Source organism: Lissotriton vulgaris, chromosome 7 (assembly GCF_964263255.1).
Source record: "Lissotriton vulgaris chromosome 7, aLisVul1.2, whole genome shotgun sequence".
Classification (NCBI taxonomy): Eukaryota; Metazoa; Chordata; class Amphibia; order Caudata; family Salamandridae; genus Lissotriton; species Lissotriton vulgaris.
Genome location: NC_141695.1, coordinates 441752312 through 442040669, shown reverse-complemented (window position 1 = coordinate 442040669; position 288358 = coordinate 441752312). Strand labels below are relative to the sequence as shown.

Genomic DNA, 288358 nt, shown 5'->3' with positions numbered 1-288358 from the left:
GAGGCTTTCACTAAATTAGCTAGAGGGATCGTCTCCGGCTCTCCTTTGGATCCGGTGCCTCCCAAAATTTGGAAGGAATTCGAGGACGAACTATTCCGCCCTCTTCACCAAATCTGTAACCAATCTCTGGTGACTGGTACTGTTCCAGCTCATTGGAAACGGGCGTTAGTTTCCCCTCCGTTAAAGAAGCCCTCCTTAGACCCTGACTGTTCTAAGAACTAACGGCCCATCTCCCTGCTGCCTTTCCCCGCCAAGATAGTTGAGCGTTTGGTCAGGAACACTCTTTCCAACTATCTCGAATGCCATCTATTATTAGCTGGGGACCAATTCGGTTTTCGGCCTGCTCATGGGACCGAAACAGCCCTCATCACCGCTATGGACGAGCTTCAAAGGCGTGCAGACAGAAGACAGGCAGCGTTCCTGATCCTGCTCGACATGTCTGCCGCCTTTGACACGGTGAGGGAGGCGGGAGTGAGAGATACCGCGCTGCATTGGTTCCATTCTTTTTTACAGAATAGGCAGCAGGCAGTATCCATGCCACCTTTCCAGTCAGCCTTCTCCCTGGTAACACATGGAGTTCTTCAGGGCTCGGCAATCAGCCCAACCCTCTTTAATATATACCTTAGACCTCTGATCTCTCTTATTAAAAGCTTCGGCATCAGGATTGTGAACTACGCCGACGACACGCAGATGATTCTCTCCCTGGAAGGTGAGGACTCAACTTCCGTGGAGGTTTTACATAATTGTCTGCGTGAAACGTCCAGTTGGCTGAAGGATAACTCCCTCCAGTTTAACGCAGGAAAGATGGAGGTGCTTTTCAGTGCAGGTATTAGTATTCCCCAACCTTTTCCAACTAATTTTTGGCCCCCGAAACTAGGTCCAATGTACGGCCGGTGGAATCTGTTCGCAACCTTGGGGTTATGTTAGATCAGAGGCTCAGCATGGAGACGCATGTTCAAAAATGTCTGCCTGTTGTTTTGTCATCCTTCGCTCCTTAAGGAAAGTCCTGCCCCGCTTACCTACCTATGCCCGCACCCAAGTAGTCAGATGTACCATTCTTAGCAGGCTGGACTATTGTAATGCCCTCCTGCTTGGGTCCCCTGAGTTCCTGCTAGACAGGCTCCAGAGGGTCCAATCAGCTGCTGCTAAACTGGCTTTGGGGTTGGCGAGAAGTTCTCATGGAGCGTCTGCATTGGCAAAACTTCATTGGCTTCCCATAAGGCAGAGAATTCATTTTAAGGCCCTCTGTATAGTTTTTAGGGCTCTCCGTGGAGCTGGTCCAGCTCCCCTGCAATCTAAACTTACCTGGTATACCCCATCCAGACAGCTTCGATCCTCTGACGCTAAACTGGTAGTTGTTCCTAGATTCAGGAAGGTTAGAGCCGGTGGCAGATCCTTCGAAGTTACTGCCGCCAGACTGTGGAATACTCTCCCTATCGAGATTAGGCACATCAGTGAACTCCTCCCGTTCAGAAGGAAGATTAAAACTTGGGTATTCCCTTGCTAGCCCGCTCTTATTCCTGTCTCTTTTTTCTCTTAGCACCAGGATGCCTGCAATGGTGATAGTCACGCTTTACAAATGTCTAAAATAAAATAAATAAATAAAACCAATTCCGCTTACTCTTCACACAAGCAAAACTAACCTGCTACTCCTTCAGACTTACCCTTTCTAGGTGATATAAGACCAAAGTTTTACCAGCTAACTCCTTTGCTATCAATCATTCTCACTTTTATATGAGAAAATAATCCCTAACTAGTGCTTCAAGATTTACCTAACTATCTGCATTTACCTCATCAAGGCCAGTAACCTCACTGCAGTGTGGCTTCCATTTACCACCGACTATTTAATATCCCTGGGGAATTCTAGACAACATGTCCCAATAGAAACGGGTTTGGTTAATACATAAATCAATATAAAATCAATACTCAACTACCTATCCTAACTAAAACCTTACCATAGCTCTGCTACCCAGAAATTCTGATGGCGCGAGATTACCTGTTCAGGATAATATCTAATACCATACTCACCTGGGCCCATAAACATACACACCTTAACCAGTAATCTATTTTTCCTACCTATCAGGAGTTTTATATTTTATACCGGAACACCATAATTTACCAATTCCTTGTCACTTTTATCTATTCTAATCACTGAGGAACCTGGATCTGCAGTTAGAATAATAGGTAGCATAACAATTGACTTTATCATAAAATAACCACAGACTCAGGAAAGTTTTAAACACTTCATCTATGCAATATTCTGAGTCAAGTACCAGCACAGAGCGGTTAATGACTTTTCAAGAAGGAAAATAATGATCAAAGAAAAATATCTTTAGGGACTTAGAAAAATTACATTGGTACCTTGAAAGGGTGAGAAAGGGAAATGGTACAAGGACATATCACACAGATTTTATTTTATTTACCTAGAGTTTGTTGAACGCCTCAGATAATCCCCTCCAATCCTTCCCACCCAGGAAATCGTAAGGGATTTACTCCATAAAAGAGCTGAAGTAAGTTCCCTTCTATGGTGAGAAGGGGAATGGAACACCCCCAAGTTTTGTGGGGGTGTTTCAGAAGGAATTTGCCAATGTAAAAACAACTACATTTTCCCATATAAAAAAATGTATTTGTAAACCAGGCTTCAAAGCAGATGTTTATCCTTCTTATAGCTATGCAGAGGGGACAGAGCAGATGATACTTACATGGTGTTCCCAGTGGTAGGAGTGGAAAGCTGCAATGGGAACGTTTACCAGATGTTCTACAGTAACTGTTTGTTAGCTCTCAAAAGTCATATAATGACTGCACCCTAGGAGTAGGTCTCTGGATGTAAATGTATGACCTTTCTTTGTGAATCAGCACCCCACTTTTTCCTTTGTTCTTCTCCATTGTGCTCCCATTTACATACATTTCCCCCTCCATCTTACCCACCCGGCCATCTTTCTCTACCCTTGTCTTTCTTAATGTTCCTCCCTTCTCTCTCAGTCTCTCTGCCCATTTCACTTTCCACATTTGCCTTTCTTCCTGTTCTTCTGTTTCCTTGTGTTCATTTATCTGCCTCTGCCCACCTCACCCTGCCCTTTAAGTGGGATGAAAAAAACTGGGGGGTCCCTCAAAGGGGCGTGGTCAATGTAATTTAGGGTGTTGCTTAAAAAGACGTACACTAAAAATCTGTGTTAAGCACAGTGTGCTGGCCGACTTGTATTTTGTTGTTTCCGTCATTGCATCCAGATATATGATACAACAAGTCACATCATACCTACAAGTCGGGACTATTGGCTGTGTCAATGGTTGAAGTTACATAAGATAAATAAGCAGCAACTATTGCTTGTATATAATATTGAACAAGCATTGGCATAGCCAAGAGGTCTCACCTATGGGGCCTTATACGTGTTTAACCATGCAACAGTTAATGTTGTTGCATGGTTAAACACTATATTGTGCTCCATAACTAAATATTTATAAGGTCCCAAAATCGAGACCTATTGTCTATGCCAATGCTTGTTTCAATTGCTGGTACCACAAGAGGGCACATTCTGCAAGCAACGCCAGTTTACTGACAGTGGCACCTCCAGGATACAAACGATTCCTATCACCTGTGGAGTTCCCCAGGTTCCATACCTTCTCCTGTTAACGTCAACCTTTACATGGATTGCTTGGTGCTCTACTCATATATAAAATGATCAAGATTCACTGATATGCCAATGACAATCAACTCTATTTTAAAGACTTCTTTGCTTCAGACATCCAACTTCTTAAACACTGCTTGCACAGCACCCAGACCTGGATGTCCAGTGCCTACATAAAGCTCAATCCAACCAGATAGAATTCTGGGTATTTGCCAAGAACAACAAACAAAATACAGTACAAGCCTGGCTGAATTATATGATGTTTGAAGGCATATAACCCCAACCTTCACTGAATGCCAAGAGACGAACCTCACCCTCAGAGAAATTATTGCCAAAAAATAAAGACAGCCTGCTACCGGCTCTCTCTTCTAAAGAAAGTCAAACTATTTCTTCCAGGATGCAACTTCAGTACTGCTTGTCAAGCACTCGTACTACCGCATCTGGATCGCAGTAATCCCTACTTCATTACCATTGCCGACTCCACACTGGCACCCCCAGTGGTGTTGTACAAGCTGCAGCACATTTCATCCTGGGCCTGAAGGAAGATGATCACATCACTCATATCCTGACGGAACTCCATTGGCTCCCCTTGCCAACATGCACCATCTTCAAAACCAGCTGCATCATTTACAAACCCATCATGACCAGCATCCCTGCTTATCTTGCAGACAACGTCATCATCTCCTATTACTCATTGACTTTATGCTTGCTTTGAACATTCCACTGGTCCTCCCCACTTCCACTCCATTCCCATTTATCTAGGTTCATGTGATAGAAATTCCACATACATACATACAGAAACCATGTACGGAGCATTATAGCAGTGAAGCAAATTGCAGTTATGGTGACTCAGTTTTTCTTTGTACATAAGCTTCATCCTATTTCCAGTCTGTGGCTGCACTGCCACTTATTTGCAGAACCAGAAACTTTTTTTAAGTTATCAATATGGAGGTTGTTGTGTCTGATACCATGCATGCATGTGTATGTTGTTTCGACCACGGTCCTTATTCTGTACAGGTGTGCGTGCTCTGCTAATCCCCTTTGAAAAATTGTGTATCACCATGATAGGTTTGAGAGATGTCAGAGGAGTAGACATGAGCATGTTGGAAATAACAGTCAGCCTACACACACTACACTCTTATACTACAACTACGCCATGGCTTTCTCTTATTGTCAATCTCTGGTTAGATACCACCGAAAATAATAGAAAGAGAAATGCAGCTTCAGGTACCCAGTGACTTCAGAACATAATTTTCTGTTCCTACAATGCGTGAAGTAGCATCAAAAAGGCAGTGATGCACAATGGACATGTGCTGGCCCAGTAGACAACAACATGCCTGAATAATATACAAAAAATGATTGAACAGAATGCTGCCATGCATTTCTACAAGTACTAAAGATTAATTAAGGTATTTCCACATGTCACTTATTGTTTTCTCTACAGTTTCTTAGAACCTGGCAGATCATCCGTAGTAAAAGCTGCCCAGGTCGGCAAAGGTTGGGTCCTTGGGAACCAGGCACTAAGATGAGCGAGTGTAAGGAGGGTTTGATGTTCTTGCCCTCATCCATACATACAATGTCTTGTCTAAGGATGTCCAAGACCATTCCAGGGAGGGTCAGACTGGGGTCACCAGCAAGATAACCGCGTGTGTTTTCACTGATCCTCCGAAGGACCCTCAAGCCAAGGTAGTCATGAGAGACATATGAGACTCTTCCTAAGCAGATCCATGCAAGACTATCCCCCTGAGGATGCAGAATGTGTGACCAGCTAGGCAAAGTTCTGACATTCTGTATTTTGACATATCACATATGCATTTATGTGTGGTCATTCCCACTGAAAGGAAGATGAAGTCAAGCACTGTCTGGTTGGGCCACTCTTCTGAGATTAATGTAAACACCGCTTTTTAGCCATCTAGAACTATTGGTATCCACACAAAATGTTTAAAGTTAACAGTGGCACTAGACAATCTAATTGCTGACTCCTGCTATTGCGCTATCTCCCAGGTACCTTTTTCTCAGACGTCTATGAACATCTGCTATTTGACAGGCTAAACCTCTACCCATTCACTCTCTAAATATGTGATTCATCTCCAGTGCAGTACTCTTCACACCACTTAGACTGCTACACCTCACGCTCACGTCTCTTTTATCATTTGAGCACTTCACAGCCAGCGGTCAGCCACATTTAATTTTACTCTTACTGTTTTCAATATTGCTGATATTTTTCTAGATCGTTTTTACTCTTTATCGCTCAATCATTCAGGATGTTCAAACACCTTTGCATCTTCCTCCCAAGAGGTTTCTACTCTCCTCATGGTATACCTCCTCTCTGGGTAACATTCTCGTCTCCAGCTTCCTCTACTATGAACTGTGTTGCAATGACACTCAAATTTTCCCTTCCTCTTTTTTCACACTTCAACTCCAGACTCCATTTTCCCAGCTCCGTCACTATGAGGCAATGTATGGTTCCACTATCTCACATTCTCAACGATTTTTTTCTCTCTATTGCCGTCTCTATTTCTCCCTCAGCATAAATTTAGAATGTTTCAAAGGTTATGGGACAACTTATTTCGAAACATGGAAGGGGTAAGACCAGTTCAGGATGGTATTTTGGTTTGTGTTTCAACCATAGAAAAACAACAAAATGTTAATTTACGTATTAGAAAAATTACAAAATATCGTCATGACTCTACAAATTGACAAATGTAAATTTCTACACAAAAAACTAGAGTATCTGGGTCAATGTGTTTCGAGTGGCCTCATGATAAAGGAAGCACTGGTTAAGGCCATTAAGGATGCACCACCAACATGTACAAATGATCCTTATGGGTCATTTCTAGGGCTAAGTGAATACTATTGAAGGTTTGTAGAAGGTTTTCCATTTCTAATTCAGTGAGAGTCCTTATGAATTAAAATAAGAAATATGAACGGATGGATTAAGTTCTGGGGATTTTCTTCTGATGAAACCAAAAATTATTGAAGCCCAAACCTTGTCCCATTTAATGAAAACTAGGAGTACATGATTATTGTAGATGCTAGTAACATAGGGATAGGGGCAGTCCACACTCACAAAATCAATGATAAGAACAATAGCATTGCAATTACCTCTAGGGCGTTAAAATCTACCGAAGAAAGATCACTATCGTAAGAGTTGGCCTTAGTTGTTTTGGATGGTGGACATTTTCAAAACTTATCTTTGGGGTTATCATTTCTTGTTGCAAATAGATCACAAGGCTTTGGTTTATCTTCTTGCAATTAGCAGTACAGGTAGGATATCCTCGTGATTGATTAGTATGTTATATAAACCGTCTGAATGCAATTTAATTATCAAACCCGCCTGAATACAATTTCACTATCAGGCATGTAGTAGGCATAATCACCTGCACTGTAGATTCTTTTGTCACACTCACCTATTGCAGACCAATGTAATAGCACTCTCATTAGTGATGAGAAAAGTAAAGTAGCATCTGTTTTTGATGCAGGTCAACTTTGGTTTACACAACTGATGAAAATGAATGGATAGCGGCCATGAATAAAGACAAGCTTTTAAAAGAAGTTGTGAAGTTTGGCGAATCAAGTTGGTCTGGTGAAAGAATACTTTCTCATCAGCTCTAAGTTAAGGAGTAGTTGTCTATTGAGCATAATGTTACCTTTAGGGTTGATAAAATTGTTCCAGTAGGGGCAATCAGGAAGGAAATTATTAATGCTGCTTCTACTTATCATTTGGGAGAAACTGGCACCAAGAAAATAATTATAGGAAGTTACTGGTGGCAATACAAGGATGCAAGGATCAGCAACTTTGTCATGTCTTGTACCGACTGTAGCAGTTCAGTTAAGTGTATGAAGACACGTAATGTACCCATGACTCTGATACAATTTCCTGATGGGCATTGGCAGCATTTAGCATTGGATTTTTTCTGACCCTATCACACTTCACTGGTTGCTTACAGAACTATATTTAGGGGTGACTGTGATCCTAACTGAATGTTTCTGCAGAGAGGCTTGTCCATAATGCTGTGCAGTTTATGTCAGAGAAGTCACCTTCGTTATTTAATACAGCAGAGTGATATTTTGCCTAAACGTGCGCCTTTGTATTCCCCTTCTAGCAATGGCATTTTTTGGAAAAGTTAATTGAATACTGGTAGAACATTGAAAATAACATTTGCAAAGAAACTTTTCCAGAAAAAAAATCTTCAGGGAAGAACGTGGACATATCACTGAACTCCACATTCCTCGCGAGGGCCCACTCATTTTGTAATGCTTATAAATCCCTTACCACATTCTGATTTGTGTCTGACTTGGCTGGCATATTTTAGCAAGGTACTGGTCTATTAAAACATGTATGTGTGTACTCAGATAAATGTAAAATGCAAACAGAGAAATGTAAAATGCAAACAAATGAAGAGTATGTATTGGCATTATATTAAAAACCACTTAAAGAAAATAGTCATCAGGAAAGGAGATTATGTCAAGGTTAAGATTCTCCGACATGTTATGAAAGAATTCTTCAAATATTTGGAAGTTCGCAATATAATACAAATGACAAGGTCTTCAGGCGAGCTGGAGGATGGTAACTGGTGGAATGTATTCAGAGTTGTGAAAATGAACTCACATCAAACAAGCATTTGCAATGCAATAGGTCTCGCATTATTTAAGTTTGAGCTATTAGTACTGTAAATGGCAATGTTTTTATTTATGCGCTATTTTAATTTTCTTTGCATAAAAAGGTACATATAAAATATGTGTTGTAGAAAAGTCATTTATGCAGTATTTAAATTTTCTTTGCATAAAAAAGTGCATATACAATATTTCTTGTAGAAAAGTTAAACATTTTAATGATGTATCCAAATAATTTTTATATGTACATTCGATTTGCAAACGGATGGGGTGGGGGGGGGGGCTGAAAACTGAAGGAGGGCCTCGGGCAGTTTATCTGCATAAAGCCCTGCATGTCTAAGGCCACGTCCCCTTTCCACATGGTGAATTCTCTTTTCAAGAGGGCAGGTCTTCCTCTGAGGTAACAGGGCAGCATCATGTGAAGTGCAGCAAGATGGGGTTGTAAAGCTTCTACAAGTGCTCACACTGAAACAGGCATAACATCAGCAAATATGTAGTCACCTTCACCATCCTTTACAGACTTCAGAAGATCTACACTAGTCCCAAACTGCACTCTAACTCGTCTCGCATTTACGTGAGTTTGAGCTACTGACATTGCAAATGACAATGCCTTTTATTTTTGTTTCCGTTTTAAAAACATAAATAAAATACATTGTTATTTACAATTCCTATAGCTTAAACTTGCGTAAATGCAAGAGCTATTGCATTGCAAATGCTTAAAGACAGCGCCCACATCAAAATCAGTGCAGGCACACCCCTAAAGCCAGCCCTGTACCTTTAACTTGGCAATGCAGCAGTTAGAAGCTCGCTCGCTATACTTCCATGGCACAAGTCCGTTAATGTAACGCCTGGCACTTTTTAGCACAGTTATTGTGCTTTAAACGGGACAGCACTAGCACTTGAAAAGCAGTGCTGGATTATGTCACTTTTGAAATAACAATTTCTAGATGACAGATGCTGAGGAAAACTTATAATGTGGCTAGTAACAATTTCCAATTCCAATAACTTTGTCAACAACCTTCCCCTAGTGGAAATAAAATATCAACAATGTCCAGACCCTACACAAGCACACACGTACCTGTTTTTCAGCTTATCGCGCTAAGCCATCATCTGATGCACATGATTAATGTGCTGCCAAAATCCAAGATCTACTGCGTTTCTTGTCCTGGAAGCATGCAGCTGGGGGAGGGGTACGACGATGAGGGAAGAAGGGTGACTGTATATTAAAGCAAAAACGGGGGGGTGGAGGTGAGGGAACACTATACAAAACTGCCCCTAAAAAATAGGCATTGAGAGGCGTTCAGGCGTTACCAAATCCGTACTAGTCCTGGGAAAAAATACAACCTGCCCCCGGATCAACAGGAGTCCGTGCATAATCCAGGGGCGATCTACCAATGTGATGCTGCACCACAGAATACAGTGGCCACACACAGCGCGCGCAAACTTCCTGAAGCTGGGATGCCACACACAGAGGGCACGCACATTATCTAAGTTCAGATGCCATATACAGAGAGTGCAGGAATTGCTTTGAGTTTGAATGTCACATACGGAGTACACACAGACAGCGTTGATTGTGCTGCAGCACACAGAGTCTAGTTCGGGTGGCAAACACAAAACACACAAACCGCTCTGTTTCGGATGTCACACACACAGGGTTCCCGCTATCGTTCTTGCAGATCACACAAATTGGCCAGGGTAGGAAATCACCCACAGGAGACACGCAGTGTCACTGGTTCGAAAGACACACACAGTACATGGACAGTGTGTGCACAAACTGTCTGTGTACAGAGGCCACACTGAAAGTGCACACGAGTTTTGGCGTGCCGTGGCCACAAGCAAGTGTATGGCACATAAACTGTCCTGGTACTGAGTCAGAATGCTATACACAGAGGGCAGACACACTGTCCGGATGCGGACGCCACACGCAACTGCACACCTAGATATTCGTTTTGTGGGCAGTTACCAAGAGCTTGCAAACTGTCCGGTCGGAAACAGAGACCACACAAACTTCCCAGTCCTGAGGGGGTGGGGCATGCCCGCCCGAAGAGCACAGGAAACATCCAGTGTTCGGACGACGGACTAGAACCTGTGTGCCCACGTCAACAGAGACCACACAAACTTCCCAGTCTTGAGGGGGTGGGGCGTGCCCCCCCGAAGAGCACAGGAAACACCCAGTGTTCGGACGACGGACTAGAACCTGTGTGCCCACGTCTCCATTGTACATAGCTTCGTTCTCAGAGGTGCATTGCACACACTGCGGTGCTTTCTAGATGCTTTACCAAAAGAACCAAAATTGAGAAATGTACCGAAATATTTCTAAATATCACTGTCGGCTTTAAAATAAACGTATTTAATCAGAATGAATCTTGTGTTTTCAAAGCATTTGTTTTTCATCTCTGAGAATTGTTCCACTTGAGAGAGCGCTGGTTGTTGTTTTACCCGACTCACTAGTAACCACACATCCACAGACCTCCCGAGCACAGGGCACTCACAGACCACCATAAAAGCATCTTTCCTGCTCTTCAAATGCACGGGCTAGAAGTCACGTCATCGAGAATCCACGATCGGTTTTTTCACCATTCCCAGTCTTATTAAATATCCTATAAATCATGCACCTGACGCCTCGCCGAGCCGTGTTTAATTTTAGAAAACGGGCGTGTATTAAATCGGGTCTTTAGCGGACATGAAGTGGCTCGGCTTTTATCAAAGATATACTTGTAGCTGTATGTTGCTTTTAGACAAATAACGCGCAGTTATACAAAATCTTTGCCTTTTAACCAATGCTTTCTTTGTTTATAAACAAAAGAGAAGAAAAATCGCATTAGTCGAACTTGACAAGGTATCTGTAGGTGCCGCCGGAGTGCAAACAGAACAAGCAGAACGCCTGCACTGCATCAATCTCGGGAGGAGAGGCTGATGTCACTGAAGTCCTGGAGAGCTGCAGCCAATCCCGGCGCAGCCATCTGATGACGCGGCGGGAATGGCTGAAACTTTGAGCCAACCACAGCGCGGCACGGAGGTGACGTAGGTGGAGCAGGCAATGGTGTCCCGACGTTCCCGGGCTGCTGGCGGTGCTTCTAATGGCAATGTTGATGGACTCTGACACGGTGGTGAAGTTGGGGGGTAAGTTCACACACCATAAGAACCTCGGGCCAGGAGCGGTGAGGTTATCACGTACAGCGCTTTCCCTGCAGCGCTTCCCAGTTATATATACGCAGGTGTGCGTGTGTGTGTCTGCATGTGTGCGTGCGTGTGTGTGTGTGTGTGTGTGCGTGTGTGTGTGTGTGTGTGTACGTGTACATGCACGGCTGAATTGCTGCAAATGTAGACGGAGCCGACGTGCGCGTGCACGAGGTCAAATCCAGCCGGAGAGAAGCTCGTGACAGTTTCTTGTCCTTCATTCCCCCGCGTCAGCTAGCTATAAGTCTCCAACCTGGACGCATCCTTCGGATGCGATTTCCAGGCGAGACCTAAAAAGGAGAGATGCAAACTTCAGAGGATACTGATGTTTCCTGCTATTTCATTGCTGGATACTATATCCAATCTTGTTAGTGACAAAGATATCATGCATGATGAGCCATGTAGAAGCGTCCATGTGATCAGAATACTTGCAAAGATCTAGGTAACACAGAAGAACAAGGTTGGTTTCAAAGTTCTGGCATGGGTGTCTTACGTTCTTGTGGTACTCAAAGTTCTATGGGGTGCCCTAGAAGCATACACAAACACAACCCATATATCTCATTGATTAGGTTTCTTCTTGGTGGCGTTTTAAGTGACTTTCTATTTTGATTGTGTTGATCACAGGGGACAATGTATTGTAGTCAGTATGAATTGTTTGGTATTTTCTTCAGTGGAGTGCTTCTCTTGTGTCCTCATGAAGATCCGTACTGTCCTTGACGTTGTGTCTCGTGGATGACGTTTATTTCAGAATGTGTGGCGCTTTGCTCTTATAAAGTGTACTCACTTTTCAAATTCGGCTGCGGCCTCTTCTTAACTAAAGCAAGAAAGATCAAAAACGACCCCATCACAGCTAAATCGTCCAGCTGCCCATCATCAGAAAAATCCATTGTTTTTTTTGCCCTTCTTCACTGCTAGTCCATCATTAACACGCTTATTAGGAGCACATTAGGGGGTGTAGTAGTCTTCTGCTCAGTCATCCAAAGTAAGCCATCACTGCTCCTCTAGAAAGTTGTCTCCTATGCAATTCCTGCACTTTTCATTTTCTTATGAAAATATTTCACCTACATCTGGAGGTGAAGAACCAGCTGACTTTCTACCAGCAGCAGAGCTCAAGAGAGGAATCATGCCTAAGTCGATACACAAACTGTACCCACAACCTCCTTAGATGGCAGATACTTCCTTTCCACTTCCTATCCTGTTTCCAGCTTTCATCTCATCGCTGTTCTAAACCCCAAGCGCACAATCATACCATAACGTGAGAAGAGGATGTGGCCTAACGGCTAGGGCGGTCGATCTTAAATCTGGGGAACTGGGTTCAAGTCTCGGCAATGACGCTTAACATCCTGTGATTCTGGAAAAATCACTTAATCTCCCCATGTTTAACAAAAATGAATGTGTCCTTGAGTAATGCAACTGGTAAACATGTAAAGCGCTCTGATACCTTTGGGTCAAGTTCACACTAAATAAAAAAAATAACTCAAAACTCATTCCAACTTCTTTCTTCCCCCACTTCACTTCAAAGAGATTTCTCTTAGCCTGAGAGCTTTATTCTCCACTTCTGCATTCAAACTATACTTAAAGCCCACATCCTCAACAGTCTTGCCTACAACAACCTCCCTAACCTAATACATTAATTTTGTATTTTTGTACTACACGCATGAACATAAGGCTAACTACACATATGTAAGGTATATTTCGTGCAGTAAGTTGAATTGGGCATATTTGAGGCTAGGGTTCCTTGATACCTTGGTAACATGCTTTAGAGAGGACTTCTAATGTCTGTCTGTCGCCTCTTGACCTATGATAATCGTCCACTTCACCCTGAGATATAGGAATTCAATTGTAGGGTCTGACATTAGTGCACCGTACACTAGAGTGGCAGTCTTTCTGTTTACTCCATGGCATGACAACAGATGTAGTGTTTCGGAGGGTTTGGTTCCTATTGATCAAGTCCCCACATCCCTTTGATTGTGTGTATAAGCACATATGTTAAGAAGTGTCCCGCACCGATGGCATAGATGTCCTCAACCTCTTGGAGCCATAGTAATGTGTTGTGTATGTACATGTTTCCCAGTGAAGTCTGTCCTGATTCCATCCATGGTTTGGTGCTATGTTGTTTGGCGATCTTATGAGATTCCAACAATTGTCCATAGTGGTAAATTTGAGGTGAGGGGGGAGGGTTTTCCTGGGTTAGACAAACTTATGCCAGCAATGTTTTGCAACCATCGCCAATTTGTTTAGTAGAGTAGCCCTATCCTGTGACTCCATCAACCATTCGAGTATAGGGCATCCCCCTAAATCCTGTATTATTGCTGTCCTCTATAGCTTAGAAGTAATCAATCGACATCTCACAGGCCATTGCAGCTTTGCTGTGGCATAGCATAACTCATAATGTCGGGGACCCAGTCCTCCCTTGTCCAAGGGGTTATATAAAGGTATACAGAGGGATGTATGACGTTACAATGCATACTTTTACAACGCATACCTTTACAACGCATTTTTTACAACGCAACATCCTTTACAACGCATTCAATTACAATGCATACTACCTTTACAACGCATACCATTACAACGCTACCATTACATTGCATGTATGGTAAGTATTGGATGGTGTAGGGGTAAAAATTACTATTCTAACTCCAGGGGGTGCAACAGTAGGGTAAGTGTTAGATAGTGTAGGAGTAAAAATTACTATTCTAACTCCAGAGGGGTGCAACAGTAGGGTAAATGTTGGATAGTGTAGGAGTAAAAATTACTATTCTTACTCCAGGGTTGCAACCGTAGGGTAAGTGTTGGATAGTGTAAGGGTACTATGCGTTGTAATGTTATGCGTTGTAATGGTATGCGTTGTAATGGCATCCGATGCAATGGATGTTGCTTTGTAAAAGTTTTGTTGTAATGGTAGTGTGTTGTAAAAGTTGAATTGTAAAGGTTGTTTTCCATACAGAGCCACTCTTTTCCTACCCATCCCTCATATCAGATTTACAAAAGACACTAATCAGATCTTTGAAGAATCCTCTATGTAGCATCACTGGAAGCACAGAAAAATGATAAAATAATCTGGCAACACCAACATATTGGCTATTGCCCCACTGCCATTGGAGAAAGAAAAAGAGTCTTCCCGAACATCAGGGAATGACGCGTTTTTGTTACCACATCCTCCCAGATTCCCTTGTTGATATACATGTCATCGGCCATTGCAGCTCTACTGCTACATAGTATAACTCATAATGTGGGGAACCCAGTCTTCCCTTGTCCTGGGGGTTATATCATTTTTGCAGAGCCACTTTTTCTACTACCCAATATCAGATCGGAAAAGACGCTATTCAAATCTTTGTATCACTTTTCTGTACTTCACAGAGGAATCTTCAATTGTCTGGGCAATGCCAACCACTTTGTCCAGATTCCCTTGTATGAGATCATTATCAGTGTAGCATATATTGACTCCCAAATACTTGAAGGGGTCCAGTGCTTGAGTCTGCACTATTTAGAGTAGTCTCTCCCATCCTGGTGGCCCATATACACTACCATTTCAATTCAATCATTTAACCCACGTGGTTGCATCCAATCAAGTTGTTTAACCCATAATGTTCCCTTTTTGTGGTATATTCATTCTCTTGTCTGTTGACTAATGGTCTTAAGGTGGTCATACATGTACAAGAGGTGTTTGGTGAGGCCTAACTGTGATAAAGGCAACTCCTTTTTAGGTCGAGCCTAGACAGCGCATGCGCTGTCGCAAGACCTATAGTAAACAGAATATGGAGGGTAATTTGTCCTGCTGCTTGCCATTGGTTAATTCTGGCATTGCTATTCTTATCTGGCTTATTGTTGGCTGGCGATCTGATATGTCATTTTCATTTTCTGCCGAGGCAGCACCGACTAAGTACAGTTTACTAACGCTGCACTTGTTTATTAGTTCCTTTGATGACTACTTATTTTATTTCAAAGTAACAGTTCAGTCATAGCTTTGACATACACTGGTACTGTATATTATGTGTAGCACACCGGCCGCATTCATAATTACAACATGCGCGCCACGCTTTAAGTTTAGCTCGTTTCCCATTTCGTTTCGAACAGATTAGGCACGGCGCAGGTCACGGCTGAGCACACAAGCAGAAAAGCGGACCCTCTGCGTTGTCTGTCTGCTGCTAGGCTGGATGGAATTTCACGCCATCATGCTTCTCTTCACAGTAGGGGACTTCCAATAACTGACAGAACGAATTATACCGGGGCTTATCAGTTCATTTTCGCCTTTCAGCCTGGATGGGGAGGAAATTAAGGAACAACGCCCATGTTGAAGGGTGACAAAGCAGCGTAGAAATAGATTTGATATAGCTTAAAGACCACCATTAAAGGACACGCTAGATAATATGGTGCTGACTATGGGCACATGTGCCCGGTAGGCCCTCCGAAACTATGGGGTCTATTAGGATGTTGGGTGGTCGCCCCGGGAAAGAGGACCGCCCGCTGTGTGTGCAGCGGTCCCGCATGTGCAATTAGGATGCAGCCGCCACACTGACAGGCACATTCTGCATTATTTGCATTGCGGCGGGCGGTGCTGTCAGCAGCACCCGCCGCAATACAAAAAAGGCATTTGCATGCACAATGTGGCAAGCACTGCGTGGTGCCTGCCACGTGTCCATGTAAATGCATGGTGGTGCCATAGTTGCCCCCCATCTGCCCCTCCACACCCTCAACATCACAGGGGCCCGCAACCGGCCCCCAACTGAGGTATCCGCATGCCTTTCAGTGGAGGCATTGGGCTGCTTCCCGCTGACATTGTAATATGGATGGCGATGTCTAGCAGACACAGCCACCATATTCAACCCTCTTCCGCCCGGTCGACTCGTCTTCCCGTCCGCCGCGGTACCCCGCCATCATAATATGGCGAGGTAATGGGAGGCGGGTGGTAGAGGATGTCGAGCGGATCGCCACCGCCATGCAGGCGGTGGCGGTCCGCCCAACATCATAATAGACCCCCTATGTTGCACCTTCCGGAGATGGAAAATTAGCAGTGGAACTTGTTCTTGTTAACTTTGTTTTAGGCAATCAAAGAGCATCACAGACTACTTCAAGGTTGCCTACAAGAATGAAAAATTACGCTAGAGTATTGAACTGCATTGTATGTAATAGAATGTGCTGCTGTTTGTGTAGCTTGTATCTTGGAAAGTAGAGGACTAACATATCGAACGGTTGAAAAATCGTGGCAAAAATGTTGACCACGGAGGAGCCAAGATGGCGACCGGGACGGACGTGTGAGCTCTCGGCTCTGCCGGTCGTCCGATCCTGCAAAGATATCCTGTCTGTAATCCTGCCTGCACCGCATCCAAACGGAAACTAACGTGCACTGAGGTCGCTGGCGCCTCATTGAGACCTTCGTCGGCTGCCTTGTCGGTGAAATCCCACCGTTCGCTGACCCGAGATCCAGAGCCGTTCGCCTCCGCTGGACGCGGCTGAGCATTGTTTGCTGGGACGGGCCGGGAGAGTGCCGACCGGAGCAGGGGTGCAGCCGACCGTGGTGGTGGACAACGTTGGTTCCCCCCCACATTGTGGCGAGACTCCCTCCTGGATCGACCTGACCTCTGACAAGACGGGCACCCCTCACACGGCGCTCCCATTGAAATGCTGCTTGCTACCAGGACGGAGTCCATCTTAGGGCGCCTCCCCTGCTGTGGGTGCCCGCACTACTGGTGGCCGAGGGGGATCCCGCTCTACTCTGTTTCGCATCGGTGAGCCGCGTCTCCGGTGGCTACCTCCTGCCCTGACCTCATCAGCGACGAGGCCCCCCCCCTTCTCCGTTATTTGCTCACTGCCGGAGCAGCCATGTCGCCCTCCCTGCTGAAAGAACTGGAGGGTGCTCACGGGCTGGTGACTGATCTGCCTGAGCTGCCGTGTACTCTGGACCAGCTAATGCCGCACAGGGACCCGACTTGTGGCGATATCCTCTCTGCCCTCGCCGATCTGCGGGCGACATGGTGGCGACAGTCCAGAGATCTGGAGCGGAAGATTGATAGTGCTTTGTCGCGTCTGGTCAGCCCGCGACCGCCATGCTATCTATCACCGCTGATTACCCCCAGCCCAGATACAATGATGCAGCGTGAGAGTGAACCGGTGCGGTATACTACTGGATACAATGTTGGGTGCCTCTCTCCCGCTGAAGATACAGTTGCACAGTCTCCCCGCGTCTTGATGCCTGATACTTTGCCTGCGGAGTCGTCACTGTGGCCTCACTCGTCGTTCTCCTGTATTCTGTCCCCCCTTGCTGTTTCTGCCTCCGTGCTCATTTCTTTGCAATTGTGGACGGTGTGCCATCCTGATGTGGAGGGGGCGTCCGTCATTCTGGGCACTGAACTTACCGGTGATTGCATACGCCCGCCTCCTCCTTCTCTTCGTCTTCTTTGTTTGAAGCGGCCATCTTGCTTCTTTGTCCTGCCTGGGGGGAGCTCATGGCGGCGGCCATACCTGGAGAGATTTCAGCGTTCAGGCCAGGGCTGATGGAGTTCCTTGACTTGGTTCTGGCAGATTGACTGGTGACTCTGACTACATTTGCTATTGTTTGGCATGCTCATTTCTCTCCGGGCTGTACTTGTTGTTTTATAAAAAAAAAAAATTTTTTTTGGCCTTTCCTAATGGGGTGAATGTACTGGGGGGCTGGGAGTCCGGGGGCGACTGTTATTGTTGGTGGTCCTCACTTGTTTCTGATCGGCTGGGAGGAACTCGGGTTGGGGCGCTATCTGATTCCATGCAGGGGCCTATCTGGGTATCCCTCCTTATTAGTGGCTATTACTTTGTATTCGCTCTGATATAGTGGATGTCAGGGGCGCAACTAGGTCTTAATTTCGGGGGGGGGGCTAACATGGCAGGTGAAGGGGCGTGGCTAATGTTAATCAATGGGCGGAGCTAAAATGGCAGATAATCAGGATCGGTTAATGCTCAGGTCAAGCCGAGAAAAAAATGTGGTGAATTCTGCATTTGAAACTGGACAACAATTAAAGCACACATTTTTGTTAATTTGATGCATTTATATGCTATTGTCTTATGAAAAAGGAACAGAATGTACTGAATTAAAAGGCCAATTTAATATATTTTACTACAAAGCACTTTAGGAATACATTATAACCAATTTTCACAATGCCATTTCAAGGCGACGACCCTTTTTCGCCAGTTCATTAACAATTGCTTCTATAGGAGGACAATGTGCACGTGACATGTTTATCATTGCAAGTCCAAAAACCCCATTACCACCCTGAACTCTGAAATTACCCCCTGACACCCCAAAACCCATACCCACCTGAACCCTAAAATTACCCCTGGCACCCCAAAACCCATACCCGCAGTGATCCCTAAAATTACACCCTTGCCCCCCAAACCCATACTCACCCTAAATCTTAAAATTACCACTAGCACACCAAAACACATACCCACGCTGAACCCTAAAATTAACCCCCTCACACCCTAAAACCCATACCCGCCCTGAACCCTAAAATTACACCTGGTACCCCAAAACCCATACCCATCCTGATCCCTAAAATTACCCCCCCAGGCACCCCAAAACCCTTACCCACCCCACACCCTAAAATTACCCCCTGGGACCCCTAAACCCATTACCACCCTGAACCCTAAAATCACCCCCCTGGAGCCCCAAAACCCATACCCACACTGAACCCCAAAATTACTCCTGGCACCCTAAAACCCATTACCACCCTGAACTCTGAAATTACCCCCTGACACCCCAAAACCCATACCCACCCTGAACCCTAAAATTACCCCTGGCACCCCAAAACCCATACCCACCTGAACCCTAAAATTACCCCTGGCACCCCAAAACCCATACCCGCAGTGATCCCTAAAATTACACCCTTGCCCCCCAAACCCATACTCACCCTGAATCTTAAAATTACCACTAGCACACCAAAACACATACCCACGCTGAACCCTAAAATTAACCCCCTCACACCCTAAAACCCATACCCGCCCTGAACCCTAAAATTACACCTGGTACCCCAAAACCCATACCCATGCTGAACCATACATTCCCCTCTGGCACCCCATAACCCATATCCACCCTGAACCCTAAAATAGCCCCCTGACATTCCAAAACCCACACCTGCCCTAAACCCTAAAATTACCCCTGGCACTATAAAACACATACCCACGCTGAACCCTAAAATTAATCCCATGGCACCCCAAAACCCACACCCACCCTGAACCTTAAAATTACCCCTGGCACCCCAAAACCCATACCCATGCTGAACCATAAATTCCCCCCGGCATCCCATAACCCATACCAACCCTGAACCATAATTCCCCCCTGAAACCCCATAAACCATACCCACCCTAAACCCTAAAATTGCCCCCTGACACCCCAAAACCCACACCTGCCCTGAACCCTAAAATTACCCCTGGCACACCAAAACACATACCCACGCTGAACCCTAAAATGTTCCCTGGCACCCCATAACCCATACCCACCCTGAACCCTAAAATAGCCCCCTGACATCCCAAAACCCACACCTGCCCTGAACCCTAAAATTACCCCTGGCACACCAAAACACATACCCACGCTGAACCCTAAAATGTCCCCTGGCACCCCAAAACCCATACTCCCCTTGAACCCTAAAATTGCCCCCTGGAACCCCAAAACCCATACCCGCTCAGAACCCTAAAATTACCCCCTGGCACCCCAATCGTAACCCACCCTGAACCATAAAAGTACTCACTGGCACCCTAAAACCCACACCCACCCTGAACTCTAAAATTACCCACTACCACCACAAAAAAAAAATGAACACTACAAACTTACACTACATTTGCATATATGGAGGGGACTGTCCTCTTTGACGTTTCTATGTATGTAAGTCAAGAACAACATTCAAAGTAACCTAGACATGCAGGCAGTAGGTAATGCTGTACTGAAAAATGCATTAAAGTTACTGGGACTTATAGAAAGATCCATGGCCCTGTTCACCATTTATCTGGTGAGCAGCGCCTTGGATGTGAATTCCATCCAAGTACACAGACAGCAGGGGCAAAGGGATGGCCAGTGCAGGTGATGCTTTTCCTTTGTAAATTAATTCCTGCTGGTGTCATAGCCCAGGGGTTGCTGTCTGCGCACTTGTATGAAATACACATCTATACAAGTGCACAGACAGCACCCCATGGGCTATGACGCCAGCAGAAATTCCTTTACAAAGGAAAAGCATCACCTTAACTGGCCAGCCCTTTCCCCCTGCTGTGCACTTCACACCCCATGCTCACAAGCGATCAAGTGCTTAGGTGAAATCCCTGCCTTCAGGCAAGGATTTCACCTCGCGGCGCCACCGTAAAGGAAAACAAGAGGTGGGGGCAGGAGGTCACTCACTGAAGCAGAGGCTGGCTGGCTCGGGCTGCTGGGCCTCTCAGAAAGCATTTAAAAAATCATTCTCCGATCGGATGCTATCTTGCACCATTTCAGTGCGTGTAATCTTAGCCCGGGCAGAGGAGGCGACGGGGGGGGCTGAAGCCCGGTGAGCCCAATGGGTGTTGCGCGCCTGGTGGATGTGGTGTAGGTCTTGTGCGGGTGGTGGAGTCTGGGACTTAGAACTAGTGGCCCTCCTCCGGGGTTAGTTATTTCGTGGGAGTTTTAGATTAGATTTTTTCTTTTCTTGCTCCCTATTTCTCATGTGATATTACACCTTTTTCTCTCTATTCTATATTTCGGGTTTATGGGGCGACAGACGCGCTGCTGGGGGGGGTAGGCCGTAGCCTTCGCATGCGTGTAGGGTGGGGGTTGAGGGCGGGGTTTTCGTTTCTCTTTGTTCCTATGGTGCCTTGTTTTTTTCTTTTTAATTTGATTCTTTTTCTATCTGGGATTCGTGTCGATGTTACTGACGGGCGGGTGGCGGTGGATCATTGTTGGGGCCTTAGGTCTAATATCCTTGTTGCATACAGTCTGGCCGACATGCCGCCTGGAGGGGTTTCTCACTTGAGTAATTGGGCTGAATATGCCTCTGTCGCGATTGCTATTTTATGTCTACATGAACCCTGTTTTTTCCTCGTTTATAATTTCTCTTTATTGAAACGGAATAGTTGGTCATTAATAGTTGCTACGAAACTTTAAAATTAACCTTTAGTACTCCTGAGGCGCAATAGCACGCGACCTACAGTGTAACAGCTTAATGCTTGCTATTTGATCCTGATGTGCTATTGCGTCACCGTATTGTATGCGCTTGTGCTCAATAGTGTTTGTGGCCGGCCTGAGGGTTGTAGGTCACTATTTGTACTTCTTTGAATGCACCAATAAAGGTTTTCAAAAATTTTAAAAAAAAATGTTGACCACTATATCATAAAGGTATGTACATATGGGTAAGTATAGTTGCTATTATGAACTTCACATCTACGCACTTTAAAGATATATACTGAAAAGGTTCATGTGTTTGGAGCTAATTGTATTTTGGTAGGTCATTATTAAACTCTTAATATTCTGATAGGAAAACATTTTGTTATACGTAGTTCTATTTGTAATGTGCAAACAGAAATAACGAGGATTCAGTGGACCCCTTAAGCATCTGGGCCCCGGTGCCAGTGCACCTGCTGCACTAATGGTAGCTACGGTATTTGGACTAGCTTCCTATCCAAGATTATGCGCCAGATTTGAGAGGAGGGAAGGTAATCTGCATGAAATTTCAGGATACATAATTGCAGAGAATGCTTTAGAAATGTCACTTTGCAGATGCAGCAGTTAAGTGTTTATTATTTTAAAGGGCTCCATTTTATTCTCCAATGTCCTTCTGACGGAAAGTTTTTCCTTAAGTGCAAAATTGTCACCTTCTTGCAAAAGGTGATCATTTCTCAGAGAAAGAACGCGATTCTGAGAATGGTAAATTAGACAGAAGAGTATTATTATGTCTGGCATTTGTGATGTTCACGAGGCCTTGGAGTCCCAAGACAGTGTCCTGTACCTATACATCTTTAGCATAATTGACCAGGTATTTCGTACCGGGTCAATTAATGCGTGAGACAGTACTTTCTTAAACTGGAATGTGGAAAGCCTAAAGTTGTTGATTTTATCTTTAAACAATGATTTATTTTGTAAAGTAATTGAAGGTCTACTCATCCAAAGGGTTTTTCTTTTAGCACCAAACGCCCAATTAAAAGTAGCTTCCAGCATCATTCTTACAGGCACCAAAACGGTCATTTCACCCAAATCTTAGATGTATCAGAAATTATATCAAATGCTATTTGAACAAATGACATCACAGGAAGTGACGCCAGATCCCTGGACCCTGATGACCGACGGCTGCCTTCCTTTTTAAGCAATTGACATTGAATATTTCTGCTGCCACACTCTGAAATCGACAAGGGCACACCAGCCACCTCATGGCACTAGAAAAAAATGCATACTTTCTTTCAGGAGATCAATAGCTGGAGTAAACAGGGTTTGCAAAGTGCAGCAATGGAGTAGTGCTTACAACCCTAGACAATAAATAGGTTTGGGTTTCTTTCATTCCACGGCCTGAAAACTTTAATTAATTTGCCACTACTGCCTACCATTGATAACAAGCATTTACAACGCAATAGGTCTCGCATTTACGCAAGTTTAAGCTATTGGCATTGTAAATGACAATGCGTTTTATTTATGTTTTAAAAACAAAAACAAAAATAAATTGCATTGTTATTTGCAATGTCAATAGCTCAAACTCACGTAAATGCGAGACCTATTGCATTGCAAATGCTTGTTGCATTATGTGCTATATACATGTGAGGTGCGTCCCTCAAAAGGGCATTGAACATGCAGTGTTAAGTTAACACAAGTGTTTAAAGTCATATGTTGCTAGTAGGTCTTTTGTGCTGGGGTGGATGAAGAAAACAAAATAAGAAGCAGGAGAAGTATGGTACATGAGGTTTTGTAGATGGAGGAACATTACATGTAGCAGGCATGTGCGAGTAATTTATGAGGTGCACTAGTGTCAGGTTGGAATGGATGTGAGGGTGCACATGTATTTGGTAATTGGATAAATTGTTTTCACCAAAAGGAAGTTTTGGATGTGTTATTCCATGATTATTCAGTAACAACAATGGTTCTATTTCAATCAACAGCCAAAACACATATAAAATGCCTAATTTAGTACTAGGAACACAGATTTTTCAAACTGACATTGTACTCAAAATGTTACAACAGTTGTCACATGGATTTAATCAAATAGGATTCCACAATTCCTCTTTATCAATGACTGAATGTGGCAATTTAAACCTTTCACACCCGTTTTGTTATATTCTATATAGGACCCTTTATAGGAGCAAGTAAAATTGCAACCTTTCACCTATATTCTTCCCTACTTTACATTCAAAACGGTTCTCAGGGCATGTCCTTTTACGTAGATATACTAGAACAAGATTTGGCCATATACAACACGGGCAATTTCAATTACAGTCCACAGAATGGTTAATCCATGGCCACATAACTCTACCTGTCAATACTTTTCAGTTTCAGTATTGCCTTGAACAAAAGCAGGCAGGCAGATATGAAAAAATGGGTAAGGAATACATTAAGGAATCATGTGAATTACCATACAGATTTCGATGCCGGAATGAGGATCGAGTAGTGTTTCTAAGCGGTATGAACTGTGAGAATGCTTTAAGTGGATCACTCATATGCCAGGATATAATGCTGCACGGGCTTGTAATGGTTCTGTAGCAAACTTGTCATGTCATTTGAAGGGTGCCCCAGCTGCAGTGGTTACTCCAGCATTCAGGCTGCTTTCAAATGGGAGTTACTTGATGCTGAACAGGCAAGGCTACTACGAAATGCTCCAGGGCATTGCAAATCTGGTAACCGTGAGCCCCAGGGTTACTTGTTGTATGTACGTATTGTTTCCACCGAGGGGCGTGGCTTCGCTGTGCAGCGAGATGGCCGCACACTAGTGCGGCTCTGCCGGCCGAGCCTAATAAATCCGTCTAACATCTGCACATCATACCTCATCTCAGGAATCACTTGCTGCAAAATGGATTCACCGGAGGAAATCTAGAGACGAGATCCCTGCGGAGGTCACGCAACTAGCTGGACTGTGATCTGAGCCGGCATTGGGCCTGCCTGGGTGCTGCAGCTGGTACCTCAAGTAGCTGATCATCCAAAGCAAAGAACGCGGAGGGCCGGGAGAAGGCGATGAGATGGTCCTTTGACATTTCCTGTCCCTTATAAATCACTAGTCAGTTGCGACTTGGTCTTAATGTATCAATAGTAACATGAAGACCTCCTTTTCAGAGGTTCTAGACACCCCATTTTTTTGACCCCTAGGTTTGTTTGTTGTATGGGAAGTCTCCTGAGGGATATAACCTAGGCTGGTCAATAAACATCCCTCTGGCAGGAGGAGCTACGCGGGCATCCAAGATGGTCGCGTGAGCAGAGAGCTCCCGAGACCCACGCCGTCCTCCTTTATCTATCCTTTACCTATCCTGGTCATTTTGACGGGCTTTTGCAGCGCTATCATCGCTGATGCTACTGATCCTTTTCCGGTCGAAATCGGACCTTGGGGACCATTTTTCTGCAACTTGGAACTTTCTGGCCTGCCCGCGGGCGCGACCGGGGACTTGGCTGCCCACTGTGGCCGACCTGTAATTGAACAACAACGGCTGCCTGGCATCTGGCCCGCCAGAGGTGTATTGCTTTCACTTTCGGTTTCTTTCCCTTTGTTCCTGTCTCCTCCTACTCTGCCTCGCCTGCTGCCCTCTCGATCTGCATGATCCTCCGTTGGACTGGCAAGGAGGCCGCTACACCTCTGTCTCACTGGCGCATCGGAGTTTCGAGACATTTCTACCTGCTCGTCACCTCCTCTGGCTAACCGGTCAACTCTGAATGCGAGATGGCGACGAAAGTGGAGGCCGAAAGACGCCGGAAGGCTGCGACCCGGGGGGGATCGATCCAGACGAACATGATCGAACGCTATACCCAGCCGAGAGGCTCCCCCGGGGCCGTATGCATGGGTGCTGAAGGACTTCAAACGGACACATCGTCTACGTCGGAAGTGTCGCTCCAAGACCTGATGGCTGCCATCACTGGACTCAAGGCCGACATGGGCCAACAATTCGAGGCCGTAGTGACCAAAATAGACACGGTGGCGGTGGATGTAACTCTGATTCGAGCCGACCTGGCCAAAACAAATGAGCGGGTGAAGGCACTGGATCTTAAAACGTCGAGCCTGGTGAACGACATGGCTGAGGCGCAATCCGAAATTGGCAATCTGCGCGCTTCGCACGACTTACTGCTCAAGCGGATGGAGGACTATGATAACAGGGCCAGGCGGAACAACATACGCCTTGTCGGAGTTCCGGAAGGCGATGGTTCGGTAGCGACGGATCTTCTGGTCGAGGAACTAATAGTCGCCCAACTGGCTCCGGCAGGACTTAGTAAGTTCTTTGCCGTGGAGCGCGCCTATCGGTTCCCCGGAGGTCAAGTGAAGCCGGGGAACCCGCCGAGGCCTATCATCGCCAAGCTTTTTCATTACCGGGACAGGGATGCTATCCTCCAGGCCGCCCGTAAACATGGTCCCCTGAAGTATGATAATAACTCTGTCTCCATATATCCCGACTTCACTCCTCAAGTGCAGCGGCAAAGATTAGGTTTCCTCGGAGTGAAGCGTCGCCTAAGGGACCGGGGACTGAAATATGCCATGCTGTTTCCGGCCCGGCTCCGGATTGAATATCGGGAACGTGCCTATTTCTTTGATCAACCTGAACGTGCAGCCGACTGGTTGGACTCGTTGCCGGCAGATGACTTTGGGAGCGGAGGCCCTGGTGGTGCGGAAGGTGGTGCAGCGACCCAGGAGTAACAGATGCCCTGGAGGTTCCGATTGAGACTATGCAACGTACTGTACATATTGACTTATTCCCTAATGACTCTGCCCGTGGCGGTGTGGTAACGGGTGATTTCTCCCTTCCTCCTCGGGGGGTTCTTTGTGTAGAAGTATGGGGCGACAGGCACACTGCAGTTGGGGGTGGCTTTTTAGTCAGCAGGGGTGCAGGGAGGGGGGTGTTGTAACGGGTTTGGGTTCTGGGGTCGGTGTTTGGGGACTGGTTTGTGTCTCGTTCAATTTGTTTTGTTCTTTGTTTCATGGTATTTCATATCTTGCAATGATTGTTTATAGTGGGTTCTGCTGGGGGGTGGGTGTGGAATGTTTTTGCCGTAATGGGGGGGGGTGAAATGCGGATTCTTTCTTGGAACGTAAATGGTTTGGGTGACAGGATTAAGCGGGGCATTGTACTGCAATTTTTGAGGCGCCACGCCCCTGATGTTGTGTTCCTTCAGGAGACCCACTTGATTGGTAATGCTTGCAAGGCCCTAGACCGCCGGGGTTATCGACTGGTTGCACATGCGGGTTTCACCTCGGGTTCCCGGGGTGTGGGTATTATGGTAAAGTCTTCCCTTGCTCTTGCTATTGATGATGTTATCCTTGATGGGCGTGGGCGGTATGCTGCTGTTTCGGGGAGGTGGGAGGGTAAACAGGTCGTGTTTGTTGTTGTCTATATCCCCCCGGGACTGCAGGCTACCACTTATGCTGATTTAGGCAGGACTCTTCTTGGGCTGCCAGACGGCTTGTTGGTCTTGGGCGGGGACTTCAATTCTGTCATGTCCGGCGACTGCGACCGACTACCCCCTAGAGTATTGCCACAGTCCCAGATGTGGCTCAGTGAAATGGCTGACACTTTTGGCTTAGTAGATGTCTGGCGCTCACTACATCCCGCGCTCCAACAATACACTTTTCACTCTGGCGCGCACGGCAGCCTCTCCCGTATTGATTACTTTCTTATGTTAGCCTCCACTTTGTCCACTGTTCGTGAGATTCGACATCTCCCCCGGGGTATCTCGGACCACTCCCCCCTGCTGATCACGATTTCTGTGGGTGGTTTGCATGGTAATAGAGTTCCCCCGCTCCCTCCCTGGCATCTTAAAAACCCCCGGCTCCGTTCAGACCTGATTAAGGCAATAGATTGCTATTTTTCTGAGAATCTGGGCTCTGTCACTTCCCCCACTGTTCTCTGGGAGGCCTTCAAGACGGTTATTCGGGGTTCCGCCCTGTCACTCATTGCCACTGAGCGTAGGGTCAAGAGGGAGGCTGTTGTGGCTCTTGAAACTGAAATCACTGCGCTTGAAAGTGAGTTGGGTGGGAATGACACGCCTGCACTGTTGCATGAATTGGAATTGAAACAAGCAGATTATAAGGCCTGTGTCACGGATGCTGCTAAATTGATGCGGTCAAATCAACTTGGTCGACTGTATGATGTGGGTGACAAGGCTAGCAAGCTTCTTGCGTGGCTGGACAAGACTGAGCGTGCGAGTCGTGTTGTTCCCTCTATTGTTCGTGATTCTGGTGTGACTGTCTCGGATCCGGGTGAGGTTGTTGAGTGCTTTGTTGACCACTTTCGTATGGTTTATACGCCTGTTAGTGATCGAGATGAGGCCGACTCCAGGTTCCTTCTGCGTGACATTGCTCTGCCTACTGTGTCTGAGGCGGACCGCCTCGCTCTGGAAGCCCCCTTTACTGTCGACGAGATTGCCCTCGCAATCCGTTCCCTTCGCTCGGGTAAGGCAATGGGCCCTAACGGACTCCCCATTGAACTCTACAAACTTTGTCCCGACAAGATGGCCGCCCACCTGCGTCACATGTTTCTCGAGGCGGTTGCGGCTGGATGCCTCCCCCTTGAGCAGCGCCTTGCTACCATAGTGGTCATTTATAAGGATGGCAAACCTCGTGACCGTTGTGCCTCGTACCGCCCCATCTCCCTCCTTAATGCGGAACCCAAAATCCTTGCTAAGGTGCTGGCCAATCGGATGCTTGCGGTCATTTGTGATTTGATCCATCCGGATCAATCCGGTTTCATCCCTCACAGGAACACTGCTCTTAATTTGCGTAGGCTCCACAGTGTCCTCGCGAGAGCTTCTATTCTCGCTGAGCCAGCAGTGATCGCCTCCCTTGACGCCACGATGGCATTTGACACCATTGAATGGCCCTACCTATGGGCAGCCCTCGCCAAATTTGGCTTTGGCCCCAACTTCATCGCATGGGTCAAGCTTCTTTATGAACAGCCGCTAGCTCAGGTTGCTGTGAATGGGAGGTGCTCAGACCCCTTTCCTTTGGGCCGCGGCACACGACAAGGATGTCCCCTTTCTCCGCTTTTGTTCGCTTTGGCACTCGAACCTCTTGCCGCGTGGCTCCGGTGGGAACCCTCGATCAAAGGGATCCGATGGTCCCCTGACCTCGAGGATCGTGTCTCCTTGTATGCTGATGACATCCTCCTTTATCTTACTTCCCCTCAGAAGTCACTCAATGTCCTCTTCGACGTCCTCACGTCCTTCGGTAAGAACTCGGGACTGGTCATTAACTGGACCAAGTCCTGTGTCTACGCCATAGCTGGTACTCTACCGCCTCTCCCCCGCAGATTTCCCATTCTGGTAGCGACTGACGGTTTTAAGTATCTGGGGGTCCATGTATCCATGATCTCCTCGGTCCGCTATGAGCGGAACTTGTATGCTCCGCTCCGCAGACTGAAGCAGGATGTTCGGCGATGGCGCGATCTGCCCTTATCTCCATTGGGCCGGGCGGCGCTCTTTAAGATGATGTCGCTTCCCCGCTTCCTCTATGCCCTGCAAAATTTCTTTGACCCCGTTCCTGCCCGCTATTTCCATGAAGTCGAAAGTTTACAGCGGCAACTTATCTGGGATGGCCGTGCCCGCATTGCCTTATCTAAGCTCACGCTCTCCTGGTACGACGGAGGTATTGCGCTGCCGGATATTAGACGGTACTACTGGGCCTCGCACCTGAGCGCCATCAACCATGCGACATATTCTCCGGAGCCAGCCCCTGCCTTTGCTTTAGATAAACTGTTGTTGCCCGGCGGCAACTTTAATAGGGCGCTATACTCTAAGGCACCCTTTCGACTCCTTACGGGCCCAACGAAATGTGCAGTGCGGGCATGGCGAGATGCTACGGTGGCCACGGGCTGGGGTGGTAGACTGACACGTATGACGCCACTGTATGACTCGGAGCGACTGGGCAACCTGTGGAAGACGAAAGGGTTTGAGAAATGGGACATGATCGGGATTAGTACTGTGGGAGACCTTTGGACACGTGGCGCGGTTAAGTCCTTTGAATCACTAAAGCTGGAATACCGGCTCGATGATAGGGAGCACTTCCGGTATATGCAGGTGAGACATGCCTTGTCTTCGGTCTTCCCCTCCGGTACGGACGTTCCGCAGTCCTCCCCTCTGGAGGATCGAGTTCTAGATGGCCATGTCCCAGACAGTACCATCTCCTTAATTTATAAGAAGCTCATTCATAACAGAGCTGACCAGCTCGAGAAGCTCCGGGCTGCCTGGACTGCTGACGGACTTGAATTGGACGACGAGGACTGGCAGTCCGCTGTGTCCTCCCCTAAGGAGGTGGCTATTCCGGCACGACTTCGCTTTGTCCAATTGAAAATCCTTCATCGCGTGTATCTTACTGGAACGCGTCTGGTGCGAATGGGTCTGGTTGCTGACGGACTCTGTAAGCGTGGGTGTGGGATGGATGGTACTTTTCTTCATGTTTTGTGGGAATGTCCAGTGATTGTAGCGTATTGGTCGAGGGTGCATGATGTTATGAGTCGTGTCACGGGGGTCCCATTGCTTCCTGAGGCGCGTCGTTGTCTGTTGAATGTGTGGGAGCCGACTGACTGCACTGCTGCCCAGACACTTTGGGTCACCCTAGGCAATATGATTGCTAAGAGGGATATCGCACAGCTCTGGGGCTCCCCGAGACCGCCAGTGCTCAGTGCCTGGAAAGAGAACATGGACTGGTCCATGTTTCGAGAGAAGACGGTATATGAAGCCCGGGGGCGCCCAGGGAAGTGGTCCAGAGTTTGGGCTCCCTGGAATACTTACCGTGGAGACATCTGTTCTCCTCCACTTGACTACGAAGTCCCTCTCCCCTCCTCTCCGTGATTTACGTTCCTCTCCTCTACTTACCACATGCTTTGCTCTCTTATGCGCGCCACCCCCCCCTCACCCTCGTTTTTTCTCCTACATCCATTCCCCCCCTCCCACCTCCAGCAACCCTTGCCACTATGATACCATGTGTTTGTTGGTTTGTGTTCATTTCGACAAAAACATAAAATTAAACCTTTCTTATCCTATTTGTATGATATTACGCTCTTGCCGATAATGTTGATGTGAAAGATTGCTTCAGCAACGTACTGCCTCGTATTGCACTTTTTGCTCAGCCAGTTTTTGTCATAGCGGCCGGCCCTGCGGGGTTGTAGGCAGACGCTGTGTATTGTGCATTTGTAAATAAAGGTTTTAAAAAAAAAAATAAATAAAATAAATAAATAAACATCCCTCTGGCCTTCCTCAATGTTTTTGTTGTTTATTTACTGGTGGTCGCCATTGGGCGGTTGGACGCCAGACGGGACCCGTGATTGCTTATGGAGGGCCGCCAACGCTACCCAGGAGGATACGAGCTGGACATTCCCTTAAAAATGCAACCTCCAACGACGGATAGCTGTGTAGTTGCCCTGACCACACGAAGCGCAGAAAGCGAGGCTGACGACGAGGCCGCCATTTTTGTGGGGAAAAACTGAGAGACCAGCGTGAAACCCGGGCCCAGCGCACCATTTTGAGAGTGGAGCAGGGAGCCGGGGGGAGCACCAGTAGAAGGCACAACAAAGCTTGGAATTACAACAGTCGCAACACAACAGGCGTCTGCAGAGCGCCGACATACGAAGCGGAGCACTGCAAGCGCAGCGGGATACACGGCCCATTGTCGCACAGGGCGCCAACAGTGAAACCAGTCGGAGCGTGATTGCTGTGCTATCTTTATCATTCCAAGTATGTATGAGCCAGATAATAAAGTGACAGGCGCCTAACTCTATATTTATTAAAGAGGGCGGCGGAGGGTCAGCTTGCATAGAGACTGTCGCTGAGACTACAGCAATGCTAAGAACGGTCCACTAGCGTAATCATCACACTAGCGCAACTAGTTGTACGCCATCGGCCAAACCCACTGCATCCGGAAGTGCTCACCGTAAATTACACCTCGACCCAAAGGCATAACACACAACGGAGAAGGCAGACCCGCCATCTTGTCCGCAGCTGCTGTAGTGGCCACAGTGCATCAGGATCCAGGGGCGATCGTACAGAGACATCCCTAGTGCCACACTGCTCAAGTATATAGTGGGTTGCAACACAACTGTGAGCGCTGACTGGCACTGAATAACGGCAAGTATATGTCAAGGGGTGACGGCGCAAAGTGCGAGCCTATCTGCTGGTACTACCATACAGGTCACGTATCGATGCCACTGGATGGTGCTGGTGGAACAGCTGAGTCAGCATAAGGAGACAAGTAAGACTACAGCAGGCAACCGTCTGGTGCATAGGCTGACCTGCCATAGACGAAATTCCACGAACATGGTGAAACTAGACACGCGACAACCCTGGATCAATTTTGACAAAAAGACTAGCAAGCCGTCTGAGAGCGACACTGGCCACCAAGATCCTGCGGACGACGATGCCACCAGACAACTGCCGGAAGAAGAAATTCGGTCAATGTTTAAAGAACTGAAAACAAGTCTCCAAGGCATAGACTCAAAAATGGATACGCTTGCAGAACGCATGGACAGAATCACTCAACGGGTGGAAAAACAGGAGGGGCGTCTGAGTGTACTGGAAACGAGAGTGACAGAGACTGAGGAAGGACAGACCGAAATGAACAAGATAATGAGAGGCATGGAAAGGGTGCTGGCCATTATCCAACAGAAGATGGAGGATTTAGAAGCCAGGTCGAGAAGAAATAACATAAGGATCACAGGAATTGATGAAACGATGAACATTCAAAATATGGAGCAATATGTCGAAACTATGATGAGAGACCTTTTCGGACCTGACCTTTCCAAAATGTTCCTTACTGAGAGTGCGCACAGATCTCTGGGTACTAGACCGCGGCCGGGCGCACCAGCAAGATCAATTTTTGCGAGAGTGCTTAACTACAGAGATCGAAATACAATACTCAGTCTAGCCAGGGAAAAGGGTGCTATTCAATACCAAGGAAACAACATCGCGTTGTACCCTGACTTCACGTTACAAGTTATGCTCTGAAATATCCTCCCAAGTTGAGAATCCAGGGACATGGCAAGCCCACATATTTTACAGATGCAAAAGCAGCATTGGCATCTGCGAAGCAAATGGCGAAAGAAAAAAACAACAGAACTCGACGTGTGAAGAACGGGCGGAGATCAATTTAAGGGACAATGATTGAAGTACAGAGACTGGAATGCGAGCTTTACAGCTATGCAACCTATCTGGCATATTGTTGTCCCGAATGCTGGTGGAGCTCTGGTAAGGTTGGCGCTTTTGTTTAACGTAGAGGAAACATGCTGATATTGGCACTTTGATAAAGTTCCTGACAAAGTGTGCAGTCAATCAATTTTGGGAGGTGTCTGGGGACTGAGTGATGTGTCAAGGGCTCGGCCACCCTGCCATAAGTGCATGGGAGATCACCGGTGGCCCCACATGCCCCATGGGATGATTCCCTTTAGTCTGCTACTCTGTATGGTTTGTTTATTGTTATGGGTAGAAGGGGTGGGTGCTACACAACCTGATTGGGGGATTGGTGTGGGAGAGGGGGGAAGTTGAGCTATTTTGGTATTTGGAACTACCACGAGCTATACGACAAACAAAAAAAACAAAAAAAAGTATTGTTTCCACTGACACATACAGTCAGGGAGGCGCTGTTATGACCTTCACTGAATGTTTCTTTAATACGGTTTGATACTCTAAACAGAATGAAAACCATGCTTTTACAGAAGTCTGTGCCCTTAACCTCTGCTCGAGAGACTTTTGATCTCCAGATCGCAAGGTTTTCAGCAGAGATTTAGGCTCTTATCTGTACAAACTGCCCTTTCCATTTTGCAGAAATGGCAAATCGTATCTTTAACATGTCTGATATGACAGGCATAGTCCACCTATTTAAGAACATAGGTTCTGGATCACTGGGCACCTTTTAGACGGTACTTGGAGTTATACCAAACTTCATACACTCCGTATTATGAAGCATCTTTGGAGGACTTCCGCTAATCCTGTTTCTAATAGCAGGTATCCTGATTGTTTTCAACCTGCTACAAAATGGACATTAGAGCCACCAAGGCAATGGAAAAAGCCCTCCTGGAGCGTAAATACCGTGACCGCATGGTACAACATCTAGGCATGCCTCGCCTAAGAGAACTATGTGCATCTTGGTTCTTCTCATTTTGACCAGTTTGGATGGACTGCATCTTACCTGTCCACCGATGCCTGTTTTGCAGAGAAGAATGCATGTTTGACCTTTATTTGACACTCCCACCATGTGCACAACCGAACGTGAATGATCTACTGGACCCGATAACGACCCATGTTCTGCAGTGTTCTCAGTGTATTCCAATGTTGATGGCGTCATTCCTTGAGCCACCACAGGTAGTAACTGCACCTGTTGGTATGGACACCGGCTCCTCTACTGACACCCAGGCTTTGGATGGCACACAGCACTGGCTGCGGACAGCGTGGAACATCATCTGTGCTCAATTGACATACTCTGCAATGTGCTGTAGGGGCCGTCTACTGCAGAAGTAAGCAACGAAAATGTTGAGTCTACCAGCCAGGAGACATAAACAATTAACTCATTTTGCTCACCGTGTGCTGGTAGAAATTCGCCCTTTTTTAAAAACAAGCTCAAATTTGGAACTCAAAAACAAAATTGACATTTGTTTCATTTATTTGGCATACATGGCGTTCTAATGCTTATAGTGGTTTGGACTATAACTACGGACACTTTAGAGTTATGGCTTGCAAACTTTTTTCTTGTAAACATTATGTTTTAGAAATTTTGTAGACGTTTTTAAGCATTTTATCAAAACAAATGTTTGAAGAACTTTGAGCGTACCTATATCTAGTTAGGCTAGTAGTACTACGGTGATAAGTTACCTATGTCGTCCAGTCGGAAGAGGAGTAGGTGTTATATTCCATCTAGGTACTCTATATAGGTGCAGGTAACATTGCAACCTTTCACCTATATTCTTCCCTACATTACATACATAAAGGTTCTTAGGGACTACCTTTTACCTTAATACGAGACTGCATTGAGAACACGGTTTATCGTAGCTCGAATCTCATACATTATGCATGAGGTTTCTTGGAAGCACAGCAGGACTACCATCTCCTGTATAATATCTCTGTATAAAGTTAAGGCCCGACGTCATCCTTTAGGCCGACACAGTACCCTGGGGAGACCTATGGGTATATATACATCACATATACAAATGAAGGAGGCCCCCTTAACTGTCAGTTCTGGGACAGGGGAGGTTAGGTCAACAAGCAAAGGTGTCCCACAGTTGACCCTGATTGGGTGATATGAAGATATTGCACAAGAACTGTTCTTGTGCAATATCTTCGTAAAAAATTGTTATGTTTGAACTGCTAATGGATGAACTATCTGTTTAATTCGTACACCACTGAATTTTTAATCATGTTTTTAAACTAGCTTTTGTACAAAGTGTTTTTAATCTTTTGTGTTTTGCGAATGACTTTTGAACTTGAAATAAATATACATTGTTATATTTTTCTAAAAACCTAAACCTCCTGTCTTTTTTAGATCTTGATAAAACTTAAGGGAAAGTAAGAGCGTCAAAATTTTTTCTGAATTACTTGGATTTAGTTGTTGGTTGCTTCACAAGCCAATACAGTCACTATTAAGTTTTGCGCACAACAATGTGTGATTGGTATTTGTAAAAACATTAGTTTGGGCTCCTACAAGATCATATCACCCAATCAGGGTCAACTATGGGACACCTTTGCTTGTTGACCTATATATACATCACATCTTGCTTAGAAGGACACAGGAGACCGAGACTTCCCGGCTGACACACTGACCAGAGACGCTGAGGTTCCTGCATGCAGACGCTCCAGCTCCCAGTGGTCTAACATCCCTCGCGGGTTGTCCAACTCACGACCAGAATGGGGTGCCATATTCTCTCATTCTCAGGTAATGGGTTTGACTAGATCCTAGAGGGATTCTTGGCATAACACCTACACAGATGCTAGGTACATTTAGGTACATCTAGTTAGGGAAACATCGTAGCAGTTCGTGCCTTTTATCATGTATTTTATGTACTTGTATATATTCATGATTACAGCAAGTTGGTAGAACTGTACCATCCTTTTACTTTCATAGTATTTCTTATCATTTAACTCTGCTACTGTCCAATGGATGTTGCAGCTCATCTATTCCACACTAGAATAACAACTGTTCAATACATTCTTATTGACAAAACGCCCAGTATGCTTATTCTGTGTATCTCTGAGACAAACTAAGGGGTTCATTAGGATGGCGGTCGTAGGTACATCCGCGGTGCTGGCGGAAAATGTCCTTTTCCCCACTCCATCAGCGGTCCTCGTGTCTGCCATATTACAATGGGCAAAGATAGCCCATTTTCCGTCCTCTGCGGAGTCTTGGGATCCGCCAGAGATTTTCTTTCGCTGTGGTTGAGGAGGGAGCCAATAGAGAAACACCCCCGTATGGAATAACGTCCCGACCGCCGGACAAATCACAATGCCTCAAACAGCACATCACAACGCAGTGTAGAAACCAGCCACCCGTAGACAGCGGAAACACTACTGTGGAGAGCGAAACTAGAATCCCGGTCACTTCCACGTGGTCCTGACCGGTATTGATCAAGCTCTACACGCTCTTCCGCTGCTGTACCTCATCCACTACCAGCAAATAAGACTTCACCGTGGTCAACACCGCAGGTACGTAAAAACACAACTCCTCATACAACACACAACTCCTGTGATGAAATACGGTTCGTGTCCACATCAGACACTCTGTTGGGGACAGGAACATATCCCCCAGAGTAGTCACAGGTACTACCTGCTAGAAATCCACACCTCCGCATCCGGGTCACCAATCAACTGCAAAATCACTGCAATGTCCCAGGCAAGTCACCCTAGCGGTGAATAGGTGGGAAAACCTGCGCACAATGTAGTAGGCAGGGCCGGCGCCCGGCATGGGCGTTCTTGGGCAGCTTAAGGTAGCACTGCTCGATATGAGAAGTGTCCTCCGGGCTCCTCAATAGTCCTTGTATAAAGGTTTCACCAATTTGTGCGATAAGAATCAAATGGTTTTGTCAATATTTGCTTTAATTGTTATTGTTTCATCTTGTTATATTCACAAGAAATTCTTTAGTTCAGAAGAATCTTTCAGTTTTACAAAATGCACTCAAATAAATCCCAATGCATTTCAGCATTGCATAGATGCCTTCTTCCAGGGGATAAATGTCTGTCAATGAAGAGAAACGAGGTGTATGTAAGAAAACGAACTTGATATGAAAAGCATCACGGTGCAAGGTGTGGAAAAGGATTGCTAAGAAAAAGGTTGTGATAAAAACGGTGCAGAATGCGTTCTAAAAACGCGTGTCAGTTACCTGGTGAATTTATTCATGCCATAGTTCTGGGCAGCTTTCCATGGCTCCACCTTCACCCTACCCACAGTATGCCTCCCACACCCATTTGGGGACATGCTGTGTGCCCCTCCTGTGCCCCCCTACACAATTTATCAGCCAGGTGTGGCTAGACCTCGTATCGCACACATCAAAGGGCAAGGTCGATTGACTGGGAAGGTGGGGTGAAGATTAACACCCTGCACAGAAGGTCAGGGGCTGGACAACCCTCCTCCTCACACCTACCTTCCACTCATGTGATCAAACCGAGTATAATTAAGAAATGATGACTCACACTGCATATGAACAATCACTTAACTGTTCACACTGCTTGTCAAGTCCCTCAGAAAGATCCTGCACTGAAACTCTGACACATAGCAGCAATGTAGGATAATAAATAGGCTAGCCCAAAGTTAAGTGCACAGTGCTGGAAAACCATGGAGCAAGCCACATAGCATGTGTACATCACATGCAAGAGGAGGAACATATCACACTACCCAAGGCCCTCAAATCAGACATGAGTGGCACAGTGAGTGAAATTAAACCACAGTGACCTCTGTGCAACAACTCAGGAATACATCAATACAAGCTATGCATAGGCACAGGAATGATAGGAAATGTCACAAGTCATACAGTGACCAGCTACACATATGTGTCAACTTACTTGACATATGTATGCCACCAGCACAACACATATGGCTCATTGTCACACTCCCTGACTGTCAAACCCAAGTAGGACCTTCACACATGCCCCTCATCTACCCATCTCACACCTGCAACACTCAACACCTGTGCGAAACACACGTAAAGGTGCAAATAAGGTCCTGTGAGTTTACTGACAACCAAATCACACACCCTTGGGTGCATCTACAAATGTCAGACTCACACTCAGGGATGTCTGAAACAATGATGACCCAAAAACCAAATGTCACAAACAACATCCCCAGGAGTCCCACTAGCCCAGCCATGTGCAGCCAAACAGTGGAAAGGCGATGTGACCCTAGACATAAAAGGAATACACAACATTGTAACTCTGGACCGATGCACAGACACCATACCCTAACACAAACACGAATCATCAAAAGCCAATCATGAACACTAACTGGGATCAAGGTGACAAATCAGCTAACACAGACATAGACACCACACCAGTCATCAAGTGAACATGATGTCATAGTGTACCACAAGCATGCACATGCACAATCCTGACAAGTGGCAGGTCAAAAATAGGAGGACAAACCACCATTGTGCACTCAAAACAAGCTCATGAACAAGAATCTACATTGCTGCATGTGACATACACACAAGAAATGCACACTACACACAAGAAATGCACACTACACATGCAACACACATCTGATTGTATCACAATGAACAAACTACTCACACAAATTGTCATGCAAATAGAACATCACACACACTGTACCTGTCAGTAGAAATAGCCAACACAGGCCAAACACTGCACTCATCCACAACAAAAACACAACAGATGCACATACCAATCCATCACATAGCAAACTCAGCTGGACATCGGGGATGCTCACCAGGCAAGTACAAGGCAACATACTCTGACAGCACTGTATGCACTCCAAGCAGTGTGTGCACACCAACCAAACCAGTAGCACACATATCTGAGTGCCCCACCATGAACTCCCACAACACAAGTCATCACAGCACACAGATAACATCATACTCAGGAAGGGTAGCAGTACCTCAGCAAACACACATACAGCTTAGCCATCACCCACAGATGCACAACTCTGGGAAACCCAGATGCAAACACATGACTAGAGGACTGTGCTGCTCAAACAAATGCACTGGACATGAGCAACCATGACTGCAAACTAGTAGAAGAAAATAACATATAACTAATCGTGAAACTGTCCTGAGTGGCACAATGGTCCTGTACAAAGATCATCCTCACACAGTATAGTGTCACACTATGAAGTGGTGGGGAGGCTTACACTATGGTAAGCCATGGGGTGAAAGGCATGAGATTAAAGTGGTGTGTACGGCAGTAGTGGACAGGTGAGAAGTATACAGTCCACAAACACCCAGAAGAGTAACTCACAATGCGTATGCATCAGAAGCACCTATAGGGGATGGTATGACTCCTCATACCACATACCATACTGTGGCTGAGCAGGTGAGCACAGTGAGTGCAAACTTAAACAAGACACATGGCTGATCAACAAAACACAACACAGACTTTGCAGTCACACACTCTGCATACTCACAACTGACAGCGGCAACAAGTAGGTGTCCCCCAGCAATGCGAGGACACACCAACACACTGCACAGTGCTCAACCTACAACACCGAAATGTGCCCACAATCTGAAGCACATGTCTGACAATGTAAACAAACAAGCACTCATTACCTGGATCATACATGTGTGTAGTTGGCATGTGCAGGGGCACATACACATCAACACTACTGACAATGACAGGCCAATCACACTGCATGACTACTCAAGTGCACGCATTCTAATGTACCCATTTGTCTTTGAAGACAGTCCCACACAAGATGACTACAGACCAACACTGCTGTGCACACATCAAGAAAGAGCCCAGAGAAATGCAAGTAATCCTGTGGCTAGCATTCACCTCTGTTCAGGTATTGCATCCTAACATGACGTGTACAATTTAGCAAACCTGAGCACATCAGTCCACTATCCCAGTTCTCGTTGGTACAAGCAGAATCCCTCTACTTCCGGCGTCACCTAGACTCCCCGGCAACTCAAACCTGTCCCCCTCCTGTCCCCCCTCCAAACCGCCCAACCTTACCCCCCTCTGGTGCATGCTGATTAACTGCCGATCCGCCTCCTGCGACTGAGATTGCGGAAACCATTCTCCGCGATAACATTGACATAGCATTCCTTACTGAAACCTGGCTCAGCCCTCACTCCACCCCTATCCTCAACCTGCTGATCCCCCCTGGTTATTCCATCATCAAGAAAGATAGAAGTGAGCAAATAGGAGGTGGCCTTGCCCTAATCTTTAAAGAAGATCTTAATCTTTCAACAGTCCAGGTGTAAGACCCTTCCACATTTGAGTACCTATGGGCTGACATCAACATTCCTGTCTCCCCCTCCATTAGGCTTCACACTATCTGCCACCCTCCTGGTAACTCTCTTGCCTTCACTGAAGAGATGTCTGATCTTATTACCCAAGCATCGCTTTCATACTCTAAAAATCACTACAACATCCACTGGAATAAAAATTATGACCCCGCAGTCTCCCTATTTAACGGCATCATGGGCATCACTGACCTGACTCAACTCTGCCAATCCCCAACTCATGCCAAAGGTGCCACCCTTGATGCAATTCTGACCTGCAAGGATCTGGCCACCCTCTCTAACATCCTTCCTGTTGACTGGTCTGACCACCACCTCATCCTCTTCACCTTGAATTGCTCCATTACGCGCCCCACCCCCATCGGCAGTCTACCTCTGAAACCTGCTCGTAAACTTCACCTTATTCCGCCGGGTGAATTGGAATCCACTATTAAAACTCACTTCCTCCTCGCCCCTCTCTCCCACAATACTAAAGACCTAACCGACCATCACAATAATTCTATTACTGAAGCCCTTGACCAAATTGCCTCAATCAAAATCAAACAACAAAAAAACTTTCCGCCCAAATCCTGGTTCAATTCTGACCTCAATAATGAACGACGGGCCCTCAGACAATCAGAACTGGCCTGGAGGAACCATCCCTCCGCTGGTAATCTGGCCCTCCTTAGAAAGACCAGAGCCCTATACAAAAAACAAATTTTCAATGAAAAAGCCTCCTATCTCCGGTCCCAACTAGATCAGGCCAGAAACCGCTCCAGAGAACTATTTAACATTGTTAAAAAGCAAATATCCTCTGGCCTCCCAAAATGCTAGCGTCTGTTGAACGATGCGAAGAAATCGCCAGCTTCTTTTTTAATAAAGTGAACTCGATTGAACTCTCCTTTGCCTCCACCCCCTCCCACCCCAACCTCCCCTCAATCAACTCCCCCATAACATCCCTAACACCAGTTCATCCTCTTCCACCCCACCTCAAATTCCCTCTAAATCCCTCACTGTTCGCCCTCAACTTGTCTCCACTGTCACGAACCACCGTGCTAAAAATTATGCCTCCTGGAGCGAATTCTCCTCTGTCTCCGAAACCGCTGTCACCAATATTATCTCTAAACTCAAACCCTCCTCTCACACTAAAGATCCTCTTCCCGCACACCTGGTCCAAGATTTCAAACATGTCATTGCTCCGGTTTTGACCAACATAATCAATTCCTCTCTTTCCACGGGCTGTGTTCCCGCCTCCCTTCAGCTAGACCAAATCTCCCCCATCCTCAAAAACACTTCCGCTGACCCTAACTACCTTAACAACCTACGCCCCATCTCTAACCTGCCTTTCCTCTCAAAAGCCCTGGAAAAATGTGTCCTGACGCAACTAGATAACCATATCGCCTCATTCAATCTCCTAGACATTTTCCAATCTGGTTTCAGAAAAGGATGCAGTACTGAAACTGCCATGCTCAATATTACTGATGACATCCATCGCTCCTTAGACAAAGGTGAATCCTCTCTACTAATCCTGCTTGACCTCTCGGCTGCCTTTGATACTGTCCACCAGCCCACCCTTCTTAACACCCTCAAAGTCCGCTTCGGTCTTGAAGGCACCGTACTCAAATGGTTCTCCTCATTCCTTCAAAATAGATCCCAACAAATTAAGCTCAGCCACTGCCTCTTCAAGCCTCAACCTATCTCACTTGGTGTTCCGCAAGGCTCCATCCTCTCCCCTACCTTAATTAACCTATTCATGGAACCTCTCACCCACATCCTTAAACAAGCTTAATTATCCTACCACCTCTATGCCGACGACACCCAGCTATACTACAGGATTAAATCTCACAATGACATCCTTCACCTCAATGAGGCCCTGATTAAAATATAAGCTTGGTTCCATCTTAATCATCTCAAACTTAACCTGAAAAAACTGAAATCATCCTTTTCACTCCAAAAACAACTCCCTCCCCATTCACCTCTGGATTAAAGGATATAAAAGCTCTCAACTGCTCCCTCTCCCCCTCGAATACTGTCAAATCCTTAGGCATCAGCATTGATCATAACATGAAATTCACCCCACACATCAAAAATGCTGCCAAGGGGGCCTCTTCACCTTCCACCACCTCAAAAAACTCAAACCTTTCATACCAGCAGATGACTTTAAAACCGTTGTCCAAGCGCTTGTCCTTTCCCGTATTGACTATGGTAACGCCACACTCGCTGGCACCCCTGAAGCCCACCTAGCTCCGCTAAAATCTGTTCTCAACCTCGCCGCCAGACTTATCTCCGATTGTAAAAAATTCGACCACATTTCTCCGGTCCTAAAAAACCTAAATTAGCTCCCAATAGAAGGAAGATCCACCTACAAGATTGCATGTATCACGCACAAAGCCCTTCACCAAATCACCCCCTCCTACCTGGCAGAGAAATTGTAAAAAGCTGGGTGCTCCAGGTCCCTGAGAAGCACCAACTCTCTTGCCCTAATCCCTCCTAGACTCAAACACGAAAAAGCCCAATCTCGTGCTTTTTCTGGGAACGCCCCCATGATCTGCAACTCTCTCCCCAAAGATCTTCGATGCAACCCCTCCTATCCTCTCTTCAAAAAAAGACTCAAAATACTCCTTCTCAACAAATATTGGGGAACGTAATCTCACTGAAGTCTGACACTCTTCACTCCTTGATCCCTGGCACTCGCCTCCTCTCAACCCCTCACCCGCCTTTCTTTCTTCCTCTCCCCTTTTCTACACTCCCATCTCCCTCTGAATTTTGACACTCCCCCCCCTATTGATCTCCATCCCCCTACCCCATCTCATTCACACACCTTTATTTTATGTCACTCATGTTTTAATGCACACTGTTTATTTTGTTGTATATGTTTACCTACCATGTAAAGCGCTCTGATACCCTCGGGTCCAGTAGCGCTATATAAAACCTTGGAAATAAATAAATAAATAAATCACAAACAACCATCATCTCACCCTCAAGACTCAAGAAGCACAAAAGTGCCTGTTACAGCTGGAAAGCTCTGAAAAAGTAAAACAAGCAATTGGCAATGTTAAAGTGGCATACAGAGCATGTGTCACATGAACCAATACCCATAAATAAAAACTTTTATTTAGCAAGGACAATGACAAAGCAGGCAACAGGAGTCTTTATTACATAATACCCAGATAGGCATCGAAAGTACAAAACAGCAAGGCCATTGGCAAGTACAAATTCAAAGTATGCACATATGTGCATGAGAAACTGCACAGGGAATGGGCATCCAACATGACAAACAGCAAGGCCATTGGTTAGTACAAATTCAAAGTATGCACATGTGCGCATGAGAAACTGCACAGGGAATGGGTAACACCGTCCACTGCCACAGGAATCACCCCAGCTCAGGGTATACAAATGGTCAGTCAAGGCAGTGCTGTGGGAGAAATGGTGTGGGGAGGGGGACTTTGCCTCAACTTTGGCTTTCAGTTGAACTGGGAGGTGGATGATTGTTGGGCCAGTTGGAGGACTGGGAATGGGAGAGAGAGGACTGTGAGAAGTTGGCCCGATATGCAATGTTCGCTATTCTAGCGACCGCTATGTATCGTTCCAACGACCCTTATGGTGTTTGGTTGTAAGTCAACCTATAGACCAGCTATCCTAGTAGCGTGGATACGAGCAGTCTAAGGCTAAAGACTCGAGAGGGCGTGTTAAGCCAGCTGTTTTCCACACATGTACCCCTTGAACACCCAGTGAAAGGACACCACACAAGTGTTATGAAAATAAACAGTATATTTATTAAGAATCACAACAGCCCTGTACTCTTTAGGAGGACAGGGTACTAAGCACAAACCAAATCTCTTTAGCAAATACTTCAAGTGCACAATTTAGAAACAAGTGTCCGAGGACATGGAAAGATTAAGGTCTCGGGCGGACCCGATAAGGCAAGTCGGAAGCGAGGGACTCGGGACCCTAGAGTAAGGAGGCTATGCAGGCACCGAAATGCCGAGTTACCTAGCCACGAGGGCTGCGGCTGCACAAGTCTTACAGGCGTCGGGGTCTTCGCTGACGAGCCAGGAGCCGGAAGAAAAGGAGTTGCTGGCCGGCGACCAGTGCTGAATAGTTCGTAGAGATCCAAGCCTGGATCGGAGATTGATGAAACCTGAAAGCAGAGGGGACCAAGTTCGTACTACTAACCAGTAGTCAGAGGGTACCAGGAAGGCACCGGTTGGCCGTCACCTCGACCAGGTGAGTGGGCGACGCTAGGTTCTGCAGTCTCACGGACCAGGAGGCGTTATCGGCGACCACGGCGGAGGTGCGAGCTGTCCCACGAAGGAGGATGCTGTCGGCGTCGCTGGGCCCAGGATGGGGCAACAAGCCTTGGCAGTTCTCAGGGCCACGTGGTGGGCCTAAGATGGCGTCTTGAGTGGACCAGGAGGGTCCGGGGTGCTTCTCGCAAAGATGGAAGCAAGGGCCAGTCTGGAGCAACCAGACCAGCAGTGATGATTCTCGGATGTCGTCACAGAAGGACACAAGCCAGCGGCTAGTGACCAGACAACGTGCTGAGCAGCGAGCAGAAGGGCCCCACGCAGATCGTGGAGATGCTGGGGAGACTGCACTTCGGTGCTGGAGCGGCTCAGGGTCGGGGCTTCTCGGACCCCAGAGCACTCACCAGAGAGTTACCTCGATGGTCGTGCTGGTTTTTAAGAGCGTGCAGGTTCTGATGATGGCCGGTCCCTCGAGGTCTCGTCGCACCCACAGATCACAGCTGAGCTGATGACGTGGGTAGAGGTCAGAGGTGCCAGGGAAGCCGGTTCTCGTCGAGCTGGGCCGTCGGATTCCTTGAGGAAGGACTTACAGCAAACCGCAGAGTTCTTAGTTGGTGCCCGCTGATGCAGGGTGACTACTCCTTAGTCACAAGGGAGAAATCTTGAGAAGAGTCTTGAATGTCCTTTCGTAGAAAGTAGTTCTTGAATCAAAGATGATCTAATTTGGAAGGGTCCCCGCTCCGGTCTTTATTCTAAAGAAAGGGGTGGGTACATGACTAGGTCCTGCCCTAAGGGTGGGACCAGGAAGGGGGGTAGTTACACCCCTCTCCCCTGCCGGACTTTCCCCAGGCCAGGGCTGTCGCCCCTGGAACTGGTTCTAACCGGCAGATGCGTAGTGAGCACCGGGGTGCCACTCCGCAGTCACCTTCTCGCCAAAGCCCTACCTACCCAGAATACACAAACCATGTCTGGGACGGTGCGAACACCGCCCTCGACAGGAAACCCTTTGTCCAAGCGATCCTCGCTGGAAGGACTCCCAGCAGCAGGAGGTCAGACTCGTGTCTGTGGTGGCAGCATCCATTTTGTGGAGCTGAGGCTTCAGTTAACTTTAACCGGGGTTCACAGTTACGTACATGTCGTGTCCCTCTAGAAGGGTGGGATGCTAACCTCGTCGCCAGAATCGGTGAGAGGGCAGCACCCCGATTCGTATGACACCTTACTCGACATGCCTTGATAACGCGACACCGGAGTTACCGATATGGTACGCGTTATCATGGAACAGCTATTGGGTCTTGATTCCGCAAGCTGCAACCGGGCTCGGCTCGGGCCTGAACCTAGCTCACACGAGCCCACGCACTCTGCCTTCAGGATTGTTAAGGCCTGCCATAGGAGTGACTGATAGGAACTCGGGTGTCCATTGTATGGTTAGATATAGAGCTACTATACCTAAAGCGAAGGGTGGTTACACGGCTTCGCCCCAGCTGTCGTGCAGCCAGTTGTGTCAAATTTAGGAGGCCAGCCAGGGGTGGCATAATACATGCTTCAGCCCCTGGCGGCCCTGGGTACACCTATGCCCTGAGTTACAGGGTCTGATAAGGTGGCCCAGTACCAATTGGTAGATGCACCTAGGGTACATCTCGTAATTTAGAAAGAGAACAGCCAGGCTGTGGGTCTGATTAGCAGGCCCACAGCCAGAGAAAGTCGTAAACCAGTGAAACAAAAGCAAAAAATCTGGGTGATCATAGGATTGCAGACCCTACTCTCCTACATGACCCCCCCCCAAACGTCGGAACAATAAGCTAACCTTGACCAGGTGAGTCTTCTTGTTCTAAGTGGAAATATCTGGAGAGCCCATCGGCATTGCCATGATCAGTACCAGGTCTATGTTCCACTGTAAAGTCCATCCCCTGTAGGGAAATGGACCACCTAAGCAGTTTGGGGTTTTCACCCTTCATCTGATTTAGCCACAAGAGGGGCTTATGGTCGGTCTGAATCTTGAAGTGAGTACCAAACAAGTATGGCCTCAGCTTCTTCAGGGCCCAAACCACAGCAAAGGCCTCCCTCTCAATAGCTGACCAATTCTTCTCTCTAGGGGTCAGCCTTCTGCTTATAAAAGCAATGGGCTGGTCTTGACCATCAAAATTCAGTTGAGAAAGAACAGCTCCCACACCCAACTCAGAAGCATCTGTTTGGACAATGAATGGTTTGGAGTAGTCCGGACTCTTGAGGATAGGCGCCGTGCACATGGCCTGCTTTAGGTCATCGAATGCTTTTTGACAGCTCGCTGTCCACTGAACCTTTTTTGGCATTTTCTTACTTGTCAGTTCGTTTAATAGTGTCACAATGGAACCATAGTTCCTGACAAACTTCCTATAGTAACCAGTCAGGCCCAAGAAAGCTCGAACCTGAGTCTGGGTGGTTGGAGGAGCCCAGTCCCTGATTGACTGTATCTTGCTCTCCAGTGGCTGAACCTGACCTCCACCTACAAGGTGGCCCAGGTACACAACCTGTGTCTGCCCTATCTGGCACTTGGTGGCCTTGATAGTGAGACCTGCTGCTTGCAGTGCCTCTAACGTCTTCCGCAGGTGGACCAGGTGATCCTCCCAGGTGGAGCTAAAGACAGCGATATCGTCAAGATACGCCGCACAGAAGTCATCCAGCCCAGTAAGGACGTGATTCACCAACCGTTGGAAGGTGGCAGGTGCATTTTTCAGACCAAAGGGCATTACCACGAACTGATAATGCCCACCAGGGGTCGAAAATGCGGTTTTAGGCTTGGCGTCCTCAGCTAACCTGATTTGCCAATACCCAGCTGTCAGGTCAAACGTACTTAAGTAGTTGGCCGAAGCCAATCTATCGATAAGCTCGCCTGCCCTTGGTATTGGGTGGGCGTCAGCCTTAGTGACTGCATTGAGACCCCTGTAGTCTACGCAAAACCTCATCTCTCTCTTACCACCCTGGGTGTGAGGTTTCGGCACTAGAACTACGGGACTAGCCCAAGGGCTATCCGAGGGTTCAATGACTCCCAGCTCCAACATTTTCTGCACTTCACTTTTGATGCAGTCTCTAACGTGATCAGGCTGCCTGTAGATTTTACTCTTTACGGGCAAGCTGTCACCAGTGTCGACCTCATGGGTGCACCAATCGGTCTGACTGGGTGTCAGAGAAAACAGATGTCGGAACGACTGAAGAACCTGTTTACAGTCGCTCTGTTGATGTTCGGAGAGGCTGCCACAAAAGACAACACCATCTACCGAGCCATCGTCAGGATTCTGAGTGAGCAGGTCGGGGAGAGGGTCACTCTCCTCTTCCTGTCCCTCATCTAGGGCCATGAGCAAACTCATGTCCTTCCTGTCGACATATGCTTTTAGCCTGTTGACATGAAGCACCCTGTGGGGGCTCCGGGGAGTTCCCAGGTCGACCAGGTAGGTGACCTCTCCCTTTTTCTCCAGGATGGTGTAGGGCCCGGACCATTTGTCCTTGAGTGCTGCTGGGGCCACTGGCTCCAACACCCACACCTTCTGTCCGGGCTGGTAAACAGTCAAGACAGCCTTTTGGTCATGCCAAGCTTTTTGGAGTTCTTGGCTGGCCTTAAGGTTTTCAGATGCCTTTTCCATGTACTCAGCCATCCGCGAGCGGAGGCCAAGCACATAGTCCACTATGTTGGCTGCAGGCTTTTTGAGAGGTCTCTCCCATCCTTCCTTCACCAAACACAGGGGTCCCCTTACAGGATGCCCGTACAGAAGTTCAAAAGGGCGGTAGCCAACCCCCTTCTGTGGGACTTCTCTGTAGGCGAACAAGAGGCAGGGGATCAGGACGTCCCATCTACGCCGAAGCTTTTCCGGTAGTCCATGAATCATCCCTTTTAGGGTCCTGTTGAATCTCTCAACAAGCCCATTGCATTGTGGATGATAGGGTGTAGTGAACTTGTAGTTAACACCACATTCCTTCCACATAGCAGTTAAGTAGCTCGACATGAAGTTTGCACCTCTGTCGGAGACGACCTCCTTAGGGAAGCCCACTCTGGAGAATACTCCAACTAGGGCCCTTGCCACAACAGGTGCTGTAGTGGTCCTAAGGGGAATAGCTTCAGGGTACCTGGTGGCATGATCCACTACCACCAGTATAAACTTGTGCCCTGATGCTGTCGGTGGTTCCATGGGACCGACGATGTCGATCCCCACCCGTTCAAAGGGCACCCCCACCACAGGCATTGGTATAAGGGGGGCCTTTGTCGTGCCACCTGACTTACCACTGGCTTGGCAAGTGACACAGGAGCGGCAAAACTCCTTGGTATCCTCGTTCATGTGAGGCCAGTGAAAGTGTGAGACAAGCCTGTCCCACGTTTTCGTCTGGCCTAAGTGACCTGCTAAGGGAATCTCGTGGGCCAAGGTAAGTAGGAAACCACGCTGAGACAAGGGTACAACCAGCCTCCTGGTCATGCCAGGCTTGGGGTCTCTTGACTCAGTGTACAGGAGTCCATCTTCCCAGTATACCTTGTGGGTACCTGTGGCGTTCCCAGCAGCCTCAGCAGCAGCCTGCTGTCTGAGGGGTTCAAGAGAAGGGCAGTCTAACTGGTCCTTCCCCAGGTCTTCCCTTGAGGGTCCCCCTGAACCCAAGAATTCAACTTGATCAAGTTCGAATTCCCTTGGCTCAGTTTCCCTCAATTCCTGTAGGTCAGCCTCCTCTGATACTTGATCCTCGACCTGGGGCAAGGGGGAAGGCGCAGCCTTAACCCTACCGCTCTTTTTCTTGGGAGGTGTCTGGTCCGTTGTTCCAGGATCCAGCACCTGTTCAGTGGGGCATTTCCTGACCTGTGACCTAGTCACAGCGAACACATGTGCTGGCAAACCTAACATTTCCATGTGAGTCCGGTGCTCCACTTCTGACCATTGTGACGACTCCAAATCATTGCCCAACAAACAATCCACTGGGAGGTCTGGACTAACTACAACCTTCTTTTGGCCGGTTACCCCTCCCCAGGAGAAAGCTACAATTGCCATACTGTGATTGGTAGTGACATTGCTTGCATTGGTCACCAGGAATTCTGTACCTGGCATGATCTGTCCAGGGTCCACAAAGTTAGGCGTCACCATGGTGACGCTGGCACAAGTGTCCCTATAGGCCTGAGCCATCTTTCCATTTATGAAAGGCGTCTGTCGGTATTTGCCCAAAGTATTGGGGCTTACGTCAGGGGATACGTCTGCGTCCCCTGTACTGACAAGGACAGCCTGAGTGAGTGTGCCAACTAAGTTGTCACGCCCCTCAGAACCCAGGGTTAACCCTACTAAACCCTTGGGAGGCGCACTACCACTGCTGACTGTACTAGGGGGCACAGGTGCCTTAGGGGCTGCAGTGGCAGGAGTCTGCCCTCCTCCTTTCTTGGTGCACTCACTAAACCAGTGAGACTTACTTTTACAGTACTGGCACCATCTTTTGGATTGGCCTTCTTTCTTCTTTTGGGGAGCCTGACCCCCACCCTCTTTGGGTTGTTGGGGACCTGTCGAAGACTTCTGGTCATTTTGTTCCCCTTTAGAATCTTTACCCTTCTGGTCTGCTTTCTTCTGACCACCTTGATTCTGGCCCTGGTTCTGCTTAACTCTTGTACGAACCCATCTGTCTGCCTTCTTTCCCAATTCTTGGGGAGAGGTCAGATCCGAGTCGACAAGATGCTGATGCAACAACTGGTTCTGACAATTGTTTAAAATTTGTTCTCTCATCATCAAATTATACAATCCTTGATAATCAGTAACCTTACTGCCCAGCAACCAGCCCTCAAAAGCCTTAGTGGCACAATCGACGAAATCAGACCAATCTTGAGACTGCGTTTTCTGGGTATCCCTGAACAGCACCCTGTACTGCTCAGTGGTTAGGCCGAACCCTTCAACGAGTGTATTTTTCAAGATTTGGTAATTGTTAGCATCCTCCACCCTTGTGGTGAGGAGCTTGTCTCTTCCTTTTCCTTCAAAGGAGAGCCACAAGATAGCTGCCCACTGACTCTGGGGAACACCCTGCACAGTGCAGGCCCTCTCCAACGCAGTAATCCATTTGTGGATGTCGTCCCCTTGTTTAAAGGGGGGCACTATCTTACCAAGGTGTTTCGTATCGAAACTCTTTTCCCTATTACTAGGTACATTGCTGCCACCAGTGGGGACTACCCCACTTAACTGTTGCTCTCTAGCAAAGGCAAGCCTTTCTTTGGCCAGGGCAAGTTCTTCCCTTTCGATCCTTAGATTAGCTGCTCTTTCCTTAGCTTCGTACACTCTCCTCTGAGGGGACGTCATCCCTCTCTGAGAAGAGTTGTGAGAGCCATTGGTTCGAAGGGATCCGCCAGAGTCTCTTGACAGAGATCGGGCTCGTCCATTCCCAATGTTAAGCTGACCTGATAGTGGCCCCAGGGGTCCCCCAGTACCGCTATCATGTTTGCTTAAGTTGGACCTGCTTAGTCTGACGACTTCTACCTGTCCCTTATCTGCCTCATCCCCAGAGAGATCCTCATCCTCATCCTCCTCCACATCCTCGTTCTCGGTTGCGAGGTGAATGAGGTCAGGATCGTCTCGGGTTCCCTCGAGGGGAGGCATGTCTCCTTCTGGATTAGAAGAGCTACGAAGTTTCTCAGCTCTCCTGGCATCATAAGTCTCCAAGAGACCAATCAGAAAGGACGTTGTGGGGTTAGACCCCTGCTGAATCTTCCTGGAGTGACACAGTCGTCTTAACTCCTTGAAGCTCAGCACAGTATATCCTGAAGGGATGACCTGTGGAGGGTCAACTGACACAAGGGGAGACCCAGAGTTTCCTCCTTTGTCCGACATACTGGTTCTAGTGTGGTGTAAGTGATGCACCTACCTACACTACGTGTTTACCTACTGTACCCTCGCTAAGAGTTGTAGCCAAGGTGTGCTAAGCCTTGAGGAGCTACAACAGCTGGTTCAGTAGAACTCAGAGTATTCTAAGCTTTTAGTTATATGTACTAACAGTACTTGTGCGATCTTTCAACAAGATATTCTTAGGATACGTGTGGTAAAACAACAGCAAGCTCAAATCCCAACCGCTGCTCACCAATGTGAGAAGTTGGCCCGATATGCAACGTTCGCTATTCTAGCGACCGCTATGTATCGTTCCAACGACCCTTATGGTGTTTGGTTGTAAGTCAACCTATAGACCAGCTATCCTAGTAGCGTGGATACGAGCAGTCTAAGGCTAAAGACTCGAGAGGGCGTGTTAAGCCAGCTGTTTACCACACATGTACCCCTTGAACACCCAGTGAAAGGACACCACACAAGTGTTATGAAAATAAACAGTATATTTATTAAGAATCACAACAGCCCTGTACTCTTTAGGAGGACAGGGTACTAAGCACAAACCAAATCTCTTTAGCAAATACTTCAAGTGCACAATTTAGAAACAAGTGTCCGAGGACACGGAAAGATTAAGGTCTCGGGCGGACCCGATAAGGCAAGTCGGAAGCGAGGGACTCGGGACCCTAGAGTAAGGAGGCTATGCAGGCACCGAAATGCCGAGTTACCTAGCCACGAGGGCTGCGGCTGCACAAGTCTTACAGGCGTCGGGGTCTTCGCTGACGAGCCAGGAGCCGGAAGAAAAGGAGTTGCTGGCCGGCGACCAGTGCTGAATAGTTCGTAGAGATCCAAGCCTGGATCGGAGATTGATGAAACCTGAAAGCAGAGGGGACCAAGTTCGTACTACTAGCCAGTAGTCAGAGGGTACCAGGAAGGCACCGGTTGGCCGTCACCTCGACCAGGTGAGTGGGCGACGCTAGGTTCTGCAGTCTCACGGACCAGGAGGCGTTATCGGCGACCACGGCGGAGGTGCGAGCTGTCCCACGAAGGAGGATGCTGTCGGCGTCGCTGGGCCCAGGATGGGGCAACAAGCCTTGGCAGTTCTCAGGGCCACGTGGTGGGCCTAAGATGGCGTCTTGAGTGGACCAGGAGGGTCCGGGGTGCTTCTCGCAAAGATGGAAGCAAGGGCCAGTCTGGAGCAACCAGACCAGCAGTGATGATTCTCGGATGTCGTCACAGAAGGACACAAGCCAGCGGCTAGTGACCAGACAACGTGCTGAGCAGCGAGCAGAAGGGCCCCACGCAGATCGTGGAGATGCTGGGGAGACTGCACTTCGGTGCTGGAGCGGCTCAGGGTCGGGGCTTCTCGGACCCCAGAGCACTCACCAGAGAGTTACCTCGATGGTCGTGCTGGTTTTTAAGAGCGTGCAGGTTCTGATGATGGCCGGTCCCTCGAGGTCTCGTCGCACCCACAGATCACAGCTGAGCTGATGACGTGGGTAGAGGTCAGAGGTGCCAGGGAAGCCGGTTCTCGTCGAGCTGGGCCGTCGGATTCCTTGAGGAAGGACTTACAGCAAACCGCAGAGTTCTTAGTTGGTGCCCGCTGATGCAGGGTGACTACTCCTTAGTCACAAGGGAGAAATCTTGAGAAGAGTCTTGAATGTCCTTTCGTAGAAAGTAGTTCTTGAATCAAAGATGATCTAATTTGGAAGGGTCCCGCTCCGGTCTTTATTCTAAAGAAAGGGGTGGGTACATGACTAGGTCCTGCCCTAAGGGTGGGACCAGGAAGGGGGGTAGTTACACCCCTCTCCCCTGCCGGACTTTCCCCAGGCCAGGGCTGTCGCCCCTGGAACTGGTTCTAACCGGCAGATGCGTAGTGAGCACCGGGGTGCCACTCCGCAGTCACCTTCTCGCCAAAGCCCTACCTACCCAGAATACACAAACCATGTCTGGGACGGTGCGAACACCGCCCTCGACAGGAAACCCTTTGTCCAAGCGATCCTCGCTGGAAGGACTCCCAGCAGCAGGAGGTCAGACTCGTGTCTGTGGTGGCAGCATCCATTTTGTGGAGCTGAGGCTTCAGTTAACTTTAACCGGGGTTCACAGTTACGTACATGTCGTGTCCCTCTAGAAGGGTGGGATGCTAACCTCGTCGCCAGAATCGGTGAGAGGGCAGCACCCCGATTCGTATGACACCTTACTCGACATGCCTTGATAACGCGACACCGGAGTTACCGATATGGTACGCGTTATCATGGAACAGCTATTGGGTCTTGATTCCGCAAGCTGCAACCGGGCTCGGCTCGGGCCTGAACCTAGCTCACACGAGCCCACGCACTCTGCCTTCAGGATTGTTAAGGCCTGCCATAGGAGTGACTGATAGGAACTCGGGTGTCCATTGTATGGTTAGATATAGAGCTACTATACCTAAAGCGAAGGGTGGTTACACGGCTTCGCCCCAGCTGTCGTGCAGCCAGTTGTGTCAAATTTAGGAGGCCAGCCAGGGGTGGCATAATACATGCTTCAGCCCCTGGCGGCCCTGGGTACACCTATGCCCTGAGTTACAGGGTCTGATAAGGTGGCCCAGTACCAATTGGTAGATGCACCTAGGGTACATCTCGTAATTTAGAAAGAGAACAGCCAGGCTGTGGGTCTGATTAGCAGGCCCACAGCCAGAGAAAGTCGTAAACCAGTGAAACAAAAGCAAAAAATCTGGGTGATCATAGGATTGCAGACCCTACTCTCCTACAAGGACCAGCAGAGGTAGAGGCATCAGTGGCTGTGGGAGCCTGAGGACTGCTTTGACCAGGTGGTGTGGTGGCACGGGGAGGTGGAAACATGCTTCCGGGAGACACAGTGTGTGAGGGTGAATGTTGAGGGCTGGGTTTCAACTTCTTGGGGATTCAGTAGCCCACAAGCGTCTTGGCTGGAGGGGGAAGTGAGGTGGGCACAACAGCCTCGCTCTCCACCAAAGGTGTATCAGGTGCAGGTGGCTCTCCCTGTGGAGATTTGCTGGATCTGGTGGTACGCTTGGGGTGGCCTTTCCTTTTCTCTTGCATCCCATGATGTCCAGGTAAACCCCCCACTTTGCTCTCCTGTCCCAGCTTCACAGGGTTGTGGGTGGTAATTGACGCTGTGAGTGAATCTGCCTTAGAGAAGTGTTTGTGCTTAGTCATTGCAGGCACCAGGTACACAGCAGACAGGGCAACTGTTTGTCTTTGGGAGCTGGTGTGGGGACGGGAGTGCCCTTGGATGGGGTGATTTTGATGAATGTGATGTTGATGCCTGCTTCTTGGCCTGATGCCCATGAGTGTCACGTGATGGGCTTTTGCCCACCTGTGTGTCTGTTTTGTGGGAATGGTGTCTGTGGTCTTGTCTGGTTGGAGTGCTGCTGTTGTGTGTTGCGTGTGAAGTGCCTGAGGGCTGTGGCGTGTGAGCACTCTCGTCAGGTGGTGCCTCTAGCAGGGTGGTTGCTGAAGGGACAGGAGCTGGACTGGGAGCCTGTGACTGCTGAATGGCTGTCGTCACTGTGGAGGACAAAGACTGGACAGTTCAGTGTAGCCCATTCATGTCAGAATAAATCCCCTCCATGAAGGCAACTACCTCTGCCACCTTCTTGCCATGATCCTGGAAGGCATTCAGGAGAGCAGTCTGACCCACACGCAGCTGCCGCAAAAGGTCCACCGCCTCTACACTGAAGGCAGCAGGGGAGACAGGGGCAGCGATGCCTGGAGGGAAGGAGACTCTACCCTTCCTAGGGCTCCAGGCACGGACAGCACTTGTGGTTGCAACAGGGAGGGTGGGCACTGGGCGATTTGTGGTGGAAGAAGAGGCAGATTTTGAGCTTCCTGTGCCCGCCAACATCAAGGAGTCACCGCTGGAGTCTGATGATGTAGAGATTGGTGTTTCTGCCCGATTCATCCAGGGCACCCCTGTCCCCGTCCGAGGCGCTGGTCACATACGTGTCAGTGAGCTCATGTGTAGCAGTCATGCCAGAATCTTACCCACTGGTGTTGGTCTCCTGTCCTTCCGTGCCCTCGGTAGATGCTGCAAGAGACATAGGTTCCGTATAGTGCCATACTCACAAACATCATATGCAAGCAAAGCACAAAAGTTGAAAATGATACTCCCATTTTGCCCTCCTCCATGTGCAGTCAGCATGTGCAACCTTTATGCAATCATCAGAAGATGCATGGAAACATGCATAGTTGATAGTAATGTCCCATGTGACGTTGACACAGCCAAATAGCTGGCCCGTGCCTCCTTCTAATCTAACATACTATTCTCTGTAAGCATACCTACGTGCCTTTAGGTGAGATTGATTTACATCTAAACATGTTGTCTCTGTCACATATAGAGTCACTTTAAGGGAACACCACAGATACTGACTCCCAAATGTCCTTTTGCAATGGCCGCAAGCGCCTGCTATCCACCATGTTGTGCTTTGAAGCTAAACTACAGTCGCACATTGGTGTCAGCTGTGTAGTTGTCCCAAACTTTAAGTTGTGCACATCACACATCTATAAATGCACACTAACATGATGCTCCCTGCTGTTCACTGCCAGGGGATGTCTATGACACTCATACTGCAGCATATGTCACAAGGCCACATCTCATATGTCAATGTCAAGGGTCATTATATTAAACACATGAGAAACCACATGTTGTAAAAATGCATAACTGCTGCACTCAACACTGAGGCCGCTTAGAAGCCATTGCATCACACTAGGGACATCACAGAGCTCCACACTGGCTCATGGGTGGGATTCCTGCAGTCACTCACACCCAAAGTCACACTTTGCAGAATACTCACCCCCAACTTGCTGCTGATGGGCCCTCAAGAGTCCATCCATCTCTGGCTTCATCACTGCCAAGATGCAGGCCATTAGTGGTGTCATGCTCCTGCGTGCCAACCTGCCACTCCAAGGGAGCACCCTCAGCGCCATCTCTGCCACGTTTTGCTCAGCCGGCAGATGTCATCCCACCTCTTGTGACAGTGTGTGTACCGTTGGTTGGAGACACCCAGAGCCCACACCTTGCGTGCAATGGCCCTCCATATGGCCTAACGCTGGTGGACCTTAACTGCAGGCATGGGAGACAAGAAGAAGAAGTTTCAGTGACACTGTGTTATGTACCATTGTGTGTCAGTACAGGAGCATGAAAAAACATAGCACACCAATACATAAATGTTGAGCAGAGGCCATACTGAATGACACGTAACACAAATAATCACATATAAATGTATAGATTTATGATGATGGGCACAGTTCCTGGCCATCTCATACACATACAGAGTGCCAGCACAGAAACCAATGTGAAGAAGACCCTCATCTGTGATGCAGTATGCGTGTGAGCAATACATACATACATACATTGGAAATGATATGTTGGAGCAGACTCACTCTGTCCTACTCTACACACCCCTCAATGTCCTTGGCCAGTGAATTGCTATCTGTGTCATGGAGGTCACATTTAGGGGCATGATCTTACATTCTCACATTCTTCTTGCAAGGTGTAGGCGTGTCTTGTGCAATCCTCAGGCCTAAGATAGCTGATTGAGACATATGTTTCCCTCCATTTACTGATGGGTCCCTTTAAAATTGGGCAGTTTCTGTGCAGGCCAGGGAGACTCACACTGAGGTTAAACGTGGGCCATCAGAAAATGCACCTGCATGTACAATATGAGAGTGCAAACAGTGCCTACACATGCGAGACAGAACACATAATGAAAACAATGGAAGGTGAATTACCACCAAGAGTGTTACACTCAGGCATTTTACTCTTGTGCATAATTCACACATATCCATTGGGGCAATATGAAAACTGTACAAACATTCTTCAGTACCCTCTGGACAAAATACATTTGTAATGACACAAATGAGCATGTGAAAACCTCGTGGACTATGACATCATATAGCACAAGCAATGTTTTTTCAGACTTCAACTGTCCAAACCAGCAGTGTTACTGTATGGCTGCAAAAACACTGCATGTCCCTCTCATCCTTCAATGCATCCATGGATCTGTGGAAATATGGCTACACACCCCATTGACATGAAGTCAGTATGTTAGGCAGTGTATCACACATTTACATTACCCAGTCTCAGACCAACATTTGTATTTTTCTTGCTGAAGAAGGGCTGTAGAAATGTCCATGTAGTCATCCTCCCCAAATACTCAAGTGCAATATTTACTAGGCCATGTATGGAGCATGGTAAATGAAAAATGAGGAGGCATGCACATTAACTTGCACTCACAGGCACATACTACTGCAGAGCAACATCATGTGAGCACTCTGAGCACTTTCAAACTTTCACTCTGAAACACTTACCAGTACATCTGGCGCACCATATAGCCTCCTATACAGTGAAAGGACCTCGTCCACTAGGACCTCTAGCTCCTCTGTAGCGAGACAGGCCCTGACGTTCTCAGTTCTCGCAATCACTGGGTTCAGGAGACAGGAACAGCAACAGTTTGTGGTGAAGAATGGCAGGCAGTAGTGTCTGAATGCAATTGAAATGTGTGGCTCTCTCACAGACATATACAGCCCCCCGGGGTTGTTTCAGTGGTACTCAGCGGCTACAATTGGGTTTCCTGGTCAGCATTTTTCAAATGTAACCAATAACTGGAACCGAGGTGGCGGTGCACGCCTACCTTGAGTTTCAAATATGTAATACACTACCGCAATTGCGGTTCCCATTGGCTGCAATGGCATTGGCACAGGTAGTGTCACACCGCGGGCTCCAGGCAGTTGCTACCGCAATCCAGCATCTTACAATTGTAACCAATGACCCGGCCCCCAGTAGTGGAGCACGCCTACTGTGGGTTTCAAAATTGTATGTCACTACCGCAATCGCGGTTCCCATTGGCTGTAATGGCATTGGCGGTGTCAAACCGCGAGGGCCAGACGGTCGCAACCCCAATCATGCATCTTTTAATTGTACCCAATGACCGGGCCCACAGTAGTGGAGCATGCCTACTGCGGGTTTCAAATGTGTAATTCACTACCGCGATTGCGGTTTCCATTGGCTGCAATGGCATGGCGCATTGGCCGTGGCACACCGCGGGGTCCAGGGAGTCGCTACCGCTATTTGGCGTCTTTCAATTTTGACCAATGACCAGGCACATGGTAGTGGAGCCCACCTAACGCGGGTTTCAAATGTGTAATTCACTACCGCAATCGTGGTTCCTATTGGCTGCAATGGCATTGGCAATGTCACACCCCGGAGGCCAGGAAGTCGCTACCGCAACCGTGCATCTTTCAATTGTACTCAATGAACGGGTCCACGGTAGTGGAGCACGCCTACCACGGGTTTCAAATGTGTAATTTACTACCGCGATCCCGGTTCTCATTGGCTGCAATGGCATGGGTCTTGGCCGTGGCACACCGCAGGATCCAGGCGGTCGCTACCGCAATTAGGCGTCTTTCAATTGTGACCAATGACTGGGCACGCGGTAGCGGAGCACGCCTACTGTGGGTTTCAAATGTGTAATTCAGTACCACAATTGGAGTTCCCATTGGCTGCAATGGCATGGGCATTGGCGGTGTCACACTACGGGGGCCAGGCGGTCGCTACCGCAATCGTGCATCTTTCGATTGTACACAATGACAGGGCCCGCGGTAGCGGAGCACGCCTACCACGGGTTTCAAATGTGTAATTCACTAATGCGATCGCGGTTCCCATTGGCTGCAAAGGCATGGGTATTGGCCGTGGCACACCGCAGGGTCCAAGCGGTCGCTACCGCGATTAGGTGTCTTTCAATTGTGACCAATGACCGGACACGCGGTAGCGGAGCACGCCTACAGAGGGTTTCATATGTGTAATTCACAACCGCTATTGGAGTTCCCATTGGCTGCAATGACATGGCCATGGGCGGTGTTACACCGCGGGGGCTAGGCGGTCGCTACCGCAATCGTGCATCTTTCAATTGTACCCAATGACCTGGGTCACAATAGCGGAGCACGCCTACCACGGGTATCAAATGTGTAATTCACTACCGCAATCGCGATTCCCATTGGCTGCAATGGCATAGGCATTGGAGGTGGCACACCGCGGGGTCCAGACGGTCGCTATCATGAATTGGCATCTTTCAATTGTGACCAATGACCGGGACCCGCGGTAGCAGAGCACGCCTACAGCGGGTTTAAAAAAATGTGTAATTCACTACAGCGATTGCGGTTCCCATTGGCTGCAATGGCATGGGCATTGGGGGTGGCCAGGCGGTCGCTACTGCGATTTGGCATTTTTGAATTGTGGCTAATGACCGTGATTGTGGTGGCGGAGCACACATACTACACCTATGGACACATTATGCTCTAGCAATGGCAATGGACAATTCTCATCATGGAACACTAGACACCTACAATGTGTTATGCCACCTGATAGCTAAATTCAATGCTAGTGTGACATTGAACTCACTGATGACTACACATGCCATGTCAGTGTACATGAGTGTACATGATTACATGCATTGGCATCTACTTCCTCACATGTCATATATGATATTTGTGTGCATTTACACAGATTTGGTGTGAAATAGACATTCATATTTGTGAACTTGTCAATGTGTGAGGTGGCTAATCAACCCACAGTAATGATGGACTGACTACATAATGTACCTATTTCAATGTGTAGATTGCTGAATTCATTTTGATAGTTGTTCAGCTTACACACACTGTGCTCATTGTGTAGAAAAGTTGTGCTCTGTGTAACTTAAGCAAGAAGGTGTGGCAGGTACAGCAGCTACGTAGAAGTCAGCAGTGTTGCTGTTTCAAACATGTGCTGTGTCACCTACTCCCAGGGCTGGTGACACAAGATGTAGGAATGTACCATTTTCCATTCAAATTCTGGTTTGGAGGTAGTAAGTGTGAACACACTGAACACATGTACAACTACATGAGATCAAGGTGTCTCTGCATGTGACTTGTGCATTAAGCTGTGGTTTCAGTCTAGTCATTGATGATGCTGTGTCAGTCAAGATGTAAGATGTTTGACACATCTCATTGGGCAATAAAATTCACGTGTCCCCTTTCATTTTATGTTGGAGACGACCAAATGACCATCGTCCGTTCCCAGTGCTGGCAAACATGGAGGATGAGGACATCATAAGGAATTTCCGTCTGAATCGCCTTACCCTTCAAGATCTATGTGATCAGTTGGAGCCCCATCTGAGGCCTCACAGAACCTACCCGACTGCTTTGACACCAACAGTTAAGTTGATGGCGGCCCTGCATTACTTTGCAACTGGTTTGTTCCAGTACACATTGGCCATCGCCGATGGGATATCTCAACCGATGTTCAGCTTGGAGCTGCGTGATGTCATGTCCGCAATGATGACATACAAGGACCGCTACATCCATTTTCCTAGGAGATATGAATTGGCAGCTGTGAAAGATGATTTTTATGACCTTGGCCACATCACTAATGTTGTGGGCACCATTGACTGTACATATGTTGGCCTGGTTCCACCACAGGCCCATGAGCACATATACAGGAACAGGAAGCATTTCCATTCCATTAGTGTGCAAGTGGCATGCCAAGTGGATATGATAATCTCCGATGTCTGTGCCAGATTTCCCGGATCAGCACATGACGCCTACATACTGTGTAACAGCATCATACCACAACTGATGGAAAATCTGCATCTGGAGCAAGAGTGGCTTGTTGGTGAGTATGCAGAGTCATATAGTGTGCTGTATGAGTGACATGATGTTCTCAGCTCCTGTTTATGTAATTAATTAAACTGCTCCCTGTATGTCACACCTAGGTGACTCTGCGTATCCCAACCGTACTTGGTTGCTGAGCCTACTGGGGAATCTAAGGATCCCGGAGGACGTTTGCTACAATGATGCACATGGGAGGACACGTCGTGTGGTGGAGCGTACTTTTGGGCTCCTGAAGTCTAGATTACATTGTCTGGACATGAGAGGAGGTGCTCTACTCTACTCTCCCCAAAAGGTGTGTAGGATCATAGTTGCATGCTGCATGCTCCACAACCTGGTCATTCACAAAGAGATCCCCCTGCTCCTGGATGATGATGAGCAGCAGATGTCCCCCTACATACTCACACATGCCCAGTGACAACGATAGCAGAAAAGAGGAAGGTGTTGACCTGCATCAACAGCTCATCAACAACTACTTCCCTTGAGTGTAAGTGACATTGTACAAAAGTGACATTGTCTGTTGTCTTTGATGGTAGTGGCAAGGCATAGATGATTTTTTTGACTGCTGCCTGTTGGCTCTGTGCAAATGGCTGATGTGTGTGGCACAGGTTATCCAGGTACCTCATTTCTATGTTGAAGTAGTTGCTCATTGTTATGTGTGCTGGTTTATTTATGTTGATGACTAGTGGTGTGTTCTAGCTGTGATGGCATCACCTGACAAGTAAATCTCATTCTCTTGTGTCTTTCTAGGTCCCTTCACCCTCTCAATGCCTCAACACAATCAGAGCTTGTGGTACATTAGAATTTGTGTTGAAATTGTACATATTGTGATAAACATGGAGCTGACACAAAGACATAGGGGTGTAAAGAGTGTTTAGTTACAATAAATATTTTTGACAGAGAAGTGATTATTTACGAAATTGTGGAAAGTGAATTTCTGTGTTGTCAGTGATGGTAAATGAGACCAATAGAGTAGTCACCACATTGATGTAGTCACACAGGCCAACAGACTTCTGCCATCAATATGGCAATGTGGGTAAGGACAGTCAACAAAGGTAATGTCAAGGGGAACAGAGGTGCCATCATGGCTGGCTCGGCAACTAGCGTTTGGATGGTGCATTGCCACATGATCCTCCCCTGATGTTTCTCGGATGGCCCCTTGTGCGTTTGGTGGGGGGGCCTCTGTTGCGGGCTCAGCTGAGGAGTCATTTTGTTGCAGCTCACCCTTCTCTCTGTGGCCGCAGCTGAGGTGGTGAGAGTATCAGCATGCGGGCCACTGGAGGGGGGTTGAGCTGTCATTTGGGCTGCATGTCTGTCCCTCAGAACACCCACAAGCTGGCCCATGAGGTCCACAATTTGGCCCATACGCATGTCCATGGACCTCAGCAGCAGGCGGAGCTCAAGCGCTTCTTCCAAAACCTGGCCCATCTGTCCCTGAGTCTGCTCATATGCCCCAAGGACTCTGGCAATGGTTGCCAGGGCTTCCGCCCCAGTGTCCTCCTGTATTTGTCCCCCACCTGCCCTGCTGACCCGGACCTGTGGCGTTGGCACTCGACACACCCACAAACTCTCCCTGTCCTCCTCTGATTGTGTGGTGGTGTTGGTAACCACTGAGGCAGGGAGTGTTGCAGTCAGCAGTGGTGGTGGTGGTGGTGGTTGAGGCCGAACAGCTTGTTGCAGCAAGGGTCAGCGCTGTTGTTGCTGTGGTGGTGGCGGTGGCGGTGGGAACAATGAGGGCCTGAGACGTGGTGGGCCCTGGCAGTCCGGATGGACCAGGTTGTTGCTCCTCATCCGAGAATAGTAGGGACTCTGCATCCAAGAATTCATTTTCCGGGTGCGGAGACTGGCTCAGCATGTTGGTGTTGTCTTCTGCTGCAGTTGCTTGTGGATCTCCTGTTGAACAGAGGTCAAATGGTCATTGAAGTGCACTCCACAAGCTTGGTGTTAGACGTTTGGATGTTACATGTGATACACACACACTTTACATTGCACTCACGCGGTGTGGCTGCAAGATACTGGGCATCAGAACATGATGTTGAGGTACATACATTACTTGCCCATGGTGTGACATGTAAAAGGGAAGCATGTGCCACGTACAGATTGTATGATTACATGGACATGTCGTCATCTAACAACTTACGTCACATCAACTTTATGTCATGCGGCTTCTTGGTTTGCTCTGCATGGAATCACTCTCAGCTAAGCAAGAACTAGCCATTGTATTGTAATACATACCTTTTTCATAACATGTACTTTACTTTGTTTGTCTGATTGACCACGCATGGTTTGTGTTCATATGGCATTAAATATCGGTAGTAGTATTTTTATCAATGGAAAGATCACATATCAGTTTCCACTGCTACACCCCCAAATTTGCTAATTTAATCATTGGGTGTATAACCGTATCTTGTCCAAATTTCATTTCTCTGACACCATGGCAGTTACACACTGCATTCAGTGCTGTGCATGATTGGGCCCTGAATTTCTTCCACATGTGACTTGGTGAGTCAAAGTTTAATTTCTGTGACAGTTACGTACGCTTAGCTGTCTGCACGCTGGATGTGGCTTTTGGATATCTGCAAAGTTGTCTGACATGTGAGTGCTGGTGTGGTGACATGGCTCCATGCATTTTGAGAAGGATGGCTGGGTGCATGCACTGTCTGCTTACCTGTTCAGGACACAGTGGAGGGAAATAGCTGCCACATGGTTATGAGTGGGACAAATGTATTATCTTGCTCCGCAGTGAGTCCTCAGGCCTTGTCCCAGGACCTCGCGCATCCTCCCCGGCAGCTCCACAGTGCTCTGTGAAGCCTGGCATCCAGCAAGCCTCCTGTTTCAGGGTTGGAGTCCCCCTGACCCGGTTTTTGCTGTATTTCTGTTTAAATGTAAAGTGTGCCTGGTAGTGTTTTCTCGTGAGTTAGATCAGTATCTAGGACTGCTACTGTTATTTTAATTTTCCTCTTTGTTACTGTTATTTTATTTTTCCTCTTGTGCCCCCTTGTTGCTTCCTGTTTCGCCTCCGTTTCTCCTCTGCCGCTGACCCCTTCGCTTCTGTCCGCTCCCGCCTCCCAGCTGCTAGTCCCTCTCCCCTACAAATGCCAACCGCTATGTGGTCGCGCAGCGGACGCGCGCAGTGGGTGTGCCTAAGGCAAGCCCGTCTGCACCTGTCCGCGCCTGGACCGCACCCAGAGCCAAACACCCTGGCCCCCTTGACCTCCACAGGACCCGACACCGCTACCAAGCCACCACCCTCCATGCACTCAACACCAGCCGAAATCCCACCTGCTTCCAGGACACACCAAAGCTCACTCACGGACCTTTCACCTCCCAAAACTGCAGCTACACCAGCCGGCACACACCAGCACGTCGGGCCCATCCCAACACTGAAGGCAACAACCACCTCAGCTGCATATTACTCAACACCCGCTCAGTCCACAAGCACACCATCGAACTCTGGGACCTGCTCGACTCCTCTGACCCGGACATCACCTTCCTGACGGAGACCTGGATGAACACCTCCTCGGCACCGGACATAGCCATAGCCATCCCAGACGACTGCAAGGTCACACAGAGGGTCCGGAACAACAACAAGCCAGGAGGAGGCATCGCTATCATCCACAGGAACACCATCACAATCTCAACCAACACCGAAGACACCCTCAGCATGGCCGGACACCTACACTTCCAGATCCACGTCGATCACAAAACCACCCTCAGAGAAATCCTCATCTACAGAGCCCCGTGACCCCGACCACAGTTCAGCAAATCCATCGCCGACCTCATCAGCACACATGCCCTCACCTCCACAGACTACATCCTCCGCGGAGACCTGAATTTCCACTAGAGAACACCAATGACAACAACTCCACAACACTAATCGGCAACCTCGCCAACCTCGGACTCAAACAACTCGTCACAACACCCACCCACTCCGCCGGACACACACTCAACCCTATCTTTTCTGCCAGCGACCACGTCACATTCAGCCACACCACTAAACTCCACTGGACCGACCACCACTGCATCCACTTCTCCTTCAAGAAAAACACCGCGCACAACCAACCTCAACGGACCCCATACCGCAACTAGAAAAAAGTAGCCGAAGACCAACTCATCATCACACTCGCTCGAGACCCTCCACCCGAGCCCACCGAGACCGACGCAGCAGCCCACAACCTCAGACAATAGATCGACGACTGCGCCAACACTCTCGCCAGATGAGGAAACCCTCCAACAGGTACACTGACACAAGAGACATCAGGTTCAACGCCGACCTTCAGAACCCAAAAGTTTTTAAGAACTTTAGGCCAATCTCGCAGCTACCCTTTCTCTCTAAAATTTTAGAGCAACATGTCCTGCACCCCCTCACTCACTTCGTAGAAAGCAACCTTCTCTTGGAGTCCAATCAAGCAGGGTTCAGAGCTCATCACAGCACCGAATTGGTGATGCTCTCGGTGTTGGATGATTTGAGATTGAAGGCTGACAAAAGAAATCCCTGTGCCTTGGTCCTTCTGGACTTATCCGCGGCATTTGATACCGTAAACCATTGTCAACTATTGTCGCGGGTTGAGGATTTTGGGATTCAGGGTACGGCCCTGGCCTGGCTGACTTCTTTTCTTGAAGATCGCTCACAGCGAGTCCAACTGTCTGACCTTGTGTCAAGTCCAGCCAAATTGACATGTGGGGTGCCCCAGGGTTCAGCTCTTTCACCCCTGCTTTTTAATATATACCTACAACCACTGATTGCAGCCCTAAATAAGTTGAACTGTAGGGTTTACAATTACGCTGATGACACACAAATTCTGATCCAGATTGAACACTCTCCGACCGCTTATTTGAGAATGCAAGACATTCTCAAGTTTACGATTAACTGGATGTCGGATAATTGGTTGAAAATTAACCCAGACAAAACTGAAGTCTTGGCAGTCAACACAGCTACCGATCCATGGAACGATCGGTTCTGGCCAGCTGAATTGGGGCCATGTCCAGAACCTGCGGTAGCAGTAAAAAGTCTGGGAATCAAAATTGATGCTCTGCTGTCCATGACACAGCAGGTGTCGGCAGTGGTGGGCACTTGTGTCGGTCTACTGCGCCAGCTTTGGAAATTCTCCTTATTGCTGTCCGTCTCCACCCTTAGGCTGGCTGTTTCTGCCTTAATTTTGGCACGGCTGGACTACGGTAACTCCTTGTATCTGGGCCTACCTAACAATCTTTTAGCCAGACTCCAAGTAGTGATGAACGATGCGGCCAGGCTGATTTTTAATAACCCTCGGCGCACAAGGGCAATGCCTTTACTTCAGGACCTACACTGGCTGCCAATAGCTCAGAGAGTTAAATTCAAGAGTCTATGCATTGCTCATAAAGCGGTCCATGGCTCAGCCCCTATCTATATCAAGGATCGACTGACTAAATATGTACCAAATAGGACCCTTCGGTCTGCTGACGCGTGTAATTTGACATGCCCTAAGTTCAGCCTAGTATCCAAGGGTGGCAGAGCCTTTTCAAGCATGGCCCCCCGAGTATGGAATTTGCTCCCAGTCAGATTGAGGAAAGAAACTAATCTTCTCATCTTCAGAAAGCACCTGAAGACGCTGCTCTTCTTGGAAGCTTGGGGTTCATCGTAGTGGGAGGCTGCGTGTTCTTACCAGTGTTATGTGTCCATCGTGAGCGCTTAGATACCTCAGGGTGATATAGCGCTTTATAAAAGAATAATAACATAACATAACATAACATAACATAACATAAAACTCTAAGCGTACCTGCAAAAGACTCGAGAGGCAATGGCGCAATGAACAGGCACCAGACAACCAGGCAGCTCTCATGAACACCAGACACAAACACCACCAACTCTTCCTATCCGCCAAAAGAACCTCCTTCAAGGAATGCATCGACACCAATGCACACAACAGCAAAGAGCTCTTAAACATCGTGAAAGAAATCGCCACCCCCAGCTCCAGCGATGTACCACCGTCAGAAAAACTCTACGACTCCCTGGCCAACCTCTTCCACCGCAAGATCGCAGACATCCACAACAGCTTCGACACCCAGATGCTGACAATAGACGCCGACCCCCCGACCCAGCACCCACCAAACACACAGACCTTCTGCTCTCCTGGAACAACATCACGACGAAGACACCATCAAAATCATGAACACCATCCACTCCGGCGCACCTTCCGACCCCTGCCCCCACCACATCTTCAACAAGGCAAGCTTCATCATTGCACCCCAACTCCAAAAGATAATCAACAGCTCCTTCGACACCGCCATCTTCCCTGAGCTCTGGAAACACGTTGATATCAATGCCCTCCTCAAGAAGCCCAAGGGGGATCCAAAGGACCTCAAGAACTTCTGACCCATCTCCCTGCTCCCGTTCCCGGCGAACGTCATTGAACAGACCACCAACAGACAACTGACCCACTTCCTGGAGGAGAACAACGTCCTGGATTTCTCCCAATATGGCTTCCGCAGCAACCTCAGCACCAAAACCCCCCCTCATCGCAGCACCTGACGACATTAGGTCCATACTGGACAAGGGCGAAACCGCTGCCCTCATCCTCCTGGACCTATCGGCCGCTATCGACACCGTCTGCCACCACACCCTGAGCACACACCACCAAGCCTCCACGACGCAGGGATCCGAGGCAAAACCCTGAACTGGATCACCTCCTTCCTCACCGGCAGAATCCAGAGAGTCCGCCTTCCCCAGTACCGATCCAAAGCCACCAAGATCACCTGCGGCGAACCCCAAGGATCATCCCTCAGCCCGACACTCTTCAACATCTACATGACACCGCTCACCAACATCATCAGAACACGCCACCTCAACATCGTCTCGTATACCGATGACCCCCAGCTGACCCTCTTCCTCACCAAGGACCGAAACACTGCAAAATCCAACCTCCACAAGGGAATGAAGGCCGTCGCAGATTGGATGAAGACCAGTCGCCTGAAACTGAACTCAGACAAGACGGAGGTCCTCATCCTCGGCTCCACCCCCTCCGTATGGGACGACTCCTGGTGGCCGACCACACTGGGAGCTGCCCCGGCACCCACTAACCACGCACGCAATTTGGGGTTCATCCTGGACTCAATGCTCTCTATGACACAGCAAGTCAACACCGTTTCCTCCTCCTGCTTCAACACCCTCCGCATGCTCCGCAAGATCTACAGATGGATCCCCACCGAAACAAGGAGAACTGTCACCCAAGCACTCGTCAGCTGGAGGCAGGAACCATGGCTACACTCCAGAAGAGACTCCAACGCATACAAAACGCCTCCCCACGCCTCATCCTCGGACTCCCTCGCCACAGCCACATCACCACCCACCTCAGAGATCTGCACTGGCTCCAGGTCAACAAGAGTATCACCTTCAAACTCCTCACCCTCGCTCACTAAGCACTCTACAATGTCAGACCAGCTTACCTCAACGAAAGACTCCTTCTACACCCAGAACCGCCAGCTTCGCTCTGCCGACCTCGCCACCGTCCCACGCATCCGCCAAATCACGACATGAGGAAGATCCTTCTCCCACCTCGTCGTGAACACCTGGAACACCCTCCCTGCCCTTCTGCGTCTAACCCAGGACCTGCTGACCTTCAGGAGACTCCTCAAGACCTGGCTGTTCAAGAAGTAGCTGCCACCCCTCAGCGCCTTGAGACCCTCATGGGTGAGTAGTGTGCTCTACAAATGCTTGAATGATTGATTGGGACAAGAGTGCCTGGTAGGAGTTGTAGTGCTGGCATCCCACCCACAAACACCCCTCCCTCTTCAGATCGCTACCTACCTGTAAGTTTGAAGGGAGGAATGCAATGACTGCCACGTGGTTGTGGGTGGAGGGAGTGTTCCATCTTGGTGATTGAGGGACAAGGGGGCCTGATGGGTGTTGTAGTGCTGGTTTGCCACCCACAAACACCCCTCCCTGTTAAGATGGCTACCTACCTGTGCAGTGGAGCAGATGAAGGGAATAGGTTACACATGGCTCTTGTGTGGGGGGAGTGTTCCATCCTGCTCAGGGGTGAGACAAGAGAGCATGGGAAGGCTACCTACCAGTGAGTTTGAGTTGAGCAATGCAATGGCTGCCACATGGCTCTGGGTAGGGTGAGTGTTCCATCCTGCTGTGCTGTGGGACAAGGGGCCTAGTGGGAGCTGCAGTGCTGGCTTGCCACCCACAAACACCCATCCCTGTTAAGATGGATACCTACCTGTAAGTTTGAAGAGAGCAATGCAATGGCTGCCACATGGTTCTAGGTGGGGGCAGTGTTACATCCTGCTCAGGGGTGAGACAAGAGAGCATGAGAAGGCTAACTACCTATAAGTTTGATGGGAACAATGAAATGGCTGCCACATGCTTCTGGGTGTGGGAAGGTCTGCATCTTGCTCAGCTGTGGGACAAGGGTGCCTGGTGGGAGTTGTAGTGCTGGCTTCCTATCCACAAACACCCCTCCCTGTTAAGATGGCTACATACCTGTAAGTTTGAAGAGAGCAAGGTAATGGCTGCCACATGGTTCTGGGTGTGGGGAGTGTTCAATCCTGCTCAGCTGTGGGACAAGGGGGCCTGGTGGGAGTTGTAGTGCTGTCTTGCCACCCACAAACACCCATCCCTGTTAAGATGGCTACCTACCTGTAAGTTTGAATGGAGCAATGCAATAGCTGCCACGTGGTTCTGGTGTGAGGAGTGTTCCATCCTGCTCAGCTGTGGGACAAAATGAGAAAGCTACCTACCCGTGAGTTTGAGTTGAGCAATGCAATGGCTGCCACATGGTTGTGGGTGGGTGGGTGCCCGGAGGGAGTTATAGTGCTGGCTGCCTATACACATGCCCCCATGTAAATATTGGTAGCTTCCTTTGGGGTGATTGAGGAAGGAAATGTTAGATCTGTGAGTCATGTGTTGGGAAGAGTGTGTTGTACGTAAGTGCATTTGGGTCTAGGAAGTGTAGCTTTGTAGTTGTGCAAGACAATATATAGCAGTGTAATGGTAGACATTTGTTGGTACTTATCAGCCTCCACTCCCCCGGGTATTCCTGTGAGACTCTTTGGGTGCAGTGTGTCAAGCACCTTCTCCTCTCATTCAGTGAATGTTAGTGGTGGAATGGGAGGGCCAGCTCATGGTTCTTGTTGGCACGCTTTTTCACCCTGGACTTGAGGTCATGCCACCTCCTCCTGATGTCCTTCAGGGTGTGTGGGGTGGTCCCTACTGCATTGAATTTGTTGACTATCTTTGCCCACATTAGAATTTTTATGGCTACTGGTGTCTGTTGGACCAGGTTTCCAAACAAATATGGTTCTACTCTGATTACCTCGTCTACCATCACTGACATCTCATTGTCAGTGAATTTGGACAACTTCTTCTGTGACATGGTGTGTGATGTGCAAACGGGGGAAACGTGCAGGTGTGAAGGTTGTGGTGTTTATGTGTGGTGTGGTGTGTGTGGTTGTGATTGTGTGATGTGTGCTGATTTGCCTCTCCTTTGTGCTGTTGGGTTAGGGCCCTTCAGTTGTGGAGTTGTGCAAAGGATTCTGGGCAGGAAAGGGGCTGGTTTTATACTCAGCTATGTGGGTGGGTCAAAATGAAGTATTCATGTCAGGTGTGTTTTGTGGGTTGACCTGGAATTTGTATTTTTTACTTGCCATGGGGAGGTGTCATTGGGGTATGTTAGATGTTTTTTGAGGCTGAGCTAGATTTATAGGCACACTTGGTAGCCTTGTTGTGTGGTTGCTTTCTACCGCCATCACTCTTCCGGAGCAACTGCGCAGATCAGAATACAACAGCCCTTTTGACGGCTCTCTCATTCATCAATTGTTGCAATCGCGGTGGTGGGAAACAACTGATCGTTCCGCTGTCACCGCAATCGTATTCTAATTTCACGTGCGGTCAATCCTCTGGTCGAACTGCAATTTTGGGTCTTTCCGCAGCAAATCCGACCGCCGCGGATGGATTTTTACCTGCTCCGGACGGTCCCGGCAAAGTTTTGTGGAATCTGTCCGCCGCGTTGGATTTTTCTGGTGATTCATCTTAATCTGACCGCCGGTTTTCCCGCGGTACATGCGGACGGTTAAATTCCGCTACCACGGCGGTCAGAATGCTTTTCCAACCGCCATCCTAATCAACCCCTAAGTGAGCACAAGTGACTGAGCGAAAGGTAGTATATTGTTTCCACAATTCTGAGGAATCAGGGTTGTCATGTTTTGAGGTTGCCAAGAACTATTCTCTCCCCGATAAGAGGAGATTCTAGTGGCACTGTGAGCTAGCTGATACAGACAGGTTAACATATCCGGTGGGGGTGCACGGAATCAGTCTGCCACCAATCCCACAGTTTATGTTATCCAAAAGTGCAGATCCTGTATAGGTTATATAGGAACTACACAACAGTTTGCATTCACTTTTCTTGCAAACACTGTGAGCACTTTTCTGCGCACCGAGCACTAATACTGTATGAAATATATTAGATTTTTTTTACTGTTTCAACTAAATAACTTGTATGATTCGCTGTTCGTGTTGTTGATCCAATATATGTCATTGCATATCATTGATTTGTGCCTACTGCCATATAAAACCACAGATCTACAGGTCACAGGTATATGTTGGTGTGTTTTGTCTGTTGATTGAAATATTCTTTAAGGAACCATTGTTGTTACTGAATATATTAGGCCCTGGTTCCAGGGGAGTTGTTGGGCAGCCTATGTCGTTTTTTTAGCATTATTCCAGGCTTAAGCAGGTTGTGAACTAGCTCCACTTAATGGACTGGCATCCATTGTTGCTTACCGTGTCAGTGTAAACATTTATACTCTCTGGTGTTTTATAGCTTATTGGCATTCTATGGATAGTGAGTATCTTCCTTTGTGTGTTTTGCAATGTCAAGAAACAGTGGGGAAGAATGTAATTGCTAACCAAAAGGAACAATTTGCAGAGAATTCAGGCCCAATCATGGACTGTTCAGTGAGGGATGCACAGTGCCTTGAAACCAATCTCCGCATCCTAGTAAGTGAAGGCACTTTAGTAGGAGATTGATATGTTCTTCTTGTTCAGTGAAGTATCAGTAATCTGACATCTTTATTTCTGACTCACTGTAGTGTGCAAAAATAGATTAGAAAGTAAAGGTGTAAGTATTTAGCATAGTCTTAAGTATACAAGAATACAAGTGACAAGCGACAACATTTTGTGCCAATGAGAGGAAAATTAAACAAGCATTTTGAAAGCCAATAGGTCTCGCTTTGTGTTTTGAATGTAAAATTTTGTCAAATTAGAATGCTTTTTTAAAAATTAGATTGTATTATGCAAGTAAAATGTGAAGTAAAATACACTACAGACGAGGAGCATCCTTACAACAAGGAAAAGTGTAACAATGCATTAAAAAAAAGAAAACAGAAGCTTTCTGTATGAGCCATTCAGAAGTAACAGCAATGTTCGACAACTAAATAAATGTAAACATTGAGGTGGCACGCAGTTTAAATTCTGAGGAATTGCAAAAGGCTTTAAACAACAGCAAAATAACCATAAAACTATTGGCTAAAGACGACAAAACATTTTACAAAAGACTAACATATGCCATAAAACATAAGTATATTAGAGCAAAGGCTTATTAATATAAATACATCACCAAATATCTGCAAAAGAATATTAATTAATATTTGAGCTATTTTGATTGCTATAGCTATATACTTAAGCATAATAATTATGAATACATCTTAACCCCTTCCCTACTCATGACGAGCTCAGCTCGTCATGAGGCACAGTGGAGCTGTGCTGATGACGAGCTGAGCTCGTCATAAATAAAGTAAAATGGCAATTTCCAGCACAGGCTGGAAATTGCCTTAGCAGCCAAGGTGTTAAACACACTCTTTAAACTCTGATTAGTTTCTCTTCTATCTAGGATCATATCTTAATACCTTATTCAGGACACAAGGAATGCTTCTTTATCATGACAACTTACCTACGTGACTAACAACCTGAAAGACAACTTATTTATTTGAAAGTTTTATATAGCACGAACTTGACCCAGGTGGGTATCAGAGCGCTTTACAATTTGGGTGGGTTTTACAAGAGTATACATAGTAGAACACCATAGTTGTTCAACATATTTAAGGTACGTGGAATACAGACCATGGAGAAGAAATTTCGATAATCTTCGCTGAGAAAATTAGCATGGCGGCGAGTACTGGGATTCAAAGGTGTCCAGCAATCTTTTTGTCAATCAGGAGGTAATCAATGAGCAGCGGGCTAGAGCTGTTTAAGGAAGGAACTTAGCCATTAGGATTTTCTTTAATACCTTTTTGAAGGTAGTCGTGTGTAGTAAACAATCAGGATACACGTTGTGTCTTTAAGTAGTTTATTCCAGGCTACATGGAAAGGAGCTAGCAGGAAAGCAGCCAGCTCCAACAGCACAGCTTCAAGAGTACACCAGAAAGATTTTAATGTCCCCAGGCAACAAGGAACATTCTTAAACAGAACAGAAGTAATGCAAATGACAGAAAAACTTAAAGGTAAAAGATACCTAAAGGAACAACACATAAATTAAATACTTCATATCTTCCCCTCTTCCCAAAACAAAAAAAAACAACCAACCAAAACTTTTTTTTAAAAAGAACTTAAAAACATAATGCAAGTTAACAATTAAAAAAATAACTCTCTGAACTTTGCAGGCTTTATAATTACACGGGTACTTCTCCTAGAGGTTACCTTGTAAAGGTTCTACATTACTAGCTTATGGTGCATAAATTATAATCATGATCATATGTTCATTCTCTGAAATTACCTTCTGTAGATATATAACAACTAAAATGGCGTATCAGTCATGACCTCTCACTTACAAGTGAATGCTCGGAATGCAAACATGAGTAAGTGAGCCCTACACATAGGAATGGTGTCCTACTTCTTAAATTACAAGTAAATAGTACAACTCTCTTGAAATTTTCTTTTGCCTCAAAAATTTTTTTAGTGATGAATCTTTTTAACATTTAACATAAAATTAATGTACTAACCTGGGACATGATGGAAAGATAAATTGAAAAATGCAATTATTTTTAACCATTCAAGTGAATATTTATGCTATTTAGAAGTCAGTATGGGTAAATACGTTTTATCAAACTTTAAATATATTCTTTTCCCCTGTAACCACCACTTGGACCTTTAAAAGCAGTGCCATTTTAACTCTTCTCATGAAGAATGGTCTCACTGTAGCCATCATTATAATTGGGAGAAAGCCACCTAATGGATCCAAAATCAATACAGGGCTTTAACCTAATCAACTGATCAGAGGTCGACTCTTTTACTGATTCTGAATTTGCCAAGTACTTAATCTCTTATTGTTTATCGTTTTAACTAATATGAAATCCATGGCATAAATAGTTACTGTTTTTGGTCCGCTGATATGCTGTTCGGATTTTTTTTTTAAATCACAAACTTAAATGAACCGTTCATTTAAAATATTTCTTTAGAAGGACAACTAATTGCATACAAAGAAAATATAAGATGCTGCACGCTATGTATTTTTCTGTATATTATTCCACCAATATAAATAATGCAATCTTATTCTGAAAATAGCTGTTTCATGTTTACCCCAGTAATGAAGTTGCATCAGACAAACCTGTATTCATGGTACTCGCAGGTGAAAATGGCACAAAATAATAGCTGATAGATAATTTTCAGGGTCCGTGGTCTGTGCTCGCCTGTATATGCCAGGCAAGTTCAAACTCGTAATCCTCTGAACTTAAAGTCAGTAGCAGCTGGCATGTCTTGAAGTTGGTGTGGCGGAAGGGGGCACAACGTCCTTCTCGATCCTTCTCTCCTCCAGGCAGGCAGGATCCCAACTCCCAAGCCAATCCTGTCGCTGGTCTCATGCTGCATGAGAACAGCACTGGGATTGGTGGGAGCAGCCTCTATAAGCGCTCACAAGAGCACTGGAGGCTTTTTCTTTTTCTAGCCCAGCTGCCTTAAGAGCGCATGCCTGGATGGCCATCTCAAGACGCCCGGCTAAAGAGACATGCACATTTTTAACTCAAGAGCACAAAGCTCCCTGCTGCCACTCAGCAGCAATGGCCCTGATCCGTCCTTAAACTCAGTTCAGGATGCGTCTGTTGCTGAAAAATAAAATGGTAATAAATAAACGTTGTTGCTATTTTATTTTTCAGCTCTGGCCTGGGCTTTTGTTTGTGGGGGGATGCTCCTCCGCTCAAACACAGGAGCCGACCCTGCTTAAAGGCCACTACAGTTTTTTGCTGCAAAGTAGAATAGAGATGCATGTAGAGTGTAAGTGTCACTTGGAGGCTTTCTGATTGTAATACTTACACTTTGTGAAGCACGCAGTGAAAACGAAGATATTTCCCATGGGGGTACTGAGTTTCCTTTCAATTCATAATTTAATAATATTACAATATCCAGACAAGACCTATAGGACCTCAGTACAAGTGACCCAATATTTGCCAGTGTTGGCTCCCATATTGCAAGCAGTAGTAAATTTGCATATCCATAAGTAGGGTTGTTAGGGTGAGACAATCCTCCATCATGGGGAAGCAGTTCATCTAGCCCAGATCATTTACAAGTTAACTCTTTTTATTTAAAACAACTAATAGCATTTGAATTGTTATCAACACGTGTAGGTTCCGACCTCAGATATGAAGTTCTGAAAATGTCATGGGTAAAGCAAAGAGAGAAGGTGATAGTGGCAAACTCAAGATAGGATATGAGGAAGAAGCACTAACAGCGTTGTATTTCTTAATATGAATTAGAAGTCGCAATTTGCATATGGATTTACATAGTTGCACGTGTGAAATGGATGATGGTGCAGTGTAGTGGCCTAGTCTATAACGTTCCTGGCTTCCCAATTCAATGACATTGTGATCCCTGGCATATCACTTTAACCCCTTGCTCTTTATTCAGCCACTGCATATGCAAGATGTGAGGTGCTTGGAACAGCCATTTAAGAACCCCTTGACAGACAGTCCCCTCACTCACTGAGCCGATCTCTTCACATTGGTTTAAGTAAAGGCAGCGCAAAGACGCCACCAGGCAATCAAGAGCTTCATAAATATATTTTTCTTTCATGAAAGTCTGGCCATTTACTTTTCAATTACTTTTTTCACATTCTCAAGGGAGAGGTCAATAACTGAATGGCCATGCTGTCCCAACTCTCCCTTTATTTTCCCGACTAGATATATTGCACACCGTATGGAAGTGAGGGATGCATGTAATGGAACAGGGCTCATAATTTTCACTAAAATCATTATACTTTTAAATCCACAGTAGATGCAAATCTGAGAAGGAATGCCACATCCCTGCACTTCTCAGAAGCGCTTCTATAGTTTTAATGGCACAGTAAATTAACATGTCAGTAGTTGCAGCTGGAAGTCTAAGGACGGAATGGGCATAATCTCAACTCAATTTTCACAATCCAGATCAAGCATGCGTTTGATACGGCCTCCCATGAGTAAGGCCAATTCTAGGACCCGCCTTTCAACGGATCAAGCTCTTTCTCTGGTTCCGATGTCAGGCATCCATCAGCCCTCCTTTCATTCTGGGTTTACGGGTCTGCATCTGGGAGTTCCAAAGAGATGCTCGCTTAGCCCAACTTTATTATTTATGTTTGCCCTTTTGCCCAGTTGATTCATACCTTTTGTTATCAACACGTGTAGGTTCCGACCTCAGATATGAAGTTCTGAAAATGTCATGGGTAAAGCAAAGAGAGAAGGTGATAGTGGCAAACTCAAGATAGGATATGAGGAAGAAGCACTAACAGCGTTGTATTTCTTAATATGAATTAGAAGTCGCAATTTGCATATGGATTTACATAGTTGCACGTGTGAAATGGATGATGGTGCAGTGTAGTGGCCTAGTCTATAACGTTCCTGGCTTCCCAATTCAATGACATTGTGATCCCTGGCATATCACTTTAACCCCTTGCTCTTTATTCAGCCACTGCATATGCAAGATGTGAGGTGCTTGGAACAGCCATTTAAGAACCCCTTGACAGACAGTCCCCTCACTCACTGAGCCGATCTCTTCACATTGGTTTAAGTAAAGGCAGCGCAAAGACGCCACCAGGCAATCAAGAGCTTCATAAATATATTTTTCTTTCATGAAAGTCTGGCCATTTACTTTTCAATTACTTTTTTCACATTCTCAAGGGAGAGGTCAATAACTGAATGGCCATGCTGTCCCAACTCTCCCTTTATTTTCCCGACTAGATATATTGCACACCGTATGGAAGTGAGGGATGCATGTAATGGAACAGGGCTCATAATTTTCACTAAAATCATTATACTTTTAAATCCACAGTAGATGCAAATCTGAGAAGGAATGCCACATCCCTGCACTTCTCAGAAGCGCTTCTATAGTTTTAATGGCACAGTAAATTAACATGTCAGTAGTTGCAGCTGGAAGTCTAAGGACGGAATGGGCATAATCTCAACTCAATTTTCACAATCCAGATCAAGCATGCGTTTGATACGGCCTCCCATGAGTAAGGCCAATTCTAGGACCCGCCTTTCAACGGATCAAGCTCTTTCTCTGGTTCCGATGTCAGGCATCCATCAGCCCTCCTTTCATTCTGGGTTTACGGGTCTGCATCTGGGAGTTCCAAAGAGATGCTCGCTTAGCCCAACTTTATTATTTATGTTTGCCCTTTTGCCCAGTTGATTCATACCTTTTGGTGTCAATTTTATGAATTATGCTGATGACACCCAGATTTTAATTTCTGCAGCTAATTCTGTTCTTGATCCCTGTGGGGTGTTTCAAAACTGCATGGTGGCTGTTGGCCGTGACGCTTGCTATCTGCAAAGTTTCATCATTATTCTCCATCTTGAAAGATACAATCTTTTGATGATCATTTGGCTCAAGTTCAAGTTCAAGTTTATTATGATATCGGAACTCTTATGAGATCCACATAAAAGACATAAAATACATTCAATAAAATCTTTAAGATAAAAATATCGACAGGTACATTGAATAAGAATACACAACAATTAGGACACCTGAATTACCAAATTAATACAAATCCAGGAAACATTTGAAAAATTTGTACAGTTTGAAACAAAACATTTCATTAGGAGGATTGATCATAGCTGCACTAAAAGAAGGAGCATACAAAATGTTCAATTGAAGGCAGATGGGTCTAAGCCATCTTCGCCTATAAGACATCAGGGCTGGACAAACAAAAATGACATGAGACAAATCTTGATCATACATATGACAAAAATCACAGACCGCTGAAGAGCCATGCCATCTGGATAAGAGCGATTTCAAAGGAAGTAAATCCTGTCTTACTAAAAACAGTAGGCGTCTAACGCCATGAGGAATGTTCCATTGAACGTATGGTTGAGCTTTCCTCAACAGACAGGAATCGATAACTGGGGTAATGCCCTTTTTCAAAATCCGGAGATCTCTATCCAGTCTAAACCCTAGTTCCCACGAGGAGGACTTCAAAAGGGTTTTTAACTGATAAGATGACAAAGAGAATAAAACATCTTTATCCAGTTGTAATTGACCCACAGCATATCTGAAATTTTTTACGATTAATGAATAGTCATTAAAATTTCCCAACAACTAATTTTTTATAAGATGTCTTAAGGTACTAGCTTCGCTCCTTGCAAGGCTGACAACCCAGCGCACGATTCCCGCTAGACCTTGGACCCAGCTACTACGTAAGCCGAATTCCTGTCTAAAGACAGCAGTAGAACTAGCTGTATTGACAGATACTAGGCTACGTAAAATTTTTCCTTCCGAGGAATTTGAGAAGCTCCAATTTTTTATATCAATTAACTCTATTCCATAGAGAAGGGAGGCAGGAACTTTTGCTCGAAATACATCTAATAATATCGAAAAATGCCTTCTACCTGTAGCCTTATACAAGGATACCAAACTCTTTCCCTGAACAATAGCTTTCCGGGAATTGTTGGCTATATGAGCTTTTTCACTTAAATTACTCATAACAATTTTACCAAGGAAGGAATACGATTTCACTGTTTCCAATTTTTGACCCCCTACTACCCAAGGAAAGTTCGGATATTTAGGTTTCTTCCTACCCGACATGCACATCACTTTGCTTTTTGCAATATTTATCAACAAAAAATGGTTTCCAGCATATTCATATAAAGCCTGCAGGCGATTATTCAGACCCTTAGGAGTTAGGTCAAGAATCAAAATATCATCAGCATACATGAGGCATACAATTGGAGAGCCCCCCAAAATCGGGGCAATACCTGAACATGCTGAGAGAGCCAGAGCTAAATCAACTGTATAAAGAGAAAATAGTAGAGGGGCCAATAGGCATCCCTGTTTTAACCCGTTGGATGAGGGAATTATTCTAGATAAACCTCTTTCTCCACCTAGCAGCACTCTGCACCAGGTGTCCGAATAGAGGGCGCGAACTAATTTGATAAGAAAGGGAGGCATCCCTAAATTGACTAACTTTCTCCACAGCAATGTTCTGTCCACTTTATCGAAAGCTGTGGAGAAATCAATGAACGCGCCATAAACATGCCCTCCACGGACTTTCACATATTTTTCCGTTATAACCTGAAGTGCAGTCAAGTTATCTAACGTTCCGTGCTTTTGCCTAAAACCAGTTTGTTCAAAAGGCAACATTTTGGCCTTAGTTACCCAATCGTTGATTAAGGTGAGAATACATTTTGCAAAGACCTTGCCGATGGCATCAAGCAAAGCAATTTGACGGTAATTTTGTGGTAGGTCTCTTGCCCCTTTTTTATATAAAGAGACAAGAATACTCCCTTTCCAGGATGGGGGGACAATTCCGCTAGCAAAGCAAGATTTAAACACAGGATAAAGAATTTTGCTCCATAATTCGCTCTGTTGTTTTAGCACAGAGATGGGAATCTCGTTGGGACCCATCGCACCGGAAGAGCGCATGCTCTTAATGGCTAATTCAATTTCCTTTTCGGTCGGGGAATCATACACGCAAGAGACATCATAAGTTACATCATTTTTCCGTTGCAGATTATTATTACTGTACAGATTCTCAATATAATGAACCCAGATCTGCTCATCAATGGCAATTGGCGTAGGACTAACTCTAGTGCCGCAACCTTTGCCAATTAATGACCAGAATGTCTTAGCTTGGCCCTTATATGAGGCTTCCCGGAGTTGGATCCAGACGGAATCCTCCTTATCTCTTTTTAAACTGGCCTTCAGCCTTGCTCTCCTTCTTTTCAGTAATGCTAATTTCTGATGGGCTTCCTGACTAAATGATAAGTATTGACCCCTTATCACTTTATTTATTTCAATATTTAGTAGCCGAAGCGATTGGGGGAATACTAAAGATTTTTTAGAGGAGGGGCCCTTCTTAGCTATTGAGGTCACTAATCCTAAAAACTCAGCAAAGCCTAATAGTTCCCTCCCATCCCACCGAAACAAATTCTCCACCGTAGAAATTAAAAGAGTCAGCAAACACACAAAAGAACGGTGATTCCAAAAACATTTCCCCGAACTGGCGCCAAAATTCACCACATCCGTATCGATGTGCCAGGAATCCGCCAGAGGAGGGATGAGAGAAACTGCAGCATCAGCACATTATGGTCGCTAAGTTTAGTATCTACAACCAAAAGATCTTTCATATGGGAAAAGAAAGAACAATCTGCGATTACATAATCAATAATAGAGTCTCCGTTTTTTGAATTATGTGTGAAAGCTGCCGGGATGTCAGAAGGGAGTCTCCCATTTAATATTAGACAATCCACCTTAGAAAGACCTTCCAAAACTAATTTACCTCTTTTATTAGATTTAATATTCGCTGGAAACAAGGCCTGAGGTATATTAAGAGATTCTTCCCTAAATTTATTTCTAAGCAAATCAAGACCACAATTAGATATATTACAATTCAAGTCCCCAAGTAATAATATATAAGAGGGGGGGAAGTGTCCATGATTTTGGTTATGAAGGAGAAGAGTACTTTTAAACCATCATTAAAGCAAAAGTTTGGGGGAATGTAAGTATTTATTAAAACAAACAATTTATTGGGACAATCCTTGAACACATTTTTTAAAATTATTGCCTGAAACAATTTATCAGGATCAAGATAGTGGGAATAATTCCAATTGATTCTATTGGATAATAAGCATGCTATTCCACCCTTCGCATGACCTCTCCTAGAGGGAATTGCACTACCTTCTAAGACAAAGTACTCTTTTTCTAGTATTAATTTACCTTCCACCCACGTTTCTTGAAGACAAATTATGTCGGCTTCTAGGGAACGTAGGAAACATAATTTTTCCTTGTAATCTTTGAAACCCGCAGTATTCCATGAGATTAACTTCAAATCTCTGTTAAAAATTTGGATGCGGTTTAGGACAAGAAGTAGATTTGCTAGAGAGAACACCCGGTAACCAACTCCATTTTGAATTAACATCCATCAAAGCTTGTTTAGGAGGAGGAGGATTTTTATAAAGAACTTGCCTTTCATTTTTTGAAACACATATTTTTAAGTCCTCAGATCTAACTGAGGACCAATCTGTAGGCTTCAAATTAATATCAGAGATTGTTGGCAAATTAGTTGATAAACTTTCACTCCGTTTTTCTACGAGATATGGAGTAACATCAATCCCTCTGATTTGTAATTCCTCTGCCCACTGTAAGATGTGATTCAACACCAATTTAGAATGTAATTTCACCCTTGCTGTTCTCCCTAGAGTGACATTGGGAAGTAGTACCAGAACCAGGTCCGAAGTTTGAATTAGTGTTAAACTTTCAATCTCCTGAAAACAAGAGAGCAGAACTGATCTATTTAGAATTAGGTCAGTATCGAATAAAGGAGAAAAATCTAAAAAAAAAGGTATCTACATTTATTTTATCCCTAGTTGGCACCAAGGGAGTGGGCACAATTGAAGGAGAATCTTGAAAAGGCCTAGCCAAGGGGTTAAGAGTGGAAGGTAGAGGATTTACAGGGAATAATGAAACACTAGGGTAAGAGTGGTTAGAGGAACTTATAAAACCAGACCCAGTAGTCACTTGTTCCACTTTAGGAGAACCAATTATATCTTCCTGTACAGCAAAGGACTGCTCAGTCCGGCAGGATTTTTCTAATACAGGATCCAAATTCTTTTCAAACATAAGTTTCCTCTGTCTTTTTTTTTGAAAATCTTCGGACAGGTTTCCTCTTTTTTATTCTATTCTTTTTTTGCTTTATTGGGACTACCTTTTCAACATTACCTGGGGAAGCAATAGGGACCTCTTCCTCTTTGTTTACCTGTAAAGAGAATATAGGGAACAGAGGGGGAGCTTCCAGATTTTGAATGACGGGAGAGACAGGCAAAGCTTCTATCTCTTCGTCGTGAATGACAGCACAGTTGGCTCCAGCAGAAACCACCTTGTCAACCGTTGGATCCGCCAGTGTGACTACTAATTTATTTCTTTTCTGTCCTTCGGGAGAGGGATATGAAACCGTTTGAACTGGATTTAGTGTTACTATTTCATTCGGAGACCTCTTGTTCGGGATCTCCAATAAATTGTCGGGCTCTGGATGGCACCCGAGAACAGACCCACTATTATTATGTAAGAGCACTCTTAGGATTTGGGTTACCGTATCAAGGATGCAATCCGAACCTCCAACAAATTTTTCCAGTAAACGGAGAATAGACGATAATAATGATTCCAAAGAGGACAGGGAATTAGAGATTAGCTTATCATTAGTACTTGGTGGGCTCACAGGCATATTGTTCAAATTGGGGCCAGAGCAAGAAGTGAAATTTAACTGAGCTAAAGAGAAATCAAATTTATTAGAAGGGGTACTACTAAGAGGACGAGGACTAGAGATTAAAATAGCTTCAGTGATGTTAGAATTAGCCCTGGCAATATCCTGAGGGAGTCTCATTGACCCTTTTTGAGCTATTAAGTCAATATCGGGTAAAGTAAAATCACCCTCCGGAATTACAGAATTAGAAGGCAAATCTGGTGAAATAATTGGATTCTCTATGGGATTAGGTACTACCAAATGAGGAAATTGGGGAGAGATGGCATTGGAAGGTTTTAAAACATTACAGGCCAAAGCCCCATGTGGAAGCTCCAAATTCCTCTGCGAATCAATAGTCACCAAAGGAAAGCCCCCCACTATTTCGGGGGAAGGGGATCCAAGATGGAGCGGGGCAGGAACTGCAACCAAGATTGAGTTATCCTTAGTAGTGGTATTAGCTAGCTCAGGCACTTTACCCTCTAACACTTCCGTGGTTAGAGGGACCTCCGAAGCCTTGTCCTTTCCCCTCTCCCATAAGCTAAATAGTTGGCATTGGCCTTTCAATTGCAGGGAGGAAGTAATTTTATTACGTAAGGGGTTCGATTTAGTTTTAGAACCAGATCTCCCCACTAGGACACGACCAGAACTGAGTTTTTTTGCCGTCATATTTATAATGGTAGAGGTACAACACAATTTACCAAAAGGCAGAAGCAAAGAAATAGCCTACCAAAGCACATACAACAAGTGAGACCAAGTGGGCTGAAGTAAGCAATAGGAATTATAACAAATTTCAAAGGGACCGGGCCCAACCCAGCCTACTTCAGCCTCTGACGGCCGCAGACGGTCCCGCCCTTGTCCCGGGCTTCTCCAGGCGCACTCCCGCGCGCTCCCGCGCAGCGGTGATGATGTCCAACTTTTGTATAGCAGGGAGGATAGGGGCGTGGCCAACAGGGAGAGCGGCACCAGGTGGTTGAGGTGAGGTCAGCAGCAGAGACTCTTGGAATCTGTAGTCCTGCTGCTGCCGCGCTCGCAGCCCTGCTTTACAGAAGTCCTCACTGGGTTTCAGCGAGACCTGCTCCCCACACAGTCCACACAAAGCAAAGCACAGCGCTGCGGGACCCGCGAAGCGGGTCCGGCTAGAGGTAGCGCTCTGTCGTTAAGAAAGCGCTCAGGAAGAGATAGGCATTAGCGAGCTCCACTAGCGTCGAGAGTCCGAACCCAGCACAACTCTCTACTATGAAATTTGGTAATTATTCCCAAAGTCATCTTAGGTTGGGTGGCATGGCGTTTTTTTTGGTTGAAACAACCCAGCTATTGAATTCTGTTCCTCCTCCCTTTGGAGAACCCTTATAAACCTGGATTTTCACTCAATAAGTTGTTCACAGCCATGCTGTTAAGCCTTTTTTACCTTAGCACCGGGATACATTTTTGGGGTGAAGTGTGCTTTATGAACATTCTTAACATAACACAACATATAACATAACATAACATAACATAACATGATGTGCATGGGTGAACAGTGTCAGAAACAAGCATTGCTTTGCCAGATGCTCTGCGTCTGCTATCATGCTTGGCAAAGTGGCCGAAACCACTCAAGCGCTACCAGCCTTTCAGATTCAGTCATCTTATATTTGATGCTGCTATAGCACCAAGGTTTTTCTCAAAGGCAAAGACTTGCTGGATTGTACGACTTGGTGGGTGGGTTAACATGCCTGCTGTAGAAATGTGTATACAACCTGCCACCCAGATGAACTACAAAAGGGCTGTGGTACTTTAATTGGGACAGCGTCAAGAATTATTTGTTAAAACTATGCAGATAATTCCAATGTATTTTTAAACTAACTCAGGGGGAGAAAAAAGTCTATGGATTTATTCCATCAAGCAGCATAATACAAGCCCTTGCAGCCCTTGCCATGAAAGTGTGTGGGTAGGAGTCTTAGGGGGGCACCCATTCAGCCCAAAGTATATGAATATCTATGAGCTATGGATGTAACTGGCAGGTTGCCCTGGTCCATCAATGATGCGTAGCTATTATCAAGATTTCTTTCTCTATTGGAATTCTAGGACTTATAGTCCTGGTTTTATAAAGCAATAAACAAGAGCCACGTCCTCGAATTCAAAGAAAAAACTTGGACTGCAGTATTTAGATATGCATGGACTTGGGAAACTTGTCAGGGCTGTATAGGAATCTCAGTGACTTCTCAACACATTCCGCAGGTGTAGGAAGCTTATACCCTCACATGTGGTCTAATGCACCCTGCTAGATGGGTGGCTTATCTAGGCCACAGGTAGTGGATTACAGGCATGGCACACACTGATATGTGCCATGTCGACTCTTCACTTTTCTATGCACCAAAACACGCAGCCTGCAATGGCAGTGTGAGGGTGTTATGGTACAGGGCCTCTAATGGTGGCACAACAGGTGCTGCAGCTCTTAGAGGCCTTCCCTCATCACAGTGCCCTTGGTACCCATGGTACCTTTCACAAGGGGCTTTAACCTGTGGCCGGAAATGTGCCAATTGTTGGTACAAAGGTACAGCTTTGGGAAAGAACAAAAGCCCTGGGAACGTGATTGGCAGGGACCCAGGGCACATCAAGTCAAAAAGCATCAGATGGTGAAACGTGGGGGTAACTATGCAAAAAGGGGCACTTTCCACCAGCAGGGGAGCCCCATCATTTTGCGTTATGCCACCGGTTCCATCTTTTGGAAGGAATTAGACTTATGTGAACTAACCACCTAACATTACATCTTAACAAATACTGCAGTTACACTGCTTGGAGTCACTCCCGTCACATGGCCAAGGGAGATCTGGCATTCCTACTTTGCTGTGTGTATGCCTCCAGCAGGAGAAGTAAGAAATCAGGGAACATCAATGGGTCAAACAACCTCTACGAACGATCAAGGGTCGGCTGTGGTCAACGCAGTTTTTTATCACTTATGACAGCTAAAACAAATTGTAAATAATCATGTTACTTGAAAACTCCAGGCTACATTAGATGTAGTACAGTAATCTCTTGCATGGGTTTTGCAGGCCTGCCGAGTATCACGCATCAAGCGTGATGCTAATGCATTTTAGTGTGGTGGTCCCGCATCACCGCACTGAAATGCATTGTCACACATTTTTGTCACTGACCGCACTCTGTCTGCTGACAGCGCTGAGACTGGCTTAGTACGCCAGGTACTAGCGCGCGCTGGGACGTCTGACACCTGTGCGTGCGCCCGTCCCAGGCCGCAGCAGACTTCACTTGCCAACCCTGACTCAGTAACAGTTAAAGATCTCTCAGTGCCATGCTACAATGTTACAATATGTCCTCTGCTGCCTGGAGACCCAGGCGGGGGCCTTCCCGTTGCGTTACAGTCTCAGTGGCGCTGTGGTGAGGGGATGTGACCATAAGTCAGTCAGAAGCGAGGGGGCCGGGGCCGGAATCAACTGGCACGGAGATTCTCTGTGCACCTGCTGCTGAGCCTCATGGTTCCAGGACGGCATTTGCTGCGGGAGTAGTTGCGTCCACGAGACAGACCTTTCTAATTGCTGCTTGCATCCTCAAAGTAAGTGAGTGCCTCTAAAGTAATCTCTCGCTGCTGAATTAGCTTGATACAACTTCTGCAGGTGCATCTCCAAGAGACACCTCTATTTATCAGGGGTGTTTATGTTGCTTCACACTCGATAGCACACCTCCCCACCCCCTGCTAAATATATTGCGGCCCCATGATAGCTGCTGGCAAGTCTTTGGAAAAAGGCCTCTTTAACCCCACACTGCCTCTGGCAGAAAGCAGCTTATTTTTAGAGTCTGCCTTTGATTGACAGCAGAGTGCCCAGAGTGTGAAAGAGAATGGATGGGCGCAAATCCTGCCAGAATGTTCTGCACGTACTTGAGGGACGAGCGGTGACTAATGTAAATGTTAGATCTGTGGGGTCTCTAGTTGGCAATGGTATGCACCTTTGTCCAAATAGGGACCCTTACTTCTAAGTCAGGATAAGGGGATTACACTCCTTAATAAACCCTGCTCACCCCCTTGGTTGCTTGGCACGAGCAGACAGGCTTATCTCAGAGGCTTTAAAGATGATCAAAGTTACTTAGTTCAAGTTGTTGATAAATGCGACAAAGTTCTGAACAAAGTACCTGGATGTGTAACGCAAAGTAAACAAAAGGGGAGATGTGTCGGTTCCGTGATCCGGGGGAGATGATGCGTCGTGCCTTAATGCTTGCGCAGAGTAGGGGAGGCGTCGTTATCCTTACCGGTGCGGAGGTGATGCGTAGATTCTCGGCCTGCGGGCCCGTTGCAGTGCGCAAGATGGCGCCGCGATGCGATCATCCGGTTGTGATGCGAGAAGATGGCGCCCTTGATGCGGCGATCCAATGACGATGCGTAGACGCCCTGGCAGCCTTACGACGACTCTGTACTTTGGAGCCGCGACAGGCCCTGCCACACGCTTCTCCACTGATGCAATGGTGACTCTCTCGATGGCGTCACGCTTCTCCGGTGATGCGACAGCAGGTAGCTGCGATGAACACACGCTTCCAGGGAGATGCGGCAAAGGTTCGCTTCTACGGAGATGCAACGATTTCAGCTGCGGCGGCGATACGCTTCTTATCGATGCAACACGCTTCCAGCTCCCAGCGACACGCAAATGTCTGGAGAATTCCCAGCAAGGAAATTCAGAGGGGAGCTGGAGGTGAAGTCTTTTGTCCCTGAGACTTCAGCAGGAGGCAAGCACAGGACAAGCCCTTGGAGAATATTCTGCAAATGATGAAAGTCCTTAAAACGTTCCTTCTCCTTTCCTTGGCAATGAAGCAACCACTGCAGGCTGACACAGCACACTGGCAGAGGGGCAGTAGAACTCCTGTAGCCTCCTTGGTTCTACTCCTTGGCAAAAGGTTTCTTGTTCCAGAAGTGATCTAATTTCTTGGGATCAGGGTCCCAATATTTATACACCAAAATCCTTTGTTCTCTGAAGGCAGAGAGGCCTCTGCCTAGTCCTAACCAGTTCCTGAGCACTTTGTTTACATGACTCCTTCCTTCCTTTCACTGGGCAGGGCAGAGACATCAGACACCCCATAGGAGGTGGAGCCAGCACAGGGGAGGGAAGGTACAGCCCTGGAGCACTTTGTTGACATGATTCCTTCACTCCTTTCACAGTGCAGGGCAGAGACATCAGACACACACAGGAGGTGGAGCCAGCATTGTAGAGGGAAGGCCCAGCCCTATTCAGGTCCAAGGTGCAACTCATCCCTCCCTTCTAGATGCAGATCTCTCTATGTTATATTATGTTATATGGGGATTTCTATAGCGCTCAGCTACTCCGAGGAGTGTCCCGGCGCTTAAGATCCTCAACTGTACAGATGGGCGGGAGAGCGGAAATACTTTACTGAATGAAAAGCAGGGTTTTAAGACTCTTCCTGAAGGTAAGCAAATTGCCAGTGGTTCTTAGGGACAAAGGAAGGGCGTTCCAAAGCTGAGGTGCGAGGAGTTTGAAAGAACGTCCGCCGCACCTAGCTCGCCGTGTAGCAGGAACCACGGTCAAGGCCAGGGTGGCAGATCTAAGTGATCTGGAAGGCAGATAGAACTTCATCCGTTTCCGGAGATAAATGGAACCCAGGCCATGCAATGCCTTAAAGGCCATCGTCAATGTTTTAAAGACAATCCGCTTTTTAATCGGGAGCCAGTGAAGAGTTGTAAGAAGAGCACTGGCGCTGGCCCTCCTGGTGAGACCAAATATGGCGCGCGCCGCCGAGTTCTGGACAACTTGCAGGCGAGAAAGGAGAATTTCAGGGAGGCCCAGGTACAGTACATTAGCATAATCTAGGTGGGAGCCAATCAGTGCCTGTACAGTAACTCTTCTATGGTCAAATGACAGTAGGGGCAGAAATTTCCGAATCATCTTTGAGATGGCAAAACATTTGCCCACCAAGGCCGATACCTGAGGTTTGAGCGTGAGGCCATTATCAATTTGTATCCCGAGATTTTTAGCGACCGCTGAGTCACTAGCAGGGGTAAACATAGCGGCAGGCCACCAGGCCTTCCACCTGGGATCAGAGGGGCAGCCAAAAAAAAGTACTTCCGACTTATCGGAGTTGCACTTGAGGCTGTTCCGCTGAAACCAGCTAAAGACAGCCCCAAGGCAATCCCTGATGCTCTCATCATCAAAGTCGGAGCCCTTGTCGCACGTGAAAAGAAGCTGGGTATCATTAGCGTACGACACGATCTGAGCTCCATGAGCCTCCGCCAGAGCCGCCAGTGGGGACATATAGATGTTAAAAAGAGAGGGGCTCAATATAGAGCCCTGGGGCACTCCCACCTCCAATGGCGGCATCCTGGCAGAGAAAGGGGGAACCCAGACCGTTTGTTGACGATTGGCAAGGAAAGATTTAACCCCTTAAGTGCTGCCTCGGTGCATTGGCCGACGGCAGCACTACCTCCCCAGTGCTGCGCACGACCATTGGACGTCCATTCAGCACTAATTCCAATGGACAGCGCAGCACTGGGGAGGAATGTTTAATAGCATGTATGAGGTTAAACCAGCTGAACACCGACCCCCTAAGACCGATCTCCCGGAGTCTAGAAAGGAGACGGTCATGGGAGACGGTGTCAAAGGCCACCGAAAGATCAAGCATCACCAAAATGGCTTTTCCCCCGGCGTCCAGAGTTTCCCTTATGGCCTCAGTGACTTCGAGCAACGCTGTCTCGGTGCTCATGTTAGATCGAAACCCTGACTGCGACAGGTGTAGGATATTATGTAACTCAAGAAAGTTGGCAAGAGTATGATGGACATGCTTCTCGACCACTTTCGCTAAGGCGGGCAGGAGGGAGATGGGTCTGTAGTTTGCGTGGACTTTGGGGTCAAGGTTGGGTTTCTTTAAAAGAGGCAGAATCAGGGCTTGTTTCCACCGCAAAGGGACCACTCCTGTGCTCAAGGAGAGATTAAGCACAGGGTTGATTAAGGGATTAAGCACGTGCGCCACTCGTGCGATAAATTTAGCAGGGCAGGGATCTAAGGGGGAGCCTGATTTTAATTTAGTTAAAAGGTCCAGAGAGGCTAGAGAAGTAAGAGGCGGAAAGTCCCAAATAGAGGGGCTCATCTGGTTAGAGGGAGAGGGAGACAAATGTACTTCATGAATTGCAGGTGCACCGGCTACCGCAAAAGAGGCCTGAATGGATTGGTTTTTGTTTGTGAAAAAATTGGCCAGCTCGGTGATCCAAGGCTCGGAATGGGTGTACCTAGGGGTGCACCAGGGGGGAGAGGTGAAATCCTTTACTACTCTAAAGATCTCTTTGCAAGAGTTGGAGGCTGCATCTATTCTTATAGCAAAATAGGACTTCTTTCCTGCATTGATGTCATGGTGGTATTCCCTAATCAGGTCTCTATAGGCTTCTTTGGAACTAAAGTCATAGTGCCTCTGCCATGCTCTTTCCGCCTTTTTGCACTGCCGCCGCTTCTCCGCCAGCGCAGAAGAGAACCAGGGGGCAGACGCTCTAGAAGAATTAGTCTGGTGGACCCGGAGGGGAGCGAGTTCATCCAATTGACGGGTAAGCCAGGACTGCAGATGTTCCAGATCAGTCTCAAGCACCCCTGTCAACTGGCAAGGGTGGATACATAAGGCCTGCACTAGCATATCAGGAGAAACCCTGTGGAAGGCCCTGACATCCTGCGCTTGGCGGGCGGGCCCGCTGGGCGGCCCTTTCCCAGAATGAGTGATCTGGAATTCCACTAAATAGTGGTCGGACCAAAGGACTGGTGTGAGGAAAGACATCTCAATCGGAATAGTGGAGAATACCTGGTCCAGAGTGTGACCTTTACTGTGTGTAGCGGCCGATAGATAGGGGGTAAGTCCCAAGGAGGAAGTGATGTCCGACATTTTGATGCTGTCAGTGGCGTCTTCTATGTCCATGTGAATATTGAAATCTCCTACAAGCAGACAGTGATTGGATCTAAGGCAAAGCATGGAGATTACCGAATGGAGTTCTTCAAAAGAGGCGCCCGTAGGGCCCGGAGGCCTGTAAACCAGAAGCCCTATGCAAGATTGATTAGGCGACAGGGTAAGCGAGAATCCCAAGGTCTCGCAGCCCTGAATATCGTCCGTAGGTATGATAGAACACGCCATACGTTTGTCAACCACCATGGTGACCCCCCCCACCGCCCAATCGTTCTGTCTGTCCTAAAGATCACGTGGCTGGGGGGGATCGCGGTGGCAATGTCTGGACCAGAGTTCACTCCCAACCAAGTTTCAGTCAAGAAGAGACATATGGGGTTTTTATCAGTAAGTAGGTCATGTAAGTCCAATGCATGCTTTCCCAAGGACCTGGTGTTTAGTAACAGACAGTTGCTCTTAGTGGGTAGGGGTTTAGGGAGGGAGATGGCCCCTTTACCAGGTAACCAGCCACACCCCGGGCCGCGCCTGTTGCCTTTAGGTAGAGTGGGAAAAACCATGCAGCAATTGGGTCTAAGGTCCTTGAGAGCGAAAAGCTCCTCCTGGGTATAACTAATAATCCTAGCATGCAGAGCAAGCCCGCCCTGCACCCGTGCACCTCCGGGACGCTGATGGGCGCAGACAGGCTTTCCTTTGGCGCTCCTTAGGCGCCTCCGCTGCACGCGTCCGCTGCGCGGAGGGGATTGCACCTAGTTTTAAGGAGTCGCTGGCCGGCCGGCGAGAGTCAGCACCACTAGACTGCCACCCCGCGGGCCTTCCTACCCCCAAGATGGCCGCCAAAGAAATGCGCACCTGCAGGTCCCAGAGTACCCTTCAGCACCTCGATGTACCGGCTGCAAGGGTAGGGACACTGCGGGCAGAGCAGCGCGGCGCGTACAAGGGTGAATCAGAGATAAGAAATCTAAAAGTGCTGAGAGGCCTAAGGTCACCCGGCTTTCCGCCTCAAGTGCCTGGGAGGAAAACAAAAAGTGCAAAGTGCAATGAGTAGCAGCAGAACAGAAAGCTAGTAGTCAGCTTCTAAAATACTGTAGTCAACAGCAAAATAAGATACAAAACATCAGGTAAAAACAGGTTAAAATAAATGTTTAAAATCCTCTCGTAATCAGCGCAATAATTATCACTCGCCCACACCCGGCGTCCGCCTCCGGTGAAATGAGAGAAGTGAGCATCTATTCACCACTGGGCTTCCCCAGCCTGTCTCCTGGAATCCCCCAGCCCTGTCACTCACAAACCCAGACAAGGAATACACAACCTAGCAGAGGCAGGCCTGGACAGTTAGGCAAGAAAATACCTACCTTCTAAAAGTGGTATTTTCAAACACAGAATATTACAACCAACTTTACTAAAAGACGTATTTTATTATTCTGAGTTCAGGCATACTAAATATGAATTTCTACCATGTTCCCTGAGTCAGTTAGGATTATAAGAATGTAATAATCTAACTGCCCATTCTAGCCTATGGAGAACAGGTAGCCTTCAACAGTTAAAAAAACGAAAATGGCTGTAATTCACTATTAGGACATGCTACACACATCAGAGTATGTCATACCTTATACTTACAATGCACCCTGCCCTTGGGCCTACCATAGGGGTGTCTAGTATGAAGCAATGGGAAGGTTTAGGGACTGGCAAGTGGGTGCACTTCCCAAGTCGTCATGGCAGTACTAGCCTGCACACAGGCCTTGCAATGGCAGGCCTGAGACATACTTTACAAGCTGCTTCTGTGGGTGGCACAACCAGTGCTGCAAGCCCACCAGCAGCATTTGATTTACAAGCCCTGGGCACACATGGTGCTGACAGGTAAATGAAATAACACAATCATGGAATCTCTAATTAGTACGTCAATTTAACATAGGGAGCACTTGCACTGTGGCACTGATTAGCAGTGGCACAGTGCCCAAAGCATAAAACAAACAAAAACATATCAAAACAGAGGAGGCAATCCGTCAAAATGGAAGGCAGACTCCCGCCAATGATACCAGGTCTAACAGTAAATATACCCATAAAAGCTCTTATTCGCCAATCATGTCACCGATGGTTAACTTGACCTGTGATCTCTACTACATTGAGCTACTCACTGTCGGGGTCAGAAGAGATATTTGTAAAGCTTCTCCCCTGCCTTGTTTACACAAGAAAAGAAGCAGATCAGTGTATCAGAGATGTAAGCCCTCGTAACTGAACTTTAAAAGTGCCAAAAAGCATCTGGGCCCCTACCTCGACCATTTGTCTGAGTGATAGGGTTTATGATATGCCATGAAGTGTGGCGCCTTGCTCTGTTTGTTTTGTGTATGTAACTAAGTATGTAGCACGGTGCAGCCAGGATAGGGGAGATACCGTATAACCCCTATGTCTGTGTGGGTGAAACCCGCACAAATTGAGAGAAACAAATTCCCGGGTACACAATATTGGGTAGGTATGCTATTACGCAAAGTCTTTGTTATCACAGCTGGTTGGTTCTGCCAATGTGAAATATTAAATGAATTGAAGAATTCCTATGAATCTTGAATGGACTATTTATGAGAATAATTGTGATAACAAAGACTTTGCGTAATAGCATACCTACCCAAAACCGTATGCCTGTTAAAGTTTGAGCTATTTGTGTTGCATTATTTAGCAATGGCAATAGCTCAAACTTTAATAATGCGAGACCTATTGCATTGGAAATGCTTGTTACATTTTGGTGGCTGTAGCAGCACACAGGGGAGCATTCCAGAAATACATTGAAAGGGTCAAGGCTGAGCCTGTTTATAACGTTGTTTCCCCCCATGTCCTTTATTATCCTAAAAGGGGTTAGTTTAGGTAGAAATTAAACCTTTTTAATAACGCTAACCCCAAACACTGTGGCATGTTTTAAATCCTAAATGTGTCCTTCTCCAGACCAAAAACTGTTAAAATATACTACCTACTAGTATGGATGACGGGTGATACTCATTCCTACACCTTGTGATCCTCATTGTTAAATATACCATTTCCTAGAATGAATTACCTACGAATGAGTCATTGTCTCTGTATGTGTGTGTGATGTAAAGTACTCTGACACTCTCCGCTAATATAGCAGCGCTCTAAAACAAATGAAATGCTTGTGAGAGAGGGGCTATGTAGGGACGAGGGGCATTAGTGGAGGGTTGTAGTAAGGGAGTCTGTGAAAAAGGAGGTCCTGGGGATGTTGCACCTGCGCTAATGTCAGTTTTAAAGAGTGAGTCAGTGATGTCTGTCACTGTGCTGTTTGACATTGACAGTTTTGTCTAGTAATGAAGGTGTTCTACTAGGTCTTGACTGTATGTAGAAATGAACTTCAATAGTACATTGCTTACCTTATAATGGAAGTGACAATCTCTTACATCCAGTAATTATTATTTTGTATTTAACTGTGTGTGCCTTTGCATATGTACAAAGAGCGCTGATAAGTGTTTATTGTTTAATACCATGGTTACACAATTGTTTAAAGTACAATGCACTTACAAAAGCACTATGTTAGTGCCCTTCCATTTCAGCTTCTTTGCAGCAGTTTCAAGATTTTAGAGTTTGTCGTTGCTCAAGTGGGTGTAATTTCTGATATTTAACTTTTCCCATTTACCTCATTGCTTGATTTTGCTCGCGACAAGGTGTCGCTCATAGTCCTAGAATGTCACTCATAATTACACAGAAACTATAAAAATGTCACACATAAGCAATCTGAAACCTTGGTAAAATGTTTTTTGGAATAAGGACATACCTAAGGATAATGGAGAAGATACAGGGGCTTCAAAGCGCTGTATTGAGAGATCTCCGTGGTCACCACCGCCACTCAGCCTTGTGTAATGCCTTCACTGGCTACCAGTCAGACCCTCCAGGATTTCGCGATTTGCCGCGAAATCGGCACTTTTGTAAAAATGCCGCGATTTTTACAAAAGTGCTCACGAAATCGGCACTTTTGTAGAAATCGCTGCATTTTTGCAAAAGCCGCTATATCCTGGGGGGTCTGAATATAGCAGCTGAAAGAGAGTTTATAAATACAGCCTGGGAGCCTTCACTGCTGTGCAAATATTCAGCGATTTGATTTTAACAAGGGGAGCCCAGTTCGCAAATGAAGCGCATCAAATGAAGCGCATCAAAGGAAGGGCGTCTGGCGTCTGCTCGGGTGGATTATCCCTGTGTGGCCTGGCCAGCAAAATTAAACATGCTATTAATTTAGTTAATAAGACGTACAGAGAAATATAACATGGTTACATGCGCAAATGGCAGTAATGATAGAAACACAAGTGCAACAGATGGAAGAGTCTGATACAAAAGTTGTGAATGACTCGACCTATGCCGTGCTGCGCCCTCTGGCCCCGTGTTACCACCCGTACTGTCTGCAGGTGATGATAGTCAAGGCTTGCTTAATGATGATACAAAGGAATGGCCGGTGTGTGTCGCACACACCATGATTTGTTTTCTGCTCCTGCGCAGCCCTCATGGCTTGCTGTGTACACCTGGCTCGAGGAAGCCGGAAATGAAGATCCTGGCCCCATCTTCAGCAGCCACTGACGCCTGTTATCGTCTTGATTGAACGCTGACCAGGGATTCTCGCCTGCTCACCACGGACGTGGAACCAAGATAACACCCGCTGTCCCGAAGCCTCCGGAAACCTGAAGTCTCTTGTTAATGCTTGATTTTTCACATGCATGAATATTCTCCCGGAGCTGATAAGGCCTAGTTTCTGCTGCCTCAGCTGGAATGTAGGCCATTCCTGTTAAGAAGCCTCCGAGGTGCCTACTTTTTACTGGCCTGCACCTTCTTATAATTCTTCGGAGAGAGCAAGCTCACAGGGGGGATGTTACATTGAGTTTAAAGAACAACAACTGAAGTGGAATACAAGGAATCCAGGGGTCCGCTAGCGACACTTTGAACATGGAATGTTCCAGTCAAGCCCTGGTCTTGCCTGAAAGCACCAGGGGAGAAGGGTCATGTCCCTGTTCTCCCACACCATACGCAATTATTTATGCTGTATTGTAAATGGGGCGCAGGAGGTCCCAGTCGCGCCTACAGCCACTGTAATTGATGCACATTGATAACTATGCGCCTAGAAACAGGTGACAACTTCTGGCATGTCCTGCAGATCTCGTTCACTTGAAATAAGTGAAAAGCTGATGATATCCTGTTGACTTTTGATGGATAAAGCTAGCCAATGTCTAAAAAAATAATAATACATAATCTAATGCTTCATAGTCTTCTTTGATATATTAAATAAATCAAATATACATAGCTTCATGTTGTTAAATAACTAAAAAAAACGAAGATATCTGTGTTTGTTGTAGGAAGAATGGGCAAATAAAATGCCGCAACATTGCCGCTAAATTTCCATATTTGTGCCGCTAAATTTCCATTTTTGTGCCGCTAAATTTGCTAATCCATGCCGCTATATCCTGGGGGGTCTGAATAAGCATAGAGAACAGAAAGTCCTGTTCTCTTCAATGGTAGATGTGTAGAACATGCCTGGAATTTAATCGACTTTATAAGCCCGTTTACATCTGAGCCTAGAGACTGCTTTGAAGCTATTTAGCGGTTACAGTTCGACATCGGAAAGGCGACGGAGTAAGCTGGTATTATAAAGAGTTCAACTTGGTGTGACTTCTCGAGCAATTAAGCGTCTAAATTCTCAAAATTGGAAGTGTCTACAGTTCACCCCAAATGCTTTCTGAAATATTGGATAAAACTGTATGAAATTATAAATACTTTATGTGAATTAGATAAAACCCATCCTCTACAGTGGTATTGCAAAGATTAATTGCCTAGATTTAACCTATTGACAAGTGCGGCGTTGCACATCACGTGGGAAACCGGTGGTATCCCCGAACGGGCCAAACGATGCACTAGAAATCGTTGTTTTCCATTAAACCTGCTGAAATACGACGGCTGCAAAGTCGCATACAACCCAGGTACATTTTCATTAAATCCGCCTTCTGCTCATTTTTTCCACCCACGGGAAAGAATTGTGAGACAGTCCCTGGAAGAAAGTGAGGCACGGTCTACAAAGTGCAGCTGCCGTTAAGCTATCGTTGCAGGCTTCATGGGCGCCGTAGGCAGAGTTCTGAAGGACTAAAGGACTTTGCAGACACTCCCTGGCCAGAGGAGGGACTGGATAACAGTGGTTCTCAAGCTGGGTGCAGGTGCTCGAGTGGGTGAGCCCCTTTTAAGCGTTGTTATTTCTGGTGCTTTTTTAGCTGGTTAGACGCAGTTCCCCAGCCGCCTCCGCAGGAATCATTGTATCCGTTACATTTGCATCTGTTCCCTGGCTGCATACTTGTGTACTGCCTGGATTTTTTCTTCTTCTCAGGGCCTCCCTGGGATAGGCTGTGTAAGAAATTATATTTGTGCAAGACTGCCTCTTGTGTGTGTTTTTGTGCTCCTGGGAGAGGCGGGCAGATGTTATGTTATGCATGTATTGTTGAGTATATAATTTTGCGTGCTTTCCTTGCTTGCATAGGCCATAGGTACAGTCACTACATTACCTCTAAGGTATCTTAACTGCTTTTTTTTATTTATTTATTTATTTATTTATGCAATTTTATATAGCGCGGACTTTACCCGAAGGTGTCAGAGCGCTTCACAATAGGAACAGAAAAGATACAAACTGAGAACGTTACACGAGCAACAGATTGCAGAGGCATTCGTTATGTTACATACGGTAAAGTGATAATTGTGAGCAACCAAGAATACATGAGGTAGTAAAAATTGTGAGAAACCAAAAATACATGAGGTAGACAAGGTAATTGTGACACTTGTGAGCAAACAAAATACATGAGGTAGTAAAAATGTGGGCTACCAAAAATACATGAGGTAGTAAAAAGTGCTCAGGAGGGAAAAGTGACAAGTGTGCAGGGTACAAGAGAAAATAGAGTATAATTTGTGGTATAATACTGCAGTATATGTTACACACTCAAGCACAAGAACAACCGATTACGTAGGCAAAAGTGGCACTTGTGCAAGAATCAAAGGTAAAAAACCTGTGAGAGGAAGCAAACCGTGTGTTACAGGGGCAAAGTGGTGAGTGCAAGTTGCAAGAGGGTACCAAACACAAGTACATAGATAATACTGCAATAAAAGGCAAACACTCTAACCGCAAGAACACACTGGGAAGGCACTTCCATGGACATGAGAAGTAGAAATTATCAGTAGTGAGATAGTAGTAGTAGTAGAGATGAAAAAAAAGGGGAGGGTCTCAAACGTGTCTGGCAAAAGAAGCATTACTAGAGCTTCTTTACATAAAGCGAGGCCTACAACATAGAAGCTAGAGTAGTGCAGCATGATACATGACGAGTGTTTGTGTGGGGACTACAATCACCCTGCATAACTGGCATCCCGGTTTTTCTTTTCACCTTGACTGGGGCGGCTGGTAACCTTAGAAAGTGATTGGGCGAGCGAAGTGCCCCACTGCTTGCCCAAAAAACTAAATAAAAAAATAAAACCCTCTAAAAGCCCAAACATAAATACACCCTCCTTCCAAAAGCCCAAATTAAAACTACACTAACGTTTACAATAAATAAAGTAATAATTAAAGGTACTTACCCACTCCAGCACGTTCTCCTCTGTGTTCTGAAACTGGTCTGCTGTGGACTTCCGCTAATCAATCCAAACACTGGGCTCATGCTATTAACCAGTATTGAGAGAAGTGCCAGGATTAGATGGAATGGTTTGGCCGGATGCTCCTTCGGGCCCTTGAGGCCTGTGCATGCTTTCCACCATCTGTCTAAGACAGCACAGGGTGGAGAGCCTCAAAGTGAGCATGTCAGGCTCGTTGTCATAAGACAGACGGCCAAACTGGCATGCACGCTTTGGAGCATCCAGTCAGCCACTGATCCTGTCCTGCATGCCCCAATCGGCAACAGAAAACACACCCGCATGTCTTTTGGCTTGGGGGCACTGTAGTGCGCACATTGGTAAAAAACATAAAATGGCAAATATCATTTTATGTTTTTCACCCGTGGCTTGCAGTGGAGAGGGGGGCGATGCCCTCGTGGAGAAACCGCCACTGGTGTGCAGAGCCCTAGCTCTGTCCAATTTAATATAAGGAACACTCAAAAGAACACGTTCTCTACCTATGCAATTCGTCTAAAGCTTTATGTCACTATTTTAAATAAACTGGCAACACAAGCCTAATAATGTGGCCAGACCACACATAACAAATTAATTTATAAAAAAGATTTTTTATGATTATTATTATGTTCACTAAAGCATTATTTTATGATTTATTTTTCTCTCATCAACGGAATAGTATAGACATAAAGTGAATCCCACACCACACGCTCTCAACAAAGTCAAACATCCAAATTCATAACCACTCATAGTCACACATCCAATACACTCAGACATCCATAATACAATATTCATAAAGACCAGTACATAGACATGGACAGATCCTCCAAAAAGGTTTATTACATAGAAGATACTGTTCACCTAAAGCAAAAAATCATTATAGATGGACAAGATGAATCAATAAAGATCAGCTAAATTATCAGTTGGTAAACGCATTTCATGTCCATGGCGTGATAATGAATACTTAGAGGGAGGAAATGTAATCATAAAAAGTCCACGTCACAACGTTACGCCGACACGCGTTTCGGTGTTAGACCCCACTATGGGTCTCGCCTTCTTCAGGACGCATGTACCGGAGAAAGGAAGTGGTGATGGGATGTGCCTGAAATGATTAATGATCAAAGTTTGATGTATTCACAATAGTAGATATAACTATATAAATTTCACTTAGTATAGTCATATGGAATACATACTCAAAGAGCATTTCATACATGTTTATATATATATATATGTATCGCTATTAAGTGGTCTCAAAAGGCTGTCACAGCGGCACTGGTTGGCAGTTCAATATATTGAGTTTTATAATGCAAATTAGAATTAGCAAAAGTGAAAGCATGTGCACACTTAAAAAGACATAAGAAAAATTCACGAAAATAAAGACAAAAAAAGAGATTGAATAGACAGAAAAGATAGAAAAACAATTATCCATCCATATAAGTGTAACAAACCAAATCCCTTATATGCAAGGCCTATACATATTAGAAATATATTTAAAAGGTATGAAAAAACATACTAACAAGAAATAGAAAATTGCATAAATATCAGGTCACATATTAGAGACGTAAACAGGTAAGAAAAGGTAGTGTTTGGTAAAGCAAAACAAATATTAGTAAACAAGCTGATAATGACATACAATACCGACGCACAGACTAAAATAGAAATGCAATACCTGGAAGAATGAATCCGGCACAGCAGGAGTAGTTATCAGGAAGCAAGAGAAGCACAATAAAAACAGTACCTAAAGGGGAGCAGATGGCAAAATGAAACAAGCATTTGCAATGCAATAAGTCTCATATTAGGAAAGTTTGAGCTATTGGTATTGTAAATGACAAATTTTTTATTTATGTTTTGTTTTTGAAAATAGCGAAATTAATAGCTTGGTCATTTACAATGCCAATAGTTATAACTTTCGCAAATGTGACACGTATAGCATTTGTAATGCAAGATGTGTTGGATTTACGTGACTTACATGTACTGATATCACAAATAACAATGGCTTTAAATTTGTTTTCAATAATTAATACTTAAATAAAAGTGAGGGTGAGGGGGTGTGAGGGTAAGGGGGTGTGAGGGTGAGGGGGTGTGTGAAGTTGAGAGGGTGTGAGGGTGAGAGGGTGTGTGAGGGTGAGAGGGGATGTGAGGGTGAGGGGGTATGAGGGTGAGGGGGTGTGAGGGTGATAGGGTGTGTGAGGATGAGAGGGTGTATGAGGGTGAGGGTGTGTGAGGGTAAGGGTGTGTGAGGGTGTAAGGGAGAGGGGGTGTGGGTGGGTGAGGGTGTGTGTGAGGGTGAGGGGGGTAAGGGTGAGGGGGTGTGAGAGTGAGGGTGAGGGGTTTGTGAGGGTGAGGGTGTGCCGGGTGTGAGGGTGAGGGGGTGTGAGGGTGTGTGTGTGTGTGTGTGTGAGGATGAGGGTGTGTAAGGATGAGGGTGTGAGGGTGAGGTGGGTGTGAGGGTGAGGAGGTGTGTGAGGGTGAGGGTGTGTGGGGGTGTGAGGGGGTAAGGGTGAGAGGGTGAGTGAGTGGGGGTGAGAGGGTGTGTGAGGGTGAAGAGGTGTGAGGGTCCGAAGTAGGGTGACAGGGTGTGTGAGGGTGAGGGGGTGTGAGGGTGAGGGGGTGTGAGAGTGAGGGGTTATGAGGGGGAGGGTGTGTGTGAGGGTGGGTGTGGGTGAGAGTGATTGAGGGTGAGCGAGGGTTGTGGGGGTGAGGGTGTGTGAGAGTGAGAGAGGGTGTGTGAGGGTGAAAGGGTGTGTAGGGGGAAACCTGCATGTGGTCACACTACGGAAGGAAAAACAATATTCTAAGAGGAAATGTAGCCACTGGTATCGATATAGAATCTGTGGCTAAAACGGACTTAAAAGGCCTCGGGCAGTGAGTCTGGCTCCTAACACTGAGGAAAATGGAGGAACACCTGGGGTCTTGGTTTTTAGGAAAGCTGCCCTGCTGGAAGAGAGGGGGTTTTGTTTGTAGGGATAATTGATTCCGTGTGTTTTCAGTACGTTAAGGAACATATTGCTGATTCCTAACATGTTACAGTTGAAATTGATATTATGTCGTGCTGGGAAGTGAAAAAAATTAAGAAATGTGAACCAAACAGCAATCGGAAACTCCAAACGCAAAGGTAGCCTGCAGAGAAGTTCATTAGCCGCGCCGCAGGTACTTGTTTATGGTAAAATGGATTAAATGATCGACAAGAGCCAACTGTGCAGCCATGTGCGCCTCAATAAATTGTCCTGAATAGGAGGGTAACACAAAAAAACAACATCAGATAGACAGCAGGGGGACATTACAATTATTATGCAAAACTGCATTGCGACCAGACATGCCAATAGACCCGATTTAGGCGGGAGACTCACGATTCTTCAAGCCAATAATGGCTTTCTTTTAACTATCTCCCGCCTGAAATTGCTTATTGTTTAATAAAAGTCAATAGGGAAATTACATTCTCCCTATTTCTATGTCGAAATCTCCCACTTCCCTGTTCTTAAATGTTGGTACGTCTGATTGCCACTGCTCTATCTGAAGGCATTTCCTTCTTGGAATTAATGTCCCAATGCTCTGTCCGAAGGCATCAGGTTGTCGGGATTAATGTCTCGAGTGTTTCCACATCAAAAGCACTTTTAAAGCCATGCACCTCGACGCTGCGCACTACGAATGGCTGGCTGCTGGGAAGGTGTAAGAGTTAGGCTTCTGCTGAGAGTTCGCCCAAACCTTGCTCAGTTGATTGCAGACCTCGGGGGCTCAGGGTTCCGTACCTCACAAATGTTTATGACTGGCTGACTTTCTCACTTCGCCACCTGGATTTGTGAAGGCCTCTCGGTCTCTGCTGGGAATCTGCCCCAGCTAGTAGGACCCGGCTGCTCGCCCCTATCACCCCTCTGACAGATGAGTCGGGGCTGTGACTGGCAGGTCGGGACGGGGAAAGATATTCAGCTGGAGTAGGCTCTGTAACTGCTGTAAAACAAAACACTCTAAAACACAGGGTGAAAAAGGAGCAGGAAAGAGCCAGGGCGGGCGGACGGACGGGAATCCGCGATAAAACCAGGTCTGTATCCGGGCTGTGAGGAGACTTGGGAGGGCGGGGGCTGCCCGTGCATGCGCGGCATTTCTAACTTTTGTTCTGAAGAGCCCCAGTTACAAATGCCGCGCATGCGCGGGCAGCCCTCGCCCTCCGAGGTCCGCAGCTGAAGTCCCGGGTCCCAGGAGGGGGCCCGGGTGAAGAACATCAGGAAGCCCGGTGAGGTAAGAGGGGAGAGCGGGAGGGGGGGTGTAGCTGTGTGTGTGCGCGTGTGTAGCTGTGCATGTGTATGTGACTGTGTGTCTGTTAGCTGTGCGTGTGTATATGTGGGTCTGTGTGCGTGCGCCCTGATGCATTGTGCCTGCGTGGGTGTATGTGTGTGTGTGCGCGCATACGTAAGTGTGGCTATGTGTGCACGCGAGTGAGAGCGGCGAGAGGCTGGCAGGCTGTGAATCTGACACAGGAGATGTGCACAGCGGCGGCTTGGGCGTGCGCGCCCACGAAGTGAAATCGCCGCGTGCACATCCCCTGTCTCAGATTCCCAGGAGACGGGCAACATTAGTTGTCGAGCTGGACACAATGCTTTGCATTGCTTTCTCCAGCTCGACCTAAAAATAAGGAAACATGAATTCAATATAAGTAGTACACCAAGAGTATGAATTTCTTGATGCGGTGAAACTTATCGCAAAATGTGGGATGAAGGTCGTGGGATAGCAAAGTGACATTCCGAGCAGATAAAGAAATGATGGGGGTCCTGTTAATGGCCAGCAGGGCTCCTGCTCGAAAGAGATAGTTCTCAGCAAAATTCGGGACCACAGGAAGGTGGTAGAATCCTGTGAAAAAACGTGGGCCGATATGCAGACCTCTTGTCCTTAACCCAGAACAATATGTCCTGGGCATCAGGCAATAGGATTCAACACCCCGATGGTTGTTCACATTTCCATATTATATTTGTATTATGATCGTCACAGCAGTAAAAAGCAAGTTGACTTCAATCTCAAATGGTATTGCTCTGTGATCTGACCAGTGAATACCCTTTGTGATAACTCTTCTGAGCTGCTATTGTGATCTGAAGTGTTATCTGGCATTTCTGTAGCGTGTAACTTCCACTATTGTGGCACAATGGCACTCTTGAGTGTCTGAAGCGCTTGTAGGCCTGGTTTGTGGCTAGACAGGCATCTGGGTGTAGTGTGACATTTGTGGGAAGAGCTGGTATGATGTCTAGATGTGCTATTGTCATGTGGCTGCGAATCAGACTCTGCCACTCTGCATGCTCATATTTGTAGTATGTGAATTGGTTGGTCTGCATCTGGAAGGTATACTATCTTGTACTTTCCTTTGGATTTAAGAGGTTCATATGTACTGTCTTGTGGCTTGTGTGAGGTACATTTTAGTGCTCGAAGCTTTGTAGTTTCTTTATCTGGATGCAGAACGAGTTCTAAAGTTTGATGGATGGTACTGAGAATGAGTAATATCTGAAACAGGTGTTGGTGCAGCCTGGTACTTTGATATAAAAGTGTGTGTATGATTGAAGTCTTACTAATAATAATAAAAAAAAACAGATGGACTTTATCACCTGCAAAATCAACTAGTCAAACCAGAAAGCAGTTCTATGTTCCTTATAAGTCGTGTTAGAAACTCAGAATGCAAAGTGATACTGTCAGTAACAATGATGTCACATTCACTTCACAGATGTCCTTATTGCTTAGGTACTGCTCATCGACCTATTTGACCCAATTAATTTAGAATCAAGTTGTCATCAATGCCTCCCGCTTAGAAGTGCTTACATTTATGGAAATGGCACACATGGGATCTGGTTTTTGCCCATTTTCCATATCCATAAATCTTTGATAGGCCCACCAGACCGTGGGCTCCATAGTCAATGCCAAAATGAGGGTGCATAGAGGACACTCTTGTCAGCGTCCATTTTTAATGCACAATGTCTGGGTCATATTTGCTGGGATTCATGCCACAAATAACATAAATGTCACAGTTTAAAATAGCTTGACCCTAACTCTAATATACATACCTTGAGAATGTAGAACCAATTAACATTGTTAAATGCTTTTCAAGGGTCCCACTTAACAATGACCAGTAAATTATATCTTTAGTTTCGTCTAGAACCGAGAGTATCCTATTGAGATCACCCTAGTAGTGTGGGGCCAAAGCCTTTTTAATATTTTTGACTAGCATGTATATAACTCCCATTAGCCTTCTTAAATGGTTCTTACTGAGAAATGTATCATTGATATTAATTGACATGAAAGGCGGGTAAGAGGCGTGACAAATGATCAGTTCCCAGCATTAAAATAAGAACATTAGAAATAGGCTTGACCAAGATGGCGACCGGGTGAGACGTGTTTTCGAGTCTCTCCTGCCTCTCTGAGCATTTGCAACGGACAGCACCGCCCTGCTGGGGCAGGAGCGGAGAAGCCGCAGTGAAGACATTACCACAGTGTTGGACATGGCCCTTTTTCCCAAAAATGTTTCCTTTTCACCCCCCCTGTTTTAGAATGTCTCCCCGATGGTTGAGAAATGTATAGGCCATGTGTGGTGTGAGACGCCAGGTTAAATGTAATGCCATGGTGTGTGCACTTGTTAACCCCCCCACTGTATAAATGCACCCTGGTGAAACGTCGCTCTTAAAATGGATGCCATGGCTGTGTGTTGTGCCACCTGACTGTGGTAGGTTAGCAGTCTAGATGTTCGGTTCCCAGCCATCCCAGCTTTTGGAGGGAAAGCCTGCACCCAGGGTGCTCTACACCTCCCCCTGAGCCAGTTAGAGCCAGTTACCCAGAGGCTTCCAGAAGCTTCTGGCACTGTCTGAGAGGTGGGGTGAGGGGCGCATAAATAAGGGGGCTGTGCCACCATATGCTCCGACAGAGCAGGGACATAAACGTGAGGGGACCTGCTGCCAGGGGGTACCGCCACTTGGGCCTGTGTGCTGGACCCTGCACCCAACTAAAACCTCTCTGCTGTCCACAGGGCTAGTGGAAGCCCCACTGCAGGAGTACAGGCTGCTGTACAGGAGGAGTGCCACGCTACAGTGGAGGATGGTGAATGCCTACCGCCCTGTCCTGATTAGTACCCACTGACTGCTGACCTTGCCCAGTCGTGCCTGCTGCTCTGCTACCTGGCCCCTGAAGAGAGAAGGAGCGCTACCCCAGGACCCTGACTGCTGGCAAGCGTCTGGAAGAGAAGAATGCGTTATCTGCCTGACTAGTGCTTGGAGGGTGCAGCGCTATATCCCAAGCACCAGAGGTGAGGAGCGCTTTCACTCCAATCTGCGACACCAGGCTGGGTAGCCCTGGATGAGGGCTGCCTTTGGTCTGTCAGGGGAAGAGGAGCTGAGGCCTACAGCGCTGGATTGAGGGGACCAAGCCCCCTTTCGCGGTGTCTCTGAAGCGCTGCCATTCCCTGGCACTGTGGGGCCAAGGAGAACTGTTTTACTGGAAAGCACTGTACCTGCAAAGTGCCACAATGCCTAAGCGCTATCTTTGCCCAGGACTTGTGTAGATTGCTGTTGCCCGACCTGTGGCCCCTGCGCTGGGCTCCTGCAGCGCAATCCCCTAATCGCCGTGTGGCCGCATGTGTGCTGAGTTAGGAAGCACCAAGGGTGCCCATCCCGAGTAGTGGCGGCGCTTCATGCAGATTTAATGAGCGGGTGCCCGCCCCGCAGATCGCCGCACTTTGATCTGGCCGCAAATCACCGCCGCAGCCCCGGGCAAGGAAAAAGGAGAAGCGCTGGCGTGGAGGACTTACCGCCGCTGCCCGGAGTGTGCCTGAGGTCCATCATCACCACCGCAGCCCGGGGTGGGGGGTTGCCTGCGCTGTCCAGCGCTGGCTGGAAGCACTCGAACCGTAGATCACTGCCGCGGCCCGGCGCCACACCAGGAAGGTGCCTGCTGCGCACAGGCCCTCCGCTGCGGCCCCCGAGGCCTGGGGAGGGACGCCGCAGAGTTAAGAAAGGCCGCGCTGGACTTGTGAAGGCAGCGTGGGAGGCGTCACATGATCAGGGCGCCGACCGCGCCCCCCTGAATGCCGCGCTGCCATTGGTGGGCGGAGCAGCGCCCACCAGAAGCTGCAACTCCATTGGACCGGCGGCCGGCTCCCCTTGACTACCGCAACCGGATTGGGCCGGTACCGCGAGAGGAGCCGAGAGGGGGTCCCCGGTCGAAGGGAGCTTGGTGTGTGGCTTCTCCCCCTCGCAACACCAGGAAGAAAGCCGCTCCTGCCCAGTCGGAGCCCGAGAGGAGCAGAGAGGCTGGCCGACTGGGGCAGGGATGCCCTGTATCACCCTGAGCTGTCCGGGTGAGTCGTGGGGCTTGGGGCTGCCCCAGGGGAAGGCCCCTTTGAGAAAGAGACGGAGGCATCCCCGGGGCCTCCTGGGGGCCAGAGGAGCTCACGAACCCGGCCCCTCCCATGGGAAACTGCTGGAGCCTGGGGTGAGAACAGGACTGCCACAGCTTACCTGAGTACAATAGTTAACTATTTGCCCAGAGAGTTAAGGGATGATGTACCCCCAGTGGCTCCAATGTGCTACTTACTGGTTTAATGAGTTCCCCATAGGTGGTACACCTGTAGCCTAGGTGTTGCCCCTAAAGAATGTGGGCGTAGACAGTGTTAATGATGCCGGGCTCATGCTAAGCATGATTCTGTGGTGATATTTGTGCCTCTGTTGAATTATTGCAAAGTTCCCCTGGTAGAAGGAATGCTTTATATTGAAAGTGGTCTATGAAATGTTTTATAATGCAACCAGTCCTATGGAAGGCTCACTTTAACGAACCTGCAGGGGAATTGTTACTGCACCAGGTTGAGGCTTTATGGGATCTCCTGAAATGTTCCCCTGAGTAATGGTAGTGTTGCATGTTCTTGATCCAACCCGTTTGATGCCTTTATGATTTGGCTATGTTGTTGCCAAGCTTGCTCACAATGGGATTCTATCAATGTGAGTGGTGACTAATTTTATGTGATTTTGTATAATTCTCTAAACTCGTGAATACACTGCAATGTGAAAATTAGGCCTCTCTGCGGGTGGCAGAATGAGGGCACTGTGTGTTTTTAAAATACCCCTCACACACTATGAATCCCATAATGTCATTCTCCCATCATTGGGGTCTTCCCGTCCCTCTACGGGGCGGGGCGTGCTTTGACCTACGAGTGAAGCGGGAGCACTTATATTTTTGACAATAGGCTATGTGATGCAATGAGGATAGTGATATGTGTTAGGGGGTGTAGGGACCTATTTGCGTGAAGGATAGTGTTAAAAAGTGTTAAAAATTCCCTGGCTAGTCGAAGAATTACAAGTGTGGTCTACTTTGTGTGACAAAGTAGACCACACTTGTAATTCTACTTACTAACCCCCTTTTAATGTTCCCAGCTTGCGAAACCATTAAAGTTAATTTTTTCGACCTAGGACAGACTCCTCTATAGCTGCATATGACAGCTCCACTGGGCATCGGCCAAGGTTGCTCGTGCACCGAGGTAAGTACAAACAGTTTGGGTATCGGCCCAGAGTTACAGGTTACATAGTTGCATCAATTAAATCAAAGAATCACAGAGGGAGGGGGAGGGAGGGAAACACCAAGGGGAAACGAGGAAAACAATGTCAATAGACCGGCTGGGTAGGTGACGGCGAGGGGGTGAAACCAGGGCCAGACTCCTCTACAGCTGCATATGCCAGCTCCACCGGGAATTGGCCAAGGTTGCTCGTGCATCGAGGTAAGTACAAACAGTTTTGGTATCCGCCCAGGGGGCATCGTAAAAGGTCCATCGAAAGTTCCATCAAAGTTCCACCGGGCATGGGCCATGTTGATCCGGCTCCATGCTATGCATAATGTTCATGGTTTCATTCTGGGGGCATCGTCACAGGTCAATTGGCAACACCCATCCTGGAGTTACTGGGAAACTAAGACTTACTGTGCTTGCTCTACACACCCAGGGGATGATTCAGGGCCGCGGCACAGGCAGCGGGATGGCCTCCACTTTTCCACGCTCCCTGGACCAGACCTCTGCTTAATGAATGATCTCTGTGTTCCCACCCACGCTTTCCTGCAGCAGTGGGGCTCAGGGGTGTAATAATATGTCCCTACTAGCCAGTCACAGGTGCCCCAGTACAGCCCAGTGTCTGCGCCGCGCTCCTCATCTGCCGTGGTCCTCCTATCCAGTGCTCGGTGTAATTTAACAGGCACACACTCCCAGTCTGGCAGCCACTTTTCACCCCGCAGAGTTGCTGCTCAGTACTCCCTACGCTGTGGGGTTGGCCCAGTGCTTTCTCACCTCTCAGCGCTGTAATTCAGGCTACGGAGCGCACGCTCCAGCGCTCCTCACATGGTCCACACATACCGGGTTCCTGATCGTCTGGTGTCCATTCACCACACCTCCCTGGTCTGCCGCGCACCTCCCCTGCCATCAGGGCCCGTCACCACGGCCCACGTACGCCATTTTCTTGGCGCAACACAGCGCCGCAATGTCCAGGCGATCGCACCCATTAACCTCGTCCCCAGAACCGCCGCTCCTACTGCATTCCACTACAGGTCTGTACACCTCACCCCCTCCTGGCAGCTCGCACACTCGGCTCAAGTCCGCCGTCTCCGATCTCTGCGTAGGGCGCAGTCTCAGAACCTAGCCACCATCTTGGAAGCTCCACACTCGGTGCTCAGGCAGGGAATTATCTGCTTTTTCACCTCTGCAGCGGGACATAAGCACCCCGCTAGCAGCCCAGCCTGGGCACCAGGAATTCTGCCACCAGGATTGCGGTAAGGAACCTCACTGTTGGACCAGGATCATTGCCGGCAGGGGAGAGCAGCGGACGCAGCTCTGGAGCCCGCAGCTCTAGCCGCCATCTTGGAGAGATGGCGGTTGAGATGTACAGCAACAATAGACAGTTGTGACACTCTGTTAAGGAGAGCCCAAAGAGAATCCGTCCCCCCTTGAAAGGACGACCTCACCTCACAGCTCGTGTGTGAACACCTTGCCCAATCAAAAGAGGCAGTGGGCGAGACCCCGGAGCCGAGGCCCGAGATAGCTGCTGTGCAGAGGGGAGTGTCAAGGCGAACACTAAGAAGGTATCTGCACTCACCGCAACGCACCTAGCAGGTGATCAAGACGGTGCGCTGTATGGTACGAGACAGCTGCAGCGTGGAAAGGAGCCGCATACCGAGTAGTGGCCGGAACCCATGGAAACGACCCTGCAACAAAGTCTGTGCCCTGAGGCGGCGGCGGGTCAGAGTGATGGCCAATACTGCAGGGGGGTGAACTGTGTGGGGTGAGGTCCCTCCCCCTCTCATGACACCGCTTGACACTGGTGGAGGAGGCTGGCGGAGAGCCCGGCGTCTCGTGCCGCCGTATTTGCAGACCAGCTCCAATAGGTTGAGACATAGCAAGGTCGGAGCTTCAAACATGCTGGTGGGACACGGCACGGGGGCTAGACATTAGATAGTCTTCTCGAGGACACGCGATCAAAGGACACGGTGTTCATCTTAAGGGAAGATTGAGAATTTGAACACTTGAGAATACAACACCCCACAGTGGCGGAGAAGTCTGGGAATGTCACACAAACATGGCCTCCGTACACCCCAAGAAAGAAAGATCGCTAGAGGGCATGCTTGATCAAGCAAACGCTGACAGGGGCATCTCTCAAAATCCCCACGCACTACAGGGATCAACAAGACGAGGAGGTAGACGAGCCCATGACGAAAGCCTTTATGGCATTACTCTTCACGTTGCTTCGAGAAGATCTGCAAAACTCAGCGGACCTCAGGGAAGTGCGCCAAGACCTGGAGGAGGTGGGAGGGCACGTGGCAGCGTTGGAAGTTCACAAAATTGGATGTGATGGAGAGCTGGAGATGATGCAACAGGAGATCCTTCGACTAAAAGAGCAACAAGTGAGGCTGCAAGCGCACATGGAAGACTTGGAGAATAGATCATGCCGGAATAATGTACAAATCCACGGCATCCCAGCTCAGGCGGAAGGATCAGACCTACATAGCTATGTTGGGGCACTGTTCCGACATATCATATCCTGGGGTACAGGGACGAGCCAGAAATCCAACTAGACCCGGGGCACAGGGTCAGGCCGCCACGCTCTGGTAATGCACTGCCAGTGGATATACTGACATGCGTCCACAACTACTAAATTAAAGAAGAGATCCTTCGACGAGCCTGTGAGACCCATCGATCGATTTCCGGGGCCACTCCCAAATCTTGTTTCAAGATCTCTAGGTGATTACCCTTCATAAACGCAGAGAGTTGCTGCCGGTTATGACTTTCCTCCTAGAAAAGGGGATCTCCTACTCGTGGGCTCACCCCTTTTGTCTCATCTTCCAGCAGGAGGGCAAACTCTGGGAGCTGAGATCACTAAAAGAAGCACAAGCGGTATTAGACCTGAAAGAAGATGCATAGACCGTCGTAGATCAGGAGCCAAGGCAAGAACACTGAAAAACACGGCACCGCTGGAAGCATGTTGGGAAAGCCACTGGGAACCATAAACTGGACACAGCCACTATGGCTAAAGAAAGACAGGCAGTTCTCACCACACTATCAAGCCCCCAAGAGCCCTGGGAATCTCCTTGAATGTTCCACTCCTGTTCTGCGGGATGCCTGGTGGGCTGTGGGGCCGGGGAGGAAAAGGAGCCAAAGGAGCCATACTTTTGTTTCTCTGCACGCCCTGGACGTGAATGGGTGAAGTCCTAGTGGAATCTGGGACTCTCTCCCCTTGCCTCCATGGGCCATCACACTGTTGTTTACACTTATTGTGACAGACTGATGTCACGGTTTGGTAGCTCATTTGTTTGCTATGTTTTTGGTATTATGTTGGGACAATGCACGATCTCTTGTCATCACTGCGGTCAAGATGACGGTACTCCTGTGCTTTCTCTATACATTTCAAATGATCTCAATAGCCACCCATGACAATGCAGTGATGGCAATTAGCGATTAGCAAGTTTGTATAGGGAGGTAAGAGGCTGCGCGTACCAGCTAAACAACTGTCCAGGCCGAAGGGCGAGGAATGACTAGGACTCCCCATGATCAGTACATATTATTAAGCCACACAGCTTAAATATGTTGTGGAATAGAACAGACCCCTTTCTGAAAAGCAATGGCCCTTTGAGGACCACAGTAGCGGGAGTCAACATATGACAGAAAATCTGGCTCCCCCGTAAACCCAGAGCATGGGGACTAAATTTGGCGCTGGAAATAGTGATGACGATGAGAGTCTGGGACAGGGAAGGCCTGAGCAAGAAACGAACAATGTTTCCCTCCCCAATTATCCCGATTGTAGACAATCCTGATTTTCCTCCGGGGTGTGGGTCGGACGTTTTTAACAGATGGCGCGAGCTTGGTTGTAAAAGGGTGGGGTCCCTTTTCTACTCCGCGGGGATCATCCTGTTTGAGCAACTTAAACCGGCCGCTGATGTGTTCGCCTACCTGCAGCTGAGACACTGGGTGACCTCCCCAACCTATAAGGCAGCAGCCTCACGTCCACCTAACGCGTTTGAGAAATGACTGGTCCGTAAAGTTGGCGACAGACGCCTTATCTCAGAGCTATATGCTGTGCTTACGAGAGAAGGCACTTCAGTTAAGACTAAGGGTCAGTCAAGATGGGAAGCAGAACTGGGGCAAACACTCTCTCCCAAAGAATGGGCAGACATATTTCACAGAGCGCACCATACCACATACAATATAGCGGAGTCTGAAGCAGCTTGCAAGGTTGCATCATACTGGTACTACACTCCAGCGCGAATTAACCAGTGGGACAAAGGTCGGAGCTCTGCTGGAGGGGGTGTGGGCAGAAGGGCTCCCGGTTGCACCTTTTGTGGCACTGCCCCAAACTGGCATGGTTTTGGGACCAGTTATTAACTGGCATTGACTATTCATTTGACACCTCTATCCCATGCTTCCCGGCACACACTTTGCTCGGTTCATCCAACCCCCTAACATTGGCTCTCCACTCTTTGCGGGGCCGTCAAATGACCCTGGCACTGAACGGGGCACACCAGGTTATCCTGCCACTATGGGGAACAGCAAACACAACAGGTGATGGACCGAATGTGGATCAATGTCACACACTCAACCCAGTCCAAAGATCTGGGCCCAAATCCATCGTTATTTTGCACTCCACACCACCCTGGGTTAGACAATGGCGATATGCAAATCAGCTCTGACCCTGTGCCCCATGGGAACAGTCCAGTCCGAACTACAAAAGCCATGTCCTTCCCAGAACGGAATCAAGCATCCGAGGACCGGACCGGTTTCGAGGTAACACCTCTCATCAGCCCGGCTAGCTTGACTCCAGTGGTGTGGAGTGCCTGGGACCCACGTCTGGGCATCCCCAGCGCACTTAGGGCGGAATATGCAAACACAACAGGTGATGGACCGAATGTGGATCAATGTCACACACTCAACCCAGTCCAAAGATCTGGGCCCAAATCCATCGTTATTTTGCACTCCACACCACCCTGGGTTAGACAATGGCGATATGCAAATCAGCTCTGACCCTGTGCCCCATGGGAACAGTCCAGTCCGAACTACAAAAGCCATGTCCTTCCCAGAACGGAATCAAGCATCCGAGGACCGGACCGGTTTCGAGGTAACACCTCTCATCAGCCTGGCTAGCTTGACTCCAGTGGTGTGGAGTGCCTGGGACCCACGTCTGGGCATCCCCAGCGCACTTAGGGCGGAATATGCAAACACAACAGGTGATGGACCGAATGTGGATCAATGTCACACACTCAACCCAGTCCAAAGATCTGGGCCCAAATCCATCGTTATTTTGCACTCCACACCACCCTGGGTTAGACAATGGCGATATGCAAATCAGCTCTGACCCTGTGCCCCATGGGAACAGTCCAGTCCGAACTACAAAAGCCATGTCCTTCCCAGAACGGAATCAAGCATCCGAGGACCGGACCGGTTTCGAGGTAACACCTCTCATCAGCCCGGCTAGCTTGACTCCAGTGGTGTGGAGTGCCTGGGACCCACGTCTGGGCATCCCCAGCGCACTTAGGGCGGAATATGCAAACACAACAGGTGATGGACCGAATGTGGATCAATGTCACACACTCAACCCAGTCCAAAGATCTGGGCCCAAATCCATCGTTATTTTGCACTCCACACCACCCTGGGTTAGACAATGGCGATATGCAAATCAGCTCTGACCCTGTGCCCCATGGGAACAGTCCAGTCCGAACTACAAAAGCCATGTCCTTCCCAGAACGGAATCAAGCATCCGAGGACCGGACCGGTTTCGAGGTAACACCTCTCATCAGCCCGGCTAGCTTGACTCCAGTGGTGTGGAGTGCCTGGGACCCACGTCTGGGCATCCCCAGCGCACTTAGGGCGGAATATGCAAACACAACAGGTGATGGACCGAATGTGGATCAATGTCACACACTCAACCCAGTCCAAAGATCTGGGCCCAAATCCATCGTTATTTTGCACTCCACACCACCCTGGGTTAGACAATGGCGATATGCAAATCAGCTCTGACCCTGTGCCCCATGGGAACAGTCCAGTCCGAACTACAAAAGCCATGTCCTTCCCAGAACGGAATCAAGCATCCGAGGACCGGACCGGTTTCGAGGTAACACCTCTCATCAGCCCGGCTAGCTTGACTCCAGTGGTGTGGAGTGCCTGGGACCCACGTCTGGGCATCCCCAGCGCACTTAGGGCGGAATATGCAAACACAACAGGTGATGGACCGAATGTGGATCAATGTCACACACTCAACCCAGTCCAAAGATCTGGGCCCAAATCCATCGTTATTTTGCACTCCACACCACCCTGGGTTAGACAATGGCGATATGCAAATCAGCTCTGACCCTGTGCCCCATGGGAACAGTCCAGTCCGAACTACAAAAGCCATGTCCTTCCCAGAACGGAATCAAGCATCCGAGGACCGGACCGGTTTCGAGGTAACACCTCTCATCAGCCCGGCTAGCTTGACTCCAGTGGTGTGGAGTGCCTGGGACCCACGTCTGGGCATCCCCAGCGCACTTAGGGCGGAATATGCAAACACAACAGGTGATGGACCGAATGTGGATCAATGTCACACACTCAACCCAGTCCAAAGATCTGGGCCCAAATCCATCGTTATTTTGCACTCCACACCACCCTGGGTTAGACAATGGCGATATGCAAATCAGCTCTGACCCTGTGCCCCATGGGAACAGTCCAGTCCGAACTACAAAAGCCATGTCCTTCCCAGAACGGAATCAAGCATCCGAGGACCTGACCGGTTTCGAGGTAACACCTCTCATCAGCCCGGCTAGCTTGACTCCAGTGGTGTGGAGTGCCTGGGACCCACGTCTGGGCATCCCCAGCGCACTTAGGGCGGAATATGCAAACACAATAGGTGATGGACTGAATGTGGATCAATGTCACACACTCAACCCAGTCCAAAGATCTGGGCCCAAATCCATCGTTATTTTGCACTCCACACCACCCTGGGTTAGACAATGGCGATATGCAAATCAGCTCTGTCCCTGTGCCCCATGGGAACAGTCCAGTCCGAACTACAAAAGCCATGTCCTTCCCAGAACGGAATCAAGCATCCGAGGACCGGACCGGTTTCGAGGTAACACCTCTCATCAGCCCGGCTAGCTTGACTCCAGTGGTGTGGAGTGCCTGGGACCCACGTCTGGGCATCCCCAGCGCACTTAGGGCGGAATATGCAAACACAACAGGTGATGGACTGAATGTGGATCAATGTCACACACTCAACCCAGTCCAAAGATCTGGGCCCAAATCCATCGTTATTTTGCACTCCACACCACCCTGGGTTAGACAATGGCGATATGCAAATCAGCTCTGACCCTGTGCCCCATGGGAACAGTCCAGTCCGAACTACAAAAGCCATGTCCTTCCCAGAACGGAATCAAGCATCCGAGGACCGGACCGGTTTCGAGGTAACACCTCTCATCAGCCCGGCTAGCTTGACTCCAGTGGTGTGGAGTGCCTGGGACCCACGTCTGGGCATCCCCAGCGCACTTAGGGCGGAATATGCAAACACAACAGGTGATGGACCGAATGTGGATCAATGTCAAAAAAACGATGGATTTGGGCCCAGATCTTTGGACTGGGGTGAATGTGTGACATTGATCCACATTCGGTCCATCACCTGTTTTGTTTGCAAATTCGCCATAAGTGCGCTGGGGATGCTCAGACGTGGGTCCCAGGCACTCCACACCACTGGAGTCAAGCTAGCCGGGCTGATGAGAGGTGTTACCTCGAAACCGGTCCGGTCCTCGGATGCTTGATTCCGTTCTGGGAAGGACATGGCTTTTGTATTTCGGACTGGACTGTTCCCATGGGGCACAGGGTCAGAGCTGATTTGCATATCACCATTGTCTAACCCAGGGTGGTGTGGAGTGCAAAGAAACGATGGATTTGAGCCCAGATCTTTGGACTGGGGTGAATGTGTGACATTGATCCACATTCGGTCCATCACCTGTTTTGTTTGCACTATGGGGAACAGGGCAGGTCCCAGAGCATATCTAATGGCTGCGTAGGTTGTGGCCGACCCTAGCAATGGAACGATTATTGTTGGTAGAGGATAACAAAGGAGACATACGTGGAACTATGGGCTCCGGTTATACTCCTGCTCACAACAGAATTTAGAGAAGTGACATGTCCCAAATACTTACAGATCTTGCATTTAATACCCCCCTAGCCGCAAGTACTTCGGAGTCCCAGCCAATAGAGTGAAGCGCATTGGGAGACACGTAGGTGGCCTGGAAGGGAATGGTTGCGAACGGCGTGTGCAGAGGAGAGGAGGGTGGGAGGGAGTGGGACCTGGGTTTTAGGTTTGTACACTATCTGTTCTTCCCCTTCATGTTTTCCCTTTTGCACTCCCGATTTTCCTTTTTCCATCTATTCCCTTCCTCCTTCTTCTCTTATTTGGCAGCCTAGCTAACAATATCTTCAGGTTATCAATCAATGCCTGCCTCCGGGTACACATGCACACAGCTGTGTATTTCCCTCACACTTAGATTACGCAGCCAGCCAATGGTAGTAGGCATACGCTGTGTAACTGTTGCTTCAACCTGACTGAAATAAAAAGAATTGTTTCATAAAATAAGAACATTCATAGCCTTCCTCATTCGCTCTGGGCGAACTCCCCATCCAGCATTTCATTGTAAATCTTAGTACGTGAAGATTGTAGATCATTCTGTTTAACCATTGCTTCTTATGCATAGACCATATTTCAAAACCTATGATTAGGTTGCTTCAAAGCTCGGCTAGATCACGTGAAAATGTAGCTAAGTCTTTGAGGCAAATGGTAAATTATTTAAAAAAAATAAAAATATATGTAGCGAGCCCAACAGTGAGAAGAGGAGATGCAGTCAGATGAGGCTAAGTGGTGGCTATCTTCTCTCAGTCTTACCTAATGGATGTTTTCTATTAATTATTTGCAGGAGAGCATTTATACTGATCCCAGTTGATCTGAGGGAATCCTGCTGTGGCAGGAACGTTTCCAGCTCCCCTGGCGGCTCCTGCTTTCCCACGGGGTGGCAGGTAAGCTCCTTTGCTGACATTGTTCTTTTCTGATACCCAGTGGCTTAACAAAATCTGGGGACCTCCCTGCAAGGTACAATGAGATGTCCCCTTCTTCCTTGGTGTACTTCTACAAAGCTGTCACAAGAACATCTTACCTCACAACACATAACATTCCCTACCTGCCCCACCTTACAGAACCCTTGATACTTTGGAAAACCAAAGCCATAGAAATACATTGGTATAACTAAAACCAGTAATGCTCAGTGATTTCCTCACCACAAAGCCTAAGAACAAGTTGAGTGGAACATAAATCTTGCCTGGCTTTCCAGCACTGAGATTTTCCAGGTCCGAGAACCAGGCACCAGCCTTCAGCCCCCAACCGACCCTCTACCAAGACAATGGGGAGCATGTAATGTAGCTATGTTCTCCCCTTTTCTTCACCACCATCATCTTGCCCACCTCTCACTGGCCCCTCGCAGGCATATACCACCTGCTCAGAGCAGATGGTAAATGGCTGCAATAACTCATTCGGAATGTAGAATTCTGCCTGGTAAATCCGGTCCGGCACATTAATCCCTGGTTACTTGAGGTTTAACTTGTAAAAGGGGGAATTATGTGCAGAGATTCCTGCCTATTACAGGACTTCCACACATAAATTGCTCCCCAGTTGTAATCGGGGGATATAGGTGGATTTTACTTAGGTCTTTAGATCACCCAATTTTAGCTGAGTACCACTGTGCTTAAGAAAAACAAACAATGCATTTACCATCATGGGAGCTGCATGAATATTATTGGGTGGGGTGGGGTGTTAATTTGATACTTTACCCACATATTTGGGTAAAGTTGCAAAATATTGCTCTTAACGAAGTTTCCTGAATTTGAGAGGAGTAGTTTAACCTACTCCTGATGAGTATACCCAGCTCTAGTATGTCCTGTGGGGTGGGACATCCTGCAACAGGAAATAATAGCGGTAATGATCCACGTGCTCAGCCAGTTAAAAGATGTGAGAAGGCGCAGACACTATAGTAGGAGAAGGCATTGCAGGATGCGTGATATACGGTGCTGTGAATGGCAAGGTCGAAGGTCAGGGGACTGCAAAGACTTCTCAATAAAGGCAGAGGACTTAGCCAGTGAGTGGAGGCTTCGCTCAGGGGACAGGTAGCAGCTACAGAGCAATGGTGATCACCTCTCTGCTTTGAAGAACAGCAGGAATGTATTCTCACGCACGGCAGCTAAGGGCTGCTAAAGCTGCTCTTAAAAAAAAACCTATATAAAGCTTTTGAAGTATACAAAAATTCTGTGAAGTTGCAGGTCCATCAACCTTACTTCGCACACTGCTAATAATAATTTTACTACAATGCCTGGGAAGTGAACACAAACCTATTATAATAATTATTGGAAGGGTAAGTCTTAAATAAATACATTCTTCACCATCCTGAGGGTATCCCTATAATGCGTTGAAATAGACTATATATCCTTCAGGATATAAGTGGTAATCATTCACCGCGCTGAAAGCTGCATTCACAGCTCGGAGAGCTGCATGGGTATACCACAGCTAATGCGTGGAAAAAGATTAAAAAATATCTCAGGGTGGGATTTTTTGGGGAAGAGAATTTAATTCGGAAATACTATTAGTAATTGGGAATTACTAATTGTGGATGACTCTACTGCATTCGATATTTGGTATTCTCATGTGCTGATCCAATGTGCTCACTGAAGCGTATGCCTGTTCTTTGACTCTGAGGTCCTGCAATAGATTATGAGACCTGGTGGAGTGCACCAAACCTGCCCTTTAGCTGTTGTGGGACTTTGTCCATGTCATGGGTTGTCATTAAGCAGTGGGAACAAAGGCCCCTTTTTATAATCTTATCACTGAATAGGCCTGTTTATATGCTTAATAAGGGGTGTAACTCCTACTGGCCTCCTTCGTGTAAAGTTCCACTTCTGCTAGACACCCAGATTCTTCCACTGACATCTCATGTGTATGTCAATTGTATGTTGTGTAAAGCGTGCATGGTTGCACAACGCTGATGTGAGCGTAAGATTGCTGAGGCCAGAGGAATCTATTAAATTGCCTGTTTTCACATGGCACAAGATGGAGTTTGTGGTGCAGCCTTCCAAGACAGTGGAAGTATGTTGCCTACTTTCCTTGTCTGGGGCTACAATGCTAGACGCTGAAGTATGAGGATGGCAACATTACTACCTTTAGAAATTCTGTGATTACTTTTAGTAGGAGATTGCTGATTAGTCCTTCTTGAGCCCTGCCATTTGGGCTAATGGTGGTGGAAAGAGGTTGAGTTAACAGATTTGGTTGTTGAAGGGAAACATCTAGGCAAGGCCTGCCCCATTTGTCTCTCCCTGGATGCTTCTAAAGGCTGATGACATCCAGGTGCAGAGGTTTCACACTTCATTGTGCCCATGTTGAGCATACTCCTGCCTAGAGCCAGAATCATCACTTCCTGTTGCAGAATTCCATATAAAATACATTCTAAGGCAGCACACATATCAGTCATTAATGAGTGGCTGTTTTGGGATGAAGATAATCCCACATATAGACCTAAGCGGGAGCTGTTAAGGGAGCGGGTGCTACAATCCTGCTTCACAACTCCAGGATTCGACCCTTTCTGCCAAAGGCCACAAATCCCTCGGTACAAGACTGGCAGAAGGCACTAAAACATATCAGTTGATATTGTAAACCCACACATATCACCCCTCTTTGGGAAGGGGCCTGGCTGGCAAGTTCCTAAATGTCCCAATGTTTAACAGGGTGGGACCGAATTGGATCTCCCAATTGAGCAGGGAGATACATGAAAGGTTGATTTGACTTACATAAGTCACATTTCTTTAGATTTCTGCAGCTCAGGGGCCTTTTTGATACTATACAGTCAAACACGGAGCCCACCCTAAAATCTAATCCGCTTGAGGCCAAGCTCACGCTATAACATGCAAAGGAGGGCGCGTTTTTAGACTTTACCGATCTCTTATTAAGAACACATTGGACCCACTCGTTGGTCTGAGGAAATGATGGCAGAAAGATATTGGTACACTGGACGACGGAGAATGGCGCGAAGTAAGGATGGGACCAAGGTAATTTGCGATATCCACCTGAAATACGCCTGATACAGTTAAATTACTTTCACTGAAAAAAGGGTTCACTGATAGAATATCGATGTTAAAAATATCGATGTTCAAAAAATCGAAAAAATATATAGACTACAAAAATATCAACATCCATACCTACAGAGGTAAGGATAAAATATAATATCAAAAATATCGATGTAGGAGGAGCTTCGCCGGCGACCAAGATGGCCGCGTGAGCTCGGAGCTCCGAAGACCTCCCGATCCTCCGCAATAATCCTGCTACCCATCCTGTCCCACGATTGTGGGAATCGACTGCTAAGCCGGTCCTGATGCGGCACCCGCTTTCGGAATGAAAATCTGACATTCCTGGACTCAGTTAGCTCGACGGACCCCGGAGGCCCTGCCCGCGTCATTGGCGACCGTCGAAGGGTACAGTGGTGTCCTCCCATGGTGCCTCGCTGCCTGCGCTTCGTTCCCCCGAGGGTTGCTTCTGATAATTGAGCGCCTCGCAGCACGGCCTCGACACCGGACCTTGGTACTACCGTTGTGTGCATTGCGCATATTGTACGAGGCTTCTTCGCCCCTGTTGCCCGCCCGGCCCGTGAGTGCCAACATGGCGGGCAGAGGAGACCCGGACAAAGGCAAGTCTCAGCGGCTCAACAGAAAACCATCCCAGTCCCAATCCACCATTCCTGAGCGATTTTCCCAGTCTAAGGGATCACTGGGACTGACGGGCCGCACTAAAGACTCGAGAAGGGATGAATCACCGGACGACTCTGAAATAACACTTCGGGACGTCATGGGTGCGATAACAGGGGTGAAGACGGAGATGCACACTCTCCGCGAGGAACTGTCCAACAAAGTTGACTCTCTGAAGATTGAGTTAAACCTCATCAGGACCGACCTCGGGAAGACTAACGACCGGGTGAAATCGCTGGATCTTAAAACTTCTAGCCTGGTCACTGATGTGTCCGACATTCAGACGGAGGTGCGTGGCCTGAAGATGGCAAATGGACTGCTGGCGCGCCGACTGGACGAGTTCGAAGGCCGCGCGCGGCGCCAAAACGTTCGCATCACCGGGGTGCCGGAGAAGGCCGAGGAGGATTCGACTGAACTCTTTGTGGAGGACCTGGTGGTTAAGAACTTGGCGCCGGGGGGCCTGAGTAAGTTCTTTTCGGTGGAAAGGGCCCACAGGATACCGGGTGGGCCGCCGAAGTCGGGAGCCTCCCCTCACCCTATCATCGCAAGGCTCTTTAACTATAGGGATAGAGACGCTATCCTGCAGGCATCGAGGACCGCGGGCCCTTTACGCTTCCAGAATTCTGAGGTGAACTTCTTCCCGGATTTCACTCAGGCTGTCCAGAAAAAGCGCCAGAGTTTTACGGGAGTGAAACGGAGACTGAGAGAGATGGGCCTGCGTTACTCCATGCTATATCCTGCCAAACTCCGCATCGAGCGTGACCACCGGACCTTCTTCTTTGACTTTCCAGACGAGGTGGGACACTGGCTTGATACCCTGCCCCAGGATCGACATGAACCGGCTGACCAGACGGAGGAGACCACCGGAGGCGCGGAAGCACAGGAATAATTGTTTATTCGCTTGACTTTCTGAGTGCTGGGTTGCCGTAAGGGACATCGGCTTTAGACATTGCTGCTATTGTTTTGACTTGTTTTGTTAATAATATGGGGGATGACGGGGGGGGGATGGGATGCCTCCTTTCTCCTCTGTGGGCTTTTTGTAGATTAGTTAAGGGGCGACAGGCACACTGCTAGTTGGGGTGGATTATAGTCTATTGCAGGGGTGCAGGGTGGTGGGTAGTTGGGGTGTGTTTTTTCAACTTCTTTCCATGTTTTACTCTTTGTCCTGGCTGAGGATCTACTGGACTGATATGTTATCATTGTGGGCGCCATTGCGGGTGGGGGGGGGAGGGGCGAAGCGTCCCTGATGATGGGGGGTAAATCTCTTAACTTGTTGAGCTGGAATGTGAACGGGTTGGGTGACCGCATTAAGAGGGGGGTCGTGTTACAGATGCTCAAACGATGTTCGCCGGATGTGGTTTTTCTGCAAGAGACCCATCTTGTGGGTCACGCTTGCAAAGCTTTGAACAGACGTGGATTCAAAATGGTGGCACATTCGGGGTTCTCTTCGGGATCCAGAGGGGTGGGTATTATGGTGCGCATGTCCCTCCCGTTGGAGGTGGAGTCTGTGCTTGCGGATGAGAGAGGCAGATACGTGGCTGTGGTGGGCAAATGGGAGGGTCGCACACTAGTTTTGGTTTCGGTTTATATTCCCCCAGGGCTGCAGGAGACTACTTTCAGAGATCTGGGTGGCGCCATTTTAGGTCTCCCCGAGGGATTATTGCTCATGGGTGGTGATTTCAACTCCGTAGTCTCGGGAGACTTGGACCGCTTCCCCTCCAGAGACCTACGTCCTTCTCAGTCCTGGCTACCTGATTTTCTGAGCTCCATGGGGATGGTTGATTGTTGGCGATTGTTGCACCCCACCCAGCGGCAATACACTTTCCTCTCGGGTGCCCACGGTAGCCTTTCTAGAATAGATTACGTCCTCACCCCGGCTGCCCAGGCGCAGTCTGTGTCCACCGCGCGTCTCTTGGCTAGGGGTATTTCGGATCATTCCCCGGTTTGGGTCTCTTTTGACTTTCAGATACCCGCGTCCACGCGGGTGGCTCCCATTAACCCATGGTACTTCCGCGACCCGAAGACCAGAGCACTCCTGGCTAAAGCTATGGACCGGTACTTTGCCGAGAACACTGGCTCCGTCGACTCTGCCGCCTCCCTTTGGGAGGCCTTTAAAACCGTGCTTCGTGGCGAGGCCTTCTCCCTGATTGCGGAGGCCCGCCGTCGGCGGGATGAGGATGTGGTGCGGCTTGAGTCCGATATCGCTGACTTGAACTCCCGATTGGCGTTGGGCCCGTCTCCCGACCTACTTCACGCTCTCTCCCTCAAACAGTCCGAACTCCGGGCGACTGCCACTGACGCGGCGAAGGCCTTGAGCAGGGAGCAACAGGGCAGGATATACGACTCGGGTGACAAGGCGGGCAAACTCCTGGCGTGGTTGGATAGACGGGAACTCGCGTCCCGGGTAGTCCCAGAGTTGGTGGGTGCGGATGGCCTGTCCCTGACGGACCCGGCGGCCATAGTTGGGTCCTTCGCAGAATATTTTGAAGGGGTCTATACCTCCGCGAATCCCCTCCCGGAGTCTGTATCGGCTTCCCTTCTGGAAGACATCGAACTTCCCTGCCTCTCAGATCTCGAACGAGAGGACATGGATCGGGACCTGACCGTGGATGAGGTGGCCTTGGCGATCCGGTCGTTGCGCTCTGGCAAAGCGCCGGGACCCAACGGCATCCCGGTTGAGCTTTACAAACTCAAGGCCGACGCACTCGCCACACCCTTGTTAAATATGTTTCTTGAAGCCCGCGAGGCAGGAGAACTCCCCCCCGACCAACGACTCGCCACCATTGTGGTGATACACAAGGAGGGAAAACCTCGTGATTTGTGCCGGTCCTACAGACCCATCTCACTCCTGAACGCAGAACCCAAGATCCTGGCCAAACTGTTGGCCAACCGGCTTGTGGGAGTGATCTCGGATCTGGTTCATCCGGACCAATCTGGCTTCATACCGCACCGGAATACGGCGCTCAACTTGAGACGGCTTCACGCGGTCATGGCACGTGCTCATCAGCTTCGTGACCCCGCAGTTCTCGCCTCCCTTGACGCCACTATGGCCTTTGACTCGCTGGAGTGGAACTACCTATGGGCAGTCCTGGCCAAGCTGGGGTTTGGACCCGCTTATATCGGTTGGGTCCGGCTATTGTACTCTGCTCCACTGGCTAATGTGACGGTTAATGGTCGGTTGTCGGCCCCCTTTGCGTTGCACAGGGGCACTAGACAAGGATGCCCGCTCTCGCCACTCCTGTTCGCCCTGGCGCTTGAGCCCCTGGCGGCTTGGATTAGGACACACCCCGATATCTCCGGGATAACGTGGTCCCCAGGTTTTGAGGACCGGGTGTCGCTTTACGCGGACGACATTCTTTTGTATCTTACTTCCCCCTGCCGCTCGCTCATAGTAGTTTTTGACCTGTTGGGGACATTCGGGGCCCACTCGGGCCTGGTGATCAACTGGTCTAAGTCCTCTCTGTACACGCTGTGTGGAGACACTCCGCGCCTTCCTCGTGGATGTTCGATACAGGTAGCCCAACAGGGCTTCCGGTATTTGGGCATTTATGTGTCACGGGACTCCCGAGCCCGGTATTTGCACAATCTCCTTCCACCATTGGTGCGGCTGCGCCGGGACGTCGAGGGTTGGAAGAAGCTACCGATCTCCCTGATGGGCAGAGCTGCGTTGTTTAAAATGATGGCACTGCCTCGCTTCCTTTACGCACTGCAGAATACTCAGGATCCCGTGCCAGCCAAATACTTCGGGGAGATTGAATCCCTACAGCGAGCGCTGTTGTGGGACGGCAGACCAAGAATCTCGTTGGTCAAGCTGACTATACCTTGCTATGATGGGGGTATCGCCCTGCCTGATGTGCGACGCTACTATTGGGCGTCCCAGCTCGCGGCAATCAACCACGGCCTCTACGGCCCGGCGACCAACCCGGGCTATGCCATGGATCGGTGGCTCGTGGGTGACTGGAACTATTATAGAGCCTTATACTCCAGGTCTCTGGATCGGAAGCTGACGGGCCCCACTAAGACGATGGTGCACATATGGCGTGCAGTCACTGACACCCTGGGCTGGAAGGGAAGGATTACCATGGCCACCCCACTGTACGACTCAGACATACTGGGGAAGCTGTGGCATACTAAGGGCTTCGACAGGTGGGACACCATTGGGATATCTAAGGTGGGGGACATGGTGGCAGGGGGAAGAGTCAAATCGTTTGAGGTGCTGCAATCCGAGTTCCAACTGGCGGCGACGGAATACTTACGACACGCCCAGCTTAGCCACGCCCTCTCCCCCCACATATCGGAGGGGGAGGTGATCCCCGAATCATCGCCCCTGGAAGATCGGGTGCTGGACGGTCACATGCCGGACAGCGCTATCTCCCTGACGTACAAGAAACTAATTAATGTGAGAGTTGATTTGCTTGAGCGATTGAGAGAGCACTGGGTGAATGATGGCATAGAGGTGGATGACGAGGAGTGGCAGTCGGCGGTCTCCTCCCCTAGAGAGGTGGCCATATCAGCACGGCTCCGCCTGGTTCAGTTAAAGATACTGCACAGGGTGTATGTCACCGGCCCCAGACTCATACACATGGGGCTCTCAACGGACGGTCTGTGCCGGCGGGGTTGTGGAATGCTTGCGACCTTCATGCACATCATATGGGAGTGTCCTGGAGTGGCCCGGTATTGGACACGAGTGCATGAGGTGATGGAAGAAGTGACTGGTGTTGCCCTACCGGCTGAGGCCCGGCGATGCCTCCTCAATATTTGGTGCCCGAATGATTACAGCGTTGCCCAGACCCGTTGGGTCACCTTGGGCAACATGGTGGCCAAAAGAGACATCGCCCAGAAATGGGGTGCGCCTGCTCCCCCCTCGCTCAGCTTATGGGAAACCAGTATGGATTGGTGCATGCTGCGTGAAAAGACGGTGTATGTGGCCAGGGGCAAACCTAGAATGTGGAGGTCTGTGTGGGGTGCTTGGAACTCCTATAGAGGTGATATTTGCGACCCCCCCTGTGGAGATTGACTCCGATGTCCGGCTCTCCCCGTAGTGGCCCTACCCGTGGTTCCAGATAATTTATCCTGATGTGTTACCTCCCACGTACCTACCTGTTGTTATTCCTGTTGTGTGCTGTCTCGGGTGTGAAGCCCTTGACCCCCTCCCGCTACACAAGTCCGCTGTTTCTGTACCGTCCTCAGCCTACCTTCTTCTTCCTTACCTTTCTTTCGTGCTTAAGGCACACTTCTTTCTTTTGGCCGATTGAGGCCTTCTTATTTTTCCAGGTTTCTTTATTTCCCAAGTTCGATATTATTTGAAAATTAAACCTGATTGCTTCTGTCTATAGTATTGTACACGACCTTACTTGCTACCTCGATGCTGCCTGGCCTCCGGGATGTATGGCTGAAAAGCGGTGTACTTTTTCTGCAAATAAAGGTTTTCCAAAAAAAAAAAAAAAAAAATATCGATGTAAAAAATATAGATGCATAAAATATTGACTTAAATATATATAACATGATATACATTTAATATATTATAATGTTAATTTTAACAAAATTAATTAAATTTAATATACATTTGTACAAAATATTACAAATAAATGTAATAAAGAAATAAACACACAAACATATTAATTTATACATATATATATTTACTTTAAACTAATTAATAAACTATTATCTTTAATGTATTTAAAACCTTTCAAATTATATAAAAATAAAATATATATATAAATAATGTAAAATATAAAAAAAATCAAGAATAAATTAAAACATAAAACTATGAAAAAATATTTCAACTTAAATTGTCCAATACAATCAGTGCAACAGTAGAAAAAGTGTTGGATAGCGGAGGGTTAAAAATTACTATTCCCACTCCATTGAGTGCAACAGTAGAGAAAGTGTTGGAAAACGGAGAGGTAAAAATTACTATTCCCACTCCAGTGAGTGCAACAGTAGGATAAGTGTTGGATAGCGGAGAGGTAAAAATTACTTATCCCACTCCAGTGAGTGCAACACTAGGGAAAGTGTTGGATAGCATAGACTTTTCTTTACCATTAACACTCAAACATTTAGAAAAAATATTATATATATTTAAAAAAATGTATAAACAAACAAAAAATAATAAACATAAAAAAAGAACACTTATTAAACTGATTACATATAACAAAAACCAGCAAATATTCAATAAAATAATACATTTACAAAAAAATAATTGTTAAACTAGAAATTATTTACAAACAAAAAAATTAATTAAAACATAAATGTTTTTATTGTATTCCCTACCCTATAACTCCACACCAATAACTAAACACTTCAACATTCCTAATAAAAGTTATTTACATAATTAACATAATTAATAATAGATTAAATAAATATTATCAATAAAACCTAATAAACATTGACTACACACACTTTAACACTGTAATATCCACACCACACACCTAAATGAAACTATAAAATAATAAAACACAATGAAAACTTATTTTAATATAAAAAATTATTACTATTAACAACGAATAATTAAATATTTAATATGTATTCAATACCAACCCTTTAAAAGTAAAAACAAGATACAAAATATGAACAATTACCCAAAATAAATATCAAATAATTAACATTGATTAGCAACTATATGTAATTAAACACAGCTTACTTACCCCCCTTTACTCCTATGAAAAACCACAACACAGACCTAAAATTAATTACACAATTACCATGATTAATTACCAATTCATATATTAAAATTAATTAACCAATTATTAATTCATCAATTAAAAATAAATTACTTCCCACCCTTTACACCTGTGAACACCACAACACACACCTAAAATTAATTACACAATTACCATATTTAATTACCAATTACTTAATTAAAATGAATTAATAACAAATTATTAACTAATTAATAATAAAGTACTTAACACATTTAACACTATAACATCTCAATTAAACAAATATTAATACATAAAATGTAATCAATACATTAAGGGGCCGATTCGGTAAAATCCCATACGAATAGCCGTACAGAGCATTTTTCCCGTACGAATCGTATCCTCGAACGTCCCCATACGTACGATGTAGTAGGATGCGTACCCAAAGCAGTTCTCCGTCCGAATCATACCAAAGCCCGTATGACTCAATAATCCATATGAATCGCATTTGGAACGCGCAGTACGCGATGTCCGTACGGATCTAAACATCATTTTCCGACCCAGCAAGTACGATTCGTCCAGTCAACACTCTGTACGACTCTTTTTTTTTTTACGAGAGCTCAAAATGTCCGGAAAAGCAGAATTCGACTCGAAGTACGTGCAAAACCGACCCCCTGGTACGGTTCGTACACCCCATGATCGTAGGGGTACGGTTCGTACACCTACGATCATGGGGTATGGTTCGTACACCCCGTGATCGTAGGGGTACGGTTTGTACACCCCATGATCGTAGGGGTACGGTTCGTACACCTACGATCATGGGGTACGGTTCGTACACCCCATGATTGTAGGGGTACGGTTTGTGCACCCCATGATCGTAGGGGTACGTTCGTACACCTACGATCATGGGGTACGGTTCGTACACCCCATGATCGTAGGGATACGATTCGTACACCCCATGATCGTAGGTGTACGAACCGTACCCCTGCGATCATGGGGTGTACGAACCGTACCTTATGTGATTGTGTGGCTCTCCGTACAAATTGCTCATACGCGATGTTTACCGTACGAATCGCGTACTCATTCCCCGGTCCGGATTGCACTTGTCGGGTCGTACGGCATGTTTACAATAAGTACGGTTCACTTTCAGGGTCCGTATTGTACGGATTTTCCCTTGCTTTTGCTACGGTTCGCAATGATTCGGACGTATTTTTTTACTACGGATCGTACTACGCAATTCGGACGGATTTGTACGATTCGTACAGAAACGGCTATGAATCCGAATCGTCGTACAGATTTGTTTCCCGAATCCGAATCGACCCCTAAATGTAATATTACTTCCCACCCTATTCCCCTATAAACCCACAACCCGCTACGGAACAAAAACGCTAAATTCATACAATTAGGTTACTTCCCACCCCACTCCCCTATAAACCCACAACCCGTTCTGCAACTAAATGCGCAAAATTCAAATAAAAATAAATTAATAACTACTAACAGTGTAACACATAATTTAAAAATACAAACAATTCTTATACAAAAAAATACTTCACTTATTATTTATTATTTATAACACTTGTTGAGCGCATAAATACCAATCGGTGTCCTGGCGCTGAAGTGGTAACTCCCTGAGATTAAGCCTCCCGGACTAGAGGGTAAAGAGCCATGTTTTAAGGTTTTTTCTAAATGCTAACAGATTAGTGTTTAGTTTAAGGATCAGGGGAGGGAATTCCATGCCTTTGCTGCTCCCCCAACAAAGCTCCTGCCCCCCCAACGTACATTCCTGATCCGAGATGTTTTAATCAGTCCCATAGTGGCAGACCTAAGTTGTCTCCCTGGTCTGTACCACTGGAAATGATCCTGAAAAAACACCGGGCCCAGACCATGCAATCCCTTGAAGACAATGCAGACGGCTTTAAACAAAATCCTCTTCCGCATCGGGAGCCAATGCAACTTCTCCAGTTCCTTAGTAACCGATGAGAACTTGGGCAAGCCCCCGATAAGGCGGGCTGCTGCATTTTGTAGGACCTGAAGTTTGTTCAGCACCCCCTGTTGGGCCTCTAGATAGAGGTTGTTACAGTAGTCAAGGCGCGAAAGTACGAGTACCGTCTTTCTGCTTCCCTCTGGTAAGAAGGGGAGAACCTTCCTAATAGTTTTCATAATACAATGTATGGAGGAAGTCAGCGCCTTGATCTGGGGTTTGAAGGAGAGTTGGTTGTCTATAATGACCCCAAGATTCTTCACCTTTTGTGCCGGAGATGGCGGAGATCCCATATCTGTAGGCCACCACTTGGAACTCCAGAGATTTGCGTTTGACCCAAAGATAAGAACCTCGATCTTGGAGGAGTTTAATTTTAAGCAGCTTTTTGCCATCCAGGAACTGACTGCGGACATACAGTCCTGAAACCTGGCTGCCACCCCCAGCTCTTTCCCTGGAAGCACCATATAGAATATGTACTAAAATGCATAACAGTAATAAAAAAAATTGTTTTTAACTATATTTTTGCAAACAATATTAAACACTTCGATATTTTTAAAATCTATATTACTTACCTTAAGCCGATATTCTTGACCATGATATTCTTCCTGTCGATATTTCTGACCCACGATATTAATGACTCGATAATTGTGCAACTTGATATTTTGCACTTGATATTATGTCTCTGCACCCACAGAACTTACTATACACCGGAAAAGCTTTAGATGATGGGCCGTGGAGCTCGTCCTTCATATTCCCATAGCTTAAATGAAAAGGACTTCTTTTTTGTTGTGATCTGCATATGTCTGGGAATTAAGAAACACTGGTCACAGATAGAATCGACCCTGGCCAAAGCACTTCACATACAACACTGCTTGACCATCAGAAAGCTGTATTGCCGTTTTTGGGAGCCACTGTGAGAGCCTTTGCCCAGACAGGAGGTAACGCTAGGATTATTACCAGCTCCTTGCCGGACCCGCTGCGCGGGTCCCGCTGCGTTGCCTGCATCTTTGTGCCATCGTTTGGGAGCCGCAGGGCTGCGAGCTGACCCGCAGGGACTCAATCTCCCAGGAGTCCCTGCGTGAGGTCGAGACCCGCAACACCTGGGTCGCTCTCCCTGCCTGCCCCGCCCTCGCCTCAGCAGATAAGGACCTGCTGCACCAACCCTCGCTGGGACCATCAGAAAGCTGTATTGCCGTTTTTGGGAGCCACTGTGAGAGCCTTTGCCCAGACAGGAGGTAACGCTAGGATTATTACCAGCTCCTTGCTGGACCCGCTGCGCGGGTCCCGCTGCGTTGCCTGCATCTGTGTGCCATCGTTTGGGAGCCGCAGGGCTGCGAGCTGACCCGCAGGGACTCAATCTCCCAGGAGTCCCTGCGTGAGGTCGAGACCCGCAACACCTGGGTCGCTCTCCCTGCCTGCCCCGCCCTCGCCTCAGCAGATAAGGACCTGCTGCACCAACCCTCGCTGGGACCATCAGAAAGCTGTATTGCCGTTTTTGGGAGCCACTGTGAGAGCCTTTGCCCAGACAGGAGGTAACGCTAGGATTATTACCAGCTCCTTGCCGGACCCGCTGCGCGGGTCCCGCTGCGTTGCCTGCATCTGTGTGCCATCGTTTGGGAGCCACAGGGCTGCGAGCTGACCCGCAGGGACTCAATCTCCCAGGAGACCCTGCGTGAGGTCGAGACCCGCAACACCTGGGTCGCTCTCCCTGCCTGCCCCGCCCTCTCCTCAGCAGATAAGGACCTGCTGCACCCACCCTCGCTGGGACCATCAGAAAGCTGTATTGCCGTTTTTGGGAGCCACTGTGAGAGCCTTTGCCCAGACAGGAGGTAACGCTAGGATTATTACCAGCTCCTTGCCGGACCCGCTGCGCGGGTCCCGCTGCGTTGCCTGCATCTGTGTGCCATCGTTTGGGAGCCGCAGGGCTGCGAGCTGACCCGCGGGGACTCAATCTCCCAGGAGTCCCTGCGTGAGGTCGAGACCCGCAACACCTGGGTCGCTCTCCCTGCCTGCCCCGCCCCTCGCCTTATACCGCCTTATTAGTGCCACAGCGCACCGCTGCGCAGGAGCGGCCGGCGCCGAAGCCCGGGCAAAGGGCGGGCCGTCCAAGGTCGATCAAGGACGGGACGGGCCACCCCCTTAACGCTCAATCCTTGGCAAGTGATATTCCCTTTCCCCGTTACTACCCCCAAGGATTCCTCTATTAATCTTACGCTGTATTAGATATCGCTCCTTGTCTAATAAATCCTTGAACAACCATGCCTTCGGACCATGCAAAATCCAGGAACATTACTGTAAACACATCGAGGGGGCCAGTAACAGGAACCATTGATCAATTCTTCAAAAGAGTCACAATTGTCCTAGAAAAAGAAATAGCGGACACTGAAAAGCGCTTATCGATGGACCTGTTAACCGGTAAGCGCTCCTCTTTAGGTTTGATTGGGAATACCCGCTCTCCACATTTGATCGACTCTGACTCCCAGTCTTCCATTATTCCTTCCTCTGACATTAACTCACTTTCGTTTTTGGGAAATGATGCGAGGGATACAATCACTCATTCACTCAGAAATGAACCAGAACCAGAACAAGAACCGGTTCCTGAAATAACCCTAGTTAGCCCCAACGCATCTAGACTATCTAGCTCCCCAAATCTCTCCATTTCCCCTCCACTTCCCTTAGACCAAATAAACAATCACACTAAGAAACGAAAGCGACAATCTTCCCCTACCGCTTCTAGTACAATCACCATCCTGAACACAACCCCTCCTCCGTCAACACCCCTCCCCCTTAGCACGGCGCAGAATACCCGCACCACGACAGGACTACTTCCTGAAATGGAGGCGGAACTTCTCTCCAGAATAGAGGTAATAATGAAGGCTCTCATGCTTCCTCTTCTAGAGAGAACAAGACTAATAAGCTCCCATCTAGAAAATCTGGGCAAACAACTTGACGAAAATACTGCGGCCATTACCAAACTATCCTCACAACCACACAAACACCCAGCACAAAACCCCACAGCCCAAAACGCGCCTCTACTGGCCCAACCATCGACCAGTAGCGCGTCCCTGAAACCTGGAACCACACAAGGGAAAAAAGTGGCAGCAAAAACCTCAAAAGAAACAACAAATAATGAAACCCCAAAACCATTAAACAGCAATCAGGTAAAAGATGGGGCAAAAGCAACCGTAGGGGGCAAAAACACGACAGGGAAGAACCCTGCAGTAAGAACCCTCCCCGCATCAAACACTACCTCTAACCCCCCCAACGAACCCCATACCAACTAATGAGTTGGGCGAACAGTTATCACAGCGCCCATATAGACCCAGACGCAGGATAGTTGATTTACCTCCTGAATCTGCACCTTACACAATCGTAATGGCAGGAGTACCAGAATTAGCTGAAGGGGTCAGAGAATCATACCACGCGTTAAAAAATAAAACCATCTATTGGTTGAAGCAGAACAGACCCCTCCCTGCACATGTCAACGGGGAAATTCTGTCGGTCAGGCGGGCTGTCTGGGTGGGGTCTAGGCTGAAAGACAAAAGAGGGGATGTCATAATCATCAATTTTAAGGACCACAGGGCGGTAAGAACTATAGGTGATTGGTATGAGATTACAGGAGGGGATATTATTACAACACATTATGTCAGCTACTTCTACCCACGGGAATTAATTAACAAGCCACCTCACCATCGCATTAGTAGGCAGCGCCCTGAGCGGAGAGAAGTAGGCTATCAATTCACCCAGAATCAGTTTTTAAATCAACCTCAACACCCACCTTATCACCACCCCTACCAAAATAACCTGTTTAACAACAATTACCATCTGATTCCTTCAGGCTATAACATACCTACATTCAACCCCTTCTTAGCTCTGAGCGGCTTAGACGGAATAGATTGACTTGCCAGCAATCAATCTTCACCCGCAGAACTTTCCATGACAAAAGAGAATACCCCCCTGGTTGTCACAATTCTAGACACTCCAATTGAAACCTGCAATAACGAAAGTCAACCTCAAGTTACCCAGCTGCATGGAATAAGTCCGAGGGAGCAGAAAGACTCTAGCATACGGACCGAAACAACTACGAGGTCCACCCGAACTAATAGGGAATCCATTCCAGAGCCAGATACGGTCACAAGAAAAATGGAAGATGGACTAAATAAAGGACAGATTTTCACCAGGAGAGTAGAAAATATCCAGATAATGTTCTGGAATGTTGCAGGTCTCCGAGATAAAATTTTGAATGGAACTATATTAGATTTTGTCAAAGACTGTCAAGTTGTGGCCCTTCAGGAAACATGGCTTACGAAAGAAATGCACCTTATAGGATATAAAACCTATTCCTCAGCAGGGATCGCAGGAACGTATGGAAGAGCCAAAGGAGGGCTGGCAATTTACATATCTAACACTATACCAGGCTTAGAAGTTACAGTACTTAGCCTAGAACCTAACTTCCAAATTTTAAAGCTGGTATTCAAGACAAAGAGGACAGTAATTCTTGCTAACCTATATGATAATACAGGGGAAAATGATAGGCTAAAAATGCTGGGGGCCCTTTGCAAGAAATTATCTAGTGGCGCGACACTAAGACCAGGGCTGGAACCCGCAAGCATCGTATGGGGAGGTGACTTTAATCACCATCCCTGTACGATGTCAAATTGCGATGTCTGCGGGATCGGAGGCGACTCAGAAGGCCAGATAACCCACTTTAGTCATTCAGCGGCGGGTGATCTATTAAACGAAACATTGTCGAGGTTGGATCTATCTATATTAAATCAAATCAACCCCTCTACCGGGAAACTGGATCCCACCTATCTTGGCAGGGGCCATGAAACAACCGTCGATTACATTCTTATGACAGCATCCCTAGTAAATAGGACTGCAAACTTTAAAACTAAAATTAACACCCTGAGTGACCACTCGGCCCTAGTTTTTGATCTAACTTTGGACCAAGCTCAGCCAATAGTCCAGACTATAATGTCTACCCTTACCCAAAATAATTTACAGCTCACAAAAACGAATGGCTACACCTAGGGGTGGGGAAAGATCGACCCAATTGAGCTGACACATAAAGTGGTAACCGAAGCAGAATCTGCTATATTGAATTGCTTAGACCTTGAGGCTAGTGATGAGAATGTAAGATCCCATTTAAAAAAAAATATTAGCTAAAGTAAACGAATCCCTTACCTAGAAACAGAAAGGGTCTAAGGAAGTAAAGAAAAAAGATTGGTTTAGTCCCGGTTGTACGGCTGCCCATAAACAACTAAAGAGAGCCTTGTCAAAAACAACAAGAAATCAGGAGGAGATTAGGATCCTGAGGAAACAATACAGGCTAGCGTGTAGAGCGCGCAAAAAGGAACTAAAAAAGGCCCTATGGGATCAGCTGCATGAAAGCTCACTTAATAAAGACAGCGATCTGTTCTGAAAGGTGGTAAAAGCACCGTTCCTGAACGACACAGACGACCATTCTAGCATAGATGTGGCCATTGAGGGCCAAACCTGGGTCAATCACTTTGCTAAGATCTTTGGACAAACCCAGTCTGTAGTCCCTATAGACAGAAGACACTCCCTAAATCAGGATAAAGTATACCCAATTTCATTGGAAATCCAATTACATGAAGTAATCACGGCAGTTAACGCTAGCAAGAGTGGAAAAGCGCCAGGCCCGGATGGAGTTCCGGTCGATTTCTTTAAATTCAAAATAGATCTGTGGGCCCCCATCATAACTAGGGTCTTCAATGCAACAATGCAGCAAGGTCTACTTACCTCTTGGACACAATCTATACTGGTACCCATTTTTAAAAAGGGCAATAGAGAGGAGGTGACTTGTTATCGACCTATTTCCCTACTCGACTCACTGGGGAAAGTACTGGGAAGAGTGATACTCCAGCGTTTGCAGGAGTGGGCAGAGGATACCGGGGCCCTCTCGGATGTCCAGTATGGCTTCCGAGAGGGACTTGGAACAACGGAACAAGCCCTGAACCTGGCCCTTTTGCTGGGAAAATACGTGTCGGCAAAACGCGGGAAGGTCTACATGGTTTATGTCGACCTTTCCACGGCTTTCGACTGCGTATCCCACGCAAAACTATGGGTGTTGCTGTCCGATATGGGAATTGACGAGGCCTTGGTGACTTTTCTCAGGGAACTCTACTCGAACGCCTCCTCCAGGGTGCGCTTCGGAGTACGGGGTGAATTGTCGGAACCATTTTCTGTAGAGCGTGGGGTCAGGCAGGGGTGCGTCCTTTCCCCCTTCCTCTTCTCCCTCTACACAAATGGTCTCGAGGTGGAAATGTTGAGGGGGGGTTTGGACCTGCCCCGAGTGACCAAGAGATTGGTGCCCGCGCTCTTGTACGCGGACGACACGGTGCTTTTAGCACGCACCCCACGAGAGCTCCAAAAATCCCTGAATAGCTACGCTAAATTTATGAGCGACCTAGACCTCCACATAAATATAAAAAAAACGTATGTTATGGTGGCGGGACAAGCCAGGAAACAGGGAAAAGCTATCTTCCTAAATAATGAAAAGCTGGAAACCACCTCCTAGTATCCTTACTTAGGGATTATGATTGATGAGAGGCTCACCTGGAGAGCAGCCATAGAAGCGCGCAAACACCAACTGCTGCGCTCTATCGCTGCCCTAATGAAATTTGCTCAAAAACTGGGGAAAAAGCCTCCGGTAGAATCACTCAAGATCTATAGAGCCAAGTGCCACTCCATCGCACTATACAGGGCGGGCCTATGGGGACACAAAAATACAAATGCCCTGCAGGTAGCAGAAAATATCTTTTTGAGATTCTTGCTTGCGGTCCCAAAAAGAGTCTCCACCTATGCCTGTCATGCAGAACTGGGACTCCCACACATTGAAGATCTGGCTAAAGTTGAACCAATACTTCTTTGGCGCAGAATATGGGTCTCAACAAAAAACACACTTACCAAAGCTATAATCATGGACTGTATGACTCTAGACAGGGCCGAAAAAATAGATTGGCTTATATATGTTAAGAAACTTTTTGCCGACCTGGGAATGCCGGAGTACTATCACAATCCTGAAACCATCGCCGAAATAACAAAAAAAGAACTAAAGGTAAAGGCCTTGAGCCATTTCGAAGAGCTTCGCATCACTGTGGAGATCAGGAAACAATCAGTACAGCACTCCATAGCAGTTATGTCCACCCTGGAAATGGAACCTTACCTAACATACGTAAACTCGCAGTTTGAACGTTTCTTATTAACGAGATTTAGGTTGAACATTTTCCACAGGGTGGTAGCATTCCCTAAAAGAAACAGCTGGGACGAATGTTTAACTCTTTGCCCATGCGACGAACTATCAGAACAGTCAACAATGCATACTGTTTTGTTTTGTAAATTCTATTCTGCTCACCGCAAATTATGGCTAATCCCTCTGCTTCGATCTCTACATCTTAGAAGATGTCGCCCTGCTATGTTATGGTTACAATTCTTAAATTCGGCTTACGTGTGTAAAGTTGTTAGCACCTTCTTAAAATGCATTTTTAAGCATAGGCTAAACCTTCAAAACAACAATCTCTAAAACTGTTTGATAAGACAATGATGATCTTTTATTAAACTGAATCTTAATCTGTATTGTTACATTTTATAAAATGTCTGTACACTTTTATGGTTCTCTTTGTAAAAATGAAACTGAATAAAGATTTTACTACTACTACTAGTTGAAGGGAGCAGACCTCAGTGTACCTGCATGTTCATTGTGATATGCTGTATCCTTACAAAATGTTACATTGCCTGTAGGTGGCACTCTGAAACAAAACCGACTCTGAGAGACTGGGTGCAGGTGCGCTATTGTAGAGAAATACGTTTATAAAGGATGAGGATGTCTCACAAATATGTTAAGATATGGGTGATGTGAACTGAGTACTCCTACTTACTCAAAGCAGGAGGATCCACATTATAGGCAGTACTCTACCCAACTCTTGACAATTAGGTCTGTGTTCTGGTGTATATGTTTAACAAATGTCATGAATAAGATACACACACGTAAAAAGAGTTCTTCGCTAAATGGATTAAAATAAACGTTTAGAATGTTGGAAGATGCATGTTCTGTCTACTCAGTTGGATACTGATCGTATGTTGGGTTGCGCAGTATTTCTTGGTTAATGCAGTCTATAAAAATGAGTTATTGAAAACTTCAATGAATGTTGGTATAAAAAATCCATTCTAAAGAGCAGAGCCAGCCAGATCTCAAGATGGCAGTATGGCGATCAGTGGTGAAGTGAATTGCATGCTGTCTTGGAGATAAGGAACAGCGCAGCAGTGTCTTTTAACTCCCATCTGATGCTGAGCTTCTATAACTGAGGCCAGAAGTGGGAAACTGAATCCTCTCTTTGCTCATCTGCTCTCGTGGAGGGGAGGCAGTGGGCACCGGCAGGGGGTGACTAGGCAGATGACTTGTATGTTACTCCAGTGTCTCTTTGGTTTACCGGGCCTGTAAGCATGTTATTCCACCTTGGTGTTCTGATGAGGCGAAGGGTGATGCCAGGAAGCTGAGGCATGGGTGAATGCCTGCTCCCTCAGTTCATTTAGCCCCTGGATAGTGCTCCAAAAGCTTGGTGTTGCTTAGTGTCTTCCTATGCACAGTGGCTTTGAGAGCCCGGGTCTGGCAGCAGACCTAGGTTTCTGATGCTCCTTTTTTTCAGGTTTTTTGTTGGAATGCATGTTATTCACGTGACCACTGTAACAGCCATCTTGGACAGGCATCATACAATGCTGAAGAGGAGTTCTTTGAGCCTTGAGGGCTAAAAAGGAATCGAGAGGAGCCTCTTCTCAGGTGGAACTGGATGACGATGACCTCTCACTTGGGGAGAATATGCATTCTGACCTCAGTGCAAAGACTGAACATAGGGCCCGATTATGATGCCGGACGGAAAAGCCTTATGTCCTCCATGGTGTCGAAAAAATACCTCCCGCATGACCTGCGTCATTTCCGTCAGTCAAATCACGATGCAATGTGGGCAAAATCAGACCATGGCGGCAGGATGACACAAAACACTGTCCACCACGGTCAGATAAGCTGCAAATCCGACCGCGGCAATCGTGGAAAGCTGAACAGCAGCCTGGAAAGGCCGCACGTGCCGTGGTATGACCGCACAGATAACTATGTTGAGAATGCGGAGCTTGCAGACCGAGCACTGTGTCCGTCCGCAGCGCACGCACATAGGCCAAATGAATGGCAGATGCAACCAACTGCACAACAATGCCCAAGGTGTGTCTGTACTTCCTGCTGCCCTCAATCACAACACACGCCACAATGATACTCCACAACGTGCTCCTGGTAAGGAAAGACATGCGTAGCATGGAAGAGACATCTGGAGGACACCGAACATGTAGAAACACATACCAGAGTAGAAAACCAACCCCTTCTGTGACCAACATCTTTTACAGACCAGAGCCGAGACAGAGACAAGACACCATTGACTCACACAGCACAACATCACATTCACCTATCTCCACACAACAACACTCTCATCCTCATACCTCCCACACAACGCATCTGTCCACCACCACCTTGCACCCTGCACTCCTCATACATCTGCACCATGCACCCCAAGAAAAACCATAAATTCAGCGACTCAGAGTTGAAAGTGATGGCAGACGAGATAATCATGGTTACAACCACATTTGTATGGGAACCTAGTCCAACACCCCCACTTCCACGCAAGAATCAAATGTGGGCAATCATATACAGCAAAGTCAAGTCCGTAGGAACCACCCAATGCACTGTGCTTGACATCAGAATAAGGTATCTCCACCCCAAGGCCCGGCTCAAGCGTAGGGCCCAGAGGAACCATGCCGCAGCGCAGAGATATGGAGGCGGGCCTCCCATTACACCCCTAACCTCCACTGAATGGGAGGAGAAGGTGTCTGCCATAATGCATCCAGAGAGTCCCATATGAATCGATTGTTGTGCACAACAAGTGAGCTCCAATCGCCTTCACACATCAAACTCATGTTGTATGCACGCTTTGAATATGAATGGATCACAAGTACAGCATTTCCTTACTCAGTTTCACCTCACAGGTAGGTCGTCAGCTGATGCACCCTGGTCTCCCTCCCAAACTGCATGGCATACCCTCCCCACCCCACAGCCATGTGGCAGTTAACACCGTCGAAAGTGCCTCCCGAAAGGTAGCTAGCCATCTTACTGGGAAGTGGTTGTCGAGACCTGACAGCAAGACCACAACTCCCACAAGGCCCTCTGTCGACCCTCAGAAACAGAATGGAGCCAAATGACTCCCACATCCCGCACTTGGTAGCCAACTCTGGAAATCCCCATAAGGTTTAAGGCTGTGAACATACAGCTAATACCATCGAGAGTCCACATGATTCACAGTGTCAGTGATGAGGTCACATGCAACTGCAAAGCAGAATACTAGAACGCAACCACAAAACGCCAATGTGCAAGTCCCATTGCCTCACAGCAGAAAGACTCTGCTCAACACAACACATGCATGGAAACTCTGTCAGCCCTCACAAACAACAGGAGGTAAGTGCAAAAAGCACAACACAAATCATGAACTCGCGACATAGTAGTCAGATAGACATAGAACATTCACAAATGTCCAAGCATTAACTGAATTGGATGAGCAACAAGTTAGTACCAGAGGACATCTCCTCGGAAATACAATGTCTGTCCATATGAAATTTGCCCTTTAGCCATGTCACATTTAAGTGGGATGAAAAAACTGGGGGGTTTCTCAAAGGGGCATGGCCTAAAAATCTTAGCCATAAATATGTGCTTAGCATATTGATCTACCCGACTTTCATTTTTCTGTCACTGCCATTGCACCCAGACATATGATACAACAAGTAACATAACACCTACTACAATTGCGGACTACTGGCTTTGTCAATGTTTGTAAGTTGCAAACGATAAAGAAGCCGCAAATATGGCTTGTATCTAACATTGAAAAAACCTCCACTTAAAGCCCTGTATGTACATCAACATCATGTGTGACTGGTGACAAACTGACATGAATGCCTAGTAATTCTAAGGTAAAAGTCAGGCCATCTCAAAATAAATATTCCAAACATGAACATCAAAGTTGTGCTGTGTGCCGAACATGCTGACAATATAACCTTACTCCAACAGGTTCAGATTCAGGAAATGCTTTATTCGATTTTAGAAAATTTATAAAATCATAAAAGCGACAGTTAAAAAGATGAATTCATACAGAATATACATTTATAAAATATTCCATAAATAAACAGCAGTCCCATCAGTGCATAATTAAATTTTCTTTTTTTTTTAAAAAGAAGCTAGCAAGTTATAGATTTCCTTTTCCTCAGAATACTTTTTAAAAGGCCAGTCATGATACCAATGCAACACACATTATCCAGTAATTGTAAGAATAGGAAAGCCGGACGGCATTGCCGCCATGCTCCCTGTTTAAAAAAGGGCGTAATCCATCTCGCACGTTCCCTAGCATAAAATGTACAAAAAAGGATCACATGCATTGTTGTTTGTAAAGAAAAATTATCGCATGGACAGTGGCAAAGATCCCTGGACCAGTCATTTACAGCTGGAAATGTTACCAAGCAATGGAAGCTATCAAACCTAAACCTAGTCAAAATGTATCTATGATATCCCCCTGTACACCAAACTAGGTAGGGCTTCGATGCGATTGCTGGCCAGGGTCAATTGATGCTGGATCACAGATCTTTTGTTGAATTCCACTGCAATTCTAAGCAACTCAAAATGATTCAAGCATAAAGTTTTCTGGATATGGAAACATGGAATCTGGCTTAACATAAAACTCCGGTCGATTCACATCATTTAATTGTTTTCTAACATAGTTCAGCCAAGGAATTTTTCTAACATGGTCCAATCCCATTGAATACTTGATAATTTTACGATTCAGCCCTAGACTGGGAGAGGTCCAGACTCTGTGCCATAGTAAAATAGGTTACATTTTAATAACATCAGAGATGTGAGAAATTCCCAATTCCCTATGGCAATTAAAAACAGATGTGCTGTCAGGAACTGCTAGGATAAACCTTAAAAAAGCATTTTCTACAACTTCTATGGGTGCAACATCATAAAAACCCCAAACCCCCGCAGCATAAATTGCATTGCTTATACATTTTGCTTGATACATTTAAAGAAGGATCCCCCGGGGCCTTTTGCCCAGTTTTTTTTGAAAAATTAATTACTGCCGCGGTCGACCTCATGAACCAAAGAGTCCTGCTTGTGACCACTGGTCCCCAGGAGCCTGTGTCCTCAAGCAAGATCTAACGCAACTATGTGAGCTGATGCTGCTTTTGAACAGTTCTATGTGGATTTCAATGTCTGTTATAGCACAAAACTAGTAATCAAAAGGAGAATGGACACTGGTTTCTGCAAAAAACCAAATAGTTTTTTATCGAGAACCCTCATAGACTTCCTGGAATCGTGTCGTAGCGGTATATCTTTTATCCGCCCCCTCAGGAGTCATGGCATAGTCATCGGGTTAACGATTAACGTGCAGGGTGCCTGCCTCACCCGAGGCTACTTCTGGTATTTACAGAAGTGTCCAGAAATAAAAAGTGGGTAGAAAAAACTGTTAAAAATAGTGAGTAGATCAAAAGAGTGAATTTTATTTACCAAGTCTAATCACTAAGCTAAAAAACGTTGTGATATTAAGTAGTCGAGTTAATGAACTACTATATCGTATTCAGAAAAGGTGTCGACATGTTTCAGCTCTCGGGGCCCTACAGGGTCAGGGGAGCTTTCGTCAGGACAAGGACAAGAAACAAAATTACAAGGAATTACACACACTATTTGCGTGGTATTGGATGCTGATGGCATGGAATTTCCAAGCTGTATTCAAAGACAAAAAGAACACCAACAAATAGTGAGTTGGGTAGTGTGTGAGGTGCGGCACTGTCGGGCACACATTATGTACAAAGCATCATTAATGCTATTAACAGATTATTCTAGTTGTAGAAGTAATCTCAGAAAAGGTTAAAAAGTGGAGAAAGTTACAGGTACAAGTGAACTTCGGGGAGTGGGAACAGCCAAATCGCCGTCTAGTTTATCAATGTCTTAGAGACGGGTATCATGCAGGAGTCTTTACACGATGACAGGGTGGGAGTAGAGCATGGATTAGTGCATCATATTCATGTCTCTGCTATTAAAGACCCTAGCATACATCCAGCAGTCAGAGTTTGTCATACATGTATCCGAAGGATACCCAATCATTCAGTTAAGTTTACCTTTATGATTGAGTTTTTTGGCATCAACAGGGACTTGGAGTCGCGCCAGGAGTTTCACTCTGGGGGAGACAACAGCGGGTCTCAGGTTATTAGTAGAGGCGTTCTTACCTTGGTTACTGTGTGGAAAATCAGGAAACGCCATTCTTACCCATGCGGCCCGGATTTCGTGCCTAGTGCTGACTCTGCCCCTGGTTCATGGTAGGTCAGAGCTCGCGGCCCTTATATGCTGGTTGTAGACACTAAAGAAGGACTACTGATCGGACATGTAATTGACATACCAAGATGGTGGACTCACCGGTAGGGTATCTAAGTGTAATTAGCTGAACTGATGCCAGGGGATATGGTCATTCATCCCTATCACATCAGTTCTCAAGCGGTCAACCCATCTCTGTTCCTTGTTAAACAAGACTTGTTCAGCATTGTGATCTTTGAAGTCGAGCATTTCCAAAACTGTCCATTTCAGGTCATCACACGTGTGACCGGCTTCTACAAAATGGGCACATAGTTTGGTCGTGTTCTTTTTCAGCCTCACATTGCTTCGGTGTTCTCCTATACGGAGTTTGACTTTGCGGCAGGTCATGCCAATGTATTGTTTTTGGCAGGGACATGTGATCATGTAAATCACATGTGAGGAGTTACAGTTCGTGTGACTCCTTTGGGTCCAGAGCAGATCATCATTTAGTTGGAGGGTTTTTGTACAGGTGGTAAACTTGCAGACCCCGCATGTACCACAAGGGTAATGTCCGGTCACTGGAGTCATGTTGATGTCTCTAATGTTGGACCTTGGCATAGGTTTCCTCGGTCTTGTATGGACCAGAACATCTTTTATATTTTTTGTTCTTCTGTTGGCAAACCTAGGTTTGGGCCACTTTAGGTTGCCAGAGGTGAGTATTTGCCATTTCTTCTTGATGAGTTTTTGGACTTCATAGGTGGCTGGGCAATAGGTGGTTACGCAGGTTACAAGGTCTTTCACTGGCTCTTTGATTGTGCTTTGTAGTAGACAGTCTCTCGGCTGATATTTTGCACGTTTTGCGCACTTCTTTATTATTGCCGGAGTGTAATCCCTTTTCTTCAGTTTTCGGCTTAGTTCTGCTGCTTGTAGTTTATAATCAGTTATTTTGCTGCAGTTACGTTTATGTCTCAAGAATTGGCTGTACGGGAGATTGTCTCGTAACGGCCGCGGGTGGTAACTGTGGTAAGATAGTAAGCAGTTTTTGGCCGTGGGCTTGGTGTAGGTTTTGGTCTCAAGTTTGCCATTTTCAGAAAAAATGGTTAGATCCAGGAAGTCAATTGTATTTCTGCTGGATGTGAAGGTGAACTTCAGCCAGGGATCTCTGCCATTAAGCCAGTCCATGAAGTTGGTTAGATCTGATTGAGTGTCCCACAGTAGTATGACGTCGTCAATGTAACGTTTCCAATATTTGATATTGGAAAAGTAGGGATTGGTGTTGTTCAGGATGCAGTCCTCTTCCAAACGGCTCACATAGAGTCCTGCTACTGAGGGCGCAAATGCACTCCCCATGGAGGTCCCATGACATTGGAGGAATAATTGCCCATTATACTCAAAATAGTTCTCTTGTAATGCGAGTCTGCAGCATTCAAGAATGAAGTGACGTGGGGTCTTGTAGTTCCAATCTTCTTTGAAGAGAAGGTCCTCCAACATTTTGAGCGTGTCTTCTTGCGGTAGACTGGTGTAGAGGGATTCTACATCCAGTCCCACTAGTAGCATGTTATTTTGGTCATATTCCACATTTGATATCTGGCCCAATAAGTCTCGTGTATCCTTGAGATATGTGGGTGTTTTCTGGACCAAGGGTTTTAAGTACTCATCTGCGAACTTTGACAATGGCTCCAAAAGGGACCCTATTCCCGAGACTATCGGGCGTCCAGGAGGAGGGAGTCTGTTTTTGTGGGTTTTAGGCAGGGAGTAAAAGAACGGAGTTTTGGGGTTCTTTGGTGTGAGGTATTCTGCCTCTTTTTTTGATATCCAGTCATTAGTCTCAGCCTCATGTACCATTATGGCTATGGTGTTGGTCAATCTTTCTGTGGGATCGGTGTCAAGGCGTTTGTAGAAAGTCTCATTCCTCAAGAGTGTTTGGCACTGTTCGTCATAGCCTTCTTTAGTGAGGATAACTACCCCACCCCCCTTGTCTGCGGGCTTGATGATGATCTCTTCGTTGTCTCTGAGCTCAGAGAGCGCCTTTTTCTCTCTCTTTGTCATATTTTGATAGACGTTTTCCTTGTAGTTCATTTCGTCTATCCCTTTCATCACGGCTTGTTCGAAAGCCTGGATCTCAATGGGTACTGCTGTAGTTGGTGGGCTGAACTTGGATTTTCTCCTCAAGTTTGTGTCTCCGTTTATCCCTGGGTTTGTGGAGTCTTTAAAGAAAGCTTTCAATTTCAGCGTCCTGCAGAATTCTGAGACTTCACATTTGAGTTTGAACCGGTCTGTTGTAGGAGTGGGGACGAAACCTAAACCTTTGTTGAGGACATTTTTCTGGTCCTCCGTCAGGGAAAGGGTAGTCAGATTCACAATTAGTGTGTCTTCTTGCTCGTGCTCGGTTGTGCTGACGCCATGCTCCTGGTTTGTACACTGGGCTGTTGGTCCTGCCACCTTAGACTTTTCTTTTTGCCTCTCGAAATGTTTTGGCCTCTCCCTAAAAAAGGCTGTGCCTGGTGTTGGTTCGCATTTCCTGGCATGTGTTGGTTGTCCATTTGGTGTTGCTGGTTACCATTGGGATGGAATGGATTCATCCAACCGGCAAAAGGAGGCATATACGGAGGGTAGTACGGCATTGGGTTGCCATGATAGAAAGGTGGTCTTTGCCATCTATTTCCGCGTCTCGGGCGTTGGAATCTGAAATTATTCCGACCCCTCCTTGGAGTCGATCCATCAGAGCTTGTGTCTGAGCCGTCTGACGAAGTACCCCCGTTGGAATCTGCGTCAGATCCGTGATTCGTAGCCACAAAGTCCTCTTTAGAATAAGGGTGCATTTTTTCTTGACTAAATTTTTTCAGTTCCTTTGCTAGTTTTTGAAGTTTATTTTGTGTCAAGTATTCTTGCATTTCTTCCATTTCTTTTGTGATTTCGTCCAGGCGTTTCTTGTACACTTGGGGATTTATATTCTTTTTTAGCTCGTTTTCGCACTCTTCTATTTCTTGTAGAAGGGCATCAGACAGCCTTTTAGCTGTTTTCACTATTAAGACTAAATAGTCTAGTGTACATTTCCATGAGATGGAAGACCAATCACGACGGAACACTAGGTCGTGTAAAAAGATTCTGGGCGCATTGGTCACCCATAGACCTTTTGGTGCAGATTTAGATCTGAGGTATTCAGTCATTATGATCCCGTGTATAGCTGTCCGGATCTGCTCTCGCTTTTTGTTTGTTAGTGTTTCCCACTCATCGGTTTGTGCTATGGTTTCAATGAATTCTTGGTTTTGTAATAGTGAGTTACCTGCCAGTATTTCATCGATGTCGCTCCCCGAAAAGCTTAAACCCATATTATTCTCCATTTTTAGAAAGTACAGAATCTAGTACAGTACTGTGACTATTTCTGTAGTATTCCCTGCAGCTGTGCGCTGCTTAATACATTCGTAATCAAACAGGGAGGGAAGAGGAAAAGGAGTCCATTCAGTTCCCCTACGTGAGTAACTAGTAATCAAAAGGAGAATGGACACTGGTGTCTGCAAAAAACCAAATAGTTTTTTATCGAGAACCCTCATAGACTTCCTGGAATCGTGTCGTAGCGGTATATCTTTTATCCGCCCCCTCAGGAGTCATGGCATAGTCATCGGGTTAACGATTAACGTGCAGGGTGCCTGCCTCACCCGAGGCTACTTCTGGTATTTACAGAAGTGTCCAGAAATAAAAAGTGGGTAGAAAAAACTGTTAAAAATAGTGAGTAGATCAAAAGAGTGAATTTTATTTACCAAGTCTAATCACTAAGCTAAAAAACGTTGTGATATTAAGTAGTCGAGTTAATGAACTACTATATCGTATTCAGAAAAGGTGTCAACATGTTTCAGCTCTCGGGGCCCTACAGGGTCAGGGGAGCTTTCGTCAGGACAAGGACAAGAAACAAAATTACAAGGAAATACACACACTATTTGCGTGGTATTGGATGCTGATGGCATGGAATTTCCAAGCTGTATTCAAAGACAAAAAGAACACCAACAAATAGTGAGTTGGGTAGTGTGTGAGGTGCGGCACTGTCGGGCACACATTATGTACAAAGCATCATTAATGCTATTAACAGATTATTCTAGTTGTAGAAGTAATCTCAGAAAAGGTTAAAAAGTGGAGAAAGTTACAGGTACAAGTGAACTTCGGGGAGTGGGAACAGCCAAATCGCCGTCTAGTTTATCAATGTCTTAGAGACGGGTATCATGCAGGAGTTTTTACACGACCTAGTGTTCCGTCGTGATTGGTCTTCCATCTCATGGAAATGTACACTAGACTATTTAGTCTTAATAGTGAAAACAGCTAAAAGGCTGTCTGATGCCCTTCTACAAGAAATAGAAGAGTGCGAAAACGAGCTAAAAAAGAATATAAATCCCCAAGTGTACAAGAAACGCCTGGACGAAATCACAAAAGAAATGGAAGAAATGCAAGAATACTTGACACAAAATAAACTTCAAAAACTAGCAAAGGAACTGAAAAAATTTAGTCAAGAAAAAATGCACCCTTATTCTAAAGAGGACTTTGTGGCTACGCATCACGGATCTGACGCAGATTCCAACGGGGGTACTTCGTCAGACGGCTCAGACACAAGCTCTGATGGATCGACTCCAAGGAGGGGTCGGAATAATTTCAGATTCCAACGCCCGAGACGCGGAAATAGATGGCAAAGACCACCTTTCTATCATGGCAACCCAATGCCGTACTACCCTCCGTATATGCCTCCTTTTGCCGGTTGGATGAATCCATTCCATCCCAATGGTAACCAGCAACACCAAATGGACAACCAACACATGCCAGGAAATGCGAACCAACACCAGGCACAGCCTTTTTTAGGGAGAGGCCAAAACATTTCGAGAGGCAAAAAGAAAAGTCTAAGGTGGCAGGACCAACAGCCCAGTGTACAAACCAGGAGCATGGCGTCAGCACAACCGAGCACGAGCAAGAAGACACACTAATTGTGAATCTGACTACCCTTTCCCTGACGGAGGACCAGAAAAATGTCCTCAACAAAGGTTTAGGTTTCGTCCCCACTCCTACAACAGACCGGTTCAAACTCAAATGTGAAGTCTCAGAATTCTGCAGGACGCTGAAATTGAAAGCTTTCTTTAAAGACTCCACAAACCCAGGGATAAACGGAGACACAAACTTGAGGAGAAAATCCAAGTTCAGCCCACCAACTACAGCAGTACCCATTGAGATCCAGGCTTTCGAACAAGCCGTGATGAAAGGGATAGACGAAATGAACTACAAGGAAAACGTCTATCAAAATATGACAAAGAGAGAGAAAAAGGCGCTCTCTGAGCTCAGAGACAACGAAGAGATCATCATCAAGCCCGCAGACAAGGGGGGTGGGGTAGTTATCCTCACTAAAGAAGGCTATGACGAACAGTGCCAAACACTCTTGAGGAATGAGACTTTCTACAAACGCCTTGACACCGATCCCACAGAAAGATTGACCAACACCATAGCCATAATGGTACATGAGGCTGAGACTAATGACTGGATATCAAAAAAAGAGGCAGAATACCTCACACCAAAGAACCCCAAAACTCCGTTCTTTTACTCCCTGCCTAAAACCCACAAAAACAGACTCCCTCCTCCTGGACGCCCGATAGTCTCGGGAATAGGGTCCCTTTTGGAGCCATTGTCAAAGTTCGCAGATGAGTACTTAAAACCCTTGGTCCAGAAAACACCCACATATCTCAAGGATACACGAGACTTATTGGGCCAGATATCAAATGTGGAATATGACCAAAATAACATGCTACTAGTGGGACTGGATGTAGAATCCCTCTACACCAGTCTACCGCAAGAAGACACGCTCAAAATGTTGGAGGACCTTCTCTTCAAAGAAGATTGGAACTACAAGACCCCACGTCACTTCATTCTTGAATGCTGCAGACTCGCATTACAAGAGAACTATTTTGAGTATAATGGGCAATTATTCCTCCAATGTCATGGGACCTCCATGGGGAGTGCATTTGCGCCCTCAGTAGCAGGACTCTATGTGAGCCGTTTGGAAGAGGACTGCATCCTGAACAACACCAATCCCTACTTTTCCAATATCAAATATTGGAAACGTTACATTGACGACGTCATACTACTGTGGGACACTCAATCAGATCTAACCAACTTCATGGACTGGCTTAATGGCAGAGATCCCTGGCTGAAGTTCACCTTCACATCCAGCAGAAATACAATTGACTTCCTGGATCTAACCATTTTTTCTGAAAATGGCAAACTTGAGACCAAAACCTACACCAAGCCCACGGCCAAAAACTGCTTACTATCTTACCACAGTTACCACCCGCGGCCGTTACGAGACAATCTCCCGTACAGCCAATTCTTGAGACATAAACGTAACTGCAGCAAAATAACTGATTATAAACTACAAGCAGCAGAACTAAGCCGAAAACTGAAGAAAAGGGATTACACTCCGGCAATAATAAAGAAGTGCGCACAACGTGCAAAATATCAGCCGAGAGACTGTCTACTACAAAGCACAATCAAAGAGCCAGTGAAAGACCTTGTAACCTGCGTAACCACCTATTGCCCAGCCACCTATGAAGTCCAAAAACTCATCAAGAAGAAATGGCAAATACTCACCTCTGGCAACCTAAAGTGGCCCAAACCTAGGTTTGCCAACAGAAGAACAAAAAATATAAAAGATGTTCTGGTCCATACAAGACCGAGGAAACCTATGCCAAGGTCCAACATTAGAGACATCAACATGACTCCAGTGACCGGACATTACCCTTGTGGTACATGCGGGGTCTGCAAGTTTACCACCTGTACAAAAACCCTCCAACTAAATGATGATCTGCTCTGGACCCAAAGGAGTCACACGAACTGTAACTCCTCACATGTGATTTACATGATCACATGTCCCTGCCAAAAACAATACATTGGCATGACCTGCCGCAAAGTCAAACTCCGTATAGGAGAACACCGAAGCAATGTGAGGCTGAAAAAGAACACGACCAAACTATGTGCCCATTTTGTAGAAGCCGGTCACACGTGTGATGACCTGAAATGGACAGTTTTGGAAATGCTCGACTTCAAAGATCACAATGCTGAACAAGTCTTGTTTAACAAGGAACAGAGATGGGTTGACCGCTTGAGAACTGATGTGATAGGGATGAATGACCATATCCCCTGGCATCAGTTCAGCTAATTACACTTAGATACCCTACCGGTGAGTCCACCATCTTGGTATGTCAATTACATGTCCGATCAGTAGTCCTTCTTTAGTGTCTACAACCAGCATATAAGGGCCGCGAGCTCTGACCTACCATGAACCAGGGGCAGAGTCAGCACTAGGCACGAAATCCGGGCCGCATGGGTAAGAATGGCGTTTCCTGATTTTCCACACAGCAACCAAGGTAAGAACGCCTCTACTAATAACCTGAGACCCGCTGTTGTCTCCCCCAGAGTGAAACTCCTGGCGCGACTCCAAGTCCCTGTTGATGCCAAAAAACTCAATCATAAAGGTAAACTTAACTGAATGATTGGGTATCCTTCGGATACATGTATGACGAACTCTGACTGCTGGATGTATGCTAGGGTCTTTAATAGCAGAGACATGAATATGATGCACTAATCCATGCTCTACTCCCACCCTGTCATCGTGTAAAGACTCCTGCATGATACCCGTCTCTAAGACATTGATAAACTAGACGGCGATTTGGCTGTTCCCACTCCCCGAAGTTCACTTGTACCTGTAACTTTCTCCACTTTTTAACCTTTTCTGAGATTACTTCTACAACTAGAATAATCTGTTAATAGCATTAATGATGCTTTGTACATAATGTGTGCCCGACAGTGGGGCACACACTACCCAACTCACTATTTGTTGGTGTTCTTTTTGTCTTTGAATACAGCTTGGAAATTCCATGCCATCAGCATCCAATACCACGCAAATAGTGTGTGTATTTCCTTGTAATTTTGTTTCTTGTCCTTGTCCTGACGAAAGCTCCCCTGACCCTGTAGGGCCCCGAGAGCTGAAACATGTCGACACCTTTTCTGAATACGATATAGTAGTTCATTAACTCGACTACTTAATATCACAACGTTTTTTAGCTTAGTGATTAGACTTGGTAAATAAAATTCACTCTTTTGATCTACTCACTATTTTTAACAGTTTTTTCTACCCACTTTTTATTTCTGGACACTTCTGTAAATACCAGAAGTAGCCTCGGGTGAGGCAGGCACCCTGCACGTTAATCGTTAACCCGATGACTATGCCATGACTCCTGAGGGGGCGGATAAAAGATATACCGCTACGACACGATTCCAGGAAGTCTATGAGGGTTCTCGATAAAAAACTATTTGGTTTTTTGCAGACACCAGTGTCCATTCTCCTTTTGATTACTAGTTACTCACGTAGGGGAACTGAATGGACTCCTTTTCCTCTTCCCTCCCTGTTTGATTACGAATGTTATAGCACAAACCCCATGGCCATCAAGCAAGATGCCAAGTTAGGAGAACGTTTTGGTAGATTCAATTTTGCCACTCTCAGCTGCTAATCTTCTGCATTTGTTCCTCCCCTTCCCACATGTCATCACATATATTTTCTTCCCATTGAGTTTCAGTCCCTTTTGTCCATGAACTCAATGTAGGTGGTAAGGGCTCTCTGTAAGCCGAGCTGGGTTCTAGCCATTAACACTGCGTCGTCCGCGTAGAGGAGGGAAACAATCTGCTTGTTGTTAAATTTCGGAGGATCTCTCGCACTGGCCCCCAGTTCCTCTTCCAATTCGTTAGTATATAATGAGAAGAGGAACGGCGACAGGACGCAGCCTTGCCTAACACCCCTCTCCATGCGGAAAGACATGGTGCACTCTCCCTTAAGTCGATGTCTCACCTTTGCAGAGGCCCCCACGTATAATTGCCTCAAAAATTGCACAAGTGAGGGTTCTATCATTAGGTCCTCTGAAATTTTCCATAGCTTTCTATGGTCAACACATCAAAGGCGACGGTGAGATCTACAAAAACCGCAAATAGTTGCCCTGCCTTAGCTTGAGTATGCTTCCCCTGTATTATAGAAAATTTTAAAACCTGTTCAATAGTACCCATCCCCTCCCTTAAACCATATTGGACCGGGCTCAAGATATTATTTTCTTCAGCCCACAATTAAAGCTTATTTAAAACAGCCCTTCCTGCAATTTTCATAAAGAGTCTAGAAGAGATATAGGTCTGTAACACGCAGGGTTATCCCGGCCCCCTTTTTTAAAGATAGGTATTATGACTAGGACTCCCTGTTTTCCGTTTTTACATATTTTTTCAGACAAATGCTGACCGAAAACCATTTATTTTCTTGTCTGTATTTATTTTAAAATGTGGGTAAAAACGGAAATTGGGTTATTTTCTGAGCGATTCTAATGCTGTCAATCATGACTACCAGGCCAATAGCTCTGTCGATCTAAAAGTAAGAGGGTTAAAACAATAAAAGAATTTTAGTAAAGAGCATTAAGCAGCAATATATATGCTTGTATAAGAAAACATGCACATTTTAATATCAAGGTTGTGCATATTTTATCTGAGTGTGTTTATATCACTGTAAACGGTCAGTCCTTCAGGCATGAGTGCATAATTATCAGACAAATAAATGTGGAAATATATTCATTTCAGATTCATTTTTTAACAAAACCCAAAATATATATGGATAAATACAGATAAAATTAGCAAAAAACAAATATGGATAAATACAGACAGAAATTCCCCAAAAATTAATACCATAAAAATGGGAGCCCTAATTATGACTGACTCGGACCAGGATTTAATGAAGCCCTTTGCACAGCATGCTTCTAGGACTCGTGTTAGCAGAGGACCCCAGAGTTCAGTTGTAGTTGTATATAGGTCTACAGGAATCCCGTCAGGGCATGGGGCCTTGCTTCCTTTGCTCGCGTTTATAGCCGCTAAAACTTCACCATGGGTGAAGTAGATATCAATCGATGGAAAGGCAGTTTGGTCTCCCGGAAGTTCTAATTCATGGTCTAGAATTATGATCTCGCCGTCTTTATTTCCATATACATTAGAGAAAAAATTGATCCATGACTTTTCATCAATCGCTACCTCTACCCGCGCACTCTCGTTGTTAACAAAAAAAGATGCCTTAACTGCCTGCCAGAGATAAGAACAGTCCCTGCGCAATGATGCCTCATAAAGGTTGTTTCACGCCTGGTCCTTGATTTCTTAGACCTTCCTGCACACTAATTTCGTCGTAGTCCCTCTCTGGGCTATGAAGTGCGGCCTTTAGGAGGGTATACGTTTTAGTGCACAAACTATCAAACCATCCATTGTTCTTATTTAGTGGCACCTTACAGGGAAGACTCAGGATGTTTTGTACAACCAGCGTGATTTGGGAAAACGCATTCAGTATATCTATATGAGAAGTATCTTCTTTCAGGCATTCAATAATAGATGCTAGGGCCTTAGAAATAATTTTTGTATTCATCCCCTCGGGATCTTTCTTACCCCAGCTCAGAGAATACCCATTCTGGCAGGCCAAAACAATGTTTGTGTCCACGCCAGACTTTCAACAGTAGAGGGAGCATTAATTGACGGTAACACAATGTCAAAGCTTAATGGGAGATGGTCACTCAGACCGTTGAGATGGGTAATACCTTTAGCAAACCAGTTAGCGTAACGGTTCGGGTTAATAATAAAATCTATCAAGGAATTAAATCCCCGACCAATGAACCTGGGGCCGAAATCTACTATTGGGGAACACAACATATTGGCGAAACCAATATCAAAGGATGCCATAACATCATTATACCTTTCACCCCTGTCTGAGTGTACAAAGTGGGCCGTGTGCCATTGTCCTCTGCTTCAGTATCACCAAACCCACAGTCATTCAAGGTACGAATACTAGTTTTAAAATCCCTGCCCCAGATCGTAATCATATTCATCCCTTTGGACACAACCAGATTACTTAAATCATTGTTAAGACTTTTTATAACATCTACAAATTTTCCCTTATCAATATTATTATAGAAATTGATGACCACTACTTTGACTTGCGAGAGCATATGAATGGTTGCAATTTGATAATAGGAGGTAAAAAAAAATCATTTTAATGTTCTGGACCCTCAGCATATTTGAAATATAGACACAAATCCCCCCTTTGTCTCTCCCATGTGACGACCAAAGTGCTGGGATATGAAATGTCTTAAAACCATCAAGGTGTAACTCATTTAGCAGAAACGTCTCCTGGAGACAAAGAATATCAAAGTTATTGATAAAATCAATCCAAACTGAGTTATTGGCCTTCGACTGGAGGCCACAAACATTCCAAAAGACTGCTCTTACAGGCCCTTGGGCTGATTCAACTTGGGCGTCTAGACCATGTTCGCTCTCACCCTGTCTATGGTTTTCCCCCATCTGCGTTTCTGCAACCACACTGCAGTCATCTGCTAGAAAGGATGTGACAGCTTTAGTATCTCCACTGCTACCTTATTCATTCTGAATAGCTTTTAGGATTTATTCCGGGGATAAGTCACACTTACTATGAAGTTCCGTAAAAACATTACGGTTATGATGGTTAAGAGTTATTTTAGGCGAAGCTGCTGCTGGTGGAATATCACAATGATCTGCGTGTGGTACCCTAACATGTTCCGGGGGTCAGACCCAGTGATCTGCGTGTGGTACCCTGACATGTTCCAGGGGACACGCCCTCACTAGTGATTTTGAGGCTCCAACAGGTGATTCACCAGCAACAGCAGGCGACCGTGCCATGGACGAGCCAAGCAAGCCCCTCCCCCCTGCGAGGTGAACTCCCTGATACAGAGTCCCTGGTCTTCCACCACAACTCCCACAACAGTTACACCGCCAACGGCGACCCCTACTGCAACGACCTGTGTGGCAGCCACCTCCACCATCACCACTGCTGCCTCCAACACTGTACCTGTGCCAGCAGTTGCGAATACCACCAGGCACACTGGGGATGCTGGAGAGAGTATGTGGCGGCTGCACCAGGAAACGCAACCAGTCCGTGGTTTCAGGGTAGGTGCAGGCCAACTGGGGGACAGTCACAGGAGTACAATGAGACAGAGGCCGTGGACACCGTGCTAACTGTCCTTGGTGCATACCAGCAGAACCAGGGACAGATGTGCCAGGTCCGTGAAGTGCTGCGGGAACAGCGCCTGCTGCAGAGGTCTATGGACAGTCGCTTTGAACAAATTGCTAAGTACATAGGCCAGCTCGTGGGTGTTCTGAGGGACATGCCTGCTGCTCTAATAGCTATCTGCGAATCCTCAGACACCTCTGAGCATGGAGCAGGTTCCCCCCTGGCAAACAGCAGAGGGGGCGTCCGAAAAAGACCCCGGGACAATCACGTGCCACAGCACCGTGCCATACCAGTTCTCGGAGCAATCGCTGATGTCACCACTGCAACACGAGCATTGACTTTGTTGTGAATAAAAACACACATTGCCACAAGGATGGGAGTGTTCGGTTGGACTTTGGAACTCTACCATTGTGTGTTCTACCCTAACCATCCGTGTACCATCCCTTTCAAATTCATCCCTCACCTGTCACTCATTGTATAATGAACACAACTCGCAAGAGTCTGCCTTGGTGTCCAAAGCATTTTCATTAGAGTAGGTAGCCTGTTATCTCACATCGCAATGTATCCGAAGATGTAAAAGCGAAAATACATTGAGAGAGTGGAGGAACCTGGATAGACACAAGGAAATAACATTGCGTACGCATATGATGGAATAACCGCAAAAGCCCAGCACTAGGCGACACTGTTCAATATGCCTTCCAGAGAACACCGGCCAACACTATCAACATGGACAGTAGGGGGACTGGAGCACATGACTACAACTCCCAACACAGTTCACCCCTTAGCGTCCTGGTTAATGCAGTTCAGATGAACTGATTACTTCTGTCATCTTTCTTGCGTGTCACCAAGGTTGGTGCAGGTCAGTGCTGTGATTCTCTAGACACATGTGTGGCGTTATCATCCTACATCAGTAGAGGTAAGATAAATTGTGATGGGTGTCTACTGAGGAAGCTGCCACAACCCACTCGAGGCTCTATACCTCTCCCTTCCCAAATCAGGTGAGACACTTAAGTCCCATGACAAGTAAGCATCATGACTGAACTGCATTTACCAAAATGCTAAGCGATGGACTGCTCAGGGAGGTGAAGCAGTGTGCTCCCACCCACCTAATGGCATCAACATGGACATGACGGAAGTTGTCACAAATCACATAGCACAGAACAATGAAATCCTTAGCAGTGTGCACAGAAGAGCCATCATCACATCACATCCTGTCATGTGGACGATGGTGACATTGTCGCATTCACATTCTCAAGTACTGTTGTACAGGGCTTTTCATGGGACATCTGCGATTTATTCATGTTTACCCACATGAACACCAGTCCCTGACAACATACCCACACTTAATCTATTTTCCAAACGTACTTAGCTTCTCTCTGCATGAGCACAACTTCTGCGTGCACAGACCAGGCATCATGCATATAGGAACTGTTGCACCACGTGTTCCCTATGTGGCAATCCTAACTCCGACATATGTGGTTGTGGCTAGTCATTTGTGGCCTCACATTCCCACAGGGAAAGAATACTTCAATGAGTGTGCATGCAAAATGGCCCTCTGTGTAGACAAGTAGTTGCTCCCACATCATTGATGAGACCTTCGAGTTCCAGGTGACTTGACCGCCCCACGCGATTCAGTCTCTGATACTGAAGGACGTTGTACACTTTTTTCCGACTTGTGGGCTCTGGCCTTGGACCTTCCTTTCATGCTTCTCCGGTTCTACCACAGGGTGTCATTCCTCAAAATTACATTCTGCATTTAGCGGTTGCCGACGATTACTTTTGCTGTACAGCTGAGCGCTGATTCCTAAGAGTGCTCTCACGCCATGTCTGGCCGTCCTGTGGGCCAGGCCGAGCACAGTCAGTTGCAACTGTACCGTGACCGCATGCAGCTTCTCTTTGGATGTGTCCCATTGGCTGTGCTGTGCATCAGTTATAGGCTAACATTCCACTATGCCTATTTCACTTGTGTGCAACCTGTCTTTTTTTGCAGAAGGTGTCTGTTTAAGTGGGTCATGAATGTCTGCCTCTGAAACACATCCCTTGCTGCCCTGGATCATGAGCTGTGGGTGAGTCCTTTGTTGGTCCACGAGCACGATTGCTTCGGTGAAACACGTTTATGGGATTCCTTTCAATAGGTCAGTCAGGCTGACCGCTGCGCCTGTACGTTTGCACAACGGCTCATTTGCCATGCCTACATTGTACCTCTCCCAGGTTGCGATGTGATGCTCCTTTCAACCTCGTGGTGCGAGAAGCACATCTGTTCATTCATACTGCTGGATTGGAAGGCGGTCCTTTTCCCTGAAGATGATTTGGATCGTCTCTTTGAACTGATTGCCTTCGAAGCTGCCTGTGCCTTCTCGGATTCGTAACTACTTAACAGGAACTGTTGGTGACTAATTTAATTTTCGTTTACCTTTTTTTCACGCCTCCTGATAAGATTTGTCATCCAGCTCTCTGTCTTTAGCCCTGTCTGCTTTGGCTGTGACAATGCTGACGTCTTTGGTCTGTTTCGCATGGTACCACAGACCTGAGCAAGTGGAGGCTGTCATCTGATCGTCATTCACATTGTCATCTGGCATGAGGCCGACTTCCATTATGCAGCTGTAGAGCACGAATATTACATGCCGTAGTTATTTTGCAAGTACCCAGGGCTCGAGTCGGGGGTACCGCCAGGTACACGGCGCCCCCCTCTTTTCAGGGGGTGGACGCAGTCCCCCCTGCCAAGAAGTTGTTCCCCACAGAAATATGCTGAACTTGTCCCGGTGTACTTTTCAGACACCGGGACACGTTCAGCAGCACCTGCACATTGACTGCTTTCCATTCCCAGCAGCAACGTGCTGGTAACGAGGGGGCCTTTTTTCACTTCCAGCTTGGCCGAAGTAAAGGGGACATCCAGCCTCCTTTTGTTTGTATAAGCTGACTGGGGGCTGCCTTGCACCTTTCATTTGATTGTAGATGCCACAGAGGGAACATAGGCACACAGCTTGCCTTCTCTTCACAGGTAACTAAGAAAGGCATGCTTTTGCCTTGTTCTGTCCCTGTATATCAATGCAGACACTGTAAGACTGTCAGATGGGTAATTCTGTCCCAGTATTTGCACAAATAATTTTAGTCCCACTATTTTACTTCTGTCATAGCGCAACGTCATTACGTTGGGAGGTCATTTGCATTTTATCTTACTTGGTCAGTTCATCCACTTATTTTTAAAGGACTTGTGCCCTGCAGGTACCTTAGTATACTCAACAAAGTCTCACAGCTGACAGAAGACACGGATCCCCTTTAGATGTCATGGGAAGGCGGGCTAGATGCCCCACACTTGGAGAGTGATCCATCCAGTGTTGGGAGCGACACAGCAAATTTGGTGTAAATTTTACCTTGTATAGGCTGAGTAATAGGGTCTGCTGGCAAAGCCCATAGACCAGGGACATCCCATACAACTCCTTCCGGCAAGGGGCGGGGGAATATGTTCCTGGGTCTGCGTCCAGAGGGATTATTGATGCAACATCTTGTTTCATGTTAAATGGATATGTCACTGTGGTCACTGGTTAGGTACTTATGCATCCTCAACCTATTGTGGCACATATGTTCCATACTTTGACACTGTAATAAATAGTTAACATTTAAAACCGTTTCTTGTCTTCAACGTATCTACTTGTGTACAGGCGCTTTAATGTCTCTGAGTGAGTAGGAGAGCTAGTGAGGCAGTATAGTAATTGTGTCCTGGGCTTAGGGGTGCTTTGGGGGGTGCTCAGTCCCTGCATGCCCAAGCTCTCTAATCCTGGACAAAATCCAGTATGTGTACAACATCTCAGGACCAATTCTCAAAGTTCGTGAGACAACAGCAAGGCACACAGACACAGTCATGGTCGCTCATTGTTAACGGAAGTAGTTGACGATGTCATGTTGACGTTGGTCAAGGATTCTTCCTCACCTCTGTCATCGTGACTGGGCATGTCTGGGTTATGAGAGGGGGGGATGGTGCTGTTCGGCCAGATGTAGCAGTCATGTGCCGACCCCGGATACTTTGCACACATGTGTGAGATGATCTGATCTTCCTGGCATACCACTTGCACGTTGATGGAGTGGTAGTGTTTGCGGTTCCTATAAATGTGTTCACTTACCTGTAGTAGAACGAGGACAATGTGGGTACCATCAATGGCTCCCACAACATTTGGCAGGCTCAGCCATTGAGGGGCTGATTTGTCACTTATATCTCTGACAAGGCCTGCTTCTGGGCCCTCCTTTATCTCTCCTCAGTTTTACAAGGGCCAGTGAAATGCATTCTTTTCTTCCAAAATCTCTTACTAGATGTATCGCTCTCAAAAAGTGTTTTTCCATATGCTGGCCTCCTGATGGGAGCGGGAGGTTTCCTGAGGTGGGAGTATCAGGCAAGTGACACTTCTCAGGCTCTCACTCATGCCCTCCTCCTCGGAATCCCTCGCTGCCACATCTCCTTCAGCGCCCCTCATCACTCCATAGCCATTCTCTCATGTGCATTTCATTTGTTGTATTGTTCTAGTGTTATCATTGTTGGGTGTGGCAGTACTTTACCTCACACACACAGTGTACAGAGACAATCATGCAAGTATGTAAGTAAATCAGTCTACAGGGAATGTCAAGATAGCCAATGAGGATTACAAGGTGTGGGAATCACATGTGATCCATACTGGTGGGCAGGATATTTTAAGGGCGTTTGGTCTGGAGAAGCACTGACTCAGGATTGAATGCACAGCCCAGTGGTGAGGGGTTGGATTTGCTGATAAAGGTGTATATCTGCCCATAAAAACTCTTCATGGCAACAATAGAATGATGAAAGACTGGGGAAGTTATGACTATGTTATAACCCAGAAATAAAGATAAGTTCTGACTATTAATTCAGGTTATCATGCAGCTCTTTGATGACAGTTCTTAGGTCACTCTCCTATGATAGTTTTGTAACTTCTGAACTGCTACTAACATAGGTACCTATGTGACAAAGTCAGTGACTTACTGAGCTATCCCCATCAAATGCTGTTTATCTGCATTTGAAAATTACCAACATACAAAGGATTGACAGGATCATTAACCACAAGTTATCTGGACCTTTTTTTTGTTGGCTTACATCAGTGGCAGAGTCTTGAGTAAGATATATATTGTTTCAATTAAGTATACAGGAAGTATGTCTCTTGCTGGGCCTTCCCTGATGATTTTAGGAAGATAAAATGGCCAGACATTCTCTCACCTGCTCGGTTCCTACTCATTGCCTGATCTGATAAGCAGCTTCAGTGGCCAGGTAAGGTGAATCCGGAAGAATACACTTTTCTTCTCCTTTTGGAATTGGAAAAGGAGATAGCCACACAGCAGAACGGTTAAGGCTACCCCGTGCAGAAGAGAGGATTTGTCCCTTTTGCCATGGCCATGTTTTAGCTGCATGGGTAGGCGGGGACACAGCCCACATTTCTGAAAGGAGATATTTAATTGGGGGTGCCTGTGGGAGAGGGCTCTGGCCCAAATCCGCAACTCCAAGAACAGGAAGATAATGAAAGTTCAGAGGAATGTTTCACATAAATTGAGCCATTTACTACTGGCATTTGTGCCATCACTGCCAGGGCCACGGATTATATTTGGGTGGGCCTGGCCCACCCGCTAGGACCGGGCGTGCTCCCAGGTCATGAACTTCCCCTTCACATCTGCCAATTCATCCCTCCTCTGGAAGTGGACATGTCTGTCCTTGTAAAGCATCAATGCTGACAGGACGTCAAGCACCACCATGCTGAACATGAGCTATGACAATCCACCGGCGCTGGCCACAGTGTGCTGGAAAGACCCAGTAGCGGAGAAATGCAGTGCAGCCATAACCTTCACAGTAGCAGACAAAGCAGCCGTATGTATTCTTTTGGGCTTCACACTGGGCTCCAACTGGGCACATAGTTTTAGTTGTGTGCCGGGATCCAAATGGAATTTCTGGTTGATTTCGATGTTCTCCATCGTCGCCAGGTCGGAGACAGGTCGAAGGATGGGTGGTTTCCTCCTACGTATGTCAGGGTACACAAGCATGAGCTGAGACATAGATGAGATGTGGTGAACAGCTTACCATGAGACTCACACAACCACAACATTGAGGGGACTCATGGTCACGTGACATGCACAAGTGACCTGCATTCAGATGTTGTTTTTCTTCGCTCACTCGCCATACTGACACTGCAATGTCCAAAGAACTCGTGTATGGCATATAGTACACTGCTACATCAAGGATGAGCTGCCATGTGGTTTAATTGGCACAGCACTAGTGTTTCCCAGTATCAGTGCTGAGATGCATGTCGCTGATATCACTGCACGGCTGCAAACTTTAGTCCCCCTATTCACGACAACATTGCAGAATGAGGGTAGTGAGTATCATCTGGACAACGCAACATGGATGTACAGCACGGGGACCAGACACATGTGGACCTCATGTTGTCAGTCCTGCGTGAGTGTCTGAGGATTTAGCGTTACATACAGTGTAATGTTCACCTCAATGAGGCACAAATAATCATTTATTGTGTATACATGCCCACATGGCTGCCAATGTCCGATAATGTGGGTCAGAGCTATGTTTGTTTGTTCCACATGTGCACTCCTATGACGTGTGCGCGCTCTGCAACTGTGTTGCTCGGCATTGGCCCCAGTCGCCTTCAGGGGTATTGAGGGTCACTCGTGAGGATTGGGTAGGCCTCGCACTTTGCATTTGGCAGGGTGTCACATTCATCGTGGTGCTGCCGCACTTGCTGGGAGTTGTAGTTGTTCAGGCGTCGTATGCGTGGAGATGTTTGGTACGTACCTCTGATGTTGACCGCGGCAGCGTCTTGTCTGCCGGAGGTGCAGCAGGTAGAGCAGCTGGAGGCCTGTCTCACAGGAACCCTGGCGGCTCCGGGGGTTTGGATGGGTACTGTACCGGCTCTTCCTCTCCGTTGTTGTTTTTCCGCCATCCGCAAAGTGGTGTTTTTTAGGCAGCGATAGGAAGGGCTGTCTACAACATCGTAATCTGTGGGTGAAACGTATTTCCGCACACCGGGCCTGCTCTATTGGCTCTGTCCTCCACCTTTGCGTACGCAAAAAACGTACGGAGCCTGACAGACCACACCAGACGATAAATGGCCTCTGTGGGACCATTGTAATTTGGTGGTTGCGAAAAACGCACCTGGAGCGGGGAAATTGAACGGTTTCCGCCACCAGCACAGATGGCCTTCCATCCCGCTTCGTAATAAACACCATAGTTAGACTGCCATTAAATCTGTGGAGTAGAAACCGCAGGGGCTCTTTGATAGTGGCAGAGGTAGCGAGTCCTTAATGTCATGCAGAAAAGAGAGTCAGCTCTTTGGATAAGATAGTGGCCGATTTAATCTTCTCAGATCAAAAAGCAGTGATCTACAGAATGGGTCTAGAAGAGAACATGCTACAAATGGAGTCTAGGCTGCAACTCCTGGATAATGTGTGCAGAGAAACTGTGAGAGTTCTGGTGGCACGACCTGATTGAAGAGATAACCAGCTTCAAATGGAAATTGAGACTTTAGGTGACTCTCCCTTGACAGGCCTGGGAAGGTAACAGGATCTGGTGGAGTGGTGAAGGGCATGGTGATGATGGTGGCTCACAGACAGATGAACATGAGTGACGACATCTGGAGAGCAGTTGTTTGCAACTGGAAGATTCTTAGTGGTGACAGTTTTGTTCTACTTTATCTTAACCTTAGTCCAGCAACCTTGGATCTCAAGAAAGCCTTGCATTCTATTTAGGAAGATTTGAACATGGGTATATGTATGTCTCTCACTTATTCAGTGAGGTCAAAGGCAAAAGATGGTCTTTCATGTAGGCAGACATCGCTAAGTGGTTTATTGTTATGGTTCAGAATGCAGGACCATTAATTCTAATCTATTGAATGACCTGGTTTAGTTTTGGAGCTTGCTTAATGCAGAGGGCATGGAGTGTACCATAAATGTTTGTGCTTTAGGAGTGAGGTAAGGGTGTGTGTTTTAGATGCTTGTTGACATCCCTTTCCCCCTAAATGGCCCTAATCTCTTTGTTCTCTTTTCCCCAGTGCGCTTATGGGTTGCCCAAGCAATAAAAAAAGATTTCATCTTGAAAACCCTTCTCTCCAAAGGAAATGTTATATTGTGTTGTGTTGTGTTATGTTCTGTTATGTTCTGTTATGTTCCATTCCCTCAAGGGTATCATGTCACTGAGCAGGTTTTTGTGCCTAGTCCTGCCTGTGATAGGTTGGTAAACTGAAAAGCCAGGTCTTCAGCTTTTTGAGAAATTCAAGAAGAGCGGATGAGGCTCTGATGTGGAGTTAAAGATCGTCCAACGCTTTATGAGCGATGTAAGAGAACCACCATACTCCTCATCTAGTTCTGTATGTACGTGGGATGTGGGTGAGTAGGAGTCCTGCCGGACATGTCTGAGTGGTTGGTGGTAGAAAATGCAGCTGTTCAGGTAGGTTAGGCCTGAGTGTGTAGTGCCTTGAATGTGTGTGAGAAGTTTGAAATGAATGCATTTGTGTATTGTATTAGGAACCAGTGTAGCTCTGAGGTGAGGTGTGGTGTGATGTGAGTTCTGTGTCGGAGGATGAGTATGGCTACCGGATGATTTGTAGTCTTCCAGTGAGTTGCCTGGAGATCCCAGCATAAAAGGTGAACTCTTAGTCCAACTTGCTGGTGACTAGGGTGTAAGTGATAATTTTTCTAGTGTTGCTTGTTGAAGCAGGATGCATTGACTTGTCCGATCATGGCCAGTTTGCTGTCGATGATTATTCAGAGATTCCTGGCATGGGTTCTGGGTGTGGGTCCGAGTTCGGCCGGCCACCATTTGGAATTCCATGGTGATGTGTCCTTGCCATTGATCACTACTTCTGTCTTGTTTGTGTTGAGCTTAAGACAGTTGGCTTTCATCAGTTAGCGTGAACGTATTTCTTGTGTTGGTGGTCTTACCCAAGAGGGAGAGTATCAGTTGCATATCGAAAGGAGTGAGTATGAGTTGCCTGGCACGAGGCGTGGTGAAATTAATGATGATGGCGAAGTTTTCCTTGATGCTGTTCGTGCTGGCGTCAATGTAAACTGCTAGAGCTGTGCGCTTGGTGTTTTGTATCTGCTGGTGGTAGCATCATAGGGTTGATTTAAAGATCTTTTTATCTGCGGTGTCTCAACTTGTTCGCCGCTGGTGCTCCAGTTGCTTTCAGTGGCGATTCTTCAACCTGAGTTCCACTGTGTACCAGCTGGCCTGTGGTTAGGCTCTTGCGTTGGGTTGTGCTTGAGGGAAGCCGAGGTGTTGGCAGATACAGTCATCCAGCTTTTGAGGTTTTTAATGGTTTTCAGCAAGTCGCTGGTGTGTCCGGGCTGGTGTTCAGTGAGGGTAGATGTCCCCTCCTCTTTTGAGATGCTTTTCCAGCAGCGGTGGGTGATTCCATTGGTGGTAGATCTGTAATGGTGCGGGATGTGTATGTTGAAACTGATGAGGCCATTGTCTGCCTAGGTCATAGATGCTGGCTTGTCAACTGTGATGTTGCTGAGTGAGGATCTAGTAGGTGTCTGGCAGTGTGGATGGATTGGGTAATGTGCTGATTGAGGCCACGGTTTCTGAAGTTTTTTAGAAGGGTCATAGAGTCTGGGTCAGTGCGGTCTTCTAGGCGAAAGTTAAGGTCTCCCAGGAGGATGAAGGTGCTAGTATTGATGATGAGGTGTCCATCGAAGTGCGTGATGTCGCTGGCAAAAATTGTGTGGGGTACTGTTGGTCTGTATACTGGGCTTTTGCCCAAGCAGAAGTTGGATGTGATGTTTATCTTGAACGTGAGGTGTTCCATGAAGTTGGGGGTGTCCGTGGTGAAGTTGATGTAATCATGAATATGATGATGACTCCAACTTTGGGTTTGTGCTGACAGTCTTGCCTAAAAATCAGAGCTATTCAGGTCATTTTGAGATAGTTAGCACTGTTGAATTTCTTACCTGTGATCTGCAGTTTACAGGCAGATCTCAGCTGTATACATAACACGTTCTTCTTGCAACCTCCATAGAACAGTAGAATTTGAGGGAAGTCATGTACTTTCTACCCAACACACGTAATATCATTATGCCTTTAAGGACCTATGACCATGAGCATCACTGAGGTGATTAATCTATTTTATGTCTTTTACCTACAATTCTAAATCATCTGACTTTATAATGCCTTTACTTTTTAAACTAGAAAGCTCACATCAGTAGTTCCCAAGCATTCTAATTATTGTTGCAAAACCTTTACCTGTCTTTTTACACTTCCCAATTTACTATACCTGCGTCTCTGTGTGTGTTATGCACTTGACTCTAACATGAATGGTGATAACCTGCACACTATCAATATCAACAATTTAAACAATTTTTTATCAGTTTTACAGTGGTGCTGCCCCTGGTCCTGACTAGCCCCTGTCAGGCATGTAATTCTCAACCAAAAACACAAACAGAAACTTTTTGAGTGTGGGACACACTATTCACTAGCCCTAACGGTGCAAATATAATGTATTCAGACTTGTATTATAGTTCTATATTCATACAATAGTAATCCAATAGGTACATCAATAGTTCTATACAATGGGCATTCCTATCAAATATGACAAAACATAAACATATAAGAACCAATAATGTAACAATTTGTTCTTGTTAATTTTCTTATTCTTGTTTTCATATTCTCATTTTTTTCATAGTCTTCATTGTATACATGAAGGTCTTGAAGTATTTATTTCTCCCTCCCAATGCATTTCGGTAAAATACCTTCCTCAGGGGTGCACTGAAAATAATGCAAAATAAACTTTTAACCACACTAATTCCAAGTTACAACATATCTCACAAGTAATACGGAGTGTGGGATAAACTCTTGATCCCACCATCAATAATGTGCGGTTATTTGTTTGCCGTGCTCACTAGACAAATATCTCAAAATCAACTCTTCTCAAGCGTGCCTATATCCCCTGTGTGCAGATCGCTATCTTCTCTGTGAAAAAACTGTTCACCCTGACACCAAACCCGTGCTGTATAAAATGCTCACCTGTGCCTGAAATACAAATGAATACCAGCAAGATTATGCCGCCTAAAGGGGGCGCTAGGTGGCGCACGTGCGGAATGGCCGCTGTGTGGTGAGGCTCCCGTTGACCGGCAATATTATCCTAAATTTATCCTTCTCTTACCCCGCCTACACAGTGACACCTGGCGAGGAATGGTCTCTCCTACCTTCGAGATGCAGCTAGTGTGAGCTCCGGAGCTGTGGGAAGAGCTGGCGAGCGCCAGTGAGCATTTGTAGTGGAGGGCGCGCATTCCACTTGTAGCCCCTGAAGCAGCTGGCCAGAGAGCCTCGGTACGAGAGGCCCCGGCCGACCACGAGGAGTGTGGGCCTCGGCGTCGGAGGGTGTCCGGCTCCGTGTACCGGGTCTGTACCGGAGCCAGCGGCAGCAGTCTAACATCACGGAGCGGCTTGCTGGAGGGACTCGCTCAGCTGCCTTAGGTTTGTGACTGTGCCTGTGGCTGCGGGACGCGGAGGCTTGGTCGCCTCGGAGGTGGCTGGTGCGACCATTTTGGGTGAGGAGAGCTGAATCCCAGAATTTAAACTATTGCCAGACTATTGCGCTGCTAGGGGTGCCTGCTATCTGTTTCGGCGCAGCGCTTGCCAGCGGGGTTAGAGGGGGTGCCTTAAAGGACTGTTGACAAGCAAGGAGTGGAGATAACACGTGAGAGGAGTGGATCTCGCCATTTTCCCTCAATTTGCGGTGGAGGCCCTCATTGCGGGCTGTTTTCATGGTATTGAGGAGAATAACGAGTGGTGCGGTGAGTGGATTGCACGCGAAGTCTGGCGGCATACTGCGACATGGCATCTGACGTTAGGGGTGTATTGCTGAGGGCTAGAAGACTGAAGGTGGTTGGTGCTGCAGGTGCACTGACTCCAAGGAGGGGTGCGAGAAGATCCCGTGTGCTGAGAGGCCCTCTTGAAGTGCGAGACTAAGTTCTGTGGATTATACTAACGGACACTGAAGAGAGAGGTCAGTCAGCATTGCTGGGCTCTTTGAGTGTGGACGCTGGGTCGGCTATAGCTATTGGGCGCAGAGTCAGCGTAGTGACTATATTGGAGGAGACGGCTGTTGCTGGAGGAGCGGGGGTGCACTGCACCGAGACTGTGTGGTGCCTCAGTGGGATGGTCCTGGACCTTGGGGTCACCCTCGCGGAGCGGAGCTGGGTGTGATCCCTGCCGAAGCAGAGGGCGGTGCTGTGTTCCCTAGCCCTTCCTGTTGAAGGATTCGCTGGCCCTCAGGGGTGGCCTGCTTGAGCCCTTTCTGTCTACCATAGGTTTGGAGTTGCTCTTGTTGGCAGTCGGTGTGGGGCATTGGGTTCTTTGTTTGTGTGGTTGGGCCTGGACATATGACGGGGCGAACAGATGCTCGCCAACCGAAACTAACATTTGAGGCTAAAAAGGTCAATAAGCAGTGGATGGCGCTCGAGGAGGAGGAGGGGGACCCCTCTCAGCAACACTCTCTGAGCAACAGTTCTGGGGATGGGTGGGGGGTGGGGGGTGGAGTATGTACTTCTGGCATGATTGGGATGTTTCAGTGGGAGGGGGGTGGGATAGAAGGGGAAGTTCATTGCCATGATGCTGTCACAATGCTAGTCGCTGGAGATATCTATGCTTTGTCATGTACGCAGGTCAGGAAATGTTTACATGTACTGCAGAATGCTTGGAGATTGACTTTTCTGTTTAATGGCCCAGACAGGGGATGATACACTTAAAATCATTTCATGGAATGCTAGGGGCCTTGGGGATCCCAGAAAGAGAAGGCAGGTGCTAGCTTACCTCGATAGACACCAGATTCAAATTGCTTTCCTACAGGAAACTCACATTGCGCCAGGTGCGGGGAACTCATCCGCTAGCCGTTGGGCGAGCTGTCGGGTGTTTGCCTCCTACTCTTCCTATGCCTGAGGCACAGCAATGCTCTGCAGTAAACTAGTGCGCTTTGAGAGGATGGGGGTGGTGGAGGATCGCAGGGCAGGTACACCATCCTTTGGGGGAGATTGGGACGGGATACTGTTACACTTGCGAACTGTTATGGACCAAATGTGGATTTCCCGGAATTATTTGCTGAATTGTGGGGAAAGACACTGGCAGTTGGTTCCACTCATGTCATTTGGGGGGGTGATTTCAATGTTGCGATGAATCCGCAGTTGGATAGGTCCAATGGAGGGCCACAACATTACACTAGGGCACGGGAGGTTCTGCAGGACATAGTTCTGGAGCGTGGGTTGATAGACAGTTGGAGACATCTGCATGCTACATTTTACGTCCTATAAGAGGACATGGGCGCGCATTGATTACTGTCTGGTTACACGGGGCTAGGGTTGGCCATTGGGAGCGTGACACATTTAGCTCGGAATTTTCTTGGACCATTGTCCGGTTAAGATCTCACTGACTGTTCCGGGGTATGATAGACCTCGCCCAAGCTGGCGGCTTCAGCCTACGGCTCTCTTGGATACGGTTTTTCGGGCTGAACTGGGTAAGGAAATTGAGGACTTTTTCATTCGAAATAAAGGGTCGGTGGACAGTGTTGACGTGGTATGGGAGGCTTTTAAAGTAACGATGCGAGGGCACTGCATCTCCAAGAGCTTTGGGGTGCTGCGGAGTATACAGGATACAGTGCGTAAGCTGGAACGGGATTTGAAGGGGTTGGAGAAGAGGATAGGGAGAGGGGAAGTAGGTCAGGTGCACACAGCTTTTCGCACACTCTTAACTGAATATGAAGAGGCTACGCACAGGGAAGTGAAGTTTTGGGGGAATTATTTGACAGCGCGCAAGTATGGAGAGGGGGACCGGCCAGGGAAGGTATTGGCTGCACTAGCTAGAAGTTCTCGCTCTAATGCCCACGTGTTGGAAATTTAAGGACCCAGTGGGGAGACATATAGGGATTCATTACAAATACTAGAGACATTTGTCATGCACTACACGATCCTGTACACCACTCAGAGGAAGGATGTTATGGATTTGGAGGCTTTTACGGAAGATGTAGCGCTTGTCTGACTTGGGAACATACAGCAGAAGTTTCTTAGCCATCCCTTTGAATTGGATGAAATTAAGGACGCCATAATGAAACTCCAGAATGGGAAGGTGCCGGTTTCTGATGGCCTCCCGGCAGAATTTTACAAGGTCTGTGTTGATATTATGGCACCGTTGTTGAAGGAGGTTTATGAAGAGTCCTTGAGCTAGGCACTCTTCTTGCTTCCATGAGGGAGGCAATAGTTACCTCCTTATTGCAACCAGGTAAACCCCCAGAGTCCTGTGACTCTTATAAGCCGTTGTTGCTGATGGATTGTGACACTAAAATAATGGCTGAGGTATTGGCGAATAGGTTATCCTTTTTACTTGATAAGTTGGTGCTACCCGACCAGTCGGGGTTCGTGCCAGGTAGAGTGACCTCCCATAACCTTAGGACCCTATTTGCATTGCTCCTGAATGTAGCGCCGGAGCTCCCACTCGATGCTGTTTTTCTTGATGCAACAACAGCATTTGACTCGTGGAGTGGGATTATCTCTTCGGAGTGCTGCGTAAGATGGGTTTTCACGAGGTATACCTCTCCTGGATCGAGTTATTATCGAGTTATTATAACATAACCCCACGGCTCAAGTGCTGGTTAATGGTCATCTGTCCTGCCCTATTACCGTTTCTAGGGGCACCCGGCAGGGGTGTCCGTTATCACCGCTCCTATTTGCTCTAGCGGTGAAGCCCTTGGCTTGCAGGACAAGGCATTCCGGTGTTGCCAGCGACAAATATTAGTTTCGCTGTATGCGGACGACATTACCCTGTATGTCAGAGACCCACAACAATATATTAACCCCATCTTGCGTGAGTTTATAAAATTTGGTCGGTTATCTGGTGTCATCATCAATTGGGGAAGTCGCAGGTTTTCCCACTCACCCGGCGGTGCAGCAGTTCCCATTAGACTACCCGATAGAGTGGTGTGGCTCGGAGGTGCGCTATCTTGGTATACAGGTCTCTCAGGATAAGGACGAAACTATACGTGCTAATTACGGAATGGCCATCACATGGCCTAACTCCAATGTCACTCGATGGATATCATTACCTTTGTCTCTTGCAGGGAGAGCGTTATCAAGATGGTTGTCTTGCCCCAATTTCTTTATTTATTTCTTAATATTCCTTATGATCCAGGGCGGTTTTTCTTTAAAACACTGCTCACTGAACTGCTTTGGTTGTTATTGGGGGGAAACAGGCGAGGCTCGGATTGTCAACATTGACGTGGCCTTATGAACAGGGAGGGTTTGATATTCCCGACTTCGAACTCTATTTTTTAAGTGCATGTGCGCATTATGCCTATTACTGGGTGCACCCTCCTCGCTACATGCCACAAGTTGCAGCTGAGGACTGGCTTGCTGCCCCTACACCCTTGAGTGGTGCAATAGTTGGGCCTCCTAGCACACGGGCGGCGCCACCTTCCACTGTTACGAGCACTGTGGATGCTTGGCATCGCATTGCGGCTTTGCTTGATGTGTCTCTTATTTATTCTCCCCAGCTCCCATTGTCTTCTCATCCGGCTTTTTCGTTGTTGCAGGAGAAGGGTTTTCAGAATCTTTGTACACATGTTCACGTCGCTACCTGGGGGGACCTTTTTCATGAAGGGGTGTTTCGTACTTTGGACCATTTATTGTCGGGTATACAACCCTCGCCCTTGGACACGTTCCTATACATTTGGCTTCGACAGGGGTCCACTTGCGTTGTGGGAGTGTCCACTCATACAGGAGTACTGGGAGCAGGTTCTGGCTGCTCTGGGCACAATGATTGATCAGGTCCTGGAGCGACATCCGATCTTAGCACTACTGGGATATACAACGCAGGTGCCTCTTAAGTACTGAAAATGTGTTTCTCTTTCTCTATTACTTGCCAAATGCAGGGTAGTATGCAGGTGAGGTAGAGGACGTGCTCCGAAATTCAAGGAATGGCTAGCGGATATGATATACTGTCAAGAGCAAAGCGTCACCTATGCTGAGTTGCTACTGCTGGCATCCAAGCCCAAGGATATCTGGGGGCCACTGCTGGAAGACCTCCGTGTACAGGACACTGGGGGGGCTGATGGCGAACTGTGTAATGCTTGGTGGGTTTTTGCCACTAGATGTGCATGAGGAATGACCCTGATCCAGAGCCCAAGGTAATTTATGTATTATTTACTGTCTGACGTCGTTTTATTTCATGTGAACTTCGCAGAGACCTGTTACTACATTTTGTGTACTTATCAATTGCTGGATTGATCGAGCATATGGTATTATTAGTGGTATAATGTGGAAGCGACAGAGTGGTGTAACATCAAGTCATTGTTCTTATGTAATGTGTTCTATAATTTGTCAGAGAAATAGAAAATAAAGTTAAAAAAAAAAAGATTATGCCGCCTGAAAGACACGAAAGTAGTATGTATGTATCACGTTAATCATCGTCTCTGTGCTCAAACCATAGCCTGATTAACCTCAAACAGAAAAAAAACCTACTTGATATGCTCCAAAGGCAACCCTCCTCTTGTTGCACATACCCGTGTGCTAGGTAAACTATGTATCACGCTGTAAATACCACTGGCAACACAAGAAAGAAAAGAAAAGAAACGTTGTTTATTTCCTGTCCCGTTTAACAGGACCGATACATCACCCAACCTCTCCAAATGGCTGCCCACCCACGTACCTTGTCAGTGTTAGCTGCTAAACGCTTCCACCTCAACTCGTGCAGTTCAAACTCCCGCGTCAACCGCGCTTAGGGGGAAATGAAGCATACTATACCACAATTGCGGTTCACGATTCTGGAGAGGGTGTTGGAGTCTGAACATGTTGATGTTACCAGACATTTGTCACAAAGAGAGACATTTTGGATACGTTTTCTAAAAACACTGATACATTGTGGCCTGAATGACAAAATAGAAATGATGTGTTTTTTATGACAAGCCATTGGTGATGTATGTATAACGTGGTACTCTGTAACTGTTTTTGATTTTACACTTAGAACGTTTTTAATTCATGTTGTTTCTCATGCTCACTGATGACATTGTTGGAATTCGTAAAATAGATACATGCCTCTTTAAATATCAGCGACTAGAAAAAATGATTAGGGGTTCTGCCCACCTCACCCTCCCGTACCTGTGCAGGAGACATCCAAGGATGAAAAAAGTAGAAAAAAATGGTACTGAAGGGATCAATCCACTTTTAATTCTCAAACAAGATACAATTAATTTTCTTGTGATTAGCAAATTAAGTCAAGGAAGCATATCTATAAGTTCATATATACATACATGGGCGGACAGCCAGAGAGGCACAACAAAAAACAATTTATAAACAACACATCACATGTACATTCTATACAAATATACAACATATATGATATCAAAAACACTTCTATGTACCCTTAAGACATCAGCAGCACACTGGGGACTCATTAATGGGATCTCACACTTTTGAACTATGTTTGACATATGGCGTATTATTTTAGATGAAATATTGGGCATTATCAAGCATTGTTTTGTATTGCACTTTTTGGATAAGGCTCTTTTGCCTGGAGGTTGGCTCTGTAATTCACGTTAGTTCATGTAATGGAATAGCAGACATTGTGTTGCTCGCATTTAAAATGCCTATTATATGAATGTCACCGGCATTTTTAGCAAGATTGACTAAGGGGCGTCGGGGGAAGTCTTTCTTCCATTATCCAAGCTTGGTGCAATATAGTTGTTCCATTGTTGACTCCGATAGAAAACGTCACACGCTAAAGAGGGACTTTTTAACAGGGAGCACTGCGCTTGGTTACGTGCTATTGACGCGGGAGTTTGAACTGCATGAGTTGAAGGTGGAGGCGTTTAGCAGCTAACACTGACAAGGTACGTGGGTGGCTAGCCATTTGGAGAGGTTGGGTGAGGTATCGGTCCTGTTCAACGGGACAGGAAATAAACAACTGTTTCTTTTCTTTTCTTTCTTGTGTTGCCATTGGTATTTACAGCGTGATACGTAGTTGACCTAGCACACGGGTGTGTGCAAATAGAAGAGGGTTGCCTTTGGAGCATATCAAGTAGGTTTTTTCTGTTTGAGGTTAATCGGGCTATGGTTTGAGCACAGAGACGGTGATTAACGTGGTATATACATATGTAACGGGGAGGACCCGGACCCACCAGGCTTACCTGTTTTACCTCTTTTCAACCAGAACACAAGGACCTGGAGAACCACGGATGTCCTCGGAGACAAGGAGCCCGACGAGAGCGCAGAACCCTGTTTCTTTAATTGGGCGGAGCTGGACTCGAACTACATCACAGGGCCCGCCCCCATCCCCCAGGTAAAGGCAGTCCCAGAAAGCACACAGGTGTGTGTTACACCCGGAGGCGACGGAGGTGAGAGCGACGGAGAAGAGGACGAGTGCGGAGTGGAGAGGAGAGCGGCAAAGAAGACGGAGGAGAGGCGGGAGCAGAGGAGCAGAGACGAGGACGGAGCGGAGCGGAGTCAGGAGGCGGAGTGGAGACCGGAGCAGGAGAGTGAACATCGGAGGAAGGAGGCAGAGTGGAGACCGGAGCAGGAGAGTGACCATCGGAAGAAGGAGGCGACGGACGGAGAAGAGGACGGAGAGAGGAGAAGCATATTCGGCAGACCCAGGAGAGACGAGCCCAACAAGCCAGGAGGCCAACCGGAAGGCGCATCGCCCAGCCACACTTCGAGGGAAGTGTGGCTACCAGAGGTACGATCAAGGTTCTCAAGTTGGGCGGGATTTAAGTGGTCTAAACCCCCGTAAAGGCACCTTACGCCTCCCGTGCACTACCCTCCCTTCACACCCCTAGCACTGCAGACCCTATTGGTGTTCTCTTTGCACGTGTGATTCCTCACTCCCTTCCCTGTGCCTTGTGGCAGTTCATCATTCTAAAACCGTGCTGTCTTTGCTTTCTTTCGGAGCGGCTTGACTACGTGACATCGTGGAGGACGAGAGCCGAACCACAAGTCCCAGAAGACACCGGGATGACCGCCGGACCGCCATCGAGAAGCGCCAACACAGACAGACGGCAGAGTCCGAAAGCCCCCTGCCCTACTACAGGAAAACGATACATAGCAAAAAGTACTTTCAAACTAATAAAACCTGCCCTCCCTAAAGTTCCTGTGTCAGTAAGTCTTTTCGAAGGGAACCTAAATGAGCCTACACCGACCCCAGTGAGCAGGGTCGGACCGGAAGTGCTACAAGTGGTGGAGAATGCGGGGACAGCGATAGCCATCAGGGACACAAAGATGGAGGAACTGTTACAAAGACTGGTGAAAGGGCAGGAGCAGCTGGGTTGGGCGGTGGAACAACGGATAGCCACCGCTCAAGCGGACCGTGATACCTTCAGAGACACGGTGGTAAAAAGGTTAGAGGGGCTACAACCGATAACAATCGACCCGGCAGGCAACCCGGTCCGCGAAGTGCGGCAGCAGATATCCACCCCTTCTGGAACCTCCCTACAGAAGTATACGGCGGGTGAAGATCCCGACGCCTTCCTCATCAACTTCGAGAGGGTTGCTCTGGCCTGCGGATGGCCTTTGGAGAAATGGCCCTTCTTTCTCGCCCCTCTACTAACAGGCGAAGCCCAGGCTGCCTACCAGGTGGCCAACGGCAATGGGCAGACCCCGTATGGTCAAATAAAGACCATCATACTGGATCACTTAGGCCTGGACTCAGAAGCCTACCGTGTCCGATTCAGTAAGGAGAGAGGGACCCCCGGAGAGAACCCGAAGACGTTGTTCTTCCGCTTGAAATCCGCAGCAGACAAGTGGCTAACACCCTCTCAGAGCACCAAGGAAGCCATAATGGACAAAATCTACCTCGAGCAGTACCTCCAGGCTCTGCCCTTCGGGACCCAGCGTTGGTTAAGGCAGCACTCCAACTTGACCACAGTGCAAGCAATGGAAATGGCCTCTACGTTCACATGGGCTCAACCACGCCTGCACCCTATGGAACCCGAAAAAGGCAACAGAGCCCCAATACGGATCGATCCCTTTAGAGTTGGAAGGGGGGCGGACCATAGTGGTTAAGGTTGGAATCCTGAATACCCTACCTGAAGAGCTGATCATAGGGACCGACAATCCCCACTTCCTGGACCTCTTCTCTGAAACCCTTAACAAAACGAACACTGGAACCACCAAGGTACTCACAGCCCCGGATCCCTGGGAAGGGGACCGTAGCTTCCAATTCGCCCAAGCCAACGACGCCACGTTATTCAATGCGTGGGAACAGGCACATGCCGACCAGGATAACCCAAGCCCCAGGTACCCGTGCTTCGTGATACAAGACGAACTCCCGTACAGACAAGGGAAACAAGACGAACCCAAACAACTACTGGTTCCAGTATGCTTCCGGGATCAGGTAATGTTCTACGCCCACACACACCTCCTCGCAGGTCACACGGGGAGCGAAAAGACCACCCAGAATATCCTGCGCAATTTCTATTGGCCGGGAGTCTATCAGGACATCAAACAACACTGCCAGACATGTGACATGTGTCAACGTAAAAACCTACATAGACCTCCGGCTGTACCCTTGCAACCGTTGCCAATCATCGGGACTCCGTTTGAGAGGGTGGCTATGGATCTCATTGGGCCCCTCCCAAAGACTCGGAGGGGAAACCAATACGCCCTTGTGATAGTGGATTACGCCACCAGGTTCCCCGAAGCGTTTCCCTTGAAATCCCCCACATCCAAGAACATCGCGGAAAAATTTATGGAACTTTTCTCCCGGGTAGGATTCCCCAAGGAGGTCCTTACCGACCAAGGGACGCCCTTCATGTCCCGAGTGATGAAGGAAGTGTGCCTCCTCTTGGACCTCCACCAGATTCGGACTTCGATTTATCACCCTCAGACCGACGGTCTTGTGGAACGATATAACGGGACACTAAAGAGCATATTGAAGAAAATGCTCACAGCCAACAGAACGGACTGGGACATGTTGCTACCACTGGCACTGTACGTTATTAGAGGCCAAACACAGAGCAGTCTTGGATGCTCGTCGTTCGAAATGCTGTACGGAAGACAGCCTCGGAGTCTCCTGGAGATGACGAAAGAGTACTGGGAGGCAGAACCATCCCGAGATACGAAATATTTGTTGGAATACAGCCAGAACCTCAAGAACCAGTTGGGGAAAATACGGGAGCTGGCTTACTCCCAGCTGGAAAAAAAACAAACGAAACAAAGAGTCCACTACGACAAGGGGAAGAAGTGGAGAAGGATGGAGGTGGACGACTGGGCCTTAGTGTTGTTACCATCTACCACCAAGAGGTTTCACACAGAGTGGCAAGGCCCCTACCAGATCATCGAAACTATCGGTAAAACCACCTACCGGCTAAGAATGACAAGAAGGAAAACCCAAATTTTTCACATTAATCTTCTGAAGAAGTGGTTAGGACCCCCACCTCTTTCGGCATATTCCGCGAACCCCAAAGACAACAGAACTGAGACCACGGTAGACCATCTCGTCATCAACGAAGAATTGTACCAAGGACAACAGGAAGGATTACAGAGAGTCCTCAATCGATATTCATCCATCTTTTCGGACCTGCCCGGCTCAACAAAACTGGCAGAACATCGAATCGAAACCCCGAAAGGCACCATAGTAAAACAAAGACCCTACAGAATACCTGCCGCCAAACGAGAAGCCATAAGCCGAGAGGTGAGAGAAATGCTCAAACTAGGAGTAATACGCCCATCCAGAAGTGAATGGTCCTCGCCTATAGTGATGGTGCCTAAACCAGATGGGAGCAGTAGGTTCTGTATGGACTTCAGGGCCCTGAACGCTGTCTCATCGTTTGATGCTTATCCCATCCCAAGAATCGACGAGTTGATCGAAAAATTAGGCGAAGCCCAGTACATCAGCACCCTCGACCTCACGAAGGGGTACTGGCAGGTGCCCCTGCGAGAAGAAGACCGCAAGAAAACCGCGTTCGCCACCCCTGAGGGACTATACGAATTTACAGTACTTCCCTTCGGATTACACGGAGCCCCCGCGACGTTCCAAAGGCTGATGAACGAAGTACTTCGGGAACACCAGAACTACAGTTCAGCATATCTGGACGATATCATCATCTTCAGCCCCAACTGGGAGAGCCAACTACGACACCTACACACCGTCCTCCTACAGCTGACAAAAGCAGGATTACACATCAACTCGAAGAAATCACGAGTCGGTTTCCAAAAGGTGAAGTACCTCGGGTACGTCTTGGGGCATGGGGTCATTGAACCACAAATAGAAAAAGTCAGAGCCATCGCAGACACCCCCTTTCCCACTAACGTTAGGGACATGCGGGCCTTCTTGGGGCTGGTGGGGTATTACCGCAGATTCATACCCGCCTTCTCGGATATAGCAGCCCCACTCACAGACACACTGAAGAAACAGGCAGGGAAACATGATTTCCAGAAACCCTCCCCAGAGATGTGGAGGGCTTTCAAAACCCTTAAAGAAACAATCACCACAAGCCCAGTACTCCCCTCCCCTGATTTTTCCAAACCCTTCATCCTCCAAACGGACGCCTCTGATTTCGGGATTGGGGCGGTGTTGTCACAAGAATCAGACAATGGGATAGAACACCCAATACTGTATATCAGCCGTAAATTGTTTCCCAGAGAAGTGAGGTATCCCACGATTGAGAAAGAGGGCCTAGCCATCAAGTGGGCTGTAGCCAAACTGCGGTATTACCTGGAGGGACACTCTTTTAAGCTGTATACCGACCATGCACCACTGCAATGGATGAGCCGCAACGCCTCTAACAACCCTAGAGTGATGCGGTGGTTCCTTTCACTACAACCGTTTACCTTCCAAGTACTACACAGAAAAGGGAAAGACAATGCTAGCGCTGACTATCTCTCACGTTATCCTCTCCCCCATCGGGAGAATCAAAGGGGGGAGGGGTGTAACGGGGAGGACCCGGACCCACCAGGCTTACCTGTTTTACCTCTTTTCAACCAGAACACAAGGACCTGGAGAACCACGGATGTCCTCGGAGACAAGGAGCCCGACGAGAGCGCAGAACCCTGTTTCTTTAATTGGGCGGAGCTGGACTCGGACTACGTCACAGGGCCCGCCCACATCCCCCAGGTAAAGGCAGCCCGAGAAAGCACACAGGTGTGTGTTACACCCGGAGGGGACGGAGGTGAGAGCGACGGAGAAGAGGACGAGTGTGGAGTGGAGAGGAGAGCGGCAAAGGAGACGGAGGAGAGGCGGGAGCAGAGGAGCAGAGACGAGGACGGAGCGGAGCGGAGTCAGGAGGCGGAGTGGAGACCGGAGCAGGAGAGTGACCATCGGAGGAAGGAGGCGGAGTGGAGACCGAAGCAGGAGAGTGAACATCGGAGGAAGGAGGCGGAGTGGAGACCGGAGCAGGAGAGTGACCATCGGAAGAAGGAGGCGACGAACGGAGAAGAGGATGGAGAGAGGAGAAGCATATTCGGCAGACCCAGGAGAGACGAGCCCAACAAGCCAGGAGGCCAACCGGAAGGCGCATCGCCCAGCCACACTTCGAGGGAAGTGTGGCTACCAGAGGTACGATCAAGGTTCTCAAGTTGGGCGGGATTTAAGTGGTCTAAACCCCCGTAAAGGCACCTTACGCCTCCCGTGCACTACCCTCCCTTCACACCCCTAGCACTGCAGACCCTAGTGGTGTTCTCTTTGCACGTGTGATTCCTCACTCCCTTCCCTGTGCCTTGTGGCAGTTCATCATTCTAAAACCGTGCTGTCTTTGCTTTCTTTCGGAGCGGCTTGACTACGTGACATCGTGGAGGACGAGAGCCGAACCACAAGTCCCAGAAGACACCGGGACGACCGCCGGACCGCCATCGAGAAGCGCCAACACAGACAGACGGCGGAGTCCGAAAGCCCCCTGCTCTACTACAGGAAAACGATACATAGAAAAAGGACTTTCAAACTAATAAAACCTGCCCTCCCTAAAGTTCCTGTGTCAGTAAGTCTTTTCGAAGGGAACTTAAATGAGCCTACACCGTCCCCAGGGAGCAGGGCCGGGCCGGAAGTGCTACAACATACTACAGATTTGGTGTCAGGGTGAACAGTTTTTTCACAGAGAAGATAGCGATCTGCACACGGGGGATATAGGCACACTTGAGGCGTGTTGATTTTGAGATATTTGTCTAGTGAGCACGACAAACAAATAACAGCACATTATTGATGGTGGGATCGAGAGTTTATCCCATACTCCATATTACTTGTGAGATATGTTGTAACTCGGAATTAGTGTGGTTAAAAGTTTATTTTGCATTATTTTCAGTACTCCCCTGATGAAGGGATTTTACCGAAATGCATTGGGAGGGAGATGTAAATACTTCAAGACCTTCATGTATACAATGAAGACTATGAAAAAAATGAGAATATGAAAACAAGAATAAGAAAATAAACAAGAACAAATTGTTAAATTATTGGTTCTCATATGTTTATGTTTTGTCATATTTGATGGGAATGCCCACTGTATGGAACTATTGATGTACCTATTGGATTACTTTTGTATAGATATAAAACTATAATACAAGTCTGAATACATTATATTTGCACCGTAAGTGAATAGTGCGTCCCACAAGCGAACAGGTTCTGTTTGTGTTTTTGGTTGAGATGCACTTGACTCTGCCACCCAGTAAGGTTCTAGGTTGCCTAACATGAAAATAAAGAAACTATAAATACAAGAAATACTAACCACTTGAGATATCCAAGTTGGAATTCAGCTTGTGACTTACACAGTGGAAGTGATCAGTTTTACAGGCCCCATAACCCCTTAACCTTAAATTATCTTACTGTTTGGCATTTGACCTGCTGATTTCACACACAGCAAATATAACAATGAAACATCTGACTGTGTCTAGAGCTCTCCGTCTAAAGTGAATTACCTGATAGGGCAGTCTTACTGAATTGCAACCATGGACAAATCTCTGCAGTGACTTTTGACTTTATTTGCTGGGTTCTGAACAGATTATATTCGGATCAGTGCAGCATGTGCTCAACTCACTGAACTATCTTTAACATAGTTCAGTGTCTGTTCATAACGCATAAATTATACAGCATGTTTCCGTACGATTCATTTAGTTTTACCATTATTTGCAGAGCTTCACATTTGCACATAGATACATAGGCGAAGCGTGAATAGTTTTGTAGTGCAACTAAATAGTGTTAACTTTAGGAAATTGATCAAAGATGTTATTAGTCGACAGCTCAATTACACGTGACACAAGAAGGATTCATCTTGCAGTCAGCCTGGTCAGGAATTAAGCTAGTTGACCTCCTGCTTATCCGCATATGTGCAGTATGTGCATCCACCTACTGATATGCTTCGCTAGAGAAACCTTCCATGTCTAAAGTCACATTTACAATTTATAATTAATGGATAATCTCTGAATGCTTCATACTGGGGGCAAGCAGCTACAGAGCCTCATTATTTTGAAAAAGCAAATGAATATCACTGCCTGAAAAAGTGGGAGGTGGTTTCTTGAGTGAGTGGATGGGCCCATGATTTACAAGAGCTCCTCCCATTCTGGAAACGTGGAAAAGATGGTAAAGCATTCCTCTCAAACTATTAAGAACCAGGTGGAAAAGATCATGCATACTTTTATTATCACAAGTGTTGTTGCCATTTTCTATTGCACTTGATTACTGCAATACTTGTAATTGTAGTCTTTGATGTATGTTTTCTTCCACTGATTCTTACAATCTGGAAGGCATACTGTATGGTGTCTTTCACTGTCCAAGGATGTGGCCATGTCTTGTACAGCATGGAGCCCATTGCCTGTCTCAAGTGGCCCTCCCACACTTCTCCAGGTAGCTTCTTCCAACTGTCAAGGCTTGGAGTAACTCGGCTCATCGTCAATGAAATGCAGCTTGCGCAAGGGGTTACTGTGAGATGGAGGAGCTGTCCCCTCCCCCTTTTTTCCTGACTCTAGTTTGTGGCCTAACAAGGTTGCTGATGCTGATTGATGCCTCATGGTTAACATCCACCTTCTACAGTTTATGCAGCTCTCTGTCTTTATTTGCCTTTTCTATTTCCAGACCTCACTGGAACCAGTGGCGCTTAAAGTTGTCCAGCAGAACGCTTTCTGAGAAGGGGGGACGCTGGAGTAGAATCTCAATGGCAAATCACAACCATCTAGCACAAACAGGTAAAGCGCATGGGGAGCCATCCACACATATGTCTTATATATTCAGATCAAAGGAGTGGAGTTCTTAAGAAGAAGTTTTCTTGTAAAGAGCACTAGCCTCTGTAGTGTTGAGTTAAATCCTCTAGCGAAGAGCTGCAGGCAGCTCCATGTTCAAGGAGATTTCATATTTTCTTATTCAGCGGTTGTAGTGGGATGTATAAAGCTGCCTAAACATTTACAGAAAAAATGGCAAAAAGGGCCCAATGTCCCCAGTGGTGTTAAGTTTAAAAGAAAAGCCAAGTTGTGCTTTTTACAGCACACACTTTTCCAATAAATCAGATAATAGCAATAAGGGCCAGATGTACGACCATTTTATTTTGCGCCTTGCAAATTGCGACTAATTATGAGTCGCAAATTGCGAGGTACAAAATAAAATGTACAGCAGTGTGTTTAACACTGTTTGCGATTCCCAATGGGGGTCGCATATTGCGAGGCTCATTAATATTAATGAGCCTCTCGCAATTTGTGAGCCCATTGGGAATGACAGGTCCTTCCAGGGATGGTGGGCTGCTGGGCTCAGCAGACCACCATTTCTGGGACAGCTTTGAAATAAAGCCATTTTTTAAAAAATTCAGGCCTTTTCCCTTAAATGAAAACGGGATGCATTTAAAAAAACAATTAAATGAAACGTTTTCGTTTAAGTGCAGGCAGTGGTTCCTGGGACCATTGCCTGCCCTTTAAAAATATTTTTGCATGCATTTGCAAAGGGGAAGGGGACCCCTTCCCATTTGCGAATGCATTACCACCTACTTGAAGTAGGTGGTAATTGCGAGTGTTTTGCGACTGCTATTGCTGGTGCAAAACATTAGTACATGGTTTTGAGACTCGCTATTTGGAAGAGAATGCCCCTTCCAAATAGCGAGTCACAAAACCTATTTAGTGAGTCGCAAATAAATTGTGATTCGCTAAATAGGCTTTGTACATGGCCCATTGCAGGTCGTACGTCTAGCCCTAAGTCTTATAGGCATTTCTGAAGGCATGTGCCTGAAATACTTATATGGTGTGACAAGCAAGCCCACACTTTCCAAAAGTACACCCCCCAAAAAATGATGAAAATTAGATTGATAAAACTGTGTATTTTTCAAGACTGGGTAAAACCCACAGGTTTTACAGACAATTCAAATATTTAGGATATGCAGTTTGACAGTCCTTCAATTTTCAAGAAATCCCTAACATCTTTATTTACTTTTGCCTCCCACTTTCTTTCATTTAGCTACTCTCCACCTTTCATGTAGATTATATATTATGTATTATGACTGAGAATCTACTTGTCAGGTAAAAGGTGGGAAAATGAAAAGTTACACATATCACACAAACTCAATTTGTAGTCTGCATAACAGATGATGTGTGTTCTCCACATTAGTTGGGAAATATTAGTTATAGCCACAATTGCCCCCTGACTTCAAGGAAAAACATCTGCAATAGTGTTTCAAGTTATTAGTCAAATATTATCTTAATATATGTTTTGCGACTGTTGCTATTTCGCCCATAACACCAACTTAATTTTTTTTAAAATATCTGCATTATGATTCAAATATCAGGTTTCCATTTTTGGGTTAAGAAACTCAACTTCCACAAACAAATGTTTATAGTTTTTCTAAAATAATATTTTCTGTGTCCCATAACATCACCTTTATCATTTTTACTAAATTCCAGAATTTGAACTCCCAAATATCAGCTTTTCATTTTCATCACATACTCCCTTCCACTACTGTCCCATGAGGACAGAATTGGCCGCATTCACCTGTATATCACCATTTCATAACATTATTATCAATTGTATGCCATGGTAGTCATAACTGGTGGAAATCCCTACTCTATGCCCGGGGATCCCCATAAGATGGTGTGGCTGCTCGCCGTATCATAGGAGGCACAGTTAGGCTTGGGATAACCACAATTTTACCAGGATGTCCACAGTAGTGCCTAGAATGCCCACAGTATGCTAGGTTCACGTTGTGACTTGCCTTGGTTACTATGCATCCTCCACACGTTCCCATGTCCCTGCTGATCAGCCACTGTGTGAGGTCATTAGAATGTTGATAGTGTTTGTGCTTAGATGAGTGTCCGCCCTTCCTAAGGGTTTAAAGGTGTAGGGGCATGTGTTTAGCCCAAGGTTGTATGGGTGTACGTTTTCTCTGTCCTGTTTACTATTCAGGAGTAAAGTGGGTTGAGTGACACTGCGTTCAGTTTTTGGGGTATCTGCACTGTTGCATTGTGAATTTATGGGACATATTGATTGGGCTGAGTAGCAAGGATGCTGCTTCTATTGGGGCATTACCTGTAACTTGGAACAAGCTTATTAAACCATCATCTTTAATCCAGTCTGCTTGGGTATGCACCATCATTTATCAATTGTAAGAGTCTTCTGGGCAGCGTCTTCCCTGTGAAGAGACAAGTGTTTAAAACAAAGATTTTATACACATTTCCACAAGCCCTCCTTAATTGTTGTGCCACAGGTATATATTGTGTTATAGGACTTTAACGTGGCTTCAGAAATGAAATGAAATGAAATTTGATTTGTAGAGCGCATGGCTGCCCGGAAGCGTCCCAGCGCTTGCTTAGGGAACCCGTCCTGGTATTCCCCTGCGAGACATCCCATTACTGGGCAGCCCCAAGGTGAAAGCCAGGCATTCCGCTGCGAGGGGCCGTTGTGGAGATTAAGCAAGCTATTGCCCAGAGTTACAGAGTGGGACTCCATGATTGGAATAGGCACCGAGGTGAGAATTGTCAGGTCCGGGGAAATTTGAGCCTAAGACCCGCCGAGGCGGGGAATTGAACCCTGGTCCGGGCCAGACCTCTGCATCAGGGTCTGCCGCTCCAACCACTTGAGCCACACTTCTCCACTGAGCCACACTTCTCCACAAATGATGAAGAGAGTTCTCTGTAAGTGCTTAACCGACTTGTCGGGGAAGCTAATGGCAACTCATCCTCTGCGCACGCACTCAAGGTGGCTTCCAAAACCTAAATTAGGAAACAGGGCAGAAAAAAGGGGGGGGGGTTGACTGTAATGTACAGTCATACAAATACATAACATAAAGATGACTTCACATGCTCAGGGTGGAAGGCAGATGTCCGTTATATGTTCAATTACAAACCCAGGTCCACGCAGTTAATGGGCAACAGTGCCAAGATACATGTATAACTATCCAAGAGGACTGTGTATTAATACCTGGGTATGAGATGGCAATACCCAATATTAACAATAAATGAAATGGCCTCTATCTCAGGCTGTCCTGAATGTTAATGAACAAAAAGAAAAAAAGAAAATGTACGAATATTACACACATATCCCTGGAGATGCAGGATGGCAAGGAACTACTCGCCTATGGGGTTGTACCCAGAGAGAAATGAATCGCTAAGGTTGTGATGATGACACTGCATAATAGGTAAAAAACTATGGTAAAACTTCACCCTCACTGTGATGTAGGTCTCCATAGTGGTGGTAATAGGGAGCTAGTTGCACAGGACAGAGAGCACCCGAGCAGTCCATCTAGCTAAAGACATCGATCTCTACAAACCTCTACTAATGTGTCAACAATTGCTACATCATGATAGATGGGCACCATTATGTTAGGGATGTTCCTAATATTGTCAAGGATGCAGTTCCCCTAACATGCCATTAATGTTCCAGGAACACAAAGGATATAAACCATTATTGTCATGGATGGACACCATTAAATTGGATATAAGCACCAATATTGTTGGGATAATACCGGTACGCCACAATGGCCATAATTATAACAAGGATAGCACCAAAATGCCAGGCATGGAACTTTTTCCAACATCAGGCATTACACTTGTGATGGTCCCAACATGCTGCCCACAGTTAACACATGGATGGCCACCATGATGCTAGGCATAGCAGCCACTGTGCATGAGATGGTCATGAGTGTGCCCTGGAATTCGCCTGTGATGCCAAGAATAACTGTCACCCACCAGAAGTGCATCATCCGTTCTAACTGCAGGCGCATGCAGAAACAGAGACATCATCTTCCAGAGGCACACAGAACATTAGTTCTTTCTTTCCTATCTTTATTAAATTATTATCTTATCTTTCTTCTCAGTACTGCCTTCTTTTATCTCTTTCCTCAATAGCTCCAACACCTCACTCGTTCCATATAACTTTATCTGTCCACTCATCCCTATTATTTGAGACTCTTTGTGCTTTACTTTTAGTTTTAACTATCCTACTTCACCATAGGCCCCCAGTAAGGGTAGCTGATAAATTCTCATGATCCCAGAAATAGATGTTAATGGGCCCAGTAAAATTATAAATCATGTGCATTTCTCACAGCATTTCACAGAAGGTTACTCCTGCTTAAAGCAGTCAAAATCTCAGTGTGAAGCTCTGGGGAAAAAATGTTGGGAATCACATGGTCAGTGACGGCTACCGCCCCCTCACTGTGTACCCACATCAACCCAGAACACATTGACACAGAACGTGATTGTCTTTGGAAGGCGGGGGATCGCAAGACCCCCCGGCCGTATTTATTAAGATACAAAATAATAACAATTTTAAACAAATGATACAATTTTATGCAAAAATATTCAGGAACATTAGATACAATCATATCAACAAGTATGATAGGCTAACCGTAACAAGATTCTAAAACAGCTTGTTTCCTAACCGAATCTAACATCCTCCTCTGAAAATTTTTGCATACTAACATTTCTGGCCATATGGCGAGGTAGCTAACCGGTGTCAAGTCTTACAAGCTGCGCCCTTACCGCAGGTGCGCATGCACAGCCGAGCCTGTTAATTACTCAGTCCACCCGTGCAGCCGAGCCCGTTAATTACTCGGTCCACTCCGTGAACTCCATTTAACCACTGAAGGAAGACCCTTACTCGCGTCATACGCTGACGTCATGAGTACACGCGGGGTGGCTACCAGCCTAAGGACAGCGTGATTCCCCTACCCGCGCCCCTTTGCAGCACCAGTTATACCTGCCCCTGAAGTTCTAGGAGGGGCCAGTGACCCCTCCCCCCCTGGGCGGACACCTCCAAAGGATGATGCCGCCCCCTCAGACCTTAAAATAGCTGCTCACCGGTCATGACCTTAACGCATGTCCATACCCTAATAAATACGACGACCTGTGGAAAAAAGGACTAAAGGACAACTACACTATCTAAATCAACATATCATGACATACCATCGTCAGGCTACTAGGGGAAAAAAGGCCTAAACAAAATTGCAACCAACATTTTATGTTTCAACACCACTTCCCAAATGGGAAATAAATAATTAATAGACGACAAAACACACAGAACACAGGTAAACAGTATGCACTACACAACATTGTAACCGACATTTATGATTTAATGCCACTTCCTAAATGGGAAATAAATAATTAATACACGTCAATCCACACTACAAGACAGGTATACAATATACAAAACACTGCAATGTTCCAGGGATGGTGGGTGGGGAAAATTAGGAAGCCCCGAGCGCGGGGCATGACCAGTGTGTGGGAGCATCTAAGCGACAAGAGGGCCACCTGAGCGCTCCGCCCTCCTTTATTCCTGGGATCGCGGGGGAGGGGGCGGCACGCCCCCGCCCCTCCGACCCGGAAGACTGCACAACGCCTTCTGGGTCAGGGGTCGCCAGCCAGCCGGTGGTGCGGCGCACACCCCCGCGTCATCATTGGACGGCGGGAGGTCACGCCCCCACCACCGGGAGGCATGGGAAGAGGGGATCGCCGCACCGCATGCGGGCGGGGGGGCCAAGGGCCCCCCCTTTTCACATGGTCAGTGACGGCTACCGCCCCCCTCCCTGTGTACCCACATCAACCCAGAACACAATGACACATGTGATTGTCTTTGGAAGGCGGGGGATCGCAAGACCCCCTGGCCGTATTTATTAAAATACAAAATAATAAAATTATTAAACAAATGATACAATTGTATGCAAAAATATTCAGGAACATTAGATACAATCATATCAACAAGTATGATAGGCTAACCGTAACAAGATTCTAATACAGCTTGTTTCCTAACCAAATCTAACATCCTCCTCTGAAAATGTTTGCATACTAACATTTCTGGCCATATGGCGAGGTCGCTAACCGGTGTCAGGTCTTACAAGCTGCGCCCTTACCGCAGGTGCGCATGCGCAGCCGAGCCCGTAAATTACTCGGTCCACCCGTGCAGCCGAGCCCGTTAATTACTCGGTCCACTCCGTGAACTCCATTTAACCTCTGAAGGAGGGCCCTTACTCGCGTCATACGCTGATATCATGAGTACGCGCGGGGTGGCTACTAGCCTAAGGACAGCGTGACTCCCCTACCCGCGCCCCTTTGCAGCACCAGTTATACCTACCCCTGAAGTTCTAGGAGGGGCCTGTGACCCCTCCCCCCCTGGTCGGACACCTCCAAAGGATGATGCCGCCCCCTCAGACCTTAAAATAGCTGCTCACCAGTCATGACCTTACCTCCACAGGCCAGCATTGTTACCCGACGATCTGACCTCCCCCTATGTACTCCTAAGAAAGGTCATACTCACCTCGCAAATCCCTGTAGCCATGCCAATATGTTATTAGACCACAGGACGTTCCCTGCCTCAGTCAAGTGTACCCAGTCCCGCAGGTAGAAATGTTCCCCCAAATACACCCATGAGGTATCGTCTGCAACCGGGGGGCTCGAAATAATTTGTCCAATTATGTGTTGATCCTCTTTACCGAGTGATTCAACGCCTTGACCGAGTCCCCCCCCCTCGCCACTGCCACCGAGGTATAAGTTGCGACCAAACTACCGTGCAACCTGGGCATGTCCTGGCCACCCACCCCGCAGTGGAGATGATTTCCTCTATAAGGAGGCGCCTCCCCAGTTTGGCCAAATCGTTCTCCCCCAGGTGAAGTATCACCACTGACTGGGGGGGCGGGTTGCTGAGATAAGAGTTCCTGAAGGTAATCTCTGAACTGGCTGATGCATAGGCCCCCCCTCCCAAAGAAGGAAACACAAAACCCCTTTTTCTCCGCCCTTCTCCTCCTTTCACTTGAAAGAAAAACACGCCGCACATAAGAGTGGCCCACAATCCAAGTCACCAATGTCCGTTGATCTTCATGTCGCTTGCGTTGAGCTGCCATCGTTCCTTGACGCCCCTCGTCGAGTTCCTCCCCCGCGTGACAGGTTTGAGAAACTGCAAAGACCAGAAAATACCAGGCGTGAGTCACCTTGCCATGTTATAGCATGTCAGTCCGTACATATCGTTTGGAACATTCAGACGACCATCTTCCAATTCTCTTAACCTTCTCTACTGAGAGTCCCCTTACAACTGCCTCAGTTGCTGCCCCAATTCTAAAAGAGTGGGTACCAAATTCCGTAGGATCAAAGCCTGCTTTTGCGACCGTCAACTCCAAGACTCTTCTAAACTGATACCTGGTCAGTGGTGTACCGTCGGCGTGACACAATAGTGCCCCCCCGCCGCACCCTCCCGCTGCCTTCTAAAGACCTCCACATGCGAGACCGGGCAGCAAGGATTGGTCCGAGCCCGATGGAGCACTTTGGTATCCCCCTGTCCCTCCTGGTCAGTTTTTGATCTTTGAATTGTCACCCGCATTGTATCCTCTCTGATCACAACGCAGGCCACTTGGAGGCCGCCCTGTTTATCCCTCTTTGACGTCGCTACCAACTCGCCTATCCTTAGCGCTCCATAGAAAGCTAGTGCGAACGCAGCTTTGAACAGCAGGACCTCCCATGTTGAGCTACAAACGTCATGAAGTGCCGATAATAAGGCTGTGAGCCTTACCAGACCTATCGATTTCCTCGATCCGACGAGTGTCCCTGTATGCGGCGCCAACCCCTCAAAGCCTTGCGCACCACAAAAGTGTTTGTAGGATCCCTCATGCCTTTGGCCTGTGCGAAGAAGGAGACAGCCGCCCTATGCCTATTCGCCGCTGCCACGGAGCGCCCTTCCTTGTGCATCAATTCCAGATAAGCTACAAAACTGTCATCTTGCACCCAGCTAACCTCCCACCCGTGCCCCAAGAAAGTACGGTAAGACAATAACGCCCCTTCACATGCAGTCTTGGTCCTGGGAGCTAATCTAGCTGCCACAAGGTGCGGTAGTCAGGGGCACCAATCTGCTAGAGAGCAGCCGGGAAATGTGCTGGCGAGGGGTCTGCTACAGGAAGCTGTTCCCTGAATACCTGCATTTTGAAGCGAGAAAGGGCATCAGCCGCATTATTGAGGACGCCTGGCACATGTTTGGCTCTGAAAACTACATTATATTTCAAGCATTGCAGCACAATTTCTTTTACCAAGAGCAGTATGAATGGATACCGTGCCGCTTGCTGGTTAATGCATTCCACCACGCTCATGTTATCAGACCAGAACACCACCGACTAATTGCGTAGGTGTTCTGGCCAGACCATAAATGCTACCCATATCGGGAACAGTTCCAGAAAGCCGATGTTGGTGGTCAAACCCCACGACCTCCACTCCTCGGGCCACCTCTGGGCGACCCATTTGGTCCCCAGGATGATGCCAAAGCCCACACTACCAGCAGCGTCTGTCCATAAACCCAACTCTGCTGATGCCGTGGGGGGGCCGGGCCACACTATCCTGTCATTAAAGTCCTCCAGGAATGCCATCCATATCCGCATATCCTGGCGAACCTCAGATGACAACCTAGTGCGGTGATGTTTCTCCCGCAATCCCTTCATGGCTTGGGCAATAGAGCGTGAGAAGGGGCGTGCCATTGGGATGACCCGCAGTGCAAAGTTCAGTTGCCCCACCGTCTCCTGCAGTTGTTGTAAGGTAACCTTGTCTCTGAGTAGGCACTGACGCAGCGCCGCCCTAAACCTTGACACTTTGTCCCTGGGCAACCTGAAGCACCCCTCCACTGAGTCTATTTCAATGCCAAGGAATTCCAAACAGGTGGACGGGCCAACCGTCTTCCCTGGCGTCAGCGGGACCCCGAAAGCCCGCATGAGCACGCAAAATTCCTGCAATGCCCAGGCACAATCCCGAGTACCCGCTGATCCTAGGAAAAGGAAATCGTCTAAATAATGCATGACCTGTTTGTGGCCCGTTGAGTGCCTCATGACCCATTCTAGAAAAGAGCTAAAAGTCTCAAAGTATGCACATGATATGGAACAACCCATAGGCATGCACTTATCCATGTAAAATTTACCTTCAAAAGCGAAACCCAGGAGGTGGTGGTCCAAAGGATGGACAGGTAGGAGACGGAAAGCGGATTCAATGTCCGATTATGCCATTAATGCGCCCGGCCCTAATCCCCGCAATAATTCCACGGCCTGGTCAAATGAAGCATACTTCACACTACAAACACCCTCATCTATTGCATCATTCAAAGATGCCTCTCTTGGTGCCGATAGGTTGTGAATCAGTCTAAACTCGCCCTTTTCCTTCTTGGGTACTACACCCAGTGACGAACACACAAAATCGGGGACAGGCACCTCCAGGAATGGCCCAGCTATCCTGCCCAAGGACAGCTCCTTTCCAATCTTAGCAGCCACTACCGCAGGATTCTGCTGTACCGATAACTGATTCCTACAATGTGGGCTGCCTGTGTATCCCCCTGCCGGGATCCGGAAACCTTGGGAGAAACCTTCCTGCAGTAGGGCAGCCGCTGTGTGGTCTGGGTATCTGTTCAACCATGGGATCATTGACAAGACGTCTATGGGAGTGGGACCAACCGTGCCTTTTACCCTATTCTGGTTTCTTCCTCCCTCTCTGACCTTGGTTACCATTTCTGGACCTGCACGTTGTCTCGGGTCGGGCAAATTGCGCAGGCATGTCTAAATTTACATGTTCTGGCCGGCCTCGCACAGGAGCGCTTATTAAAGTCCCAGCACATACCCCTCCTTTCCCCCCCACCCCCCTATTCTTCCCCGGGAAGTCATTCCCCTGCGCTGACTGAAAGGGCTGCTGAGGTTTTGCAGAGAACACCTTGACTGCACTGGTGGACTGGGCCGGGGCCGTGTTCCCTGAGAACTGCTTATGCCAAGACAAAGAGTCAACCTTGTCCCATGTCAATGAGGAGTCAAATTCCTTAGATTTCCTGAAATTAACATCATACTCCTTCCACGCCTCCCCAGGTTACTGCTCGCTCCACCCTACAATCCTGCTCTGCTAGCAAGCCATTGCTGCCTGTACATTAGGAGGGCGTTTGACGGTAATAGCCGTAAGGATCGAGAAGGCCCTGATCCAGTTAAGCAAAGTTTCCTTCACCCTGAATTTTGCACACTGTACCCTCCATTCGCTAGGATGCATCCATTCTTTAAGTACTTTGGCATTTTCCATTTCCTTTATTGTCCAGCAACAGAGAAAAAATATAAATATACTTTCCCGCCCAAACCATTTCTTTCACAGCCCGGGAAACATGTTGTGCTAGATCCTCACTCCTGGACGGGATTGAACCGTCCCCCAAGAGAGGCAGAGCCACTTCCTTACCATTTCCGGACACTTGAGCCGGTCCACCTTCGATTCCGTTCGGTTGAGCGGTATTTGCATCTGTAATTGAAGAAGAAGAGGCGCTCGCAGCACCACCGGCAGCCGTTGCTGCTCTAATTTTCTCCACCATCTTAGCCGCCTCAGCAGTATGATCCAACTTTGAGGGCAGCATACCCCCCTTTTGCAACCAAGGCAATATGGCCTCTATCTGAGCTGTTAGTTCGGGCGGGACTGGAGCTAATGAATCTGGCACAACTGCCGGCACTACCGGCCCCCCTGGGGGCACGCCCGGCGGTGCTGATGAGCTAGGTAAAGGGGCAGCCGGTGGCAGGGGGGGCCCAAAAGGTGCCGGCACGGGGGTCGTCGGAGGCGGCCCAACGGGGGCAGATGGGGCCGGCCCCACAGGAGGAGCCGGTGCCGCGGGAGCCGGTACTACCAGCTCGGATGTAGGGGGATCAGCCGGAGGTGCAGGAGCGAGTGCGCTGCGCCTAGATCTCTTGGCCTTGCTCCTCCTAGGTGAGGTGTTGAAATCCCCCCTTGGCAAAGGCGCCGTAATCTGCCGTTTGGGCCTAGCCTGTGGGCCCGCAATACCATCAATCCTCTCATTCATGCGAGCCTCCAGATTGTCAACCTTACCCAACCTTTTTTCAATGGCATTCATCCTACGCATCATGGCTTGCATCATTATCTCCATTTTCGTCCCCTTAGCCCCCTTAGCTCCTGGCATTCTGCTGCCCACTGTACAACACTCTTACTGCCCGGATTCTCGACCCGTGCACACTTGTACCTTCAACAGACGGAGGATACGCAGAGGGCTGTGAGCACCATGCAACTGCGACCGCAACACACCGGCTTGTCCGGATGAATGATGCAATGAAATGCGAGCCCCCCGCTCTCCTCTTACCACCGACGTCCTGCATGTTCCACGGTCCCGGTCAATGCTCCGTAACGTACGGTCCACGCTCAGACTGTCTGCTTCCAATGTCACACTCTCACACACCCCAAATACAAGTCCTCACTTTGGCGCTGACCTGCAGCGAAAGGGGAAATAATACGACTTTTTGAGTCAAGGCGCTGCCGGGTTCGACGCGATCCCTTTCGGGCGCTGTCCTCCCAAAACTCGGCGCTTCCTTCAGCCGCTTGACTGCCGACAACCTGAAATACAAGACAAGAAAATTAGGAAGCCCCGAGCTCGGGGCACGACCAGTGTGTGGGAGCGTCCTGACGACAAGAGGGCCACCTGAGCGGTCCCCCCTCCTTCATTCCCGGGATCGCGGGGTGGGGGCGGCACACCCCCTACCCCCGCCCCCCAGCCGCCCGCCCCTCCAACCCGGAAGACTGCACAACGCCTTCCGGGTCAGGGGTCAGGCGCCAGCCAGCCGGTGGTGCGGCGCACACCCCCGCGTCATCATTGGACGCCGGGAGGTCACGCCCCCACCACCGTCAGGCAAGGGGAGAGGGGATCGCCGCACCGCCATGCGGGCGGGGGGGGCCAATGGCCCCCCTTTTCAATACAGAAACAACAATTCACGCATTATTACCTAAAATCTCATAATTCCTATTAGTCACCCAACCCTAATCATTACCCTATTACGGGTTATTCCATATCCTAGAAATAACACGGAGTTTAACAGGCCACTTATGAGCTGTCAAATCATTCAAAGTCTTCTCTCGCTCAGGCCTTTTTTTATAGAAGGCAGGAGGTGGGAAAAACTGTGGTAAGTACTCTTTTGGATATTGAAATTATTTACATTTTAAATTTCATTTTTTGTTATTGAAGTAAACCATTTAAATTGGGGCAGTAACAATACCATTAATTTTATTAAACACAAGATTTACTGCTATATCTAACTCTGGAACATGAGATGGATTTATATTTATAATACCTCACTGGAGAGCCATCACCAGCTATCACTCAGACCTCCAAAATATGCATTGCAAAATGGTGCGGGGTGAGGGCAGGATAGAGAAGGAACACAGAGTAACATTTGTGGTCTTCTTGTTGCCCCAACCATACTAAGCTTCAGACCGTCAACACTAAGGGGTCTATTAGTATAGCGGGCGGATCGCCACCCCCCGTATAGCGGTGGCGATCCGCCCGCCATTTCCCACCATCCGCCTACCACTTCCCCCCAACCATATTATGATGGCAGGGGGACCCCCGCGGTTGGAAAAACCCGTCTGCCAGTTTTCCACCAGTCGGACAGGCGACTAGGCGGAAAAGGGCTCTAATACGGTGGCGGTGTCTGCAAGACACCGCCATCCATATTAGGATGAATGCGGAGAGGTGCATTTCCATGGCGGCCATGCGGTTTCTGCCTTAGGGGGCCCGTTGCGGGCCCCCTGGGTGTTTGGGGGGTGCACTCGGGGGGTACCTATGGTACAACCTACATTGACATAGACAAGGTGGCAGGCACCGCACGGTGCCTGTCACCTTGTGCATGCCAATTGCCAACGTGCATTCACAGCATTGTGGCGGGCCATGCTGTGAGCACCGCCCACCACAATGTTGTGAATGGGGGATGCCATGGTGGCAGTGGCATCCTAATGGCCACAGCGGGACCGTCGCACCTCTTGTGGACGGTCCTGTTCACCGTTACGGTGGCGGGTGAACAATTGTAATAGGACCATAAGTCTCATATACAAAAGCACACACCTTAATTTGAAGTTCTCTCTAGCCTTTATGTGGGTTAAGGTATCCTACACAATACATGTATTTACTAGCACAAGCCACACACTGGGGAGAGGCTGTGGCAGGCAGACTTCCCTTCTTTGGAGCTTCATCCACCTTTCGGCTTGGAATTCAAGTATTCTTGGGCTGTTTCAAGAAACAAAAACATGAAAGGTTTCTCACCATCACTAACTTTGTCTAGCTTGTAACCACATTTCAGCCTTTCACCTCAAAGAGAACTGCTCTTTCCTAATCAGTTGCACATTTTCCTCCGTTTCAAGGTAACATGACTCAGATTCCAAAACAGATGTAACACTAGATCTGCTCGCTGTCTGGCTCTTTTCTTCATCGCCAGTTTTATTTACTGCTCTCGCTATTTTGAGTCACGCAGTTCAGCCGGTATAGGGCCTGTGCATGCTTTCCCATAGGACCCCTGAGGCTGAATTACACTAAGTGCCCTACGGGCATAGTAGGCGTCTTCGTCTGCTTTTCACACCTCAGAGCCCTGTAATATTACAGAAGGAGTCATAGACACTTGTGTCAATTCTTCTGTAATGCAGATCACGTCATTGCACATGTAGCTTTGACGTGCTATCAAGGGGGGTATCCTTGACCTTCCAACTCACACGGTCCCATTGTGCGTCACACGATATTGGCTCCCATCGCACAATCACCCTGTGAGGAGCTGATATCACACGGTGTGCTAACAATTAGCTGGACACCCCTGCAGAGAGCAGTTTTCTAGCTTATTATTTGAATGCTCTCAGCAGCCAATGTCCACTACGTGATGTGAAACTTCCCCAGGACATTGGCGGCAGCGTCCACGGCTTTGTTTTTTTGTGTTTTATGGGGGAGATAGTGGACTAAAAAGTGCCTCGGGCAAAAATCGGCACTAGGGCAAGCACACTACAAGCCCCTACCCCCCTTGCCTTCCCCACACACACACAATGAAAAATGCTCATAAGTTGGCAGGTGTGCTATCCCTCTGTACCTGCGGCATGTTTTAGATGCAGGTGCCGTGGCAAAGAGGCTGTGATGAGGCTGAGGGTGTGCCACATAGAGGTGGAACACAGCGAGTGCACCGCCCTAATGGTAGAAAGGGGCAAAAACGTGTCCTACTGACCCATTTGAAGGTGTACCACAATGCAAACAGGAACATTTCACCCTGTATATAAAACAATACTGTTCTTGCATTGCTGGCTTCCATGAACTTCTGCAAGAGTATGATGTTTGCACACAGATGTAGCAACAAATATGCTGAGGAGGATTGTCGCTCCCATCTCCATAGGGAATCATTGCAAAGTAGTATATAAGAGAAGCCTGAAATTGGAGGGGTTACACACAGTCCAGATGCTGAGGGGGCATACTGAAAGACAATGTTTTGACTGCAGGCTCAGCTGTGAAGTAAGGTATGCAGATACACTAGCACGTCTTGGCATGCTGTAAATCCTGCTCTGTTGGGAATCATTTCAAATGATAATCTATCAGATTTGTGCTCTAATGGTGTGCATTAGTTCATAACAGTGCTTAGAACATCAGAGGGTGCTGGTTTGCCAACTAGTTCCTGCTCTTGAGTCTGTGGAAACTCAATTTTTTGATGTACAAGCTGAGTAGCGTATTGGGTAAATCTGTTGGATTGGGTCTGCTTCTATGATTCATTTCTAACAATGTTCTCTCTGTGTCTCGGAGCCACAGCATAGTCAATATGGAATTGAGGGAAAACAAAGCGAAGCTTCAAATGCACAGACAGTTTGCATGTATACTCAGCTACTGCATTAACAATTCTGGGCCCAACATTCGAGATAATGCTCTTGTAATGAAGAAGGTACTCAGGTAGATCAAGATAACTCCTTTTATTAAGATGCAGGTAACAAAAGATCCCATCCACAACAGACATGAGCACATTAATTGCCTCTCAGACTCAATAATAAATTCCTACCCATGCATTCTAGACTGTGTACTTAACATTAAAAAAGAGCTTTACAATACATGCTAACAAAAGTACATACCAGCTTAATTAAACACACTGGTATGGAAAGATACCACACATCTCTGAGGTTTCCCTCAGTGGGTGATGCACCCCTCAAATAATGCATTAGTTGAATTGGGGAAGACGCCTCCTAACTGAAAGTGCCAGCCAGCAAATGGGCCTGGACACATTTATGTGTTGGTAGTCCTAATTACCCCACTTCAATCATACCACTGTTACAAGGACAGTATACATGGAGGATCAATGTAATCCGACCTAGTGATACTAGAACAAACTCCAATATGTGATGCCTTCTCTCTGCCCATAGGCCTCTCACTTCAAGGGGGTCTCACTGCTCTGCTTCTGCTCTTCTCCAATGCCCCGGGTCAGCATTCAGCCTTTGCTGTCCAGGGCCTGTTGTTACAGGCCTTAGTCGGCGCACCCATGCCAGTTCACATCTGGACACAGGGAGAAAGTCTCCGCCTTTCTCCATACTTATATGCCCAACTCACCTCTGTCTGGAACAGGCTGTTGCAGATTGTATTTCAGTGCGTCACGTCCCCAAGGGGGTTTGCATCTTACCCCCCCCATTGCAGAAAAGGAGGTTGCAGTGGCATTCACCCCTTTCGCTTCCAGAGAAACACAATATCTTTGCATCACGTTATCCATGGTATGCTCAATTCCTCTGTTTATTGTAGAGAAAGTATCATGGATGGCTGTTTTTAAAGAATAAAAACAGAGGGCAGACATCTCTTAAAATCACATTTTCACTGCAATGTCGTTGCCCACAGGCCCTGTAGCTTTGTTAATCATGCTTATGGCTTATATATTTACAGTAGCCCTGATATGAGTTAGGCCTGGTGGTAATTATTGCATGCAGGGGTAAATAGCGCATCACTTTAACAAATCGTCTGCTTACGAGTAAAAAACCTAGTGTGTTTTTTAGCACATATGCTAAATACCACATTTGTAGTCCACATGCGCAATTTAACACAGCCACTATTTACCATAAGGTATTTACTACACGCTACAAATATTGTGGTAAATAACACCCAATTACAAGTATGAGAGGTCATAAAAATACCTCCGGTCAAAAGCAGGTGGTAAAAATCCCTGTAAATGTAGCGAATGAAAGAAGAAGAAAACAAACATTGGAAATGCAATAGATCTCGCAATAGAAAAGTTTGAGCTTTTGGTGTGGAAAATGTAAATATTTTTAAATTTTTGTTTGTTTTTCAAAATATAAAAGTATTAATTTTGTTATTAGAAATGCCAATAGTTATAAAATTAGCAAATGTTAGATCTATAGCATTAGTAAAGGTACATGTTATTTTTCCCCTGTCTTACATGTATTGATCTGACAAATCACAATGTTTTAACAAGAACAGAAGTGAAAACATTTAACATCTTTTTATGACATTTATAATAAAGCTTGAAACATTGACAGAAAATATTTGAACCAGTTGTTGAATGGTTGCACAGATTGATGCTGTAGTGGCGCTGAGTGATGTTGTTTTGGCGACAAGTGATTCTGTGGCGTTCAGTGATGCTGTGCAATAGATAGATAGAGGGAGGGAGGGTGATAGATAGAGGGAGGGCGATAGAGGGAGGGCGATAGAGGGAGGGCGATAGAGGGAGGGCGATAGAGGGAGGGCGATAGAGGGAGAGCGATAGAGGGAGGGCGATAGAGGGAGGGCGATAGAGGGAGGGCGATAGAGGGAGGGCGATAGAGGGAGGGCGATAGAGGGAGGGCGATAGTGTGATGGAGAGCGATAGAGTGAGGGAGGGCGATAGAGTGAGTGAGGGCGGTAGAGTGAGTGAGGGCGGTAGAGTGAGTGAGGGCGGTAGAGTGAGTGAGGGCGGTAGAGTGAGTGAGGGCGGTAGAGTGATGGCGGTAGAATGAGGGCGGTAGAGTGAGGGTGTTAGAGTGAGGGCGGTAGAGTGGTAAAGTGAGGGCGGCAGAGTGAGGGCGGTAGAGTGGGGGCGTGATGTCGGTAGAGTGGTAGAGTGAAGGCGGTAAAGTGGTAGGGTGAGTGCGGTAGAGTGGTAGAGTGAGAGCAGTAGAGTGAGGGCGGTAGAGTGGTAGGGTGAGGGCGGTAGAATGGTAGCGTGAGGGTGGTAGAGTGAGGGTGGCATAGTGGTAGAGTGAGGGCGGCATAGTGGTAGAGTGAGGGCGGTAGAGTGGTAGAGTGAGGACGGTAGAGTGAAGGCGTGAGGGCGGTAGAGTGAGTGCGGTAGAGTGTAGAGTGAGGGCAGAAGAGTAAGGGCGGTAGAGTGGTATAGTGAGTGCGGTAGAGTGAGGGCGGTAGAGTGAGGGCGGTAGAGTGAGGGCGTGATGTCGGTAGAGTGGTAGAGTGAGGGCGGTAGAGTGGTAGCGGAAGGGCAGTAGAGTTGTAGAGTGAGGGCGGTAAAGTGAGGGTGTGAGGGCAGTAGAGTGAGGGAGGTAGAGTGAGGGCGTGAGAGCGGTAGAGTGAGGGCGGTAGAGTGGTAGAGTGAGGGCGGTAGAGTGAGGGTGGTAGAGTAGTAGAGTGAGGGTGGTAGAGTGAGGGCGTGATGTCGGTAGAGTGGTAGAGTGAGGGCGGTAGAGTGGTAGCGGAAGGGCGGTAGAGTTGTAGAGTGAGGGCGGTAGAGTGAGGGTGTGAGGGCAGTAGAGTGAGGGAGGTAGAGTGAGGGCGTGAGAGCGGTAGAGTGAGGGCGGTAGAGTGGTAGAGTGAGGGCGGTAGAGTGAGGGTGGTAGAGTAGTAGAGTGAGGGTGGTAGAGTGAGGGCGGTAGTGTGGTAGGGTGAGGGCTGGAGAGTGGTAGAGTGAGGGCGGTAGAGTGAGTGCGGTAGAGTGGTAGAGTGAGGGTGGTAAAGTGAGGGCGGTAGAGTGGTAGAGGAAGAGTGGTAGAGTGAGGGCGGTAGAGTCCGGCCAAGGAAAAGTAACAAAGGAAGCTAAGCATGCATGCAGAGAGGCGAGTGAGAGACTAGCGCTGCCTGCTCCGTAAGCATTAGAAAGAAAAGTGTGTGGCACAAGTACAGGCTACCTGACTCTTCGCACGCACCCATTCAGATGTTGGCCTCTCAGCGGAGTCTGCCAACTAGACAAACAAGTGCTGAGTTGCAGATTAATGTAGGTAATAACTCTGCCTGAACCAGAAGACAGCCACGCTTATACCTGCCGCTCTCTAAACGGTCACAAAGTACAGCAACGTTGCAAGGATTCAGCGTTTGAGTTTCAGAGCTATATATAGCATTCTGTGTGCTGTCGTGCACCTTATTTAAGGCAAAAGAGTCCGCTCAAACAAGCAAGTGTTACTGAGTTTTGCTCAACAAACCATTTCTAACAGACATTGGCCTTTTCTGAAATAGCTTGTAGGTCACTATGATCCATTGCCAACAGGGAATTAGACTCCAGTAGCAAACCACATGCATTTCTAAGAACTACCCACAAACAATATCACTTTTCCTGTCCAGCTCTGTGAACCAGTGGGAGCCTAATAGCAGCTCTAAAACTTACTCCAGTGCATGACGCTGGCAGTTTATCAGGACAAATATCCACATTGATATTGCTGTTCATCAAAAGTAAACACAACAGTGTCGGCTAGGCAGGAGCCTTTGTTGGTTCACGTACCTATAGTTTTAAAAGAAAAGGTACAATAGGGAAAAGAGGTGCCGTTTCCACGTAATGTGGGCCAATGATCCAGTAACTTCACCTTAGCTTAAAGATCGGCAGGGGAAACGCCAGTTGGTCTAGCACAAATGGAAGTTGCCTGACATGCTGCTTCACACTCAAGCTGGCAGACACATAAGAGTGATCCGCACATAATGTGGGGGGGTAGATGGACAGAAACTGGCATGCAGGGAGGCAGGAGGAGAAACAGTCTGGCATGCAAAGGTAACAAATACCAAGAATCTAATATAGAAGTTTAGTATCGCAAGCAGAAGAAGATGCCATTCAGAGTGAGAGGTGATGGTACATATGAAAGACGCTTGCAAGCAGCGGACAGAGAAGTGCAAGTAGAGCAGTTAGCATGCACAGGAAGTGGGGGGCGCAGAATGGAATTTAAAAAAACAAGGAGAGAGCTGGACTGGGAGGAATGGTGACGAGACGCACTTGGAGCAGCAGGCCGTGCAGTGAATAATTAGGGGAGGAGAAATGCTGGCCTGAGGCAGAGCGCACGCTGGGAGAAGCTTGTGGGAGGGAGGCTGGGCTGCCTTTGATGTGGTGATGCGAGGCAGGCAGGAAGGCGGCTGGTGGTATTTAAATTAGAAATTTCGTAACAAAAAATCAAGAACGAACACAACTTCCCTTAATGTCCAGATGAAATTAACATGCTAGATCTAAAAACAAATATAAGTGTGATGTGTACTTTTAAATGGCCAGCATTGTCATATATAGAGCAAATTTATGTTCTTTACTAAAGTGACCGTGCTTCCTGCTAAAGGCGGCAACTAAATAAAGGCCATCCGCACTGCTCTTGCAAGATTCCAGCAAGGAGTTGACACCCAGAGACTGTACCAATTAAAGCTTCTTTCTCAGACCGTCTTAATTGATATGGGAGTCCTGAAACAAGGGCATTTTCACCATGCTCGTAACCAGAATATTCCTGCTGGCACACCACGATAAAGTATCTTTTTTTTTTTTTTTCATAAAAAATTAAATCAAATGTATTAAAACATACATCTGCAGGAGGACGATTTGAGATGCTGCCATTTAAAGTCTTCCCAAACACATTGCAGCCACAGTCTATATGCATCACCATGAGAGGAAAAACAAGCGGCTAACGTTGTAATGAAGCTCGCGTCGCTGGTTGAAAAGCGGCTGCGAGTCAAATGGCAGCCATGAAACTGAAAGTTGATGCAGCTGGGGGCGGAGCGATAGTGTTTCCACCAACAAAGAGGCAATGTGCATGTAAAGAATACGAACGTGTTCAGCTGCTAAATCGCCCTAGACAGGAAATATGCATTTATATAAAATAAACTATTTTTAGAAGCACTAACTAGAGAAGTCCAGTGTCATCGATTAAAATGTCACAGCAACAGCAGTGCAAGAGTAGAACTAAAGCTAGATGTGAAAGCACACAAAAGAAGCCGTACCACTGCACTCATTTACTAAAGTGACCGTGCTTCCTGCTAAAGGCGGCAACTAAATAAGGCACAAGTTTTGGTAATGGTGATCAGGCTCACATAATAAAGACAAGCCCGGAGTTGTGTTTAAAGTTAAAAAAGAAAACGAGACACGGCCTGCCGGCCGAGAAAGTGAAAGTACGGCCGGCCGGCCGGCCGTGAATAATTAGGGGAGGAGAAATGCTTTGAAGAGCTGCTGGAGGCACCAAGCTGGGGAACAGATGGCTAGCGATTTGATGCTGTGCACGTGCATTTTAGCTCAATGCGCTTGCGTTCTGGGAAGGACATGGCTTTTGTAGTTCGGACTGGACTGTTCCATTGGGGCACAGGGTCAGAGCTGATTTGCATATCGCCATTGTCTAACCCAGGGTGGTGTGGAGTGCAAAAAAACGATGGATTTGGGCCCAGATCTTCGGACTGGGTTGAATGTGTGACATTGATCCACATTCGGTCCATCACCTGTTTTGTTTGCAAATTCCGCCCTAAGTGCGCTGGGGATGCTCAGACGTGGGTCCCAGGCACTCCACACCACTGGAGTCAAGCTAGCCGGGCTGATGAGAGGTGTTACCTCGAAACCGGTCCGGTCCTCGGATGCTTGATTCCGTTCTGGGAAGGACATGGCTTTTGTAGTTCGGACTGGACTGTTCCCATGGGGCACAGGGTCAGAGCTGATTTGCATATCGCCATTGTCTAACCCAGGGTGGTGTGGAGTGCAAAAAAACAATGGATTTGGGCCCAGATCTTCGGACTGGGTTGAATGTGTGACATTGATCCACATTCGGTCCATCACCTGTTTTGTTTGCAAATTCCGCCCTAAGTGCGCTGGGGATGCTCAGACGTGGGTCCCAGGCACTCCACACCACTGGAGTCAAGCTAGCCGGGCTGATGAGAGGTGTTACCTCGAAACCGGTCCGGTCCTCGGATGCTTGATTCCGTTCTGGGAAGGACATGGCTTTTGTAGTTCGGACTGGACTGTTCCCATGGGGCACAGGGTCAGAGCTGATTTGCATATCGCCATTGTCTAACCCAGGGTGGTGTGGAGTGCAAAAAAACGATGGATTTGGGCCCAGATCTTCGGACTGGGTTGAATGTGTGACATTGATCCACATTCGGTCCATCACCTGTTTTGTTTGCAAATTCCGCCCTAAGTGCGCTGGGGATGCTCAGACGTGGGTCCCAGGCACTCCACACCACTGGAGTCAAGCTAGCCGGGCTGATGAGAGGTGTTACCTCGAAACCGGTCCGGTCCTCGGATGCTTGATTCCGTTCTGGGAAGGACATGGCTTTTGTAGTTCGGACTGGACTGTTCCCATGGGGCACAGGGTCAGAGCTGATTTGCATATCGCCATTGTCTAACCCAGGGTGGTGTGGAGTGCAAAAAAACGATGGATTTGGGCCCAGATCTTCGGACTGGGTTGAATGTGTGACATTGATCCACATTCGGTCCATCACCTGTTTTGTTTGCAAATTCCGCCCTAAGTGCGCTGGGGATGCTCAGACGTGGGTCCCAGGCACTCCACACCACTGGAGTCAAGCTAGCCGGGCTGATGAGAGGTGTTACCTCGAAACCGGTCCGGTCCTCGGATGCTTGATTCCGTTCTGGGAAGGACATGGCTTTTGTAGTTCGGACTGGATTGTTCCCATGGGGCACAGGGTCAGAGCTGATTTGCATATCGCCATTGTCTAACCCAGGGTGGTGTGGAGTGCAAAAAAACGATGGATTTGGGCCCAGATCTTCGGACTGGGTTGAATGTGTGACATTGATCCACATTCGGTCCATCACCTGTTTTGTTTGCAAATTCCGCCCTAAGTGCGCTGGGGATGCTCAGACGTGGGTCCCAGGCACTCCACACCACTGGAGTCAAGCTAGCCGGGCTGATGAGAGGTGTTACCTCGAAACCGGTCCGGTCCTCGGATGCTTGATTCCGTTCTGGGAAGGACATGGCTTTTGTAGTTCGGACTGGACTGTTCCCATGGGGCACAGGGTCAGAGCTGATTTGCATATCGCCATTGTCTAACCCAGGGTGGTGTGGAGTGCAAAAAAACAATGGATTTGGGCCCAGATCTTCGGACTGGGTTGAATGTGTGACATTGATCCACATTCGGTCCATCACCTGTTTTGTTTGCAAATTCCGCCCTAAGTGCGCTGGGGATGCTCAGACGTGGGTCCCAGGCACTCCACACCACTGGAGTCAAGCTAGCCGGGCTGATGAGAGGTGTTACCTCGAAACCGGTCCGGTCCTCGGATGCTTGATTCCGTTCTGGGAAGGACATGGCTTTTGTAGTTCGGACTGGACTGTTCCCATGGGGCACAGGGTCAGAGCTGATTTGCATATCGCCATTGTCTAACCCAGGGTGGTGTGGAGTGCAAAAAAACGATGGATTTGGGCCCAGATCTTCGGACTGGGTTGAATGTGTGACATTGATCCACATTCGGTCCATCACCTGTTTTGTTTGCAAATTCCGCCCTAAGTGCGCTGGGGATGCTCAGACGTGGGTCCCAGGCACTCCACACCACTGGAGTCAAGCTAGCCGGGCTGATGAGAGGTGTTACCTCGAAACCGGTCCGGTCCTCGGATGCTTGATTCCGTTCTGGGAAGGACATGGCTTTTGTAGTTCGGACTGGACTGTTCCCATGGGGCACAGGGTCAGAGCTGATTTGCATATCGCCATTGTCTAACCCAGGGTGGTGTGGAGTGCAAAAAAACGATGGATTTGGGCCCAGATCTTCGGACTGGGTTGAATGTGTGACATTGATCCACATTCGGTCCATCACCTGTTTTGTTTGCAAATTCCGCCCTAAGTGCGCTGGGGATGCTCAGACGTGGGTCCCAGGCACTCCACACCACTGGAGTCAAGCTAGCCGGGCTGATGAGAGGTGTTACCTCGAAACCGGTCCGGTCCTCGGATGCTTGATTCCGTTCTGGGAAGGACATGGCTTTTGTAGTTCGGACTGGATTGTTCCCATGGGGCACAGGGTCAGAGCTGATTTGCATATCGCCATTGTCTAACCCAGGGTGGTGTGGAGTGCAAAAAAACGATGGATTTGGGCCCAGATCTTCGGACTGGGTTGAATGTGTGACATTGATCCACATTCGGTCCATCACCTGTTTTGTTTGCAAATTCCGCCCTAAGTGCGCTGGGGATGCTCAGACGTGGGTCCCAGGCACTCCACACCACTGGAGTCAAGCTAGCCGGGCTGATGAGAGGTGTTACCTCGAAACCGGTCCGGTCCTCGGATGCTTGATTCCGTTCTGGGAAGGACATGGCTTTTGTAGTTCGGACTGGACTGTTCCCATGGGGCACAGGGTCAGAGCTGATTTGCATATCGCCATTGTCTAACCCAGGGTGGTGTGTGTGGAGTGCAAAAAAACGATGGATTTGGGCCCAGATCTTCGGACTGGGTTGAATGTGTGACATTGATCCACATTCGAACGTGGGTCCCAGGCACTCCACACCACTGGAGTCAAGCTAGCCGGGCTGATGAGAGGTGTTACCTCGAAACCGGTCCGGTCCTCGGATGCTTGATTCCGTTCTGGGAAGGACATGGCTTTTGTAGTTCGGACTGGACTGTTCCCATGGGGCAGAGGGTCAGAGCTGATTTGCATATCGCCATTGTCTAACCCAGGGTGGTGTGGAGTGCAAAAAAACGATGGATTTGGGCCCAGATCTTCGGACTGGGTTGAATGTGTGACATTGATCCACATTCGGTCCATCACCTGTTTTGTTTGCAAATTCCGCCCTAAGTGCGCTGGGGATGCTCAGACGTGGGTCCCAGGCACTCCACACCACTGGAGTCAAGCTAGCCGGGCTGATGAGAGGTGTTACCTCGAAACCGGTCCGGTCCTCGGATGCTTGATTCCGTTCTGGGAAGGACATGGCTTTTGTAGTTCGGACTGGACTGTTCCCATGGGGCACAGGGTCAGAGCTGATTTGCATATCGCCATTGTCTAACCCAGGGTGGTGTGAAGTGCAAAAAAACGATGGATTTGGGCCCAGATCTTCGGACTGGGTTGAATGTGTGACATTGATCCACATTCGGTCCATCACCTGTTTTGTTTGCAAATTCCGCCCTAAGTGCGCTGGGGATGCTCAGACGTGGGTCCCAGGCACTCCACACCACTGGAGTCAAGCTAGCCGGGCTGATGAGAGGTGTTACCTCGAAACCGGTCCGGTCCTCGGATGCTTGATTCCGTTCTGGGAAGGACATGGCTTTTGTAGTTCGGACTGGACAGTTCCCATGGGGCACAGGGTCAGAGCTGATTTGCATATCGCCATTGTCTAACCCAGGGTGGTGTGGAGTGCAAAAAAACGATGGATTTGGGCCCAGATCTTCGGACTGGGTTGAATGTGTGACATTGATCCACATTCGGTCCATCACCTGTTTTGTTTGCAAATTCCGCCCTAAGTGCGCTGGGAATGCTCAGACGTGGGTCCCAGGCACTCCACACCACTGGAGTCAAGCTAGCCGGGCTGATGAGAGGTGTTACCTCGAAACCGGTCCGGTCCTCGGATGCTTGATTCCGTTCTGGGAAGGACATGGCTTTTGTAGTTCGGACTGGACTGTTCCCATGGGGCACAGGGTCAGAGCTGATTTGCATATCGCCATTATCTAACCCAGGGTGGTGTGGAGTGCAAAAAAACGATGGATTTGGGCCCAGATCTTCGGACAGGGTTGAATGTGTGACATTGATCCACATTCGGTCCATCACCTGTTTTGTTTGCAAATTCCGCCCTAAGTGCGCTGGGGATGCTCAGACGTGGGTCCCAGGCACTCCACACCACTGGAGTCAAGCTAGCCGGGCTGATGAGAGGTGTTACCTCGAAACCGGTCCGGTCCTCGGATGCTTGATTCCGTTCTGGGAAGGACATGGCTTTTGTAGTTCGGACTGGACTGTTCCCATGGGGCACAGGGTCAGAGCTGATTTGCATATCGCCATTGTCTAACCCAGGGTGGTGTGGATTGCAAAAAAACGATGGATTTGGGCCCAGATCTTCGGACTGGGTTGAATGTGTGACATTGATCCACATTCGGTCCATCACCTGTTTTGTTTGCAAATTCCGCCCTAAGTGCGCTGGGGATGCTCAGACGTGGGTCCCAGGCACTCCACACCACTGGAGTCAAGCTAGCCGGGCTGATGAGAGGTGTTACCTCGAAACCGGTCCGGTCCTCGGATGCTTGATTCCGTTCTGGGAAGGACATGGCTTTTGTAGTTCGGACTGGACTGTTCCCATGGGGCACAGGGTCAGAGCTGATTTGCATATCGCCATTGTCTAACCCAGGGTGGTGTGGAGTGCAAAAAAACGATGGATTTGGGCCCAGATCTTCGGACTGGGTTGAATGTGTGACATTGATCCACATTCGGTCCATCACCTGTTTTGTTTGCTAAAAGCGCACGGGCACAGCATCAAATCGCCAGTTTGGTTAAACACTGGATAAGCCCCTATATCTCTCGCCAGCTCAAATGCGCAAGCGCATTGGCACGCGAGACCTAAAAACTGTACATTGATTGAAATGCCCAAATACACTTTCACACACACCTGCACACAGGCCCTAACCTACATAAACAGCCATGTACAGGTGAAGCTCTCACAGGTTGATTGCAGCAGCTCACATGTCCACTCTACAGTACACCATCATTGCTGCTGCACTGCTAGGCCACAATATCATGCTATGCCAGATCCATGTTCTGCTGCAACATGCCAGGCCACCAATCAGTGACCTTAAATGGTGCAGCAATGCAGGATAAGATCCAGGATTGACAGGTTAGGGACGGAACTCATAAGCCTGCATCTGCCTGAGATCCAGAGGATGCACAGGCTCGATATGAACACCATACAAAACATTGTTTCCTCACTATAGATACTCTGGAACCCAACATATTGATCTGCTGCCATCCCCGGTTCTTGTAAATGTTAGCAGCACTAGAATTCTTTGCAATAGGCACCACACAGCAGACCATGTCCTACTGTTCTTTTGTGTGTTGATTAGTGCATGTCATTTCCCAGTCAACTTTTAGCAATATACTCTGCTAAATGATGGATGCCTTACAAGGAGTGAGTGAGCAGCATTTACAGTTACCTTAAACTCCCACTCTACTAATGCTAACCAAGCAAACAACCATGCTAAGCAGGTTTTCCTGACATCCTATGGCTAATTGACAGCATTCATGTACACCTGATGACCTCACGTAGACAAAAACTTGGTCTGCACAGTAAAATTAAGCGTACTCTTTAAGTGCAAATGTTGTGTTAAGTGGGTCTGTGTATCCTGATCTGTAGGGTTAGATGTCCCGGATGATAACACGTCATGATCCTGACAGGAAGCAACATTAGTCGTACTGTAGTGACACATCACCCAGGGCTATTGGGCAGACAAATCAACCCTTCACCATCAGGGTGAAGATGCATTATCATTGATGTGGGCCAATCTCAAAAAATGTCATCAGTACCATTAAAGAGTTGTTAGCGGGGGGCGTGGCCAAGATGGCGGTGTGAGCGGACGTGCCTCGCTGAGCTCCCGCCGCCGGCCACCGAATACAGCACAGCAACAGCACTTACTCGGCCGAGAACGGTCCCGAGAGACTTCTGGCTCCAGCGCCGCAGCAGCGGTGACCTTCTGGTCCGGTCCCGAGCCCGAGGACGGCCGGACCCGTGACCTGTTTGGCCGCGGAGGCGGCGACCGTTGGGGCCTAGCGCGCCCAGAGAGACGAGAGCGCGGCCGAAAACGAGGCCGAGGTGGGCGGAGCCACAGTGCCGACCAAGAGCGCCCGGGGCAGGCATCGGCTGAGGCGGCGGGTCCGGCCCGCGCGGCAACGTGCAAGGCTTCCCACGGTTCCACGTGGAAGCTACTGCGGACCTGCCGGCCCCATCACACATCGGAGCGGACACTGCCCGGGCTGCCGCCGGCTCCCATCACCGGACCTGGTGGCACCAAGTGGAGGACGCCTGCGACCTTGAGTTCCGGCCTGCAGCACTACGGAACGGAGGTACGGGGGGGGTTGTGACAGTGATACCAGGCGCCCCCCCTCGCTAGACACCCGCGACCCGACCCGCCAGGCCGGAGCTGAACCGGCGCGTGAGGCGCGATCCCCTGCAGCAGCCCGCCATTTTAGGCGCACCGGCACTAAAACTACGTGGGTGAGCGACGACGGCCTAGTCTGCACCCGGCGAGCGCTGACACCGCAGGTGGCGTCTAGGACCGACCACCTCCCTGCCCCCCCTCCTGGGCCACTGGCCGGCGCGCCGACACGGGAGCGTCTGGGGGACACATCGAGAGTAGAGCCATCACACGGGCGGGGAAGGAGCCTGTCAATGCGCCCTGCACTGCTCTCACACCGCAGGCCCCTGTGCCGACCCCAGCACTAGCCCAGACGCCGGCCGGAGGACACTCCTGATCTCCAAGGCACGGGGTGGGCCCCATCCCCACCTGAGTGGTGCACCTCTGGCGGAGCCCTCACACCCAAGCCCACGCTGCGGAGGCCACATCGCGTTGCCGGCGCCCGACTGGACTCACAGCTGGCAAGTGAAGCGCACCGCCTCCCGGCTATCCCCGTGCCGGGCGCCGGGAGACACAGCGGCGTCGGCGGCCTGGGCCTGCGGTACCAATAGCGGCGGGTTGCTGGGCAGGAGACACCGCACGAGCCATGACCACCGCCAGGACGAGGAAAGACCGCTCCATCGCTGACCTCTTTACCCCCGGCGCTGTGGGGAAGAAGGCGGACGCCGCGGCGGCCGGCCACCGCGTGGGCGCCGAGAAGAAAAACCAGGCCTCGCCATCCCAGGGACAGCCAGACCCAGAGGGCCCAGTCACGCGCTCCTTCCTGGAGTCGCTCTTCATGGGGCTGCGCGAAGACATCCAGGAACTAAAGAAAGAACTCCAGGACGAGATAAAGGAGGTGCGCCGAGACACCGACGCCATTGGTGAGAGGGTGGCGGAACTGGAGACGAAGAGCGACGCACGGGACATAGAAATTGAAGCACTGCGGCAGGAACTGGTGCGCATTCACGACCAGCAAGTGGACCTCCAAACACACGCCGAAGATTTGGAGAACCGCTCCAGGCGGCACAACATCAGGATCCGGGGGGTGAAGCACTCCCCTGACACGGAGGACCTCTTCCAATTTACCCGGGGCCTGTTCAATCACATCCTGGGCCGCCCGTCAGACACCCCCCTGGGCCTAGACAGAGTGCACAGAACGGGCCCACCTAGAGCGGCCACGGCTCACCCAGCGGACATCCTTGTGTGCGTCCAGGACTTTCGGACCAAGGAGGAGATCCTCACCAATGCGCGCCGGATGGCGCCGGTGTCCTTTGGCGCGCACTTCCCTGCCCTCTATCAGGACCTTGCAGCGCTGACCCTGGAGAAGAGGCGCATCTTCCGACCCGTCACGGCGGAATTGCGGAAACGCAACATCTCATACAGCTGGGGACACCCCTTTCGCCTTGTGTTTAAGATGGGCAATAACCTCCACCAGATACGCTCCCTCAGGGAGGCCTGCACCCTTCTGAACATTGAGGAACCGTCGGAAGCCGAAAACCCCGGGGCGGGGGGCGCCCCCAACGAGGATGCACCGGGAAGATGGCGGCAACAGCGGCGGCGACACAGGCCACGACGTCCCGCCACCAAAGAAATAGCAGAGGGCCAACGAGCGGCGGTGGAGACGGTCGCGCAAGGCCTGGTGAATAAAGAAAACGATTGAACTCTGACCACAGTCTCGCAGTGCTACCGGGACATGACCTGGCCGGGACTGTTCACTCCGGCGGCGGGGGCGAAGCCTCGCTGACCCGCGCTATGTTTACGCCGTCCCTTTGATGGCTGACCCACACGGAGAGGTGCAGTGCCCGACATTACCGTCGCCATTGCCCACACTCCAAGTGTTTCCCTTACCACGGGTCCAGTGGACATTCACCTGGACCTGGGACTATGTTGATTCAGACTTCTTTTTGGTTGCAGGGGCAAAGGGTGGGGATGGGGTGGGAATTGCTTCGGTGCTTGCACCCTTAACGAGGATCGGACATTGCTCTAATGGGGGTTGGGGGGAGGGGGGTGTTGCACCAGTTGGGGTCGGGGGGGAGTTGGGGGAAGAGGGGGTGGGTTGGGGGGGCTCTCCTTGTCCAAGGGATTCTACCACCACAGACGGAGTGGGTTTGACCTCCGGCGCAGTGTCTTCCACAGATCGCCAACCAGCGCTTGCCACCTATGGGTGGGACCCAGCGTTTCCCTTACGGCCTCAGCCATGACACGACACATAACAGTACTCTCCCTTAATGTGAGGGGGCTCAACAGTCCAAACAAACGCAAAGCCATACTGTCCTTCCTCGAGCGTTCCGGGGCGGACATCTGCCTCCTCCAAGAAACGCACCTGGTCCGTAGCGACCAACACAGACTCAAAACACGCGCCTTCCCATGGCAGTTCTTCTCCTCATCCCTGAAGAAAGCAGCGGGGGTAGCGATCCTGGTATCTAAGTCTTTTGAGGGGAGGGTCCTCCAGAAGGAAGCTGAGATTAAAGGGCGACTCCTGCTTTACAGCTTCCAGATTGCATGTCACACTCTACTCTTGGGTTCGGTCTACGCCCCGAATGAGGGGCAGGAACGGTTTTTGCACACAGCATTGGAGGCCTCGACATCCACCACACACACGCACTTACTTCTGGGAGGGGACCTCAACATTGTATTTCATAACACAGCTGACCGCTCCGGCCAGCGGACCGGGCAAGTAGGGGCACTGACTGCTGCAGGACACGCGCACATAGCGGACTTAGGCCTCCTGGACCTGTGGAGACATGCCCATCCCCAGTCGACTGCCTACACTTATTACTCGGCGGCGCGTAAGACCTACGCGAGGCTGGACTACTTTCTCTGCTCCTCTCAACTAGCGCTGCTGGCCGAGACAGTGGAGATAATGCCAGCCGCGCTCTCAGACCACTCCCCGGTGGTGGCGACATTTCTAATGGGGGATGCGCCAGCTCCGCAACGGCACTGGCGATTGCGGGATGGCCTTCTGCAGCTGCCTGACACCCAACCACGGCTCAAGTCCGCGATCACCCACTATTTAGAACACAATGCCAACGACGACACCTCCAAAGCCACTCAGTGGGCGGCCCTCAAAGCGGTCCTGCGTGGCGAACTCATCTCCATTGCCGCGGCCAACAACAAGGAGAGGGCTCTAAAACGTGCTGAACTCACCCAACGGGTGGCGGAACTGGAGCAGATGCACCAGCGCACGGGAGCGGCGAGGGCATGGCGCCAGTTATGCGCCGAGCGGAAAATGCTGGCCGCTCTGGATCAAGATGTGGCAGAATACGCCGCTATGCGCCTGAAGCACGCCTATTACACCGGAGGCGACCGTTGCGGGAAGCTTCTGGCGAGCAGATTGCGGGCGCAAACCCAACAGCAACAGGTACGCTCCCTCCAATCTGCTGGTGGCGGCCAGATCACAGAGGACGTGGCGATCGCAGCGGCCTTCGGCAATTTTTACGCGGCACTGTACGATGCGGACCACCTGGACCCCGACGCTGGGCCGACTTACCTACGGGGTGCGGAACTCCCCGCCCTCAATCAAGCCCAAGCGGACTTTCTGGAACGGCCCATAGGCCTGGAGGAAGTCATCGCTGCCATAGCCCGCCTCAAAGTGGGGAAATCCCCAGGCCCTGACGGCTTTTCTGCGGCCTTCTATAAGACCTTCTGTCAGCAGCTTGCCCCACTTTTGCGCGACCTGTTTAACACCTTCGACATGCCCGGTGCTATACATCCAGACCTGCTAGAGGCCTCAATCTCAGTAATCCCCAAACCGGGCCGCGACCCAACGGCTTGCGGCTCGTACAGGCCCATTTCGCTGCTGAATGTTGACTTGAAACTCTACACCGGAATACTGGCGAGCCGCATAGCGCCTTACATGCAGCAGTTGATTGACCCGGATCAGGCAGGCTTTATCCCACAGAGGCAGACCAGCGACAACACCAGGCGAGTGCTACACCTCATAGAGGCTGGGTCGCGCACAAAACCGGACTGCATGCTCCTCACCATTGATGCGGAGAAAGCATTCGACAGGGTGCATTGGCCCTACCTCGACCAGGTTCTTCGCCACTTCGGGTTTGGGGAGAAACTACGCCACCGCATCTTCAATTGTTATCGCCGGCCTAACGCCACCGTGAGAGTGAACGGCCATACTTCCCCGAGGTTCGATATTGGCAGGGGCACACGCCAGGGCTGTCCCCTATCGCCGCTCTTATTCGCACTATACATGGAACCGATGGCCCAGAGAGTGCGACAACACCCGCTCATCTCCGGCATAAAATTTGGGGCTGACACGCACAAAATCAGCCTGTACGCGGACGACATTTTGCTGTCACTCACCGACCCGATGCATTCCCTGCGCGCTCTCTTTGTGGAGCTCCATACCTTTGCCCTGGCCTCGGGTTTTAAGATCAATGAAGCTAAATCTGAAGCCCTGAACATCTCCCTGAGCCCGGAAGTGGTGGCCGAGATTAAGTCCGAATTCAAGATACTGTGGTCAGACACGGCCATCCCATACCTGGGTGTGCGCTTGGCGCCGACTGTACGGGGTACTGCACGACTCAATTATGAGGCACTCACAGCCAAAATCCGGGAACAGCTTCGGCGATGGAAGCCGCTCACGCTCTTGTGGCTAGGCAGAATCGCCGCAGTCAAAATGACGCTGCTCCCTCAGATTTTATACCTATTTCAGACGCTCCCCCTAAATCCCCCGGCCGGCTGGCTGCAACAGACCCAGTCGGAATTGTCGCGATTCATTTGGAACGGCCGCCGACCGCGGTTCAAGCACACCCTCGCCGCTTTGCCCCCAGCGAACGGCGGGGTGGGTGTTCCCGACCTCACCCTGTACTTCCAGGCGGCGCAGTTGCGCACCTTCGTGGAGTGGTTTCAACTGGAGTCCGGCAAGCACTGGCTCTTCCTGGACCAGGCAGTGGCGGGCCGCACTCTCCAGGGCGTGCCCTTCCTGCTGCGCCAGCATCGACCCCCTAATCTGTACGCCTCTGAAATCACCAGCACCGCCCTGAGAGTATGGGACAGAGTGGCCGTGACCAGGGGCCTAACCACCTTTCCCTCGCCGATGACCCCCATTTTTGAAAATCCCGACTTCACGCCAGGCTTGGATGCCGGAGCGTTTACGACCTGGCGATCGACGCCCTGCAGAGCGGCGGGCCACATGTTCGACCTCAAGGGGATCCTCCCGTTCCAACAGGTCAAGACGGACTATGGTGTGGCCGAATCGGAACGCCTACAGTACCTGCAGGTGCGCCACTGGGTGCTCCACCCCTCGATCCGGCCTGGTGCCCAACGACACCTCACGCCTTATGAAAAATGGCTGCTGACACGCACCTCAGATAAGAAGCTGATCTCAGACCTCTATCAGCAGCTGCTCCTCACCCACGCACACACATACAATGCGGGTCAGGTCAGGTGGGAAAGGGACCTGGGGCGGCAGCTTACAAGGAAAGAGTGGGAGGGGGTGTACCATAGAGCCAGACATTCAGCACACCACACAGGGCTCACCGAGACGCTAACTAAGGTAGCCACGTACTGGTACCATACCCCTGAGAGAATACACCAGTGGGATGCCCGAGTTAGCGATAGGTGCTGGAGAGGGTGCGGAGAGCTAGGAACGCTGGAACACCTGCTATGGAGCTGCAAGGCACTTCGCCCCTACTGGGACCCTATCCTGGACCTCATAGACGCACATCTAGACACACAGCTGCCGCGCTTCCCGGCATACATTATACTAGGCCTCCCGAACGCCCTCATGTATCCTTTGAAATCCTGGAGGGGGCGGCTGATCGCACTGGCCCTGGGGGCGGCAGTCCAGAACATTGTGGCCCATTGGAGAGCAACACAGGCTCCGCAACAGCTGGGGTGGCTTCATCGGCTCTGGGCGATCCTGGGGATGGAGAAATTGTCCCTGGCAGCGGCGGGGAGGGGGGCGGAATTTGCGGAGCTCTGGCGACCATTCCTCGGCCTACTTACAGGGGAATTCCGTGAGGTGAGCTGCCCACGCTACCTACGCCTGCTGCGCCTTGCGGAGACGCCTCTCCCAGTGCCCAAGACAGGCTCCCACAAGCGTAAAGGTCAGGCGAGCGCAGTACCACCAGGCCCTTTGTGGAAGACAGTAACTACTCGATTATTCCCGGACATGGACAAGGAGAGGGGAGGGCAAGGGTGGGAAGGGGGGGGGTTGTTAACAGTTTGATGGTTCTTTCATGTTGCACTAGCACAACCCAGCTTGCACCTTTGTAGCACCTCTTATGACGCGGCCGGCCCGGTTGGGTTGTAGGCGGCTTGCTGTGTTAACGAACAATGTGACCCACTGGCCAGGCCATGGGCGTCTTTGTGATCTCCGCCTTTGGCTTCCCCGGAGTGGGGTCGGCCCACATCACAGATTGAGGTGCATTGAATTTTTCAGCCTGTCCTCAATAAAAGATTTAATACATAAAGAGTTGTTAGCCTCCTATGACATCTCTCACATGGGTCAATGTGACTATGTGTAACAAATTACATCATTCATTCTTTTCAATCATGATGATACTCAAGCAAGCCAACTTTCTGAAAATCATATATACTTCCATTGCAATTTTTACATCTCGTACCTTGGCTTCCCCTGACCTCGAGACTTACTTCTGTTCGCTCCAGACATGTTGAGGATAGTCATCCGTTTTATTTTCTACAGCTTGAGGTTGAGCTGAGGTGGAGAAATACCCCAAGTTGCTATGCTTCAGTGATGGTGCTTGGCAACTCACTTAGTAGCTAGAATTTAAAGGTTTGGAACCTGTTTTTAATGTTCTCAACATCATGTAAATATGTAGATATGTTGATTTAGTATTGATTTTGTCTATTTACTATCTCCTTACATGGGTAAGGTTTTGTTTGTTTTTGATGGCATCTTCACCATGAGATGGCACACCACCATGGTGTCTTACCACTTCCTTGGACAGTACTTCCAGCTCTTGATCTGTAAAGTTTTACTTTCTTTCCCAGTCTGGGTTTATGATGGAAGAGTCTGGCAGGTTTCTGCGTGTGATGGCTGAGTGACATCAATGTGGGTCACCTGGGCCCCTTACAGGAAGGACTCAGGAACCCCTGTAGTCATTCATACTCCAATGTGAGTTCCTCGTGGATCACCTAGTGCTGCTTGCTCCTTCCAGTGATTAGGCCTAATCACTGGGAGGATGGAGCAAGCAGCAATAGGTATGGTATTTAACACAACCAACATACTTCTTCCCCTGAATTAACATTTATTCTTCTCGTTTGGTAAAAGATAATCTTTTGACACAAATTCCATTAGACCCTATTTCATAAAACTCATACCAAGCAATGTTTCACAATGGATGTATAAATGTTAATTCATTCTACATTGTTGCCTGTGTTAAATACCATACTATTCCACACAGCTTTAAAATTGTTGTGTTACATTTTCAGATCAGAAGTGAAATTGTAATGTACTATCCTGTATTTGTTAACCATTTGTCACAGTGGTGGCATGCACTCCTCTGTAGTTATGGATGAAACATCTGAAGCAGGTAGCCTCTACCATCGGCGGCCCAGTGACGGATCTTATAAACTTATCCTTCACTCAAGGAGTGGTGCCCCCCAGTTGGAAGGGAGCGGTAGTTAAGGCCCTCCTGAAGAAGCCCAGCCTGGATCCCGCTGACCTTGCCAATTTCAGGCCCATTTCCCTGCTCCCGGGCCTTAGCAAGGTAGCGGAGAAACTTGTGAACAGGCGCCTCTCGGGCTTTATAGAATCCAACTCCCTCCTGGGCGACTCCCAAACGGGTTTTCACCCTGGTCAGGGGACGGACACTGCCCTGCTGGCAGTCGTGGAGAATGCCAGGAGCATTTTGGATTCAGGGGGATCTGTGGCAGTGATCCTCCTGGACCTTAGTGCGGCGTTTGACACCATAGACCATCAGGTGTAACTCCAGCGGCTGTCAGGGGTGGGGGTCTCCGGGATGGCCCTGAAATGGCTCGCGTCTTTTCTCGAAGACCGGACGTTTGAGGTCTGGGAAGGTCAGGAGAAATCAACATCAGTCCCTCTCCAGTGTGGTGTGCCACAGGGCTCATCATTGAGCCCCACATTGTTCAACGTTTATATGGCCCCACTGGAGAGTGTGGTTCTACCTCTGGGTATTAAAATCCTCAGTTATGCTGATGATACCCAGTTGGTGGTAGGGCTTCCCCAGTCGGTGAATAAACCTGACGTGCTACACACATGCCTAGCTAAGATCTTCACTTGGATGTGTAACTCAGCACTCAAACTCAACGGCTCAAAAACTGAGCTGATGATGTTGGGGAACTCCCCTCCTTCCCTGTCCCCTAGCAGCTGGCCGAGCTGCCTTGGAGTGCCACCCACCCCAAAACAGGAGATTAAGAGCTTGGGGGTGTGGCTGGAGCAGGACCTCTCCTTTAAGTCACACGCCAAAAAGACTGCAGGCGTGTGTTTCGGCCTGCTCCGGTCAGCCCGGAAGATCCTACCCCTCCTTCCGATGACCTCCAGGAGATTACTTATCCAGGGGCTAATCATTTCACGGCTGGATTACAGCAATGCGCTGTTTCTGGGGGCCCCAGAATCAACCTTAAACAAACTGCAGCAAGTGCAGAATGCAGCTGCAAGGCTGTTGACAGACATTCCCAGGCGACAATCAGCCCGTCCCGCGCTGAAGGTGCTTCACTGGCTCCCTGTCAGGGAGAGGGTGAAGTTTAAGTCACTCTGCATGGCCCATAAAATATTACAGGGGAAAGGGCCACCTATCCTTCGGGAAATGGTCCAACCTTATAAAGCTCCCCGCGCCCTTCGCTCGGACCACCAATATCTTTTGCAAGTCGCGAGAGTCAGGAAGGCCAGGTCTGGTGGGAGAAGATTCTCCGTTAATGTGGCAACGTTATGGAATTCCCTCCCACTGGCCCTGCGCTCCGAAACTAGCACTCTGCGATTCCGCAAACTTTTAAAGACTCACTTGTTCCCTGCCTAATGCTTTTTTCTGTTATGGTGTGCACTCTGGATGAGCGCTGGGATGCCCAAGGGTAACCACGCGCTATATAAAACTCAAAAAAAAAAAATGGTTGAAATGTGATTTCCATTAAAATTACTTTTCTTTGATTGCTTATACCTTTGGCAGATATTCCACAATTTTAATCAAATCAGAAATGGAAATTACCTTTCTAAAGACAACCTTTAGTGTGCTAAAAATCGTTGGCCTACATTTGGTACAAAACGTTGGTGAAGTGGTTGTCTCAAATGTGTCCTTTTTAAATGTGTCCTTTTTTATGTAAACATCAATGGGGATATTTCTCTTAGAATAACTAAAACATGTCAGCAATGTTTGAACGTCCACCATATTTAGCAAGTGCAAAACACTTGGTTTCATCAGCTGCCTTTTGCTGGTTTGAGATAATTTTGACTGGTCTGTTTTGAGAAAAAGAGTAAATGTGGCTATTCAGTATCGTGCTTGCTGATCCATATTTCTGTTCGGGTTATGTGAACATTCAGAACACTTAAAAAACTGCATCTCTTGGGTGAGATTGGCAACCATTATCCAACATGTAGGCATCAGGTTGATCAATGTGGTTAGAATATTTCCACACCACCAACTCAGTCAGTCACAGGCCTCGTGTGCGCTATTGCACTGAACAATCATATAACGTGCTTGCATGCAGATGGCAAAAACCTGTCCTGCCCAGGCGAGAAAATGGGTGTACTACAACCAGTGAAGAGTAACAACATGGATTGTGATAATTTGTAATTGCATTATTTAATAGAGTGTTTACAATGAATTATGCAGCAAACTAAAAACATGCAAACAATCAGTATAAGTTCTCCAGTTTACAGAAATGTTTGAAAACAGTTATGATACAACTAAATAACAGTCAAAAATTAAAGATGTTCCCAATTCTGGATGCTGCAATCAGTCACAGAGTGTAAATAAGTGACGGGTAAATAATATATCTGTGCATTCACTTGCATTCCTGTTCCTTTTCTGAGTCTTTCGCTGTTGGACCCAGTAGCCTCTTCTGTTATGTTAAAGCACATTGCATGTTCTGATGCTTACAATGAACATCTAAGATGAATTGAAAGAGCCATTTCTTCAGTGCTTTTTGAAACACTTGGTTATTGTAAAAATGTCTTGTCTGAACAGGGTAGATGTTTAAAGTTTTGCAGTTTTAACAGAAAACCCTGATTTACAATTTGTGATTTGTTGTATGTTTGAATTTAAATTCTGAGTTGCATTTTTGAAAGCAGAGGTAGCCCCTGGTCGTATGGGAAAACAGTCTTCTGGAGGAAGGTGGGTCTAGCTCCGCTTAAATCCTAGTAGAAGTCAGTGGAACGTACTTGTACTTGTTCCATGCTGATGTACTTGTGCATGACTCATGCTGCTGAGTTTTGTATCAATTGAAGCATTTTAACCTGCTACTTGGGACCGTAAAGATAGAGAGCCTTCACAGTGTCCCAAATGAATAGAACAAGAGTTATTTTTACCTTGACCCAGTGGGGGAAACCCATACAGGGAGAGAGTACCAATTAGGTACAAAGTGGATAGAGGAGTTCTTGATAATCATAATCATCTGGAGCAGATTTTTGCAGGAAAGGCTTTCAGTGTTAACACCGTTTGCTTTCAGATGCTTTCTTGTCAGCCAGTTGAAGACTGCAGAGTGCGAGCAGTCCGTTTTTGAGTAGGGTTGTGTTGTCTGCATAATTCTAGTAAGCCCAGCTGAAGTAATTGATGGAATAGGGCAGAGATTTGAGGTAGATGTTGAACAGGATTGAAATTGAAACATTTAGAGAGCTCAGTAGTACATTGCACCTCATAGAATGATGATCTGTGGTCAAAAGAGGGGGTTGAGATGATGCGTTTGATTTGAAAAAAGGAGTAGATCCAGCACAATGTCTTGTCATTAATGCCTGTTTTGTGGAGATGTTCAAGCATGGTGGTAAAGCACATTAGATGCCACATAGAGTACCAGCAGTATAAACGTGTAACGCAATTCTTATTTACTTGATCTTTGGCAATTTCATTCTGCTCAGGGTGCTGGATTTTGCTTCATAAGAGGTTCAATCTTCAACTTGCCCAAAACCAATTGGATGACTCTGATAAAGTCATAAGTCGTAGGGTTGTTAATGTACCTCCTACGTAAGTAAGATTGTCACGTATGAACCTGTAGAACCACAAGGTTGTTCTTGTCAGGGAATGTCTGGGACTTTCTGGGACACAGTTAGGGACTTGGGCAAAGACTGGCAACTGGGTAGAAAATGGAGCAGAAAAAGTTATACAGCACTGCCCAGGATCACACAGGAAGTCAGAGAGGAAAAGGGATACAAAAGGGGAAGCCTGCACGAAAGAACAAAATGGCTAAGACTCAGAAAGGACAGTCACTCATGAGGCGGTTTAGCATTAGGAATCACCACACCCAGGACGGATGTGCAATACACTTATATATAAAACAACATTAACAATATAGGGATTGTGGGGTAAAGCACTCAGGAGCTCCACACAGTAGGACTGAAGGTCAGTAAGTTCCTCACTCACAATTGCTGTTACAGATACTGACTGCAAATACCCACATATAGGATATGTATGCAAAGGCAGGGTCTGTGGAGCTGATCACAATGGTGATGTTATAAATGTAACACAAATACAATACTCACAGTGAACAAGAAACACCAGCTGTGCCCACGGATACTGTTGATCAAACAGGAACACGCAAGGCAGTAACAGCAAAGGGGGGGGGGGGAACTAAACACAAGCACAATAGACAAGGCGCTAGCAAGGAGGAGTGCTTTACAGGAAATAAAAAAGTCACAGGGCACACTTGGCAGAAAGCAAGTAACAAACATACAAGATAATCGAAGCAAGACAGCAGATTGGAAAGACAGCAAACTAGGAACTGGAGCCAAGGAAATGGGAAAAAGGGCAGGGGCTGAAAAGAATGTACAGAAGGGAAGGCTACAAGGGTATACTAGAATAGTGCTAGATCAGGAGTCACGAAAAGAAAGTAGCACTGAAGGCTGTGCTGGGGCAAGAACAAGAATTTTGCAAAGGCCAAGGCAGCACTGCAGGCAGTGCTAGTTCAGGAACAAGGAAAACAGCAGCAGCTCAAGAACAAGGAATAACTAAAGCTCAGGAAACACTGGAAACAAGGATATCAAAAAGCTAAGAAAATACTGGAAACAAGGAAATCAAAAGCTCAGGAAACACTGGAAACACGGATATCAAAAGCTCAGGAATCACTGGAAACAAGGATCGGTCTCATTGGTACACAGCTACTGTAGTGTAGTTCCTATATTCCCAATAGGCTCTGCGCATTGGAATAATATATCCTATAGCATTGACGTAAGACTTATGTCTACTAGGTCTTTATTGAATATATTAGACACAATTGTGAGTGCCAGCTAGCTCAGAGGTCACTAGAAACTTTCTTGAATAAACACGCAGGGATTAGTTTCTGACAACCGCATAAATATGACAACTTTGTTTCCCCAAGAATAAACGTATCTTCAGAGTCGTAGAAACAATAGATAGATATTTTACTCAGTCAATCGTGCATGCTTCGTTTCATCAGAGGTGCAGAGAAATAGAGAGACGGGCGTTTTCAATAAAGGGATTTATTGAACAGTCTTCTTTCTCATGCAAGTAAAGTGAACTGCTACAAACGTAATACAGGCTGCAAAGTATAATGCGTACAGCGTGAAGAGTATTATAAAATAATACTGTAAAAGCATTGTATGGTTTCTAAACCACAGATAAATACATACATAAATAACAAAGGCTAAAAGTACTCAACTGGTGCTTCTAAAATACGCCTACCCTGATGTACCTAACCTAAGTCCAGTACGAGGGAAGAAGTAAGTGTGGTGTAGCATAGGTTTAGTTTCTTTGCCAAGAATCTATCCAAGATTTCTCTTTAGGGTCTAATCAGCTCCATACCTTAGTTTAGAATGAAGGAGGTCTGGTATCTCTGTCTCGGGACTCGATTTCCGAACACCCTGCGAGGGGAGATTGGAAACACTGGAGCTGGATTCTCAGCGACAGAAAGGACAGCTTCTCGATCAGTGCATCAGCTGGAGGGTCGGCTTCCTTCGGCTGCGTCGGGCAAGTAGATAGTCGAGCTGCTCCGAACCACTGTGTGTTTGCTAGAGCAAGTGAAGACATATTTATACCTTGAAGGTACCTAGTTTGAGGTAAAGTCGGGCATAATAACATCAGAAAACAACCCCAAGCGAATGATAGTTCTTTGAAAACTCCATGAGTTCTTGGACAAATCAACATTTAAGCAGGGGGATGTCCCTGACTGCTTAAGCCTATTTTCTAAGAAATCGTTGTGGCTCTCTGGTACGGGTGGAAGTAGCCATGCCTGTATTTGGACTGTCTGGGCTATGTCTAAATATGGGTATGAATTCTATGCCTATATCGGGGCAATGTGAATTGTACCTATATAAGGGCATGAGTCGGGAAATTTCACTCGGATCCTAAAACGCCATACAACAACCACTCCACTTTATTATGTTCGACATTACTAAATTCTAAGCATTAAAAACATATCTAAAGCAATATGTATTAAACCCCACCCAAAATACATAAAATGCATTCGAAATGGTCGTACAAGAAAATGAGCATTTGTGCTGTACGCATTTTAAAAGCAATGTTTCCATTCAAAGCATACAGTATGACGTTGGCAATGGTATCTGAATGAATCATGAAAATACATTTATGAAATGGCTCTTAATTACAGAAGAAAAAAGTTGAGATCATTCCATGGCAGAATGTAAATATACAAATTCTTTTGGTTGTGGACAAGGTCAAAATATTGTCTCTTTGAAGTTTCCACAGAATTCTTGTTCTCTATGAATAGTTCTACTATAAGCAGATTACTTTGTGCCAAAAAAAGTTCAAATTTGGATGAGAGTCAAATCGTAGAAAAATAGAGTTCTAAAGTTTGAAGTTTTGTTTTTGATAAAGTGAAGGTCGAATACAGAGTCCCATAGAATGCTGTGTGCTAATTTCAAAAGTCACTCTCACTGTTTGGAGAAAACATCAAATCTTGTAAGCTGGTAAAGAATTTGTCTACCACAGTAGGTGAAAGTTGGACCACTTCGTTAGGTAGACCAATTGCATAAAAATGTGAAGCATCGGCGTCCACGTTAGCCGCAGTAGCAAAGTTCAATGGAGATGGTGACGGTACCTGTGCGCCTGTCGATCCATGTATCTCACCGTCAGCAGATTGCGTCTGTGAGACCTCAATGAATGCCGTCATCAGGATTGGCAGCCGCTGGGGACAACACAGGGCATGGCCCGTTACCGAACCAAGCAAAGTGTTAACATCCGTTAGCAGGACTGATGGGAGTGTCAGACAGATGTCCAACATGCATTCATCTCCACATAGCAGGCATCGTAGAATAGGTAAGATGCAATCTTGCCAGATTGGTCGGAATGATAGAAACCACATGGTATTCAGATCTCTCACACGAGCCAAGCCCCGAATCTGTATCATGCGCTCACAACACTTCATTGCCAGGAGAGTGTTCTCTATGGTAATCTGGGTGTCGCTGGTGACCGGACTTGCCATATTGGAGCAGAAGGAACAAGAATAGTATTCCTGCTATGAGTCCCAAAATGAGAGGCAGGCCGCCAAACACGGAGTGCACGAAGTTTGGAAATGTCGATGACCGCTAGAGAAATTATCGCCATTTGGAACACCATTATGAATTATGGGAAATTTTCTTTCTTTCATTCAGACTTACCCTCATGGGATAACCCAGGCCTCCCCGGAATTTTCTCAGATGGGGCAGAGATTTCCTGGGCTAGATGTGGGGTTTGTACATTAGGAGACCTTTTCGGACACGAGGGCTTTTTAGATTTTACATTACTAAAAACTATATATAAATTGGATGATGGCATGTACTTTAAATACATACAATTGAGAGACTTTCTAGTGAGAAAAATGAAAATTAAAGAAGCTAGCCAATCAGAGATTTTAAATTGTTTGTACTCTTAACAAAACTAAATCAATTATTAGTGAGGGGTACGCATGTCTAATAAATTTAAAAATGGACGACTGTGGCAAACTTGCTATTAAATGGACCAATAGGATGGGTATAACATAACACCAAATCAAATTTCGGGTTCATTACATCAAATCAATCAGGTGGTCCAGTCCTCTAGCTTAAGACTACAGCACTATAGAACTATTTGCCAACTTTACTATACGCCGCAGAGAATATCTAGCTCGGCAGGCAACAATGATGTCAGCAGCCGTACGAAGTGTCCTAAATGTGACTTACATGCCGCCGATCTAGTGCACATGTTTTTTTCATGCCCTTCCCTGACTGAATTTTGGGAAAAAATAGAAGACATACTCTCCCATAAACAAATAACTAGCCCGAAATTCACCGCACAGCTGATTTAACTCGATCTGCAGGATACAAGTAACATATTCAAAGACCTCATTACCATCTTAATTGCTTGTGCACGACTGGTTATAGCTAGTGCATGGATCTCTCCTAATCCCCCGCACATTTCGGAATGGTGGGCTTTAAGCAAGGAGATACAGTTGATGGAACTTTCACTAGCAAAACTAAGGGGACCTCAATCTTTAAGGAAAAGAGAGAAAATTTGGAGACCTTTCGTGTAATATTATTGTTTGGGTAATGCTGGCTACAATCATTATTTATTCATTTTTGAATCTCGAAAAAATCATTTGTTCTTTAAGTGTTCCTCAGTATCATTGACTATTGTATAAGATTCTAACGCTTTATGAATTTCTTATGTCTTTTTTCCTTTTTTTCTTATGTATGTTTCTCTTGCAATGATTAATAAAAATATTTTTAAAAAAATAAAGGAAATATTCCGAGGACTGCTTCACAAGGTGCTAACAGTCCCGAAAAAACTGTCTTAAATACATGTATAATACCACTGGTGTCAGACATGTTTAAGATCCGACTTAACATTTTTACGACAGGGCAGTTTGTTGATAAAAGGGCATGTCTCTCTGCAGAGGACCTTGCAACTTGTAGTTCATACGTCTCTTTGGACGAGGTCAGTGGCACAGTTTTTGTAAAAGAATGGCTTTCATTCTGCTTAAAGTATCAATTCGTATAGAAGAGATGTTCAGTAAAGGCCATAGCGACGACTCCCCGCCTGTCTTAGTTTTAGGAAACAATACTTGCATACAACAAGTGACCCTGGCTGACACAGTTACGAGATAGGCTATTCCTGGCAACATTCCACAGCAGCTGTGATTATTCAATATAATATAGCTTCCGTTAGAAAGCTGCGTAAAAATTGGATCTATCACTGCAGCTGGAGAACCTTGCAGGTGGCAGTATAAGTTGGTTGAAGAACCATCGCAGGCTCCATGTAAATTAATACCCTGACATAAAAGTATACCGCTTAGTGCGCTTTTGCAGTTTGTAACACTAAGAAATACCTCTTTTCCCCCACTCCAACATCTGTGTGTATATGGTAATTCCCAGGTTGACTTAATGTATTCTTTACCCAACCTTTCATATAGGCCAGCTGGTATATGTTTCAAACAATATTGAAAATGGAAAATTGTGACAGGCAGAGTGATTGTGTTGTGTATTAACCATTCTGTTGCAGGCTTTTCTGAAACAGTTAATGGTAATCTTTCCAGTTTCTCAATGCTCAGCACCTTATAGTCTGCTCCTCTTTGTGCCAAAGTGATTTGTTTATCTGTAAGGTTAAATACAGAAAACAATGACGTGGTGTTGATTAGATGCCATGGCACATATCCAGAACAAAGATTTTGTAACCTCCAGCCTAAAAGCATTATAGAACGCAATTGTGACTGTCCATGCTGTAGAATGAGCAAGTCCTGTTCCATTATCTTTATGGCAGAGGATACCATGCTGTCCAAAGAATAAATTCTGGATGGCAGAGTTGTTAACCCATTGTCAACTACAGAGAGAGCTTTCTCTAAATTAATACGATTAATTTCTCCTATTCGTTCTGCAGTCTCTGCTTGTGTCGCTTTCCAAGCTTCATTATAAATGGCATATATACCAGCGTATATAAAACGTGTATGACGCCGTTTCGCAGGACCTTGTAAGAAGTCCCTTAAATCAACGCCATCTTTAAGTAAAGATAAGTGTTGTTTTACTTCTGTTAGTGTGGATTTTTGTAGCCAGTCAAGGCACAGTTTTCCTACACTGTATTATCTTACTATCCCTGGATGTTGTCTCTGGACATATTTTGGAACTGGCCTAGTGAATTTAAACCCTTGTGTCTTATTCAGGAATCTATCTTGACAGTTGTTTGTGTCTGTGGGCCAGATTAACCATTTCTTCCAATCAAGATCAGTTCTGTTTTTAGGTAAGATTGTTTTTACGTCGGCCCGTCCTTCTGTAGTGTTTTTACTATCAGGTGTAGGTGTAGGTATGGACGGTTTGTTCAAATCTTTTATCTTGGCTAGACCAAGACAGGATGTCTGTTGCACAGTGTCGTTCAAAAAACATTATTTGTTCAGGGGTAATGCAGACTCGAAATAAAGCTTCTATTCCCTGCACCTGCCAGTCTTTTGTGCCCCAGACAGTTTTTGTTTCAATGTTGTCACTCCAAAAGTCAAAACCTAATGAGGGCAGCTGGGCATAAAAGGCTGCAGAATAAATGTGCTTAGTATTAGTCAACTTATTTTTCATTCCTGTCTTATTAACATTTTTAAAGTAAAATGCTTCCGGATTTGAGACATTAAAACCTGAGAAGTATGGAAATGTTTCATAGAATGTTTTTGAGCAGCCTTTTGGTGGTGTTGGACAGTGTTCCCATTGATTGAAAGTATAAACATTTCTAGGGTTTGCAGATTTGTGCAAATAATGATGACCATAGTGATTATAACAGTGCATTTGTTCATAATCTGATGAACCTTCCAAGTATTCATGTTTTGTAAATTTTGCAGACATCTCTAAGTCTGACATATTATTAACAGTCAAGTCCCAATCATCAGAAAATGTGCTGGGTGAAACAAAGTCACTCAATGAAACCTTGAATTGATGTGGAATCTTCCACAGCTCTGCAGGGCCAAAGATATCATAATCAGTTCTGTCCCATGCTATACCACCAGGTATAGGAACAGCTGTGATGTTCACTGATGTCAAGTCTCTTTGTTCACGTTGAGATGATTTGTGTGGCTTGAGGAGTAAGTTGATGTTCTTACTTGCTGTTTCCATTTTACTATATCTTCCATTTATCAGCATTCCCAAACTTAATACAAGAATTAGCCAAAGTAGGAGAAAAGGTACGCCTAACACAATCCAAAGCTCAACTCATGGTGAAACCAGATAAGTTTTTCCAGGTTGCTGAAAAAGTTCTGTTGCTTTTTTTTTTAAAGTTTTATTTGCTGGAGTCGTTTCAGGTTCACTGAGATCCTCGAAAAACGTATCAAAGTTAATGAAATAGCCAGATGCAGTTCTGTCAATTGTAGGTATTGCATCAGGATTACTTGAAATCACTGGAGCTACTGAATCCCTTGTCATATTAGTATAGTCAGATGCTATATCATTGTAGACAGTTGTTTCTTGATGAACTGTTATTTGGGTATCAAGAGGCACAAGTTCCATGGATTTATTGCTTAGTCCTTCTTTTTGCACTGCAGATTCCTCAAAGGTGATGAGTCTTTCAGTTTGAACCTCTTGGATAGTAGCAAGATTTGGTCATCTGCTGCATCTTTGGAGTCCACTGGGCCTACTACTTATTATTGGCCACATGATGTGGTTTTACCAGGTCGATAGATACAAACCTGTTCTCCTTTCTTCCAGCAAGGGGCAGCAGTAACACTGTTCTTGATCCGTGGATTGCTAGCACAGGTACTGGTTGTCTGTAAGAAGGCCCAAATTCCTTCTTATCCGCGATCTTTTCTCTGACCAGATCCCCAATTTTTGGAATCCAGACAGGCCTTGCTGGGACGGGTGGTTCCCCTTCAGTGGTCGTTGGCTTCTGTTATGTGTTGCTTTGACTTCTCCTTGTTTCATTTAAGTCCTGCAAAACAGCCAAACGGTCTTTGATATCAAAAGGTTTTTGTTTTACCTCTGAAGTGTGACGATCAAGGTCCTGGACAATCATTCTAGTACAAAAAAGGATTTCATATGGAGTGATTCCACCCAGACAATTTCTTGGCAGATTATTTAGATTACGTTGGACACTTATTAGATGTTTGGCCTACCCATCACCCGAGCCTAATACCCTAGCTGTTATAGATTGCTTTATGTCCCAGTTTTTTCTTTCCACTACAGAATTTGCCTCAGGATGGAATGGACTAGAATACCGCCTTGCAATGCCTAGATTGGCCATTGCCTCCTTGTAAGCTCTGGAGCTGAACGCAGGACCCTGGTCAGAATGTAGCTTTCCGACTGTGTATGTGCTGATAAAGACTCACAAATCTTTTATAACAGTTCGGGCGTCAGCCGAGTGCTGAGGCCACATCCAAATGAATTTTGAGCATGAATCCACTCCGACCATGATATATTTATAGTTACCATCCCTCTGTAAGGGACCGCAGTGGTCCAGGTAAATGAATGCTAATGGTTTATCTGAAATTAAAAGGGGCATCTGTGCCGGGCGTTTCACTGTTGAAACCTTCATTTTCTGGCTGATTTCACATTCCAAAACATAGTTTCTGGTCTGTTTGCTCATGCGTGGCCACCAGTATCTCTATTTTAATAATGATACTGTAGCGGAAACACCTGCGTGTGCAGAGGCGAGCTCTTCATGTGCTGCCAAAATTAGTCTACTTGAAATACTTGTTCCCAAAGCAACTTATGCTTGATTGTGCCACCTTTTGCATCTTTGAAACCGTTTTGAATCCAAGTCTGCAAGTATTCATTGTAAGATTGACTACAGTAATACGAATCGCACACGAGTGTGGGAAATTTGCGATCAGTATTTTCAAGCGCCATCTTGAATGCCTGTAGTTCAGCTCGCTGAGCTGTACAATCTCCGAGAGATTGTGTTTTTGTGACCATAGGTCGGAATTTACAATCGCGCCAGCGACCTTTAACGATCGCGCACGCAGCACTATAAGCTTGTTTACCCCCAATTGTGGGCTGTGCTGATCCGTCCATTCCAGGTAGTTACCACCTTATAATTTCAAAACTTTATTTATTTATTTGACAGACTTGTAATGCGTGCAGCTACCCCAAGGGGTTTCCCGGCGCAGAATGGAGGCAGATAACGGTGACCCCAACAGACAGCTAGAATAGCCAAGTCTTCATGTTCTTACGAAAAGCAAGTAAGGTGTTACAATTCTTATGTGTGGCTGGGAAAGAATTGCACATTTTAGTACCTAGATAGACAAAGGAATGGCCTTTCATGCGGGTTAGACGGAATTTAGGCATGGCAAACAGCAGAAGGCTAGTGGTCCTCAGCAGACACGTAGGCAAATAAGGAGTCACCAGTTCCTTAATGTTTGAGGGCGCTAGGCCATGTTTGCCCTTGAACATATAACACAATGCCTTAAATTCAATCCATTTATAGATCTCAAGCCAGTGCAGTTCCTGAAGCAGAGGGGAGGCTGAGGCACACTGTGGTAAACAAAAAAGCAACGTGAAGTCACGTTTCGAATAGTCTGTACGCGTTGAATCAAGGTCTTATCCGCGCCTAGGTACAGCACATTGCCATAATCCGGTCTGGATATGACTAGAGGCTGAATGACAGTTCTCCGCACTGCTAAAGGGGTTAACCAAAGAATCTTTCTGAGCCATTTGAGGACTGAAAAGCAGGTAGCAGTGACTTTGTGGTTTCAATTAAAGTTTATCATCAATAATGAAACCGAAAGTCTTGACCTTGGTAGACGGAGTGAGTAAAGGCACTAGGCAGTCCGACCAGAGCAGGATTGTTACCCAAAACCAAGACCTCGGTTTTATCACCATTGAACCTCAACGCATTTTTGTTCATCCATAAGGAAATATTCCTCAGGCCCAAGTGAAGCAGAGAGGGATCACAGTGCTTGGCTGCTGATAACGAAAAAATTATCAGAGTGTCATCAATGTAGGAAAAAAGGGCGAGTCTACATTTCTCAATTACATCTGCTAAAGAACGAACATAGATGTTAAAAAGCAAGGGGCTCTGAATGGATCCCTGTGGAACACCCAAAACCAGAGTTTGTGTCTTAGATCTCACATTAGCCGAAGAGATCTGGAAGGTTTGGTCCTTTAAAAGAGAGATTGAGCACTTCAAGGCCACGCCTTCATTGCCCAAGGACTCGAGGCTACAATCAGACCCTCCAGGATTTCGCGATTTCGCGATTTGCAATAAAATCGCGAAATCGGCAGTTTTGTGTAAATGCTGCGATTTTTTCTAAAGTGCCCGCGGAATCCAAGGGATGCAGGTGGACGTGCCCGAGGCCCTGAGGGTTAGAGGCAGCTTGTAATGCTGAGTGACCCAATGTGGGTGGGGGCAGCTTGGGACCAGCAAATGTACCTTCACAGGGGCTGTAAGAATATGTGAACACACAAAAAAGCCTCATTTACATGTAAATGGTCTTTTAAAGACCTGTTAAGTAAGTACTCGGCTGCGGCTGCAATCAGATGCTCGCCAGCCCACGAAGCTGTCTCCGGGCTGACACACACGACGGGGGGGAGGGGGCTGGAGCCCCGTGAGCTCAATGGGTGTTGAGCGACTGTTCACAGCCCTCCTGGTTTCTGGGCGGTCTTCTGTCTCTTCACCTCTCCCCTTCCTCCCCCTCTGTTTCTTCTCCCTCTCTGATGGCTGTCTCTTCACCTCTCCCCTTCCTCCCCCTCTGTCTCGCTCTTGAAGCCACCCCGCCTGCTGCAGTTAACCTGGGCACGGCGAGCAGCCCTGCGCTTTCTAAACCAGTTGCATATAACCCACTCTGAACCTATTTTTCTTGACACAATCACTGCTTTGCTACGAGTAAATAAGAGCGCCTCTGTAATCATATGTCAGGTTCACTCCTAACATCCTTGTGGCACAATCTAAAAATTAAGTTAGATGGGAAAATGCTATTTTGGGTTTTTTGGGCCCTCAAAGCCGGTATTCGAACGGAGTGTGCACTGTTCACCAATAAACAACCTATCAATTTATAACAATATACAAAGTTCTCTGATACCTCATTTTTAATTTCTTAGTTACAACCTTAGTTCGTTGTATTCACATTGTTTGCAATGCCTCATACATCACCTAAGCAATACATTCTCTAACATAAGTTTACATTAAACTTTTTTTAGCATCAAAAGTTATACTGTAATATTTTACATAATACAGAAAAGTGTTGGTATTATATGGGTTTCAGGTATGCCCCTGAGGCATGGACTTAATTGTCCCGAAATGCATCGGGCAAGGAAGAAACAGGATGCGAATTTCTGTATTTTGTATGGGGGGCTTTGCAGAATGATGGGAAGTTGAAGTTTGTGGTCCCGTAGAATCCTAGATCTATAGGGGAACAGCTATATGGGCTCGGGGGTGGGGTATTGATGCACGTAGAAGTCCAGGCAGAGGGGACAGGCGGATGAAAAGAACCGGAAAGACCCTTGCGTCACCAGCAAGATGAACTCATTCAACAAGCACTGGTAACGCCAATAGGCCTGGCTTTAATGTCCTTACATGCATCCATCCACCTAGCAATCCGTATATCCATCCACCTCACCTATCCATCCATTCCTCCATCCACCCAGCCATCCATCAGCCACCTGCTTATACATCTCCTCCGCCCACCCACCCAGCACCACGCCCATCCACCATTCCATAAAACCAACCACACCCAACTATCCATTCATCTATCCATCCCCTAGGCAACCACTTATCCATTTGTCCGTCCGTCCACCTACCCACCTCTAAATTCCGATCAAATTTTGTGGGATGAAAAGAGCTGTGAGAGACAAATAAAGTTGCAGAAAGCCTTGTTTGTGCAGGAGACGGCTGCAGGAATGGGGGGGGGGGGGTACACTTGACACCCACGGGGACGCGACTAATAATAATAAGTCGTGTTTTGTACAAAAGTAACAGTAACAGTATCCCTCATGGGACACAGGGGCTCCCGGGACCTACTCGTGCCAACGTTCCTTCTCAGCTCAGAGAGATGTGTCAGAGTGGCAACACCGGGTAACCCTGGTGGAGGGGCCTCAGATGGGCTCCCTCTGTAGGGCACCCGGGTCGGTGGTGCCCGGGACCTTTCACAGGATAGGGTTTGTGGGCACCGGGGGCTCGGTGCCAGGGCACTTCAGAGAGATTTGTCTGTGGGCACCAGGGGCTTGGTGCCAGGGCACTTCAGAGAGATTTGTCTGTGGGCACAGGGGGCTCAGTGCCAGGGCCCTTCAGAGAGATTTGTCTGTGGGCACAGGGGGCTCAGTGCCAGGGCCCTTCAGAGAGATTTGTCTGTGGGCACCGGGGGCTCGGTGCCAGGGCCCTTCAGAGATATTTGTCTGTGGGCACCGGGGGCTCGGTGCCAGGGTCCTTCAGAGAGATGTGTCTGTGTACACCGAGGGCTCAGTGCCACTTCCTGACAGCTTCTTTACCTCTGCGCCCGCGTCCATGATACATCGTGGGCGCAGATGTAAAGAGATTCCCTCATCAGCATGGTGGGAGAGAACGCCCTATTGAGAGAGCGCACTGGCGCAACATATGTGCCAGCACTATCTGTATTACGTTGTTTATTGGGGCGGGCGGGAAGGACACAGAAGCACGAAAGAATAACTTTCCGGGCTTAATGGGGCATTAGCATTTAACAAAAAGTAACACCTAAACCAGAGCTTTACCACTACATTGTGGACATTCATTGCGTGTAACTGTCAAGCTGTAGGAAAAGGGAATTACTTAAACCCACAATCAAGAGTGTTTCTATGGAGGAATGCTTACATTAGTATACATACATAGCTTCATGTTGTTAACCCCTTCCATGCTGCTGACGGAACGGTTCCGTCATGCACTACGGGTGAGCTGTGCGGATGACGGAACCGTTCCGTCATGACTCCGCCCGCGCAAGGCGGAGTCAGCATGGGCGGGGAATTCCGCCCGCACGGAAGGGGTTAAATAACAAAAAAAACTAAGATATCTGTGTTTGTTGTAGGAAAAATGGCCAAATAAAATGCCGCAAAATTGCCGCTAAATTTCCATATTTGTGCCACTAAATTTCCATTTTTGTGCCGCTAACTTTGCTAATCCATGCCGCTATATCCTGGGGGGTCTGTACAATGAGAAACTGTATCAAACGGAGTGCTCAAGTCAAGCAGAACGAGAGCAGCCGTGCCTCCAGAGTCTAGATGTTGTCTAAGACATTCAGTTACACCAAGGAGAGCAGGCTATGCTATGCGCCGCCCTAAAGCCGCACTCCGAAGGATGGAGGAGCTGATGGGATCAGTGAATATTGAGAGTTGCGTATTAACATGTTTTTCCCAATTTTGGAGAAAACAGGAAGAAGGGAAATTGGGCGGAAGCTAGACCAACAAGAGTAGTCCACATTTGCTTTCTTTAGAAGGGGGAGAACCAAAGCATGCTTCCAATGCTGCCATCCTTCAAAGAGATATTAAGAAGCTTTAAAATAACAGTTAAGACAGACTCATCTAAAACTCTGAGCTTGGCAGGAGGGTGGTGATCCAGCAGAGAAGCTGACTTAATGGAATGCAAGATCCATGAGAGAACATGCCCTAATTTTGTTGGTCTCTTCCGACTTATTTGCCGGAAGAGGTGCTTCCAAATGACTTAAAGTAGGGGCTTTCAAGTACATGTAGGTTTCTGTACTCACAGAATCTGCTGCTAATTGCTGGAGAATCTTATCAACTTATTCAAGAAAAAAATTGGCTAATTCATCACAATGGTTTTGTGAAAGAGAGGGCGGAGGCAAGGTGTTACAAGCATCAGACAGTTCTTTCAGCACCCTAAAAAGAGTCTTCTGCAAATTTTAAGAACTGTCAATCTTTTCAGTGAAATACTTGGCACGTGCCGATTTACAGAGGGCATGATACCTTTTCAAAGCCACCACATACTCAGACGTGGCCTCCTCATCATAAAGTTTGACTGTCTTTCTAGAATTTTACATTGTTTCCTTTTGTAATCTAAGTGTGTCAGTAAAACAGAGAGCCGGAGGGTGAGTTCTACCCGAATGTTTTGTGACAGGTGGCAAGATGGTGTCAAGAGCCTCCGTAAGCCGTTTCTTCTTTCCTTGCGCAGAGCAGCAATGGTCAGCACATTAGTACCGTACCTCTGTACATTTATCAGGCCCCGTTGACATACAACTCCTTTTCCAAATTCATTCCACCTTTAGCATCATACTGTCTCAAATAAAGGTCTCCAACAGTGTTTTGTGAAGATCAAGTAGTGAGTGTGGAAATAGTGGTTAAAACCCAATTATGAGAAGACAGAGGTCCTGGCAGTGAATGGAAATGCGGATCTTTGGAAGATCCACGTTTTGGTCTAAAAGGATGGGTCTCTGCCTCTGCCCCTTCAATATGGTAAAACACATCTAGATGTTAAGTTGGACTCCGCAGTTTCATGTTAAAGATCAGGTCTATTCTGCAATCTCTGCATGCCCCTTGTAATTTAAGAGACTGAATAAGTTCATGCCCACCCTTACACTTCATAGATGCAGCAGAAGCCAGCTTGAGGTTTGACATAAGTGATCTACTTTATATAAGTTTCCACTATATTGCCTAAATTGTACACTCATTTGTACAGAACAGATACCTTGTGTTCAATTGAATTGGATGCAAACTGGGCAAATTATGCTGATGAACACAATTGCCTTAGAATCCTATTTTTCATAAACAGCATTGGCGTGCAGATCCAAGCAAAAATTGCTTTTAATTAACTTTGCTTGGTTCTAGGATCTCTTTTCAGTGTGAACCCTCTTGAAAGTGGATGAGCCAGTATATCTTATTTTTACAGCAGTGCTCAGCCAATGCTTTTCTGTGGAATGTTTCTCGGTTTTGAGTACCTATTAAGGGTGGCAAAGCCTTTTTTTTTCCCTGTGGTTTCCTCTGTCTGCAACTCTTCTACCTTCAGATTTGAGAAGAGTTCCCAGTCTGTACTTCTGCTTTAAACAATTGATGAAATATTTCTTTACTGATTTGAGCAGATTGACTGTCTCTGTTTTTTTCTTTTAACCTGCATTGAGATAACCTGTGGGTAAGTTGGTGTGCCTTATTAAAGTTATCTAACAAAACGTGTGTGCATGTGACATCCCTATCTTTTAAAATGCAAAGATCACAATTTCTAAGTGTTACCTCAAATTGCCACAAAGCTGTTTTAAGGAGGTAGTGTCAAAGCTGTGTTGCTTTTTAAAACAAATGATTTTATTCATTCAAGTCTGAACAACAAAAGCAGCCAGGGAACCCAATGCCGCACCACCTTGAATATTCACAGTAACAGTACACCCACATTGCCCACCTCTAATGGCAAGCTGCTCATTGAACATGCATTTAAAACATTTTTAACTCAAAGAAGAGAGGCAACAACCCCATTTTGAGTATATTTTAACAGTCAGTGCAAATCACAAACTTGTGGGTCCTTGTCAAAATGGTAATGGTACAGAAATTCAGCTCATGAAATCCCTCGGATTGGCTCATTTATGGATTGCCTCGTTTTGAATTCTCTACATTATCATGATTGCAACGTCAGGAAATCCTGATACAACCAATAGAAATAGTCTAAGCATCCAGCCACAACTTTTGCTGGAGATCCAGAGACAAGTGCGTCTTATTCGGTATCAAATTTTCCAGAACGGTTTCTAGAAAGTTGAACATTTAGTACATTTGTGTTTATTTCAAAATGCATCCTTTTTGTCCAAAACAATTACAATTCCCCAGATGTTTTCCTGACCTTACAGCAGGCAAACCTAAAGGTAAATGTTCATCAGCCACTGCCACTCCTTTTGGTTTTTGGGGCTTAAGTATGATGAACTCCGAGCTCACTGTAGGGTGCGTTTGGTTCTTGTGTTGCAGAGACGACGGATTCTGGCAGCCCATCCTTTGCTCTCATAACCAACATGAAGGCTCAGCTGCACATGGCCTTGGAGCGGAACTCATGGTTGCAGAAGAGGATTGAGGATCTGGAGGAGGAGCGAGACTTTCTGCGCTGCCAGCTTGACAAGTTCATATCCTGTGCTAAGACTGAAGCAGGTGAGCCGAGTGCTGTCTGGCAACAGACTTGTGGTGTTGGAATACTGATTTTGTCTCAATTACTTGGGCTATTCATGCTAATACTGATCCAAAATATGCGGAACCAAAGCGTGTTTTGTGCCTTGATTCTGAGGTTAAATCTTCTAATAAAGGCCAACAGTGGGTGTGGTTGGGGTCTGTCAGTAATGATAAGAAATTACCTTTGCGTGTCCATAAATCTCCCTGAGTAAAGTTCTCAATGGCTGGGGTATTCTACAGAGGAGGGCTGGACTTTAAGGCTGGGGATTTGAGATTTCTTATGAAGCACCGTGCATATGGGGCTGAATGAGAGGATGTGATCTGGTATTAAGGATAATCTTTGTGCTTTCATTTCAATGAGCCTCTTTCCCAATAGCCTGAAAAGGCTTCAAGTCAAAACAAAATGTTCAAAGCGATCACCGTTTGTGATTTCCCTGCACTGACATAGCAGGTCTGAATAATTAGATGAAGTTGAGGTGTCGATGCAACCTAGAGAATTAGAATTAAGATAATTCCATTTTTTAAATTTCCTATGATAGTAATAATAGAGCAAATAAAAGAAATTGCATTTATCCATTTTTTCATAGAACTTAAAGCTTTATTATTACATCTATAATCTAGGCAGTAGTTGGCCTTCCTTACAAGTTTCATAATCATTTCTGTTTGTTTCTTTATTCTTATGAAGCTGCTCACCTCAACCATAAGGAGGAGAACGAAAAATAGAGTTACTATTTCGCCCTACGTAATGAGGACACTGTTCTTTTAGCCTTGGATTTTTTTGTGTGAATTTGTTCACACTTTTACTCAGAGTTTCTTTGCATCACTTGAACCAGTTGGGCTAACACACCTCTAATAAACATAATTTGTATAACAAAATCCCTGAACTGGGAACATCATGATGTCCTCTTGGCCTAGAGCCGTTTGGCTACCCTGTGCTAATGCTGTGTGGGTACTGGGGAGAGAGAGATGGAAGTCACTGAATAGGAACAGATATTCATACATTGGCGTGCCCTTAATTCAGTGTGGTAAAACTTTGCAAATGAAATCATTTAGATATACATATGAAATCCTGTGAAATTTACAGAAGTTGTCATTTACAGAGTACTCTGCAACTAAACTTCCTTTCTTCGTTTCTAGCCATCAAGTCACTACAGAACACATTTATGTATACTTATCTCTGAAAGCAGCATAACAATATTATTATTTACTTGATTTTTCCCTCCATTTTTCCTTTTCTGTCCTCACTCCCTTCACCCACCTACTGTTCTTTATTACTTCTTCAGAAGACCATGTCCGAAGTAAACAAGTCATCCGATGGGCGGAGCCCAACGAGTGCAGAAACGGTGATGTCACTGACAACGACAGCTTGCTGTCCTCCATCAGCAATCATTCCGAGGAAGGGAGCGTCATGGCAGAGCGCAAGAAGCCCGCCCAGAAAGCCAGAGTGGGCCAGAGGCGGATTGGTAAACCCAAGGGCCGAGAGAGGCAGAGGGGTAGGTAGCAGCACATGAGAGCTGCACCACAGATCCCTTGGATCTCAGTACTCTAGTATCTCATTGCCTTTGAAGTCTGTACTATTATTGCTTGGGGTAGCACTATTACAAACATTTTTAGAAATATCTTATTTCACTTAAGTTGGTTTGTTGCAAAAGCTTGATGTTAGAACATGTAGTCTCACCCAATAAGTAATTCATAAAGAAAAGAAGAAATATAAGAAAAATGACCCTATTACCTTTTCTTTATATACATTTTTATTGGTATTTACAGATTACATATTAAAAAAGAAAACACAATGACAGATAACATTAAGCAGGTTTCGCAGTAAGTAGTATAGGGCAGCCATGATTATTTTATCAGTCTTTGCTTGTCCGCCCCACATAATCTAGTTCACATATAACACTAAACACATAGGTTGTTGCGGTTGGGCGCATTTCCAGTTGAAACATAGAACATTTACGATACCGGTTGTTATTTGGTGACAGAGCGCCGGCCATTGAAGTTGCGTTGAGCTGGTCTGGTTTGTTAGACCTGCCTTCGTTGTCTATGGGGGATTGTAGGTGTCTAGGAATTTGTTCAACTTCGACCACATCCCTCTGTTTGGGTGCCTCCACGGTGTGTGTCTAAGTGCAGTGCTGTCTGCACCCCTGAGAAAGGTCACCTAATTTAGCCACTCCTTGAAAGAGGCTTTGGAGGTGTCCTTCCATTTGGTTAGCAGTATTTTGACTGCTGTGGTGAGGAGGAAGTCTAGCAGGTATAGGTCTTCATTTGTGGCTAATTCTTGTGTAATGTGCGCTGTGATAGTTGTGGCGAATGTTTGTTTTCCACAACAGGTTTTATTGATTGATTAGGAAAGGGATAATTACAGTTTTCCACAGTCAGGAAGACACTGTCAAGTAGCAAAGCACATTTCAATATTCATATAACCCAATCAATTGAAGAGAAGGAAATTAAAAAGGGAAAGGGAAACAAACCCCCTACCACCCCCACCAACTACCCAGTGTCCCATCTACCCACCCCTTATCCCACCCTAACCCCATGCACGTCATCACAACAGCTCCATCAATTGATCATGATACAGCAATCTAGTGTCACTCGAGGCCTGAAGGTCCTCTACAGTAGGCAAGCCTTCGTCCGGGGCAGCCTGAGGCTCCAGAGTCAAACCCCTGTAGTCTGCCCACCTCTTCCAGATTTTAAAGTGTTTCCGTGGGCATTCTCTGGCCTCAAACACTGGTCGGTCCAGTCCCATAAAATAATCAAGACCTTCCAGGCCCCCAGTGGTGGATCACGGTCAGTCTTCCGAGCCCTCGCCAGGTCCCGCTTAGCCACCACTAGACCCAACAGCAGAAGGAGGCATTTGTAGATATTCCCGCCCACATTCTCCAAAACGTGCAAAAGACCCAACCGGGGGGAGCGGGGGAGATCCCACCCCAGCACTTCCGACAGACAGCTCCAAACCCCGTTCCAGAACCGGTCAGACCAACACAAGACCAAACCTTGTGCAACAGCGAACCTCTCTCAGTCCCACAACACAGGCACTCTGGGGATGCAATTGAGCCCGCCCTCCACAATCTCTCCCGGGTATAGTATGCCCTGTGTAGGTATTTAAACTGGATCAGTCGGAGACGTACTGAGATTGCAGTCCCACATGGGGATTCCAAAGCCTCCCTCCAAATGTCCTCATCTAAGGGGCCAACATCCTTTTCCCAGGAATCTTTGAGTGGGAGCAAAGAAGCGGAGCAATGAGTGACTAGGGTTTGATAAATTTGGGACACTTTCTTGTCTCCCAGGTCTCCCATAAAGATTTTGGCTTCCACTGGACTGAATTCCGGTAGTTGCTCCAGGCCGACCAAGCTTGGGGCAAGCGCGTGGCGGAATTATAAGTATTTAAAGAATTGGGATTTGGGCATTTGAAATTCCGAGCTGAGGTCCTGGAAGGATTTAAGTGTAGTCCCAGTCAGGACATGTCCAAGGGAGGAGATTCCAATGGAATTCCAGCCTCCAAATCCTGATAGTGAGTACAAAGCGGGAAGCAGTCCGTTCCTCCACAATGGGGTCTCCGCTGTCAGTTTACCCCACCAACCCATGCGGCGCAGCACCTGGCGCCAGATTAGGAAGACCACATGTGTGGCCCGAGGCAATTCTTTCCGCAGCCTGGCTGAGTACAATAGTGTGTGGAGCGTGGATTCGCCCATCAACGAGCGCTCGAGGGCATATGCAGGATCTCCTCTATCTCCGTACCACCACTCGTTAAGAACTAATAGATGGGATGCCTGATAATAGGATAAGAGATCCGACGTGGCCAGGCCTCCACAGTAAGTGGACAGGAAGCATGCCCGCAGTGCCATCCTGGCGGCGCCCCCTGCCCATAGAAAGCGGCCCAGTACTGAGTTGACCCGGCGAAACCACTGTGGGTCTATCTTATGTGGGTGGTTCTGTAGTTGGTATAATATACGCGGGAGTGCGACCATTTTGAAAATCGCAGATCTTCCGAAGATTGTAAGAGGCATCCGGGACCACGTCTTGATGTCTACCTGAACCTTCTCCCATACCGGCAGCACATTGCGCTCCCACGCTATGTCAGCGGACTCGGACAGGAAGACTCCCAGATATTTCAGTCCCCCAACCGCTACCTGTAACGCCGACGCCCAGGGGTAGATACCGGAACCCCAGCACGAATGCTTGTTTTAAGCTGCATTCTAGGGTTTTGTTTGTGAAGTTGAGCACCTTATTACAGAATGTTTTGACCTTAGTGCAGTGAAATATTAGGTGTGCTAGGTCTCCCCTTTCCAGACCGCAGTTCCAGCAGGAGTCGCTGTCTCTTATGCCCATTGAGGCGAGACGGGCTGGTGTCCAGTGCGCCTGGTGAAGAAACCAGAATTTAGTTTGTGCCAGCACTGGGGATATCATGTTTTTTTAAGGAGATTCCAAGAGGGATTCTAGCTCCCCTTTTGTGAGTTTGGAACCTATTTGGGATTCCCAGTAGTTGGTATTTTTGGCGTTGAGCTTGGTAGATGCAGGACGGAGGAGTTTATATAGGAGTGAGGTTTGGTGCCCCGCTTTGTTAATGGTTTCCATGTATTGGAAGATTGATGGCTTGTGTTTGTCTAGCTTTGACTTTGTTAGTGCTGTTTTTATTGTCAGGAAATTGTATAGCTCTATATCAGGGAGATCATGTTTTATTTTCAGGCTATTAAAGGTGTATGGTTTTCCATCAGTCTCAAGTTGGGCTGGGAATGAAATTCCTGTTTTCCTCCATGCCGCTATGTTGAGTGGTTTCCCCTTATATTTGATCTTGGGGTTTGTCCAGAGTGCTTCCCATGTGACTTCTTTATACTATTCTCGAGCCTTTGATCAACTTTGAGCAGCGCAATGCCACCCACTCAGGGTACAAACTTAAAGGGACAAATCAGAATGCATGCCCCTCAACGTACACACGACCAAAGAGGTAATGGGATCCTCGAGGCTGTTCTGGCAGCCGGGATTTGTAAAATACCTGGGTATCCAATTCGGGAGAACCCTAAGAAGCACCTAGAGCAAAATGAAAAATTGACCCTAGGAAAGATTAAGGTATTTCTGGAAACCTGGTCACCCAGATTCATTACCTGGTAGGGCAGAATTGAAACTGCTAAAATGATGATCATGCCCATAGTTAACTACCTAGTAGGGATACTACCGATGGCCATCACAGATGACTTTCAAAGAAAAATAGACCAAATGATAAACAAATTTATATGAAGAGATAAGAAACCCAGAATAGGCCTCCAAAAACTGATATTTTGGAAGAAACTAGGGGGCTCAACGTGGCGGACCTGAGAACATTCCAACTAGCCTTCATAACCAGACAAGGGATGCACTGGATGCTCCTGAAACAGCAATACACGCCAACATGGCTCACCTTAGAGGAAGCCATCCTTATTAACACTAACCCACTAACACTCCTCACTTCCGACCCTATGACTTTTAAGTGCATTTTCGTCTGGTGTGAGGTCCATAGTATATTACAAAGGATGGTCATGACTATCATGAAAGGTGAATACCTTTGTTGTTGGTTGCATGGCCCTAACAGTTTCAAACAGGATTTTCCTTGCCCACTGTGCCATTATCCAAAAATGCCAAGGCAGGAAGGTGCTCCCAAGACAGTAACTAGAACAGAAGGAAAAGTAGGACCTAATTGCTGATTGGCTGTTGACGGCCAGGAGATAATATGTCCACGGTTGGGTGGACTATGTGATAGGGCGTTGTGCCACAATAATAAAATAGCCATGCTCCAAGGCCAGTATCTAGCCCCCAGGCATGTCATCTTCCTCACCATCCTCATTTTTCTTTCCCGTCCAGGGAAGGGGAACAGTGCCCATTAGAGTATGTGACCTGTGATGTATGCAAGCAGTGAATATTCACTGTGCTACTTTAGCCATACAAATGACCACAGTGCTATAAAATGTGTCTAGACCTGCTGCCAATGCAGTTGGATATGGGGTCTAACCGTCCTACTACAAGTCTTTTCAACTATGTGTACCAGGGGTACTCGCTAATACGTTTTAGGGTTTAACCTTGGACCGCGTTGATTTTGAGGGGGAGGCTATCATATGAGCAAAAGATTGAAAAAAAATGTATGTGCTCTCTAGGAACCTACTAAAGACACGATAGGAAGAAAGTTTTCTTCCAAAACGCTTAATTTTTTTATACTCTCCTGATGTATTCTGTAAGCAGCTCCAAAGCTATGCATTGTTCAATGATGGCTGTTTCAAAAGTAATTTTAATGGGGTACTTGAGGTGTATCTTGAATATTTTAAATGTATTGGTACCAAATCAAAGCCACCTGCCTGATTGGTTCAAAGTGCCTAGCCTTGAAAGAAATAGAAAGGGGAATGTTTTTTAAATTCAACAAAATGGTGAATTTTAAAATAGATACGTACCATCACGCTGGTCAAAGAACACATTTTAAATATCACATGAAATGCTGATGTGGAGTTCACCTCATGAAAGATTTTAACAATATAGACACTAATTTAAAGTTTATTCTGTCAAACACTCTCTTAAAAATGTGTCCTTCAGCTCCATCATGAACACAATTTCCTGGACTCTCGAGGGCACCCTTATCCCTCAATCTAAAGGCCCATTGCAGTTTGTTCCACCAGAGACCTATGTAAATGAATCTCTCTTTAGACATAAACATCTTCAGGAACCCTAGGTAAGGGATCAACAGTTACCAAGACTCCATGTATTCTAATAAGAATTTAGAATTTAACTGAAGATTTGCCCCATCCATTTACGCAGAGAAACCCCTTTCTGATGATATCTGTGCCCTAATCACAGAAGAAGCTTTAAACTGTTCTGCTGGAACATGCTAAGCTCAGACACTCCGGCTAAAGAGTAATGCACCTGCTCTGCGGTGCATTCCCAGTGCCTAGCCGCTAATGGAGCCACCAGTCTTGGCCATCCAGAATGCTGCGGCCTGAGGGAACCCTTGGCATGAACACATGACTCACCACCTACGAGACCTTCACTGGCTCCCGGCCGAGAAGAGACTAGCCTACAAGCTTCTCACTTACGCCTACAAATGCCTCCACAGCATCGGACCCAAATACCTCAATGATAGAGTCTGCTTCCACGCGCCTAAAAGAACTCTTCGATCCGCCAACCTCGCCCTAGCGGAGACACCCCGCATCCACAGAAGCGGAACAGGAGGACGGGCCTTCTCCTTCATTGCAGCCAAAACCTGGAACGAGCTCCCGGTCAGCATCAGACGCTCCCCTAACCTGCACATCTTCAAGAAATACCTCAAGACCCTGCTCTTCGACTGAGCTGGAGCTGCCTACCCCTCCCTCAACCCCCCCTCCCACCCCCCCCCCCATGCCTTGAGATCCTCACGGGTGAGTAGCGCATTTTATAAAGGCCAGATTGATTGATCTGCTAGTTCCTCATCGCTTCGGAATTATTGCATGCATACTTCCTCTGCCCACTCCAAGACATCTTGGACCCAGGCCTCCTTCCTTCTAAGACGCCAGCGAGCTAGTCCATAGATTGCAAAGCGTTGTTAAGCTATTGTGCCCAGAATAAATAATTTGTTTCGTTCGTTTTAGTGTTCCTACCATAAGCAGGGCTCCCAATATCGATTATTTAGGTGTCCTTCCCCTAGCAATGTATGTGCCAATGGGTTGGGCCACCTTGTCCCAGATAGCGTGTGTAATGGGGCAGTGCCAAACTGTGTATTTAAAGTCAGCCTTAGAGTATTCGTACCTACCACAGTTTGGGGCGGTAGTGGGGTAAATTCTGAGCTGAACAGCCGGGGTGTAGTGGGTCATATGGATATAGTTCTACTGCCCGAACCTAAACAGTGCATCAGTCTACGCTGTCTTTAAGTCCCTAACAGTCCCTCATCCACTCTTTCTCAGTGAGCTCTCCCTTTAGATGTATATGCCACTGGTCCTGCACTGTCAATGTTTGTGTTGGTTTATCTGCTCGCAGTGAGTGAAATATATGGGAAATCAGGCAGTTCATCCTGGTAAGGCCAGCAGCATCTTCAATGTCTGTAAGTATAGTGGCACCTACGGAAAGGAAGGCCACTCTTTTTTTGCCCTTTGTGCTAGCTTGGTGTACTGGAGGAATCCCAAAAATCTACTGCGCTTCTTCAAGATTGAGCACATGCTTACTACTAATTTATTAATACTAAAAACAATAATGCATGTCCTGGACTGCATTAGATTGGAGGCTAAGACAAGTGGGCTGGTTAAATAGTTTGCACAAGAGATGTGGCAATCTGGTAAGCATGCTTTACTCCTTTTCATTCCACACAAGAGAGGCTTGCTAATTGTGCTGTACCTTTTTGTGTGAGCGGAGCTTGCACATCATAGGTCATCACTATGATCTGCCCTTCATGGCACCAACCTAGAAATAACTTCAGTCATTCTCAAGCTCATGCCAGTGGACAACACACATTTTCCCCCATAGCACCTATGCCCAATCAGGGGCCACAAATGGGACTGTGAAAGGACCAGTAAATTGACAAGCTCAGCTAGCCCCCAGATGCTTTTCCCTATGTACAAGTTACACTTAAGCAGCACATTGATGTTCACTGTAGCAGGTGAATTTGCTCTGCTGTCAGGATCATGACATACCAGTGCTTGAAATAGAAGTCTATTGGTTCAGTTTTTCATTGTGACAGAGTACATGTTTGTTACTGAAAAATGGCAGCACCTTCCCATTAAAAGGTATTGCGATATAATAATAATAACAATAATGTGATGACGCTGACACAGCAGGTTTGCTAGGCATGATAATTCACACTGTTGCGCCTCTGGAGTTGATATCTTCCACCTTGCATGGACTTGCCCCCAATTAACATTTTTTGAGACAAGTTATTTCGAGAACTGAATGCCATGGCAGAGCTGGCACAGAGCCCGGATCCCATGCTGGCTCTTCTGGGTTCAAAGGTTGTACAGAAATTTGTTGGCCTAGGATTTTTACTGGGCAAATGCAGGGTGGCCATGTGTTGGGGCAAGGGTAGAGCTCCCACTATAGCATACTGGACCAAAGACCTAGTTACTTGTCACACCCAGATGGACTTCTATGGAGAACTCTTGCTGAGAAAGTCTCATCCTAGAGATATATGGAACCCCTTGTGACAATATCTAACTAGCAGGAAAGCGAACAAATGGGACAATGGCTCACACTAATCTCCCTCTTCCCCAATCCAAACAGCTGTCTTGCTCACTGACCCACCTACATGTGGATGAAGATTTGCATATATCTGTCCTCAGGATAAACTGTGTTCCATAGGTGTTATTTGGTATATCCTATCCTATGCTGCGCTGTTGTTTGCTAATATGTTGGCTGTGTGAAAAATAAAGGTTTAAAAAAAATGCTAATATCCTGTGCTTTAAGCATGCTACAACCTACAACACACACTCTTGGTGGGGTCAGGGTGCCGGACTTCTTTCTGCTGCCGTTGTTGACGCCTCAGGACAGTGCTGTGCCATACCTCTGGAGTGCTGTGCCATACCTCTGGCTCACAAGCCTGACTTCAACTGGTGATTTTACAAAAAGGGGTAACCCTGTGTCCCTCAGAACCTGGGTATGTGTGATTAACGAAAACGTGGTTCTGTTGGGTGGCAACAAGAATTGCTTTAAAGGAAGGCTGAACCAGCTCAAAACACAAAGCAAGTAAACCTCTCTGAAGGCAAAGTTTTTATATTAAAAAACAAGGATAAACAATACACGGGAATTACTTCATTCCGTTTTGGTAATGATAAATGCTTAAAAATTGTGAATAGTGACTATGGTGAACAAAGTGACTAGTGCATTGCATATAGTGACACTTGTATACAAATTTGTATAATAAAACCATGTTGGGGGGGGGGGAGGCTTTGGGAAAAAAAACCAAGGGTGTTTTCTTCCGTTAAAAAGGCCAGTATTCCAAAGTTAAATGTTCCAAGGAAAACAGATGGTTAATGTCCAAGTTCCTGGAGCTATCTTGGCCAAGTAGGAGCGTCGACGTTTCGACCATAGTTGCGCCCCAATTGGTGGTCGCGGCGGGTCTTTATCAAGACAGGGGGGATGGGGGTTTGTTCGAATGGGAGGTGACTCCAGAGTGAAGCCCGTCGGTCAACCCTCGGTACTGCAAATTCAGAACTTAACGTGGGCGATCAGGACTAAGTCAGAGCGCCAAACGAGCTGTCCGGGAAAGGCTCGAATTTCCCCGGACAGCTCGTTTGGCGCTCTGACCAACCACCAATTGGGGCGCAACTAGGGTCGAAACGTCGACGCTCCTACTTGGCCAAGATAGCTCCAGGAACTTGGCAGAGGGGCAACAGTGCCGTAATAACTTGCGGCTGGTGGGAATTTCAGAAAGAGTGGAGGGGAATACTCCAGAGCACATCCTGGAACGATAGTTGGGCAATCTCCTCCCCTTGGACACGCTGTCTTCCTATTTCATAATTGAGTGATGCTATAGGGCCTTGGGCCAGCAAGCCCTCCCCTGGTGATCCCCTCTTCCGGACCTTATAGCTCGATTCTCAAACTACACCGATAGGGAAGTGATTCTACAATTCACTAGGACAGAGAGGGAAATACTTTATGAACCTAAAAAACTTTAATTTTCCCAGATTGTACTTGATTGGTGTAGCAACGAAGCAGAACATTTTGAGAATCCAGAGGATGCCTGGTCATGGGTGGAGGAGCACCCACAACACCTGCATAAACAGTTGGAGCAAGCACTGGACTCCAATGGTCGTGTGAGTTGGAGGAGCACTAGAACTTGCAGACATAGGAGTAGTAGGAGACATTACCTAAGGGGCCCTTAACGGCCTTCACAATCCGAACGTCTCAACCTCCAAACTGCCTCCGCAAAGCGACGCCAGATTGAGACAGTCTGACACAGAATATACCCATGTGTGGGCATATCTGCCAGAGTGGATGTGCCCCTATGATATCTAAGTTCACCCTTAGATATCACCAGTGCACAGTGAAGCCATACCAAGTACACAGACTGGTTATTCCTCATTACGATTTTCCCAACTACAGTGTACCCCAAGGAGTTTCGTACCATACACCTCGTTGTGATAAACTCACACTGATGCCAGTGCTGTATTTCTTAATAAATACACCCTGAGGGCACCTTAGAGGTGCCCACTGAAAGCCTACATATCCCTGCTGTTTTAACTGACTGGTCTCAACCAGCCAAGCACCCTAGACAAGTTTCTGACCCCCTGAGGTGAGAGCCATTGCTCTCAGAGGTCAGAAACAAAGCCTGTTGTGGGTAGAGGTGTCTACACCTCCTCCAAGAAGGACATGCATTCCAGAGCAGGAAGCTTCAGAGGCCCTGCCACCTATGTTACACGAACCAGGTCTCTCCAGATAGTGGCGATACCCACCCCCCTGTCCTGCTAAGTTTAGGAGGTGTGCCCACATCAAGCCACCACCACCCCTAAGGTGGACTAGGTGATGTGGACCCCAATTTTCATATTCCTCCATCTTGTTTTGGACTGAATTATCTTTCTAGGGTCAGGGTTATGCCCACTTCCCATAGGAAGTGGTCATATAGAGGGTCAAGACATTCTAACGGTAGGCAACCCATTGGCTACTATCTGCCACTTCCCTTAACACCCCCAGATTGTTTATTTAGGTGGCACCTCTTAACCCAAGAACTCCGATTCAATAGATCAAGAGAAGAAAGATGAAGAAGAGTCACTGCCTGGAGAGAACAGCAGAAGAGCTGAGAACTTTTGGCGTGCTCACAACTCACTTGACAGTCATGATAGAGTGGCATGCCTTGCAAGATGGAGAGCTACCAAAACCTTGGGTAGGCTGCCAGCACTTCGAAAATTGCCTACAGTCTCCCTTGGAAAAGAGGAGCTACTCACCTGCAGTCTGCAGGCACCAACAAGCAGAGACCGGTCCACTGACTTGGAGCTCCCCATCCCGACCGACGCCGCAGACGGCCAGGAGAAGATACTCATGCTCTGGAAGGTCAGATATGTCTCCCCACTGAGGTTGAAGACACCAGGATGAACCAGAGCTGTGCAGCACCAGCCACCAGGGTAACAGTCGGCATGCACCATTCACCAACAGTGAAAATCCAGTCTGGATTCCCCCTGCACCACGACTTATCAGTCATCGAGGGACGTCAGCATCACTAAGACCCACTTTGTGACTTTCCCAGCTGTCCCGATTTTTGCTCCTGCCAGCTGTGTGCCTCTAACTGCAAGTAGCATCTTCACACACCAGCCCAGCCACCATAAGCACTCTGCACCTTAGCCGCCCAGCCCGGGTTCCAAAGAACCGGCTATGTCCCCTTGCTCCAAAACCCATTGCGACCTAAGCCCCCGTTTTGAAGCTCTCTGACTTGTACCCCTGTGCAGCCTATTTCCAGGTGGCCCGCCTGCACAGAAGTGCGCCTAGCTACAACCTCACCACCACCCTGCTCCCGGTAAAACCCAGGGAGTTCCCGAAGAACTGCTGGTAGTACTTTGGACCTTGCCCCACTACAACTCCAAAGCAAGGGACTTTAAATCTGTGATATGCCCCTGTGTAGATACCAGTAACCCTACCCCTTATACAAGAGGAACATGTGTGAGATGGTGGGCGGCCTCACTAAGGTTTATAAACATGTGACACAAGACGCACCCACAACATAGACAATATACATACTGTTCCCACGCTCACAACTCGCATTCCATGTTAGATTATATTTTTCTCCCAGTCACCAATGCATGCAGATTACACTTGATGCAAGTTCTACCACAGGGTTTATTGGATGCGCCAGTGGAGTTAAAGATGGCCTGCAGAACAGCAAGGCATTTGGCATCTCAATAACTGGTGGTTATTGGATAATAGCCTTACAGAACTCCAGCGAGAGATGACCCAGTGGAGTAGCTGATTGGGTGACTTGGAGACACTGCGATCTTTGTAGGACCCAGTTAAAGAAGAAATTGTTTGGAGAAGGCCGAACTGCTCGATTGAGGTCCTTGGGTAAAGTCTACAAATTGGAGGACAAATCGGGGAAGTTATTGTACTGGCTGACCAGCAAACACAGTGTATCCTGGCTGGAACACCATATTGACCCTCTCAATGGTCTCTTGATCTTTTCAGCAGTTGACATTGCAACGGCACTCGCACAACACTAGGGAACTGTATGCCTATCCGGCATCCTCACCCCGACTTCAGGGGTGCATATTTGTTGATAAGGGATTCCATGCAGGAGTTGAACTTGTCGGTTGTCTCGTTAATATCAAGATTAGAAGTAATTGAAGTTAGGGTAGGGAGAGCCATGATGGTCATGGACGTTCTGTCAAGGTTGGATGTGTCCCTGAACCATATTTTCTCTTTCTTAGGTTGCCCCAAAACTTTGGTATAAGAGCAGGATAGGGATAACGGTTTCTGGATGTGTTCAAACCAGTTGATTGGAATGTGGTCATATGACTGTAGATTGGGGTAATTGGAGATTATCAGCTTCAGAATGGCACATTTGTGTTGTGTGGGTTTATGGCAGTGTTGTTGGAGATCACTGTCTTTGAGAAAGGAGGTTAAAGTGTCCACATAGCTGTTACCCTCGCCTCCCCAGTGGATGTTGAAGTCGCCAAGAAAGATAGTGTTGTCCTAGGTGATAAGTTGAGAGATGAAGAGTGTTAGAAATGTGATTTCTGGTTGGCTAGGGCAGACGCCTAAGCCTGGCAGAAACCACCACTCTAGTGTGGGCAAAGGGAGTTACACACTGAAGATAACCCCCCTGGGTATCTTGACAGAGCAGTTAGGCTTATCCCAGGTGCAATGTGTAAAGCATTTGCGTAACACTCACACAACAGCAACGCACTAGGCACACCACATAAACAATTGCGCAACACACTCACACAACAGCAACACACTAGGCACACCAAATAAACAACTCCATGCAAAGTTATGTAAAAATAGCCGTAAAAATAGCCTTTGTATTATCCATAAAACACATTAGAACGTAATCACATATATACACTGTTCCACATGGCACTAGGTATGACTTTACAGGGGAATATATACAATACAGGGCCAATCGGGCCACTGGCATAATCATTAGATCTCACTAGCACTGAAATAAAAACAACCAACAATTACTGGCAGTAGTGCACTTAGCATATAAACATTAGGCAGAAAAGACCATCAGTAATGCATCATTTCATAACACCTTATGCCCCCCTTAGGCATACCCTGCACCATAGGTGACCTTATCACATCAGGCTCCACCTAAACATAGAGACGACCATCAGGCCGGCTGACCTTAACCTCGGGGGCCGTCTTGGGCTTCCCCGCAATGCCCGTTGTCCCACAAAGTCAGGGCTCTCCCTGCTCTGTGTCTCCTCTCACACAGGGCGTCCAAACTGGCCCCCCTCACTGCCGATGCAGCAGGAACATGTGCACAATTCAAAAGGGGGTGGGGGTGCAACTCACCCTTGCCCCCAAAACAGGAGTGCCTTCACGTTGCAGCTGCCCGCGATCCGACGGTGCAGCTGTGACCTTAAAACAGGCACCAATAGTGTGCCTTGCATGCCCCACTCACCGGGGCTTTTCCTCTTTACAGAGCCAATCGACGGGACGTGGCAGCAGGGAGACCAGGAGGCTCTAGTCCTACCTTTGCATCCGGTGAGCCTGCAAGGCTCCTTCTCCTTCTGGGCATCACGCAGGGCTCTCACCAGCAACACGGGAGCCCCGCCCACACTCAGGCTTGCCTGACTTCCGGCTCCGGCGCTGCTTCCTCTGGCCGACCATGCCCCAGGTCTGTGAAGCAGGTTTCCGTGAAGTCTCTCAATGTCCTGTATTTTAGTTATTCTTTGGGTATTTGGAAAGATTTGGTGGGGGAGGGGTGGGCGGAGGGGGGAGGTAATTGATCTTAAAAGCATGGTGCCAGATCTGGAAGGGCGCAGTGGAGGGGAGCTGGGGGCAACAGGCGTCAATGTCAATTTCGGAGGCTGATACTGAACGGTAAGTCATTGGAATGACCTAGTAGACCATTATTAGAGTAAAGATGGGTGTTGTGAGGTCATCCGCAGCCTTGCGAAGCACACTGCATTCTCAGGGTAGAGAGAGATCTTGTTTTTACTTTTCGAAGTTAGTCAGACATGTTTTGTTGGGTTAGTGGGCTTGGGCTAAGCCTAACAGGATGGCCTCGGCAATTTGTAATTCTCCAGAGGATGACATTATAGCCATTTCAAGATGGCTGCCTCTTTGGGGGAGGAAAGAAGTCCTCTTTCCATTGGAGTACTTTTTAAGGGCAGTTACTAGTATGAAATTGACATTGGTAGAGGATGACTTTGCCTTTTTAAAGATGGCTTCCATTTTGAGGGAGATCAAAGTCCTCTTTCTTTTTCTGACAGATGAATGTATCATGAGGAGCATTTCCCCCCGGGTGTTGTCCTTGAATGAATATGTTGAGCCTTGCTCTTAAGGCTCATGCGGTAGCCATAAAAATAGGTTTGAGGCATATGAGCTGCAGATTGTACACTTTTGCATAGATCGCCATCTGGTGTTGGGCTCGGATCTTTGCATGTTGTTTTTGTCTTCGAAGAAGTCTTGTAGTCACGAGGTTGGTGACTCCTCCTTCGGTGGACAGTGGGCATGGGCTTCGGCTCCATCGTTAGAGTGTTTTTTTCCGCCAGCGGGTTCGGATGTGACTTGCTGCGCTCCTGGTTGGTGTTGTTATCGAACCCCCTTTCGACGTGCAATCACAGCTAACTGACTGTATTGTCACAATCACGTTCCCTTCATCGCTCACCCTCGCCGACAACATTCGAATACTTCAATGCCTGCGAACTTCACTGCGGGCCGTTGAAGATGGACGTTGATGGAACTGACTCTTTTTAACAAATGTCCAGAGCATGGTGCTAAATCCCCACACCCGGACCTCCATCCTGTTTGTAATCTGTGCCTCTCTCCAGAACATCGAGAGGACGACTGTGAGACTTGTTTATCCTTGAAGTCCAAGAAAACCATTTGGGATCGTCGAGCTCGTCGCCACGAGATGTCCCGAGGCATAGGTTTCATTCCGGACATTTTCCATCCAGGCCCGATAGCCTTTCGGAACCAGAACAGGAAGAACAGGTCCCAGACTCCGTAGCAGACATCTCCGACGCCAAAGATGACATCACCCCGGCTCAAAGGGACGTGAGTACCGAGACCCCCACCCTACCCAAGCCCATAACAAAGGCTCCGGTGACACCTTCGCCTCCGGGCTCAGGTCCACACCATACAAAGACTTTGAGCGCCCCGTCTCCGGGCCCAGCACCAAAGGACAAAGAAAAGCCTTCCGGATCGAGCCAGCCACACGGTCCCGAAAAGCTATGTTCGCCACCCAAAGCTAAGGTGCCCGAGAAGCCTCGCCCTTCTCCGTCGGCACCGAAAAAACATTTACACCGAATACGGCAAAAGACCCCTCGGCACCGAAGCAGTCGGATAAGACCTCAGGACCGAAGCAGGCGGATAAGACCTCGGCAACGAAGCAGCCGGAAAAGACCACAACACGGAAGCACACAGAAAAGACTTCCGACACTGAAACCTCAGAGCTGAAAACATTAAAATACAAGCCTCCTAAACAAACACCTCCAGAGCTGAAACAACCCGCACCGAAGGTCTCGGATCCAGGAAAAGCTTCTATACCGGACACTGTCACTAAACAGCCAAAACCAGTTTCCAAGGAGAAATCTTCCACACCAAAAAAAACTATTGATGCCGAAGAACTTTTTCTCTCCGATCCAAAGCAAACCACCAGCCTAATTCATCCAAAGAATGGCAATATATGTACCAAGCTACCTACAAAAAGGAAACCAGAACATTTACCACAGGCACCAGTTCCTTTAAAGAAATTACACATGGCTACTAATACTTCACCACTACCTTCACCACCTCCACCAATTAACCCTAAATTACTAATTTCTCCACCACATTCTCCACAGCCAGAGGCTAGTGATGATGCACATGATGATGGGCAAGTAGATGAAGATATAGTACCATTAGACACTGAGGATCCTGATGATCCACCACAGGAACCAGACCCATGGCATGACTATAATATGGATCCTGATCTAAATAATGATCCGGACTTCTACCCCTCAAAACCATCCCCGCCAGATGACCATGTGGGTTTTGCCCAATTAATTAATAGGGCCACAATATACCATGGAGTCAAATTACACTCAGACCCTATAGAAGAGAATTTTCTTCTAGAAACCTTTGACCAGCCACAAAAATCTGCTCATGTCTTGCCAATCCTTAAACGTCTTCTTAGACACGCTCCTGAGGTGTTCAAAGACCCAGTTAGAGCTAGGGTTCTTAACCCCAGAATAGATAAGAAATACAAGGAAGCTCCCACTTACCCCATATACATCAATGGTCAACTTCCTTCAGATTCCCTGGCTGTAGCCAATGCACGCAAAAGAGCAAACTCTCAGGGGTCAAGTGACACACCACCCCCTGACAAAGAATCTAAATTATTAGACGCGTCAGGCAAACGTATGGAAAACGCCAGCACACAAGCCCCTCTGGCAAGGTTTGACAGGGCTCACTATGATGAGCTAGAAAAACTCATTCAACATCTACCTCAACGATATTAAGACAAAGCCAATAACCTTATACAGGAAGGCAACTAATCACTAATACATCCATCAAATGCGCGCTCGACGCAGCAGACACTGCGTCCCGCACCGTAAATACAAGTGTTTTGCTACGCAGACATGCCTGGCTCAGGCTATCTGGTTTTAAACAAGAGGTACAAAATAACATCCTTAATCAACCTTTTGACCAGGAGCACCTCTTTGGCCCTGCAGTGGACACATCTTTGGAAAAGATAAAAATGGACATAGAGACTGCCAAGTCTAGGGGAGCTGTACAGTCACCCTCTAACAAAGGCTCCTTTCGGCGTTCCTTCTATAGAGCAGGCTCCAAAACAAATACAACATAACACCCGTCCTCCTACAAAAGTCCCTACCAGGGCTCCTTTTCCAGAGGATACACTAGAGGAGGTTACAGGGGGGAACAACAACAAGGGCAGAGGCAGGGGTAATAACACCTGCAGCTCCCCTAATACCAAACAGGGACTTCCCTGCGCTTCCCCCGATCATCCCACTCCTGTCGGGGATACCTCTCACAGTTCCTGCCTGTCTGGAATTCCATCACAACAGACAAGCGGGTAAGGCAAATTATCCAGTATGGTTATTGCCTGGAACTCACTTCTACTACTGACCAAACAGCGTCCAATGACCTCAGAACACCAGACGCTTCTCAAACAAGAAGTTCTTGCACTATTACAAAAACATGAAATAGAGCTGGTTCCCTTGCCTCATCAAGGCACAGGGGTCTAGTCCCTCTATTTTCTAATTCCAAAAAAGGACGGCTCTCTCAGGCCAACACTAGACCTTGGACCGCTCAACTTCTACATCCAATCAAACCACTTCCACATGGCACTTTACAACAAGTGCTTACACTACTTCAGCAAGGAGACTTTCTCTCCACTCTAGATCTAAAGGACGCCTACTTCCACATTCCCATTCATCCTGCTCACAGGAAATATCTCAGGTTTTTGGTAGATGGTCAGCACTACCAGTTCAAAGTTCTACCATTCGGGGTCACCACAGCACCCAGGGTTTTCACCTAGTGCCTTGCAGTGGGTGCAGCCCATTTGAGAAGACAGCAGATTCATGTTTTCCCTTATCTGGACAACTGGCTCATAAAAGCAAAATCCCACAACAGCTGTGTTCAATTATTATTATTATTATATAAAATTTATAACGCGCTCAGTTACCCAGGGGCATCCCGGCGCAACACACACTCCGTACAATACAACTGCTTCACAGTCTGGGATTTACAGTAAATCTGGCCAAATCCCATCTCCAACAGTCCAGAATGCACCAATATCTAGGAGCTTCACTAAATACTTCCACAGCCCTAGCATATCCCAACCCAGTCAGGATAAGAGCTATACAGGCGCTAGTTCAAAGGTTTCAGCCACAACACAAACTACCAGCACGAGTGTTCATGGAACTAATAGGGATGATGGCCTCTTGCATTTTTCTCGTTCCTCATGCAGGATTACAAATGCGTCCATTACAAGAGTGCCTAGCACATCAATGGAACCAGGCTCAAGGTCAGCTAACTGATCTGGTGTTGGTGGACGACCACACCCATCGCTATCTGCAATGGTGGAACATATAGAACATAGAACCTTTCCAAAGGGCGGTTGTTCCTCGAGCCAGTACAACAGATAGTGCTAAAAACAGATGCATCGCTCACCTGCTGGGGAGCTCATCTTCAAACCCATACCATTCAAGATATCTGCCCCCCCCCCCACACACACACAAAACAATTTCACATCAACTACCTGGAATTGTTATCAATCTTCCTAGCGTTGACATTTTTTCAAGTGCAACTTCAAGGCAAAGCTGTCCTGATCCGTACAGACAACATGACAGCATTGTATTACATACAGAAGCAAGGGGGGACACACTCCCTACAGCTATCACACCTAGCTCAAAGCATATGGAGATGGGCCATTCTGCAAAAAATATACCTCATGGCAGAACATCTACCAGGGGTACACAATCGTGTAGCAGATCTGCTCAGCCGTCAAGCACAACAGACCCACAAATGGGAACTTCATCCTCAAGTTCTTCTTCCATTCTTTCACCTGTGGGGACATTCAGAAATAAATCTGTTTGCCACACACCAAAAAGCAAAATGCCCAAACTTCGCATCCAGGTATCCACACCCATTGTTCAAAGGCAATGCACTATGGATGAATTGGTCAGGTAAATTTGCTTACGCTTTTCCACCTCTCCCACTCATTCTGTTAGTGGTTAAGAAACTCAAACAACATTCCCTCACAATGATCCTAGTTACTCCAACATGGGCAAGACAACCATGGTTCACAACTCTATTGGAATTATCATTAGTACCGCATCAAAAGCTACACCTTTCACCCAAACTTCTTACTCAGAACCATGGAGAGATAAGACACCCAGATCCCAACCAACTCAACCTTAAGATCCGGCTCCTGAAATCTTAGAGTTTGGCTACCACAACCTCCTCCCAGACTGTTTGAACATTATCAAAGAGGCCAGACGCCCTACCACAAGGGCATGCTATGCGGCAAAATTGAAGCGATTCGTCATTTATTGCACGCACAACAAGATCAACCCACTAGATGCTTCCATTCAGAACATCATCTGTTACTTCTTGCATCTACAACAATGTAACCTCGCGTATACATCTATTAGGTTACATCTAGCCGCCATAGCGGCCTACCTACAAAATAGACAACACTTGTCTTTGTTTAGAGTTCTCTCTATCAAAGCTTTTATGGAAGGACTTAAAAGAATAATTCCACCAAGAGCTCCACCCTCTCCGGTGGGGAACCTTAATGTAGTCCTTACCAGACAAATAGATCCTTCTTTTTATCCTCTCCACAAATGTGAGCTACAGTTCCTCACTTGGAAAGTAGCCTTTTTGGTTGCTATCACATCTCCCAGAAGAGTGAGTGAACTCCAGGCATTAACCATACAAGAACCATTTTTACAAATCCATCATAACTAACCCAAAGGTTTTTCCCAAAGTAGTATCTGCCTTCCATCAGGACCAGTCTGTTGAACTTCCAGTATTTTTTCCTCAACCAGACTCAGTGGCAGAAAGGGCTCTACACACCTTAGATGTTAAAAGAGCAAAACATTGAAAGAACAAAACCCTTTAGGAAAACCAAACAACTTTTTGTGGCTTCCTCCCCACCTCATAAAGGTAATCCTATATCCAAAACTGGAATTGCTAGGTAGATTGTAAAATGCATACAAATATGCTACATCAAAGCCAAACGCACATTAACCATTCCTCGTAGAGCTCATTCTACACGCAAACTAGGGGCTTCTATGGCATTCTTGAGGAACATTCCCCTAGATGACGTATGTAAAGCAGCAACTTGGGCTACACCACACACCTTCACAAAACACTATTGTGTAGATGTGCAGGCAAAACAACAAGCTAGTGTGGGCCAGGCTGTACTAAAACACTATTTCAAACTACTGCAACAGATACAGGTAGCCACCCCTAAGGAGTTAAGTGCTGTATACTCTATGCAAAAGTGTACAATCTGCAGCTCATATGCCCCGAAAAGAAAATGCTACTTACCAGAATGCATCTGTTCTTGGCAAGTAGAGCTGCAGAGTTGTACACGCTGAGCCAGATATTGAAATATGTTTTAATGCAATATCAGAGATCCAGAGTGCCCCCTGTCAGGTGTTGAGTAGTTCACACTGTTTTAGGTCGAGCCTAGGCAGTGCATGCGCTGTCTCTCGATATGATGTATTCAATCTGTGGGCTTACAGCCTGCCTCCAGCTTCTGATTGGATTTTGTCAGTGTCCTTTATAAAACTGTGCTTCTAATTGGATAAGGGTTCTTGATCGTCCCACCTTTTTTCTCAATTGTTGACTCCCATGAATCACCCCCAGGACTTCTCCTCTTCCACTTGTTGCTATTGAATGTCCTGTCTTTGGAACTTTCATTTTACATTGTCACCGAGCTGTTCCCACTTAGCATGGCACCCAGTTCATGGCAAGCACTACTCTCAAGTGTTTGTTGTGGCACACGCTCGATGCTCGATGCTCTTTCAATTTGCACACACTTATGCTTTTTGGAGCACTTCGCATTTAGAGCGGCACCCGATTCACGGCCACCGCGATTATGTGGTGGCATGTGTTCAACTGCGGCACCCATCGCTGCTCACATCTATCCCTACCACACGTTCCCTCGCTTCTTGAATTCTACAACAGCAACAATGTAGCAAAAAAGCTCTTTTGTTTCGTTGTTAAACACTACTTGATGTCGGGGAGATGGAAAGGGAAGTATAGTAGATACCATGGGAGAAAAGCTTAACTCTGATACATGACATCTTATCCAAAACCTATGGAGATGCTATTTTGCTTTTTTATATATTTTCAAATACAATTTATTTGAAATGGCAAGAAGCTCAAATCAAACAATATTGTAACAGTTTCTAGTTTGGCAGTTTATTGTAAATTTATTGCTCAGTTTATCTGTTAGTTTCGTGTTGCATCTGTTGTTCTACTAAAGGCTTTGGTGTTAACTAACTCACGTGTTTTACAAATATCGCGCTTTCATTATTTATATACTGCAACCTTGGCCCTTGCAGCTGAGACAGCTTCCGGGGTACACACACAGCCGCACCCAAGCACTTCACAGGTCTTTAAAAGACCATTTACGTATTAATGAGGCTTTGTTGTTTTTCACTCCTTCTTATAGCCCCTGTAGCTCCACTCTGCATATTGCTGGAAAAATCAGACACCCCCTCCTCCCCCCCTCCGGAATTTGGCTCTAGTTGCGCCTCTGTAGCAGAGATCCTTTGCTGTTTAAAATGTAGGAGGCAGTTATTTACCCGCATTTGGTGAGGAAATTTCCTCAAGGTGGGAATTGGCGTATTTTCAGAAGATGCTTAAGATCTTCTCGAGGATTTTCTTTTAGAACCGTGGTTTGTGCCCACTCTGCTGTACCGAATGCTCAGCTCTTAATGACGTTCAAACAGACTTGATTATTTGAATTACAGCCAATCACTCAGTGAAATGTGGAATAGTCTGTGATCTGAGTGTGGAAACCAAAAATGAATGTGTTCTCCTTGTGTAATGTACCCAGTGTTCAGGCAAGGCACTCCAATAATATGGCAACATTAAACGTGAGATGTGGCAGACAGCGCCTTATAAATCAGATCACTCAAGATTCCAGGCACCTGTCCTTTGGATCGAGTCGCACCAGCAGCGCTATGTGTTTATGCCACATTTGAGAGCTCTGGAGCAGAGACTGAGGGCACTGCACGTTTCTCATAGTGCCTGCAGTCAGTAAAAAACGTGTTCAGAATACATGGCCGTCCATCCTTGGCCTCTCGGCAGAGAGCACAAAGTGGTCACATACTCCTTTTGTAATTGTGATTCTGTTGAAATGGGTGTCATGGGACCCATTGATGGGGCTACACAGTCTTCAAAATAATAAGGCTAACGTAGAGTAAAAGAAAATGCAGTGCTCGCTTGTTACTTAAGTCATCCCTAACTTTACGCCTTACCACTTTTAAATGTCACAAGCTGCCACTGGCAACGACATTAAAAAGGCCAACAGAAAATGGCCACTGAAGTTTAAAACGTTCCTCTGAACGTTATTTTTCTTCTTCTAGGAGTTGCTTGATTGGACCTGGGCTCTTTCTCACAGCACCCCCGCCCCCCCCCCCAATTATCTATCTACTTTTAGAAAGGTGGGATGTGCCCCTACCCACTTGTGCAGGTAGAATAGGGGCATGGCGTAGGGGGCAAATCCTTTCTTTGACACGAATGCAAGACAACAGTAAAAATGTCCAGATATTTCTGGTGATTAATGATCCTGCTGGAGAGCAATCCTTTGTCTTTTGGTAGTTTTGAAATGCAAATAAACTGTAGTTTATGTGGATAGCTCAGTAGGTTACTGCCTTGGTAGGCAAAAATTCTGGGACCCCCTCTAAAACAATTACTTTCAGGTCAGGGAAAAAAGGGGAAAGAACAACAAACACTATGAATTAACTCCCTCGTGACCTACTTATTTTCTTACGGGCGGTTATATCCCGTAAGAAAATAAGTAGGTCACGATGGAGTTAATTCATGGAAACTGCCTTGGTTACAGAGGTCCTTTTATTACTTGCAGTTCAGAAGTTACAATCCTAACAGGACAGTGACCTATAAACTGTCATCAAAGAGCTGCTTACAAACCTGAAAGGTATAATTAGAACTTTTTAAAACCTTTATTTATGAATGCACAGTACACAGCGTCTGCCTACAACCCCGCAGGGCCGGCCGCTATGACATAAACGGATGGTTGAAAAGTAAATTTGGAGACAGTACGTTGTTAAAGCAATCTCTCGAGACTACATTGTCGGATGGAACATAGCACCATATCAAATAGGATAGGAAAGGTTTAATTTTATGATTTTGTCTAAAAGAACAACAACACACAAACACATGGTATCATAATGGCAAGGGTCGCAGGAGGGGAGGGGAGGGGGGGAAAGAACGCTAATAAATAAAGGAGCACATATGGCGAGGGGGGGGCGAGCACGAGGGAGAAAGCAAAGGCTATACTGGAAATTGGAAAAGGAACGTCAATCATGGAGAAGAGGGGAGAGGAACCTCATAGTCTAGTGGAGGGGAGCAAATGTCTCCGTGGTACGAATTCCACTGAGCCCAGACCCTGGACCATTTCTTGGGACGCCCCCGCGCCTCATACACAGTTTTTTCTCGGAACATGCACCAGTCCATGTTCTCTTTCCAGGCACTGAGCAATGGTAATCTAGGGGAGCCCCAGAGCTGCTCTATATCTCTCTTTGCGACCATGTTGCCCAGAGTAACCCAAAGCGTCTGGGCAGCATTGCAGTCCAACGGTTCCCACACATTGAGCAGGCAACGTCGTGCTTCGGGAAGGAGGGGGATCCCGGTGACACGACCCATAACATCATGCACTCTAGACCAAAAGGCTGCAATCATCGGGCATTCCCACAGAACATGAAGGAAGGTACCATCCAAACCACATCCACGCCTGCACCGTCCATCCGAAACCAAACCCATTCGTACCAGACGCATTCCGGTCAGATACACACGGTGGAGGATCTTCAGCTGGACAAAACGAAGCCGAGCCGGGATAGCCACCTCCTTAGGGGAGGATACAGCTGACTGCCAGTCCTCGTCATCGAGTTCGAGCCCATCAGCCGTCCAGGAAGCACGAAGTTTCTCAAGTTGGTCAGCCCTGTTGTTGACAAGCTTTTTGTATATTAGGGAAATAGTGCTATCGGGGACATGGCCGTCTAAAACACGATCCTCCAAAGGGGAGGACTGCGGGATATCGGTACCAAAGGGAAAGACGGAGGACAGGGCATGTCGAACCTGCATATATCGGAAGTGCTCCCTATCATCGAGCCGGTATTCCAATTTCAATACCTCAAAGGATTTCACAGCGCCCCGTGCCCACAGATCCTCCACCTTACTGATCCCAATCATGTCCCACTTCTCAAATCCTTTCGTCTTCCACAGATTACCCAACCGATCCGAGTCATACAATGGCGTCATACGCGTCAGCCTACCACCCCAGCCCGTGGCCACAGTAGCATCTCTCCAAGCCCGCACTGCACACTTCGTCGGGCCTGTAAGGAGTCGAAAGGGTGACTTTGAGTACAGAGCCCTATTAAAGTTGCCACCGGGCAATAATAGTTTATCCAAAGCAAAGGCGGGAGCAGGTTCCGAAGCGTACGTCGCATGGTTGATAGCGCTCAGGTGTGAGGCCCAGTAATAGCGTCTAATATCCGGCAATGCAATACCACCATCATACCATGAGAGGGTGAGCTTGGACAAGGCAATACGGGCACGACCATCCCAAATCAGTTGTCGCTGTAAACTCTCAACCTCACGGAAGTAGCGAGCAGGGACAGGATCGAAAAAATTCTGCAGGGCGTAAAGAAACCGGGGGAGCGACATCATTTTAAAGAGTGCAGCTCGGCCCAATGGGGATAGGGGCAATTCACGCCACCGTCGCACGTCCTGCTTGAGTCTGCGGAGCGGAGCATACAAGTTCCGCTCATAGCGGACAGAAGAGACCATAGAGACATAGATCCCCAAATACTTGAAGCCATCAGTCGCTACCAATATGGGAAACCTGCGAGGCAGAGGCGGCAGCGCCCCGGCTATAACGTAAACACAGGACTTGGTCCAGTTGATGACTAATCCCGAGTTCTTACCAAAGGACGTAAGAACGTCGAAGAGGACGTTAAGCGACTTTTGAGGGAAAGTAAGATAAAGAAGGATGTCATCCGCGTACAAGGAGACACGATCCTCAAGATCTGGAGACCATCGGATCCCCTTGATAGAGGGTTCCCACCGAAGCCACGCAGCAAGGGGCTCAAGCGCCAATGCGAATAGAAGCGGGGAGAGCGGACAGCCCTGACGCGTGGCACGGCCTAAGGGGAAGGGTTCAGAGCATCTACCATTTACCACAACCTGAGCCAATGGTCGTTCGTAAAGGAGCCTGACCCATGCGATGAAGTTAGGACCAAAGCCAAACTTAGCGAGAGCCGCCCAGAGATAGGGCCATTCGATAGTGTCGAAAGCCATAGTGGCGTCTAAGGAGGCGACCACTGCCGGCTCGGCGAGAATTGGAGCCCTCGCGAGAAAACTGTGGAGCCTACGCAGGTTAAGGGCCGTGTTCCTATGCGGGATGAAACCGGATTGATCCGGATGGATCAAGTCGCAAATCACCTTCAGCAACCGATTGGCCAGAACCTTGGCCAGGATTTTGGGTTCCGCGTTCAGCAGAGAGATGGGGCGGTAGGAGGTGCAGCGGTCACGAGGCTTGCCATCCTTATAAATGACCACTATGGTAGCTAGGCGCTGCTCGAGGGGGAGGCTTCCAGCCTCAACCGCCTCGAGAAACATGTTGCGCAGATGGGCGGCCATCTTGTCCGGACAAAGTTTGTAAAGTTCAATGGGCAGCCCATTCGGGCCCATCGCCTTTCCCGAGCGTAAAGATCGGATAGCAAGGGCAATCTCATCAACGGTAAAAGGGGCCTCCAGGACAAGACCATCTTCATCTGAAACAGTAGGCAGGGCGATATCTCGCAGTAGCAGCCTGGAATCAGCCTCATCTCGATCACTAACAGGCATATAAACCTTCCGGAAGTGGTCCACAAAGCAATCAACAATTTCACCAGGGTCGGAGACACTCTCACCGGATTCGCGAACAATGACAGGCACAACACGACTCGCTCGTTCAGCCTTATCCAGCCATGCCAGGAGCTTGCTAGCTTTGTCACCCACATCATACAGTCGGCCTAGTTGATTCGCTCGCATCAATTTAGCAGCATCAGTGACACAAGCTTTGTAATCAGCTTGTTTTAGTTCCAAATTGTGCAACAATGCAGGCGTGTCATCCCCACCCAACTCACTTTCAAGCGCAGTGATCTCAGTTTCAAGAGCCAGAGCAGCCTCCCTCTTTACCCTACGCTCAGCAGCGATGAGTGATAGAGCGGAACCCCTGATAACCGTCTTGAAGGCCTCCCAAAGAACAGTAGGGGAGGTGACCGAGCCCACATTCTCATCAAAGTAACAATCAATTGCCTTCACCAGATCTGAGCGGAGCCGGGGGCTTCGGAAATGCCAGGAAGGGACCGGGGGGATCCTGTTACCAAATAGACCACCCACAGAAATCTTAATCATCAAGGGGGAATGGTCCGAGATACCCCGGGGAAGATGTCGTACCTCCCGGACAGTGGACGGAGTGGAAGCTAACATAAAGAAATAATCGATACGAGAGAGGCTGCCATGCGCACCAGAGTGAAAAGTATACTGCAGGAGTGTAGGGTGTAGTGAGCGCCAAACATCCACCGGCCAAAAGTATCAGCCATCTCATTAAGCCACATCTGGGACGGCAGCAGGACTCTAGGGGGAAGCCGATCACATTCACCAGACATAACAGAGTTGAAGTCCCCGCCCAAGATTAACAATCCATCAGGAAGGCCAAGAAGAGTCCTGCCAAGATCAGCATAGGTGGTAGCCTGCAGCCCCGGGGGAATATAAACAACAACCAGCACAATCTGTTTACCCTCCCACCTCCCGGAGACAGCAGCATACCGCCCGCGGTCGTCAAGGATAACCTCGTCAATAGCAAGAGCTAGGGAGGACTTCACCATGATACCCACACCCCGGGACCCAGAGGTGAAACCAGCATGTGCGACCAGGCGGTAACCCCGGCGGTCGAGGGCCTTACAAGCATTTCCGATTAAGTGGGTCTCCTGAAGGAACACAACATCAGGGGCATGGCGCCTCAAAAATTGTAACACAATGCCCCGCTTGATCCTGTCACCCAACCCGTTGACGTTCCAAGAAAGAACCCGCATTTCACCCCCCCCCCATTGCGGCAAAGGCAATCCACCCCAACCCCGTTCCACAACCCCAAGTCCGGAATAATTGCAATCAGTGAAATACCATGAAAAATGAAACATAACAAACAAAACGAAACACAACCAAGTCCCCAGAAACTAGCCCCCAAACAGAAACCCGTTACAACACCCCCCTCCCTGCACCCCTGCTGACTAAAAAGCCACCCCCAACTGCAGTGTGCCTGTCGCCCCATCTGATCTACACAAAGAACCCCCCGAGGAGGAAGGGAGAAATCACCCGTTCCCGCACCGCCACGGGCATAAACATAGAGCACACAGTTAATTTACTCTGTACAGTACGTAGTCTCAATCCGGACCTCCGGGGGCCCATATTACTCCTGGGCCGTTGCACCACCTTCCGCACCACCAGGGCCACCGCTCTCAGAGTCATCTGTCGGCAACGAGTCCAACCAGTCGGCAGCACGCTCCGGCTGATCAAAAAAGTAGGCACGTTCTCTAAACTCAATCCGCAGTCGGGCTGGAAACAACATGGCGTACTTCAGTCCCCGGTCTCTCAGGCGACGCTTCACTCCGAGAAACCCAGATCGTTGTCGTTGCACTTGGGGAGTGAAATCAGGATAGATGGAGATAGAGTTATTGTCATATTTCAACGGGCCGTGTTTACGGGCGGCCTGCAGGATAGCGTCTCTATCTCGATAGTGAAATAGCCTTGCAATGATAGGCCTCGGCGGGCCTCCTGGTTTCACTTGTCCTCCTGGAAAACGATAGGCGCGCTCTACGGCAAAGAACTTACTGAGTCCAACCGGAGCAAGTTTAGCAACGATAAGTTCTTCGACCAATAAATCGATCGAGGCAGCACCATCACTTTCCGGCACTCCAACTAGGCGTATGTTGTTCCGCCTGGCCCTGTTGTCGTAGTCCTCCATACGTTTAAGCAGCAGATCATGCGAGGCACGCAGATTCCCAATCTCAGATTGCGCCTCCGCCATGTCCGTCACCAGGCTCGACGCCTTCAGGTCTAGTGCCTTCACCCTCTCGTTCGTTTTGGCTAGATCGGCCCGAATAAGAGTAACATCCACAGCCACCATGTCTATCTTGGACACGATGGCTTCGTATTGCTGACTCATATCGGCCTTAAGTCCAGAGATGGCAGCCAATAGGTCTTGGAGCGATACTTCAGAAGAAGACGACATGTCCGTTTGAGGTCCTTCAGCGCCCACGCTGGTGACACCGGGGGAGCCTCTCGGCTGGGTGTAGCGTTCGATCATATTGGACTGGATCGGTCCCACCCCCCCCCCCCGGGTTACAGTCTTCCTGCGTTTTTCGGCCTCAGGTTTTGTCGCCATGTTGCAATCAGTGGCGGCCGAGAACCCAAAAGGGGCAGTGGGACGGAGAAAAATCCAGAAACTCCGAAGTGTAGTTCGAAGAGGGAATACCGCAGGCCTCCTTGCCAGCCCAAGGATGGAAAGTGTGCACTGTGAGGGCAGCAGGCGAAGACAGAGTAGGAGGAGACAGAGACAATGAGGCCGGAAACCGAAAGTGAAAGTGGTACACCACCGGTGGGCCAGATGCCAGGCAGCCGTTGTTGTTGCATTACAGCTCGGCCATAGTAGGCAGCCGAGTCCCCGGTTGCGTCCGTGGGCAGGCCAGAAAGTTGAAGACGACAGAAAAATGGTCCCCGAGGTCCGATTTCGACCAAAAAAGGATCGTCAGCATCAGTGAGAGTAGCACTTCAAAAGCCCGTCGAAATGATCAGGATAAGTGTAGGATAGATAAAGAAGGGCGGCGCGGGTCTCGGGAGCTCTCTGCTCACGCGACCATCTTGGATGCCCGCGTAGCTCCTCCCCCCTTCTTATGTATAGTTAATATTTCTCCAGTCTTTTATTATTCTAATGTTTCTATAAAGAGTTAGTTAGGACAGACATACATTTTAATCAGTAAAGCCCCCACCACCACACCACCACTTGAGTATGCTTTAACTTCTGTGTTTGTGCTTCTCCAGACCAAACTCTCTTAAAACATACTGCCCACCAGTATGGATGACATGTGATTCCTACTCCTGGAAATCCTCATTGGCTTATGCGACATTCCCTATAGGCTGATTTGCATACTTGTATGATTGATTGTCTTTACATAATGTGGGCACGATGTAAAGTACTGTGACACTCTACACTATGAGTAGTGCTATACAACTAATGAAGTGCATATGAGAGAGGGGTTACAGAGATGTATGGAGCACTGGTGGAGGGTGGTAGTGAGGGAGTCTGAGTAGGAGGTCATGAGGGGGAGAGGCTACGATGAGATGAGAGTCACTGGTGGAGGAGTGAGGGAGTCTGAGGAGTAGGTCATGAGTTGGAGGGGCTGTGGAGAGAGGAGGGGCACTCGTGGAGCTTGGCAGTGAGGGCATCCGAGGAGGGGGCCATAGAGGGAGAAGCTATGGAGTGATAAGGAGCACTGGTGGAGGGTGGCAATGACTGAATCCAAGGAGGTGGTCATGAGGTGTAGGGGGCTACAGAGAGATGAGGGGCACTGGTGGAGGGTGGTAGTGAAGGAATCCGAGGAGGGTGTAATGGGGGTAGGGGCTATGGGGCGATGAGGGGTAATGGTGGAAGGTGGCAGTGACGGAATCCGAGGAGGTGGTCATGGGGTTTAGGAGGCTACAGAGAGATGAGGGGCACTGGTAGAGGGTGGTAGTAATGGAGTCTGAGGAGGAGGTCATGAGGGGGAGAGGCTAAATAGAGATGTCGGGCACTGTTGGAGGGTGGCAGTGTGAACATCCGAGGAGGAAGGCATGAGGGAGAGGGGCTATGGAGAGATGAAGAGCACTGTTTGAGGGTGGTAGTAAAGCTATCTATGGAGAAAGAGGTCAGAGGTGGGGGCACCAATAAAGACATTTGCACCAGCGCTAAAGCCTGCCCTGTCATGGCATTTCTATTTTTGTTTATTTAATTAGCAGTCAGGTCATTAGGGCCTCTGTGGAATATATTTTAAGGTGTGTGCTCATATCTTTTTACTGTTATAGTCAATGATTTAAGTTTGAGGGTAATTTTCTTAATGTTTTTTACCAGGAATAATGAAAATGGAGTTGGATGGTGGCTGCTATGGGGCTGGGGCCCAAGGTCAGCTGTGAGCTAAGGTGCACAGGAGATGGATGGTAGAAAATGGATAATCAGGCCGGGAAGGGAGTGTGCTGCAGAGTCCAGGATCTATGCAGTTAGTAATGAAGAGAGATTCTCTCTGAAGACTGGCAATGAGGGAGGCTGAGTAGGGTTACTTGCCTTATACTTCTAACTCAAAAACCTCCTCTTCCCATCAAAGGGACCTTACATGGGATACATTTCCAAAAAGAAAAAAAAATGAAATGTTTGTTTCATTTTCTAAGAGCAGGCAGTGGTCCGTGGGGCCACTGCCTGCTCTTAGAAAATATTTTTGCACCCATTCACAAAAAGGGAGGGATCCCCTGGTGACTCCTTCATCAATTGTCGTTGCAAAACAATGATACATACAAATGCGGCTCGCTATTAGGAAGGGATGCCCTTTGAAGGCCCCTACCTAATACAGTCTTGCACAATAGCGTTTGCACATACAAACACCCTTTTTTACAGTCGCAAACGGGCCAATTGCCCTTTTTTGACTGCAAAAAAGGTTTTACATATGGCCCTTAGTAAACTTAAAGGCGAGTCTGTTGTTATGTGTGCCTTACTCCCAGCTAGCTTTCTTGTCAAGCCCTCACAGCGCCGGGACGCCTCCTAGTTGAGGCAGCTGTTCGCGCTTTATAAATACTAGTATTATTATTATTATTACTTGTGGCTTAGATTCTTAGTGCAGATGAAGCACTATTATAGTAGACTAAATCAAACAGAAGTTTTAAAATAAACTCCATGTTGGGTGATAGGGCCCTGTGTGGTGTTGCTGCTCACTCTTAGCTGTATTATCCTAATTCGTAAATAGTTGCAAGGGTGCTCAAGGGAGGAGGAAATCACCCATACTCCCGATATGTGACCCCTAGGGATTTACCTTACAAGTGACAACAAGCCCGAGCACTCATACATCAATTGATGTATGATTGCTCGGGCTTGTTCTCACAGAAAATGTGTTTTGTACAGTGCACATCTAGAACACATGTATTTGAAGGTGCCCTCTTATGTGATGATGAATAAAGGAGGCTCAGGGAAATAAAGGTTTGGCTAGGATCACACAATTTTGTCCAGCATGGAAGCTAGGATTTATCCCAGGATTTCTAGTTTCACATTGTGCAATTCAACAACTAGATGGGTGTCTCATTCTGCTGTATTGCATTACAGATGGATGCTTTATCTTTCCTAATTTGACTATTTTAGCACATGAGAAAGGAGCTCGCGGAAACCTATGTATGGATGAGTTTATAAGGGAGTTTTCAAAGAATAATAGAAGGTTACCTTTATGACTGGACTGCTAGTTTTGAAACGGTCGGTGTGAAAAATGCTGGCAGTTTTCATAAAATACTCATTTCCAAATGCGTTGCTGTTTTTAAAGAATTTGCATCTTCGAAAGTACATCGCAAAAGAAAGACAACAAAGTAAAATGTATTAAGTTAAGTATGTGCAGAGAAATAAGTGTTGGACAAATTGCAACAAGTAAATAGCCAGCCTTTCTAATACGATGATTTCAAGGCTTTCGTGTGGTAATAGGGACTTCCTTAATCTTCAACTATTACAATATGCTTGGTATTCAAGGACTTGTATTGAAGCCTGACCTGCTGGAATTCGAGGGTTTGCAGTTAGGTCCAGACATTGCTCTTACTTTCAAATAACTCTCCACATTCTCTGTATACACACAGAATCAATCTGTGGTATCATGTGACTGCAAGTAGATGTGAAGTAATCTAGGGCTTGTGGCCACCTCCAGAAGCAAAAAATTGAGCCGCAGTGCAGGGGCGGCCCCTACCCTAGGGCAGAGGAACATTGCCCCGCTGCTTTCTCACAGTGCGAGAAGCAGAAACATAAAATTGTAATAATTTTCAGTTATTACCATTTTATGTTTGCTTGCGGTTGGGCGGGCTGCTGTGCGAGCAGGGCAGGGGAGGAGTGGGTAAAGACTATTTAATCTGTGCTCTGGGGCCACCCAAACCAGTCATGCACACTCTGTCCTTCTTCATGCTGATTAATTAAAAATAATAATATTAAATTAAATCCTAGCGCGACAGCCCCCGACCCCTCCCCGGTCATGCCGGCCGTGACTGCAGCAGTGCCCCCCCCCCACCCCCCGCCGCTCCCGAAAGCACCCTTGGCCTACCCAAATAAAAATTCCTGGAGCCGGGCCTTTTTAGTTACCCTCCCTCCATGCGTCCACCCTTAACCCCTTCCCCCCTTTTGTTTTCCTGAGCGCCCCAACTGTGTACTCAACGCAGTGCAAGTGAAAGCACAAAAACGGGAAACTGCTTTTGTTTGCTACAGGATGTTACGGAGGGCCATTTCTTATACAAGCAATTTTTTGAGGGGTTGTTTTTGGGAAATAGAATAAACAAATAATTATTCACTCGACCACCCTCCATCTCCTCCCTACGGTCTCCTCAGCTCCCGCGTAACAGAACACTCCTAGGATGTCTGCCCCTGGTGCTCACTCCATCCCTCTTCGCTCTTCTGTTCCAGCCTCGCACGGCCTGAAGTGAAATGCTGCTCTGGCTGCTGGATTTGTTCTCTTTCATGTGCCTCCTGAACCAATAGCAGGAGCAGAGCCTTGCCTGCAAGTGATTTAATCTCAATGAGGTGTCAATCTGGCTCCCTGGTGGGAGAAGGCTACTCTTTTTTGCCTGACTCTGTCTTAGAAACACAAGTGGAGGACAGTACTTAATTAGAGGAATATAAGGGGGACTGTGCCAAGTACTCTACCCCGAATCTCTATATTTTTTTGTTTTTGGGAATGATTTTGTATATTTGCTTATGGGGACTCACTTCTGTAAGCTTCCCTTAGCTGCCCCAACACCACTGCAAGCTACCTGACACTGCTCCTAATGCTGCGAGCTTCCACACGTTCCTCACTTCTGCGAGCTTCCTTTGGCTGCCCTGCCACCACTGCAAGCTACCTGACATTACTCCCAATGATGCAAGCTTCCATGTGTTCCTTTTTTCTGCAAGCTTCCCTTGAATGCCCCTACACCACTGCAACCCACTCGTATCTGCTCCCAATGCCATGAGCATCCATGAGTTCTAAATTCGGCTTGATATAACCTTTCACATATTCCGAAATTAAGCTATAATTGAACCACCCAGGATAATGTGCTGCATGGCTCAATACTTATAAGGCCCAAAAGGCGACACCTATCGCCATGCCGATGATTGTTTTCTTTGTAAACGGGTACTTGCAAACTACAACTTAAAGAGCTACTCACAGCGGACATTGGGCAACTTGCTTTCAGTCCAAATCAGTAGAAACAATAGGACTCTATAGCGAATAAAGTAATGAGCTGATGTATGCATTATTATGCAACGCCTCATGCTGCACCAGGCTGCTTCAGACCTTGGTGACAAGAAATATAGAATGAAGCAAGGGGTCATGATTGATTTAGATGGGCAATGTCACAGTCTGGCTAATGAGGCATTAAATGGGTCTTTTGGAATTGTTTAAACAAAAATGTTGTTGAAGGCTGTACTACACTGCTGCTAAACAATATTGGATAGAATGGAAAGGTTTTCAGGAAGAAAGCTTACCCCTGCCTCGAAGACCTCGGTCGTACTGCTGATGCATCAACTGCACTAGCCACCCTGCAAAAGCTCAGGTTCGGCTGGTGATTTAACACCAAGACATCTTAAAAATCCAGTGTTGCTCCTCGTCATCAGTTCTTCAGACACACAAGGGATATTGTGCTGCACTGGTCTGGACGTGTTGTAGAAGAGAAGGAAACACAGACTGGTGCACTTTTAAAGTAGTTGTGGTACAGACTCCAGCTGTTGCCACCATTTGTATTTTTACAGTGCAGTCAAGTAGGTTTTACAAAACCTTAATATCAGGAAACAGTGGGCCTTGAATACAGCTGAAAGAAGAGACATCCACAGAGGGACAGCTGGAAGCATTGTCTTGGATATACCATGGAGCTCTCCGACTGGCTTTACACTCTGGATCTCCAGTGGCAGTGCAGAATACTGGTGATACATTTGCGTCTGGATGTCCATTCTCCTCTCCAGCACTAATTAACACAAAATCTTAAAAGCAATGGGCTGTTGATATTTCCAAGAATTGCAGTTCGAAATTAGGAGGGAGATTATATAAAGCTGTATTATACAGCAGTGCCAATTTGAAATGTATACTGGGTTATTATAGTTAGCTCTTGCAGACAAGGTGAACAGGGGGACTATGCTTAATTTAGTTTAAACATTGTAAGATTGGGGCTGATCCATTCTGCACTGGCTACCATTTGATAATCCTATAAGGATTTTGGCCTTCAGGGTAATATGTGCAGCTCTGATTGAGCAGAGAATGACTTGTGAAATTCTAAGGGTTAGTATTCTGTGCTAAATTGTAGTACTGTGTTCAGAAATTAACATTCATAGAGGGGTGAATGACATAGAGCTACCTGGTTTGTATCGTGGCTTTTGTTTGAGTGTAAGCAATTTACAGTCTTTTTGTGCGCCAGCTGAATAGTACTTTTAAGAGTAACATTTGGATTTCGAAGCTTATATCTTATTTGTTTGCTCTTGTTCATCGTTTTGCATTTCTGTTTAGCTTTCTACCAATATTTCACACATTACTCTTTGATCATGTTACTATTGGCCATTTATTAATCTTTTTTATACACTTCTTTTCATTCCCCTTCTCTCTCCTTTACACTTTTGCTTCCTTTTTGTGCTTGTCTTTATATTTCCTTGTGGTTTTTTTTGCATGCAACTCCCTCACCTTTTTCTGACCCATGCTACCTCCGTTACAGTGAAAGATGCAGACGGTGTCCTGTGCCGCTACAAGAAGATACTCGCTACTTTCCAAAAGTTGCAGAGCATGAGCCGAGCATTTGAGCACCATCGTGTAGACCGCAACACTGTCGCCCTCACTACACCCATTGCAGAGTTGCTGATCGTAGCACCTGAGAAACTGGCAGAAGTTGGTGAGTTTGATTCCAGTAAGGAGCGTCTCTTGGAGTACTCTCGGCGGTGTTTCTTGGCCTTGGATGAAGAGACTCTCGAGAAGGTCCAAGCACTGAAGAAAAGCAAACTGCTGCTGCCCATCACCTACCGCTTCAAGCGGTGATAACTTCAATAGATGCCTCTGCGGAAGTTTTTCTCCACATAATTCTCTAGTGTTTGGTCATGTCTTTTTACTTTTTTCTTTGGCAAGGATACTTACCCAACATTTCATTACACCACCAACCTATAATTCTCTGAATTAGAATGAGAAATACATCTTTGTGATGACCACTATATTGATATAAGATATAAGCGTACTCCTTTATTTCCTACCTACATTATTAATTTATTTATTTGAAAGTTTTATATAGCACAAACTTGACCCAGGTGGGTATCAGAGCGCTTTACAATTTGGGTGGGTATTGTGTTCCCAGATGCGGTTAGATCATCTGTGGGCAGCTGCTATCTGACTTGTCTCTAGTCTGGTGTGCTTTTGGAATCAAGGAACTATTGTAACTCAAGGTCACTCAGGTTATCTTTCTTTTAAACTGCTGTTGGTGCTCTTAAGGTACCAGACCCATTTACGCAACTTAAAAGAATTTGTGAGATTTGAAAAAGTGTTGGGTCTATTTTGTAAAGCTGCTTTAAAATTAACATCAGCAGTTGGGGGTAAGAAAACATTTATAGTATGCTGCTTTTATTTTCTTTATCTATTTGAGTAGGATTGCAATGCTTTTGGTGTTGTATTAGTACTCAAACTCATGTCATCGCTTTAATGGTTGAAGCAATGTTTATAAAGTATGCATTTACCCGGGCACACTCCACACTGTCTTCACACACCTTAGCAGGGATCAGACATGTGGTGAGGTAGGACCATCTTACTCATGCCTGGTATTAGAAACTGATATCCTGCATAACTCACCATATGTGATATTTACTGAACTTTACAAGAATTATGAAGTTATTTATGAATAGAAAATTAAATTTCGACCTCTGTTTAATAGCTAAATTCATATGCTGAGGTATATGTATGTGAATAATTTAACCAAATAATCAGAATGCATAGAATATTCTTTTAGACACTTAACTGATTTCTTTGTACAGTATTCACATATATTTATACCATGAACGTTGACAATCAGCATCATTTAAGTCAATTAAATCTAGAGCATTTTTTCAGGGTGTTATTAGATAATGTATAATTGATTTTCAAGAGAAAGCACGTTTTTCCCTCTGTTCAGAAGATCTATATTCCTGCCATCTTATTTATCCATTCAGCTGTAAAACTCACTTTAGAACAGGTTGTACCGTAACCATGTTTGTGTACTAGTCATAGATTGGAATATCTCTGTCCCCACTACCCATGGTTACTATCGTGCAATTTCACCAATCGTGGATGAGAACAGAAACTGTAGAGACCTCCAATCTAACACAAAAGTATGTCATCCATTTTCAATTATATATATTTGTTTCTATATTGTATTGATATAAGATGATTTATGTAATAATAAATCTAGTGTTGTACATTTTACCACTCAGATTTCAGTTGCTGTCTTAGCAAAAGGCTGGTCCTAGGACCGGACCCTATTCTGCAAAGGTGCCTGCGGTGGTTTGTAGCAGGTGGACTTTGTCGACAGCAATGTTCTGGTTGTTGATGCTGCTTCAGTCCAACTGTGATCCTTACATGACTTCAAGTACGCTGTAGCAGATTTGGTCTCCTGTGTCACTGCATTAACAAGGAGTAACAGGTAAAAGGTGACAACCTGATGAGTCCATGCAAGGGTTAGATGGGACCTAAATGCAGCCTTGAAAAATATTTTTGTATTAGCCCTATATTGCATTCAGTGAGCAAGCATAGCATATCTGTCCGATTGTCCCTGTGAAGATTTGTTGGCTTTCCCAATAATATGTGTTGATATTGCAAAAACAAATCGGTTTTATACGCAGTTTTCAAGGGGAACTTAAAACAACTTAATGCTCTAGGGTCTGACAGTTCCCAGGAGTGTTAATTTCCTGCAACAACAATCCCATTCATGTGCTTATACTAACGTTTTTTATGGCTCTCTCCAGATTGCTTTGAGGCCTAGGGTGAGATTAGCCAATCCGTCCTGCTACAAAAGCAACCCTTATCTCTTAGTCTATAGAGGGATTTCTCAATGTCCAGTATGTGACCTGTCCCTACGTGGAGGACGTCAATTAACAATACAATTGCCAATTTGTATAATGCACTCAAGTCTGAATTGCCACTGAATCTGCACTTACTTTCTTTTTTTATGTTTAAAAAGCTTTATTGAGCCAAAATAGAATTGCCGAAAAAAGCCATACAAATTATCATAACATGAGTAACAACAAAAATAAAGGCAAAATTAACCTCATAGATGCTAGTAAACATCCCTCCCCAGTGCTGCGCTGTCCATTGGAACCAGTGCTGAATGGACGTCCAATGGTCGTGCGCAGCACTGGGGAGGTAGTGCTGCCGTCGGCCAACGCACCGACGCAGCACTTAAGGGGTTAAACAGAGTAGAAAGCTGTTTACAATTTTTACATTTTAGGGGGAGAGAAGGGAAAAGAGTTCAATATGATACAAGAACTGAAGATCGAGTAAAATTGCATGGTAGTAATAAATGAAGAAGACATTAACGTATCAAAAAGCAGTATAATAATAAAAGAATATGATCTAGAGTAAAAAGGTAGAGAAACAACAATTTACGGATGTTTAAAATTTTCAGACCTAATAGAGGAAACATCTTTTTTTGCAACTTTGTTCAAATTGGTCATTAATAGTAACCAATACAATTCTCTATTGGGTTGGATTATAGGAGGAGGCAAAAGCAATATCCAGGCCATTATAATAACCTACATTACAACACCATGAGCTTGACCAAGAGTTTAGCTAGACATTTCCAGTTAGATGTAATTTGTTGAAAATCTAGAGCTAACATGAGATCAAATAGGCCTTTCTCATGTGAGGGTAAGTATATAGAATCTGATAAACTGACTACAAAAATCATATTATTAGTCAATGGTATGTGTATGTTAAACATTTTGGATAGAAGAGACCATACATAAGACCAAAAGGAGGCAACATTGGGACAGGAAAATAAAAGATGAAATAAATCGGCTGATGGGGATTTACAGGACCAGCAAGAATCATCTTTGGTGTGTGAAAACTTGGCTATTGAAAGGGGAGTAAAAACAATCTATGATGTCAAAAGAACATAGATTGAGTGGTAGAAGCAGATCTAAATTCTTTTAATGATCTTGCCCAGATTTTATTCCAGAATTCAATGCTCCACACGCAACCCAAATCTGCTTCCCAAACAAGCTCTAGTTTTGTTTTAAAACTAATAGGATCTGGAGTGGAAAGAAATGTATATATCAAGGAACCCATCGGAGATAGTTGCAAAACTGTTAAAAGAGTATTCGCTGTGAAGGAACATCAGAGGGGAGGGAGTAAAAAACATCTAGAACTATCTCCATAAGAGTTGAGAATTTCTTACAGAAAGAATGTGGACAATTAAAAGTAGCTTGGAAATGAGGAAAAGAGCACAGAATCATGCCATCAAACACATCACAGATCCAAATGAAACCTCGAAGTCTCCAAAACTTCCAATATAAAGGCCTATTTTTAATCATAATAAGATGATTACACCAGAGAGAAGATTGGAGAAAGGATTCCCTAGTAGTAATAAGTGATTGGCAATGAGGTCTTAATAAGGAACACATGTGACGAAATAGTGGAAGAGAGGTAATGTTAGTCTTAATAGTAAAGGAGAGAATCCCTTTAATAGAAAAAGGAGCAAAAAGAGATTGTTCTATTTTGACCCATAAAGGTGTGTAAGGTGTAATGTCCGTGAGAAGCCAGCTGGATGATTGCTTCCTAGGTCTTTTACCGTGCCAAAGGAATTTAGAGAAGAGGGAATTATTTTAAAAAAAATAAATAATAGGAATATGGATAGGTATCATGAAAAGGTAATATAATCAAATAGGAGTGATCATCATCTATATAGAATCAAGACGGACCCACCAAGAAAGGAAAAGAGAATTACAGGAGGAAAGAAGTTAGAAATATGGTCAAGAGCTTCCTTTATGTTGAGTTTAACTGTGTTTGGAGTGGAGTTATTGAACCAGATGCCTTAATATTTAATTTTAGAGTTATTCCAACGAAAACCAGTCAAATCAAAGTGGTGTTAAAGACAGAATTTGGTAATGGGTAACATTTCTGTTTCATCTGTATTTATTTTATAGCCAGAACTCAAAGAAAAATCAGAAAATTCTTATAGTAAAGAGGGAATAGAAGTCTCAGGATTAGAAATAAAAAGCAAAATATCATCTGCATAGGCAGACAATTTTAGATGTGATTCTCCATAAATAAAACCAGAGATATATGCTTTCTGACGAATACGAGATAAAAAAGGTTCAAGGGAGAGAACAAATAAGAGAAGAGAGAGAGGACAACCCTAACGAACCCCCCGTTGTAATGGAAAAAATTGAGAAAGAAGACCATTAACTAAAACAGAACCAGTAGGGGATGAATAAAGCAAAGATATAAGAGAGATACATTTGGGGCCAAACCATTGCCAATTTAGCGTTTTGAATAGGAAGGACCAATCAACTTTGTCAAAAGCCTTCTCCGCATCAACAGATACTGCAGCCAGGGAACAAGAAAGAGTGGAGGCTTTATTGAGGACATTGAAGAACATTCGAGAATTGTCAGAAGTCAATCTACCTTTAACAAAGCTGCATTGTTCAGAACCAATTAAAATAGGCAAAAGAGGTTCAAGACGTAAAGCAAGTAATTTAGTGAACATTTTATAAACTACGTTTACAAGGGATATAGGGCGATAGTTCTTACAAAGTTTTGGGTTGCGACCTTCCTTATGAATCAAGAAAATTGTAGCCTCTAAAAAAGTACCATCTGCCTTACCAGTATTACAAAAGTAATGAAAAAGGTGTAATAGTTTAGGAATTCATAAATTTGAGAAGTGTGAATAAAACTCTACTGTAAATCTGTCTGGCCCTGGAGTTTTCTGTTTTTTAAGTGAATGTAGAGATTTAGAAATTTCTACATCTGAAATATGTGATTCCAGAGCGTTAAAATCCAGATCTCCACAAATAGGAGAGGGGATTTGAGCAAGATAAGTATCAATCAAAGAGGCAGAAGCAGGGGATTCTGATGCATACAGGGATTTGTAAAAATACACCAATTCATCTAAAATATCCTGTTCTTTAAAAAGTTGTATTCCTTCTGAAGTTTGAATGGAATCTGTTAACATACGTTCTTTACGAACATTGAGGTATTTGCCAGAAGCTTGAAGGATTTATTCCATCCACTATAATAACGTGCACTGGTGCGAAGAAGAATAGATGAAACATTATCAGAGGTTAATTTGTTGAAATCTAATTTTGCTCGAACTAGCTCTTGCAAATTAGATCCAGAGGAAGAGGAATAATATTGATGCTCTAATCGTTTAATATTAGCTAATAAGGATTTATGCAGAGCATAACATTTCTTCTTTTTCTTGGAAACAGAATTTATTATAAAACCGCGAGCAGTAGCTTTAAATGTATCCCATATCAATGAAGGGGAGGAATTTGAATCACCATTCTAGAGAAAAAATTATTCAGCAAAAGAGGAGAAGGAAGAGAGAATTCAGGGTCTTGTAGGAGAGAATTATTAAATTGCCATCTAGAGGTTTTGGGTTGCGAATGAAGCAAATCAATCAATTGTAGGGGAAATGAGATTTGGGGACAGATGTTTGGAGAGAAAAATATAATCTTATTGTGTAAGAGAGCAATGAGAAGGAGAGAAAAAGGAATATTCTGTTACATCTGGGTTACATAAAGGCCAGGCGTCTATAAGGTGTGTTTGAGAGATTGTGTTATGAAATTGCTTATGAGCTTTATGAGGGATAAACCGAACTTGGGATGTACATGGGATCTACAACCTGGTTGCAATCGCCTCCCAAGACAAAAACATCATCCTTATGTTGAATACGTTTTTTTGTAATTTGTGAAGAATTAGACTGTGCCATCATATCAGTTTTGTGCAGTGAAGAGCTAGAAATGGTATGAGGCTAATGGGTTCCAGGAGCATGAGTTGTAGATTTCTTGCCATAAAAAGCAGCTTTTTACTCCTACCTATGTGTTGAAAAAAGCAAAAGAAAATTTGTAAAGGTAAAGGAGTCAAGGAGCAGCTAGAATATCAGTTTAGCACTCAGAAAGGCTTCACAGCACTTCACAACAGTCACAAGATAAAGGTGCGGCAAATTCATTGAATAAAGCGACCATTGCACCTCACTGGGTAAAAATTAAGAGAGAAGTCTAAAACCAACTCCTGTATCAGCAGGAAAAAATAGGGCTCATAGTACATGGAGGAAGGCCCTTTAAAGGAATGTCTCAGGAGAGAAACACCATTGCAGTTGTAGGTAAAGAAAAAACAAAATGGCGGCCTTATTGTGAAAGAAAAAATATTTCAATTCTTCACAGCAGAAAAGGAGAAGAAGCCTTACCGATATAATTATCCACTCAGTGGATATTCCGATGCATGCAGATGTCCGTTTCAGGTCAAAATACAAGCTGGAACCTCGAAAAACATTGCAGTAATCCCCGTTGCGGCACAGAGCCCCGGACTATGTGGCCATCTTGGAATGCACCACGTGCCCGTCCCCTGCACTTACTTTCTCATTTGTAATTCTACCCAGTGTTACTCCTATTGCCCATCTTAGTAAGATTAAAGGCTGATTTACTTCCATATCTCTGCAACAGGAGCTCAACCTACTGAGCTACGTTATCCCCCTCCTGGTCAGCACGTCTCTTTACAATGCACTGCTACAATACAAATGAGCCTTCAAGTCTTGCTGCTTTGTGGTCCAGTGCCAGAAGGAATTCATCTGCCAAAGTTTTCCCCTATAACTGTTATTATGTATTTTGCACTCTACTGGCTAGTGGTTTGCCCAAATTCAATATACCTACACGGGTGTGTTTTGAGGTCACTTTACAAAAGCGTTGGATCTTTTAGCTAGGCTATATTGAGGCTACCAAAGGCCACGTCAACCTCTGATGCTTTGTCTTCAAAGGACAAATATTAATTCCTCTCACAAAGACTTGGGGCCAGATGTAGGTGGCTAAATATTGGAAGGTAACGCCGAAATTCGTTAAATTTCGGCATTACCGACCTGTATTTAGCCATGTGCGATGTAGGTGACTTCAAACCTACATGCAAAATAACAAAACGCTAAATAGCGATTCCTTTTTTGCTCTTGCATTTAAGGAACCGGAAATACCAATTCCTTAAATGCAATGTAGGTAGCACTAAAAACAGTGCACTTCAGCCTTAAGGAATCGCTATTAAGCACCAACTTCAAGTTGGTGGTAAATAGCGATTTCCTTACAAAAAGCACTTTTTTGCTTTTTTTAATGTGCCATGTGGCACACATCCATGCCCTTAGGGCATGTATGTGCGCCACATGTGCACACATGCACATTTCAGAGGTGCAACAGGGTGTCCTTTGGACACCCTGACACCCTTGAAATACCTCCCGCTATTAACGATTCGGTAATACAGATTCGCTAATAGTAAATCTCTTCCTATTCATTCCTATTGGCCTTCTAGCCCATAGGAATGAATGGCTAGGTATTCCTTAATAACGAATCGGAATTACCGATTCGTTGTTAAGGAATGTTAAGGAATCGCTAATATTTTAGTAATTCTTACCTACATTCCATTTAGCGAGTCCTTAATAGCGATTCGATAATAATCGCTATTAAGGACTCGCTAAATGGAAGTTACCTTCATCTGGCCCAAGGTCCTCTCCTGCTACTGACAAGAATACCACTGGTGCTTGAACAGTGTTGGGTCCTCCATGGAGGGTTGTGTTTCTAGGCTATTTATGCTGCTTCATAATCTAATTACGTTTTTGGTTCTCTTCTATAACCCCCAGGACTGAAGTCTGTATATTCAACCGACCTTGTACTTCGATCTAACCTGTATTTGGTGCACTAGGGAGCTATAGATGCACCCTCACCCCTCTGGAATAGACAGAGTCACTTTACTGATTTCTACTCCATTGATGATTCCATAGAGAGTCTGGCCATTAGTTTTATGAGAGAGATATGTAACCATATGGGTTACCAGCAAAAATTTTTCCATAGAAAATTCAATTGTGAATTGAAAGAGCTGGTTTGCTTTGTATTCTGATCAAGCTACACATAAAAACAATTACTCTTAAATTTGAGATTGCAACCGCGAAGGCCGCTGCTTCTTTTTGCAGTCGTAGCACTGAACAATATCAACTTTATGTTGCTTTAGAATAAATGGCGAAGGCAGAATAAAGGTAGTTAATTGGGAGAGAGGGGGGACTAAAATCTAATCCTTGAAATTATGTGTAGTAGCAGTGCCTGTTCTGTGGTGCTCCACTCCATGTGCTATTACAACAGAAATGACAAATATATTTATGAAGAGAATTTGAATAAAAATACACTTTGAATAATATTAACACTGAGCGTGTATCATTTGGTGTGTTTACCAGATAATGGATTCTATTTTGCTTTACGATGCAGTGTTATGTTAGAGGGCCACAAGTATCCTGTCTACGTCTTAGGTAGATTTTTTGTCTGTCTCCTTGGGGAGATCTTCCACTAACTTTTCTGCCCATTCCCCACTCTCGCATCTGTTTTCATGCTTTCTCATTCATGATTTGTCCTGTTGGATCACGCCTCTTCTTCTGGCTCCTGCCAAATTGAACAAACTCCACATCATCAGGAGTGGGTCTTACCACCCGGGTTTATGTAAGAAGGGAATTAGGTTGTTGATGTGGTGTTTAGAACTTTTCATTGTCACCAACTCCCACCTTTATTAGACAGAGGTAAAGGATGACCCACTCACAAATGTATTTCAAAGGCAGCAGATGAAAAAGTGTAAGTGGCAGGTTCTTTTAAAGGGGCTAAAAAGTGGCAAAGTCTGGAGGGACTTTTGGAGCATTTGTAAATCCAAACCCTGGCTGAATTATGCCAGATTGTTCCTGCGCCCAGAGTGGATACCTACAGTGTTCAGCCGTAGATCCCACCATCACGTATATCCTCCACCCCAGGTTCTGCTATTTCTTCATTCCCATAGATGCGAGCTCCCTTTGTGCCTTGGCCACTAATGTTTTGTACTCCTTGCACTCATTACTTGTTTACGCATTTCCTGTTTGTGCAGCCTAACGCTTTTAACAGTGAACTGATACTTGCACGATATTGGGCTACATTCGGGCTCCCTCTTTCTGAATGGGTAACGCAGTATTGTTGAGCATAGGACCAGGCGTCCTGGGTCCTCAACAGATTTTCAGGATAACCACTACCAACATTAATGATTTCTATTTAAATAATTGAGGCTCCGGGTGTCGGCCCCGCGTCAGGAGAGGTCTCGGTCCGGCCGGAGGTCCAGGGAGCGTTCGAGGGAGCGGTCGCGGAGCCGCGCCGAGCGCTCCGGAAGTCGTCACCATTCGTCGGGCTCATCAGGTAAGAAACACAAGAAGTCGGGGCGTCGTCATCGTACCCCCGACTCCCCCCGACGCTCGCGTCGCGACGCGGCCGGGGGTTCGGGTGACCCCAACTCCGCGGCTCCGCGTGAGTTGCCGGCGCGGCCTGCCCCATACCCTCCGGTCCCTGGGCACGGTGCGACGCCTGAGGAGATTGAGGCGTTCCTCATGGCCATGAGGGCGCTCAGTTCTCCGACGGGGCCTACGGCGCCTTCGGGCCCAGTGCTACCGTCCGGAGGCCCTGGCGGGTCGGGTGTCCCTGGCTCGACGCCATCGGGTGCTCCGGGCCCGGTGCCGCCGACGGCTCCGACCCTGGCGCCGCAAGGGCCTTCGGGGTCGACGCCGGCTGGCCTGCCGGCTGGTTCGGCGCCGATTCCATCGGGGTTGCCCCCAACGCCGCCCCCGCGCGGCGCCGGTTCTCCTGTGCCGGCTTCGGCCGGCGCCGGGGGCCCGGCGCCGGCTCCGGGCGGCGCCGTCCCCATGCCCTCCCCGAATCCGGACGCGGAGTCGGACCGGCGTCGATCGACGCCGATGGGGCCTGTGAACCCCGAGGAGCCGGTCTACATCGTTGACTCCGAGTATGGAGAAGATGAAGAATACGGGGAAGGTTGGGAGGGGTCTGAAGACCCTCTGTCACGCGAGTGCCAATATGACCCGGACTGGACAGGTGATTTGGGGGATGCCAGTGGTCTGGACGATTCTCCTAACCCTGGTTTTGTCTCTCCTCCTTCTGTGGAGTCGGTGGAGGGAGCTGCATACTCAGTGGTGCTGATGAGGGCTGCCAAGGCCTTACTCCTTGAGCTCCCCGTCGCGGCCGTGAGGCCTAACATCCTCACTGAGGTCTTCAAACCGCAGTCATGCCCACAGGAGCCTCTGCTGCCGTTTAACGAAGCCTTGTCAGACGTTCTGTTGGGCACGTGGTCCAGGCCCGCTTCAGGTTCGCCTGTTGATCGGAACGTGGCCAGGCGCCACCGTCCTTGTCCGGACGACCCCAAATTCCTGTCCGCCCACCCCACTCCCGAGAGTCTGGTGATCCAGGCCTCTACCTCCCAGTCCGCATTCCCGTCGGCCCCGCCCGATCAGGAATCCAAGAGGTATGACCAATATGGCAAGAAGGTCTTCTCGTCCCTGAGTCTGGGACTGCGGTCTTGCAACACCACATGCCTCTTGGGCCGCTACACCCACTCTGTGTGGGACACGGTCGCGGAAGTGCTGCCAGAATGCCCCATGGAGGTGCGGGCGAAGCTCGGCAAGGCTGTGGCTGAGGGCCGAGACGCAGCTAAATATTCAATACAGTGTGGTCTTGATACGACTGACTCGCTGGGCAGAGCTATGTCAACGACGGTGGCGATTCGTCGCCACGCCTGGCTGAGATCCGCCAACTTTTCGGCCGATGTCCAAAATGCCTTGATGGACATGCCGTTCGATGGCTGTCGCCTCTTTGGTGACAAGGCGGACCACGCGCTGGAACGCTTCAAGGACTCCAGGGTCACGGCCAAGTCCTTGGGTCTTTCGACCCAGCGCCAGCAAACGGGTTCGTTTCGCTCCTTTCGTGGCCAAGGAAGGGGCGTCCCCACACGTGCTGCCAGCCACGCACCGCAACAATCCTTTCAACGCGGTGGCGGCCGTGGAAACCGCCGTGGCGGCGGTCGGGGTCAACGGCGGGGTCAGACCACACCTCCCCCCCGCAGCATCTGCCTCCAAATCCTCCTAGTCCGTGCTTTCGGCCCCATGTGACGCCAGTGGGTGGCAGGGTTCGCCATCACCACGCTCACTGGCGCACAATCACGTCGGACAGGTGGGTGCTGCAACTCGTCCGAAGGGGCTACTCCCTCCCCTTCGAGACCACTCCTCCAGCCGTGCCACCGCAGAACCACCGTGTGTCGGGGGACCACTTGACACTTCTGCAGGAGGAAGTTACGACCCTCTTGGCCAAGGGGGCCATCGAGCGCGTTCCTGGGCCAGAAGTAGGGCGTCGTTGCTATTCCCACTACTTTCTGGTACCCAAGAAGGACAAGGGGGGCCTACGTCCTATCTTGGATCTAAGGAACGTCAACGGCTTCCTCCGGAAGGAGAAGTTCAAGATGTTGACGTTAGCTCAGGTCTTGGCTGCTCTAGACCCACAAGACTGGATGGTAGCGTTGGACTTGCAGGATGCCTATTTTCACATCCCCGTCCTGCCGGCCCACCGGCGTTACCTGCGGTTCACGGTAGGCCAGGAGCACTTTCAGTTTCTCGTGCTTCCCTTCGGCCTTACCAGCGCCCCACGGGTGTTCACAAAGGTGATGGCGGTGGTCGCAGCCCATCTGCGCAGGTTGGGGGTTTCAGTCTTCCCCTACCTAGACGACTGGTTGTTGAAGGCGGGCTCGCCCCAGACAGTCGTCCACCACCTTCAGATGACGGCAGACCTCTTGCACGACTTGGGGTTCTCCATCAATGTGCCGAAATCACACCTGTGTCCCTCTCAAAAGCTCCTTTTCATCGGAGCGGTTCTGGACTCGGCGCAGTTTCGGGTTTATCCTCCGGAACGGCGGGTCCGGGATATACAGGCTTTGATTCCCATCTTTCAGCCGCTATCCCGGGTTTCGGTCAGGTTGACGCTGCGGCTGCTGGGACTGATGGCTTCCTGCATCCTTCTGGTGCATCACGCCCGGTGGCGGATGCGGGCTCTGCAGTGGGACCTGAAGTTTCAGTGGGCCCAGCATCAGGGCAACTTGTCCGACCACGTCTTGATCTCGGAGGGCACTGCGAGACAACTGCAGTGGTGGCTTACGGACCGCGATTGGGTCAGAGGCAGATCCCTCTCCCTTCCCCAACCGGAGCACGTTGTCGTGACGGACGCGTCCCTCCAGGGCTGGGGTGGCCACTTGGGAGAGGCAGAGATCAGAGGAATCTGGTCTCCGGCGGAGTCCCGGCTCCATATCAACCTGTTGGAGCTGCGGGCGATTCGTCTAGCACTGAAGGCATTCCTCCCCTTTGTCAACGGGAGTGTAGTGCAGGTGTTCACCGACAACACCACCGCCATGTGGTACTGCAACAAACAGGGCGGAGTGGGGTCGTGGACCCTTTGCCAGGAGGCTCTGCGCCTCTGGCAGTGGCTGGAACGTCAGGGCGTGACCTTGACGGTTCAACACCTGGCAGGCTCTCTGAACGCCAGGGCGGACGAGCTCAGCCGTCGGTGCTCGATGGCTCACGAATGGCGTCTGAACTCGGACGTGGCGCAAGGCATCTTTCTGCAATGGGGAGAGCCTTGGTTAGATCTATTCGCCACAGAAGAGAACGCGCAATGTCATCAGTTCTGCGCGTTGGAGTTTCCAAGACGGCACTCGCACGGCGACGCCTTTCGGCGTGAGTGGAGTTGCGGTCTGTTATACGCCTTTCCGCCTATACCACTTCTGCCCAGAGTGCTGAAGAAGATCAGGCGCGACCGGGCCCAAGTTATCCTTGTGGCTCCGGACTGGGCTCGAAGGTACTGGTATCCCGAGCTACTCAGCATGTCAGTCGGTCCCCCGATCCGCCTGCCCCTTCAGGAGGACCTTCTGTCGCAGCAGCAGGGGACGGTCCTCCACCCGAACATGTCCAGTCTCCACCTCCATGCTTGGAGATTGAGCGGCGGCAGTTGAGGCCATTTGACTTGCCTCCTGAAGTCTGTGATGTAATTCTGGCAGCCAGGCGTCCCTCCACAAAGTCGGTATACGCCTGTCGGTGGAACAGATTTGTGGCATGGTGCACAGCAAAGGCTGTGGATCCTCTTTCTGCCCCTCTTTCAGAGGTTCTTCTGTTTCTTCTTTCTCTTGCCCAGCAGGGCTCTGCTCTGGGCACTATCAAGGGCTACCTTTCTGCCCTTTCAGCCTTTCTAAGGCTTCCTGATCAGCCTTCTTTGTTCAAGTCCCCGATTGTAACGAAATTCTTGAAGGGCATCACACACATGTATCCACCTGTTCCGTTTGTGATGCCTCAGTGGGACTTGAACCTGGTTCTTACCTTTCTGATGTGTGCTCCCTTTGAGCCCCTTCATTCTTGCCCTCTTCGTCTCCTGACTTTGAAGACGGCTTTCCTGGTTGCCATCACCTCTGCCAGGAGAGTGAGTGAGCTCCAGGCTCTTTCTGTCCAACCTCCTTTCCTGTCCATTCATCCTGACAAGGTGGTTCTGAGGACTAGACCTTCTTTCCTGCCCAAAGTAGTTTCTGCTTTTCACATCGGGCAGTCCATCACCCTCCCTTCCTTCTTCCCGCCTCCGCATCCTTCAAAGGATGAAGAGCGGCTCCATCGTCTGGACCCAAAACGTGCGCTTTCATTTTATATGGATCGCACACGCCAGTTCCGGGTGGATGACCAACTATTTGTTGGCTACGTGGGTGCGAAGAAGGGACGGGCGGTGTGTAAACGAACCATCTCTCGGTGGGTCGTTCTGTGCATCAAAGCGTGCTACTCTTTGGCTCGGAAGGAGCCTCCTGTTGGGATGAGGGCCCATTCCACTCGGGCCACGGCGGCTACTACTGCCCTGGGCCGGGGAGTCCCTTTGCAGGACATTTGCCAGGCGGCTACGTGGGCCTCGCTGCACACCTTTGCGAGGCACTACTGCCTGGACAGTCAAGTCCGGAGGGATGGCTTCTTTGGCCGTTCTGTCCTCCAGGACTTTCTGGTGTAGGAATGTATTGGTTCGCAGACCCACCACCGGGGTTGTTATTGCTGGGGTATCTATTCTAAGGTAAGGAATCTAACACTAACGTGTTTCTTTCAGATGAACAAGTTACTTACCTTCGGTAACGATATATCTGTAAGAAACATTAGTTAGTGTTAGATTCCTTACCGAACCCACCCATCCTCCCCGTTCTGCGAACTGATACCTAGGGTTAAGGACATCCCTTTCAGGGCCCTAGTTGCAAATGGCACCAGTGTTGGTTCTCTCATGGCTCTGCGTTTTCTGGCGCGGAACAGCTGTGTACAAAGAACTGACGTCAGCGCGCGGAGGCGGCGTCTATATACTCCAGCGACATCATCACGGCGCACGACGCCGACGACGGACGCGGGGCCGCAGGGGACGCCTGCAGACGACGCCTACTGACGCGCAGGGGTACTGCTACGCAAAAGTTTCCGGATCCAGACTGACGCCTGGGGATATTCTAAGGTAAGGAATCTAACACTAACTAATGTTTCTTACAGATATATCGTTACCGAAGGTAAGTAACTTGTTCATCCATGCTAAACGACTTGTTAGACCCATCCGTCAAAAGGGTTTGGGAGGAAGTGTTGAATCCTGCCCCCCACCAGGGGGAGAGATATCACTATGGGCAATCTAAAGCAGTTTGGTTGCTGCTCCCACATCAAAGGTGTTAAGCTGGGACTGATGCCCCTGCTGGCCCACACATTGGCTACCAGACTTATGGCCCTTAAAGGACAGCGGTAACTGCTGTACTTGTTAAGGAGATTGCCTTTGCCCATATACAAACCCTTAAAAATGGCCTCAGAATTTATTGAATTGGTATGAAAGCTGCTTAGCAGGTGTCAAGAGAGCTAAGGAGCATGCCATGGCTCTACTCTCCTTAATGCAATCCAACACTAAGGGCCATATGTACAAAAGCATTTACTGATCGCAAAAATGCTTTTCCATATGTACAGAGCATAACATGTTACCAAATCGCAATTTGTATTCTGCGATAAGGTATTTGGAAGGAGCTTGTTTAGGTCATCCTTTTCTAATAACGAATCGCAATGGTATGTATGAATGTTTTGCGATCAAATAACGGTTGCAAAACATACATTTTTTACCAAACCCTCAAGGGCGATGGTAACCATTTGTAAATCGGAATGGTTTCCACAGGAACCCCTTCTCGTTTGTGAATGTTGAAACAAATACTTTTTAAGAGCATGCAATGGGCCACGGAAAAACTGCCTGCTCCTTAAAAAAAAAGAAATTTCAAAGTTCCAATTTTTCTTTTTGAAAGCATCCTGTTCCTTTACAAAGAAAGGGCTGCATTTAAAAAAAAAGTTTACTTTATTAAAAAGCTGTCGCATGGTGGTCTACTGAATCCAGCAAGCCACCATCCTTGTGATGACCGCGATTCCTAATGGGTCTCAATTGTGACCTACCTCATTAATATTCATGAGGTTGGTCGATTACTACCCCATTAGGAATCATTAAATGAAACTTTGCGTTTCATGCATTAGGAATTGTGATTTCCTAATTGCAATTTTGCAAAGATTTGCAATTACTAAAATGTGTCCATATGGCCCTAAATCAACCCTCTCACCAAGAACAAATGCAACAAGAGCAGTAAATGGACAGAATGCTGAACAATGTCAAATACTCACCCCAGTACAGAGATCGGGGTCTAAATCTATCATTTTTTTGCTCACTGCGCCATCCCAGTTTGGACCTAGCCATGTGATGAAATGTAGTGGTGAGCAAATAAATTATGGATTTAGGTCTTGATATCTGTACTGTGGGTGAATATTTGACATTGTCTGGCATTCCATCCATCATTTTTTCTATTTGCATTACTTACCAGAAAGGCATGAGCCATGTAGAGGAATATCTATGAGAGAGGCTAATATATCACTAGAAAATCCTGTGGTGTGCATCCATGTGTGTTGTTGCTGCACCTCGCTGGTGCTTACATCTCCCTAGGCAATCGGCAGTATCTAAGCCAACGTAGATCACATATTTGGCCATGTCATGCCCATCATGAATTGTCCGAGCCAGGGAGACTCCCAGGTCTCCTGGGAGTTCCAATAAGATCTCATTGGCCATGTCCGTCATGGCATGCATATAGCAATCCAAAAGGCAGACGGCATTAACTAATAGCTATTCTAGATTGGTCCTCGGTCTGCTGTAGTGTTGCCGATAGCCCCGGAAACTCAGGGTGCATAAGAACCATCTGAGGTTTCGTCACTGCAACCAGAGATGCCCTCGCTCCCTGTTCTTGCATTCAGAGGAGCAGGATGGGGTCAGGTTCCATTTTGTTTTCACTTAGATTTTGTGGACTTACCAGAGGACTTTGAGCATGAGCTGACCATTTTGCAGTAGAGAGCTCATCAGTGGGACCCAGTTCGTACCAGCAACGTGGACCTGGATTTACATGAAGCCAACAACTTCTCTAGGCAACATAGAGCTTTGCTTTCTGGTCCTGGATCGCCTACAGGCGCCTGAGGGCACACTTATAGCTAGACTTCAGGCTGTGGCATATTTTGTACAAGTCTGTTACTGACAGTGCTTAATTTTAACTTGTGATTTCCGATAGGGGTCCCCTGACACTCATTTTTGGGGACCAGCACTTATTTTTCCTCATCAGTATCCGAGTATACAGGAGAAACCAATGTAAAACACCCATGTAATTTGTTTAACAAAAGTTTCAAGACTGAAGATTTGAAATACCTACCAAGCATTACAAATCACTTAACTGGAATTTGTTCCAGCACAAGAGAAATCTTAAGATGATCGCCGCCGGGTACTGAGGTCCTCCCACTAGCTATTATCAGTTTGGAACTCTTGTGATATCCAGGGAGAAATAGCTGCGCTCTGAGGTGTCACACTTCACTTGAAACCTTTGTTGGGTAGCGTCTGTGATTCGTGCATGTGTGTCTCCCTCAGTTTTAGTCAGTTAGGGCCAATTCTCATTTTGTAGTGTCTCCGAGGAGGGAATTAGTGTCTTGGCGTAGCAATGTCAGCTCATTTGAGAGGAGGTCTGCTCTGAACCTCCCTTTGGTTCGTTATGAGTAATTGAGCAGGAGCGCTCTTCCTTTACGAACGCTAGTCAAAGTTTAAGAACTTGTCACAGAGTTCAATAGAAACTTCACAGAATAAGCAAGTCAAGCAAGAAAAAGGAATGTGTAAAAAAGAAAAGTCAATACTCACAGTACCAGAGTCACACAAGTACCTGTGAGAAAAGAGAACACAAAAAGGAACATTATTAACTGTAAGTATACTCTGTGTGAAAATAATGAATATGAATATCAGAAGAATTATTAATACAATATTCTGAAGGTGTTGAATTGAAAGAATGGACATTATTAGAATTATTGTTACACTCCATTCTTATAACAACAGAAGGACTAATGCTTTAGTCTTATGGAGTATGCTAAAAATTCGGATGCCTCAACATATATATGTACATATAT

At 47.2% G+C, this 288358-nt stretch overlaps 1 protein-coding gene across 1 annotated transcript; it reads left to right on the top strand.

Annotated features, from left to right (window-relative positions):
* Positions 1 to 96322: 96322 nt before the first annotated feature.
* On the top strand, positions 96323 to 272244 carry CCDC106 (coiled-coil domain containing 106). Its single transcript, XM_086930452.1, has 6 exons — positions 96323 to 96411; positions 116255 to 116354; positions 180255 to 180364; positions 234500 to 234676; positions 235978 to 236187; positions 270521 to 272244. Exons 3-6 carry the CDS (start codon positions 180334 to 180336, stop codon positions 270835 to 270837), a joined length of 735 nt encoding a protein of 244 aa, XP_086786578.1. The 5' UTR covers positions 96323 to 96411; positions 116255 to 116354; positions 180255 to 180333; the 3' UTR covers positions 270838 to 272244.
* Positions 272245 to 288358: the final 16114 nt, after the last annotated feature.

Excerpts from the sequence above, each read along its gene's own strand:
- CCDC106 (XM_086930452.1), top strand. The coding sequence starts at position 180,334 with ATGGCAAATCACAACCATCTAGCACAAACAG. Across the intron at positions 180,365-234,499 it reads CAACCATCTAGCACAAACAG|AGACGACGGATTCTGGCAGC; the intron begins GTAAAGCGCATG and ends CTTGTGTTGCAG. Across the intron at positions 234,677-235,977 it reads CTGTGCTAAGACTGAAGCAG|AAGACCATGTCCGAAGTAAA; the intron begins GTGAGCCGAGTG and ends TTACTTCTTCAG.